The sequence below is a fragment of the Hypanus sabinus genome, chromosome 3 (genome assembly GCF_030144855.1).
Source record: "Hypanus sabinus isolate sHypSab1 chromosome 3, sHypSab1.hap1, whole genome shotgun sequence".
Classification (NCBI taxonomy): Eukaryota; Metazoa; Chordata; class Chondrichthyes; order Myliobatiformes; family Dasyatidae; genus Hypanus; species Hypanus sabinus.
The window spans coordinates 16,063,506-16,350,698 of NC_082708.1; the positions used below are offsets into that span (position 1 = coordinate 16,063,506).

At 43.0% G+C, this 287,193-nt stretch overlaps 2 protein-coding genes and 2 long non-coding RNA genes across 21 annotated transcripts; 2 read left to right on the forward strand and 2 right to left on the reverse strand.

Annotated features, from left to right (window-relative positions):
* Positions 1-10,711: 10,711 nt before the first annotated feature.
* Positions 10,712-131,275, reverse strand: gyg2 (glycogenin 2). Of its 17 annotated transcripts, none has more exons than XM_059963757.1 (15): positions 130,933-131,275; positions 88,681-88,825; positions 68,527-68,701; positions 67,165-67,327; positions 66,951-67,077; positions 59,673-59,889; positions 54,993-55,082; positions 53,260-53,337; positions 49,076-49,189; positions 43,030-43,068; positions 41,325-41,366; positions 40,291-40,416; positions 21,875-21,958; positions 18,769-18,810; positions 10,712-11,004 (listed from the first exon to the last, which is right to left on the reverse strand). In XM_059963757.1, exons 1-15 carry the CDS (start codon positions 130,937-130,939, stop codon positions 10,843-10,845), a joined length of 1,611 nt encoding a protein of 536 aa, XP_059819740.1. In that variant the 5' UTR covers positions 130,940-131,275; the 3' UTR covers positions 10,712-10,842. The 17 variants fall into 17 exon arrangements, with proteins under 17 accessions (XP_059819740.1, XP_059819738.1, XP_059819739.1 ...); XM_059963755.1 differs by having other exon boundaries at positions 43,027-43,068; positions 130,933-131,274; XM_059963756.1 differs by having other exon boundaries at positions 21,875-21,955; positions 43,027-43,068; positions 130,933-131,273.
* Positions 130,312-145,308, forward strand: LOC132391066 (uncharacterized). The gene is made up of 3 exons (XR_009511079.1): positions 130,312-130,499; positions 141,589-141,646; positions 142,152-145,308. It is a non-coding gene; the product is annotated as an uncharacterized LOC132391066 (long non-coding RNA).
* Positions 145,309-146,347: 1,039 nt separating this feature from the next.
* LOC132391067 (uncharacterized) lies at positions 146,348-158,526 on the forward strand. Of its 2 annotated transcripts, XR_009511081.1 has the most exons (4): positions 146,348-150,641; positions 151,654-151,791; positions 156,303-156,477; positions 157,119-158,526. It is a non-coding gene; the product is annotated as an uncharacterized LOC132391067 (long non-coding RNA). The 2 variants fall into 2 exon arrangements; XR_009511080.1 differs by lacking the exon at positions 157,119-158,526 and having other exon boundaries at positions 156,303-157,099.
* Positions 158,527-159,340: 814 nt separating this feature from the next.
* Positions 159,341-227,924, reverse strand: LOC132391064 (CD99 antigen-like protein 2). The gene is made up of 12 exons (XM_059963772.1): positions 227,622-227,924; positions 190,457-190,525; positions 186,721-186,747; positions 184,883-184,933; positions 180,412-180,450; positions 178,440-178,493; positions 171,525-171,599; positions 168,772-168,795; positions 165,531-165,554; positions 163,279-163,392; positions 163,096-163,158; positions 159,341-161,128 (listed from the first exon to the last, which is right to left on the reverse strand). The coding sequence occupies exons 1-12, from the start codon at positions 227,680-227,682 to the stop codon at positions 161,085-161,087; spliced, it is 645 nt and encodes a 214-aa protein (XP_059819755.1). The 5' UTR covers positions 227,683-227,924; the 3' UTR covers positions 159,341-161,084.
* Between the last annotated feature and the right edge of the window lie 59,269 nt (positions 227,925-287,193).

Here is a 287,193-nt window from a genome sequence, read left to right on the forward strand (position 1 = left end):
CTCTTACTCCTCTCGCTAGGTGTCCAGCCGGAAGTACCGCGGGGGCGGATGAAGAGAGAGCTGGAAGATGTTGGTGGATGAGCTGAATGAAGGAAGAACCTGACAGGAGGGACAGGAATCCCTCCACTTCGGAGGATAGGAGAAGGTGAAGGAGAGGAACCAGAGGAAGGGGATGGGCAGATGAGAAGAGAGGATTCAGTATAGGGAGTGAGAACGGAGCAATGGGAAAAGGGGAGAAATTATTATAAGTTAGAGTAATCAATGTTCATGCCATCGGGTAAGAAGCTACCCAGAGAGCATATGAGGTGTTGCTCCTCCAACCTCAGAGTGGCCTCATCGTGGCTGTAGGGGAGGCCATGGGAATGGTAAGTAGAATCAAAATTGTTGGCCAGCTACTTCTCATTTTTCCTTTTCATCTCCTTCACTTGGCTTCACCTATCTTCTGTCACTTGTACTCCTTCCCCTCCCCCACCTTAGATGGCTTCTTCCCCCTTTTTTTCCAGTCCCAACAAAGGGTCTCAGCACATAAAGGTCCCCCCCACCTCCCCCCGCCACTGAGCACATCTGAAACGAGTACTGTCACAGGAAAACAGCATCGTCAAGAACTCCCACCATCCATGTCATGCTCTCTTCTTGCTGCTAACATCAGGAAGGAAGTACAGGAACAGAAGCTCCCACAGTACTTGGTACGGGAACAATTATTACTTTTCAACCGTCATGCTCCTGAATGAGAGTGATTCTACCCCAATACTGAACTGATTCCACAACCTAGGGGGTCACTTGCAAGAACTCCACAACTTCTGTTCTCAATATTTATTAGTTATTTATTTATTCTTATTCAGTGGCGTAGCTAAGGTATGGCACGTGCCCTGAGCACCACTGAGCAGTTTCTATTAAAGTCAAACGAGCCATCCTCGGATAGTGAAAAAGAATTTTCTTCAGATGCTATGAACTGTCTTTGATTATCATGGGTGAGAAGCTCTAGGATGGCCTTATTTCAGAGCATTGTGTAAGATGACCAAGAAACGTTTCTTCAAGAAAGAAGTGAGTGACAGAGTAATAAGAAACAAAGTTGGAGATCTGCTGGAAGCATCAAGAAAGTTGAAAAACGTTTGTCATGCCCGTCTTGGAAAGCCCAGACAAGTAGTTCGATATTCCATGGAGTCGCTGCACCTGAATGACACAGAAGATCAAGACAAATCTGATGGTCACAAGTCGAGGAGATTGTCAAGTGGATATGAATTCGAGTGTGATTGAGATTGAGTGTGTTGAGATTGTTAGTGAGGAGGAAGATGTGTGGTGTGGTGATGGTTGAGTGTATTGACGAGTTGTGCTGATGTGAGTTGATTGACACTGATGAGATTGAACCTAGTTGAACTGGTGATGGTGGTCAAAGAGCCTCGAACTGTCATACCAAGTGATTAACAGCATGACATTGGTCTTCTGAAGTTCGACAAGGATACTGGAAAAGCAATTCTGCTGGCACATGAGATCAGAAATATAAAGTTGGGTTCGAAGTATTTCAGAACATGTGGGGGGTTTTTTGGGTGGTGTGAATAACTGCTCAATGAACAAAACTTGGTTCAAGAGAAAATGGGAATGGTCGTGGTGCGGAAGTGACTTGCTCATGGTTGGCCTCTTCCCCTTCTAAAAAGTCTGCATTCTGTATCTGTTGTCTTCTCTATTCCTGTCAGACCATCAATCCTCATTGGAGCAGGAAGTGGATTCAACCAGTGGAAAGCACCTGAAAGGATTAGTGTTCATTAAAATGCCAAGAATCATTGGCAATGCTTCACACAGTGGAAAGAAATGGAAACAGATTTAGCTGGAACAGAGGACTTATTGACATGGTATTTCAGTCACAGATTGAGAGAAAAGCAGAAGTGGTGTGATATCTTGACGAGAATCCTTCACTGCATAAATTTTTCTTGCGACTCAGAACCTGGCTTTGCGAGGGACACGGAGTCACTTCGTAGTAGACGATGACTCCAATGTGGGAAATTTCCTTGGCTTAGTGAATCTACTGGCCATCTTTTGACCCTTGTCATAAAAGAACTTCACCCTGATTTGGAAAGTCATCTGGATCATCTCATCTTTCACTAGGTGTCCAGAATGTATTCATCCACATGATGGTATTCATTGCTCGCCAGAGTTTACTGAGAAGCAGTCGTAAAGCCAAGTACTATGGTCTCATGTTCGACTTGACTCCTGATCAGGCACACCGTGAGCAGATGTCAGAAGTAGTGAGGTATGTGGAAGTTGATTTTGAGAGGAAAACAGTCCGTGTTAGAAAGTTCTTCCTTGGTTTTATCCAGGCAAGCCAGAAGGATGCTGAGAGCTTGGTTGAAGACACCTTGAAACAGCTAGATGGATGAAATTGAGCTACAAGATTGTCAGTCATAGTGCTATGACAACACTGCCATGATGGCTGGAAGTGGTGTTCATCAAAGAATAAGTGAGAAAAACAACCTGGCAGTGTTGTGAATTGTGACAATTACTCACCCAACCTTGTGGGTGTACATGCACCTAAGCAGGATGCAATGATGGTCACGTTTTTTTGGAACCATCGAAGCTCTCTACGTGTTTTCTCTCGTTTAACGCAGCACTGGAAAAAACTCAGAAACGCTGTTCCTGTGTTTGTTAAGTCGGAGTCCGAAACAGGTGGAGTGCAAGACAGAAATAGTGAAGCCCATCAACAAGTACCTTGAGGAGATGCTTCAAGTTCTCCAGGGCATGATAGACAATGAAATGAGACCAGTGAAACAAGAAGTGACACAAGGCAGCTGTACAATCACATGTTGAGTTAGGATTTTATGATTTTGCTAGGATTTTGGAACAAAGTACTCACTCACATTGACTGTATTCAAAAGAGGCTGCAGGATCCTAGCGTGAACTTCCATGATGCTACCCTGGATTTGAAAGCCCTCCAAGATCAATTTTATGATGAAAAAGAAGTGTTGGTCAATGAGTCACTTGAAGAAGGAGTTGGTTTCTGTGTAGAGTGGAATATTGAAGTTGAAAGATGTCAGAAACAAAAGAAATGAAAGGCTGATGAAAACTCGAGAGATGTTGAGTTAACAGCTAAGGAGGAAATGGAAAGAGTCATGAAGGGAACACTTGGCTACCTTCACAGAGAAATGGAGGAAAGGTTTGCTTGTTTGCACGACACTGACGCCAAGTTTGGGTTTCTTCTCGATGTCAAGGGACTATGTTATGGCGCCAACAGTAATGACCTAAAGAAGAAGTACGAAAATTTGGGTGAATTGTACAGCTGTGATGCTAATGGACAGCAGTTATATGAAGAAATTTTGAATTGCAGAACGTTGCTATCAAGGCAGGTCAACATGAAAATATCAAGACCTGAAGAGCTTTTTGAATTTATTGTTCAGTACGGATCTTCCCCAATCTTCTCATTGCTATTCAGATAATGCTAACCATCGCAGTTTCCATTGCCAGCTGTGAGAGATCATTCAGCAAGTTAAAAGTAATACTTTCATATTTGAGAACCTCCACGGGTCAAAGCAGACTCTGTGATCTTGCTCTGCTGAGTGTAGATAGAGAAGAAACTGAAAAAAAACTGATATTGATCGTATCAGACTAATTTGCATCAGTGAAAGCAAGGAAGGTGCAGTTATAATTTTCATGTAGTGCCATAATTTGTTAATTAAAAGATTAACAAGCTTGACTTGTATTTTTGAGCTGATATTATGGTAAAGTTACCTAAAAGATGGGGGTCAGATATTTGGACAGGGGCGCAATTTCAGTGCTTGCCATAGGCACTATTTTCTATAGATAAGCACCTGTCATTATTATTATTTCTTTGTTGTATTTGCACAATTTGTTCTATTTTGCATATTGGTTGTTTGTCTTTGTGCACATTTTTCATTGATTCTATTGTCTCTCTATTTCCTTTGAAAGCCCCCAAGAAAATAAATCTCAGGGTATTTATACGGTGGCATGAAAATATAATGTGTGCTGGGTAACAAAAAAACAGCACAGCAGCATTGGGAGAATACCTGAACCAGCTGTTCAATATCAAACAAAGGCAGGCTTTCAGCCTCCACCTACGATGCCATGTTTTGATTAAAAGGTCACGTTATACTGTATTTAGGTTTTAATGCAAGGTATAAAAACAATCCGCTTTGGGGACTTCCAGGTGTTTGATTTGCATCAGCAATGGTCTTCGCAAACTCATCAATGAGTTTGTTTGCTGCTTCATGATCAACAGACTCTCTTTATTTAAAAAAATTTAATGCCATACCTTTTCTTAAATTTCTGGAATCAGCCTGATTAATATTCATGATTACCTTCAATTTTCAGTTCATCATGATAGATCTTTGCTTGTTTCGTGATCAGCATACCGTTAAGTGGCTTATGTTCACTCCAACGTTAACGAATCCACTCTTTAAATACACATACAAGATCTTTTTTCACTTTATGCAGTTTTTTATTTTTCATTAACTTTGGTTCGTTACATATGAAGTCACTTCTCAGAACTGTCTGTGGAACACAGGCACCTGCACATCACCTGGGAACCTTCCCAGCGTCTTGTGGAATTTGCCATTTGTGACATCATGTCAGCACTCAAAAAAATTTGGATTTTGGAGATAATTTGATTTTGGAATTTTGGATAAGGGGTATTATCAAAGTACATATAGTTTGTGCAAAAGTCTTAGGCACCCTAGATTCTTTATATGGTTCCAATACTATGGCCTCAAAAGAGCCCCAATCTCAACGTCTTCGAGGCTTTTTAGGAATATCTGGAAAGACACTCAGTCTATAGAAGAACTGGGACAAGTTCTCCAAGATGCTTGGATCAACCCAACAACTAATTTTCATATAAAACTGTATGGCAGTGTACCAAAGAGAGCTGATGCAGTTTTAAAGGCAAAGAGTGTTCACACCAACTGTTGATTTTTTTTTAGTGTTTAATGCTTTTCATAGTAATTTTTTGATATTTAGAATCTTTTCATTTCATTATTATTGAAAGCATTTTCACTTTATGTACCATATGTCACCATATACTACCTTGAGATTCATTTTCTTTTGGGCATTCATAGCAAATACAAAGAAACACAACAGAATCAATGAAGAACTGCACACAACAAAGGCAGGCAAACAACCACTGTGGAAAAGATCACAAATTGTGCAAGTACAAAAAGAAAAAAAAAACATTTAAATGATGGGACAAGTGAAGTTCTGCCCTCTGGTTCAAGAGCCTGATGGTTGAGGGGTAATAACTGCTCCTAAACCTGATGGTGTGGGTCCTGAGGCTCCTGTACCTTCTTCCTGAGGGAGCAGCTAGAAGAGAGCATGCTCCAAGTCTCATTTCCCCCACCTATGCCAGTTCCCGTAGTCCTCCATTGCTGATTATAGGAAAGTGTATCAGCTTCCTTTTCTAGTACCTCCAGCCCTCCGGGATAGAGAATTCCAGAGATTTACTATTCTGTGAGAAATTCCTACACACCTCAGTTTTAAATTACTATTCCCTACACTTGTAAACATAGTCATAGAACACTACAGCACAGATTCAGTCCCTTGGGTCCATCTAGTCTCTGTTAAACTATTAATCTGCCTAATCCCTTCAATCCGCACGCAGACCATAGCCCTCCATATCACTTCCTTCCACATACCTATCCAAATTAAGTAACTCAAGTCTTGACAACATCCCTGTGAATTTTCTCTGCACTCTCAATTTTATTGATATATTTCCTCTAGGTAAGTAGGTGACCAGATCTACACACAATATTCTAAATTAGGCCTCACCAAAATCTTCTTTGTACTGCCTCCACTGCTCATATATCATTGCTGGCACAATACTCCATCTCTCTTGTAATAAAGCTCAAAAAGTTCAAAGCAATTTCATTATCAAAGTACGAGGGGTGATTGATAAGTTCATTGCCTAGGGTAGGCGGAGTCAATTTTAGAAAACCTCACACATTTATTTTTCAAGTTAGTCCCCTCCTACATTTACACACTTACTCCAGCAGTCGTGGATCATACGGATCTTGGACCTCCAGAAAGTATCCACAGCAGGGGTGATTGATAAGTTTGTGGCCTAAGGTAGAAGGAGATGAGTTATACAGCTCCCATTACATGCACATGCAGATCAACTCTTTGAGTGACTATGCAGAAAGTTTGAAGTTAATAACTCACCAGGGTGATTGATAAGTTCGTGGCCTAAGGTAGAAGGAGATGAGTTATTTGCTCATCTATTGCTTCCTGCCTGTCCTTTTGATACAAAGTATATCCTTTGATGTTAAGCTCCCCAACTATGACCTTCTTTCAACCATGACTCAGTGATGCCCACATCATACTGACCAATCTCATGAGGTGCCCATGGATGCAATCCCGGGATCGAGTGTGTTACTGATTGTAATAAGAGCATTTTAATTTGTGTTTTATATAGTCTTGGGTATTGTATATATGTTTTAATTCTAATGGTGTTGTCATTGAATAAAATAATGTATACATCTCAGATGTTCACACATACACATATACATGTGGGTTTTGTAGAGGTGGGATGAGGGGTTTGGGAGTAAGAGGAGTGATGGGATGAGGAGTGGACTGATGAGACAGTGAGTGTGGCAAAGTCACTGACTCAATAGGGGATGGAAAGGGGAGGAGCGCATGTTCCTGTCACAAACTGGTGGCCGACGTGGATAAGATAAAGACGGGGTGAGGAGGAGTGAAACAACAACAAGGAAGCGGGAGTGATAGGACGTAGAGGGAAAGGAAGTGATGGGAAGGGAAGGGAAGGGAAGGGAGGGGACTGATGGGACAGGTTGCAGAGCAACAGGATGGGCGGTGGGTCCACCTTATTCCAAATGCTACACTCATTTAAAAAGAGCACCTTCAGTCCTGCATTCTTCGCCCTTTTGAATTTTGCCTCCATGGTACAATTTAACTCTGCATTCATGTACCTATCTAAATTTCTCTTCAATTTTGAAATTGAACCTATATCCGCCACTTCCTCATTTCACACTCACCATCCTCTGAAGAAGTTTCCCCTCATGTTCCCCTTAAATGTTTCACCTCTCCCCCTCACTGCATGGTCTCATTTCTAGTCTCAATCAATTTTAGTGAAAAAAAATCTGCAACACTTTACACAGTGTATACCCCTCATCATTTTGTATACCTCTATCAAATCTTCCCTCATTTCCTACACTCTGGGGAATAAAGTCCTAATCTATTCAATCCTATAATCCAAATCCTCAAGCAACATCCTTGTAAGTCTTCGTGACATCGTCCCTGTGGATAAGAAACCAAAACAGTCTCTGTAACAGAGAACAGGCTCTTCCATGGTGGTTCAAATATGTCCATCAGATCAGAATCAGCTTTAATATCATGAGCGTATGCTGTAAAATGTTTTGCAGCAGTAATGCAATGCAATTTTTTAAATTATAGATTACAATTAAGATATATTTATTTAGAAACATAGAAAACCTACAGCACAATACAGTCCCATCAGCCCAGGAAGTTGTGCCGAACATGTCCCTACCTTAAAAATTACTAGATAAATAAGTGTGTACATATACACTTCATTTAGTACAAAAAGAAATACTGAGGTAGTGTACATGGGTTCATTGTCCATTCAGAATTCTGATGGCAGTGGGAAAGAAGGTGTTCCTAAAACATTGATGCGAGTCCTTAGGCTCCTATACCTCTTCCTGGATGGTAGCAATGAAAATAGGACACGTCCTGGGTGATGGGGGTCCTTAATGATAGATGCTGCCTTTCTGAAGCACCACTCTTTGACGGTACTCCCGATGCTGCGGAGCTACCGCCCATGATGGAGCAGGATGAATTTGTAACTTCCCGCAGCTTTTTCTGATCCTGTGCAGTGGCCCCTCCAGACAATGATGCAACCAGTTAGAATGCTCTCCACAGTACATCTCGCAAGAGTCTTTGGTGACTCCACAAACTCCTAATGAAATATAGCCACTGACGTGCCTTCTTTGTAATTACATTAATATGTTGGGCCCGGAATAGATATTCAGAAATGTTAACACCTGGACAGTTGAAACTGCTCAACCTTTCCACTGCTAATCCCTCGAAGAAGTCTGGTGTATGTTCCCTGAACTTCGACTTCCTTAAGGTTCTTTGCTGTGACATTCACTATGAAGTCTGATGCCATTTCCTTGCCTCCCTTTACTTATTCACAATAATTGTTCTTCCCAGATCCCGCACACTCGCATAAAAAACAATGATTTGACTCTACTGTGGGTATTCCCCATCAAAAGGATTGAAACTCATGACTCCCTCCCGCAACCCAAAAAGATGTGCAAAGTTGGAGGGTTAATTAAACACTGTCTATTGTCCCTAGGTGAGTGCTGGAAAAAAATTTGGAACATGAGGAGAATAGATTTGGGCAGTTCTAAAGTGGTACTGGTCAAGACAGGCTGAAAGCCAATGGGGCCTCCCACAACGAAAAATAATTACAAGTGAGGAATCAGAAAAACTTTCCGGACTACGGAAAAGTGTGAACTGATTATGTTGGTGCTGTGTATTTAATATTTAAGTAGTATTTGAGTAATGTTGTAAATATATTGTTTCATTAGGCATTCTTGATAGTTTAAATAATTCATTACAGGCTATATGAAAAAATAAGTTAATTGTATACATCATCACACTACCACATGATACGTGCCCACCTTGCTTAAAGTAAAAATGAAAGTACACAAGTTTATCTCCAGGCTCCCTTGTTTTCTTTTCATTTAGTTATTGTTTTGAAATTACAAAACATAATTGGCTCCAGATGGGCTGAATGGCTTCCTTTAGAACACAGAACATTTTAGCATAGTACGGGCCCTTTGGGCCGCAATATTGTTCTGTCCTTTTAACCTACTCTAAGATCAATCTAACCCTTCAGCCCACCCAATTTTTCTTTCAGCCATGTGCCTATCTAAGAGCCTTTTAAAAGCAAGTGCCTTTACCACCACACCTGGCAGCTCGTTCCACATGCCCATTACTATCCGTGTAAAAACTCAATTCTGACATCTCCCCTAGACTTACCTCCCAACATCTTAAAAGTATGCCCCCTCGTATGTGCCATAATTGACAAATCTTGTGATGATGATGAATAAAAATGTTTCCCTAACATTTGTCATCATGGTCAAGTGCCCTTCTAATGTGATCCTGGCTAAAATGGCTAATTATCAATTCAAAACAGAGACATTGATGCCAATGTGTGGTGATGAGACCCTGCATTAGAGAAGACCACAGCATCTCAAGCCTGGAGACAAAGATTGCAGAACTAATCTGTGCAGGAACCCGCACCAACGAACCGCTGAAAAAAATTGAACATCTGCAACATTTTGATTTTCAGCAGTTGGAAATCAAAATAGTTACAAAGATCAAAGATATTTACAAAGATCAAAAGGGTAATAGCCTATACACAACTAATTCCACAATGAAGGCATCCTTAAATGTGCAGATTTTTTTAAAAAACAATTTTCATTTTATCTTAAGCCAAGTATCTTTAGCCAGCTGGTGGTGTAGTGGTATCCACAGCGGACATCGAGGCCAATGATTCTGAGTTCGAAACCGGCCAGCTCCTTGCATGCTTTCTATCCATGCTGCATTGAGTGTCTAGCTAGCACCTCAGCCTCATAAAAACACAGACAAATGCTAAAGAAATGGCAAGGTCATGAAGAGGAACTCAAGTTTATCTTTAGTAATAAAATTACTATAGTTATTACCTTGAAACTCCTATAGCTCCACTGGAGAAGCATCATGTCTTGGGAAGATGTGAGATAGTGTTGCTCCTTCTTCCCTTTCTCTCATGGTCCATTGTCCTCTCCAATCAGATTTCTTCTTCAGCTCTTTACCTCTTCCATCACTCACCTCCTGGCTTCTCATTTCATCCCTCCTCTCCCACACTCATGGACCTTATCTGTCATCTGGCTTCACTAAATCATCTTCTGGTTTGTGCTTCTTCCCTAACCCTCCCCCCCACCTTGTTATTCTGGCTCTTCCCCTTCCATTCCATTTCTGATGGAGGGTTCCAACCCAAAACTGTGTCTGTTCGATCAGAAAGCACTTCCACCGAATGCTCAGCACTGCACAGAACATCATTGGGACTCAACTACCAGATATGGAAACCATCTATAACTCAACATCATGATGGATTCATCCCACCCCAATAATCACCTGCTCAATCTCCTACCATCCAGCAGGAGATACAGAAACCTCTCTGCATGGACATCCAGAGGGAAAAACAGCTTTTTCCCTCCTCCCAGGGCTGTTATGCAACTGAACGATGACCCACCACCCTCCTACCCATAGTCCATAGGCACAATGCACAATCTATTAAGTGCAATACGTGGAGATAATGCTTCATGCTATTTTTATGTTTAATTATTCCACTTTATACCACCGACATGTGCAACACTTCTTTTAATTTTAGAGTTGTTTGTTTTTAATTCAGTTGTAACCAAGATGTCACTGTAAGTAGCTGAGATGTTATTTTAAGTTTAGTGATTGTTTTTTTGGTATCTGAATTGCCAGTGTGCTGTTTTACACTGGAGTAGCACTGCGATCTTGTTGCCCTCAGCAATGACAATAAAGCTCCAACTAACTGGATTTCCAGCATCTGCAGAATCACTTGCATCTGTGTCTTGGGAATTTCCTTGTACTAACACTATCAACTGATTTGTAAAGAATTTTTAATACCACTAATAAATGTAAAAAAAATTCATCCAGAACAAAATTCTATTTACAGTGTAATAGTAAATCAGCAATATTAAATATGCCACAGATAAGCTGCCATCCATATCTATATAAGCAAAAAAAGAAAAAAAAGGTATTTTTGCTGAAGAGTGCTTAAAAACATCCAAAACACTACTTCAGAAACTTGTCCAACTTTTTCTGAATGTTTGCAAAAGCATCCTTTCCCATGTAGTCCATGTTTCCTTCCTCCCACCTGCGCCGGTCCTGAGCTTGGTCAGGGTCCACAGGCTCTGAGCCCAGCGAGAGTGCCAAGAACGAGTCCGTTATCTCCTCCTGGCGAGATGGAAAGAAAAGATGTGAGAACATTCTACCAATGTAAAACAGAAAAGGCACAAATACAAACAAGAGCAAGACATTGAGGGGAGTAAAGAGAAATGACAGGGGGTTGGGGGCTACAGGATCACACATATATACAAAGAATTGAACAGACAGCAGATAAGCATGCTTGATCCAAAAAAAGAATTTTACTGAATACAATAAGGAGTCCTCATGAAGGGTCTTGGCCCAAAACTTCGACTGTTTATTCATTTCCATAGATGCCGTGTGACATGGTTTCCTTCAGGATTTTGCGTGCTTTGCTTTGGATTTCCAGCATCTGCAGACCTTCTCAAGTTTATGATTATACCTTATTGAATATCCCTTTTCAAATATGGTTAACATTAAAATATAACCAAAAATGGGAAATTAGAAATACTCCTTGGTCAATCAGAATACGAATGAGAAAGATCAAATTACAAATGCAATAATTGGCCAGTGTTCAGATTAAGAATTTCCTCACAATCTACCTCATGGTGATGCTACACCTTATCACTTACGAAGTCTATGAAAAGTATTCACCACCCCACCCCCACCCCCCTGCTGGCCCGGAAGTTTTAATGTTTTATTCTTTTATATCATTGAATCAGTGGATTTAATATGACTTTTTTGACACTGATCAACAGAAAGAGACTTTCATGTCTAAGTGAAAACAGATCTCTACAAAGTGATCCAAATTAATTACAAATATAAAACACAAAATAATTGATTGCATAAATATTCACTCCCTTTAATATGACACACCAAATCATCACTGGTGTAGCCAGTTGGTTTTAGAAGTCACATGATTATGTAGTTAAATTGAGATCTGTTTTTTGAGATCTGTGTGCACTCAAGGTGTTTCAATTGATTGCAGTAAAAATACAACTGTATGTGGAAGGTCCAACTGCTAGCGAGTCAGTATCCTGGCAAAAACTACACCACGAAGACAAAAGAAGACTCCAAGCAACTTAGCAAAAAGGTTATTGAAAAGCACAAATCAAGAGATGGATACAAGAAACTATTCGCTTGAAATAGTTAAATCAATCATCAAGAAATAGAAAGAATATGACACAGCTGTAAATCTGCCTAGAGCAGGCCGCCCTCAAAAAACTGAGTGACCGTGCAAGAAGAAGACTAGTGAGGGAGGCCACCAAGAAACTATGACAACTCTGGAGGAGTTACAAGCTTCAGTGGCTGAGATGCGAGTGACTGTGCATTCAACTGTTGTCCAAGTCATAGCTTTATGGGAACATGCACAACACGCTGGAGGAACTCAACAGGTCAGGCAGCATCCATGGAAACAAGCAGTCAACATTACAGGCTGAGACCCTTCGTCAGGTCTGAAGAAGGAGGGGGCAGAGGCCCTATAAAGAAGGTGGGGGGAGAGTGGGAAGAAGGTTAGTAGGTGGCAGGTGAAAAACCAGTAAGAAGAAAGATCAAGGGCGGGGGGAGGGGAAGCAGGGAGGGGATAGGCAGGAAAGGTGAAGAAGGAATGTAAGGGGAAAGCACTATGTTTAGCAGAAGAGGGCAGAATCATGAGAGGTGATAGGCAGCTGGAGGAGGAGGCAGAGTGAAACTGGGATGGGGGAAGGGAGAGGGAGGAAATTATCAGAAGTTGAAGAATTCAATGTTTATGCCAAATGTTCTTTATAGGGCCTCTGCCCCCTCCCTCTTCAGACCTGACAAAGGGTCTCAGCCCGAAACGTTGACTGCTCGCTTCCACGGATGCTGCCTGACCTGCTGAGTTCCTCCAGCGTGTTGTGCTTGTTGCTTTGACCTCAGCATCTGCAGTGTACTTTGTGTTTATAGCTTTATGGGAGGCTGGCAAAAAGAAAGCCACTGTTGAGAAAAAATAACTCACATGAAATCTTGACTAGAGTTTGCCAGAGGGCTTGTGGGAGACTCTGAAGTCAGTTGGAAGAAGATCCTATGGTCTGATGAAACCAAAATTGAGCTTTTTGGCCATCAGTCTAAATGCTCTGTTTGGCATAAGCCAAACACCACACATCATCAAAAACACACCGAACCTACCATGTAACATGGTGGTGGCTGCATCATGCTGAGGGGATGCTTCACTGCAGCAGGCCCTGGAAGGGTTGTTAAGGTAGAGGGTAAAATGAATGCAGCAAAATACAGGGAAATCCTGGAGGAAAACCTGATGCAGCCTGTGAGAGAACTGCGACTTGGGCGAAGATTTGTTTTCCAGCAAGACAATGACCCCAAGCATAAAGCCAAAGTTACATAGAAATGGCTTAAAACAATGAAGATAATGACCTGGAGAGGTCATGTCAGAGTCCAAACCTCAATCCAAATGAGAATATGTGACCGGATTTGAAAAGGGCTGTTCACTCACAATCCCTATGCAGTGTGGCAGCATTTGAGCAGTTTTGTAAAGAAGAATGGGGAAAATGTGTTCAGATGTGCAAAGCAGATAGAGACCTATCCACACAGACACAAGGCTGTAATTGCTGCCAAAGGTACGGACTTGAAGGGGTGAATACTTATGCAATCAATTATTTTGTTTTGTATTTGTAATTAATTTATATCACTTTGTAGAGATCTATTTTCAATTTGACACAAAAGTTTTTTTCTGTTGACCAGTGTCAATGCCAAAATAAACCCACCGTGACTCAATGTTGTAAAACAATAAAACATGAAAACTTCCAAGGAGGGGTGAATACTTTTTCTATGTACTGTACTTGCACTACATTTTTCTTAAGCACTGTAGCTTATATACAATATTTTGCATTAATCGTTTTACCTTGTACTACCTCAATGCACTGTGCCATGATCTGACCTGCAAGTACAGCATGCAAGACAAGCTTTTTCTTGTATTTTCTTGTATCTTGTGGTAATAGTACAACAATAGCAAAACTATTCCCTAACAGTGGTGTGCAGAAGAGCATCTCTGAACACACAATGCATCAAACTGCAGCTCCTGAGGGACCGAGTTAGGGAACTGGAGCTGCAGCTCGATGACCTTCGCCTGGTCAGGGAGAGTGAGGAGGTGATAGAGAGGCAGGTGGTCACTCCGGGACCACGGGAGGCAGATAGGTGGGTTACAGTCAGGAAGGGGAAGAGGCAGGTACTAGAGAGTACCCCAGTGGCTGTACCCCTTGACAATAAGTACTCATGTTTGAGTACTGTTGGGGGGGACAGCCTACCTGGTGGGAGTGACAGTGGCCGAGCCTCCGGCACAGAGGACGGCCCTGTAGCTCAGAAGGGTAGGGTTAGAAGAAAGAGGTCCATAGTAATAGGGGACTCAATAGTCAGGGGCTCAGACAGGCGTTTCTGTGGAGGTGACCGGGAGTACCGGATGGTAATTTGCCTCCTTGGTGCCAGGGTTCGGGACGTTTCTGATTGCGTCCAAGATATCCTGAAGTGGGAGGGTGAAGAGCCAGAGGTCGTGGTACATGTAGGTACCAATGACATAGGTAGGAAAGGGGAAGAGGTCCTGAAACGAGAGTATAGGGAGTTAGGAAGGCAGTTAAGAAGAAGGACCGCAAAGGTAGTAATCTCGGGATTACTGCCTGTGCCACGCGACAGTGAGAGTAGGAATAGAATTAGGTGGAGGATGAATGCGTGGCTGTGGGATTGGAGCAGGGGGCAGGGATTCAAGTTTCTGGATCATTGGGACCTCTTCTGGGGCAGGAGTGACCTGTTCAAGAAGGACGGGTTACACTTGAATCGTGGGGGGACCAATATCCTAGCGGGGAGGTTTGCTAGGGCTACAGGGCGGACTTTAAACTAGTAAGATGGGGGGGCGGGAGACTATTTGAGGAGACTATGGGAGAGGAGGTTAGTTCACCAGTGGAGCAAGTAAATAGACAGTGTGTGAGGGAGGAAAGGCAGGTGATGGAGAAGGGATGCACTCAGCCCGAAGATGTAGGGGAGAAGAAAGAAAAGGATAATAAATTTGAATGCATTGTTAGGGATGGAAAGAGAGGAGGAGATGGAGAGTATCTTAAATGTATCTATTTTAATGCTAGGAGCATTGTAAGAAAGGTGGATGAGCTTAAAGCGTGGATTGATACCTGGAATTATGATGTTGTAGCTATTAGTGAAACATGGTTGCAGGAAGGGTGTGTTTGGCAACTAAATATTCCTGGATTTAGTTGCTTCAGGTGTGATAGAGTAGGAGGGGCCAGAGGAGGAGGTGTTGCATTGCTTGTCCGATTAAATCTTATGGCGGTGCTTTGGAAGGATAGATTAGAGAGCTCCTCTAGGGAGGCCATTTGGGTGGAATTGAAGAATGGGAAAGGTGCAGTAACACTGATAGGAGTGTATTATAGGCCACCTAATGGGGCGTGTGAGTTGGAAGAGCAAATGTGTAAGGAGATAGCAGATATTTGTAGTAAACACAAGGTGGTGATTGTGGGAGATTTTAATTTTCCACACGTAGACTGGGAAGCTCATTCTGTAAAAGGGCTGGATGGTTTAGAGTTTGTGAAATGTGTGCAGGATAGTTTTTTGCAACAATACATAGAAGTACCGACTAGAGATGGGGCTGTGTTGGATCTCCTGTTAGGGAATGCGATAGGTCAGCTGACAGATGTATGTGTTGGGGAGCACTTCGGGTCCAGTGATCACAATAGCATTAGCTTCAATATAATTATGGAGAAGGACAGGACTGGACCTAGAGTTGAGATTTTTGACTGGAGAAAGGCTAACTTTGAGGGGATGCGAAGGGATTTAAGGAGAGTGGTTTGGGTCAAGTTGTTTTATGGGAAGGATGTAATAGAGAAATGGAGGTCATTTAAGGGTGAAATTATGAGGGTACAGAATCTTTATGTTCCTGTTAGGGTGAAAGGAAAGGTTAAAGGTTTGAGAGCACCATGGTTTTCAAGGGATATTAGAAATTTGGTTCAGAAAAAGAGGGATGTCTACAATAGATATAGGCAGCATGGAGTAAAGGAATTGCTCGAGGAATATAAAGAATGTAAAAGGAATCTTAAGAAAGAGATTAGAAAAGCTAAAAGAAGATACGAGGTTGGTTTGGCAAATAAGGTGAAAGTAAATCCGAAAGGTTTCTACAGTTATATTAAAAGCAAGAGGATAGTGAGGGATAAAATTGGCCCCTTAGAGAATCAGAGTGGTCAGCTATGTGTGGAACCGAAGGAGATGGGAGAGATTTTGAATGATTTCTTCTCTTCGGTATTCACTAAGGAGAAGGATATTGAATTGTCTAAGGTGTGGGAAACAAGTAAGGAAGTTATGGAACCTATGACAATTAAAGAGCTGGAGGTACTGGCGCTTTTAAGAAATTTAAAAGTGGATAAATCTCCTGGTCCTGACAGGATATTCCCCAGGACCTTGAGGGAAGTTTGTGTAGAAATAGCAGGAGCTCTGACGGAGATCTTTAATATGTCATTAGAAACGGGGATTGTGCCGGAGGATTGGCGTATTGCTCATGTGGCTCCATTGTTTAAAAAGGGTTCTAGAAGGAAGCCTAGCAATTATAGACCTGTCAGTTTGACATCAGTGGTGGGTAAATTAATGGAAAGTATTCTTAGAGATAGTATTTATAATTATCTGGATAGACGGGATCTGATTAGAAGTAGCCAGCATGGATTTGTGCGTGGAAGGTCATGTTTGACAAACCTTATTGAATTTTTTGAAGAAGTTACGAGGAATGTTGACGAGGGTAAGGCAGTGGATGTAGTCTATATGGACTTCAGCAAAGCCTTTGACAAAGTTCCACATGGAAGGTTAGTTAAGAAGGTTCAGTCGTTAGGTATTAATGCTGGAGTAATAAAATGGATTCAACAGTGGCTAGATGGGAGATGCCAGAGAGTAGTGGTGAATAATTGTTTATCGGGATGGAGGCCGGTGACTAGCGGGGTGCCTCAGGGATCTGTTTTGGGCCCAATGTTGTTTGTAATATACATAAATGATCTGGATGATGGGGTGGTAAATTGGATTAGTAAGTATGCCGATGATACTAAGGTAGGAGGTGTTGTGGATAATGAGGTGGATTTTCAAAGCTTGCAGGGAGATTTATGCCGGTTAGAAGAATGGGCTGAACGTTGGCAGATGGAGTTTAATGCCGAGAAGTGTGAGGTTCTACATTTTGGCAGGAATAATCCAAATAGAACATACAGGGTAAATGGTAGGGCATTGAGGAATGCAGAGGAACAGAGAGATCTAGGAATAACTGTGCATAGTTCCCTGAAAGTGGAGTCTCATGTAGATAGGGTGGTGAAGAGGGCTTTTGGAACGCTGGCCTTTATAAATCAAAGCATTGAGTACAGAAGTTGGGATGTAATGCTAAAGTTGTACAAGGCATTGGTAAGGCCAAATTTGGAATATTGTGTGCAGTTCTGGTCACCGAATTATAGGAAAGATATCAATAAATTAGAGAGAGTGCAGAGATGATTTACTAGGATGTTACCTGGGTTTCAGCAATTAAGTTACAGAGAAAGGTTGAACAAGTTAGGTCTCTATTCATTGGAGCGTAGAAGGTTGAGGGGGGATTTGATCGAGGTATTTAAAATTTTGAGAGGGATAGATAGAGTTGATGTGAACAGGCTGTTTCCATTGAGAGTAGGGGAGATTCAAACTAGAGGACATGATTTGAGAGTTAGGGGGCAGAAGTTTAAGGGAAACACGAGGGGGTATTTCTTTACTCAGAGAGCGATAGCTGTGTGGAATGAGCTTCCTGTAGAAGTAGTAGAGGCCAGTTCAGTTGTGTCATTTAAGGTAAAATTGGATAGGTATATGGACAGGAAAGGAGTGGAGGGTTATGGGCTGAGTGCGGGTAGGTGGGACTAGGTGAGAGTAAGAGTTCGGCACGGACTAGGAGGGCCAAGATGGCCTGTTTCCGTGCTGTGATTGTTATATGGTTATATGTGGTTATAAACCTAGAAGTGGACGGGCTACAGCAGCAGAAGATCATGAACGTACACTCAGAGGACTGTGAAACCACCAAAATACAAAAGCAGACAAATTGTGCAAATAAAAAAAATATACAGAGAACGCAAGTTATAGAGCCCTTCAAAATAAGTTAATTGACATTCAGAGTTGAACAAATAATTACATAGAATCAATGAAAAACTACATATGAAGACTGACAGACAAGCAATGGGCAAAAGAAGACAAACTGAGAGGGAAGGGAAGGGAAGGAAGGGAGGGGAAGGAGGGGAAGAAAGGAAGGGAAGGAGGGGAAGGAAGGAAGGGAAGGAAAGGAAAGTGGGGGAGGAGGGAACTGAGAACATAAATTGTAGAATCCTTGAAAGTGGGCCCAGTGTGGAGTCGAGTGAAGTTACCCAGGAGCCTGATAGTTGAAGAGCAATAATTGTTCCTGAACCTGGTGATGTGAAAGCTAAGGCTCCTCCACCTTCTGCCCGAAGGTAGAAGCAAGAAGAGACCATGGTCAGGATGGTGGGGATTCTTGATAATGGATGCTGCTTTCTTGTGCCAGCGATCTTTACAAATGTGTTCAGTGGTGGGAAGGGCATTGCCTTTTTTTGGACTGAGCTGTATCCATCAATTGGATCCATTACTACCTCACCCTGCCTCAACCCATCTCACACGTATTGTGTAATCTCTAGGAAATATTGCTGTATTGAAGGGCCAGCCAGAACAACAGACTGTCAAAGGCGTGGACGGCACAATCTCATTAGACGGTAAATTTGCCTGCAGATCCATCCATTACTGTACAGTTTCTTAGAAAGAATACCGACTACAAGAACCACAAAAATCTAAATTGGAGGTGCTTTTACATTGAAAATATGCACTTACTTTTACAGTCTGTTCAGATGTGTCAGGAGATATTTCCTTTACCTAAAGGAAAGATTATTCAAATGTAATATATTAACAAACAAATTTTCTAGTCTCCATCTCTAGAGAAGGCTTATCTACTGATGTCTACTATAAATCTATAGACTCTCACAGCTACCTGGACTATTCCTCTTCCCACCCTGTCTCTTGCAAAAATGCTATCCCCTTCTCACAATTCCTCCGTCTCCGCCACATCTGCTCTCAGGATGAGGCTTTTATTTCCAGGATGAAAGAGATGTCTTCCTTTTTTTTTAAAAAAAAAGAAAGGGGCTTCCCTTCCTCCACTATCAACTCTGCTCTCAAACACATCTCTTCCACTTCCCGCACATCTGCTCTCACCCCATCCTCCCGCCACCCAACTCGGGATAGGGTTCCCCTTGTCCTCACCTACCACTGCACCAGCCTCCGTGTCCAACATATAACTCTCCGTAACTTCTGCCGCCTCCAACGGGATCCCACTACCAAGCACATCTCCCCCCTCCCCTTTCTACTTTCCACAGGGATTGCTCCCTACGCAACTCCCTAGTCCATTCGTCTCCCCCGTCCCTTTCCACTGATCTCCCTCCTGGCTCTTATCCTTGTAAACGGAACAAGTGCTACACCTGCCCTTACACTTCCACCCTCACCACCATTCAGGGCCCCAGACAGTCCTTTCAGGTGAGGCGACACTTCACCTGTGAGTCGGCTGGTGTGGTATGGTGCTCCCGGTGTGGCCTTTTATATATTGGTGAGACCCGACACGGACTGGGAGACTGTTTTCACTGAACACCTATGCTCTGTCCGCCAGAGAATGCAGGATCTCCCAGTGGCCACACATTTTAATTCCACGTCCCATTCCCATTCTGATATGTCAATCCATGGCCTCCCCTACTGTCAAGATGAAGCCACACTCAAGTTGGAGGAACAACACCTTATATTCTGTCTGGGTAGCCTCCAACCTAATGGCATGAACTTTGATTTTTCTAATTTCCATTGATGCCCCTCGTCCCCTTCTTGCCCCATTCCTTGTTTATTTATATATTATTTCCCCTCTTTTTTTCCTTTCTCGCTCACTTTTTTATCTCTGTGCCCCTCTCACAATCACTCCTTGCCTGCTCTCCATCTCCCTCTGGTGCTTCCCTCCCCCTTTCTTTCTGCCTAGGCCTCCCGTCCTATGATACTCCCCCCTTCTCCAGCTCTGTATCCCTTTTACCAATCAACTTTCCAACTCTTAGCTTCATTCCTCCCCTTCCTGTCTTCTCCTATCATTTCAGATCTCCCCTTCTCACTTTCAAATCTCTTACTATCTCTTCTTTCAGTTAGTCCTGACGAAGGGTCTCAGCCCGAAACGTCGGTTGTACTCCTTCCTATAGATGCTGTCTAGCCTGCTGCATTCCACCAGCACCATGTGTAGGTTTCTGTCACTCTACACAAGGATGTTGCTAGGGAGAGGGTACCTGACGAGAATAGGTTGAGTGAACTTGGCCTTTTCTCCTTGGAGCGACGGAAGTTGAGAGGCGACTTGATAGAGGTGTATAAGATGATGAGAGGTATTGATCGCGTGGATAGTCAGAGGCTTTTTCCCCAGGGCTGAAATGGCTAACACATGAGGGCATAGTTTTAAGGTGCTTGGAAATAGATACCGAGGGGCTGTCAGGGGTAGGTTTTCCACACAGAGAACGGTGGGTGCGTGGAATGTACTGCCGGCAGTGGTGGTGGAAGTGGATACAATACGGTCTTTTAAGAGCCTCTTAGATAAGTACATGGAGCTTAGAAAAACAGAGGGCTATGTGCTAGGAAAACTCTAGCCATTCTCCTCCGAAGACACAGTACAGGCCCTTCGACCCACGATGTTGTGCTGACCTTTTAACCCATTCCAAGATCAAGCCTACTCTTCCCTCCTACATTTTTCTGTCACTCATGTGCCTGAATTCTTAACTATCCCTAATGTATCGGTCTCTACCACACTCCTGCATTCCATGCACTGCTCACTCTGTGTAAAAAAAACCATACCCAATAATTTTAAGGTGATTGGAGGAAAGTATGTCCTCTCATATTAGCCATTTCCACCCTGGAGGGGAAAAAAGTACTTACTGTCTACTTGATCTACACCCCTCGTCTTGTAACTTTTATCAATTCTCCTCTCATCCTCCTCCGCTTCAAAAGGGAAAGCCGTAGCTCACTCAACCTTGCCCCATAAGACATCATCTGTAACCCAGGCAGCGGGCTGGTCAATCTCCTCTGCACCCTCTCTAAAGTTTTCATATCCTTCCTACACTGAGGAGACCAGAACTGAAGCCAATTTTCACAAAATACTTCCCACAACAATGCAAAGGCTCGTGGTGCCAACTGAAAAGGCAGAGCTCGTGCAGCACAGGAATGCAATACATCACAGACCATTTGTTATGGTCCCCTGTATTTACCTCACAAAATAGCGTGACATGATTTCCTTGGGAAAAAAATCACCCCTAACACAATCTGTTAAACTCTTGAGTATAGTGGCCACTTTATTAGGTACACTTGTACACTTGCTTGCAATGCAAATTTTGAATAAGCCAATCATGTGGCAGCAACCCACTTGTTCCAATCAAGCATCAGATCGGGGAAAGAAATGTTATTAAAGTGACTTTGACCATGGAAGGATTGTTGGTGGCAGACAAGTTGGGCTGAGTATCTCAGAAACTGCTGATCTCCTGGGATTTTCATACACAACAGTTCTAGAGTTTACAGAGAACGGTGCAAAAAACCAACAAATATCCAGTGAGCAGCAGTTCTGGCAGCAAAAAAGGCCTTGTTAATAAGAGAGGTCAGAAAAGAATGGCCAGACTGGTTCAACTGACAGGAAGGAGATGGTACCTCAGATAAACATGCGTTACAACAGTGGTGTGCAGAAGAGCATCTCTGAACATACGTGTCAAATATTTGAGGTGGATGGGCTACATTAGGTACAGAAAATACCCAATAAAGTGGCACTGAGGGTAGGTAGCCAGGTAGTGCTTCCTTCCCACATAGGTGGATTTTACCTTAAAGAGTAACCAGGCAGATGAGCTGTTTTGGTTTACAATGGTAGTTCCAGTTTGATATTCACCTGTATCATCTCTGGAGATGGTGATCTGGATTCTATGACAAATTGGACACTCTTCTGATCTTCTTTATTTGCAGATGCTGGCTGCTGAAAAGAAGGGAAATGAATCATAACAAAGTTCAGACCAGGTTGGGTGCCACATAGATACAGCTACTGTTTATTAAACCTTAGGAATTCACACAGGGTTGGGTTAAAGCAGCCCAAGCACTTTGCTTTGCAATGTAATGCATTTCAGAGAAAAATACGACTCATGATAGCGAGTTGCCCCCAGGAGATTAGCTTTACTTGCCACATGTACACTGAAACGTAACAGTAAAATGCATTCACAAACAGGAGAAAATCTGCAGATGCTGGAAATCCAAGCAAGAGCTCATCAGGTCAGGCAGCATCTATGGAAAGGAGTATAGAGTCAACATTTTGGGTTGAGACCATTCATGCTGCTTAAAATGCATCGTTTGTATCAACAACCAACACAGTCTGAGGATTATACTGGCACAGTCCGCAATCGTTGCCATGCTTCCGCCACCAACTGAGCATGCCCACGACTTATTAACCTTTCGAATGTGAAGGAAAGCCAGAGGGCCCAAACAAAACCCACGTGGTCATGGGGAAAGACATACAAACTCCTTCCAGGCCGTAGTGGGATTCGAACCCCGGTCACTAGTGCTGTAAAGCATTACACTAGCCACTATGCTACAGTGCTGCTAACGTTATGATATACTCGTCCATGCCCTCTTGAGCAGACGACTGAAGCTGCTGCGCGTGCGCCGTTGTTTTTAACTGAACTATCTGTCTCGAAGCATGGCAGCAGCGGTGGTGTTCGGAAAATTGATTTTTTCAACCGCAGCGCCCGATTTTTCAACTTGCAGTTGGCAGCATAATAATAGCACAACTCTGAAACATCAGAGGGTGAGTGTAAGAGTAGGAAAATATCAACTGAGATGAGCAACGAGCCACAAGTAGAGGCGGGTGTAGTATCAATGCCTGGAGGTGAGACAGCAGAACCTCAACGGCACCCAGCACCCGCGGGTGACCCCGTGCCGGGGAACCATGGTCCGGCCAGAAATCCTTCCCCCAGTCAGTGGCACTTGCCTGCCACCAGCCGTGATGTTCAACCACGGACCGATAGACGGATGGAAGACATGACAGCGGATGTGGACTAACTACAGCGTCATAGCACAAACCGCACAAACAAGTTCCAGCGTACCAGGCGGCATTATTTTTGCATACAATTGGACTGTCAGGACTTGAGGTCTACAACAGTTTTGTGTTCGCAGATGAGGCCGAAAGCCAAGACCTCAAAGATTTTAGCTGCATTTGACAGATATGCCATTGGTGAGAAAAATGAGATATATGAATGGTACTTGTTCAAAAAGTGGTAACAAGAACAAGGTGAGACCTTTGAATCGTTTCTTGCCAGCCTTAGATCTCTTGCAAGGACATGTAATTTTTGCTTGTGTATGTCAGACAGTCTGATGAGAGACAAGATCGTACTGGGCATTAACAACTCCTAAACCAGAAAAAGTCTGTTACAAGAGAAAAAGCTAACGCTCAATAACATTAGGTGTGATTGTAGGTGTGATTTAGCCATTTCCGTGCTTTTACAGGTGTCAATGTAATTACAATAACAATCATTTTCGCACTTGAATGTTTTCAACAATACACTTTTGGCCATTTCACAAGAGCACTCTGTGATCACAAGCTACTTGAAATGGCAGTTAAGAAGCCGCTGCTGAAGACACCAAAGCACCTACAGGGGATGCTTCTTCACCTGCAGAGCCAAGATTTCGACATCACCTACTGTCAAGGAAAGCTCATACACCTCGCGGATACGCTATCGCAAGCAGTTAGCGGTACTCCAGGCCAGGAGAACAGCTTCGACGAAGTCAATATCCTATCGCACCTGCCAAACCGCGATGAGCGTCTAGAGCAGATTCGCATAGAAACAGAGAAAGATGACACGCTACAGACGTTGAAACGTGTAATCATCAGTGGATGGCAGAGCGAACGTGACACACTGCCAGAGTAACTCACACCTTACTATAGCTATAGGGATGAGCTCACAGTCCAAGACGGCTTAATCTTCAAAGGTGAGCGTGTCATCGTACCGCAAAGTGAGCGGAAGCAAATGAAGGAAAGAATTCATTCATCACACTTGGGCGTAGAAGGATGCCTCAGACGTGCACGTGAATGTCTTCTTTGGTCAGGCATGAGCAGTGACATCAAGCAATATATTGCTACATGTGATGTTTGTCGCAAATACGAAATGAGTCAGCAGAAAGAATCGCTTATGAGTCATGAGGTACCCGCTCGGCCGTGGGAAAAGATAGGAAAAGAGTACCTTGCCACTGTTGATTACTACAGTAATTATTTCAAGGTAGATCTTCTTTGTGATATGACCAGAGGAGCTGTTATTTGTAAACTGAAGGCCCATTTTGTGAGATATTGTAGCCCAACACAAGTGATTAGTGATGATGGGCCACGATACACGTCAGCGGAGTTTCACAGATTTGCACAAGAATGGGTTTTGAGCACTTGTGTAGCAGTCCCAGAAATAGCAAAGCGAATGGAAAAGCTGAATCAGCAGTTAAAACAGCTAAGCGGATCCTCACAAAGAACTACAAATCGCGACCAGATCCCTACCCCGCACTTCTAGACCATCGCAACACACCTTCGCAAGGGCTCAGCACGAGTCCTGCCCAGCGTCTGATGAATTGCTGCACAAGCACGCTCCTGCCTGCAACAGCGAGTTTACTGGAACCGACAGTTGTACACGAAAGCGACCGTATGAAACAACGTGTCCAGCAGCTGACCAACAATTACAGCAAATCAGCCAAAGATCTTGCCCCACTCGTCAAAGGGGATACCGTGCGCATGCAACCCCTGGTGCAAGCTAAAAAGAAATGGGAGAAAGCAATTGTGTGCCTTTATGAGCGTTCATATCTAGTCCAAACCCCTTGGTTTGGTAATCATATACATCTACAAAAGATGGCTGAGGAACCGTCTGGAAAAGTAATCACACATGAACTGGCAAAATCAGGTCAAACAACCCAGATCAATGACCACAGTGTGCCTACCACATCAAATGCCACAGACAAACACTAGCAGAGGCTAATGACACAACACAAACATTGAAAATGCAAATAACAAAAAACAGGACTCGGACAAAACAGTAAAAACTTGTTCTGGCCGCACAGTGAAAAGGCCACATTATCTAGAAGATTTTGTCCCACATTGAATAATTGCATGAGCAATTGAACAGTAAGTCTGTGACACTATTATGCATTTAAGAAGGACCATGTCCTATTTGAGGATGTGTAGTTTGAAGTTAAAATCGAGAGGGTGGAGTTTCAAGATGGCGACGTAAACATCTGCCTTTTAGGCGCTCTTCACTTTTCTAACTATAATCACCCTTTAATCAAATCTTTTCGAATTTAACCAAATGAGTTGATATTTTCGATTGACTTTTTTTTTCCCTAAAACTATATTTGATCTAACTTTGCTGAGCTTAAAATGGCTACAAGTAAGAAATCGTCTAAGGAGCCTTTATCTATCGACGCAATTTCTAATCTTCTGGACGCTAAATTTGCAAGTTTGGAAAGCAAGCTGGAAAGTAAAATGGCAAGTTTGGAAGATAACCTGGAAAGTAAAATGGCAAGTCTGGAAAACAAGCTTACCACGAAAATGTCTGAACTTGAAGGAGCTGTTAAATCGCTTGATACTAAGTTTCAGTCGCAGGCAACGGATATTCAGCGACATGAAGATAAGTTGGAGACTCTTGAAAAATCAATTGTTGAAAAAGCACGTACACTTGAGGAGTTGGATAAGAAGGTACAATCGACTCTTAAAGTTGTAAATCAGCATAAGTTTAAAATTACTGATCTCGAAAATCGATCTCGCAGACAGAATTTGCGAATTATCGGGTTTTCCGAAAAAGTTGAGTCCGGTGATTTAACTGAATTTTTCTCTAAATTACTGTGGGAAATTTTCGGTGATGAAGGTTTGCAAACTAAACCTGTTATTGACCGTGCTCACAGAGTTGCGAGGTATTCGTCTATGACTGATAAACCACGAGCGGTGATTGTTCGCCTTCATTATCCTCGTGAGAAAGAGCTTTTAATTCGATTAGCTCGTAAAAAAGGTATGATTTCTTACAATAACTTCAAATTTCGAATTGTTGAGGATTATTCTTATGAGGTTATGAGAGCCAGAATCGCTTTTAAACCAGTGATGGCAGAGATTTATTCGATTGGACTTAAACAAGTTTTAATGTATCCAGCGAAGCTTAGAATTACGCTGAGCGACAACAGTCAGCAAATTTTTAACACTCCGGAAGAAGCGAAGAAATTTGTTGAAGAATTTGGATCTTCTACTGCAACTTGAACTATGTGTTATGTGGAAGATTTTTCGGAGAGAGGATATCTTTCTATTTTAAGTTTTAACCTATGAAGCTGGGTTATAACTTCTTATTTTGATCTATGGGTCTGGTTTTTTTTTACTATCATCATTGTTTATAGATGTTCTTTTTAATTTTTATAATATCTTTTTTTTCTTTCTGTTTTGGTTATATACGTTTATATTTTGCAATAATGATTTACTTTTTTTTAAGATGTCGTTTCTTTTTCCCATAAGATTCTGTTTTTTGTAAGCATTTATTTGTTTACCTGTACTCAGAAATGGGACGAATGTTTTGGATTTTTGGTCTTTTTTTTATATATATTGTACTGTTTATTATATCCCTTTTTTTTAAATCTTATTTTGTCTTTTAACAGATTGCTGAACTCACATTTGTATTTAGTAATATGGCTTTTTCAAAATGCGGTTTCTTCTTCCCATAAGTCTTTGCTTTTGAAACGTCATCTTGTATTTGTACACGTGATTTTTTTTTAAAGGTATATTACACTTTTAAGTTTTGATGCTTATACTTTTTTTTATTAATGATTGTTTGTTTTATTATATTAGTTTTCTTTTATTCTGATTGATATATATATTTTTTTTGCAACTCTATATTTTAATTTGGGTGTTATATAGTTTTCTTTTAATCTTTTTATGGAGCTGCCATCTTGAAATGGGGGTAATATTAGTATTAGATTATGCACCTGCCGCTTGGCTTTTTTTCGAAGGGTGGGGGGAGGGGGTAGGGATCTTTTTTCACGCTTTTGCTTTTTATTTTTTTGCTTTTAGTTTATGGGCCGACTTTAAATTATTAATATTGTTGAGGTGTCATGTTCTCCGGTTGCTCCTGAATCAATTTTCCTCCTTCCTGAATTGTGGGTTATGTGTCTTTCTAACCTTTTATGATACACACAACTAATATTAGTATGATGGATAAATCTGTTAACTTTATCTCCTGGAATACTAATGGTTTAAATCATCCGATTAAACGTAAAAAAATATTTAAAGTATTCCATAGACTGAATGCTAATATTATCTTTGCACAGGAGACCCATATCAGGAGGGAGGATAATCAACGTTTTTTTAGGTTCTGGAAGGGTCAGCAATTTCACTCGAACTCTACCGCTAAAATTAGGGGAGTGTCTATTTTTATAGACCCCTCAATATCGTTTACACATCATGAAATTATTTCTGACCCACAGGGTAGATTTTTGTTGATAACTGGCTTACTTTTCCATTGGAAAGTTGTTCTAGTTAATATTCATGCTCCAAACTTTGACTGCCCTGAATTTTTTAAACGTTTATTTACTTCCCTTCCTAATCTAAATGAATATATGTTGATAATGGGTGGAGATTTTAATTGTTGTTTGAATCCTTCGATGGATAGATCTAAACCTATTCGTACTCTTCCGAACAGATCAGCCCTACTTATTAATTTGTTTATGGTTGATTCGGGAATTACAGAAATATGGCGGTTTTTGAACCCTAAAGATAAAGAATTTTCATTTTTTTCCACATGTATATCATAGCTATTCTAGAATTGACTATTTTCTTATTGATCATCGGTTATTAATGGATGTTATTGATTGTAAATATGATTCTATTACTATTTCGGATCATGCACCTTTGAAGTTATCTATTAAGATTTCGGACTATTCCAATAATATCAGATCCTGGAGGCTTAACGCTACTTTGCTTCAAGACCCAGAATTTATCACCTATATAAAACAGCAAATTGACTTGTTCTTCTCAACAAACTGTACTGAAGAAATCGACAGAGGAATACTTTGGGACTCTTTTAAGGCTTTTATTCGTGGACAAATTATCTCGTATTCTGCTGGTAAAAGAAAACAAAGATATTTAGATATTGCTTTATTAGTGGATAAAATCAAGGAAATTGATAAGATTTATTCCGTGACTCCTACCAAAGAACTTTATAAGAAGAGAGTTGAGCTTCAAATGGAACATAGTTTACTATTATCTTCTTCAATTGAAAATCAATTAATTAGGACCAGGGCTCAATTCTATATTCACAGTGATCGTACTGGTAAACTGTTAGATAATCAATTAAAAGCTATCTCGACTAAGCGACAAATTATTAAAATTCGCAAACAAGACGGTAATTTAACTACTGATCATAAAAAAATTAATAATACCTTTCAAGATTTTTATAAATCTCTATATCAATCAGAATTTGATGGTGACCAGTCCATGATAGATAATTTTTTTAACAATTTGAATATTCCTAAACTGATTGATGAAGACCATAGCCTGTTAGATGTTAGATTTCTATGGTGGAAATAGGAGAGGCTATCTCATCAATGAATTCAGGGAAAGCTCCTGGTCCTGATGGTTATATAGTAGAATTTTTTAAAACTTTTTCTTCTTTGCTCTCTCCTTGGTTATGTGAAAATTTTAATGATGCGTTTGCTAAGAAGAGATTACCTCAATCTTTTTATGAAGCTAATATCTCTCTAATTCTTAAAAAAGATAAAGATCCTACTTTATGTACATCTTATCACCCTATATCACTATTAAATGTAGATTCTAAGATTCTTACAAAAATTTTAGCTATTAGATTAGAAAAAGTACTATCACAGATTATTTCAGAAGATCAAACTGGTTTTATGAGGAATCGGTATTCCTTTTTTAATTAGAAAATTGATTAATATAATTCATACTTCACCACCCACAATCCCAGAATGTGTTATTTCATTAGATGCTGAAAAAGCTTTTGATAGAGTTGAATGGAAATATTTATTTAATACATTGAGAAATTTTAATTTTAGTCCTAACTTTATATCATGGATTAAATTAATATATCATAAACCTGTTGCTTCTGTTCTTACAAATAACTATAGATCCTCTTTTTTTCAATTATCTCGTGGTACGAGACAAGGTTGTCCCTTAAGTCCTTTATTATTTAATATTGCATTAGAACCTTTAGCTATTGCTATTCGTGAATCTCCTAATATTTTTGGTATTACCCGTAATGAGAAGTTATACAAATTATCACTTTATGCTGATGATTTGCTGTTATATATTTCTGACCCTGATAGGTCTATTCCCGCTATTTTATCCTTGTTGGTTCAATTTGGTACTTTTTCTGGTTATAAACTAAATTTATATAAGAGTGAATTATTTCTTTTAAATGCACGAACTTTATTGAGTGATAGGATACCATTTAAAGTTGTTACTGATAACTTTACCTATTTAGGTATAAAAATTACCAAGAAATATAAAGATTTATTTAGACTGAATTTTTTACCTATGCTTCATCAAATTCATCAACTTACTACAAGATGGTCTCCTTTGTTTTTATCATTAATTGGTCGGATTAATGCTATTAAAATGATGATTTTACCGAAATTTTTATACTTATTTCAAGCCCTACCAGTTTTTATTTCTAAATCTTTTTTTGATAACATTGATTCAAAGATTTCCTCATTTGTGTGGCAAAATAAAAACCCTAGGTTAAGTAAAAAGCAATTACAAAAATCTAAAAAAGATGGTGGTTTAGCCTTACCTAATTTTAGATTTTATTATTGGGCAAATAATATTTGTAATTTAATTTATTGGAAACTAGACTTGGATTCACCACTGTGCCCACAGTGGGTAAATTTGGAATGTAATGAGGTAAAGGGATATTCTCTATTCTCTGTTCTTGGTTCTTGTCTTCCTGCTGATTTAGTTAAATTTAATAAACAAATATCTAATCCTGTTATTAAACATACATTACGAATTTGGTTTCAATTTCGTAAGTTTTTTACTTTGAAAAACTTTGTTCTTGATAGCCCTATCTTACTTAATTTCTTTTTCAAACCCTCTTGGACAGATCAAGCTTTTAACATATGGAAAAGGAAAGGTATAAAATGTTTTCGTGATCTCTTTTTTGAAGATACTTTGATGTCATTTGACCAACTTTCCAACAAATTTGAATTACCTAAATCTAATTTTTTCAGATATTTACAAATTAGAAATTTCTTACATAAAGTTTTACCATCTTTTCCTAATTCAACTTTGGTGGACTTTACAGATTTGATTTTTACCTTAAATCCTTGTCAGAAGGGATTAGTAGCTTTTATTTATAATATGATTATGAAGATACAACCAGAAATATCAGTTAGAATTAAACAAGAATGGGAAAAAGAACTTCGATATAATATATCAACAGATAAATGGGAAAAAATTTTGCAAATGTTTAATTCTTCTTCTATATGTGCTAAACATGCTTTAATACAATTTAAAATTGTACATAGAGCTCATATGTCTAAAGATAAACTTGCTCGATTCCACTCTCATATTAACCCTCAATGTGACAGATGTCATTCAGAAGTGGCCTCATTGACCCATATGTTTTGGTCATGTCCCACTTTACATAATTACTGGAAGGACATATTTACTACTATTTCCTCAATTTGGAATATAGATTTACAACCTCATTTTATTACTGCAATTTTTGGCATACCAAATGAAGATGGTAATCAGTTTTCTCCTTCAATCAGACGAATGATTGCTTTTGTAACATTAATGGCCAGAAGGTCTATATTACAAAATTGGAAAGAAGTAAATCCTCCTACCACGTTTCAATGGCTTTCTCAAACTATTTCTTATCTGAGCCTGGAAAAAATTAGAAGCACTATTTTTGACTCATCAATTAAATTTGAAGAAACTTGGAGACCGTTTATTCGACATTTTCATATGAATTAATTTGGCCTTTTCCAGACCTTCTTTCTGCTTATTCATGTTCAGGTATGGAGTTCTGGAGTTTTTTGACACTATCATATACTTGTAAACTATTATTATTGCCCATGTTAGTTTAGTTTAGTGTTTTATTTTTCTTAATATATACTTTTTTTCACATATTTTCAATTTTTTTTTCTCTCTTTTAATGGTTATTTTTGTTTTTTTTCATATATAATCATATGGACTTGATTAAGGTATTTTCTTCTGTTGATGTTTAATAGGATATTGTTATCTTATTATCAACGTGATTTCAAGTCTATTGTATTCATAATTTACTCATTACTATGTTATGTTTTTTTGTGTATATATGAAAATCAATAAAAAGATTGAAAAAGAAAGAAAAAGAAGAAAATCGAATTTTAGTATGTTTTATATTTTCTAAATATGCTCATACAAATGAAAATAATGAGTGGTATGTATTTGTGACAGGCATAGGAGACATAAGATATGATTAATAAATGCTCTGAAAGTTAAATCCACGAAAATATACTTGAAAGCAGACTCCAGAGGAATTGAGTTGAATTGTTAATACAATTGTTCCTTTTCTTTGTTTTGATGAAAAGGGGGGGCTGTTATGATATACTTGTACATACACTCATGTTTTTATCTGAAGTATCTGTCTCAAATCTGTCTCAAATTCCAGTGTATAAGCCGAGAATTTGGCCCTAAATTTTGGTCCTGAAGTTAGAGGGGGTCGGCTTATACAGAGGATGCCAACTTTGGAAAAATGAATACACGGAAAATAGGTTGCATTTATTGGTTGTTTTTGAGTCAAGTTCATTCACTGTTGATGCATGAATTCTTTGAAAAATTTATTTAAACTCACATCTAGTGGCTGAAGCACGGACATCAAACCACCGGGGATGACCGCAATGTCCGTATTTTCAGCTTTCAGTGCTGCTTTTGTTTCACCTGACAAGTGCGCTTTGAACATGTCCCAGACAAGTAGCGACTTTTCCTTCCCGAAACCTTCGGGATGTCGATGCCACACCTCTTTAACCCACTTCAAGCAACCTGCTTCGTCCATCCAGAAGTGTTCTTGAACGTAAGCAACACCCTGCGGGAATTTTTTGAGCAATCGTTGTTTTTTGTCCCAACACAAGATCACGTCTATTCATTAATTGGGTGCACCAACTTCATGTAGCTTTGAAATTTTCGCTGAGCTCACGGTGTTTTTCGTCCGATTTCAACGCTTGAACTTGAATCATTTCTCTGGTAACAACGTATCCGGACGATCACTGTTGATTCACCCACTAAAACATTTTCTTCCAGTTCTGGCCACTGGCATGTTTTCCCACGGTTTGCACATTTTGTCTTTGGCATTTACCTCAGCATGTCCTCTGCCTTTCTCCACTCTCTCACTTGTTTTTCACTTACACTAAACTTCTTAGTAGCTGCAGAATTATTGTTCCTTTAGCAAAATCAACAACATCAGCTTGAAGCCAGCATCATATCGCATTTGTTTTAATCTTTTGTACTTGATGGTCGCAAACTCAATACTGAGTACATGTACCGATCCTGCCACCCCGTGTTATGTTTTAACGAGATTATGATGGGCGCTAAATGGTTTCATAGGGGTTACAATTCTTTTTTTTATTAGTTTTTCAAAACATTTTACAAATTAAAAACCCCAAATCCCAATGAGGAACATTAAAACAGTGCAAAATTAAGCATACAATAACAATATGCTACAAAGGAAGAGAATTTAGCAAAAAAAAAGCACCTGAATTAAAGACAAGTAAGCTTAGTGTCCTCCCCAAGCCCCACAACACAAGACAAAACAACAGCAACTCCAGACCAACCACAACACAATACAGAAAGTATAAGTCAGGACAGCCAAACTCCCAGACTGTGAATACACTGAACAACAGAGGATAATAATGCCTTCTACCAGAAAAAAAAAGGAGCTGAAAGCAAGGGACCAAAAAGAAAAAAAAATCCTAGTCAAGAGGAAGGTTATGAAAGTACTCGATAAAAGGTCCCCAGACCTTATGGAACTTTAGATCCGAATTGAGAACTGAATAATGAATTTTTTCGAGGTCCAAACAGGCCATGATGTCGCTAAGCCATTGAGCATGAGTGGGCGGGGCAACATCTCTCCATCTGAGGAGGATCAAGCGTCTAGTCAGGAGAGAGGCAAAGGATATAATTCAGCATTTGGTCGGACCCAGACGTAAATCTGTCTCGCCCCAAAAACCGTACAGAGCAATTAAGGGGTTTGGTTCTAGGTGCTGATTCAGAATACACGATAACGTAGTGAAGACATCTTTCCAGAATTTCTCCAAGCTAGGACAGAACTAGTACATATGGATAAGAGAGGCCACGCACCTCTTGCATTTATCACAGAGCGGACTAACGCTAGGGTAGAATCGAGATAGTTTAGATTTAGACAAATGGGCTCTATGAACAATCTTAAACTGTAAAAGGCAGTGGCGAGCACAAAGAGAGGTTGAGTTAACCGATTTGAGAACTGAATCCCAGCTCTCCTCAGATAAGGAGATATTCAAATCCTGCTCCCAGGCCATTTTGATTTTATCCATGGGGGCCCGTCATAAGGCCACTAGTTTATCTTGGATGATTGATATTAAGCCTTTACCTAGTAGATTCATGGAAAGAAATAGGTCCAAAGCATTTTTTGCAGGCATTTCAGGAAGGTTAGGAATTAAAGGAGCAATAAAGTGTCGGATTTGGAGATATCTGAAAAAATGAGCATTGGGCAGATTGAACTTAACAGAGAGCTTCTGAAAAGAAGCGAAGCGATTATCAATGAAAAGATCTTCAAAATGTCTAATGCCCTTCCTATACCAAACCTGGAATACTGAATCGTATGTAGTAGGTAAAAAAAGGTGATTACGAGCAATAGGGCTGGAAATGGAAAACCCCTGGAAACCATAGCATTTCCTGATCTGAGCCCATATACGCAAAGTGTGTCTAACAAGAGGATTAGCTACTGATCTGGGCAGACTACTAGGGAGTGCAGAGCCAAGAAGTGCAGAGATAGATAATTCTTTAGTGGAGCTCAGCTCCATCACCACCCAGTTAGGGCACTCGGGTTGGCCATGGAAGAAAGACCAGAAGGTAGCACAACGTATATTAGCTGCCCAATAATATAAACGAAAGTTAGGTAAAGCCATGCCACCCTCTTTTTTAGATTTTTGGAGATGGATTTTATTAATTCTTGAGCGCTTATTCTGCCACAGATATGACAAAATAATAGAGTCTAAGGAATCAAAAAAAGATTTAGGAATAAAAATTGGGATAGATTGAAATAGGTATAAACACTTGGGGAGAACATACATTTTAACAACATTAATACGACCTACCAAAGACATAGATAGAGGTGACCATTGTACCAGACACTGTTTTATAGCATATAAAAGATTGGCAAAGTTTTCACGAAAGAGATCTTTAAACTTCCTTGTGACTGTAATTCCAAGATAAGTAAATTGATTATGGACTACTTTAAAAGGGAGATCATGAAATGTTAGTTCTTGTGCTTCTTTATTAATTGGGAGAAGTTCACTCTTATGTAAATTAAGTTTATAGCCAGAGATCTAAACTGGTCAAGAAGTGAAAACATTAGAGGTAAGGATGTAGACGGATTTGAGAGAAAGAGTAATAAGTCATCAGCATAGAGAGAAACTTTATGCTCAACACCCCCTCTCCAAATCCCAGTCAATTCAGGGCAGTTTCGAAATGCTACCGCCAGAGGTAACATAGCCAAATCAAAGAGAAAGGGACTTAAGGGGCATCCCTGGCTGGTGCCACATTTGAGATTAAATACTTGGGATTTCTGAAAGTTGGTTAAAACAGAGGCAGTAGGACACAGGTACAGCAATTGGATCCAAGAGATGAAACTTTGGCCAAAGTCAAATTTTTCTAAAACTGCAAAAAGGTAGTTCCACTCTATACGATCAAATGCTTTCTCCGCATCGAGGGTAATAACACATTCAGGAATCCCAGTTGGAGGTGAGTATAAGATATTAAATAAACGCCGAATGTTAAAAAAAGGGAAACGGTTTTTAATAAAGCCTGTTTGGTCATCAGAGATAATGGAGGGAATGACGGTTTCTAATCTATGAGCCAAAACTTTAGCTAAGATCTTTACATCAACATTGACCAGAGAGATCGGCCTATACGAGGAACACTCTGTTGGGTCTTTGCCCTTTTTTTAAAAGAAGAATAATAGATGCCTCACTGAAAGAGGGTGGCAATTTGCCGTAATTAAACAAGTCAGATAATACTGAAAGTAACTGAGAAGAAAGAAGAGAAGAGAATGTTTTATAAAATTCTACAGGAAACCCATCAGGTCCAGGAGATCTCCCTGAGGACAGTGCAGAAATTGCAGTAGATATTTCTTCTCATGACATAGGTGCATTGAGTTTGGCTTTGAAATCAGATGAAAGTGAGGGGATATTCAGATTCTGTAAAAATTGATCAACAGAGATATTGTCATTCAGAGATTCAGAGGAATAAAGCCGAGAATAAATATTTTTAAATGCGTCATTAATTTCTAAATGATCCGATGTAAAGTCTCCGTTCTCCTTCCGGATCTTTGTAATATGTTGTTTGGCTTTGGAACGCCTCAGCTGATTGGCTAGGAATTTACCAGACTTATCCCCATGAATGTAAAAGCGACTCTTGCTTTCGAGAAGTTGGCGTTCGACAGGTTGAGTGGACAGAAGGTTAAATTTAGTTTGGAGTTCAACACGCTTCTTATATAATTCAGGGTTCTTAGTTTGGGCATATATTTGATCCAATTCTTTAATCTGGTTAATGAGGTCTAATCGATCTGCACGGGATCTTCTGTTGAGATTTGCTGTGTAAGAGATTATTTGCCCCCTCAGATATGCTTTCATGGCATCCCAGACAATCTGGGATGGCACTTCAGGTGATGTATTAGTGTTAAAATAAAAGGTTATCTGATCCTTAATAAATTTTTAAAAATCATCATTCGATAGTAAAGTTGAATCAAACCGCTCTTTATTCCTCTGAGGGAGACCAGGCAAATTCAGAGAGAGAGTAATTGGGGCATGGTCAGAGATCAGTATACTCTGATAGTCACAAGAGTGGGCAAATGGAATAAGTTGGTTATCGAGTAAGAAATAATTAATTCTAGTGAAGGTATGGTGAACATGTGAGAAAAAAGAATAATCTCTCTCCGTAGGATGGAGGAAACACCATATATCAGAGATACCATAATTAGAGAGAAACGATTGGATAGCTAAGGCAGATTTAGTAGGTGGTTTAGTAACAGAGGACGATCGATCCAAATTGGGATCTAACCAACAATTAAAGTCACCACCCAGTATAAGAGAGTATGAGTTTAAGTCTGGTAGTGAGGAAAAAAACCGTTCAAAAAAATTAACATCATCAAAGTTGGGGGCATACAGGTTTGTTAGTGCAACTTTAGGGTTATATAGTTTGCTAGAAACAATAATAAAATGGCCATTTAGATCAGATATTTTATTATGGAGTTCAAAAGGAATATTTGAGTTAATAAGAATGGAGACTCCCCTAGCTTTAGCAGTAAAGGATGAATGAAAATGCTGACCCGCCCACTTTGACAAAAGCCGGGAGTTATCAGAGCAACGAATATGAGTTTCTTGAAGGAAAGCAATGTCAGCTTTGAGTTGTTTGATATGTGAGTATACCTTTCTCCTTTTAACAGGGTGATTCAATCCCTTTACATTCCAGCTCACGAATTTAAGTGCACTAGCCATTATCGATTACTAATGCATAAAAGGCAGAAGGCATATAAAAAGTCAAGCAGTACAATAGCAGTCTGGGAGCAGAGATGTAAACATAGATTCGTAAAATCAACACATATACATGTCCTGAGCAATAAAGAGATATAATATATACAGTGAATGATGTTGGAACTAGAAAATCCACCCCACCCACACAACCCAAAACTAGACGGCTACCAAAACAAGTAGCTAGCTCTACCAAAAAAATTAACCCAAATACAACTTCCAGATCTGTGTCATTAACAGCAGTTCTGTATAAATACTATAACAAATAGTAACTAGTTTATGCACTAAAAAACATAACTACAGATTAGAACACCTTCTGCAGGAATATAAAACTTAATACAGAGAAAGTCGGAAGAGGACCAAAACTAACCTGCCAGCAAAAAAATTATAGAAGAATAAAGTAAGAGAAAGGAAAAAAAGGGATAAAAAAACAGGAGAGGAAGGGGAAAATTATAAATTCAAGACGAGTATTTATCAACCATTTACAAAGAGAGAAAAAAATTCAGAAATTAGAAAAAAGGGGTGAAGAAAAGAAAAAAGTATAATAAAATAAATAAATATAAAAAGAAGGAAAAATAGATCGGCAATTAAACTGTGAACCAACAGACAGGAAGGCCTTCACTGAAGACTTCAAACCTCCAAAACAAGTTAAAGTCAGTTGTAGAACTCTGTAGCTAAAGTTGTACAACAATAAAAGATAGATTTCACACACACCAAAACCAGGGAGAGATTGTCAACAGCCTTTAGGGTTTCGATGAATAATGTCTGAATGATTCAAGTAAAGTCTGAGTCCAGAAAAAGTAATTTTACTACGAGAAGTACTTATCCACCATTTTAGGAGGTCTGATCAGGTTCTGAAGATGGCTGGATAGCCGGAAGACTTGCCACAAATGCTTCAGTTTCCTTGGCTGACTTAAACCATTTGTATTTCCCAGTGTTAAGTTTGATTCGTAGATCAGCAGGGGAGCGAAGCGAAGGTTTAAAACCACAATCAAAAAGCACTTTCATTGCGCCTTTAAACTCAGCGCGCATCTTTAAGGTCTGGGGTGCAAAATCTTCCACAAAGCAAATGGTTGTATCCTGGAAAATAAAAGAACCTCTGCGACGTGCCTCTACGATCAGATGGTGTTTTACCTGGTATTGATGGAAGCACAAGATTACTGGTCGTGGGTGGTTGCCCAGAATTCCGGCGGGAACATGGACCCGGTGTGCCCGTTCGAGCTCAGGCGGGTTCGGGAGCAAATCTTTCCCGAATATCTCACAGAGAAACTTGGCGAAAAACTTCATTGTTGATCCCTGTTCGGTGGCCTCTGGCAATCCAAGAATTCTAAGATTGCAGCGTATGCTGCGATTTTCGAGTTCCACCGTTTTGAAAAGGAGTTTGTTACACTTTTCCTCCAAGCTGGAACAGAGAGTCTCCAAGTATCGAACACGACTTTCTAAATCTTCAGAAGTCGAATCGATGCGAGATAAGTGTTGGGCATGCTTGCCCACCTTGTCATTGATTTGATCAATCTTGACCTCCAACTGTTTGAAAGCGGTTTTGAATTCCTTTAAAATTTCGTCTCGGAGCTGACCGAGCGCAGCCAGGGTCTCGTCTGAGACAGCCGTAACTTCCTTTCTCCCGGATTTAGAGCTCTTGCTAGACATTGTAAGTTAGAGGTGTTCACAGGCAAGTAAGAGGTACCAAAAAAGTTCCCGACTAAGGTTTAAAAAATGGAGACATTTAGTGCAAAGATAGCGACAGTAACGGAACAAAAGTTCGGAGCAGCTAAGCAATCGCCATCTTACCGGAAGTCCAGGGGTTACAATTCTGAGGATTCTTTACCATTGGAGACCTAATCCAAAATTTCCCTCCCTGATTATTTATTAAGAATTTGCTTATAACACTCTACAATGTGTAGGCCTGTTTTCTTAGCAGGTACTGGTTCACAAAATTTCCCGGTTCCGGATCCGGCAAAGCTGAGTACTGGCATGTGAGATCCTGTGATCTTTTCTGGTTAAATCAAAAACCTCTACAAAAGGGGTCGGCTTATACAAAGGTAACGTGAAAAAGGCACTTTTTTAACCTTGCAATTGGGGGGTCGGCTTATACTCCAGGTTGGCTTATACGCTATAATATATGGTAAGTTGTTCTATAGCACTTTTAATCTAACCATCCAGATACGAAGTTCTAAGTGGCAGATTTTTAGTAGGTTAACAGCCCTCTGTAATCATACTTAATGACCTTCTGTGGAAAGGCCGTTAATGCAGTCTATTTCCACAGTGGGCAGGTTATACACCCATATAAAAATACAATATTCTATTCAGTGGAGGACACAGACATGGCAAATGGGAGGAGAGGAAGGAAGATTTGGCATGGAAGCCGTGTAGATGCTGGAATCTGAACCAGAAAACAAACTGCAAACTCGGTAGGTTCGGCAGTGTGGTCCATTTCCCAACTTGCCTGACCCACTGAGTTTTGTTTTGCACTGGATGACGTGCGCAGAGGAGGATTCGGAAAGGTGTTCTCCCCGTGACTGGTCCCGTATAACTGGAACACAACATCCCAGCTTCCATACTCAAAGCCCTGTCTGATGAAGGCCAACATGCCAAAGGCCATACCCCTTCCCCCTTCTTATTCCACTTCTTCACACTTCCCTTCCAGTCCCAATGAAGGGACTCAGCCCCCAACATCAACTGTTTATTCATTTCCAGAGATGCTGCCCGACCTGGTGAGTTCTTCCAGCATTTTGGGTGTAGCTCTGGATTTCCAGCATCTGCAGAATCTCGTGTTTATGCCTTCTTCTCCACCTTTTCTACCTGCAATGCCACTTTCAAAGAAACACATACTTGTATGCCAAGGTCCTCCTGTTCTGCAACATGCCCCAGGTCTTAGTGTTATTTAGAAATCATACCCTCATTTGACTTCCAAAATGCAATGTCTCTCATTTATCCAAATTAAACTCCATTTGCTTTTCCTCAACCATTTACCCAGCTGATCAAGGTCACTCTGTAGATCCTGATAACCATAGTCACAATCAATACCACCTATCATAAGTGTCACCTGCAAACTTAGCAATTATGCCTTGTAGATGCTCATTCAAATCTTTGATACAGATGCCGGACATCCATTTAGCTCGCTCTGTCTGGATCCCACACGGTCCAACTTTCTACAGTGGAATCTCAAAGGCCTTACTATGTGTCTATTATCCTGCCCTCTTTGATCTGCTTGATTACCTCTTCAAAAAACTCAACAAAAAAAAATCATGAGGCCTGATCAACCAAAGTTATGCTGATTATCCTCAATCAACTTGTCTTTTCAGGTACATGCATATCCTGTCTTTTGGAATCCCCTCTCATAACTTATGCTCAGTGGTTCATAGTTCCCAGCTTTTCTTTTCAGTCCTACTTAAATAAGGAACAACATCAGCCACTCTCAGTCCTCTGCCTCTTTACCCATTACTAATGACAAAAATAGTTATCACAGCTACAGCTCTCACTATTTTTTAATCTAGCATTCCACAGTGTCCTTGGACATACCTGATTAGGCCCCAGAGATGGATCTGCCTTTAAGACACCCAGTAATTCTTCTGCAATGCAGACCATCTCCAGAGCATGCCCTTTACAATCTCTAGTTCCAAACTCATCATGTCTTTCTCCAATGTACTGTAAAAAAACAAAGAAATATCCATTGAGGACCTCACCCATCTCCTGTGGCTCCACATGAAGATGTCCATTTTGGTCTTTGAGAGGCCCCAAGTCTCTTACTCACTTAATGTAAAATCTTGGATGCTCCCTAATCTTCCTTACGAAAGCAATCTCAAGCCCCCTTTTGCCCTCCTGATTTCCTATGCAAGTATATTCCTGCATCCCCTATACTCCTGCAGGGATTTACTTGATCCCAATTGCCTGTATCTGTTCCATGCCTCCTCTTTTAAACCTCTCAATGGAGCCTCCATATCCTTCATCATTCATGGTTGCCTACTCCTGCCAGTCTTGCCTTTCTATCTAACAGGAACAGGTAGACCTCAGACTCTGTTATTACTTGTGAAAGTCTCCCACTTGGTAAAAGTCTCTTTCCTTGTAAACAACCTACTCCTATAAACGTTTTTAGCTTCTGCCATATACCATTACATTTTGCCTTGCTCCAACTTAAAACCTTAAATTAATGGACCACATCTATTCATTTGCACAACTAATTTTAAATTATCTGTACAATGGTAACTGGTCCCAAAGTCGGTTCCCACTGACCCTTCAATCACTTGTCCTGCTCCATTCCCCAAGAGGAATAACAACAACTTATTTATGAAGCACTTCTCATACAAACGATGTAGTTCAAAATACTTTACAATGGGATACTGAGCAAACATAAAAATAAAAGACAAAATCATGTTAGTTAACTGCATGGCAAAATAAATAGGTTTTGAAATGGTACTTAAAAGTGTCATCTGTGACTGCATCCCTTTTAGTTTCAGGTAGAGTTCCATAGTTTAGGAGCATGGTTTAAAAAAAAGCTGAGCGGCTAATTTTCTTTTGAGGGAGATTGTTTAGCTCTGTACAATTTAGGTACTTACCTCCCCTTGTGATGGTGATGACTCCCAGGATATCCCTTTTTCCTAAAGTGAAAACAAAAAGTTCTATGAACACCTGTTCTCACAGCACATGAATAAAACAAGTTTAATATTAATTATTTTCATTCACAGGTTCAGTCCGTTTTCTGCCCATCCTTTACCTGCAATGATTATTTTTTAATGAAAGTAAATGTTATTCATAATTGAAAATAATTACAAGAATAAAGCCTTTTCATTCTAAGTCAATGTTTTCAGTAGTGTTCTATTACATTCCTACATACCAATCTACAGAACTGCTGCCACTCATGTAGCCCTCTGGGGTGGTACACTACTACAGTAGTTGAGGGGTTTCTTCCCTCAACCCAGCTCCTCCCTCTCCAGTAGGAGAACCCTACATTGTGGTGCTTCCCCACCAAACCGTTGCAGTGGCTGCACCAAGCTTCCGTACTCCTGCAGCCTGGAATGTGGCAGTCGGCAGCATTCCTCCACAGACAGCTCGACGAGCTGGCTGACCACCAACCTTTGGGCAGGCCAGAGGGAGTCCTTCACTGAGCTGGTGATCTGCCTGCAGCAATTGACGTCCACCTCCGTGCGTGTCCCTTGGCACAGCCTCCTGCCAGGCAGCTGCTCAGCATGAACCGCCACACGGGCCTCTGTGCCTTTCTCCTCAGCCTCTTCGCAAACCCAGAGTCCACAAAGAGGCGAGCTCCTGTCTCTTTCTCGCTACGTTTATCCCGTGGACAGTGTGCAGAGGGACTGATTTGCTTCTAATCTGGTGTTGTTGGTGCCAAGGTGCCCAAAGCACAATGTCGGGCAGCACAGTGATACAGAAGGCAACGGAGCCACCCTGTAGCTCCAGCGACTGAGTTTGATCATGACCAAGGGTGCTGTGTGCACAGATTTCCCTGTGACCATATCGATTTCCCCTCCTGCACTGCTTCCTCCTACCCACATCCCAAAAACATGCTTGTTAGTACCTTGAATTTACTACAAGTAGCAAATAAACCAGAGGTCCAGAGATATGGAAGGATTGCTCTAAGAGTTGTTATGAAATAAATGGGCTGAAAAGAAAAATAAAAAAAGGAAACACGAGGAAATCTGCAGATTATGGAAATTCAAACAACAACACACACAAAATGCTGGTAGAACACAGCAGGCCAGGTAGCATCTATAGGGAGAAGCGATGTCAATGTTTCGGGCTAACACCCTTCGTCAGGAATCCTAAAAAAAGGAATCCTTCCCCACTTCTGTTTGACGGCTCCGGGCCTGTACTGGCCAGAGTTTAGAGGAGTTTTTTTTTTATATAGACTAACCATCTCCCTCATTCTGCCCAGCCCTGATGAAGCGTCTTGACTGGGATCCACATCCTTCCACAGACGCTGCCTGAACTGCTGAATTCCTCCAGATTTATGTGTGTTTCTCCACATCTGCACTCTCTTGTGTTTCTAGACAGCAAAAGGCCAGTTCCCTGACTACCTTAATAAATATAGTCAGCTGGGTGGTCTGCTGGTGGAGGACTAGATGGAGCGGACATGGAATGAAGCTGCTAGTAATAATATCAGCCAGAACTAGAATCCCTGCCAAAGGGCTAGTCAATGGAGACCAAGTAAAAACAAACTTCCTTGTGAATAATGAACCCCAAAATAACATCACTTTTAACAGAAAATTAAATCACCTTAGTTCTGCTGTACTATTAGATACTTACTACCTCTTGTGATGTCGATGACTCCAAGGTTCTCTTTGCTCTCTAGTGCAAAAAAAATAGTTTATATTGATATTTGTTCTTGCTTAAAGGTCATGGATCAGACAAAACAAATATTGATTATTTTTAATTCACCAGGTCAGTCTGTTTTCTGCCAATGCAACTGAATTGGCTGAAATCTGGTGTCAGTGCTGCGGAGGTACCCCAAGTACAGTGCTGCAGGAGACAGTGGTGCCACCAGGCCCAAGAACAGCTTCTAAACCACTGTTACAGACTCTGGAGTGGACCTCTTGTACAGCAAGATGGACATTTGACCTCAGTCTATTGCATGATCTTGCACGCTGTTTATCTGCACCTTTTACACTTTATTCTGCATTGTTATTGTGTTGCCAAAGTCTACCTCACTGTAATGACGATCTGATCAATATGAACACTATGCAAGACAAGCTCTTCACTGTATCCTGGTACATGTGACCATAACAGACCAAATCCACTGGTTTACTAAACCAGTCACTGGTGCCAAGGTGCCCAAAGCACAACTGAGGGCACAACAAGTGCTCTTTATGATACTAAGATAGGTGGCTTTGTGGATAATGAAGTAGGTTTTCAAAGCTTGCAGAGAGATTTAGGCCAGTTAGAAGAGTGGGCTGAAAGATTGCAGATGGAGTTTAATGCTGATAAGTGTGAGGAGCTACATTTTGGTAGGAGTAGTCAAAACAGGACGTACATGGTAAATGGTAGGGCACTGAGGAATCAAGTAGAACAGAGTGATCTAGGAATAATGGTGCAGAGTTCCCTGAAGGTGGAATCTCATGTGGATAGGGTGGTGAAGAAAGCTTTTGGTATGCTGGCCTTTATAAATCAGAGCACTGAGTACAGGAGTTGGGAAGTAATGTTAAAATTGTACAAGGCATTGGTGAGGCCAAATTTAGAGTATTGTGTACAGTTCTGGTCACCGAATTATAGGAAAAATGTCAACAAAATAGAGAGAGTACAGAGAAGATTTACTAGGATGTTACCTGGGTTTCAGCACCTAAGTTACAGAGAAAGGTTGAACAAGTTAGGTCTTTATTCTTTGGAGTGTAGAAGGTTGAGGGGGGACTTGATAGAGGTATTTAAAATTATGAGGGGGATAGATAGAGTTGACGTGGGTAGGCTTTTTCCATTGAGAGTAGGGGAGATTCAAACAAGAGGACATGAGTTGGGAGTTAGGGGGCAAAAGTTTAGGGGTAACACAAGGGGGAACTTCTTTACTCAGAAAGTGGTAGCTGTGTGGAATGAGCATCCAGTAGAAGTGGTAGAGGCAGGTTCAATATTGTCATTTAAAGTAAAATTGGATAGGTATATGGACAGGAAAGGAATGGAGGGTTATGGGCTGAGTGCAGGTCAGTGGGACTAGGTGAGAGTAAGCATTCGGCACAGACTAGAAGGGCCGAGATGGCCTGTTTCCATGCTGTAATTGTTATATGGTTATAAGTGATGCAGAAGGTAGAGATGCCTCCTTATAGTTCCAGCGACCACATTTGAAACTGACCATGGGTACTCTGCATAGTTTGCACGTTCTCCCCATAATCGAGTGAGATTCCCCCCCCCCCCCCACCACTCTGGTTTCCTTCCACACCCCAAAAACATGCTGCTGAGTAACTTCATTAGCTCTTGTAATTTCCTCATTGAGTAGTTGGGTGCTAAATAAAACAGGAGTCCAGAGATATGTGGAAGAATCACTTGAGGAAAGGGTATGGGCGCAATGGGCCAAATACTCTTCTTGTACATTACAAAGAAATGCAAAACTTAAGAAGGTCAGAAGTTCTTGTGGACAAAGGCATTGACAAACATAATATCAACTAGCCCTACAAACCATCCTGATCTGGTACGATCACAGAATTTTACTCCCCCAACCTTCTTCCCCCTTCCTCTCCAGTCCTGATGAAGAGTCTTAGCCCAAAATGGGCTAAATGGGTTTCTTCCTTTCCATAGGTGCTGCCTAACCTATTGAGTTCCTCCAGAATTTTGCGTGCGATACTCTGCATTCCCAGCATCAACAGAATCACTTGTGCTCAAGCACACTAATGATTTGCCCAGAGTACCCTAAGGGCACTTCAGAGGACAACAACAACAGTGTTGGGGCGTGGCCAAGTGGGTAAGGCTTTGGGCTAGCAATCTGAATGTTGTTAGTCTTCGAGCAAGGCACTTAACCACACGCTGCTCCAGCACGTTTATAGTCCAGTGGCGGTGGCTGGTGCAGTATGGACAAGATGAGGCAAGGCATGGGACCACCACCACCGACAGCTCCCCTCCAAGCTGTGGACCACCCCGTGTTGATAGGTTGTCATTTCTTTACAGCTTCAGGATGCAAACCCCTGGAACTCTCTCCAACAGGCAGAGTTGGAGCAGATTTACCAGGACTGCAGAAGTTCACAAAGGTACGCATCACAACCAACCCAAGGGCAATTAGGCTTCAGCAGCATGCAATAATGATGCTAGATAACAAAATAAGATGAGCATGAATAGTTGAACTCACAACAAGCCTTTCATTGAAAGATGTGCTTTGCTCAGTCTTCTACTGTTAACTAAGTTCATTCAAATTTGAGTCAGATGCTCACTTAGTGAGCACTTTATAAGGTATTCCTATATGCCTGCTCGTTAATGCAAATATCTAAGCAACCAGTTGTGTGGCAGCAACTCAATGCATTAAAGCATGCTGACATGGTCAAGAGGTTCAGTTGTTGTTCAGACGTAACATCAGAATGGGGGAAGAAATTTCATCTAAGCAACTTTGATCACGGAATGATTGTTGATGCCAGATGGGGTGGTTTGAGTGTTTAAAAAAAAATCTCCTGATCTCCTGATATTTTCTTGCACAAAACGTCTCCAGCGTTTACAAACATTGGTGTGAAAAACAAAAATAACATCGAGTGAGCAGCAGTTCTGGGGGAAACGCATGCAGTCACAGGAAGAGCACAGAAACTCCTAGGGAGAGCAGTGGATTTGAACAGGGGTTGCAGGCACAGCAACACTGACCGCTACACTACTTTGCCACCCTGGACATGGAAATTAAAAGTTGGATTTGCCAAATATAATACCTCCCTGTAAAGTCCACATTGAAAGGTAAAAGTCAGCAAGATCTTGGGTTTCTACATGGGAATACGATGCTCAATCAACCTGCCTTTTTATAGTAGTACCACCTCCTTTAAGATTCCTTGAAGGTTTTGGGCCAAGGCCCTTCATCAGGACTGGAAGGAAGGGGGCAGAAGCCAGAGAAAGGAGAAGTGGAGTAGGGGTAGGGGGTAGAGCACAAGCAGGCAGGTGACTAGTGGAAGAGGTAAAGGGCTAAAAATGACCTCTAGCCCAGCTATCGCCTCTCAGCATCTTACTTCATCCCCCTCCCCACCCACCCAGTTTCACCAATCTGCCGGCTTGTACTCCCTCCCCCCACCACCACCTTTTCCTAGCTTCTGCCCACTTCCTTTGCAGAACTGAAAAAGGTTCTCAGGCTGAAACTTTAAATGGTTAATCTTCTCCTATAAATGTTGCCTGTCTTGCTGAGTTTCTTCTTTTGAGTGTTATTCTCTTCTGAGCAAAGCTCACTGATTATTTCTCCTTAGAAGACAACTTGCTCAAGAGCCATAAGCTACTCAGATCGCCATGGCTACCACAAAGCACCATCACTCCCAGAGAATAAGCAATAAAATGTATCTCTGCCGCTTTCTGCCAAACAAGTGGATACTTTCTGATGAAACACTGGCGAGCTAGGCAAAGTGAACCTTTGATTTGGAGTAAAGACTAGTAGAAAGACAAAAATGTATTGATACATCAGTTTTCCAAGAAATCTGACAATGGTAACCAAGCAAGAAAAGCTCCACTGTGTTGCACAATGCACCGTCATGTTGAATGCCACCTGATACTCACAGACATAGGAGTAGAATTAGGCCATTCAGCCCATTAAGTCTGCTCCACCATTCCATCACAACTGATTTATCATCCCTTTCAACTCCATTCTTTTGCCCTTTCCCAATAACCTTTGACACCCATACTAATCAAGAACTTATCATCCTCCTCTTTAAATATGCCAAATGACTTGTGGCAAGTTAACTAAGGCTGTGCATTGTGCTGTGAATTGATCAGTACGAACAATAGGCAAGACAAGTTTTGCACTATCTCGTCACATATGACAATAATAAAGCAATTACTAATCCAAGACCCATCAGTCATCTGGGGGGTGGCCTATCCACAATCATTCCTGGGGTAATATCATCCCTTTCCTCTCACAGGCTCCCAAAATCAATCCCTGCATGGGAACAGCATCACTGAGTGTGTATCTGAAATAGTTCTAGATGTAAAACTAAATCGCATGCAAGAAAGTGAACCAGTCCAATGACCACATTGGCTCCAAAACTGTCATTGTTCCAATTTCAAGGAAAGAGAAATTGCTCTGATTTCAAGGAAAGAGAACTCCAAGGAGATTAGGAAGAGAACAACGATTTAAGTAGTATTTTTAAAACAGTTATCAAAGAGGTTTTGACATTAGCCACACATGAAGTTAAAAAAATGCACTCTTTTTAAAAAAATATTCCTTAGCATTCCAAAGTTCAAAAGGTACAGAGGCAACTTCAGAACGAAGAGCCAGACAGTTGACGGCACATAAAACTGAGGAAGATTTACAAGGATGCTACCAGGACACGAGGACCTGTGTTACAGGGAGAGATTGGAAAGCTAGGACTTGGAGTATAGAAGATTGTAAAGTACAGTATATCACCTTTAGGGCATAAATAGAACACACAGGTCTTTTTCTCAGGGAAAGGGAACCGGAAACTAGATGTCACAGGTTTAAGGTGAGAGGTGAAAAATTTAAAAGGATCCATCATCACACAGAGGGTGGAATGAGCTGCCAAAAGGGAGTGTGAAAGCAAGTACAATTTTAAAAAGACCCCTCAGTATTTGGATGGAAGTGGTCTAGAGTGCTATGGGTCAAATGTGGGCAAATGGGGTGAGATTGGTGGACGCCATGGTTGGCATGAATGAGTTGGGATGAGCAATCTGTTTCCATGCATTATTACTCTAGGAGAAAAACCAGGAATTGAGAGATTTGCAGGACTGGAAATTATAAACAGGAAAACATGAGCCAATGGAGAGTTGGGATTGCCCGAAAGTGTGCAGAAAGCCTGCAGAGGCTATATATGGATTGGCAAGGGATGGACCTCTCCCATTGCGCTGCACCTTGCTGTTCCAGCAGAATAATGTGGGACAAAGTGGCACATGGATGATAAAAAAAAATGGAGGGCTCTGTGGGTTAAATTGATCTTGGAGTACGTTAGGGGTCAGCATAACATTGTTGGCTGAAGGGCCTGAACTGTGCTGGATGGTTCTATTACCGTATTAACTTCTTGTCAGATACGATCACTGCAATCAATAGCCTGCGGCTTTCCTTTCGGAGCTAAGCTGCTGAACTGCCTGTGCAACCTGGCATATGGGAATGGCAGGCCTGAGTCCAAGTGCAGGGAATGTCGCTAGGTTTGGGAGATTTAAGCACCCGGCCAGTTTGAAAAGGTCAGGGTGTCGCAGCCGGTTCAGCTTGGTGCTCTGCGGGGTTACCTGTCTCTACGATGACTGTGGCTGTGTGTTCAATACAGCTTAATGGGTTCCTGAATCATCTGCGGTGGGGACTGACTTTGTGGCTAAGAACTCACTTTAGTTCTGAATGTTATTCGCTTACTTTAATTGTTTGCAGAATTTGTTTTTTCTCTGCACATTTGGTGTTTGAGCTGTTTGTTTGAAGTGGGGCCTTTTGGTTTTATTTGTTTGGTGACTGCCTGTAGGGAGACAAATCTGAAGGTTGTATAAACAGTAGTATAGATACTTCAATAGTAAATGTACTTTGGTTCTATGGCACTAAACAAGAGTGCATAGCAAACTCTGGTGAAACAATGAGCCCTCTTGTCAACTATACTAAAATCTGTATAACCAGCAGTGCTAACGTTCCCAAGAATTAGACTGTAAACTCAATTATCATTTAATTGTAAGCACAGACAGGTAGTTGAGAGGTTTGATTTACAAGGCTAGCCGCCGTTCTTTTATTGTCATGTACCATCTTCAAGGCTGACTTTCTGGGTGTTTTGAGTACTGGCACGATCTGCTGCCTGAATTTAGCTTGTGGAATATTGGTTCTCTGTTGAAAGTAAGCAAAATAATCTGTAAACAGCAATTCTTCAAACAGTCTCTCTCAATACTGCAGTAGATAATAAAACTATCTATTCCTCAAAGTATTAACAATACACTTAAATTCTAAATTTTCTATACCATCTAAATACAATACTGCATGTGCGGAAGCCTTCAATCTTAATGTAGGCATGGGTTATTTTATTAGCTTGCTGAGACACCATGTACTAGAAACGGACTGGAATCGAGTAACTTAGAAAAACAATAGACCCGATGCTGTGTTGCAACTCAACACATTGGCAATTCCTTTCCTTCACCCCTGGACACAACCCAGCTGGTGAGTTCCTCCAGCAGATTGTGTTTAAGCCATTTACTGTTGATCTGTTAATTGCGATTTCAGAGAATTAAATATATTAACCACAATGGTTGCTTTATAATTAAATGCTGGCAAGACCAAGTAGCAATGATGAATTTTCCCTGCGTAAGGATAGGTGAATAAGTTTTTAAAAATAAAAATACATTCTGATTGGTCACTAACTTTTCACACTGATTTAAAATCATGAACAGCACAGTCCCATCACACAGCTCCAGTGGTTTGGGTTGGGTTAGAACATTAACCCATTTGGTCCATTCATCTCAGGGTCATTCTTGCAAAGCTCCTCTGGACCATCTCCAATACAGCACCTCCTTTCTTAGATATGAGGCCCAAAACTGCAATCTGACCAAAGCCATAAAAATTTTCATCATTGCAACATTACAGTATCCTGCTTTTAATTTTAGTCCTCTTGAAATGATACTGAATTTGCTTTCTTTCCCAGTAGATTCAACCAGCAGGTTAACCTTTAAGGAGTCTACACAAGCATTCCCAAGTCCCTTTGCATCTTTGATTACTAAATTTGCTCCCCATATAGAAAATAGAATACACCCTTATTCCTTCTACCAAAGTACATGACCAGACACTTCCCTACACTGTATTCCATCTACCACATTCTCCTAATCTGTCCAAGTCCTTCTGCAGATTCCCTTATTCCCCAGCTATGACCCTGAATGTTTTTGTGAAGTCTCCACATCCCCTCCGTGATCCAAGTCCTTCAGTTTCCTCGCACATCCGGAGGACATAGGTTCAAAGCCCACAGCAAATTAGCCCTAGTGTGCATGGGTGGGTGGGAGGAGAGTATGGGGAAGCTGGTGGACATGTCAGGGATAGAGTGCTTGTGAATCCACAAAGCTAGGATAGACTTGGAGAATGGCATCTAGCATTGTGGAGAGAAAGTCTCCAGCTCACTATTTCAAATGTCTGGATCTCAGCCCAATAAAAACCTATACTTTATTATATTTTCATTTCTAGTCACTTCATTACAGGAAGGATATACAGCATTAGAGAGAGTTATTTTCCCATGGTAGGGGAGTCCAGGACAAGAGGGCATGACCTCAGGATTGAAGGATGTCCATTTAGAACTGAGATGCGGAGAAATTACTTTAGTCAGAGGGTGGTAAGTCTGTGGAATTTGTTGCTACAAGCGGCTGTGGAGGCCACGTCATTAGGTGCCTTTAAGGCAGAGATAGATAGGTTCTTGATTAGCAAAGGCATCAAAGGTTATGGGGAGAAGGCCGGGGAGTGGGGATGACTGGAAGAATTGGATCAGCCCATGACTGAATGGCGGAACAAACTCGATGGGCAGAATGACCTACTTCTGCTCCTATATCTTATGGTCTTATAGGGTGCAGAAGAGATTTAGCAGAATGCTGCCTGGATTAAGAGAACATCTTATGGAGGAGAGATTAATGAGCTCGGGTTTGTCTTTTGTTTGGAGCAAAGGGGGAAGAGGGGTGAATTGATAGATGTGTAGAAGATGCTCAGACAGAATGCACCTTTACCCGGGGCAGCAATAACTAATACAAAAGAACATAATTTAAGGTGATTTGAGGAGAGTATGGGGGATGTCAGAGGTGGTCTTTTCTCCCCAACACACAGAATGGTGTGTGCGTGGTTGTGCTATTAGGGGCAGAAGGTTAAGTATCCACACAAGTAATATGTGCAATCTGACAACCGTGTAAAAGCATGTGCAAAAGCAAGATGTTTGTCTGGGTACCTGCACCACATTACAGGCAAGCCCTGCATTACAGGGAGAAGTTACGTTGCTGTGTTGATTTAATCCTCCTCCACACCCCACCCCCATCCAGCACAAATTCTAGGACAGCAAATTTTATTCCTTGGCTCAAAAATTTTGGAAACGATTTATGAATCCTGCAAGGGCAGACTCCTTTTATCCAAACATTAACTATACCAAAGTACAATACTGTAGCCTGTACCAAAGATCCAATTTAAAGGTGGTTGATGAATTCAGAATGATTAGCCAGCAACGCAAGGTTTAAAAGCAACTTGTACAAAAGGAACATATTAGTTTTAACCACTTAAATTCATAAAACACCCAGAGAGAGAGAGAGAGAGAGAGAGAGAGAGAGAGAGAGAGAGAGAGAGAGAGAGAGAGAGAGAGAGAGAGTGTGTGTGTGTGTGTGTGTTAGGGTGTTCAAGACTTTTGCACAGTACTGTATTTCTCAAAGTGGGGTGGAGAGTGAGTTTGTAAATCTGACAGGAGCAAAGAATGTTGGGAATGGTGAGGGTGGAGCACTGTGGCAGGAGACAGACGAGGAGTGCTGGGGTGGTGGGTGGTGCAGGCGAAGACACAACCCTAACCCTGAGACACTAGGCAAGGTCATTTCATTCCATACAATTGGTTTATTGATCATTACAGAATGTCTCTCTGGTGCTTCCCACTCCCTCCCCTATCCCTCCCCCCCTTTCCCTGTCCCCTTCCCACTCCCACTCCACAATCGAAATCCATATCAGAATCAGGTTTATCATCACTCACACATGTCACAAAATTTGTTTTTTTTTTGTAGCCACACTACAGTGCAATTAATAAAATTACAACAAGACTACATAAAAGTCTTAGGATGGACATACAAAAGCATTCTTGGATGCTGTGAGACACCGCAAGTATTTATTGATGGTCACTTTTAGAACACCTGATATACGAGCACAGTACAATTAGCAAATGATAGGGAAAGGGAGGGCTAGGTAGGAGGATCGCAAACAAGAGAAAGTCTGCAGCTGCTGGAAATACAGGCAACACACGCAAAGTGCTGGAGAAACTCAGGTCTGCTGAGTTCTTCCAGCACTTTTTTGCGCGTGGCTAAGTTGGAGGGAAGGGTTAGTTTGGTCTTAGAGGAACTTAAAAAGGTCGGCACAACGTAGTGGGATGCATTGTCCTTTAATGTTTTATGTTCACAGAACCTCGTGGTGTACCTGCTCTTTATCATAGTGGGATATGACAAATAGCTAGCTGGCCCCGTCAGAGTCAACTATGCTACTACAGCCAGCAGGTTACTTTGTGTTTCTATTGAATTTGGGTGTATTGACCACTGTAGGAACCATGCATCTGTTTTCTATATGCACTGTATTATGTTGTGTGTTTACTATGGTAGCTAGTCACATTGGTGGGGGTGTGGTGAAAGCAAAGGGTTTAGCTATGTATTCATACTTTGTTCTGGGTAGTTTAGTGCTGAGGACCACTGGATATCATATCTTTCGTATTCTGTTTAAATCCGTTTGAGTATGTTTAGTATCACTATTTTTAGTTTCATTGCTTTAAGGTTGTATGTTTTGCCAGCAGTCTAATAAAGGACAGAACACATTTCTTTGACTTTCTAGAAGATTATTCTTGGATTGATTAGAGGGCACATTATATAATTAACTCCCTGACTTGGTTGCCAGCAGTGGCATTGGTTTGTTTGAGTTCCCACAAAAGACACATTCATTTCTAGCACGTCTCCACAATCTGGCAAGTGATACTTTTTCCACCTTGGTGCCAAACGATTCTAACTACAATGATTGGATTCAAACTGCTTTTAGCCTAAGCTACTGATTACTGAACCGGTAACATAATTATCACACCACCAAGCATGCACGATATGTCTCCCATCTGCACCATAATTATAACACTGATTTAGTTAAACCAAAATCATCACATTCTCAGCTTTTGTCTATTCAACAATTGCAGAGGAAAGTTGATATACCGGTTCTGAAAGGCCAGTCGAGTCTGGAGGTTGAGGTGGTTGGACATGGGCAGGTTGAACCTGGCTATCCATTACTGGCTGTGAGAAAAGAAAGAAAAGGATTATCAGCCCAAATGATCAAGGTGCAGCTGGCAACACACAGAGCACTGAGCAGACAATTTGCCAAACCATGAGAGATAAATCTTCTGAACTGTAATCGCTGCAGCCTGCAGCCTGAAATTTCCCTTTGAGAGACACACTTTAAGACTCACATCCTGGTTCACATTCTCGCAAATTGTTTTATCTACCAATCCATTTTGGAAGCCCTTCTAGCACAACATTCAACTCCATTTCAAGCAAAAATGAAACCTTGCAAACGTTTTGTGATGTAAACGACGGGAAATGGAGGGGCTGTTGGAGATGTCGAAGTGTTGGGATGGACGTTAGGGTTTGATGTACTCTAGACATTGGTCTCCGAGGGCTTTGCTTGATGGGTGCTGGGAGTTTATGATTTGCTGCTACTGGTGTGTGGGAAGAGGGATGGGGGGGGGGGGAAGGCTTTGGGGTTCCAACATTTTCTATCATTCATTCTTTTACTGGTGTTTCGTGGATGTCTGCAAAGAGTAAGGATTTCAGGTTGTATACCGTATAAATTCACCGATATTAAATTGAACCATACAAGCATTAAGTGGCATTAGGCATGCAGGCAACATTGCCCTGTCCAATAGAGCTGACTTTGTTTAACCAGGGCCCAAGTCTGGGAATTGAAAGCAAACCTCCAAGGGTTCACGGCCAAGGAACAAACTTGCTTCCATACAAATACAAATGGAAACACCACACCTTTAACTATGCGCAAGAGATTTTGCAAATGCTGGAAAACTTGAGCAACACACACACAAAATGCTGAAGGAACTCAGCAGGCCAGGCAGCATCGGGTCCTGATGAAAGATCTTGGCCTGAAACATTGACTGTTTATTCCCCTCCATAAATGCTGCCTGATCTGCAGAGTTCCTCCAGCATTTTGTGTGTTGATCTTTAATTAGAATGATTCTATTCAGATGCAGCTCAAACAGCCTCTGACAACCAAGTCCGGCTCTTGGCCTTCACGTGTGGCTTAGCTACTAAGTCCAGCGGAACTGTTTCTACTGACAGGAGAAGGGGCAAAGGCAGGCTACTGGCACCTTAAAACAATTCGTTTCGGGTAGACGTGGCCTGTCAGTCATGTTTAGCAACTCATCTAGGAGAAGGAAAACTCTGATCTCAAACATTCACTGTCTTGTGGCTATAACTCACTTATGGAGAAGGCTTTGGAAGTAAACTCTGATGGAAAAATCCAGAGCTAGAGTCTCTAAGGCAGTCCTACATTGAGTTCAATGTTGATTGGCAACTGCTGTGATGCTGCTGGTGCCAAACTGCATTGGTCTCTGCCGTTTCTTTGGGTTCATCAGATGCCTGGAGAGGGGGAGCTTGCTACATGGGAACAGCTTGCTCTCCATATCATAGAGCACTGACTTGTGTGCCTAGACAGCCAGAACACGACATCCATCGTTGACTCTGATCAACGGAGGCCCCCACCCCAATGCATACAATCTTTCTCCCCCCAAGTTGGAATTTTCACTCAAAAAAAAAACAAGGTATCCTTTTTTCAGGATTCTACATTTCCAGAAATCAGGAAGATTTTCCCAAATGAATAAGGGAAGAAACTTGAATCCTACAATGCAGGGGTACAAAATTAAAAAGCAACGGACACTTACCTCAGACTTCTCAGGCTCCAGAGATGTCTTTTCCTTCGCATCAGTCTCTTTTTGCCCTATCGTGCTGACCTGCCACGTGCTTACTTGAGGCTACCAAAAATATCAGAGCAAAAACATATTTCTATTTATTTTTAATTTCAAGATACAACACAGTAGATGAGCAAGCATATTTTCAAAAAAAAAACACAGCAGGCTGACCTATAAAAAAGCTTTGTTAATCATCGCTTGTACTACCAAGGCCTGGCTTCAAATTTCACTCCAGAGATATAGCTTATAATGACACAGAAAGAGGCCACTCAGGATAGATGCATCTCAAAGATGAAGTAACATTCTAAAGGGAGGATGAAGGGAGGGTGACAAGGGAAGTCAAAGCAACTTAAAAGCAAGAGAGAGTACATATAATATAGCAAATAGTAGTCAGAAGTTACAGAGGATGGAAAGCTTTCAATAACCAATAAAAGGCAACTTTAAAAAACAAGGAAAGAAAAAAAATCAAATATGAAGGTAAGCTAGCTAATAAATATCAAAGGAGACACTAAAAAAATTTTTCAGATGTATAGAGTAAAAGAAGGGCGAGAGTGGATATTGGACCATGCTGGAGAGGTAGTAATGGGGGACAAGGAAATTGCAAATGAACTTAAGTATTCTGAATCATTCTTCACTGTGCAGTCCTGGTCACCTCATTATAGGAAGGATGTGGAAGCTATGGAGAGGGTGCAGAGGAGATTTACCAGGATGTTGCCTGGTTTAGAGGACAAGTCATATGAGGCAAGGTTAGCAGAGCTGGGACTTTTCTCTTTGGAGCATAGAAGAATGAGAGGGGACTTGATAGAGGTCTACAAGATTATGAGAGGCATAGATAGGGTGGATAGTCAGTACCTGTTTCCCAGGGCACCAATAGCAAACACCAGAGGGCATATGTACAAAATTAAGGGGGGGGGGGAGTTTAGGGGAGACATCAGGGGTAAGTTGATTTTTTTTAAAAACAGAGGGTTCTGAGTGCCTGGAATGACTTGCCAGGGATGGTGGTGGAGGCTAAAACATTAGGGGTATTTAAGAGCCTCTTGGACAGGCACATGGATGAAAGAAAAACAGAGGGTTATGGGGTAGTGTGGGTTTAGTACTTTAAAGATTATATGGGTTGGCACAACATGGAGGGCTGAAGGGCCTGTACTGTGCCGTAGTGTTCTATGGAAGGCATTAGCAGCATACTAGAAATTTGACAGTGTCAGGGACAGAAGTGAATGTAGTTCCTATAGCTGAGGAGAAGGTGTTTGGGAAGCTGAAGGGTGTGAAGGTGGATAAGTCATCTGGATCAAATGGAATAAACCTCAGGGTTCTGAAAGAGGTGGCTGAAGAGATTGTGGAGGCATTAATAATGATCTTTCAATAGTTATTAGATTCCAGAATGGTTCCAGAGGATTGGAAAATTTCAAGTTTCACTCTGCTCTTCAAGGAGGGAGGAAGAAAGGTCAGATAGGTTGACTTCAGTGTCTGGGAAGACATTGGAGTCTATTATTAAGGATGAGATTTCAGGGTACTTGGAGACACATCATAAAACAGACCAAAGGAAATACTGTTTCCTGTAGGGAAAATCTTGCCTGACAAATCTGTTGGAGTTCTTTGAGGAAATAACAAGCAGGATAGACAAAGGAGAATTGGTGTAAGTTCCAATGGATTTTCAAAAGGCCAATGTTAAGGTGCCACACACAAGGCTGCTTAACAAGAGCCTATGGCATTACAGCAAAGATATGAGCATGGATAGAAGATTGGTTGATTGAATAAAGGGGGCCTATTCTGATTGACTGCTGGTGACAAGTGGTGTTCCGCAGGGCTCAGTATTGAGACCGCTTCTTTACACGTTATATGTGAACGATTTGGATGACAGAAATAATACTTTGTGAGCAAATTTGGTGGAGGGGCAGTTAAAGTTGTGGAAGCAGAGAAGCAGCAGGACTTGGGCAGATTTGGAGAATGGGCGAAGAAGTGGGAGCTGGAATATAGAGCAGGGAAGTGTATGGTCATGCGTGTCGGTAGAAGCAACAAGAGCTCAGACTATTTTCTAAAGGGGATGAAAATTCAAAAATTAGAGTGCAAAAGGACTTGGGAGTCCTTGTGCAGGATTCCCTGAAGGTTAATTTGCAGGTTGAATCATTGGTAAGGAAGGCAAATGCAACATTAACATCATTTTAAGAGGACTAGGATACAAGACCATGAACATAATGCTGAGGCTTTATAAGGCAATGATCAGACCATACTTGGAGTATTGTGAACAGGTTTGGGCTCCTTATCTAAAAGATGTGCTGGCATTGGAGTGGGTGCAGAGGAGGCTCATGAGAATGAAAAACATGACACAAGTCATTCCATTGCTTAGTCGTCTGTCTCCTGCCTCCTAAGCAATTTCAATGGAATAAATTCCCAAACATAATGCACTGACACTATGAAATGGCTCTGCCAATCAGAATGAGCTTCTGAGCATGCACTGGATGGCACGGCAACATGGCGGTTAGCGTAACGTTGTTACAACGCCAACATCCAGAGTTCAATTCCCACCGCTCTCTGCGAGGAGCTTGCACGTTCTCCCTGTGACCATGTGTGTTTCCTCCGGGTGCTTCAGTTTCCTCCCATATTCCAAAAACGTATGGGTTCAAAGTTCAATATAAAATTTATTATCAAGAGTACATACATGTTACTACATACAACCCTGAGATTCTTTTTCCTGTGGGAAAACTCGGCACCTCTATGGAATAGTAACTAAACAGGATCAATGAAAGAGCATAGAAGACGACAAACTGTGCAAATGCAAATATAAATGAATAGCAATAAATAAAGAGTCCATAAATTAAGAGCCCTTAAAGTGAGATCTTTGGTTGTGGGAATAGCTCAACAGATGAGTGTAGTTACTCTCTTTTCTTCAAGACAATGATAGTTGAGGGGTCGTAACTGTTCTTGAACCTGGTGGCGCAAATGCTGAGGCTCGTTTCTTCCACCTGACGGTGGCAGTGAGAAAAAAAGCGCGGCCTGAAAAGTGAGTATTCTGATGATGGATGCTGCTTTTCTACAACAGCGTTGCATGTCGACGTGCTCTATGGTTGGGAGGGGTTAATAGGCTAATTGGTCACGTGGGTGTAATTGGACTGCACTGGCTCAAGAGGCAAGAAGGGCCTATGTTTTATCTCTAATTTAAAAATTATCAACTTCAAGAAAAGCATTGTGACTAAACAAATACAGATGCCAAGATTCAAATCTGGAAAAAGCCCGTTGACTAATATTTTTTTTAAATCACTAATTTTTATTGCAACACTAACAAATTACATTCAATACAACCAGTTGCCGATTACATTCATCCCCACCCCACTCTCCACCCCTCTCCCCGCCACCAACCAACTGAATAGTAGTGCATACACAGACAGAGTATTCCTATTTTAACAGAAGATCTTTTAAGTTAGATATCAAATTTGTCCACCTTAAGATTGTGTTTGGTTGTGCATCATTTGCTGATGATAATTCCAGGTAACCTGTTGACTAAATTTAAATTGTGGGAAGCACAGAGTCATAGAGCACTACAGTACAGAAACAGTCCTTTTGGCCCATCTACTAAATGCTAGCCAAGTCCCCCTCTACCTGCAGCTGGAACATAGCCCCTCTGACTCCCCTATCCATTTACTTACCAAACGTCTTTTCAATGTAACAATCGAATCTGCTACTACTACTTCCATTGGCAGCTCAATCCACACCCACATAACCCTCTTGAATGAAGTTGCTTCCCCTCAGGTGCCCCTTAAATACTTCACCTTCCAGCCTAAGCCTACAACTTCTGCTTCTGGTCTGACCTATCTCAGGATATCTGCATTCAGGCTCTGCTCCCCCCCCCCCACCCCACCACCCTTCTAAACCCTTATAATTCTGTACACCTCTGTGAGGTCTCCCTTCATTCTCCTACGCTCCAGGAAATAAAGCTCTAGCTGATTCAAACTTTCCCTTTAGCTCAAGTCCCAGTAAAGCTCTTGGAAATTTTGTTTGTACTGTTTCCAATCTTATTGACATCTTTCCTGTAGATAGGTGACCAGAACTGTACACAGTACTAATTCAACCTCACCGATGCCTTGTACAACTTTGGCATTAACATCCCAACTCCCATATTCAATACCCAGATTTATGAAGGCGAACGTACCAAAAGCCCTCTTTCAATCCTATCCATGTCAGAGATCATCCATTGTCAGAGATCCCCACCATCCAGTCCATGCTCTCTTCTCATTGCTGCCATGAGGTAGAAGGAACAAGGGCCTCAGGATGCTCCCCACCAGGTTCAAGAACAGTTACTCCACCTCAACTATCAGGCTCTTGAACAAAAGGGGTAACCACCCTTACTTGGCCATCTATTGAGATGTTCCCACAACCAATGATATTACTTTAAGGACTATCTCATTATCGCATGCTCTTGTCATTTATTTACAATGTCTTCTGCACTCTACTTGATCTTTCATTGATTCTGTTATAGTTACCATTCTATAGATTTGCTGAGTATGCCCGCAAGAATATGAATCTCAGGGATGCATATGGTGACACACATGTACTTAGAGTAAATTCTATTATCAGAGCGTTCAAAATCTCTGAAAGGCAAAACCCTTAATTTGCATTTGGAATTTACCAAGGTGGAAAATTATTATTCCAGTTTACCATTTTCTGAGTTTCCCTTTTCTCTCCATTCTCCTGTGTCAATAGTGGCATAATGGAAGTCGTATAAATGTCCCACCACGTATTCAAGAAGTTTATAAACGTGGAGTCCATGGGTGACATACTCTCCTGTACGGCACTCTTCGTCTCCACACTGTACGTGTGATGCCAAGGTTTTGTCGGTCCCAAAAAGTGAACCACTTTTACAGATGCGCCAAACCTAAAGGCAGTAGAAGAAACAAAAAGATTAAAAATATTTTACCTTTAGATAAAGCAACACAAGGGATTATGATGGACTTTAAATGATCAGAATTATGCATGTCATATAGAACACAGCTAGTTGACAGGGTGGTAATATTTAATTCAGTGGCACAGATAATAGAGTCTCCGTCTCTCAGTACCAGCCAGCAGGCTTCAACTGCTAATAATGCAGACTCCTCTATATTGGAGAGACCCATTGTAAGTTGGGGGACTGCTTCGTTAAACACCTCTGATCCATCCAAAACACGCAGAACTTCCCAGTGGTCAAACATTCTAATTTCCATTCTCTTTCTGACAGGTGGGTCCATGGCCTGCTCAGGATGGAGGGACAACACCTTGTATTACATGTGGGTAGCTTCCAACCTGATTGCATAAATATTGATTTTTCCTTCCAGTAAAAAAAATCTTTCCTCCCCCATTCATCTTCTTCTATTCCCCATTCTGGCCTCTTACCACTTCCCACTTGTATCACTTCCCCTGGGTCCCCTTCTCATTCCTTTTCTCCTATTGGTCTACTTTCCTCTCCTAGCAGATTCCTTCCTTTCCAGTCCTTTATATTTCCCTCCCACCCACTTGGCTTATTACCTTCTAGCTATCCTTTGTCCACTTCCCCCAGCTTTTTATTTTAGCATCTTCTCCCTTCCTTTCCAGCCCTGAAAAAAGGTCTCTACCCAAAACGTCAACTGCTTATTCATTTCCCTAGATGCCGCCTGACTCATTATGTCCTCCAGAATTTTGTACGTGTTGCTTTGGATTTCCAGTATCTGCAGAATTTCTTGTGCTAACAATATGGAGTTTGTACATTCTCCCTGTGACTGCAAATATTTCTTCCTAGTGCTTCCAGCCTCCTCCCGCATCCCAATGACATGTAGTTTGGTAGGTTAGTTGACCTACTGAACGGCAAACTTTGGGGGAGAGTCAATGAGAACATGGAAAGATAAAAATTAGAATTAGCTTAGGTTTAAGGCAAATGTGATGGGCAGCACTGCTTTGATGGACCAAAGGACCCATTTCATTCTGTTCCTCTCTGACATCTGAATGACGCTCAGTGACAATGCTTCACTGTGAATAGGAGGCCATATGTGATCAGGTGTTTTTCAATATATTTGTTGAGGTGGATATTGCAGTCAAGGAATTACACTATCCCAGAACTGTACAGGTCCTTCAGCCGACAATGCTGTGCCGTCCTTTTAATCTACTCTAAGATCAATCTAACCACGCCCTCCTACATCACCCCCCATTTTTCTACCATCCATGTGCCCATCTAACAGTTTCTTAAATGCCCCTGGCAGGGTGTTCCACACACCAACCATCTCTGTAAAGGTCTTACTTCTGACATGCCCCTATACTTTTCTCCAATCTCCCTAAAATTATGTCACATTGACCTGAACAGACAGTTAAGAGTCAACCACTTTGATCGGTTTGGAGTCAGATATGGACCTGACCAGGCAAGGACGGCAGATGACCTTTCTTGAAGAGGAATGAAATCATGTATTTTACAACAATGTGGCAGTACCACAGTTATTAGTGAGTCCAGGTTTTTTGTCTTTTTAATTCCAGACTTGTCCAATTAATTGAGACCATATGACTCCAAAACATTGGAGCAGAAATTGAATTGAAGTTCCCCAGTTGCTGCGATCAGATTTAAACATGTATCTCTGGTTCAATAGCTGAGAACCCTGGTTCAGAGTCTACCTTCAACGGCCCACCCTGAATGCTTTGTTGCTCAAAGTAATTGAGTAATTGCGCAATTAATGCCCAACATGCTAGACCTAATGAGGACAATGACAGCTTACATGTACAGTGTCCACTGTTGCAGGAATGGAAAGGATGCACATTGTTTGACAGTTATCAAATTTAAGTTATTGTCATTCAGATAAAACAATGTTCCCCCAGACCAAGGTGCACAACACAGTACATGACTTGGAAAAGGAAAAAAGGTGGAGGTGTGTGTTTCACGATAAACTCCTGGTGATGCTCCAATGAGGCAGTTTTGTCAAACTCACATTGCTCCAACCCTGAACACCTGACAGTCAAATGCCATCCATTCTATTTAGCAAAGGGGTTCTCATCCGTGATCCACACTGGAGCTTGCATACCACCAGCAGCCAACTATAAACCAAGTGCTTGAGCTACTGCACGATGCCGTCTCCAAACAAGAAGCTGTCCACCCTGACGCATTTCATATCAAGGTTGCTGACTTCAATCAGGCTTGTGTAACCCCCTGGGTCGCCTCAGGCTGGCTCAGCTCGTTCTCGTCTAGGGGGAGCAGCCTTCGGCCCCGCCAAACTGGGTAATCAGCTGCTGTGGATGCTGTGTGATGTCCCCGCCTCGCCCAAAAACAGACAGTACACCATTTGCGATTAAATGAGTACAATTTATAAAGGTTACTGTAACTAAGTGATTAATAATGATACAGTATATATGAAGAAAAAAAATAAAGAAAAGGCGCCAAACTTATCAAATTCCAAACCACTTCGTGCACAACCGTTGGAGCTCAATTACTGAAGTCTTCTGGGCACTATTCAATCCCCTCTGAACTCCTCGACTCGCAGCTCAGGACCACCCAAAGTGGTCAACCAAGCATATCTATTGTCGTCTCCTCTCCTCAGGGTACCTCCTGGCCTTGGACACCCCCCCCCACCCTTGGGGTCCATTCCTTGCCCAAACCCAAACAAGCTTCCAGCACTCTCTCGCAACAAAGAAGCATTCCTGCTTTTAACAAAACAAAGAAGCCATTTTGATTACATACACAGTAACAAAGAAAAAGCAGAAATCCCCTTTACACTTGTTTCAAGAAATTACTGCCCAATTACAATCAACATATAACCCAGGACCCAACACACTGGACCAATGCTATATTAAAATAAGGAATGCCTACAGTTCCATGCTTACACTGCATTTCAAGATATCTGATCACTTGGCTGTCCTTCTCCTACCTGCACATAGGCAGATGCTAAAGAACAAGGCTCCAGAGATTGGGACAATAAAGAGGTGGTTACAGGAGGCAGAGGAGTGGCTATGGCATTATTCAAGTCGATGGACTGGGCCATGTACAAGAACCCAGAGGATCTTAATAAATATACTGTGTTTGTCACAGACTTCATAAAAACAAGTGTAGATGAGTGTGTCCCCACAAAATCATTCAGAGTCTTTCCCAGCCAGAAGCCTGGATGAACCTTGAGATCCATAATCTGCTGAGGGCTAGATCAGAGGTATTCAAGTCTGATGACCAAAAAAATTCTGAGGGTCAAGTATGATTCCTGGAACTCCTAACTCGCAGGCGAAATGACAATTCTGGACTAAACTTGAATCTATGCAGGATGCTCAATAGTTCTGGTAGGGCTTCAATGCTATCACCTTTTATAAAGTAAAATCAAGCCACACAGGTGACAAAAGGGCTTCACTTTCAGATGAGCTCAATACTTTCTATGCTTGATTGGACCACAAAAACACAGGGGAAACATCATGAACTGCCACAGCCCCCGACGACCCCCTGATTTCAGCATCTGAGACCAATGTGTGAGCAACCTTCAAGACAATGCATCCATGAAAATCATCCAGTCCAGTTGGGGTACATGCCCAAGTACTTTCCACTGGCTGGAGAGTTCACTGGGGTCTTTAACCTCTTGCTCCGGCCACCTGAGGTACCCAACTGCTTCAAGCAGGCTTCAACTATACTGATGACAAAGAAGAATGTGGTAACCTGCCTCAATGGCCATCATCCAGTAGCACTTACATCCACCGTGATGAAGTGTTTTGAGAGGTTGGTGATGAAACATCATCTAATGCCAGAGAAGCGATTTAGAACTGCTCCATTTTGCCTAGCAGAGCAATAGGTCCACGGCAGGTGACATCTCTTTGCCGTCCAGATGTTCCAGGGTTGACTGAAGATATGCATACATCAGGATGCTCTATGTTGACAACAGCTCAGCATTCAATATCATCTGCTCACTACTAATCCATAAGTGCGACTGGACCCTCAATTTCCTCACCTGCAAACTCCAGTCAGTTTGGATTGGCAACAACATGTCCTCTGCAATCTAGACTGGCACCAGTGCACCACAAGGCTGTGTGTTTAGCCCCCTGCTGTATTCACATTACAGTTATGACTGTGTCGTTAAGCACAGCTCCAATCCCATAGTCAAGTCTACGACAACACCACTGTCATTGGCTAAATCAAAGGTAGCAATGAATCAGCAAAAAGGAGGCAGATTGAAAATCTAGTTGAGTGGTGTCACAACAACAACCTTTAACTCAGTGTCAGCAAGACCAAGGAGCTGATTATTGAATTCAGGAGGAGGATACTGGAGATCCATGATCCAGTCCTCATCAGAGGATCAGGGGTGGAGAGAGTCAGCAACTTTAAATTCTTTGGTGCTATCACTTCAGTGGCCTGTCCTGGGCCCGCATTGCAGGTGCAATTACGAAGAAAGCACAGCAGTTCTTCTACTTCATTAGGAGTTTGCAAAGATTTGACATGACATCTTAAATGTTGACAAACTTCTATAGATGGGTGGTGGAGAGTATATTCACTGGCTGTATCACAGCCTGGTATGGAAACATTACACTGCTCTTGAATGGCAAATCCTACAAGAAATAGTGGATACTGCTCAGTCTATCATGGGTCCCCACCATTGACTACATCTACATGGAACACTATTGCAGGAAAGCAGCATCCATCATCAGGGACCCCTACCTCCCAGGTCAAGCTCTCTTCTTGCTGCCCTCATCAGGAAGAACACCCAGAGAATTCATGACTGACACTACGAGGTTCAAGAACAATTACTACCCCTCAACCATTAGGCTCTGGAATGAAAAGGGATAACTTCACTCAGCTTCTCTTGCTCCATCATTGAGATGTTCCTACAACCTACAAACTCACTTTCAAGGACTCTTCATCTCATATTCTTGATATTTATTGTATATTTACTTATTTATTATTATTTGTTTCTGTATTTGCGCAATTTGACATCTTTTGCACATTAGACGAACACCCAAGTTGGTGAAATCTTTCATTGATTCTATCATGGTTATTATCCAAGTATGGATTTATGCCTGCAAGAAAATAAATCACAGGATTATATTTGCTGACGTATATCTACTTTAATAAATTTACTTTGACCTTTGAAGTAATATTAGCACAAATAAATGCACACTATGATTTTCTAATCTATGTCACAAGTTAAAAAGTAAACAGTTAAACGTGACTGGCGCTTCATACGTGGCGAGACCTGGATGATGGCAGGGAGTCCAGTGGCCTCCTGACCTGGGGGAAGAAGCTGCTTCCCTTCTGAACAGTCTAAGCCTAATGCTAATACCTCCTGCCTGATGGTAGGGGGTCAAGGAGATCGAGGGAAAGAAGACTCCAACAATGTTGCCGAGGGAGATAGGTCTAACAAAGGCAAGAGATTCTGCAGATGCTGGAAATCCAAAGCAAAACACACAAAAATGCTGGAGGAACTCAGCAGGTCAGGGAGCCTCTATGGAAAAGAGTATACAGTTGACATTTCTGGCTGAGACCCTTCATTATGCCTAACAAAGGTCTTTGTTAGTACTTTATTCCAACGGAGTAATCCTACCATGAGTAATCCTACCTTGTAGCATTCTTCATCGCAGCCCTGAATCCAGTAGGGCTTACTGAGCTCCTCCAGCATTTCGTAGGTGTTGAAAAAGTTTAAAGGAGATCTGGGGCAAAAAATTTGTTTTACTACAGAGTAAGTACCTGAAAAGCACTGCCGGGGTGATGGTGGAGGAGATAAGCACGACAATTGTATCTATGATTGTAAAAGGCATTTAGGAAAACTAATGAATATGCAGGAACAGAGAGATATTGTTGATATAGAGGCAGAGGATTAGTTTATCAACATGTTTGGTGCAGAATCATGGTCCGCAGAGACTGTTCTGGTGCTGTTCTGCGCTCCATAACCAAGTCAGCATACTTCACACTAGTGTACATCATAATCTGCACTATCGGGCCAGCATGAATCTTTGCAACTACAAAAATACATAGTGGCCATTTTATGAGGTACACCTGCATATTAACACAAATATTTAATCAGCCAATCACGTGGGTAGTGGGGTGGAGATGCACCTCTACTAAAGGAGGTGTAAGGCACTCCTTCAGTCCATAAGTCACCCTTGGGCAAGGTGTAGCACCTGCTTAGCTCCCACCCCTCACTGGATCAGGGTCACGTGAAGCCAAATGACCCTGGGCATCTGTATGAGCAGCTGGTACATATCACAAGTTCCAGTTATGCGTCCACTGACACCAGGCAGAAAATCTCTGAAGAGTATCAATAATGAATGAGGTCATGTGTCTTGCAAAGACATGGCCCAGAGTGCAGAAATGGCAAACCACTTCTGTGTAGAATTTGCTAAGAACAATCATGACACAGACCATGATCACCCATGTCATATGACACGTCACCTAATGATGAAGGTGAATCATGTGGCAGCAACTCAAAGCATAAAAGCATGCAGACATGGTCAAGAGATTCAGTTGTTGTTCAGACCAAACATGAGAATGGCGAAGAAATATGGTCTAAGTGACTTAGACTGGGGAATAATTGTGGGTGGTAGATGTGGTGGTTTAAGTATCTCAGAAACTGCTAATCTCCTGGGATTTTCACTCACAGACTCTAAAGTTTACATAGAATGTTGCAAAAAAAAAACAGAAAAAGCTCAGTTCTGTGGGTGGAAACACCTTGTTGATGAGAGAAGTCAGAGGAGAATGGCCAGACTGGTTCAAGCCGACAGGAAGATAACTCAAATAACCTGATGTTACACCAGTGGTTTGCAGAAGATATGCAGAAGAGCATCCCTGAACACACAGCACGTCGAACCTTGAAGTGGATGGGTTGCTGCAGCAGTAGGCCACAAATATACACTCAAGGGTACAGGAGATACCCGATAAAGCAGCCATTGAATACATTATGAAGCTGCAGAAGACCACACAAGGAATATTGGCAAAAAATACCTCATTTAATGGAACGGTTGAGTAAAGAAAAAGATACTTACTGTTTGAAGGCAGGGAGGTAGCTGTACAAGACAATGCTGGCCAGATTGTAAATGAATGGCAGGTGTTTATGGATATCCATTGTAGACCAATTTCTGAAGAAACTATTCAACAGGCCTTGATCTCCCCCTAACATCCAAAGCAAACAAAACAGACATAAAAACTGCTACAAAGCTAAATAAGAGCCAGCAACAAGTGAAGTGGAACTGCACCCACCATCAAAACTACCATTCTCTACTGCAAACTGTAGTAATCGGTCGTAGGTTTCAACGGAAGGAACGTAGACGAATACCCCAGTGTTGAAGCAGTCCGGCCAGCCAGGATCTGGAGCAGCAGAGAGCTCTTCTCGTTCAAAGAGTTCATCTATGTTTTGACAAACCTGAAAAATGCCATTGAAACAGATGCCTCAAAAGGCAGATGGAATTTGATGCAGATTTCATATCATTTAGACACTAGGGATTCTGCAGATGCTAGAAATCTTGAGCAATAGTCACAAAATGGTGGAGGAACTCAGGCAATACTTCTGGAGAGGACTAAAATGCTGCCTGATGCCAAGTTCCTCCAGCATTTTGTGTGTGTTTCGTACCATTTGCTGCTTCTTTACTCAATGGGATAATTTTCCTTCTCTGGACAACATTTTCAATAGCCACATTTCACCATGACTTCTCAGTTTAGTACACAGAACAGTATGGCTCAGGAACAGGCCCTTCGGCCCAGTCTTGCACTGAACTAAATTAGTAATCACATGGTCAACTAAACTAACCCCTTCTACTGACACAATGTCTCTACTCTTTCATTTCCCTCACATTCATGTGCCTATCTAAACATCTCTTCATCTTTATCATCGTGTTGTGTCATATGATGTGGACAATCATGGTCTTATCCACAAATTTCTCGGCAACATTTTCTACAAGACTTGCCATTGCCTTCTTCTGGGCAGTGTCTCTGCAAGACAGATGTCTCTGCCATTATCAACGCTCATCAGAGACTGTCTGCCTGGTGTCAGTGGTCACATAACCAGGACTTGTGATGTGTACCAGTGACATACATCGACTCTGGTCTCATCAAACAGATGCTCAGGGCCACACCTAGGTTTTGTACAAGGATAAGGCAGATGGAGGCTGTGAAAATACCCCTTAAAAGTCCTTAATGTATCTACCTCTATCACCACCCTAGGCAGTGCATTCCAGGCACCCACCACTCTGTAAACACTTGCCCCTCAACTCCTTTGAAATTACCCCTCTCATCTTAAATGCATGTCTTCTGGTATTAGACATTTCAACCATGGGAAAAAGATACTGTCTATGCTATCTATGCCTTTCATAATGTCACAAACCTCCATCTGATCTCCCCTCAGCCTCTCTAATCCAGGGCACCATCCTGGACCTCTTCTGCACAATCTCCAAAGCTTCAACATCATTCCTATTATGGGCTAACCAGAACTGTATGCAATACTCCAGTTGCGAATTTCAGACTCAACAGGAAACAGATCTCTTTCCCCTTCCCCAAGGGCATGAGTTCATTCTCGCCTCACACTCAACGAGGAAGAACTTGATGTCAAGAGAGTGCCAAACTCACCAGAGTATCAGCGTCCATAAAGACGCACTTCGAGTACTGCACGAGGCACCAGCAGTGTATTTTGGTGAAGGTGATCCCAAGCTCTGGCCTCGATAACAGGGCCAGGTGAGCCGAGTCCCTACTGTCCAGTACGTTGACTTCTCTGGCCTCATCAAATAGACACTGGAGCGCATGCCTAAGTTTTGTACAAGAATAAAGCAGACCGAGTCAGTGAACCAGTAGACCAATAATAAATGTTAACTTGGAAACTGTAGAAGCAAGGAGTCAAAAGGCAATCTAGAATAACTACAGTGCATAACTGGTGCAAGGCAATCTCTCTAACACAATGCACCATCTCTTTCAACTAGGAGATCAGTCCTTTACATTAGCAACATCACTGACTTGCTTGAAAAAAACTCTTATTTGTTCAGCCCTCTCACAGGGGCTCACATACCAATTTGTCTCTTTAGCTAGCTCTGTTAACAGCCACGTGATTGAGCCATGAGAAGGCCACCTTTCATAAGCAATATGCAACTAAGGTCAGTATGATTTAGGGGCTCAACCAAATACAAGCATTGGGATGGTCCGATTGAGGAACGTTGATCGCAGTGAATGCCGTGTAAATACTGCCTCATACACAATTATTAATTGCCAAGTTACAGATCATACACCAACAGATAATAAAGAAAGTAGATTTATAAAGAAATAAATCTTTTATTTGGAATTATAAAAGACCAAGAATTAGTAAATGTCACTTACAAAAAATTGAAAAAAGATGGAGGTCTTGCTTTGCCTAATTTAAGAATGTATTACTGGGTTGTTAATCAGCGATATACTTCCTTTTGATTGCACTGGGTTGATAAGAACGAGCGGCCAATTTGGGTAGATGTTGAATTGAAAGCTGTGAAACAGTTTTATTTAACCTTGTTATTGGGAGCTGCTTTACCTATACAATTAGCTGAAGTTGCTAATTTAAATTTATACCCTGTGTTAAATATTCTTTACAAATTTGGTTCCAATTCTGTAATATTTTTAATCTTAAAAAATCTAAACTTTATAGTTTAATTTATCAAAATTATTTTTTAAGCCTTCTTTGAGTGATCCAATTTTTTTTTACTTTGGAAAAATAAAGGTATTAATTTTTTTTGGATCTATTTAAAGAAGATAGACTGATGCCTTTTGAACAATTAGTTGATAAATATTCTCTTTCCTACTCACACTTTTTACAATACCTTCAAGTTAGACATTTCTTACAAAAATATTTAAGTAATTTTCCTTACATATTGGATGCCGACCTGTTAGACACTATTACAAGTATGAACCCTTTGATGAAGGGTTCCATTGGAAGAATTTATAACAATGGGATAAGCGTCCTTTATTTAAGATTAAACAAGATTGGGAAAAGGAACTTAATTTGACTTTTATGACAGAGGACTGGATGCAGATTCTGAAGGTGGTTAACTCTTCTTCCATTTGTGCTAATCATTCACTGATTCAATTTAAAATTGTACATCATTACTATTTGACGAAGGAGAGATGGTCTAAAATCTTTCCTAATGTTGATAGTTATTGTGATAGATGTAAAACTGAGACAGCCAAGACATGTTTTGGTCTTGCTCTATACTGGCACAGTTTTGGAAGTCAGTTTTTTTCTATAGTTTCTAAAGCACTTAAAATTAATTTACAACCTAACAAATTAACTGTGCTTTTTGGAATAATTCCTCAAAATAGCCGCCGTATTTCTTCGTCTGACCAACATGTTATTGCGTTTGTTATATTGACAGCGAGGAGGGCCATTCTGTTGAAGTGGAAGGATACGTCGGCTCCCACTCTGTCACAGTGGTTCTCTCAAGTGATGTAATGTCTTAGTTTGGAGAAAATTAGAAGTTGAACCTTCAAACCTATGTTTGATTTTGAGAAAAGATGGGGTTCATTTGCTCGTTACTACCATTTGAGCTAATTGATATATTTCCTCCACGATCTAATGGTAAATTTTGGCTTTTTTTTTGCTGGCGGTTTGATGTTTATCAGAGAACGTATATGTCAGCACAGACAACCCTGAGATTATTTTTCATACAAGCAATCTATAGAACAGGATCAATGGATAATAAACTGTGCAAATGCAGATATAAACCAATAGCAATATATAACAATCATGAAATAACAAGAGATCATTGATTGTGGGAACATCTCAATAGAGGAGTTTAGTTATCCCCGTTTGTTCAAGAGCCTGATGGTTGAGGGGTAGTAACTGTTCTTGAACCTGGTGGTGCAAATCCTGAGGCACCTATACCTTCTACCTAATGGCAGCAGTGAGAAAAGAGCATGGCCTGGTGGTGAGGATCTTTGATGATGGATATTGCTTTTCTGCTGCAATATTTTACGTAAATATGCTCAATAGTTTGAAGGGTTGTACCCATGATGGACTGGGCCAAACCCACCACCTTTGGTAGGATTTTTCACTCTAAGGCATTGGTGTTCCTATACCAGGCCATGATACAGCAAGTCAGTACACTTCCCACCACACAACAAAGGAGGTTTGCCAAGTTTTTTGATGACATGCCAAATCTCCTGAGGAAATAGAGGCACTGTTGTGCTTTCCTTGCAATGATATATTGTGGGTCCAGGACAGGTCTTCTGAGACAGTGAAACCCAGGAATTTAAAGTTACTGACCCTCTCCACCTCTGATCCTCCAATGGCTCTTGGACCTCTGGTTTCCCTCTCCTGAAGTCTACAATCAGTTCCTTAGTCTTATTGACATTGAGTGAGAAGTTGTTGTTATTATTACACCATTCAGCCAAATCTTCAATCTCCCTCCTGCAAGCTGATTCATCACCACCTTTGACACAGCCCACAACAGTAGTGTCATCAGCAAACTTGTATACGATGTTGGGGTTGTACTCAGCGGTAGTCATAAGTGTACAGCAAGCAGAGCAGGGGGCTAAGCACACATTCCTGTGGTGATCTTGTGCTGATGGAAATTGTGGAGGAACACACACAAAATGCTGGAGGAACTCAGCAGGCTAGACATCTCTGGAAAAGAGTACAGTCAACGTTTCAGGCCGAGACCCTTCAGCAGCATTTCCAGCATCTGCAAATTATCTCTTGTTTGAGATTGTGGAGGAGAATTTTTTGCCAATCCAAACTGACTGGGGTCTAAAAGTGAAGAAATCCAGAATCCAAAGACACAAGGTGGTATTGAGGCACAGGTCTTAAGAGCTTACTGATTAGTTTTGATGGGATGATGGTATTAAATGCTGAGCTTTAATGGATAAAGTCATCCTGATGCATGCATCTTCATTATCTAGGTGTTCCTGGGTTGTGTGAAGAGCCAATAAGATGGCATCTGCTGTACTCGCTGTTGCTTCAGTTGGCGAATTAAAGAGGTTCCAAGTCACCATTCAAACTGGAGCTGATATGCTTCAACACCTGCCTCTCAAAACACTTCACAGTGAATGAAAGTGCCACTAGGCATTAGTCATTGAGACAAGTTATCACACTCTTCTTGGGCACTAGCACGACTGAAGCCTGCTTGAAGCAGATGGGTACCATATGCTGCTGGAGTGAAAGGTTGAAGATATCTGTGAATACACCAGGCAGCTGGTCAGCACAGGTCTTCAGTACTCAGTCCAGACCAGATGATCTCCTTGGATTCTCTTTTTTGAAGGCAGTCCGCACATCGTCTTTAGATAAGGAGACCACATTGGGAGACATGGCGATACATAACAGTTCCTCCCACGACGGTCAAGGTAAGCATGGAAGGCACTGAGCTCATCTGGAAGTGAAGCTCTGCTGTCCCCCATATCACAAGATTTAGCTTTGTAGGAGGTTATGGCATTCAAACCCTGCCACAGCTGTCGAGCGTCCCTCGCTGATTCCAGTCCAGTCCGGAATCTCCACTTCACGCATGAGATGGCTTTCTGGAGATCATACCTGCACCTCTTGTACCATTCTGGATCTCCACACTTGAACCTCTGGCTTTTGGCAAATTCTAGATTTCATTGTTCATCCAGGACTTCTGATTAGGGAAAACCTTGAACATTTTTGTGGGAACACACTCATCCACAGATGTTTTAATAAAGTCTATTACGACCCAGCTGTAGTCGTTCTGGTACTCAGATGAGTTTTTGCACACGGCCCAGTCCACTGACTCAAGGCAACCCCATAACTGTTCCTCTGCCTCCAGCGAATTCCTTAGTTGTTTTGATCTCTGGAGCCTTGTTCTGTATGCAGTTTGGAGTACAACCAAATGATCCAACTTGCCAAACTGCAGTCTTGGGAAGGAACAATAGGCATTCTTTATCATAGTGTAACAGTGGTCTGCTGTGTTGGGACCCTCTGGTGCAACATGTTGTGTGCTGGTGATAAATCGGCAGAGTTTTCTTCAGAGAAGTTTGGTTAAAGTTGGCGACTATAATTTGAAATGCGTCAGGATAGGCTGTTTCTTGTTTAAAGACAACCTCATGCAGTTTCGCAAGTGCCTGCTAATATATCGGCTGCTGGTGTTATGTAAAGCACTGTCAGGATCACAGATGAGAACTCCCAGGGCAAATTAAATAGAACATTTAATGATAAAATGTATACTAAGTCAGGGAGCAAGAAATTGACATAACCCTAATGCTCGTGAGCCAATGAGAACTTACTACTGTTACATACCAGGTGGGTATCTTGTGACTATCACATGATCATGATGTAATTGAGTATCTGGTGAGCATGATGTAATGGTCTTGTGATGGCAGGGTGATGTAATTTCCCGCCAATGTGAGATCACATGATGTAATTTTCCCGCTAGTAAGAGGTCATGTGATGGCCTATTTCAACAGGTATAAAAGGGGAAAGCCTTGCTGTGATGCAGCTCAGTTCTTTGTTTAATTCGTCAGTGACTCCGTTATGCTGCGTATTCGTCTCATGACGCAGTTTTGTTTTAAAGTGGAGTTTTACTTTCTATCTTAAGTCTCAAAGGTTATTGCCAGCAGTTTTCACCACAATGCTGCCAGTTTTGATTCCTACCTTTGTAGTCTAATCGGAGTGAAGAAGTTACCGAAGCACGGGAACCCAAAGGATCGAGTAAAGTTGGTGTCGTCAGCGGTAAAACGGGATCGACCTTATTTAATCTTTATTCAAGCAATTAGTAACCTGCATCCGAGATAGCTCCTGCATTGTGAAAGCAGAAAGAGCTGGGCGCAGCGTTATTCACCAAGAGAAGGTCAGTTCTTTTAAGCCCTTTTTATTTCCTTTGTCGTAAATCCTTCGGGCAAGGCATATTTCGGCTGGGATCAGCAGTAACGTCACGTTGTCGAGGAATTCATTACTTCAGGAAAGTTTCTCCTAATTGACTGTGTAAATCATTTGGACTTTTGCATTTATCGCTTTAAGAACTGTTTGAGTTGCCGTATAGCAGTTAACTTCTGGTTAAGTTAGTTGTTTGTTTACTTTTCCATTTTTATTGAGCAATGTTTAATAAATGTTTTATTTGTTTATAAAAAACCTGTTTCAATTCTATATTCATTGTTGCTGTAGCATAACAATTGGGGGCTCTCGGGATATGAATCCACTTTTGTGCTTAAATCCTTGCTTACTAATCAGTCTATTTTGGAAAAGGGAATACCAGATTCTTTTGTTTGATTGGTTTGTGAGTGGTATTCAGCAACAATGAATATTGATGACGACTTGCTGGCATCACCAGATGCAGAATTATTAGCAAAGGTGAAAAAGAGTGATGTATCTGAGATTGCTAGCAGGTTAGAATTTAAAAGGCATTTTGAAGGTTACAACAAAGCCTGTAATTCAGAGGAAAATTGCGGAACACTATATAAATTCAGGTGTTTTTGATGTTATATCCTTTCCCGTGAGTAAAGCAGTGATCCAGTTACACCTAGAACAGATAGTGTTAGAAAAGCTTAGAAAAGAAGCTGAGTAAAAACAGAAACAATTGGAAGCTAACTTGGAACAAAGGGGAATTTGAAGTTATGATGGCAGAATTAAGATCCAGTGATCAGTCCTCTGGTTCTAGAAAAACATTTGTTGTTAGTCAGGAAATTAAACTGGTTCCTCCATTTAATGAAACAGAAGTAGAGAAGTATTTTCAACATTTTGAAACTGTTGCTCTAATTTCAGAGAGGCTGAAAGAAATGGTCAGTGATGTTACAAAGTGTAATTAAAGACAAAACACAACAAGTTTAAACAGCTTTAACTGCTGAACAAGCATTTGATTATGATATTGTGAAGCAGCATATATTGAAGGTGTATGAACTGGTTCCGGAAGCACATAGAGAAAGACTCAGAAATTTGAAGAAATCCATGGAAAAAACTTGTGGAATTTGCCTACGATAAAGCTATGTGTTTTGAGAGATGGGTTTCCTCTAAAAATGTAAATGGGTACTATAATAAATTGAAAGAGTTGATTTTAATGGAGGAATTTAAAAGGAACATCCCTGAAGTAAGGACATACTTAAATGAGAGGGACACTGCTACATTGCAGGAGTCTGCTAAATTAGCTGATGAGTATCCATTAATCCACAAGAATAAATTTTCTCAGGGTAGAAGTCTGACCAATTTAGGAGAGGATATAATCAATTTATAACTGAAGGATTTGTATCCTGGGACGAGGGATCCGCTCCGGTGCCAATAAAAATCCTGAGAGATACTGGAGCTTCTCAAGCACTGATGTTAGACAGTGTGTTAAAGCTTAATGATGAGTCTGACACTGGTGTGTAAACCATATACAAGGTGTTGGGAGTGCCCTTATACCTGTACATTTACATAGAGTAAATTTAAGGTCAGGGTTAGTTACAGGACTTGTTAAAGTAGGACTACAACCTAGCTTACCCATGAATGATGTTTCTTTATTGTTAGGAAATGACTTGGCAGATTGACAAGATTTTCCTGAAGTGCATTTGACAATAAAGTCAGAGGAACCACCGATGGATTCTACCACAGATTCCTCCTGTGTTGTAACTCGAGATATGGCTAAAAAGCTTGATGTGCAGAATGAGGTTGTTACCCATGACTGTTCATCTCAGGATTCGAATTTTGAGGATTTGTCAGAAACTTTCTTGCCTTCAGTGTTTGAACGAGATTCTTAGAGTAAGTCTGACCCTGAAGATTTGTCTCTGTCTCAGAAGGAGATGATAACAGAGCAGAGACGAGACCCTGAGATTATCAAATTAAAGGAACAAGCTCTTCTGGATAGTGAAATTGATAAGGTGCCAGTAGGATATTATTTTGAGAAAGGAGTGTTGATGAGGAAGTGGAGACTGCCTACAGTTCCTGCAAGTGATGAATGGAATATTGTTCCTAAAGTTTATCGAAATGAGATTTTAACTTTAGCCCATAGTGTACCTTTGGGTGGACATCAAGGGGTGAAGAAAACTGGACAAAGTTTTCAAACATTTTTACCGGCCTGGTTTGAGAAAAGATGTGGTGACGGTTTACAGAACGTGTCATACTTGCCAAGTTGTGGGTAAACCTAATCAGTTACTCCAGTGGCCCCACTGCAACCTATTCCCGCATTCGGTGAACCGTTTTCCAAAATTGTTATAGACTGTGTAGGCCCCATTACAAAAAACAACAACTGGCCATCAATACTTGCTGACCATCATGTGCATTGCGTCTATGTTTCCTGAGGCAGTACCACTTAGGAATATAATTACTAAAACTGTAATAAACCTTATTTTGGGTTGCCTAAGGAAATGCAATCTGAACAAGGTAGTAATTTTATGTCTGGATTGTTTCAACAGATAAGTGTATAAACTAGGAGCTAAGCAGATGACCTCATCTGCATACCATCCAGAATTGCAAGGAGCCTTGGAGAGGTTTCATTCTACCCTCAAGACTATGATTAGGTTGTATTGTGTGGAAAATGAAAATGATTGGATGAAGGTAGATACTTACTTCTATTTGCAGAAAGGGAGTCAGTACAGGATTCATTAGGTTTTAGTCCATTTGAATTTGTATTTGGGCATAGAGTTAGAGGACCTTTGGCCTTATTAAAAGAACAATGGATTAATAAAGAGGTACACACTAGTTTGCTGGACTATCTTTTAAAATTTAAGGACAGATTACATAAAGCTTGTGGCTTAGCCAGGGAAAATTTAAAATTGGCTCAGGAGAAAATGAAAACCTGGTATGATAGAGAAGCTAGGATGAGGACATTTAAGCCTGGAGATAAGGTGTTGGTTCTTTTCCCGGTGCAAGTGAATCCTTTACAAGCTAAGTTTCATGGTCCTTATGAAATGATGTCTAAAGCTAATGATGTAGATTATGTGATAAAAACTCTGGTCAAACAAGGGCAACACAACTTTGCCATATAAATATCATAAAACCATATTATGAGAAACAGTCTGCTACTATGACTGTTGTGGTCAATAATATCAAGTCTGATCTCACTAGGAACATAATGGATGATTCATTTGAAACTCATTCTAAGTCCAACATTGTTTCTGCCAGATTACCAATCTCAACCATTCTGGAAAATATTGATGAGAAATTAGCTCATTTACAGCCAGAGCAGAAGCAGCAGATGAAGCAATTAATTTTTAAATATAGGGATTTATTTCCAGACGTTCCTAGAAGAAGCACAGTAGCTTCATATGATGTAGATGCCAAACCCATAAAGCAACATCCATATAGGATGAACATGGAAAAATGTGAACTTGCTGAGAAAGAAATTAAGTATGTTAGAGAATAATATTATTAGACCTTCTAATTCGAATTGGAGTTCACCTTGTGTCATGGTGCCTGTCAGACAGTAGTATTCGGTTTTGTACTGACTACAGGAAGGTAAATGCTGAAACGAAAACAGATGTGTATCCAATTCCTAGAGTGAATGATTGTGTAGATAAATTTGGAAAAGCAAAGTTCCTTACAAAGACTGATTTATTAAAAGGGTATTGGTGTGTTCCATTGACAGATAGAGGTAGAGAGATTTCTACATTTGTAACCCCATCTGGGTTATATGAATATAACGTTCTTCCATTTGGGATGAAGAATGCACCAGGTACTTTCCAGTGGATGATTAATTCTGTGATTCACGGGTTAAAAGATACAGATGCCTATATTGATGATTTAGTTACAGGAAATGATTCTTGGGAAGCACACATTACTGCGACGGAGAAACCATTTGAAAGGCTTTCAAAAGCTAACTTAACTATTAACCTAGCTAAAAGTGAATTTGGTCATGCCACTGTGACTTACCTTGAGTATGTTGTAAGTCCGGGCTTGGTTAAGGAAATACATCAAACTCCAATTTATCAACAAAACTTTGACATTACAGGAGTACAATATTTTGTTAACTCATATTAAAGGCAAAGGTAAAGTGATTGCTGATTGTCTATCTCGATGTTGAATATACAATGCAGTTTTTTATGGAATGATATTTTAACATCTGTAACACTCTTGTATAGTAATTTGTAAGGTGCTGTATGATAATACTATGTATACTGTGTATCGCGTGTTTTTTTTAGTAAATAGTTAATTGTTAAAATTTTGCTCTTGACAGATCAAAATTCTTTTTTTGGAGGGAGGTGTTACATACCAGGTGGGTATCTTGTGACTATCACATGATCATAATGTAATTGAGTATCTGGTGAGCATGATGTAATGGTCTTGTGATGGTGGGGTGATGTAATTTCCCGCCAATGTGAGGTCATGTGATGTAATTTTCCCACCAGTGAGAGGTCACGTGATGGCCTGTTTCAACAGGTATAAAAGGGGAAAGCTTTGCTGTGACGCAGCTCAGTTTGTTGTTTAATTCATCAGTGACTCTGTTATGCTGTGAATTTGTCTCATGACGCTTTAAAGTGGAGTTTTACTTTCTATCATAATTCTCAAAGGTTATTGCTGGCAGTTTTCACCACAATGCTGCCAGTTTTGATTCCTACCTTTGCAGTCCAATCAGAGTGAAGAATTTACTGAAGTACGGGAAACCCAAAGGATCGAGTAAAGTTGGTGTCGTCGGCAGTAAAACAAGATCGACCTTATTTAATCTTTATTCAAGCAATTAGTAACCTGCATCTGAGATAGTTCCTGCATTGTGAAAGCAGAAAGAGCTGGGCACAGTGTTATTCACCAAGAGAAGGTCAGTTCTTTTAAGCCCTTTTTGTTTCCTTCGTCGTAAATCCTTCGGGCAAGGCATATTTCGGGGAAGGTCAGCGGGAGATGCTCACGGAGTGAGTACTGTTTTAGATTCACTACATAACCTTTACTTTTTTTAACCTTTGATCACCCTTATCCAACTTATTTTTACCTACACCAAAAGATTCTTGCTATTTTTTTGAACTTATCGTTAAGAGTTTATTGTGAATTTTTGAAGATATGCAAACAGAAATGGCTCTTAGATCTAAAGGACGAGAACCTGGGCACAACCCAAACGGTAATGGAAAGAAGCAAGCTCATCTGCAACGCACTGAATTAACTTATGAACTGTTTATGGAGGTTTTGGATAAAAAATTTGATGAACTACAACAAATTTTTAAACAAGATATAAAGGCTTTTCAAGATTATATGGTTAAGACGGATTCAGTAATTAACCAGCAGCAAGTTCTTATCGCATCTCTGCAAGAAGACGCTCGGAAACGAGATTTGACAATTGAAAAATTGCAACAGGATTTAATTTCGACCATTAAACTGGTGGAAACACTTAAAGCCAAGAGTGTCGACTTTGAGAATCGGTCCAAAGGACAGAACCTACGTATACTTGGTCTACCAGATGGCATAGAAAAAGATGACCTTTCAAAGTATTTTGCTCAACTTTTAAAAGATGCGTTTCCGTCGGTTTTTCCAGATAACCCTCCGTTACTTGATCGCGCACATAGAATTTGGCGTTGATCATCAAGTGCTACAGCTAAACCTTCGGTTGTAATTGTCCGGTTTCATTATGTACACGACAAAGAACAACTTATTCGTGTGGCTCGGCGGGTAGGAATGGTTAAATTTCAAGATTACTATTTCCGTTTGGTTGAAGATTTTAGTCCTGAAGTTATGAAGAAAAGGCTTCTTTTTAAACCTCTGATGTCTGAATGTTATGAGAAAAATCTAAAACCTGCACTCTTATACCCTGCGAAGCTTAGAATCTCTCCGCTGAATGCTCCACGTCAGGTTTTCCTTTCTACATCTGAAGCGAGAAGTTATCTGGAGGAGAACTTCCCTACTGCTACAGACACTAATCTCTAATAAATGAGTGACTGTGATCGTGTAAGATGGTTTTCGATTCCTCAAACCAGATTTAGTCTCTGGTTATTGGTGTAGGTGTATCCTATACTTTATATTTAAGTTAAAGTGTGTTTTCGTCATACTAATCGCTCTGTTTTATACACTTTAACCATTATACTATATTCTTGACTATTATTTTTGTTCCTTCGAAGATGTATTTTTAACCCTTCAAAGGTGAATTCTTTTTTATTAAGATGGTGGTTTTTTGAAAAATATTTTTGGTTTTGTTTAAGATGGCGGTATTCTTTTTTCTCTTGTCTTCTTCCTACAATGCATCGCTTATCATAGCTTAAATATTTTTTGTTTTGTCTGGGTTATAACCCGATTTATAAGCTTTTAGTGATAATATACTTAGTTGTAAAAAAAAAGAATATAAAGAAGTGTGGTTTTAGTATAGTGATTATAATTTTTAAAGTCAGGGTGTTTTTTTTTATATATATCCTTTATATACGGAGTGGTCTTCCGCTGATATAGGGATAGAATTAGTCTCATTTTTTCCTTTTTCTAGCCATATTTTGGCTTTTTCTTTTCTTTTTCTTGTGGGGGTGGGGGATGGTCTGTTTTCTAATTTTATTTTTCTTTTACCAGTTTGTTTTAGCTTTTTCATTTGGGCTGTTTTTGAACTTCAAATATGTCTACGACGTCGTCACTTCCAGGTCCGTTCTTTATTTTTGTTCCTCTTCTGGGTGCATGAGTTTATAATTTGGTTAACCCTTTTTATACCAAAGGGTTGATTTGAGAATGATGGCTCAGACCATTAATTTTGTGTCTTGGAATACTAATGGTTTAAACCATCCGATTAAACGAAAGAAGATTTTCAAAGTATTCCAAAGACTTAATGCTCATATCATTTTTGTACAAGAAACGCATGTGAGGAAGGAGGACGAATATCGCTTTTTTTTTAGGTCTTGGCGGGGTGAACAGTATCATTCAAATTTGAATGCCAAAGTAAAGGGAGTTTCAATTTTGATTGACCCCTCTATTGCAGTTGTTCAACATGATATCTTTTCGGATCTAAATGGTAGATTTTTGTTAATTACGGGTTTACTTTGTAATAAAAAGGTTGTTATGGTTAATGTTTATGCTCCAAATGTGGATTGTCCTGATTTTTTTTAAAGTCTTTATTTACTTCTTTACCTAATCTAAATGAATATAAGTTAATAATGGGTGGTGACTTTAATTGTTGTTTAAATCCTTTGATAGATAAATCTTTATCTATTCAGACTTTACCCAATAAGTCGGCCACTTGTATTAACTCCTTTTTGACTGATAATGGAGTTTTTGATATTTGGAGATTTCGGCATCCTAACGACAAAGAGTTTTCTTTTTTCTCACATGTTTATCATTCTTATTTGAGAATTGATTATTTTTTTATTGACTCTTGCTTTATTCCATCGGTAATCGGTTGTAATTATGATATCATAGCTATCTCTGACCATGCTCCATTAAAACTTTCTATTAAATTTACGGATACAGCTTTTAATGTTAGACAATGGTGATTTGACTCTACCTTATTGCAAGATCTGGACTTCATTAAATTTATGAAGGAACAGATCGATTTCTTCTTTTCAACTAATTCCATGGATGATATTTCTTGCGGAACAATTTGGGACACTTTTAAAGCGTATATACGTGGACAGATTATCTCTTACTCCGTTGGTTTGAGAAAACACATTAAGAAGGAAACTCTTTTATTGGTCGATAAAATTAAAGAGATTGACAAGAAATATTTGATCACTCCTGGTAAGGAGCTTTACAAACAAAGGGTTGAACTTCAAATGGAACATAGTTTATTACTTACATCTCCAATTGAAAATCAATTAATGAAAACCAGATCTGATTTTTATATACATAGTGATAAATCAGGTAAAATGTTAGCTAGTCAGTTGAAGAATGCTTTGGTTAAACGTCAAATCACTAAGATTCGTCAGCAGAATGGGAATTTGACAGTTAACCATGACGAGATAAATATGTCATTTCAAGACTTTTATACCTCCCTGTATCAATCTGAATTCCCTCAGGATCGTAATACCATGTGTGATTTTCTTGGGAAATTGAATTTTCCAAAATTATCATCCGATGATCTTTCAATATTAGATATTCCTATTATGGACGCAGAAATCAAAGGGGTTATTTCCTCAATGAATTCTGGGAAAGCACCAGGTCCAGATGGGTATACAGTAGAATTTTTTAAATGTTTTTCCGTTACTCTTTCTCCTTGGTTATGCAGGGTTTTTGAAGAAGCAATTAGATTGGGGAATTTGCCACAATTTTTTTATACAGCTTCAATTTCTTTAATACTGAAGAAAGATAAAGACCCTACTGACTGTGCATCCTATAGACTAATATCTTTATTGAATGTAGACTCCAAGATCTTTTCCAAGTTACTGGCATCCAGGTTGTAGAAGGTATTACCCCAAATTATTTCAGAAGATCAAACCGGTTTTATTAAAAATCGCTATTCTTTTTTCAATGTTAGGAGATTACTGAATATTGTTTATACTCCTTCACATAGCACTTCAGAATGTGTTATTTCATTAGAACCGGAGAAAGCATTTGATAGAGTTGAATGGCCTTACTTATTTAATGTGTTGGAGAAGTTTAATTTTAGTCCGACATTCATTTCCTGGATTAAACTAATTTATCACACTCCAGTAGCCTCAGTGTTTACTAATAATCAAAGATCTCCCTTTTTTCGTTTTTTTCGGGGCACTAGACAAGGCTGTCCTCTTAGCCCATTACTATTTAACATTGCTTCAGAACCTTTGGCAATTGCCATCAGAGAATCACAGGATATTTTGGGTATTAATCGTGGGACAGATATTCATAAGTTATCTTTGTATGCAGATGATTTATTATTATTCATTTCTAACCCTGAGAAATCTATTCCAGCAGTTCTATCATTGTTGGCTCAATTTAGTGAGTTTTCTGGGTATAAGTTAAATCTTAATAAGAGTGAATTGTTTCCTTTGAATAGACAGGTCCCAATTTATGGAAATTTACCTTTTAAATTAGTTAATGACTTTTTTTATTTACTTAGGGATTAAAATCACAAAAAAACCATAAAGAATTATTTAGGGTTAATTTTTTACCCTTAATTGATCAGATTAAAGGCTTGTTTACTAAGTGGTCACCATTATCTTTATCTCTGATAGGTAGGATTAATGCTATTAAGATGGTTATTTTACCTAAGTTATTATATATTTTTCAAGCGGTACCAATTTTTATTCTTAAATCTTTTTTTACTAATGTTGATTCAAAAATTTCCTCATATATATGGCAGAATAAAAATCCCAGGTTAGGTAAAATATATTTACAGAAGACAAAGAAGGAAGGTGGGTTAGCATTACCTAATTTCAGATTTTATTATTGGGCAGTTAATATTAGATATTTGTTATGTTGGTTGAAAGACTGGGATGGATCTTTTGGCCCTTATTGGGTGAGTTTGGAAATTAAATCGGTACCAGGTTATGCTCTGGGTTCTATTTTAGGGACTTCTCTCCCTTTTGCTCTTTCTAAATTGCTGAAATGAATTGACAACCCGATAGTTAAACATACTTTACGTATATGGTTTCAATTTCGGAAATTTTTCGGGTTGACTCAATTCGTTTTAAATATTCCTATTGTATCTAATTGCTTTTTCCACCCTTCAATCATAGATCAAGCTTATTCGGCTTGGAAAACTAAGGGATTACTAAGATTTTCTGATTTATTTTTGGACAATTGTTTTATGTCTAATAAATATAATTTGCCTAGATTTCATTTTTTTTAGATATTTACAGATTAGGCATTTTTTAAGTACTGTACTTCCTACGTTTCCAAATTTTGTGTCTTCAGATATTTTGGAGAGTTTGTTTGAATTAAACCCTTTTCAAAAAGGGCTTATATCAAAACTTTATAATATAATTATGAAGATACTTTCAGAGCCCCTTTATAAGACAAAAAATGATTGGGAAAGAGAGCTTAATCTTATTATTCCTATTGAGAATTGGGATAGAATTCTTCAATTAGTTAATACATCTTCTATATGTGCCAAACATTCATTAATACAGTTTAAGGTTGTACATAGGGCCCATATGTCCAAGGATAAATTAGCTCATTTTTATTCTTATATAAATCCTATTTGTGATAGATGTCAATTTGAAACTGCGTCTTTAACTCATATGCTTTGGTCATGTCCGCTTTTGAAAAAATATTTGAAAGATATTTTTGATATTATTCTCTGCGGTATTGAACATCGATTTACAACCCCATCCTATTACCGCAATTTTTGGTTTACCAATGATGGACTTACTTCATTTATCTTCTTCCGCCTGTCGAATGATTGCATTTCTCACTCTGATGGCTAGAAGATCTATTTTGCTGAATTGTAAGGAAATTAATCCTCCCACTGTATTTCATTGGTTTTCTCAAACTATGTTATGTTTAAATTTAGAAAAAATTAGAAATGGTGTATTTGATACTTCTATTAAATTTGAAAAGATATGGAGACCATTTATTCAATATTTTCAAATGATGTAATATGACCCTGTTCCAAGCTTATTTGATTTTCCATCTTTAATCTTATTTATGTTGAGAGGATCGGAGTTGATGACACTGATGATTATGTATTCTTGTGAGATATTATAAACAGCCCTTTTTTTTCTTTTTCTAGTTTTTCTTTTTTTTTGCTTTTTTTTCTTCTTTATTAGCTATTAGATTAGTAGTTTAGTCATTTTTGCATAACTTTTTTTCTTTTTTCTGTGTTTTTTTATATCATATATTATGAAATACCTAGATTTACCTTGTTCATACATATACTGTATGGTTCATGTTTTGGGAAAACTCATTTATATTGTAATCATTGCTTATGTATTCTTTCATGTGCAATGGGAATTTGTATGTTTGTAATCCCTTTATTAATATATCAATTATATTTTGTTCATATTATTAATGATTGAAAAGGCATATTTCGGCTGGGATCAGCAGTAACATCACGTCATCGAGGAATTCATTACTTCAGGAAAGGCTCTGCTAGTTGACTGTGTAAATCATTTGGACTTTTGCATTTATCGCTTTAAGAACTGTTAGAGTTGCCATATAGCAGTTAACTTCCGGTTAAGTTAGTCGTGTGTTTACTTTTCATTTTTTATTGAGCAGTGTTTAATAAATGTTTTATCTGTTTATAAAAAAAAACTGTCTCAATTCTATATTCATTGTTGCCGTAGCATAACACTACAAAGCACACACCACATCTTTTTCCTTACCAAAGTTTGTAGTTCAATCCATTCTGAAAATTGTTAAACCTTCCAGCTGTATCACTGCATCCGGAGTGTCCTCATTTAACCAAGTTTTAGTGAACAACAATTAAGATCAGCCTCATCTGTGATACAGCAACCTTGGCTTGAGATTGTCAATCTTGCTTTCCAGTGCCTGCACGTTTGCCGACAAGATGCTGGGTAGAGGAGGCCTCATCCCCTCAGCTTGGTTTGAATTCCACCTCTCCGGCCGCGTTTTCCAGCTATGGCCTCGGCCCTCAAAGGCGCTGCGCTTAACTGCTCCGCTGGAGCTCCTGACTTCTGCTCATTTGATCGTCAGTCATGAGATCTGAAGGTCAACCTTGTAATTTCATAGTCCGCTGTTGAGAGGAAATCTACTTGCTGCAGATTGCAGCCAAAATAGTTCATAAGGAGAATGTTTAAGAGGAAAACTGGTCCAATTTTCTGCAGCCTGCAGAGAGTCGCTGATTTACCCTGGTGCCAGCCTGTACAACCCTTTCCATTGATGCTGACAGCATTTTGCGCGTGATACATAGGCCACATGGGAGGGAAGGGTTAGACTGATCTTAGAGAAGGTTAAAAGGTCAGCACATTGTGGGCCGAAGGGCCTGTACTGTACTGCAGTGCTCTATGTTCCAAGAAACTAAACAGCACAATGAAACCACACAGCATGCATTTATTTAAACTGTTTGGCTTCTTCTCCATTACCCACAAGAGTTTCAAATGCATGTGACATCCCTGGTCTCAAGTCAATCCTAAAGTCTTTAGAAGTGTTAAAATCCATATTGGACCGAAATCCATCTTCCAGCCTTTTCAAAAGGCTGCTGGATCCAGAAATATTCTCAACAAAACACCTTATGTCTGAGAATGGAAAAACCAACAACTAGGATAGACTAAGGATGGGATGCTATCCTTTCTCAGAAATACAGCAAACAGGGAAGACAGGAGTAAGCCATTATGTCTGGTCTGGTGCAGCATCCTCTCAATATATAGAAACTACAGCGAACTGTCAGTTCAGCTGAAAAGCTCATTGGCTGTAGTCTACCATCACTGCAGCACTTATACATGTCCAGGACAAAGATGTGGGTAGGAAAAATCATTGCAAACACTACTCACACAGTAAACTGCCTTTTCCAAAAGCTCCCTTCTGGAAAGTGTTACAGGGCTATTAAAACAAAATCTTCACAACATCTTAAAAGTTTAATCTGATCTACCATTCTGGTTAGCTGCTCCCACCCCCTCCATCTATTGATCCTGTCACACCAATGCACTGTAAACACTTTAAATCACTTTTTAGTAATACTGTTTACATTATAAATACATGCTGATATTTATGTATTTATGCACATTTTATTCCAAATCTGTACTTTAAACCTCTAACTTTATTGCTTATATAATTCTTTGTTCTTCATAACTGCTGAACTGTTTTAAATATATAAATCAGCTTAATTTCGGCTGCTGTGTGATGTTTACTGTGCTCTGTGTGGAACATGCTTTACTACTTGTGTGATTTGATTGAGGCACTTCAGCACAGAACTGGATCTGTGCCTGTGGTCTGAAGCCACTGCCACAGCGCTGAACTGACTACAGCCACAGACATCAGCTCCTGGCCTGGCTTTACTCACCCTGGCAGCTCGAGGCTGTGTACTCACGTTTGGGTACAGTTTGATGTTTAACGTTTTTAATGTTTTGTGTGTTATTTGTTCACATTCTGTTCTTCGTGCAATTTGTGCTTTATTTTTGCACGTCTGATGGTCATGTGTAGGGGTTTTCTTTAAACGGGTTCTACGGTGCTTCTCAGATTCATCTTCTTGCAGATGGCCAGAAAACAATGTGGTATACATAATTTAATAATAAATGCCCTTTGAACTTCAGTTGCAAGTCACACCAACACATCACAGCAAATACATAGAAAACCTACAGCACAAGACAGGCCCTTCGACCCACAAAACTGTGCCGAACATGTCCTTACCTTAGAAATTACCTAGGGTTACCAATAGCCCTCTATTTTTCTGAGCTCCATGTTCCTATCCAGTAGTCTATCGTATCCACCTGCACCACTGTCGTCGGCAGCCCATTCCACACACTCACCACTCTCTGCGTAAAAAAACTGACCCCTGACATCTCCTCTGTACTCACTCCCCAGCACCTTAAAACTGTGCCCTCTTGTGGCAACCATTTCAGCCCTGGGAAAAAGCCCCTGACTATCCACACGATCAATGCCGCTCATCATCTTATACATCCAAGCCTACATAGTGCATAACATTAACCTCTGATGCAATCAAGGGGCTGAGGTAGGGGGAATTTCTATCAATCAATCATTGCCACTGTGACTATTTGTATTATGTAAACAAAGAAGTGAGCGAGAAGCTGTGGGGAAAACCTTAACAACTTGGAAGTAAATGCAGACGCCTGTATCCCAGCCAAATGCTGGGGTGAGTGGTGTATGGAGTCAAAGACAAAGTAAACGACTCTACGTAGTGCGTAATGTTATTGGAGCAACACACAAAATGCTGGGGTAACTCGGCAACGTCTATGGACAGTTAATGTTTCAGATCAAGCCCCTTCCTCTGGGCTTTCAAGAGAGGACGCGCTCCAAATGGCGGGGCTCAACCTGAAAACATCCGCCGTCCATTTCACTCCGCAGCTGTTGCTTGACCTGTGGAGCTCCTCTGGTGTGTTGTGCATTGCTCCAAGTTCCAGCATCTGCAATGGCTTGTGGCTCCATGTTAAGGTTAATGGGAAGGGTGTATTAAAGTGAATAGCAGGTTCGTAGAGTGTTTGTATGTGCAATAAGCATTCAGCTGTACTACTTTGTGAGACTTAATAAGTTTTACCCCATTAGGACGGATTCATAAATTAAAGTATCAAAGCAGACAGTCACCTACCTACAAAACTTGTAGTCCCCACCTATCACATTAGACAATAGGCTCTTCGAGCCTGCACCGCCATTCTGAGCTAATGGCTGATCATCTACTATCAATACCCGGTTCCTGCCTTGTCCCCATAACCTTTGATTCCCCTATCCACAAGATACCTATCTAGCTCCTTCTTGAAAGCATCCAGAGAATTGGCCTCCACTGCCTTCTGAGGCAGTGCATTCCTGACCCCCACAACTCTCTGGGAGAAGAAGTTTTTCCTTAACTCTGTCCTAAATGACCTACCCCTTATTCTCAAACCATGCCCTCTGGTACTGGACTCTCCCAGCATCTGGAACATATTTCCTGCCTCTGTCTTGTCCAATCCCTTAATAATCTTATATATCACCTCTAAGTCTCTATCACCATCTCCAATCCACACTCCTCACCAGAACCCACCGATCGCCCACCCTTTCACTCCTCGATCCTAGTCACCTTCCCCCTGTTCATTCAGAATAGATCTCAACCTGAAATATTGATTCTTCATTTCCCACCACAGATTAGTTCCTTCAGCAGATCATTTTTTCAGCATCTGCAGTCTCCACCTACCCGCAATACTTATAATGAAATAGCAATCGCAATCAAGAGGACAGCCCAAAGTACAATGATGCCACTTCTAAGACAAGGGCACCTCATCAGACCAAGGTGAAAATGATCAAGAGGTGAAGACTGGTGTCATTTTTTACTGCTTCCATTTTAAAGTTGCCACAAAAGAAATTTCACAACTGTATGTCGCTGATATTGAACCAGTTTCTAAACATTTGAAAGAAACAAAATGGATTCTTACCTCATTTTGCCGGATACCTGTGGAGTAAATAGAACCACAACCTGCCTGGTAGTGTTGTGTCGTTTCAGAGACTGACAGAGCACAAGAGCACCTTTGGCGTAAGCATCATTGGTAGCCAGAGTCACAAAAGCCTGGTCTGTTACTACTGGAATAAAGAAACGGAAAGACCAAAGGCAAACTAAGTACTTTTCCTTCACAAATGGCATGCAATTCAAAGTTGAAGTACATTTATTAGGCAAGACAATGAGGGGAGTAGCTGTGAGCTGGAATCATCAGTACTTGCCTCCTACACTTCTTCAGCTTTTGTTGGTCAGTGCCTCAACGTGGGGTGACAAGTTAGCATTGCGCTTTGCAGCCTCAGATCAGGGATCAACTCCCACCACTATCTGTGAGGAGTTTGTACATTCTCCCCGGGATCGTGTTCATTTTCTCCGAATGCTCCGGCTTCCTCCCACATTCCAAGATGTACGAGTCAGGGTTAGCAAGTTTTGGGCACGCAGCGTTGACACCAGAAGCATGCCGACACTCGCGGGCTACCTCCAGCACGTCCTTCACACCAACGACGCTGTGTGGTTCGATGCACGCAACAAATCTCAGACGAATCACACTGCACGCGTACTTCGATAATAAATGTACTTCAAATTTAAAATAGAGCTAATATTTACCTTCTCCTGCCAATGCCTCAAGACTTATGCCAGGGAATTTACCCAATATCCTGCACCATATTATACTTGACCCATGAACAGCATTTCAGGCCAGTGCAGAAAAACAGTTGTGAAGGTGCCTCCCGTACCTAATAAAGCGACAACTGGATGCATGGTCATGGCCTGTCCTCCAACTCCCACACATCCCTGTCCATAAACCCTAAGCTGACCCCCCAACACCCCTCCATCCTCAAAACCGTCCTTGTAAGTTTTACCCATCTCTGCGCTGAGTGGAGGCTGTGGCCTGCAACTAACGGCCTCTTAGGTGATGGCTGGCTTTGTGGCCAGGGACTCACCTTCATCAACTTCAGTCCTGAATGCTATTTGTTTATTTTGATCGTTTGCACAATTTTTTCTCTGTACATTGGTTGTTTCATTTTCTTTTTAAAGTGGATTCTATTGGGTTTCTTGGTTTTGTTGCTGCTTGTCAGAAGGTTCCCAAAATCGTATATAGTATACATTGATAATGAATGCACTTTGAACTTTTAAAACAATTAAGTCAGATCAATGATCTTGACAGAGGCCACAGCTCGGGCCCATCTTAGCCAGACATATTAAAACTAGCATAACCACTGTGACTCCAAGACCACACGCTGGAACCAGCCGGCCTAACATAATTGCAGCCATGCACAACCTGTCCCTTGGCAATGCGTTGGGCAGAGAGAAAGACACTTAGAGACGAGGAGCTTGGAGAGTTACCCTAGCTACAACTCTGGAGACTACCACACACAAGAAATCACCTTGTCTCACTTTGTTTCCAAACCGGGCAAACAACCATAGAAACAGCAGGAGCACACTTCAGTCTAGCTTGGCACTGGACCAGTTGCCATTTGAAGCAGAAAGGAAAAATTGCTATTTTTAAATGACTGATTGAAAATATTTAATACCAATTTTTCTTAAAATAATCAAATTGACAACACAAGAACAATAAATAGAGGGGAAAAGAAATAAATTAAGTTATAAAAATCACTTCTGTCAGGATGACATTACAAATACTCAATGGGATATTATTAGGCACAGACAATGTTCGAGTGATAACAACTCTTGAAGCCTTTGAAACAGCTAATCACCTATTCAGCTGCATGAAGTGCAATATAGTTAACACACTTGTGGAATGCTCAGCGAAGCACAAAATGGCTTAGTGTCAACAAAGCCATCCCTCTTTCCATTAGGATGTTCTGAAGTCATGTCTGAGGGTGTATCATACAAATCTATCACTGGAAACAAATATTCTAATGAAGGCACGGAAAAACAGAGGCTATGGGTAATTTCAAAAGGGAATACATATTCAGCATAGCATTGTAGGCTAGGGCCTGTATTGTGCTGTAGTTTTCTTATGTTTCTATGGCAGATTACAGTACGTTATGGACTCGCTGGTACTTATGTGAAAAAATATCTAAATCACCTTTTATTTGAAGAGCGGTTGAGGGCTGGCCTCGCCCATTGTTGCCCTCCAGTGTTCAATCGGTGGAATGACAGGCTGGATTGTGTGTGTGTGTGTGTGTGTGTGTGTGTGTGTGTGTGTGTGTGTCTGTGTCTGTGTCTGTGTCTGTGTCTGTGTCTGTGTCTGTGTCTGTGTCTGTGTCTGTGTCTGTGCACTGCCAGGGGACTGTGCCATCAACTTGCGGGACTTGTGGCTCAGTGTCTTGGACTATACGTGTTTTTTTGGTATGACTTTTCCCCCTCCTCCCTTGCTATTTTGAATTTTCACCTTGGCCCCAGAGGAACACTCATTTTGCTCAGCTGTATCCAGGCAAGGTTGAATGATAATTTAAATCAATTTGAAATCCGAATCTACAATTCCAGACAGGTCACAAAATAGATGACTGCAAATCATGGGTAAAAAACAAAACAACATTTTAACACAAGACAAGGAATGAATGATTTTGTGGTATTGCATCAAGTTAGTTAAAACCTATGTAATCACACAGGCATCACAGCTGGGTAGTAATTAGTGCAATTGGTTGACAGCGCTAGCAATCTTTGGCTGGAGTTCAGAACCCACCACTGTCTATAACAGTGGTTCCTCACCTTTTATTTCTAAGGCCATGGACCCCTACCATTAACTGAGAGGTATATGGATCCCAAATTGGAAATCTCCGTTCTATAAGGTGTTTCTACAGTCTCTCTGTGACCACATGGTTTTGTCCCACATAATCAGAAATGTACTCATGGGCACACGATGTGAGCTTCCCCAGCACAATCCTTGGACTCTGTTGGTTCTTGATGTAGAACACCACATTTCACTGTATGTTTTGATGTACATGTGACAAATAAATCTCATAGGGTAGTCAATCTCACAATACACTAAAGCTAGGCATTTCCTTCGGCTTGATGAGCACAAACTCTGCTGCTCAGGTTTAAATAGAAGGCTAACAGTTCAGAGGGTGTAATTATATAAAACCACTTCTCCTTGGACGTTTAGCTGTCAGTGCATGACCTCCCATTGCTGGCCTCCCATCTCCATTGCTCTCTGTTCTGAGCTAGTTTCTTGAAGGTAGACAAAGAGCGATCCCATTGTCTAATTTCAGCCTTGACATCTCTCCTCTGTGTGTTCTTTGGACATTGCTTTTTCCTCTTTCCTTGGGGGATTTCATTTTTAGTGCATGCCTGGTGACGTTGCTGGTTGGGCTTCCTCAACCAATCCACCTCCAATTCCGTTTGTGTATTTGTATCTCTGGGGATTCTTCGTCGGTGTTTCCCCCCCCCACCCCCCACAGTGTCTGGTTGGTTAGTTTGTCAGTCCACCTGATGTTTAGGATCTTTCTCAGGCTCTGGTTGATGAAAGCCTGCAATTTCTGTGGAGTGCTCCTCATTCTCCAGGTCTCAGGGCCATATAGGAGCACTGCCCCTGCACAAAACTCAAGCTCCTTAGAAGAAACCTCACCTTTTGCCCGACTTTAGTAACAGTGGGGGGGGGGGGGGGGGGGGGGGAAGACTACTGCAAAAGTATTCTTTAAACATGTTCACCAGATGGCCATGAATCCCATTCTATGAAGATTACTCTCAAAAACCAAGAAAACAATTATAGCATGGTGTGTCTATTCATTTGTAAAATTTATGATCTTTTCACAGAGGGAGGCCCTCCTTTCCACACGAACATTAGGCGCAGGATTGAAAGAGCCAAGCAGGTTTGTAGACTCAGCCAGCTCCTTCACAGGCACAACCCTCCTCACCGTCAAGAAAATCCTCAAGAGGCCGTACCTCAAGAAGATGTTATCCATTATTAAAGACCCTCACCGTCTGCGACATGCCCTTTTCGCACTACTACCAGTGAGGAGGTACAGGAACCTAAAGATGCACGCTCAGAGATTCAGGAACAGCTTTATACCTTCCGCCATTAGATTTCTGAATAGTCCATGTACCCAACTGCATTATTCATCTTCTGCACCATTTACTTCTGTAACTTGTAGTAAGTGTTTTATGCCTTGCTGCCACAAAACACGTTTCATGACACATCAGTGATTTAAAAAAAATCCTGACTCCGTTACGCCACGTTGCATGCTCTCTTTGGAAATGGTTAAAAAGTAAACATACACAAACACTTTAAACACCGAATCTAAAACAGTTGACTTCACAAGTTCTGTTAAACCCCCATTCTACCTCCTATTTACAAAGCTCAAACTCATCATCCCGTTATGTTATTTGCCCATTATTTTAATAGACTGTATCCTGACCGTATTCATCCTTCTGAGAAAACCATTCTGATCAATGGCGGCCGGGCTAACTTACTCAGGACCCCTTGCACAGCCCAACATTACACATTCATGGAATCAGTACAAAGCAAAAATTGATGCCAAGTTTGTATTGAACAATGAAACACTGCCAAATATAATTCACGGAGATTAACCACAAGTACAAAGTCCATCCATTAGGGTGAAAAGGAAATGTTCAAGGGGATCCCGAGGGGGAACTTCTTCACTCAGATGGTGGCGCAAGTGTGAAATAAACTACCAGAAATGATGGGTGTCAGCTTGATTTCAACGTTTAAGACAAATTCAATTAGGGACATGGATGGTAGGGGTATGGAGGGCTATGGTCCTAGTACAGATAGGCAGCTTAAATGGTTTGTATGAAATCAGATGGACTGAAGTACCCATTTCTGTGCAGTAAATTTTCTATGACTCTATGTGGGTTTGATTTCAACACTTCGGAGAAGTTTGGATTAGCACAGAGGGGAGGGGATGCAGGGCTATGGTTCAGGTGCAGGGCAATAGGAGTAGGCAGAATGGTGTAGATGGGCCGTAGAGCCTGCTTCTGCCTTGTAGTGCTCTGTGTCTCCAAGACCTACACACAATACAATCCTTCATTGGCAGTTAATCCCATCAAAAGCAGCCACTCCATCAAGGACCCCCATCACCCAAGAAACACCCTTTTCTCATTACTACCATCAAGGAGATGGTGCAGGAGCCTGAAGACACACACTCAACTTTTTAGGAACAGCTTCTTTCCTCCACTCTCAGGTTTCTGAACGGTTTGTGAACCCATGAACAACATCTCACTATTTTGCACTACTTTAATTTTTTTTATTTCTTACTTTAAATGATAGTATTTTTATATATATTGCACTTTACTGCAGTGAAAAACAAATTCCAAGCCATCCCAACCGCAATCTATTCTTGCTGGTACCATCTGGGAAGGACCAACAGGCTCCGAGACAGCTTCTTCCACCAAGCCATCAGACTCAAGCTGATTTGAATGTGCTCTATAGTACATTGTTCCATTTATTATAAATTACTATGATTGCACATTTAGACGAAGACATAACATAAAGATTTTTTACTCCTCATGTACGTGAAGGATGTAAGAAATAAAGTCAATTCAATTCAGTAATATTGAACCCGATTAATTCGATTGCAAATCAAATTGAAACCAAGGTATCGGCCAATTGGAAAATGCAATTCCCAGTCCATCATTTGTTCCAGTACGCCTGCTATCCTTGGGTCCCATGCAGTACAACTGGGAGCAAAGCTCTCAAACCGCACGTTCCCCATCTCGGCACACCATCTAAACCCTCGCCTTGCCGCAGCCGTCAGAGTGAAAGGACAAGAGAGGACCACCATCACTGGGAAGGTACCAAAGTAGCGGCCAAGTCAGTAACGGGTGTGCGGGGACCCACGTTAAAAGAATACACTGCTGATGCAAGTTACCACTCCAATACTGATACAGCAGTGCACAATCCACAGGATACACTCGGAGAATCACCAAGACACTTTAGACAACATCTTCCAAACCCACCACCTGACAGAATCACATTCAGTATCACCGGTATATTTGTTAGCTTGCTGTAACAGTACAGTGCAATATACAAAAAAATAAAATACAATAAGAAACATGTAAAAAAAGGTAGTGCAAAGAAAGTAAAAAAAAAGGTAAGGTTGTGTCATGGGTTAGTTCATTGCACATTCCGAAACTTGGCGGTCGAGGGGTAGAAACTGTTCCCAAAATATTGAGAGCATGACTTCCAGCTCCTGTACCTCCCCATGATGGTAGTAATGAGAAGAGGGCATGTCCTGGGTGATGAGGGTCCTTAATGTTAGATGCCTTTTTTTGAGTCATTGACTTTTAAAGATGAACTTGATGCGGAGTGAGCACTTAATAGTTCATCTATAACTGCTCTTGAGAAGGTGGTGATGAGCTGCCGCCTTAAATCTCTGCGGTTCCTGAAGTGTGGGAATTCGGGAAGGCTAGTGCCCATGATGGAGCTGGCAGATTTTTGAAAGTTCTGCAGCTTTTTCTGATCCTGTGCAGTGGCCTCTCCACACCAGACAGTGATGCAACCAGTTAGGATGCTCTCCATGGTACATCTGCAGAACAGCTAGACGGACAAGGGCAGCAGAACAGAGGGAACACCACCATCTGAACGTTGCCTTTTAAGCCATACGTCATCCTGATATGGAAATAAATTATCATTCCTTCACTGCTGCCAGGTCAAAATCCCAGAATTCCCACCCCAGCCCAAAGACGGCAGTGACTCAAGACAGCTCATCACCACCTTCTCATGGACAGTTCTAGATGAACTCAGCCTGTGAGACCCATATCTACATAGAACACAAAACACCACAGCACTGTAATTTCCCCTACAATAACCTTATAAACTACTCCAAGATCCTAACCCTTCCTTCAGAAATAGCCCTTCATTTTTCTATCAAATGTGTTTATCTAGTTAAGTTAAAGTCTGTCCTGAGTCTTATAGGCTCATCAGGCCGGTGCTTATGCTGGTTTCCGTGGTGTGAAGCGACTGAGAGTACAAGACTTCCCCCCCCCCCCCCGGATAGGACATCAGTCTATTGCGAGGTTAACCTCCTGTGTTTTCAGCTGGGTGGATTGGAGCAGTGTGTGGTTAAGTGCCTTGCTCAAGGACGCAACATGCTGCTTCTGCTGGGGCTCGAACTCACAACCTTCACATCGCCAGTCCAACGCCTTAACCACTTGGCCACGTGCCACACAATGAATTTTATTCCATATCCCAGATTTTTGGGGAGTGATCTGTGAATTCTGTAAGGGTAAATTTCATTTACCCAAGATGTATTAATGTAGGTTTGCTGAAAATATAAAATCAGAAAAGGCATAGATAGGGGAGACAGTTCTTCCAGGTTTTAATGGGACATACTCCTAAGAATGGGTTTAAGGTGATGTGATTTACAAGACAAGTGTTTTGCTGAGTTTTGTTTTACACAGTCGTAGCTGCCCAGAACTACCTGATTTTATACACACACGCACGCACACACACACGTGTCCCCCGCTTTTCGACACCTCGCGGTTGCGAAAGACCTACATTAGTTACCTGTTTTCGCTAACAGAAGGAGTTTTCACTGTTACGAAAAAGAGCTGCACGCACCGAGCAGTCAAGCTCCTCCCCCGGAACTGCATTCTAGCCGGCATTGCTTAAACACGCGCCTGTGAGCATCTGTGCTTTATGGCAATTTATTTTGCTCATCCGTTAGCAAGAGGAGTTCTAAGGTATCAGAAAAGTCTAAAAGAGCACGCAAGGGTGTTACACTTAGTGTAAAACTAGACATAATTAAGCATTTTGATCGTGGTGAACAAAGTAAGGATATACATGAGAAAATCTGCAGATGCTGGAAATTCAATCAACACACACAAAAATGCTGGTGGAACACAGCAGGCCAGGCAGCATCTATAGGGAGAAGTGCTGTCGACGTTTCGGGCCAAGACCCTTAATCAGGACTAACTGAAAGAAAAGAACCTAAGAGATTTGAAAGTAGGAGGGGGAGAGGAAATGCGAAATGATAGGAGAAGACCAGAGGGGGAGGGATGAAGCTAAGAGCTGGAAAGGTGATTGGCAAAAATGATACAGAGCTGGAGAAGGAAAAGGATCACGGGACAGGAGGCTTAGGGAGAAAGAAAGGGGGAGGGGAGCACCAGAGGGAGATGGAGAACAGGCAGAGTGACGGGCAGAGAGAGAGAGAGAAAAAAACAAACAACTAAATATGTCAGGGATGGGGTAGGGAAGGAGGGACATTAACAGAAGTTAGAGGAGTCAATGTTCATGCCATCAGGTTGGAGGTAGTGAGTTTGTGGAAGTTGATGAAGATGATATTGAAGAGGTTTTGGCATCCCATGACCAAGAACTGAGAGATGAAGAGCTGATGAAGAGGAAAGGATAACAAATGAAGCCGAACGCAGTAGTGAATGACCCAAAAGTGAAGTCGTCCAGGAACTAAACGGGAAGCAATTGCGTGAGATTGACAACACTGCGATGATTGCAGGAAAGTATGACTTTAATTTTGAAAGGATACATAGGTTTAGGGCAGGTTTGCAGGATGGTTTGAGTGCTTACAAAGAACTGTCAGATAGTAAAATGCACGAGGATAAGCAGTCAAGCATACTGTCGTTTTTCAAGCCTTTCACATCAGCCACAGCAGACGACGAAACTCGACCTTCGACATCAAGGCAGGGAGATATAGAAGATGACCTGCCTGCCCTGATGGAAACAGATGACGATGAGATGACACCCCAGTCTCCTCTACCTCCCACCACCCCAACCTCCGACGACTCAGCCTAACACACCATCATCAGTGTGCTCACTGTCTTCCTGATTCCGGTAGGTGAAACTACACTGGGCGTACATTATTTCTACTTTATATAGGCTGTGTATTTTTATGTTACCTGTAGCATCAGAGCTTAAAGGTTACTGGAAAGAGTGTTTCTGCCAGGAGCACTTACGCCGTGTGTTTTTGCCAAGAGTGCTGCAATAATTGCAGAAAAGTATTTCTACATTATAAAGGCTGTGTATTTATCTGCTTTTACTGTACGCTACTTTATTTTAGGTTTTATGTCTTATTTGGTAGGTTATTTTTTGGGTCTGTGAATGCTCACAAATTTTTCACATATAAATAAATGGTAATTGCTTCTTCACTTTACGACATTCTGGCTTACGAACTATTTCATAGGAACACTCTACCTTCGAATAGCGGAGGGGAGGGTGAGGATGATGATGATGATGAGGATGGAGACCATAACATGCAATGCTGAAGGAGGTGAAAAAGAACCCAAGGGTAACAGCAAAAGACCTGCAGAAATCCCTAGAGCTTGCTAAAGTCTCTGTTCATGTATCCACCATAAGAAAAACACTGAACAAGAATGGAGTTCATGAAAGGCCACCATGGAGGAAACCACTACTCTCCAAAAAACATTGTCCGAGAAGCATCGTAGAACATCCAGGTCTTCTGCAAATGTGAGATGTGCAGCAATGTACTGTGCACAGATGAAACAAAACTTGAACTTTTTCGCAGAAATGCACATTGCTAAAAGGGCACTGCATATCAACACCAAAACTTCATCCCAACGGTGAACCATAGTGGAAGGAGCATCATGTTTTGGGACTGCTTTGCTGTCTCAGGGCCTGGACAGCTTGCAATCGTTGAGGGAATAATAAATTCAAAATTGTACCAAGACATTTTCACAAGAGAATGTCAGGATAGCAGTCCTGAAGTTTAATAAAAGCTGAATAATGCAATTAAGTCAATTATCCGGAAGACAAGAGTCAATCAACAACAGAATGGTTTAAAAGGAACATTTGTGTTTTGGAATGGCTTTGTCAATATCCTGACCTCAATCCTATAGAAATGTTGTGGAAGGACCTGAAGCAAGCAGTTCATGTAAGGAAGGTCCATCAACATCTCAGAGTTGGAGCAGTTTTTTCAGGAGGAACGGCCTAAAATTCATCCAAGCCGAGGTGCAGGTCTGATCAACAGTTACTGGAAACGTTTGATTGAAGTTATTGCTGTACAAGTGGGTCACACCAGTTACTGAAAGCAAGGGTTCATATACTATCTCCAACAAATACATGTAATATCGGATCATTTTTCTCAATAGATAAATGAACAAGCATAATGCTTTTTGTGTTATTTATTTAATTGGGTTCTCTTGATCTAGTTTTAGGACTTGCGTGAAGATCTGCTCATGTAGAAGAATGGGCCAAAAACAGGCAGATGGAATGCAGCGTTGGGAAATGTATGATATTGCATTTTGGTAAAAGGAACAATAGTGCGGACTATGATCAAAATGTGGAAAAGGTTCAAACATCGCAGGTGCAGAGTGACTGATGAGTCCTCGTGCTAGGTTCCCAGAAGGTTAATTTACAGCTCGAGTCTGTGGTAAAGAAGGCAAATACAACGTTGGCATTTATTTCAAGGGGAACAGAATATAAAAGCAAGGGGATAATGCTGAGCCTTTATAAGACACCGATCAAGCTGCACAGAGTATTGTTAACAGTTTTGGGCTCATATCTCAGAAAGGATGTGGTGTCATTCGAGAGAGTCCAGAAGAGGTTCACAAGGATGATTCTGGGAATGAAGGGGTTAACATGAGAAGCATTTGGCAGCTTTGGGCCTGTACTCACTGGAATTTAGAAGAATGTGTGGGAATCTCATTGAAGCCTACCAAAAGTTGAAAGGACTAGATAGGGTGGATGTGGGGAGGATGGTTCTTATATGGGAGTATCCCAAACCAAAAGGCACAGCCTCAAAAATTGATGGGCGACCCCTTAAACAGAGGTAAGGAGGATTTTTTTTTTGAAGACAAGAGAGTGGCAAGTCTGTGGAATGCTCTGCCACAGACTGCAGTGGAGGCCAAGTCCATGGGTATATTTAAGGTGGAAGGTAATAGTTTCCTGATCAGTCAGGGCATCAAAGGAGATAGTGAGAAGGCAGGTGTATGTGGTTGACTAGGCCTGGGGATCAGCCATGATGGAATGGTGGAACGGACACAATGGGATGATGGGCCTAGTTCTGCTCCTGTGTCTTATGGTCTTCTCACATTTTATGTCATGTTTATGTAGAAATAGAGAAAAATCTACAGGGTTTCAAACTCTCTAGCACCACTATACATACTTAATATAATTCACAGTCTTTATTATTATGCATTGCAATTTACTCCGGCCGCAAAAACAACTCATTTCAGTGACAGTAAACCCGATTCTGAACTTTGATTGCTCACCCTCAGCCTCAAACAGAGGGGCAACCTGACTGAAGGAAACGCCAAGCAGCAGCTTACTGCAGCATGACAAAGACAAGCACCAAAAAGCTTACCAGCTCACAACACAGAAGGTGTAGCTTCAGATCTGAAGCTGGAGGCACAACGTTGATGTCTGTGCTTCAGTCAGCAAGTTGGTAATGTAAGGGTCGCCAAGGGAGATGACGAAGTGGATCCCATCAGCAGACTCAAACGTGCCTGATGGCTTGCAGTGAAACACTTTTTGGCAGGTATTCAGAGCAGCGGATAGAAATCAATACCTGCTAGACACAGGAACTGGCCTAATAGTCTTTGCAAGCATTCCTTAAGTATCGAACTGAAGATGTAATTGTCTCTGCTTTACACACATGCAGAAGTGATACCATAAATGAGTCTACAGTCATTTCCTGGTTGGAACTAAATGGAAGTATTCCAGGCAGGAATACAGACATTGGCTTATTTCTCCTTTTACTCTATTCCAGGGGTTTTCAACCCTTTTTAAGCCATGGAGCCTTACCATTAACTAAGGGGTCCAAGGATACCAGGTTGGGGACCTCAGGTCTACTCCGACCCCCTTTAAAACATAGAACATGACAGTACAGGACAACACTGTACTGATCTTTAACCAACTCCAAACTAACACTTCCCTCCCACGTACAGTACTGTGCAAAAGTCTTCTCCTCTCCATTCCCACTCTCAGTCCACAATAGAAACACACACCACAATCAGGTTTATCATCACTCATGTTTGTCATGATTTTGTTTTGCAGCAAAGAGCAGTACATAAAATTACTATAGTACTGTGCATTTGCACAGTACCCAAATCTTTTGCACAGCACTGTACATACATGTTTAAATTGTCCCAATAAAACTGCTGGAAATATTGTTGCTCAAGAGCATAAACACAAAAGTAAAGGATAATATCTGCCTATCATGCAGTTAACTATACGACGTTGCACTTCGGTAGGGCTTACACATCAAAATGGTAGGGCACTGAGGAGGGCAGTAGGACAGAAAGATCTGCGAATGCAAATCCTTAATTCCTTGAAAGTGACATCGCAGGTTGACAAGGTCACACACTGCCCTTCAAAAAGCAGGTCAATGAGTACAGGACTTGGGATGTAATGTTGAAGCTGTTGCCGAGTTCCAATTTGAAGTACAATGTGCAGTTCTGGTCATGTATCTACAGCTCGTTTAAAAGGAGAGCTTTGCGGGCATACGGTGTCATTCCGGCCGTCCAATCAGCAGTGGGAGCGGCGCAGAGAGGAGTAAGTAAAAGTACAGAAGGGACAAGCACTACAGCCATTGCTGGGAGTGGGCCAGTGGTCAGAGCGGCTCAAAGGAAGTTTCAGCTCAGAAGAGGTATTGGTTCTGGGTAAGTTGTCCAGGTAAGTCTCTACTAAGTTTCCCTTCTTTCTTACTGTGTAGCTTAAATGGCCGTTGTTTGTTCTTCATCCTGGTCGTTGGAGGACCACGACAGGGATCTGGAGCAGCAGCTGGATGACCTTCGGCCCGTACGGGAGAGCGAGGAGCGCATTGACCTGAGTTGCGGGGAAGCCGTCACCCCAAAGTTGCAGGAGGTGGGCAGCTGGGTGACTGTCAGGAGAAGGAATAGGACAATGAATGGCAGATAGCGCAGAGCATCAGTGTGGCCAATCCCACCAGTAACAAGTACAGTATACTGTTTTGGATACTGCTGTGGGGGATGACCTACCAGGCGAATGCCACGGAGACCTGGTTACTGGCACTGAGCTTGGGTTTGTGGTGCAGAAGGGAAAGAGGGAGAAGAGGGGAGTGGTAGTGATAGGGGGCTCAGTAATCAGAGGGCCAGACAGAAGGTTCTGTGGACATGAACGAGACACCCGGATGGTATGTTGCCTCCCAGTTGCCAAGGTCAGGGACATCTCATCATATCCAGATCATTTTGGAGGGAGAGGGAAGGCAGCCAGATGTCTTGGTACATACTGGAACCAATGACATAGGAAGGAAAAGCAAGGAGGTCCTGAAGAGGGAATTTAGAGAGCTCGGCAGAAAGCTGAGAAGCAGGACCTCCAAGATAGTAATTTCTGGATTGCTACCTGGGCCATGCATCAGTAAGGGAAGAAACAGGATGATTCGGCAGATAAATGTGTGGCTGAGAAGCTGGTGAAGGGGGGCAGGGCCTCAGGCTCTTGGATCATTGGGATCTCTTCTGGGGGATGTACGACCTGTACAAAAGGGGCAAGTTGCATACGAGCCCAAGGGGGACCAATATTCTTGCAGGTAAGTTAGTTAACGCTGTTGGGGAGGGTTTAAACTGTAACAGGGGTGTGGGATCTGGAGTGAAGGGACTCAGGATAGGATGGATGGTAAAAAAGCAAAAATAGCTCGCAGTCAGATTCCAAATGGAAAAATAGTACAACCGTGGCTAACAAGAGAAGTCAAATCTGACTTCTTGAAATGCAAAAGAGAGGACATACAACAAAGCAAAAATTAGTGGGAAGATAGAGGATTGGGAAAGCTTTCAAAAACCTATAGAAAGCAGCTAAAAGAATCATTAGGAAGGAAAAGATGAAATATGAAAGTAAGCTCGCAAACAATATCAAAGTGGATTGTAAAAGCTTTTTCAAGTATGCCAAGAATAAAAGAGAGATGAGAATGGATATAGGACTGCTCGAAAATAAGGCTGGAGAAATAATAACAGTGGACAAAGAGATGGCAGATGAACTAGATGAGTACTTTGCATCAGAGTGAAAGAAACCAGCAGTGTGCCAGAAGTTGAAGGGTGTGAGGAAAGAGAAGTGAGTGCAGTTATTATTACAAGAGAGAAGATGCTCAAAAAGCTGAAAGACTCAAGGGTACATAAGTAACCTGGACCAGATAAACTGCACCCTAGGGTTCTGAAAGAGGTAGCAGTAGAGATTGCGGAGGCATTAGCAATGATCTTTCAAAAATTATTGGACTCTGGCATGGTGCCAGAGGACTGGAAAACTGCAAACATTACTCCACTCTTTAAGAAAGGAGGGAGGCAGCAGAAAGGAATTTATAGACCAGTTATCCTGACCTCAGTGGTTGGGAAGATGTTGAAGTCAATTGTTAAGGATGAGGTTATGGAGTATTTCGTGACATCGGACAAGATAGGACAAAGTCAGCTTGGTTTTCTTCAGGGAAAATCTGGCCTGAAGAGACTGCTGGAATTCTTTGGGGAGATTACAAGTAAGATAAATAAAGGGGATGTACTGGATGTTGTATATTTGGACTTTCAGAAGGCCTTTGACAAGGTGCCACACATGAGGCTGCTTACTAAATTAAGAGCCCATGGTATTACAGGAAAGTCACTAGCATGGTTAGAGCTAGTGGCAGGAGGCAGCAAGTGGGAATAAAAGTCTTCTTTTCTAGTTGGCTGCTGGTGACTAATGGCATTCCGCAGGGGTTAGTGTTCGAACTGTTTCTTTTATGCTGTATATCAAGGATATAGATGATGGAATAGGTAGCTTTGTTGCCAAGTTTGTAGGTGATACGAAGATTGCTGGAGGAGCAGGTAGTGTTGAAGAAACAGGAAGTCTGCAGAAGGACTAGGAGAACAGGAAGAAAGTGGCAAATGAAATACAATGTTGGAAAATGTATGGTCATATACTTTAGCAGAAGAAATAAATATGCAGACCATTTTCCAAATGGGGAGAAAATCCAAAACTTGGGAGTCCTTGTGCAGAACCCTATAAGTTAACTTGTAGGTTGAATCAGTGGTGAGGAAGGCAATTGCAGAACTAACATTCATTTCAAGTGGTCTAGAAAACAGGGAGGTGATGCTGAGGTTTATGAGGCACTGTTGAGGTCTCACCTTGAGTACCGTGAACAGTTTTGTGCTCCTCATGAGCTGGCATTGGCGAGGGTCCAGAGAGAGGCTCACAAGAATAAAAATATTACCATACAAGGAACCTTTGATAGCTCTGGGTCTATCATCACTGGAATTTAGAAGGATGGGGGTTGGTGATCTCATTGAAACCTTTAGAATTTTGAATGGCCTAGATAGAGTAGATGTGGAAAGGACATATTTCTCATGGTAGGGGAGTCTAAAGCAAGAGAGCATGGCCTCAGAAGTGAGAGGCATCCATTTAAAACAAAGAATAAAATAAATTTCTTTAGGTAGAGGGTGGTTAATTTGTGGAATTTGTTACCACAGGCAGCTGTGGAGGCCAGGTTAATAGGTGTATTTAAAGCAGCGATTGATAGGTTCTTGATTGACTACGGCGTCAAAGGTTACAGGGAGGAGGCTGGGTCGTGGGGCTGAGGAGGAGAGAAAAAAAAAAGGATCAGCTATGCTTGAATGGTGGAACAGGCTCAATGGGCCAAATGGCCTATTTCCACTCCTATGTCTTATGGTCTTAACTACAGGAACAATATCAAGAAGACTGAAAGAGGACAGAGAATATTTACAAAGATATTGCCGAGCTCTTCAAACTCGAGTTAGAAGGAAAGGTTGAATAGCTTAGGGCTTTACTCCCTGGGGCCTAGGAGAATGAGAGGAGATCTTACAGGGGTATACGTAATTGAGGGGCAATGATAGCTTGCTGGCTTTTTCCTTCCTCAGGTTGGGTGTGACTAGATCTAGAGGTCACAGATTTACGTTGAAAAGTGAAATATTTAGGGGGAACCTGAGGGGGAACTTCTTCACTCAGAGGGTTGGGTGACTGTGGAACAAGCTGCCAGTGGAAGTGACAGGTGCGAGTTTAATTTGCAATATTTAAGGGAAGTTTGGATAGGTGCATGGATGGGAGGGGTCTGGTCCAGGTACAGGGAGATGGGACTGGGCTGGAGTCAAGTCCAGCACAGATTAGATGCTCCAAAGGGTATGTTTCTGTGCTATAGTGTTCTATGATTCTGATAGCCAAGAGGCCCTTCTGTACAGCCAAGATCAACCACCACTTGGGATGCCCTCGCACATGCCAGATACCGGCTGCCTAATTTCAACCATTATCAACCACTGGAGAGTTGCAGAGGATGACAGAGGTGGATTAGCAAGCTTGTAGTACGTTACTTCGCCATCCTCCCTGTTGTAAAGCTCACTTCAAGCAAGTCTCCCAGTTACTGGAAGTGGGCCAAAAGCCAACAGTTCTTTGGAGGTTTAATTAATTAAAATCCAATAAACCCATGCATAAATGCATGCATTGCAACCAGGACACAGAAAAGGTTGTTTGAAGCACTAGTAGAATCGATACACTGTGAAAGAATAAAGTAAAATCACCACAGCAACCATCCAGGACATGCCCTCTTCTCATTGTTACCATCAGGGAGGTGGTCATGGAGTGTAAAGCCACACACTCACTGTTTTAGGAACAGCTTCTTCCCCTCCACCATCAGATTTCTGAATGAACCATGAACACTACCTCAATATTTTTCGCACTGCTTGTGTACACACACACACACTCACTCACTCACACACACACACTGACACTATTTGTATATACATGTTGAACATCACTGTAACCTGGCAGTTAACACATCACTTTACAACACCAGTGACCAGGGTTCAATTCCCGGCGCCGTCTGTAGTCTCCAGCTCCTTGGTATGAATATCGAATTCTCCAACTTCGGGTAATTCCCTCCCTCTCCCTTCCTCATTCCTCTGTCTCCTCTTCTAGCTGCCTATCATCTCTGCCATGATTCTGCCTTCTTCTACTACCCATAGTGCTTTCCCCTTATATTCCTTCTTCACCTCTCCTGCCTATCCCCTCCCTGCTTCCCTGATTGGTTTTCCACCCTCCCCCCTCCTTCCTTATAGGGCCCCGCCCCCTCCTTCTTCAGTCCTGACGAAGGGTCTCGGCCCGAAACGTTGACTGCTCATTTCAACGGATGCACCCGACCTGCTGAGTTCCTCCAGCGTGTTTGTACGTGCCACCAGTAAGTGCTTCCTGAGTTTCCTTTGGGTGCTCCAATTTCCTCCCACATTCCAAAGACAAATCAGTTTGTAGGTTAATTGGTCATATGGGTATAATTGGGTGGTGCGGGCTCATTGAACTGGAAGGATCCGTTACAGTCCTGCATCTCCAAATTAAAATAAACCTTATTTCCTACAATTTTTAGCATTTTTATGTATTGCACAGCACTGCTGGCACAGATTTCACGACATATGTCACTGATAATAAACCCGATTCTGGTACTGCAGCTTCGGACAATCACTGTACAACTTTGCATTATAACTTGGCCATCATGACACGGTTGTTATTAGTACCTCGCTAAGCGCAAATGGGATGTTGCATTTTCTACATTCCAACAGCAACTGCAATTCAATAATAACACTCCAGCTGTATAAAACTGTCGTGTGCCCCAGGAGAGTTGAAAAGTGCTGTTGAATTAGCTAATTCAATAAGAACTTTATTCTAAAGGGAGAAATATCAGGGGTTGCAGGTTGACCTCACACGCTGTACAGCAGGACTATTTAGTCTTTGAACCTGCACTGCCATTCAATGCAATCATGGCTGACTGTCCACCTTGGCTCTCCATCTTTGTTCTCCTCATACACTTTGATGACTTTCCCACCTACAATTCTAGCCATCATCTCACAAGTTCCTAGTATTTTCAAGATGCAGCTTTAACACAGGGCCTGAGTTACAGGGAGAGGACTTTATTCGTTGGAGCACAGGAGACTGGGGGGGTGCGGGGGTGGGGGGGGGCTGTCCTTATAGAGCTATACTAAAACCATGAGAGGCACAGATCGGGTGAATGCAGGACCACCCTTTTCTACAAGACATCAGAGCAGAATTAGGCCGAATGGCCCACTGAGACTGATCCACCATTCCATCATCACTAATTTATTATCCCGCTCAACTACATTCTGCTGCCTTTTCCCTGTTAACCATTGACATCCTGACTAATCTGGAACCTATTAACAGCTGCTTAAAATATACCCAATGACTCAACCTCCACAAACATCTGTGACGAAGAATTCCAAAGATTCACCAGCCACAGGCTAACAAAATTACTCATCTCTGTTCTAAAGGAATCAAGCGGATGTGTGCTAGACTCTCCCACTATAGGAAACACCCTCTCCATGCCCACTCCATCTAGCCTGGGGACAGGGAACCAAAATCTAGAGAGTATGCAGTTTAAGGCGAGAGGGGAAAGATTTAACAGACTTGAGAGACATTATTTTGTTGTTTTTTTTTAAAAAGACAGTGATACAGTATGTATACAGTAACCATTACATTAAGTACACCTGGTCATTAATACAAACATCTAAACAGCCAATCATGTGGCTGGATCTTAGTGGGTAAAAGCATGCAGGCATGGTCAAGAGGTTCAGTTGTTTTTCAGATCAAACATCAGAATGGGGAAGAAAAGTGATTTAACTGACTTTGACCACAGAATGATGTTGGTGCCAGACAGGGAAGTATAAGTGTCTCGGAAACTGCTGATCTCTGGGGATTTTCATGCTCAGTCTCCAGAGCAGGAGTTCCCGACCATTTTGTTTTTACGCCACAGACCCCGACCATTAACCGAGGGGTCTGTGGAACATCTGCTCTAGAGTTTACAGAGAGCAGTATGAAGAAAACAAAACCAGCGAGCAGTTCTGTGGGCAAAAATGCCTTATTAATGAGGTCAGGAGAGGATGGACAGTCCGGTTCAAGCTGACAGGAAGACAAAAGCATACATTACAACAGCGGTGCACAGAAGAGCATCTCTGAACACACAGCACATCGAACCTTCAAGTGTATGAGCGACAGCAGCAGAGGGCCACAGACACACACAAAAATACTCCTGTATTAGATACGGGAGGAACCTAATCAAGTGGCCTCTGGGTGCATATGTATCAATCAGGCCCAATTTCTGTCTCCTTGCTGCAATAATTCTATGAGGATGACGCAAGAGCAAGTTCTTTTTACAGTTAACAAAACCCAGACAGTGGTAGGTGGCTAGAAATCACTGCCAAAGGCAATGGTGGAAGCAAATACACTAGTGGCAATTAAGAGGTAAGCTTATGCAGGGAATGAAGAGATGTGGATTACGTGCAGGCAGAAGGGAATTGGTTTAATTTGGCATCGTGTTAGACACAGTATGGTAAACTGAAAGTTAGGTAGGGTGACTGGACATAACCTTTTTCCACCCCAAGGAGAGGGAACCAAAAACAGAGGGCACAGTTTCAAGGTGCGAGGGGAAATATTTAAAAGGAACACAAGGGATAACTTCATTGTGCAGAAGGTAGCCTGAATATCGGGAAAGCTGCTGAGGAAGTGGTTGAGGCTGGTACAATAACCTGTCTCAACTGTTGCAGAGACAAATACTGCCAAATGAGCCTAGCTCTTCGGCTATCATGGGTGAGTTGGGCCAAAGGGCCTGCTTAGTTGCTGTTTCATTCTAGGATTATAACTCCAAATGTTTGAGCTATGGATCTCGGCAGTAAAAAAAAATCCAAAGTGATACTACCATCCAAATGAAGAAATGCCTCCATGTCACTATCAGAATTCTCTTAGAGGACATGGGTTGATGGTGGAAGGTGGGAGATTCAGAGGGCAATCTCTCCACAACCCCCTCCCCCTCAACACTTTGGATGGTAGGAGTCTGGAATGAGCTGCTCTTGAAGCGGTGAAGAAAGATATGGAATCACCAAGACTCAGAAGACTTCAGACTTAACACACGCCAATCCATCCATCATCCAGGCCTTGCTCTCTTCTCACTGCTGTCATCAGGAAGGAGGTATAGGAGCCTAGGTCCCACACCACCAGGTTCAGGAACAGCTATTACCTCTCAACCATTAGGCTACTGAACCACCATGGACAACTTCACTCACCTCAACAAAGAACTGCTTCCACAACCTAGAGAATCACTTTTGAAGGACCATAGCACTCATGTTCTCAGTATTACTTGTGCTTTTCCTTTAAACTTGCACAGTTTGTCTTCTTTTGCACATGGGTTGGTTGTCAAAGATTGTTTGTGTGTAGTCTTTCATTGATTCTATCATATTTCTATGTTCCACTGTGAATTCCTGCTAGAAAAATCTCAAGGTGTCATATGTGTCCCTTGATAATGAATTTACTTGAAATTTTGAAATAGTAGGAAGTATGATGGAAACATGGATGGGAGAGGGGGAAACAGGGGTTAAAGAGTCTGTTTCTACACCCTTTAATGATGAGCTCTTATAGATAGCGGGGTCAAGGGATATGGGGAGAGGACAGGAACGGGGTACTGATTGTGTATGATCAGCCATGATCACAGTGAATGGCAGTGCTGGCTAGAAGGCCTGAATGGCCTACTCCTGCACCTACTGTCTATTGTCTATTGACTTCCCTTGCTCTGGTACCAGAGACTACAACCCCTTGTCATACAAGAACGTGACCTCTCGTTCCAGGAACCCCAAGCCTGGGGCAACATACTCCCCACCATCCCATCTGTGTAGTCCTGTCAGAAGTTTCAATGAGTTCCCCCATCAATCTTCTGAACTCTAGTGAATGCGGAACAAACTGACCTGGACAATGTCAATAAAATAACACACTTCTGAAATTGTCTGATTCTATTAAACTAAACAGTTCAATGCACATAGCTTAATGCATCACACTGGATGCAACAGGAAATTAAATTCATGAACAAATTAGATTATTATTGTCACATGTACCGAGGTAGAGCGAAAATCTTTGCTGTGCATGCCACCCATCTGAACTACTTCATCACATCCATACAAGGGAATAGGAATAACAGAATGCCACATTTACAGAGGAAGTGCAGTACAGGGAACAACAACATGGTAGGCCTCGAGGGAGATTGTGAGGTCAAGAGTCAATAAACTGATGGGAAAGGCTGGCTCTGTTACAGGAGTCAAACTGGACACATCAGAGGCTGTGGTAGAACAAAAGACCCCATGGAAAACCCTGACAGTTCTGGACAACGTTTCTCACCCTCTGTATACCACCTTGGCTGAACAGATAAACATTTTCAGTAATAGACTAAGACAACTACGCTGTTCCAAACAGCGCTACATGAGGTCATTTTTACCCTTGCCCCATTAGGCTCTCTAATAAGTCAACCTATAGCCAGGGAAGTGATAATCTCCTCCTGTTAGACTGTTTTTTTATTTTTTATTCTTTCTTACTTCTCTTCTAATATTTGTACATCTATCCACTTGTAATGCTACTGTGACACTGTAAGTTCCATTGGGATCAATAAAGTATCTACCTACCTTATGATACTAGACCACTTTATTAGGTACACCTGGCTGCTAATTCAAACAAACAGCCAATCATGTAGCTGTAACTTAACGTTATCATTCAAGTTACTGAGAAGAGCAGGATAGCAGCCATCTTTGAATCTGCTGGTACGTGCTATTAGGCTTTTGTATTTCCTACCTAATAGGAGGATGAGTAAGAGAGAATGCCCCAGGTTTGGTTATTCTGGCTGCTTTACCAAGGCAACAAGTGTAGACAGAGTCTATTTCAGGGAGGTTGATTTCCATGACATACTGAGCCGTGCCAATAACTCCCTGCAGTTTATTACCGTCTCAGGCAGAGCAGCTCCCATAGTGGATAAGATGTTTTCTACAGTTAACGTCTACTTCTAGAAGTTCTTCAATTCAATTCAACCACTGAGGGCATAGACATAAATTCAAGAAAATAGCTTTAACTGGATTACTGTGAAAGTCCATTGGGTTATTAAAATGATGTGACACATTGTAAGATCCAGTTGGACCAGTCATAAGTTGAAAGAGTTTATTCAGTACACTGGAAATGCATTGTACCAAACTATCTACCTGCAATGCACATTCTCTATAGACCTCATTCTGTTATTGCTTGGTCTACCTCATCTCACTGGGTAATGAATTGATCTGTATGACTAGTATGCACAAACTTTTCACTGTACCTCAGTACATGCCACAATAATAAGCCAATTCCAAGCCCAGGAGGTAGCTGCTTAGCTCATGGTACCAATGTTCACTAAAGCAAAAGGCTAGTGGAACTCAGAGGGTCCAACTGCATCTGTGAGGGAAGAGGGGAACTGTCAACATTTTGGGTGAAGACCCTGCATTGAGATGGAGTGGAGGGGGAAGGTTATAGTAAAAACTCCAATAGAGGCCACAAATACAAGTTAATTGAAAGGACCAGTTAATAAAGAAATGCCATTTACTAAGGGGTGCACAGATTGTAAATGCCAAATATCTGCACTTTTCTAACATGTACATTATTCCCACTTTGTAGCACAGTCTTAGAACAATATAACACAGTACAGGCCTTTTGGCCCACAATATTCTGTTAACCTTTTACCCTATCTTCAAGATCAATCAAACACTCCCCTCCTACATAATTCTCCATTTTTCTAACATTCATGTGCCTAAAAGTTTCTTAAATGTCCCCAGTGTATCTGTTTGTACCCCCACGCTGGCAGGGCATTCCACATACCTACCACTCTTTATAAAAGGCCTACCTTTGACATCACCTCTATATTTCCCCCTCATCACTTTAATTTTATGCCCCCTTCAAATAGCCATTCCACCCTGGAAAAACTTGGTCTAATACTTAATATATGCCTCTTATCAACTTGCACACCGCTATCAAATCACTTCTCAACCTCTTTCACGCCAAAGAGTCCTCGTCTGACTGCTGCCTGGACGTGTGAATGGCCATCATGGTTAGGCCCAGGAGCAAGCCTACTAGGATATCCCATCAGCGAACCATCCCCTTCCCTACTGGGTGACCGTAGACCAGGAGCACACGGCTGAAATACAGCTAAAACTTGAGGTGCAGCCCCATCTGACCCTCAAACAGGCTCTGTTGCCTCTTAGGCTCCCCGTATATGTAACAAGTATTGTACTTAAGATATGAGGGCTTCCAATTCCACCACTCACTCAGGCAGCAAGTTCCATTACACATCCCCCAATCTCCTCCAGATCTTCCACCAACTGGCCACGCCCGTATCCACAAAATAACTCCTCTGCCAAGGAAGTAGGTTCTCCCTGCTCGCCCTGCCTAGACTTCCATTAATTTGCTCCTTTCTATCAAAAGTTAAGACAGCTCCAGTTTTTCATGCTCATTTCCGTGACCATCACTCAGACCTGACAGACATGCTTGTTAATCTCTTTTGCCCTGATGTACCAATGAGCAAGAAATGCACTCTTGTGAATTAGTTTTTGTCCAACATTATTTATTTCGCTTTCCCATCATAGAACTCTAAAGGATGAAAACTGCTTACTGCTCTTTCTTTTTCGCAGACGGCAGCAAATACAATATACAGTGCTTAATTACATTCCTAATGCCTCAGACGGTAAGGCAGTGCTTGCACACAGCAAACTAAAATATCATTCAGGCTTGGGCTGATACAAGACCATAAGATATAGGAGCAGAATTAGGCCATTTGGCCCATCGAGTCTGCTCCATCATTCCATCACGGCTTATTTATTATCCCCCTTGGCCCCATTCTCCTGTCCGCTCTTTAACTTATGATGCCCTTACTAATTAGAAACCCATCAACCTCCACAGCCATCTGTGGCGATGAATTCCAGGTTCACCACCCTCTGGCTAAAGAAGTTCCTTCCACCTATGTTTTAAAGGGATGTCCTTGTATTCTGAGGCTGTGTCCTCTGGTCCTGGACTCACTACTTTTGGGAACATCTGACATCCATATGCAGCAAATGTGACTCAAATGAAAGGCATTGACGACCTACACTTAGGTTTACTAGCAATAAATGAGAATGTAGGGTTAGTAAAAAAAAATGGAATTAATATAGGATTAGTGTATTGTATCGTAGAGCAGGTTAAAGGTTGGCACAACAGCATGGGTAAAGGAGTCTGCATTGTGCTGTAATGTTCCATGATCTATGGATTATTAATGTAAATGAGTTAGTGATAGCTGATTTAATCTGTGGAAAGGCGCATTTCCATGCTGTAGCTCTAGATCTTAGGGTGGAGGGGTAGAGATACATCTTGACCAAAGGAGGTGTAAGGTGCTCCTTCTCTCCGCTAGCCTGCAGGTCACCCTTGGGTGAGGTGTAGCACCTGCTCAGCCCCCCCCCCCCCCCACCCACAATCAGAATCATGTGAAGCCATGGGAGCAGGTGCTGGTGGTCATGTGAGCAGCTGATGCATATCACAAGTCCCGATTATCTGACCGTTTATGCCAGGCAGACAATCTCTGACGCGAGGAAATCTGCAGATGCTGGAAATTCAAGCAACACACACAAAATGCTGGTGGAACACAGCAGGCCAGGCAGCATCTATAGGGAGAAGCACTGTCGACGTTTCGGGCCGAGACGTCAACAGTGCTTCTTCCTATAGAGACCATCTCTGAAGAGTATTGATAATGACTGGGGTCACCTGTCTTGTAAAGACACTGCCCAGAAGAAGGCAATGGCAAACCACTTCTGTGGAAAAATTGCCAAGAACAATCATGGTCATTGAAAGAACATAATCACTCACATCCTAAGACATAGCACATAATGAGCAAACAAACAAACTCCAATTCTACCCAACTAGGGCAATTCCACATCACTTCCAAATCTGTCATCACTAGAGCAGTAAACACCTTGGAATATCACAACCTGCAGGTTTGCATCTACGTGAACACATCACTGTTCCTTACTTTACTAATTTTAAACTTGCAACTTCCTACCAAGAGGATTCAGGAAGCACCTTCACCCGAAGGAATGCCGTGGTCTGAGGTGGTAGCTTGCTTCCGTTCTCAAGGGCAAAGAGGAGACAAGCGGTGGCAGATGTTGTTTGCAGCAAATTGCTACAGATGTACCGTGGGTATCACTGTCTGATATGGAGGTTCCAATGTGCAGGATCAAAAGAAGCTGCAGAGCGTGATAGACTTAGCCATCTCTAGCACGGGCACAACCCAGTCCACTGTTCCTGCAGGCTTCAAGTCAGCCACCATCATCCTGGTGCCCAACAGATTGGCAGTAACCAGCCTAAATAATCACCGCCCATTGACACTGACTTCAACAATCACAAAGTGCTCTGAGCAGCTGGCAATGGATCGCCCAAAAAAAAAAAAAATCCCACCTTCCAGTTACACTGGACCTTTTCCACTTCAACTACCACTCAAACCAGCCCACTCATGATGCCATGGCCTCAGCCCTCTACTCTGGCCTGTCCCATCTAGAAAACAAAGCCAGGATGTTGTTCATCAACTTCCACTTGTTTAACACCAGCCTCTGAGGGTTGATCGTGGGTAAATTATCCTCGTTGGGACTCAACACCTCCTCTGTAACTGGATGGAAAGACCACAATCAATGAGTTGCCAGCAACATTTCAAGCTCCATCATGCTGAGAACTGCTACCCCCCCCTCCCCCCCCCCCATTGTTGTTCATGTTGCTGACTCACGACTGCATTGCCAGATTCAACTCAAACTACATCATCATGTTCGCTGATGATACTACAATGGTTGGCCTCATCAGCAACAACAGCATACACAGAGGAGATAGACAGGCTTCTCAAAGGGCGTGAGAACAACAATCTGAGTCTCTACGTGGACAAGACAAAAGATGATTGTAGACTTTAGGAAGGCACAGGTTGACCATTGTTCATTGCACATCAATAGCTCTTGCTATGGAGAGTGAAGAGCATATTGGTGTGCACATAATGGATGGTCTAACCTGGACCCACAACAACAACTCCCAAGTCAAAAAGGTGACTACACTTTCTGAGGAGACTGGATTGTGCAAGGCTCCCTGACCCAACAGCCTTCTACAGGACCACCATCAAGAGTGCCCTGTCTGGCTGCATCCTTGTGTAGTATGGAAACCACAAGACATCAGATCACAAACCCTTACCGAGGATAGTGAAACCACCAAGGAGATCACTAGGGTCTCTGTCCCACCCCATTTGTGACAACCACCAGCAGCATTGCAGACAAAGGGCTTGAGGAATGCTGAGGATCCCTAACACCCATCCCACAATCTCTATAACCCACTACCGTCAAGGAGGTACAAAAGTATTAGGACTCAGACTGTTAGACTGGGTAACAGCTTCTTCCCTCCACTGCGAGACTAATGAATACCCTGCCGCCACCGAGCTCTCGGCACGAGGACAATCAGCTGTTTCCCTGTGCTGCACACAAAATGCATTTTGAATTATTTTATTACTCTATTTGTGGTAATATTTGGTTTATGTGCTATGTGTGATATCAGTTCTGTGGGCACACCATGGTCCAGAGGAACATTGTTTTTTTTGGTTCTATGTATTCAGTCAGGTGACAATAAACTTAAACCGAAACACTATCAAGGGCATTTTCCAAATGTGCAAGGTAGCATGTATCATTAAGGATCCTCACTATTCAGGACATGCCCTCTTCTGTTTATTGCATCAGGGAGGAGGTACAGGAGCATGAAAACCCACATACCATTTTATTAACAGCTTCTGCCCCTCTGCCAATCAGATTTCTGAATGGCCCACGATCTCACTAATCCCCTTTCCAAAGAAAATGTATTATCAAAGTACACATATATATTATAAATCACCATATACAACCCTGAGATTCATTTTCATATGAGCATACTAAATAAATCCATAACAGGGTAATAACATAATAGAATCAATGAAATACCTTTTGTCTTTTGTTCAACCTGTATACAATACAAAAGACTAGCTGTGCAAACACCTAACTAAATAAATAAATAAAGCAAGCAAGTGATAAAAATTGAGAACATGAGATGGAAGAGCCCTTGAAAGAGAGTCCACTGGTTTTGGGAAAATTTGATGATGGGGCAAGTGAAGTTGAGGGGTAATAACCGTTTATGAACCCGAAGGTGTGAGTGCTGAAGTTCCTGTACCTCCTTCCAGATGGCAACAGTGAGAACCTGTGCACTATTTTATTTTTATGCAGCTTATAGTAACTTGTTATGCCTATATTGTAATGAAACAAAACAACCAATTTCATGACAATTCACCCAATTACGATTCCGACTTCCTATAGCAGTTCTCTTAATGCTATATCTTCTCTTGGGCAAATAGCATCTTTCAGCCTATCCTGCCGGCTACTCCAAACTGTTACATCGCTCCAAAATGTTCTCAGTCTGGCTCAGAAAGGCAGTAAGACACAAACTCCAATTAAAATTTTGTTTGTTAGAACAGAACAGAGAGGTGTATAAGATTAGGAGAGGCATTGATCGTCCAGATAGTCAGAGGCTTTTTCCCCAGGGCTGGAATGGCTAGCATTAGAGGCCACAGTTTTAAGGTGCTTAGAAGTAGGTACAGAGGAGATATCAGGGGTAAGTTTGGGTTTTTTTTTTAAAAACACACGCAGAGAGTGGTGAGTGCACGGAATGGGCTGCCAGCGACGGTGGTGGAGGTGGATATGATAGAGTCTTTTAAGAGATTCCGGGACAGGTATATGGAGCTCAGAAAAATGAAGGGCTATATGTAACCCTAGGTAATTTCTAAGGTAAGGACGTGTTCGGCACAGCTTTGTGGCCGAAGGGCCTGTATTGTGCTGCAGGTTTTCTCTGCTTCTGAAAGTTAAAAGAGTTATCTAAGTACGTACAGGCCCCTCTCACTGCAGCACATCTCCCATTCTGCCATTTGCAACCAGCCCAGTGAAACCCTGAAAAACTACTCCGTACCCCCCAAAAGCTCCATTTTTATACCCTGTCCACTGATATGGAATGCTGCACAAGTAGATCAGTACACTTGCACCAGCTCAAACTACCAAATATCAACCAACCATCACTTGTTACCGGTCTTCACATCCAACCCTTGTGCTCACCTAACCTTCGTCTTTCCAGTCGTATACCCATAGTCTTGCATTCTCACTGTTATATTGCATCCCATGGTCGTAATGAAGCCAGTTCGCATACACCCAAGGCCATAACAGTGAAGATATTAGACAAGTACAAAGATTAACCCTTACCAGTGGGTACCAAGTGCTGACAAGGCCAGCGTTACCCATTCATGTTGAAGGCTTTTCAAAATCAATTAAAAAAATGTCTTTTATACAGCAACCAAGAGATGCTGGAAATCGGAAAAAGAAACAGAAAATGCCAGAAACACCGAGCAGGTCAGGCAGCATCGAAAAGAGAAATATTGATAATGTTTCCGGTCAACGTCCCTACATCACAACTTTTTTTCCCCCAATATTATCATGAATTGCACTGCCCCGCTGCTGCAAACACACAAATTTCACGACATATACCAGTGATATTAAACCCGATTCTGAAAACCAAACATTAGAGATTCAGTAGATGATGGCAATCTTGAGCAACACATACACACACACAAAATGCTGGAGGAACTCAACAGATAAGCTGTCCCGATGAAGAGTCTTGGGTACAGGTGTCCCCTCCCCCCTTTACAAAGGTACAGCATTCCAACAAAACCTTTCTTATGCCGGAATGGCGTAAAGTGAAGAACCATTAATTTATATGGGAAAAATATTCATAAAAGTGAAAATCCTCTTTGTAATGCGAAAACAGGTTACTAATGTAGGTCTTTTGTAAAAGCGAAGTGGTGTAAAGCAAACATTCCTAAAGCAGGGGACACCCATATGATTAAAGCAGAGGTTGAAAGGCTCTTTTTAGTAAGGGCTTCAAAGGTTATTGGGAGAAAACAGGAGGATGGGGTTGAGAGGGATAATAAATCAGCCCTGAGGGATGGCAGTGTAGACCGGATGGGCTGAAAGGTTAATTCTATTCCAATGTCTGATGGTCTTATGGCATGGACTATATTTATTTATTACTATTCAACTCTGAGTAGGCCCTTCCAGCCCTTTGACCTGCACCACTCAGCAATCTCCCGGGACAATTTACGATGACCAATTCACCTAACAGCCAGTACGTCTTTGGATGGTGGGAGAAAACCAGAGCACCCAGAGGAAACCCATGCGGTTACAGGGAAAGCGCACAAACTCCTTACAGGCATTGGCGGGGACTGAACCCAGGTCGCCTGTACTGCAAGTAGTTCTACAAGCCACTGCTGCCCTATTCCCCTCCATTGATGCAGCCTGACCTGCTGAGTTCCTCCAGCATTTTGCATGCGTTGCTCAAGAGAGGAAAAACAGGTTCTTTTTTCAAAAAAGAAAAAATTTCTTGAATATATAGGAGGGGTGGACAAGATAAAGGCAAATATCTGATTAGGTGAAACTGGGGTTGCTGTGGCGATAAAAATTACAGTAATCATCTGGTTAATGGGGACAGTTAAAGAGAGAAAACTGATAGGGTAATGATACAAACATAAGATTGCAAAACATTGGAGAATACATGGCTGCAGAGTATGCCCAGATCAGTCTGCGCTAATGGAGATAGAAAACCAAGCCAAAAATAATTGATCAATTCAGAAATAGCTAGTTCTGAGACATATGGAGGGATGCCAGTCAGTTAACTGAAGTTGTAGAATTTCATATATGGTCCAGAAGGACGTAGAGTGCTTAGACAGAAAATGAGGTGGCTTTAAACTCCTCGGTGTTATCATTTCAGAGAACCTGTCCTGGGCCCAGCATCTAAGTGCAAGCATTATTTCCTTAGTTTGTGAAGCTTTGGCATGACATCTAAAACTTTGACAAACTTCTATAGATGTGTGGGGACTGGCTGCATCACAGGCTGGTATGGAAACACCGATGTCCTTGAATGGAAGACCCTATAAAAGGTAGTGGATACAACCCAGTCTATCACAGATAAAGCCCTCACCACCCACCACTGAGCACATCTATATGTGGAGCGCTGTGGCAGGAAAGCAGCATCCATCATCAGGGACTTGCTCCACCCAGGTCATGCTCTCTGCTGCCATCAGGAAGGTGGTATAGAAGCCTCAAGGCCCACACCACCAGGTTCAGGAACTGTTACTACTCCTCACCCAGGAGATTCTTCAAACAAAGGGGTTAATTTCATTTGCCCCAAATGTTCCCACAACCTACGGACTCACTTTCAAGGACTCTTTATCTCATGTTATTGATAATTATTACTGATTTATTATTTTTCTTTCTCTTCTATTTGCACAGTTTGTTGCCTTTTGCATATTGGTTGTCTGTCCACCTACAGGGTGCAATCGTTGATTTGATTAGGGTTCTTGGACATGGAGTCTTCTGGATATCCATCCCATAGGATGACGATGGTTCCTTTCAGTCAGTTGGCGGGGTTGGTACCCCACTCCTCAGAAAGGAATAGCGTGGGCGTGAATGGATTTTAGGTGAGTAGGTGGCACAGGTCCAGACCCACCCTCTCGACATTCCCTCCCGGATCCAGCAGCATGGTGGGCTCCAAGCCGGCTGGGAGAAGTTCTGTTGCAGTGAATGGCCAGACCAAGCTTCGATGCAAGGGATGCTCTTTCCGTGCTTCATGACACGTGTTTGCTAGATGGCCGTTGACCCTACGAGAGGGTTCATCCGCCCTTTGTTTTTCATCCGGCAGGGTGTCCAGCCACCCTCCTCACCAGGCAAGCCTGGTGAGGGAGCCGGTTTATTTGCTGACCTCCCGACCATGCGACAGGTAATACTGGGTTACATGGTACCAGTAGCACTTAGACGAGTGACCCAACACCGAGAATGCCCACACGAAAATGAATCTCAGGGTTGTATATGGTGACATACAGTGCCTACAAAAAGTATTCAGCCTGCTTGGAAGTTTTCATGTTTTTTTTTAATTTTACAACATTGAATCACAATGGATTTAATTTGGTTTTTTGACATTGATCAACAGAAAAAAAAACTTTCACGTCAAAGTGGAAACAGATCTCTACAAAGTGCGATAAATTAATTACAAGTATAAAACACAAAATAATTGATTGCTTAAGTATTCACATCCTTCAAAGCAGTATTTAGTAGATGCACCTTTGGCAGCAATTACAGCCTTGAGTCTGTGTGGATAGTTCTCTATAAGCTTTGCACATTCTTCTTTACAAAATTGCTCAAGCTCTGCCAGATTGCATGGGGGTCGTGAGTGAGCAGCCTTTCTCAAGTCCAGCCACAAATTTTCAATTGGATTGAGGTCTGGATTCTGACTTGGCCACTCCCAGACATTAACTTGGTTCTTTATAAGCCATTCTTGTGCAGCTTTGGCTTTGCTGGAAAAATCTTCTCCCAAGTAGCAGTTCTCTTGCAGACTGCATCAGGTTTTCCTCAAGGATTTCCCCTGTATTTTGCTGCATTCATTTTGCCCTCTACCTTTGCAAGCCTTCCAGGGCCTGCTGTAGTGAAGCATCCTCATAGCCTGATGTAGCTTCACAGTAGCGATATTGTGTTTTTGATTACGTGCAGTGTTTGAGGAATGCCAAACATACCATTTTGTCTGATGGCCAAGAAGCTCAATTTTGGTTTCATCAGACCATAGAATCTTCTTCCAGCTGACTTCAGAGTCTCCCACATGCTTTCTGGCAAACTCTAGCTGATATTTCATGTGAGTTTTTTTGTATGTGCAGTCTCTCCCATCTCAGCCATTAAAGCTTGCAACTCCTCCAGAGTTTTCAAAGGTCTCTTGGTGACCTCTCTTACTAATCCCCTTCTTGCATGGCTTATACGTACGTTGGAGAAATCAAAGTTCAAAGTAAATTTGTTATCAATGGCAAGAAAACCACATCATGAACACAATGTAATGCGTCCAGCTGGAAGAAATCTAAGTGTATCACTACATCAGTGGCAAGGACCATCTGTCACTGATGGTTGGAAAGAAAGAAATGAAAGGACAATCTAACTATCTCCAGTGGCTGCATTAGTAATTACACAAGGGTCATGCCACTGTCCTCAGATCCCATTTTCACTCACCGTGTGCAACTATTAAACAATCACAGGACACTTGAATTACATGCAACCTTAGAACAGAACACAGTGCAGCCTACAATGTCTGCAGCGAACAAGATGTCAAATTCAACTAATTCTGTTCTGCTTGTACATAATCCGTACCTTTGCATTCCCTGCATGTTGTATCTGACAACCGCTAAACACCACTATCATATCTGCTTCCACTTGCCCCCCACCTCCACTCCCAGTAGCCTTTTCCAAGCGCTGACACTCTGTGTTAATGAAACTTGCCCCACACACATCTTTCTCATGTCTCCATGGATCTCCTCTGGGTGCCCTGGTTTCCTCCCACATTCTAAAGACAAATAAATTCTGGTTAGTAAGTTGTGGATGCTCCCCCCACCCCCACTCCAGCACAGCCTCGAACTGTATTGGTCATTGTCACAAAGTACATATTTTTATCTCTGCTTCTATGTTCATTCATAATGTGCCATGCTGTATGACGAAGGAGATCATGGTCCTTCCATGACCATGTTTGTTTTGGGCAAGTTTTCCTACTGAAGTGGTTTGCTATTGTCTTCTTCTGGTCAGTGTCCTTACGGGATAGGTAACCCCATTATCTGCACTCTTCAGAGATTGTCTGTCTGATGTCAGTGGTCACATAGCCTGGACTTATGATATGTACCAGCTGTTCATATGACCATCCACCACCTGCTCCCATGACTTCACGTGGTCCTGATTGGGAGGCTAAGCAGGTACTACACCTTGCCCAATGGTGACCTGTAGGCCAGCAGAGGAAAGGAGTGCCTTACACTTCCATTGGTAGAGGCCCATCTCCAAGCTGTCATGTGACAAAACTAATATTTAAATATTTACTTTTGAATTCTTCCCCTCTAACTTTAAATGCATGCCTCCTTTCTTGACATTTCTACTTTGGAAATAAGATTGACTGTCTATCTGTGACTCTCAAACTTATTATCTTCCATCAGATATTCCTTCAGTCCTCCAAGAGAAATCAACCCAAGTTTGTCCAACCTCCCCTTAAAGCTTGTACCCGCTAATCCAGGCAACATTCACTGAGTATTATTGCCACCCTTTCCAAAGGCTCCACATCCTTCCTGTAATGGGATAGGCAGAATTGCACACAATACTCCAAGTTTTGGGAGGTGGGGTGGAGATAAGTCTCTACTAAAGGAGCTTTAAGGCGCTCCTTCCCTCTGCTAGCCTGCAGGTCACCATTGGGAAAGCTGCAGCAACTGCTAAGCCCCCCATGTGAAACCATGAGAGCAGATGGTGGATGGTTATTTGAGCTGCTGGTGCAGATTACAAGTCCTTGTTATGCAGTCTCTGAAGAGTACTGATAATTGCTGGGGTAGCCCATCTTGAAAAGACAATTCCCAGAAGGCAATAACAACCACGTCAGTCAAAATGCTTTCAAAGAACAACCATGGTCATGTAACCATGATCACCTACACCATACAACATGGCATATAATGATGATGTTGGCTCCAAGTTTTGGAGTATACAATACTAACAGTTCTATTCAGCTGCAACACAATTTCCTGGCTCTTCTACTCAGTGCCCCAAACCAATGAAGGCAAGCATGCCATTTTCCTTCTTTATCAAGCCTTCTACTTGTGTGGTCCCTTTCAGTGAGTTAATGGCCTTGGACCTCAAGATCCCTTTATCCTTGAGGGATCCTACTTTCCCTAGTTATTTTAATACAGGTATAAAATACCTTGGTATTCACTTGAAACCTACTTGCCAATGAGACTTAAAGACCTCTTTGAGCTTCTAATTCCCTGCTCGACCTCTTTCCTGCCATTTCTATATTCTTAAAGTGCCCTCTCTAGTCATTACCCTGTCAAGTTGCCCTTCCTCCTTACTGGAGCAAATCTACACCCAGCTCTGAGCAACTGGTCTTTAAAAAAAAAACTTTCCACAAGTCAGATGTCAAATCAACTAAGAACAGCTGCTCCCAATTAACTCCCTCCCCACACCCAGCTCCAATCGAATAATGTCATAAATGTTGTTGTTCCGATTGACTTAAAGATCCACACAACAATATAGCTAATGAGGAAGGTAGGAGAAATCTTTTGAGTCCAGAATCCAAAACTCACCTCCACAGTAAGTTTTTGAAGTGACTTTTATGTGTATTTCAAGAGAAGGAGAGGAAAGAGTAGAACTTCTGCTGATTGGATAATGAAGGATTATGTGATGTGTACCTATAATGAGAGGGTGGAGTTAAGTTTCTACCAAAGGAGGTGTAAAGTGCTCCTTCCATCGGCTAGCCTGCAAGTCAATGTCATGTAATGGCATAGTTTAGCAACCCCCACCACCGAATGAGGGCCGCATAAAGCCATAAGCACAAGTGGTGGATGGCTATATGAGCCGCTGATGCACTAATGTGACTGCTGATGCTAGGTAGACAACCTCCAAGGAATATTGATAATGGGAGTGAACTGTCCTGTAAAGACACTGCCCAGAAGAAGGCAATGGCAACCCACTTCTGTAGAAAAAATTGCCAAGAACAATCATGGTCATGAAAAGAGGCAAGGCACATAATGAATAAATCCACCCGTAATGAGGGGCATAAATAGGGTAAATGCAAGCAGGCTCTTTCCATCAAGGCTGGGTGACACAAGAACTAGAGGTCATAGGTTAAGGGTGAAAGGTGAAATATTTAAACGTAACCTGAGGGGAAACATTTCCACTCAGGGGGTGGTGTGTGTGGAATGAGCTGCCAGTGAAAGTGGGTTCGATTTCAACATTTTAAGAGAAATTTGGGTAAGTACCTGGAGGGGATGGGTATGGCTGGTTACAATTTAGTGCAGTTTAATGGGACAAGGCAAAATAACAGTTTGGCACAGACTAGATGGGGCAAAGGGCCTGTTCCTCTACTGTAGTGTTCTATGACTCTAATCATCTCCAGAGGCCAGTTGTGAATTGTAGGATCCACACAGCTAATTCCACACAGAAGGATTTATTTAGTTATTTGGTGTACTTTTCATTTATACTCTTGTACAAGCTGATGACTGGAATCCAAATCTTATTTATAATGTTTATCCGGTAATGCATTATCATCATTCTATCATCAACTCCCTATGAGGAAATATATTCCAAGTTCAACCTGACACTAATTCCTGTTCTTGTACTTCTGAAATCAATTAACAATACCCCTTAGCAAGTTGTGAGGTCAAAGAAAAAGATGTTCTCTTTGCAAAACACTTTACCTAAAAGAAAAGCAAGGTGATTTCCTGTCATTTTAGAAAGTTGTCATATATTGAAATTAACACCTAATACAGGCACAGATTAGTAAAATGCTTACGCAAGGCAGATAGCACACCCTATAGTCAAATATTCTACATTTATCACCAATGTCTTCCACTCAACTACACCACACCATCTTCCATTATCGATAAACAAAATTTTTAAAATGCAGATGAAAGAAACCTCAAATAAAAATGAGAAGGTTGCATTCAGGCAGACTGTTTCTCTCACTGCGGAGGCTGCCTGACTTGCCATGTCTTCCACTTTTTCTCTGCTTTTGTTTCAACTGTTTCATGACTCTGCATTTTTTCTACAACTGCAGAGTAAAATTTTCATTTGAATATTGCTTTAAGGTTAAGGTGTGGTCCATGTCCTCGTGGAGGAATGAAGTGTAGAAGACAGTTTTCTGTTTAATTAGCATTATCACTTCGAGATCCGAGTGTCATTGGTGAAGCCCATACCCAGCAGTGCTCGAACCAACCACTGAACCACATAGGGAGACCTGGAGCTACATACAGACCAGACTGGACAATGATGGAAAACTTTCTCCCCTCAATGATTTTAATGATCTCAATTTTTTTTAAAAAAAAAACATCCTTAAAGTTTTCTTCTAATTTCAGTTCAATAAAATTTAAATTTCACACCAGATCTTTGGACTTGTACCTGTATTTGTACTTGTGAATTCTCTTGGACTGTGTTGGTGGTTGATGCAAACAATGCACTTCACTGTATGCTCCAACGTACACAAAGACCAGCTCACAAACAACCCACCTGGGTTCTGCACCTATCTCACCTGTGGGCAAGTCAGAGGTACCCATACCATAATACACAAAATTAGATTGGAAGCATTCTAAGATTGGAAGTGTCCAAAATGATAATCCTGGTAGTTAAGTTCAAAAGACATAGGATGTGGTAGGCCAATGAGGTAGATTTATTTCCCCTTTCAACCCCATTCTTCTGCTTTCTCCCCATAATTTTTGCTGCCCTTACTGATCAAGAATCAAACAACTTCACTTTCAATATACCCAATTACATGACCTCCATAGTTGTCTATGGCAATTATTCCACAGATTCACCACCCTCTGGCTAAGAAATTCTCTCATCTCTATCTTAAAGGGACATCCTTTTAATTCTGAGGCTGTACTCTCTGGTCCTAGAATGTTGTAACATGAACATATTCACTGGAGAGACTAAAGTTAGTAGATATAGAATTGTTTTATTCAACACAAACAAGGACACTCTTGGAGGAAGAGGCCTACCGCCCCAACATTACGTGACATTTTTACATGCTAAAGATTAAAGGTAACAGCAAGACAATTCAATAGTTACAATGTATCTACAACACTTCCTTTGAATTGCTTATAGTTTTCACACGCCTCCTTCTTTGCACCCATACTCCAGGCACCCAAAATGAATGTTAATCAGTATTGTCTAGTTTGCAATCAACTCTAGTCCTCAAACTCCAGGAAAACTGTTGTTCAGGGCTGCATTTTAAATTCAATCTGCAATCCACATTCATGACTGAAGGTTAGTTGCTGAAGGTTAATAGTTGCTGTATTCCCTAGCCACAGAATACACCCTAACATATATGAAACATCCTCTCCACATCCACTCTATCCAGGCCTATCAATATTTGGTAGGTAATTCGAAGATAATGGGTCAGAACACCTCTGTAAGCATACCACACAATGGGCAAAAGGTAAAGAAGCTTTAAGTCCCACACTCCTGTGTTCAAGAGCAGCAACTTCTCTTTAACCATTCAGTTATTGAAACAATTTGCACAACCCTAATGACTACCATAGTATAACAGTACTAGGATCACTTTGCCAAAAGAGTATTCCACTGGGTTTGGGAATATACTTTGCACTAAGTGTATTGTATTCAATTCTGGAACACAGCTTTGGAGTAAGTACTGTGATCACTTCTAGCTGCCTCATTAGTAAGGATGTGGATGCTTTAGAAAGTGTGCAGAGGAGAATTACCAAGATACTATCAGGATTGAAAAACTAAAGCTCATCTCTTTGCAGTTAAGGACAATGACAGGTGACTTGACAGAGGTGCAACAGTTGATAAAGAGTCATTGAGTGAACAGCAGGCGTCTTTTTCCCAGGGCACAAACAGCTAAGCCAATAGGGCATAATTTTAAAAAGCGATTGGAGGAAATTATAGGGATGATGTTAAAGGTAGGGTTGTTTTCTTTAAAATTACAGTGTGTAAGTGCATGAAACACACTGCTAGGGGTGGTGGTAGAGACAAATGCATGGGGGGATAAAAGAGACTCATGGAAGAAAGAATACTGGAGGGTTATGTGGGAGGGGTGAGTTAGTTTTTTTCTTTGGCATATGTTATGTCAGCATAACATCATGGGCTGAAAAGCCTATACTGTTCTATGTCCCAATATGAACTTTGTATTTTGGTCCTACTTGCATTTTTGTACTGTTGTGAATACTACGTTTAATTAATGTTTTTCTTGTGAACACCGCTGAACTGACTCTATGCCTGTGATGCAGCTGCAGGCAAGATTTCCATTGCACCTGCACAGTGATGCACATGACAATAAATGACTTTGCTAAAATATTTCAAATTACTTGCCTAGATCACAGCTGGCTACTTTCAGAGATAACCTAGCCCAATCCATTTCAACTGCACCCATCACTTCTCCTTGCCAGTGCCCAAACTCATTCTGATTTCACTCCCATCAGCCAATCAAATTTTATGTCATCTAGGCTGGAATCGGAGTGAGAGAAATTGTTAAGGTTCAGACTCTTGTTGAGATTTCTACAACAGAGGGTAACGGTAAATAGTTGCTTCTGAGACTAGGGGGAAATTGAATAGCCGTAACAGAGGGATCAATGTTAAATCCTTTGTTTTATCTTTATTATAAAGAAATAAGCTAGATTTGGCCACAATCTGAACTTGTAGAGGACAAACTCGGATATTTTTGTGAACTACAAACAGAACCTGGATTACAGGACATATGCTATAACATGAAGCTGGACAAATTCGAGTTGTTTCCTCTGGAGCGAGGATGAGGAAAAATCTGATCGAGGTTTAGATAAGAGTCAACAGATAGTATCTTCTCCACCGCCCCATCATAATAGTATGTGATGATTGTATCATCATGATCGTATGATTATTTAATACAATTATACCCTCATTACTAATCAACAAGCTCCAAATGCTGGGCCTCTGTACCTCCCTCTGCAACTGGTTCCTTGCCTTTCTCATTGGGAGACCACAGTCTGTGTGGGTTGGAAATAACATCCCCTCCTCGCTGACAATCAACACTGGCAACACCTCAAGGATGTGTGCTTCGCCACTGCTCTGTGATAGCCAAGAATAGCCAAGACTGTGTGGCTATTCACAGCTCAACCATCATCTATAAACTTGCCAATGCCACAACCAATGTTCACTCTAATTTTTGTTTTTAAAAACAGCTGTGTGGACTGGCATTGCTCTGAGCAAGAAATTAATTATTTATTATTATTATTTTTTAAAAACACAGCCTGAAAACTGCACGGCAATTTATATTAACTTCACTGCAAAAGAACATTCCCACTGTGCAGCAACAAAGGCTATGCGCACAGAAGCATCTCCTGACGCTCTCTGTAAGAAGTCTGTATATTCTTCATTAGACCGCATGGGTTTCCTCCAGGTGTTCCAATTTCCTCCCACAGTCCAAAGATATACCAGTTGGTAGGTTAATTACTCAGTGCAAAACTGTTCAATGAATAGGCTGCCAGGTGGTGCAAGGGCCTGTTCGGTGCTGTATCTCAATAAATAAATAAATTTCCGTCACTGTGTGGTCATGCCGTCGTGCAGCTTAGAGGGAACAGTGGACACAACTACTGTTGGCAGAATTTCAGATGAAGACCATCTTGCACTAAATTTAAGACCAAGGAATGGATTGTAAGGCTTCAAGAAGAGCAAGTTGAGGGAACACATAACCAGTCATCATCAAGGGATTAGCAGTGCAAAGGGGGAGCAGTTTCGAGTTCCTGGGAGTCATCCAGGTTCCTGGGAGAGATTTGGCGTAGTGGTAATTGCCACCGGATCAGTAATCCAGAGACCCAGTTATACACTAGGGACAAGAGTTCAAATCCCACCATGACAGATGGTGAATTTGAATTCAACTAAAAAAAACCCTGATGACCATGAAACCATGTTGATTGTCATAAAAATCCATCTAGTTCACTAATGCTCATTAGGGGAGGATTCCTGCTGTACTTACCTTTCCAAACCCACAGCAATGTGGTTGACCCTTAAGTGCTCTTTGAAATGCCCTAGCCAGCCATTCAGTTGTATCCCACCACTAAAAAGGAAGTAACCGTAACAGCACCGTGGGTGTACCTACACCTCAGGGTCTGCAGTGGTTCAAGAAGGCAGCTCATCACCACCTTCTCAAGGGCAGCTAGGGATGGGCAATAAATGCTGGCTTAGCTGGTGACGCCCACAGCCCGTGTATGAATATTTTTTTAAAGTCCCTGATGATTCATCCTGGGCCCAAGATACTGATGTAATTACAAAAAAAAAGGCATAACAGCATCTATACTGTACTTCATTAGGAGTTTGGGGAGGTTCGGTAAAGCCACCAAAGACTCTCACAAATTTCTAACGATGTACCGTGAAGAGCATTCTAACCGGTTGCGACACCATCTAGTACAGAGAGGCCACTGCAATGGATCAGAAAAGGCTGAAGAAAGTTGTCAACTCAGCCAGCTCCATCATGGGCACTAGTCTCCTCAGCACTGAGGACATCTTCAAAAGGCGATGCCTCAAAAAGGCAGCATCCATTATTAAGGACTCCTGTCACTCAGTACTTGCTTTCTTCTCATTGTAACCATCAAAGAGGTGGTACAGGAGCCTGAAGACTCAACATTTTAGGTACAGATTCTTCCCCTCTGCCACCAGATTTCTGAATGGACAACCAACCATATAAACTACCTCTTCTTTTTTGCTCTCTTTTTCCACTACTTATTTTAATTGTAGTTTATAGTGTTTATAATTGCTATGCATGGCAAAGCATTGCTGTCACAAAACAACAAATTTCATGACATATGCCAGTGGTACTAAACCTGCTTCTGATACCAGAGGGCATACATTTAAGGTGAGAGGAGGCAAGTCCAAAGAACTGAGATGAGCAAGTTTTTTTTTTTAAAAAACATACAGAGAGCAGTGAATGTTTGGAACGTGCTGCCTGGTGTGGTGGTAGAGGCAGATGCATTAGGGAATGCCAAGAGACATTTAGTCCGGCACATGAATGTGAGGGAAATGGAAGGATATGGACATTATGCAGCAAGAAGGGATTAGTTTAGTTGCTCGTTTGCTTACTAATTTAATTGGTTCGGCACAACAACGCTGTCCAAGGGGGCCTGCTCCTGTGCTGACCTGTTCAATATTCTATAACAGAGATAAACTGAAGCAGAAGGTGGGGCAGATGAAGATAATGTGAAGAAATACAAGGCCCAGAATAGAAATAACATAGAAGAAAAATGCCTCTCTAAAGTCGGTGCTGGAGCAGAAGGACCAGAGGTAAGGGTGTTCCAAGTCCTGGTGAAGGCTCTCGGCCCAAAAGCCGCAGATGGTGGGTGGGTTTTGCTCTGGATCTCCAGGATCTTCAGAACCTCCTGTATTTAAGGAGTCTGCAATTCATTATGTAAAGGCCTCATTCCTGTAGGACCATATAACAATCACAGCACGGAAACAGGCCATCTCAGCCCTTCTAGTCCGTGCCGAACACTCACTCTCACCTAGTCCCACCTACCTGCACTCAGACAATAACCCTCCATTCCTTTCCTGTCCATATACCTATCCAATTTTTTTTTGAGTTTGGATGACTTTGGAGAGAGTGTGAAGGTTTTATCAGGATGCTGAATGGTTTGGAGGACATCTGCTATGAGGAGAAGGTGGACAAGCTGGGGTTGTTTTTCCTAGAGTGGCAAAGGCTGGGTGGAGATTTGATAGAAATTTATAAAATTACACAAGGCACAGATGGACAGCCAGCATCTTTATCCCAGGATTGAAATGTCTAATACTTAGACAGCATATATTTAAGATGAGTGGAAGAAAGTTTATGGATATGCAAGACAAGATTTTTTTTGTTACATGCGGGTGGCAGTAGAGGCAGATAGCACTGGAGTATTTTAGAGACTCTTAGATCTGTACCAGAGTCACAGAGTTAGTCATACCGGGAGAAGGAAGGAGAATGGGGTTCAGAGAGATCATTAAGCAGTCATGATGGAATGGCACAGCAGACTCAATGGGTGAATGACCTAATTGTGCTCCGTCTTATAGAATCATAGTCCAGAAACAGGCCCTTTGGCCCATCTACTCTCTACTGAACTGTTATTCTCCTGGTCCCATTGACTTGCAATTGGACCACAGCCCTCCAGATTGAATATGCCAAGGAGAGATAAGGTCAATATGTAGCACAACAAAATGGGCCGAAGGGCCTATCTACTGTTCTATATGGAACTATAAAAACATTACGCACACATGAAAGCAGAGCACAACAGAAGCATCAGATGTGGAATTCAAAATATGCTGGAAATACTCAGGGGGTCAGGCTGCACATGTGACGAGGGCAAATGAGTTAATGTGTCAACTCAATGACCTTTCGTCCGAGCCACTGACGTCTGACGAAAGGTCGCTGACCCAAACATTAACTCGGTCTCTATCGCTCCACGGACGGATCTCAGCAACAGCCCGCTCGCAAGCGGCGTGGGACAAAGATACCAAAAGGTTAAAAAAAAACTTACTTTTTCCACAAATTGAGAAGGCGCATCTGAGATTACTAGCTAGTGTCTAAATTGTAAAGTTAAACAGAGGGATTAAAGAAGGAAACAAGCGTATTTAAATACACTCGCAGGGTAATAGGCTGCCAGTTATCTGTACGCCCTGTCGTGGTAATCATTCCCATTCTGATTAGTGCCCGGGTGGAAGAGGGGGTAGTTGGAGAACCTCTCGCAGTGGGGGCCGGTCACTTCCCCCACTTGTTCACGCAGGGGTCCGTTAGCGGCGCCCTCGGTGCGCACCCAGACGAGACGGACGAGCAGGAGACGCGGGGTTCACTTGTTGCCGTGAGCGGAGTTACCTCTCGTTCGGAACGCTAACAAGTTGCAAAGCCTTTTTGTAGCACAGTCAGGTGCCTTTTAAAAAAAAACTGCATACTCACCAGGCATGCTGACAATTGCGTCCCGCAGTGAAATTTTCAAAGGGGGGGGGGGAAAAAGGGAGGAACTCCTCGGACTGCCGTCCCTCTGAGCGGAGGGGTGACAACCACTGCGGCTTCAAGCACTGTTTTAGCACCTGACCAAACCCTCCCCACCGCTCCGGTCTCCAGACGGCTCCGTCCAATCAACCTGGCGGGGCGGGGTCGGCGCTGGAGCTCCAAGTAATTTTTTTATTTAAAAAATGGGCAATATTCAATCTCTGACCGCAATTAAAAACAAACCCGAGCCCCTCTCTGGAGCAAGGTGCTGTTAACGTCTGCCGCCCTCCTGATGTTGACATTGCACAATGTCACCCAGAGCGTTTGTGTCTGGGCAAAAAGAGAGAGCTGGAGGTAAGGGATGTGTGCCAACAGGCAGGACACGCACTCAATGGGATGCAATCGTCTCCACTCCAATTTCAGAGCACGTTTGCCAAGGGCAAGGCTGAAGTTTCAACTTAAAGATCTTCTGACTTGGTGTTAAAAGGGCGTTTGCCTTTTCTGCAACAGTTGGTGGAAAATGTCACCTGTACAAATTGTAATTCAATCAAGTGTTATAAGTCAGGTCAAGTCCAGTTTATTGTCATGTGCACAAGTACACACTAGCTCTCTTACAACTGCATCACTGGCATGCAGACAACAAAGGGAGGCCTGTGTTTTTCCCAGGTCCCTGTATCCTAGGTTGGACCTGCAACTGTTATGAGGAAAGGCGACACCCAGGTCAGAGGTCTGAGTGAGCCCTGGGGTTGAGGCCCAAAGGTCAAACCTGTAATTGGTGTGTCCTGGGCTCAATACTCAAGAGGTCAGCAAAGTATGGAGGGCAAAGACTGAAGCTGATGGGTCCAGAGGTAGAGACCTGAGGTCAAATCCACTGGGCTGACTTGTCCGGAGATGTCTGCAAGTCCAGGCCAGACGCTGGTGGTAGGAGATCCAACGTTGGTGAGTCTGGGGCCAAGGACGAGAGCCCCAGAAGCAGCCAGTCCCGGGGTTGGAGGCCTGTGTGTGGGTGGATGGGGTTGGGAAGGAGGCTCGTCTCGCTGCTGTTTGCCCTGTTCTGTTGCTGTTGCTGCTGGACACAGTGAGTCTGCTGTGTGAGCACTGGAATGGGGGGCAACATGTGCCCGCAGTCCCCAGCTCATCCTCGGATGTGTCGGTTGTTCACGCAAATAACTCATTCACGGTATATTTTGATGTGCTTGTGATAAATGTATCTGAATCTGAGTTGTTTTCATTAAGAGCTCCTGCCTAGCAGGAGAGAGACTGATTTTCCAGAGGTCACATTGTCCATTCTGGAGCAGTGATGCACATGACAGAGAGAGTCTAATCTTAGCCTCTCATGGCAGTCGCTGCTATTCAATCTGAGCTCAGTGGACATTAGTATTAGTATTGGTGTGTGTTAAAGGCAGAATAGCAATATGAGTTGTCAGCTTTCTCTCCCTCGGGAATTTTTCCAAAAAATCACTGCAGGTGACGACAGAAGGTAATGTCCCATCATGGGCACGGATCTCTGCCACCCCCCACCCCCCATGGAGGAGACAAGGAACACAGAACAGTACAGCACAGGAACAGAGCCTTTAGCCCACAATCTTGTGCCATACCAATTAAGTTAGTAATCAAATGGCAACTAGATTAATTCACACTGCCTGCACGGTATTTATATCCTCTCATTTCCTCATATTCTTGTGACTATCTAAACATATCTCAAAATTCTCTAGCATTCCAGACACTCCCCCCCCCCCACATTCTGTATAAAAAAAAACTTGCCCTTCACATCTCCTTTCAACTTACCCCTCCCCCCTTCACTTTAAATGTATGCCCTCTTATATTAGACATTTCAACCCTGGGAAAAAGATTCTATCTGTCTACTCTATGGCTGTCATAATCTTTAAAAATCTATCAGATCTCCCCTCAGCCTCTGCCATTCGGGAGAAACCATCCCAAGTTTAGAGTCATGGAAAAGTACGGTACAGAAACATGCTCTTTGGCCCTTCAAGTCTATGCCAGACCATTTAAACTGCCTAGCCCTATTGACCTGCTGCTGAACAATACCCCTCCCATCCATGTATCTATTGAAACTTCTCTTAAACGTTGGAATTAAAATCACATCCACTACTTGGCGCTGGCAGCTCATTAAATTTGTCCAAACTCTTGTTACAGCACATGCCCTCTAAATCAGACAGCATCCTGGTAAAACTCTTCTACACCCTCTCCAAAACCTCAACACCCTTCCGATACTGGGGCAACTCGAATTGTACGCGATACTTCAGCGACAACCGGTAACGTCTCAGGAAGGTGGCATCAATGATGAGGGACTACCACTATCTGGGATATTATTCTTCTTGATGTTGCCACCAGGCTGGAGGTACACACCCCAAAGTCCAACAACAGTTCCTTCCAGACTCCCATCTGGTTCTTGAATCTACTTAAAAACTCATAACACTCTCTCAGACTATCTTTCTTTTTCTCACCCTCAACCTACATTGGTCCCATGATGTTTATTTTATTGTGTGAGTTCCATATAATTTATATTCAGTTAATGTTTAAGTTCATGCTCACGGGTGTTTGACATGTTTCTAATGTACTGTGCTGTTGCATAATGCTAACTTTAATGGGTTATATACCCTGACTATTAACGCCTGTGACAAGCTTGAGCTTGAAGGTGAACTTGAAAAGACAAAGCAAGGTAGCTAACTTGGGTAAACTTGAGGGTTTTCAACAGGATTTTGGCAAGAGAGTAATAGAACACTACAGCACAGAAGCAGGCCTATCTAGTCCAAGTCAAACTGTTAATCTGCCTTGTCCCACCGACCTGTGCCTGGGCCATGGCCTCCGTACCCCTCCCATCCATGTACCCATCCAAACATCTCTGCAATATCACCCAACTTCAGTGGGAAAATCTGTTTGTAGTTTCCCTTTTTTTTTGATTTTTACCTTGGGCTCCTCCCAAGTGCAATTTTCGGTTATAGAAGTTGGCATGGTGTCATTGAATGGAAGATGTTGATGGGCAAAATGAAATGATTATAGGATGTCCATGCCTTGCACCTTGGGAGCAAAGCATCTTCATGAGGCACACAGCTTATCATACCCAATTGTAAAATTGGATAGGTACTTGGACAGGAAAGGAATGGAGGGTTATGGGCTGAGTGCGGGCTAGTGGCACTAGGTGAGTGTAAGCATCGGTACAGACTAGAAGGGCTAAGATGGCCTGTTTCCGTGCTGTAATTGCTATATGGTTATATGGTTATCAGCAGTGGTCGCAGGGATGGCTCAACAGCAAATCGATTTGATCAGGAGGGAATGACAACTGTTTCTCTGGCCTGGGTAGGCCATTGCTATTGCAGACATTGGAGGTGAAGGAGATCCGAGGTAAAGAGCCAACTACAGCCATTTTTTTTTGCCTCAGAGTCCTCTGAGATTATCCTGAGGTCGAGTCCATTGCCTGTAACAGGCTGAGATTGGCTATCCTTCTTTCAGAGGATTTGTGGAGAGAGTTACGTCATAAGAAGATGTAGTGAAGGGGATGATTGTAGCCTTGTAGCCTGATTCAGGATTTAAAAAATGGTCACTCATTGTCCAGACCAGCCCTTGATTCTGGATGAGGCGACCAAGTTATTTTAAGATGAATGAACCTGTCAAAGGTGACATCTTGCTAGCTGAGCTGCACTTGGGTGTGTGGGACCAGAGGGGTCCACACCAGTGCACAATGCTTCAGCCCACCATAAGACCCTACACTAGTTGCTTCTCCAGTGATTGTCACCTTGTCACGGTGGAGAGGCGTGTGAGTTCCTAAGATCCCAAGAGCGGTAACGTCTGGAGTTCGGGTCCTAGTAGGGCAAGGGTGAGTATCCAAAGAAAGAGAGCTCCAGTGGTAGAGTTGGGGGAAAATGATAACCCATCACAATGGCAGTGAAGGTGGAAAAAGACTGCAGTACTGAAGGACTCTCAGTTGTCTTGCATTTCATGCAATCAGACACTGCCCCAATCTGTCAAGGACTGTATGGAGTCTGCCCATGCATCAGCCTCCCACCATTAAACAAAGTCATGCACAGGTATTCTCCATATGTGGACCCCAGATTGGCCTCTGCCGTTACCTGAGAACCCACCAATAAACAACCCCTTGGGAAAACATCATACTTGACATGAGTGATTGTATTATTACTACTACCACTACAGTAGTTTCGGGGTTAACTTAAAATGTTCTGGCTAAATTGTAGACAAGAAAATTATGGAAAATTAATAATGCCTTTTATTAATTATAGGAATTTGTGAAATCCAGTGGGCAGATCTATTTCGTAAGGGATGGGGGAAGGGACATCTTAACTTCATAGACAGGTTTTTATAACATTTAAATCAACTTCATGGAGTTCCATCTTAATGACTTGAAGACATCTCCCTTGGTGCACCACAGGTCGATCCGTTCTGGCAAAGTGATTGGTATGGTCTGCTGTGTAAACAGGCAAGCCTGAGGTCTGGGATTGGACAAAGGGAGGGAAAGCCCCTGGGAGAAGCTAAGAGGAAGCATAAGGTCAGAGCAGATGAGATGGAAATCACTGCATCCCTGAGGGACTGCTGAAGCTGTTACAAGAGGACAGAGACCCCGGGGAGTGAGAAATATTAGTATTGGTTTGTTAATTTCACATGTGCCAAAATACAGTGAAAAGCTTGCCTTGCATATTACTCATACAGATGAAACCATTTCGTGCATTGAAGTAGGAGAAGGCAGAACAATAACAATGCAGTATAGGGTATATAATGGGGTATATGGGGAGTTCAGGGAGGGGTCGCGCCTCTGGTGATGGGGCTTGTTACTCTGAGGCAGCTTACTCACCCTTGGCTCCCACCGGACACTCAGCTCTCACCTGTGGCTCCACATGTGGCCGCAAGTGACAGCGGCCACACCCCAATACAGCGCTTCAACAGGTGGACTGAACCAGGTGAGGGTAGCCAGCGGGCCTCATACCTCGCTGAGATAGGGACATGGCTGTCTTAGCATGCAAAGTCTGCTCTGGCGGGCTTGGGCGATCTGCAATAAAATCCAGTGGGCATGAAGGTGATACTGCAATGGCTCTGTGGAGAGCGAAGAGCATGACAGGGCACAGAAGGCGTCATAGCCATCCACTGCAATCAAGGAGAATGCCAGTTTGGGATGGTTATTCATACTACTGGACCCAGGCTTCTAAGATTGAGAGAGTGGCTCTGCCCCAATGCAATGGCTGTTCTACTGTCCCGGACAGGTTTCCTGTCATTGTTGGACCTAATGGACAACCAGCATAAAGTGTAAAAGCTACAGATAAAGTACAATAAACAATAAAGTATAAGATCATAATGAGATAGACAGTGTTTGAAACAGATATGTTTAAGAGACTTTTAGATAAACACATGAATATGGAAGGATAGGGATCATGTACAGGCAGAAGAGAGTTAGTTTACTTTGGTGTTGTTTTCAGCATGGTCATCCTGGGTTGAGCACCCTGTTTCAATGCTGTTTGATGTTCTATGTTCTAATGTTTTCAGAGTGGTACCTATATGGAGTGATCTGCCTGAGGAAGTGATGAAGGTGGTTTTCATTATGATGTTTCAATGTCACTTAGACGGGTACCTGGATAGGAGAGATGTTCAGGTAAATGGAAATAAGCTCAGTTAGACAAAGTGGTTAACATGGATGAGTTGGGCCAAAGGTCTTATTTCCATGCAGTGTATCTCTATGAATCTGTGACTCTAATTGCTAAGTCCATTAAGTTTTAGGATCCTAAAGAGAACTTGATTGGAAGAGCTGAGACCTTAGAGCAGGGGTTCCCAACCTGGGGTCCACAGAGCACTTGCTTAATAGTATTGGTCTATAACATTAAAAAGTTTGGGAGCCCCTGCATTAGAGAATCATAGAACTGGAGAGAAATGAGACCACGTGGGAGGTGAAGAATGAGAATTTTTAAATGGTGGCTTTGCTAAAGCCAAATATGGGTTTGAAAGTACAATTCAATGATTGAAATAGGCTATAAGCACAAAAGATTGGAGGAACTCAGCAAGTCATGCAGCATCTATGGAGGGTAATATATAGTTGATGTTTCAGGACAAGACCCTTCCTCAAGACTGGAAAGGAAGGGAGAAGAAGACAGAATAAGAAGGTGGGGGGAGGGGGAGGAGTACAAGGTAGTGGACGATAGGTAGAGAGGAAGTGATGGGGTCTCCAGCATTTTGTATGTGTTGCTCAAGATTTCCTGCATCTGCAAGACCTTTAGTCTAAAATAAACTTAGAAGTTCAAAAGAAAGCAATGAATATCTTTATGGCTTTATCCCCCTTTCTTTCTAGGCCTGAAGAAGGGTCTATGCCAGAAACGTTATTCCTCTCTGTGGATACTGCCTGACCTGCTGAGTTCCTTCAGCATTTTGTGTGTGTTACTTTAGAGAAATGGTGAAGTTTTGAAATGAATGTGTAATTTGGGAGTATTGATGGCCTTGGATAAAGACAGCAAAAGAAAGAGCTCTTTCCAAACAAAGAACAAAGAACTCCAATGTAAAATATAAATATTTACCTCAAAGTCATCTGTCAATAGAGAACCAGTATTTGAAGTTGGTAGCATAGTAATGATGAAATACTTGTCAAATCACCAGTAAACTCAGAAGTCAAAGGGGTATCTAAAACAAACAAGGATAAGCCTTTTCTTCATACAAAATGGGAACTAGCGATAAAGTGGCTCTCTAGGTAGTAAATGCATATAAACAAAGTAAATCAAAGGATGATTTCTACATAGTATTTTCTGTTTGAAAATTGACTGTCAGTTTTATTTATTGACTGTATCAGCTACAGTTTCCTTCTATAGACCAAAGATGTACAACTTGGTAGGTTAATAGGTCATTGTAAATCGTCCCATGATTAGGTTAGGATTAAATCAGGGGATTACTGGGTGGTGTGGATTGAGGGGCCAGAAAGACTATAAGAACATAAAGTATAAGAACAGAATTAGGCCATTTGGCCCATCAAGTCTGCTCCACCATTTCATCATGGCTGATCCATTTCCCCAATCTCCTGCCTTTCCCCCATATCCCTTCATGCCCTGACCAATCAAGAATTTATCAACCTCTGTCTTAAATATACATGAAGACTTGACCTTCACAGCTGCCTGTGGCAACAAATTCCATAGATTTACCTCTCCAAACGTTGTCTGGCCATTGTCTTCTGGAGCCACATGCATTTGAATGTGCATAAAATCCATCTGTTTAATATCCTCCAGAGTCAGTGGTCAGTTTAAATTTCAGTGCACACCCCTACTTTGGCAGGGTGGAGGTGTCTACAGGGTAATGTGGGGAGTTTGTTTCCCCGGTGACAGAAACCACAACTACTTGCCAGGGGTCATCTGTTGAACACCAAGGTGAATGAAGGCAGCATAGCAGGCAGTATAACACTACTTACTGTCCGAAAGGAACTTGTACGCTCTCCCCATGACTGCATGAGTTTGCTCCGGGTGCTCCGGTTTCCTCCCACATTCCAAAGACATACAAGTTAATTAGTCACATGGCTGAAATTAGATGGCGCTGGCTCATTGGGCTAGAAGGGCTCAATCGCTAAATTAACTAAGATACATTTTTCTCATTGAGTATTGAATCATGGAGCACTCTTCTTTAAAAAAGCAGTGGAAGCAGAATATTGGACTATCTACGTACTGATTTAAGAAACCCTCCTGGATGCACCTAACAAATTCTTCCCCAATTCAACCTCTTGTGCAAAGGAGGTCCAAGTCAATATTAGGGAAGTTGAAGTCACCCACTACAGCAACTCTTGTTTGTACTCCTTTCTTTGGAAGCTAAAATTAAACGGATTATAAAGAGGGCAGAAAAGAACTCAAGAAAGGAGTTAGGAAAGACCAGAATGTACCACAAATCCTTGGCGAGTGGGATTAAAGAGAAACCCAAAGCATTCTATATACATCAAGAGCAAGAGGATAACTAGGGAGCAGGTAGGATCACTCAAGGATAAAGGAGATAACGTATGCTTGGACGCGGAGGTTATGAGTGAGGTCTTAAATGATTAGGAGAAGAACTTGAAAGATATGCAGATCAGTGCAGAGTGTGCTAATATGCTCAGGCATTTTGAAATAAAGGAAGTGATAGTGTCAGGTCTCCCTAAGAACATTGAGGTGGATAGGTCCCCAGAGCCTGATGGGATATACTCCAGCTTATTGAGAGAAGCAAGAAACGTGATTGCTGGGGCCTTGGCTGATATCTTCATCTCCTCTCTAACCACAAGCGAAGTCAGGGGAATAGATAATGCTGTTCCATTATTCAAGGAGGAAAACAGAGATAATCCTGGAAACTATGAACTGGTGAGTTTCTTGTTAATGGTAGAGAAGTTTCTGGAGTGAATTCTTAGGGATAGGATTTATGACCATTTGGAAAACTATGGCCTAATTGCTCAAAGTCAGCATGGCTTTGTGCTGGGCAAGTCGTGTCTTACAAACTGTGTGAGGAGGTGATGACATTGAATGAAGGTGGAGTTGTAGAAGTTGTATATGTGAATTTTTGTAAGTGGTTTAAAAAAGTTCCTCTTGGTTGGTTCATCCAGAAGATTAAGATGCATAGAATTCATGGTGAATTGCCCACTTGGATTCTGAATTGACTTGCCCATGGAAGACAGAGGGTAGTGGCACTTATTCTGGCTGAACGTCTGTGACAAGCAATACTTAGTAGGTCAGGCAGCATCTATGGAGGGAAATTGACAGTATATACATTAAACCGAGATCCTTCATCAGTCCAGTCCTGATGAAGGGTCTCTGCCCGAAACATTGACTTTTCATTTGCCTCTATAGATGCTGCCTGACCTGCTGAGTTCCTCCATTATCTTGTGTGTGTTGCTCTGGATTCCCCAACTTCTGCAGAATCTCTTGTCCCACTAAGATCCGTACTGGGACTTCTGCTATTTCTGATATGTATAAATGACCTGGATGAAAGTATTGATGGGTGTGTTAGTAAGTTTAGCAATGATATGATGCTTGGTGGTGTTGCGGATAGTATAGAGGATTGCCAAGGAATGCAGTGAGATATATGTAGATGTATGATAGATATGGGTGGAGAAATGGCAGATAGAATTTATCTGCACCAAATGTGAAGTTCTGCACTTTAGGAGATCAAATGTAAAGTGACAGTACACAGTTAATGGCAAGACCCTTTACAGCGCTGATGTGCAGTATGATATTGGGGTCCAAGTCCATGAAAGTAGTTACACAGATTGGTAGGGTGGTTAAAAAAAAAACGTTTGGCACACTTGCATTTAGTAGTTGAGTGGAGATTTGGCATGATATCTAAAACTTTGACGAACTTCTGTAGATGTGTGGTGGAGAGTATATTGACTGGCTGCATAAGAGCCTAGTATGTAAACACCAATGCCCTTGAACAGAAAATCCTCCAAAAAGTAATGGGTGTGACATCTTGAGTAAAGCCCTCCCAACCAGTGAGCACGTGTATATGAAATACGGTCACAGGAAAGCAGCATCCATCATCAGGGATCCCCACAACTCAGGACATGCTTTCTTCTTGCTGCTGTCAACAGGAAGAAGGTACAGGATCCTCAGGACTCCCACCAGCAGGTTCAGGAACAGTTACTACCCTCAACCATCAGGCTTTTGAACAAACTTCATTCAACTTCACTTGCCCCATCATTAAAATGTTCCCACAACCAATGGACTCATCTTCAAGGACTCTTCATCTTATGTTTTCAATATTTATACTTATTTATTATTATTCTTTTTGTATATGCGCAGTTTGTAGTCTTCTGTATTCTAGTTGAACACCTTACTTGGGTGGTCTTTCATTATGTTATAGTTTCTATTCTATAGATTTATTGAGCATGCCCACAAGAAAATGAATCTCAGGGTTGTATATGGTGACAAATTTATACTTGGATAATAAAATTTACTTTGGACTTTGAGAAATTAAGTTCAAGACTCAGGAAGTTATTTTGCAGGTTTATTAAACCTCAGTTATACTGCATCCAGAGTATTGGATTCAGTTCTGGCTGCCCCGTAATGGGAAGGATGTTAAGGCTTTGGAGAGGGTGCAGAAAAGGTTAACCAGGTTGCTGCCTCGATTAGAGGGAAAGCACTACAATGAGAGGATGGATAAACTTGGGCTGCTTTTATCAGTGGATGATGAAGGGAGATCTGATAGAGGTTTATAAGATTATGAGAAGCAGAGATAGAGCAGCCAGATAACATCTTTTTCTCAGGATTGAAATTTCTAGAGCAAGATTTTAAGTGAAAGGAGATAGAACGTAGAACATAGAAATCGACAGCACATTACAGGCCCTTTGGCCCACAGTGTTGTGCCAACCATGTAACCTACTCTGGAAACTTCCTAGAATTTCCCTACCACATAGCCCTCTATTTTCCTAAGCTCCATGTACCTATCTAAAAGGCTTTTAAAAGACCCTTTTGTATCCGCTTCCACCGCCACCACTGGCAGTGTGTTCCACGCACGCACCATCCTCTGTGTGAAAAGCTTACCCCTGACAGCCCCCCAGTACCTATTTCTAAGCACCCCCCTCATGTTAGCCATTTCAGCGCTGAGAAAAAGCCTCTGGCTATTTACATGATCAATGCTCCTCATTATCTTTTCCACCTTCATCAGGTCATCCTCCAATGCTCCAAGGAGAAAAGGCCAAGTTCACTCAACCAATTCTCATAAGGTATGCCCTCCAATCCAGGCAACATCCTTGTAAATCTCCTCGGCACTCTCTCTCTATAGTTTCTACATCCATCCTGTAGTGATACGACCAGAACTGAACACAGTACTCCAAATGGAGTCTGACCAAGGTCTTATATAGATGCAACATTACCTCATGGCTCTTGAACTCAGTTCTACAGTTGATGAATACCAACACACCATACGCCTTCTTAACAACACTGTCAACCTGCACAGCGGCTTTGAGTGTCCCATGGACATGGACTCCAAGATCTCCCGGATTCTCCACACTGCCAAGGGTCTTACTAGTAATATTCTGTCTTCAAATTTGACCTACCAAAATGAACCACTTCACACTTCTCTGGGTTGAAGTCCATCTGCCACTTCTTAACCCAGTTCTGCATCCTTTTGATGTCCTGCTGTAACCTCTGACATCCCTCCAGTCTATCCACAGCACCCTTTGTGTCATCAGCAAACTTACTAACCCACCCTTCTACTTCTTCATGTAGGTCATTTATAAAAAATCACGAAGAGGAGGGATCCCAGAACAGATCCCTGTGGAACACCACTGGTCACCGATCTCCATGCAGAATATGAACCATCTACAACACCACCCTTTGCTTTCTGTGGGCAAGCCAATTCTGGATCCACAAAGCAAGATATCCTTGGATCCCATGCCTCCTTACTTTCTGAAGGAGCCTTGCATGGAGAACTTTATCAAATGCCTCACTGAAATCCATATACACTACATCCACTGCTCTACCTTCATCAATGTATTTTGTTACTTCCTCAAAGAATTCAATCAGGTTCGTAAGGCACAACCTGCCTTTGACAAAGACATGCTGACTATCCCTAATCAGATTATGTCTTGCTAAATGCTCATAAGTTCTGCCTCCCAGGATCTTCTCTAACTACTTGCCCACCACTGAAGTCATACTCACTGATCTAAAATTTCCTGGGTTATCTCTAATGTGTGACCATTTTATTTTCACAGGGCTGCTAGTGGAGGGAAAAATGATAAAGTTGTTCAAGAGTCTCTTAGACACGTGAATGTTAACTTGGGCACTTGATTAGTAATGTAACTAGTTTGGCAAAACATCATGGGACAAAGATTCTGTTTCGGTGCTTTACAGTTCTGTGTTCTAAGGAGGCTGATGCCTGATTTATACTTCTGCGTAGTAGCCGACGCCGCAGCCTTCGTAAGTGGCCTGCGCCGTTGTGAGCATTTATACCAGTGCGCTGGTGTGTCTGAATAACTCTGCAATTCACCGCCAAAATGCTAGTTGGCGGTGGGGTTTCTAATGGCAACTGAGCGCATCATGTTGGAGTTGGAGCTATTAAATGTTGAACAAGGGTTACTTTTATTGAAGTTACTGCAATGCAGAAAAGAGAGAAGACATCGGAGGAGATGGTATGTATGACCATTGAACAGATTGAGGCAGAAGGAGGGTGAATTTTCTGTGCTTGTCCGGCCACTGAGAGACATGGACGAGGAAATGCATTTCAAATATTTTAGGATGTCGGCAGGTAGATTTGATGATTTGGTTCATCATCTCCAAAAATTTATTTTGCATCAGTGTACGCACAGTATGCCTGTAGACAGGAGGCGATGCGATGCTACCAAGTGGACAAATCACAGTTGTTGCAGTGTGTGTCGCCACGACGCACAGTTACATTCTTGGAGTGGTGTGCATCAGGCTACGGCATTGGGTAGGGCATAGGTTACACGGCTACGCCCTATGTACTTACGGCATTCATTTGACACAGAAGTATAAATCAGCCTTAAAACACAAGTGGTCAGGAACAGGTCAATTTAATTCAAACACTCTGAGGTACATGTGCAGTGCCCATTTCCGCACTGACATTGAAAGCATGAACACTACCTCACTACTTTTTTCATCCATTTACAGTTATTATTATGCATTAAATTGTAATGTACTGTTGCCACATTACAACAAATTTCACTATGTATCAAAGGTTCAAATTTGTTACCCAAGTATGTATCCATGTACAACTTTGAGATATGTCTTCTCCAGATAGCCACGAAACAAAGAACACAAAAGTCGTTTAGAGAGAAACATCAAACCCACCCCCCCCCCCGCACAAAAATGAACGGCACCTCGATTGTCAACCCCCAAACCCCCTCCGCTGTACAAAGTGGAACAAGAACATTGACTCCAAACTCCTGTCGCCTCACACAACATAATGGAAAAGGAAGGGGTGAATAAACGTAGAATATAAAACCACGTCTGAACAAGTCTACAGTTCACAAGTGCCGTAGTCTAATCCATAAATGCAGAACCACGAAACATCCTCCGACTCACTGAAAGAGAGGAACTCCACATGAGGCAAAGGCCTACCCTCCTGCCACTCAGCGATAGGCCACTTACAGACAAGGTAGGCAGTCGGCACTGAGCTGAACTCTTGCTCGATGCCTCAAACTTCCAGTCTCAGTATGCCAGTGATACGAAACCTGATTCTGAAAACCCTACTTGCAGCAGCTTCACAGGCTTGTAGTTACAGACAACACATAAATTACACAAAAGGGAGACAAAAACAAACCAAGTCAGTTCAAAAAAATGGCACAATCATAGACAAGTCCAACCTAGTGCAAGAGGCAGTTCATGGTGTTCATCACTGAGTTAGGATTAGAGCTGTACAAGTCTGTTCAAGAACCAGACGGTAGTAGGAAAGGACATTAGCTGTTCTTGAATCTGGCGGTGCGAATCTTCAGGCTTCCAGAACTTCTGTCTGATGGTGGCAGTGTGAAGAATGCATGTCCAGGACCTTTGATGATGGATGTCACCTTCTTGAGGCAACACTATGTTATGGGTGCAGTCGGGGTAGGAAGAGCTCTGCCCTTGATGGCTGGGCTGTCTCTGTGCAATCTCTTGCAATCCTATGCGATGGAATGGACATACCAGGTCATAACACTACCAGTCTGTTTAGATTTGGATATATACCTCAAGAATGTTTGAAAAGAGATAAATATTTAATGAATATATTGTTGGTGGCTGGTAAAAAGACTCTTACTAGGAAATGGTTATCACAGGAGAGCCCAACTTTAAATACATGGATGGAAATTACAATGGACGTTTACAAAATGGAGAAGATAACAGCATCTGTTAATCATAAGCTGGAACTATTTGATTCATACTGGGAAAAATGGTTTAACTACATAATGCCTCATAGGCCTGATGTTATTCTCACAAATAATTGAATATGTTGTTAAAAAAAATCACTCCTCACTTGTACATAGTTCTTTCCTTTTGCTTGTTTTTTTTTCTTTCCACTCTTTTCTATAAGCGTATATCTCAGATAAATACCTTGTGGAGATTTGTGATATATATGATTATATGATATATATATACAATGTCTGAAATACATCTTATGGAAATGTTTGTTTGATGATGAATAATAAAAAAATAAATTACAATAAAAAAGATTTGCAGCCAGTTTTGGAAAACTTGTGCATCTCTAATTCCCTTTAAACTCACCAGGTCCTCTGAAAAACTTACTGCACTACTGTGTAACATATAATGAAAAAGTGGAATAAAAGTGTGTTTGGGAATAATATTGGTTGGTCTGGACAGTTTGCTGTATAAGTCCTGAGGATGTTAGCTTATTGAAATCTTAATGCGAGGATTGGAGCATTTTATATTCTGCACTCAGTGGTCAGTTTTTAGATACAATTACTCGTTAATGCAAATATGTAATCAGCCAATTATTTGGCAACAATCCAATGCATAAAAACATGCAGACGTGGTCAAAAGGTTCAATTGTTGTTCAGACCAAACTTCAGAATGGGGAAGAAATACGATCTAAGAAACTTTGACTGTAGAATGATTGTTGGTGCTATACAGGATAGGTCAGAATCTGCTGATCACCTGGGATTTTCATGCACTGCAGACTCCATAGTTTACAGAGAATTGATTCAAAGTCATTTATTATCAAAGTATGTATGCAGCATACATCTCTGGGATTCATCTTCCCGTAGGTAGAAACAAAAAAATTGAGTGCGGAGTATTCTATGGGCAAAAAATGTTTCTTTGACAAGAGAAGTCAGAGGGGAATGTCCAGCAACAGACACAAAATGCTGGAAGAACTCAACAGGCCAGGTAACATCTATGGAAAAAAAGTACAGTCGTTGTTTCGGGCCAAAACCCTTCGGCAGGTCTGGAGAAAAAAAAACTGAGGAATAGATTTAAAAGGTGGGGGGGGGGGGGGGGAAGGGAGAGAGAAACACCAGATGATAGGTCAAACCAGGAGAGGGAAGGATGAAGTAAAGAGCTGGGAAGTTGATTGGTGAAAGAGACAGAAGGCCACGGAAGAAAGAAAAGGGGGAGGAGCACCAGAGGGAGGCAATGGGCGAGCAAGGAGGTAATATGAGAGAGGAAAAATGGTTTGAAGGGGGATGGGTGGGAGGCATTACCAGAAGCCTGACAGATTGATGTTCATGCCATCAGGCTGGAGGCTACCCAAACAGAATATAAAGTGTAGCTCCTCCAACCTAAGTATGGTCTCACCATGGATAAATGGGAATGGAAAGTGGACTTAAAATGGGTGGCCACTGCCAATGACTAGATTGGTTCAAGCTGACAGGAAGGCAACAGTAACTCAAATAACCATGCATTACAACAGTGATGTGCAGAAGAGCATCTCTGAACACACATTTCAAACCTTGAATTGGATGGCAGCAGAAGATCATGGACATACACTCAGTGGCCACTTTATTAGCTACAGGAGGTAAATAATAGGGTGGCTACTGAATATAACTAGAGAATTTGCCTTGATTTTCTATAAGCAACCTTGTGATATTCACTCCCATTAAGTGAAATGCAACTGAATATCAGGAGCATCTGGATGGCCAACGTGATACTGATTCATTGCCTTCCCCGTGTGAATTTCTAACCAATTGCTTCCAATTTTCTTTTTTTTTTGAAGGAGCAATCTCATTTCCTGTCAAACAAATTTCTCTGAGTTCTCAGGGAGAGAGAATAATCAATGGACTCCTGGAGAAGTTTGAGTTAATAAACAGTCATTGATTTGTTGGCAGGAATAAAACTGATTTGATAAAACTGATAGATGTTTTCACTGAGGTAACAGAAAAGGGAAATGAAAGGGAAGGAGGTCAGCTAAACTGTACTCACTGGCCACTTTATTAATTGCCTCCTGTACCTAACAAAGAGGCCTCTGACTGTATGTCCATGATCTTCTGCTGCTGTAGCCCATCCACTTCAAGGTTCAATGTGTTGTGCATTCAGAGGTGCTCTTCTGCACATCAATCACTGTGTTGTAATGAATGGTTATTTAAGGTACTCTCTTCTCACTGTCAGCTTGAACCAGTCTGGCCGTTCTCCTCTGATCTCTCTCATTAACAAGGTGTTTTCACCCACAGAACTGCCACTCACTTGACGATTTTTGTTTCTTGTACAGTTCTCTGTAAACTCTAGAGTGTTTGTTGTGTGTGAAAATCCAAGGAGATTAGCAGCTCAAATCACTCCATCTGGCACCAACCATCATTCCACGATCAGTCACTTAGGATAACATTTCTTCCCCATTCTGATGTTTGGTCCGAACATCAGCTGAACCTCTTGACCTTGGCTACATGTGTTTATGCATTGAGTTGCTGCCAGATGATTGGCTGATTAGATATTTGCATTAACAAGCAGATGTACAGGTACACCTAATAAAGAGGCCATTGTGTGTGAACAGATTTTTAAAAATATAAATATAAAATGTAAACTAAGTCCTACATAAAAGACTGATGAATAATTCAAGAAGTGAAATGAAGTGGTCATTGGTCACATAGATAAGGAATCAAGGGAGTTGAAAAGATGAAAAATCAGTGACTCATGTTAGACAGTTGTTTTTCAGGTGGTTAGAAAGTTGCTTTCTTCCCAACAGGTGGTGTTATTTTAATTTATGGTTATGGCTGAGGTAGGTAAAATAACAACTCTTGAAAGACTCGCACACAAACCTGGTGGAGGAATTCAGCAGGTCAGACAGCATCTATGGAAGTGAACAAACAGTTGACTTTCCAGGCTGAGGCTCTTCTTCAGGACTGGAAAGGAAGAGAGCTAGAAGGCGACAGGTGAAGTCAGGCGGGTAGGAAAAGTAAAGTGCTGGTGAGGAAAGAATCTGATAGGAGAGGAGAGTGGACCATAGGAAAAAGGGAAGGGAGGGAACCCAGGGGGAGGTGATAGGCAGATGAGATGAGATAAGAGGCCAGAGTGGAGAATAGAAGAAGAAGGGAGGGAGAATTTTTTACTGGAAGGAGAATTTGACATTCGTGCCATCAGGTTGGAGGATTTCCAGGTGGAATATAAGGTGTTGCTCCTTATATTCTTAAACTCCTAAAATATACTTGAAGAAGTATTTAGACTAGAAAGGTTTAGGAAGTGAAAACACTGGCAAATGGGACTAGGTTGGCTAGGATTGGATTCCTTGTCACCCTGGCAGTGACCTCCCATTTCCAAACCAAAATTTACTTCTGATATTTGCGTTTTTTGTAACTCCCATCAGGCTCCAGTTAACCATCCACCCTCTGCCTATGTTGATCTTTGGCCCAGAGTACCTTAAAATTGATCTCATGCTCCAATTCTTGCATTACTTCACCTGTTGAAAAGCATAACCTCCAGCCCCATAACCCTACAGGGTCTTCAATTACAACCTGATGCCCAGCTCCTTTTCCTGCACTCCAACCTTCACAACTATGTCTTCAGATTCCTAATCTCTAGATCAGAGGTTTCCAACCTCTCTTTTGCCATGGAGCTTTACCATTAACCAAGGGGTTTGTGGAACACAGGTTGGGAACCACTGCTTTAGACAGAATTTTCTACATCTCCCTTCTCCTTTAAGACAATCATTAACCCCTACAACACGTGGGATTTCCCAGTGGCCACAGATTTTAATTCCACTTTCCATGGTCTCCTCTACTACTACAATGAGGCCACTCTCAGATTGGAGGAGCAACACCTTATCTTCCATCTAACTTACTTCCAACTTGGTCAAACTTTGATGTCTTCAGCTCATAGTTGGACAGGAGTAGAAGTCCCTGGCATGCCCGGGGATCCATGGTCACACAAGCACGTCCATGGACATTGAGACTGGACAACCCTAACTCTTCCAAAATGGATGAAGAACAGGAGGAGCACCACAAAATCATTTCCTGATTTGGCGGTCACCCTAAAGACCCATTTGGGGTACATCAGCTTGTAGAATATGGCAAGAGCTCTGGGAAGAAGGCAGGAGATTGGTATGGCCCATCAATTGTAGCACATGTAAGCAAGTAAGTAAAGCCTCTGCAACTGTAGTGATGTTTCTGTGTCACACATTTCCAATATTCAGCGTGTCCAAAGTAATGCCATGGTAATATAAGAAAGATACAAGTGTCCCAGGGAAGTAGTAGAGGAGATTCACCAGGATGTTGCTTTAGAGAATTTCAGCTATAAGGAGTAATTGCATGATCTGGGATTTTTTTACCCTCCTAAGCAGAGGACCTGATGGGAGGTGACCTGATAGAAGTATGCAGTATTATAAGGGGATGGATGGGATAGATGGCAGTGATCCTTTTTCCATGCTGGGATTCTCTTAAGCAAGAGGGGCTTAGTATGAGGTGAGGGTATCTGAAGGGGAATTGTTTCATACTGACTGGTTGGAATCTGAAATGCTTTGAATTTGGAGGTAGTGAAGGCAGGTACTCAAAACTTAAAGGAGCATCTAGTTAAGTATCTGAGCCAGTGAAGGCTATGGATAGATAGACAAGTATAATGGTTGGTGTGGACATGGTGGTGGTGTTTCTGTGCAGTATGACTCTTACTTTATCTGACCTTATAATCATTAATTCAATTTCAGCATTTTGGGAATTTAGTCCTTAAGCCATTGCAGAATTAGACCATTCAATCAACACATTTATTATTCCCCTCTCAAACCCTTCTCACGTTTACTCCCATTTGACACCATTATAATAAAGAACCTGTTAACCTCCACTTTAATTATACCTCTTGGCCTCTATAACTGTCCATGACAATAGTTCCATAGACATGGTACCCTCTGGCTAAAGAAATTCTTCGTCTCTGTTTTATATGGGTATCCTGGTATTCCGAGGCTGTACCCTTCGTCTTAAACTCTCCCACTTCTGGAACCCCCCCCCCCCCCACCTCCATGTCTGCTAGACCCAGGTCTTTCAATATTCAGTAGGATATTTGGCTTATCCTTCTCTCAAGCAAGTACAGGCCCAGAGCCATCAAAAATGTGCCGACTCTTTCATTCTCAGCATTGGTTATGTAAAACTCCTCTGGACCCTCTCCAACACCAAGTCACCTTTACTTAGATATGGAGCCCAAAGCTGCTCACATTGCTCCAACTGTGGTCTGACCAATGCCTTAAAGAGCCTAAGCATTACTTACTTTTTTAAAAAATTCTAGTCCTCTCGAAGTGAATGCTAAGATTGCAGTTACCTTCTTTCCTACCTGCACTAGGACTCCCAAGTTCCTTTGGACCATAAACCTCTGAAGTCCCTTTCCACTTAGAAAATAGTTTGAGCTTTACTGCGTCGAGAGAAAGACACCTCCCTATGCTGTATTCCTTCTTTGCCCATTCTCCCAGCGTATCTAAGTCATTCTACAAACTCTGCTTCCTCGGTACTACCTACCCCACCACATGTTTTTGTTACATTTGCAAACCTGGCCACAAAGCCATAAATTCATCATCTAGATTATTAACATAAAAAGTGAAAAATAATGGACATGGTCTTTTAAGATAGGTACATGGAGCTTAGTAAAATGGTGGGCTATAGGTAAGCCTAGTAATTTCTAAGGTAGGGGCGTGTTTGGCACAACTTTGTAGGCCGGAGGGCCTGTATTGTGCTGTAGATTTTCTATGTTTGACAGCATGAACATTGAATTCTCTAACTGCCGGTAATTTCTCCCCTATTTTCTTTTCCCATTCTGCCTATTCTGGAGTGGTTGCCGACACACCAAGCACTGAGACACCAGGTAAGGTCGTATGATTCCAAACTGATCATTACAGAATACCCCTCTGGTATGTCCCACTCCCTTCCCCTTTTCCCAACAATGACTTCCTTCTCCCTGCTCCCTTCCCTCTCTCAGTCCACAATAGAGACCCAAATCAGAATCAGGTTTATCTTCACTCACATATGCCATGAGTTTTTTTTTTGTGGCAGCAGTACTGTGTAAAACATAAAATTACTACAGTGCTGTGCAAATTTTAGGCGTCCTATCTATATGTATGTGCCCAAAACTTTTGCACAGTACTGTATCAGTCGTAGTACATAAGCTAATAAGTATATACAGTGACACTCAATTACTTGTACATTGTATTTCATAGGATTGTTTTATATTTATATCTATTGTGTTCTTTATGCTTACTGTGATTTTCTTTAATTCTGCAACAGATCCAGAGTAACAATCATTTTATTCTCCTTTACACTTGCATGTTCCAGAATGACAATACACAATCTTGAAACTTGATATCTGGAATCTAACTATAATCAACCATGTTCAGCCAGGATTGATGTACAAATCTGTGACAATTCTTAAGTCCCCAAATGAGTAAGCATCTTGAAAGTGCTCCAACTTTTTATTCACCAAGATGCTTCTGACAAAAACTCTCTGTCATAAAAAATTAACTTTGTTTCTCTCTCTCTCTCCACAAAGGCTGCTGATTTTTTTATTGATTCCTACAATATTTGGCTTTTGAAGTATTGTAGTTTCCCTCCCAATATCAACAATCCTGCCGCAGACCAGAGGAAATTACTTACACATCACGCAATCCTTTCAGTTTGAAATGAAGTGCTCTTCCACGTAATCTTGCATCCCTTTAGCAGTTCGGGCTGACTGCACATCATCATCAATATTGGCACCTCCAGTCTTTATTAAATTGGAAACCTTTCCATCTCTATGACCTTTATGTCATTAAACGTGTTTATAAGGTGTTGAGGCCCCCGTAAGATCCAAAAGTAACGTGATTGGTTTCTTTTGATAACAGGTGTCCCCTTTAAACCAAAACTCATCTGTGTTGGAATATTAAGTCAAATGTGGGACCATCAAAATGAGAGTGTGAGAACACCAAATGGAGTTATTGTTTAAATCGAAGCAGCTGATGTCAGAGCATTCCATCGCTATGGTAATTGAAGAAAAAAGACATTCTTGTCAAGTGTGAGGAGTTAGTGTGAAGCCGGTATCTCCAGCAGCTTTATGATTTGGGGAAAAAAAGCGTTGATATAGCATTTTCTCTAGCCAACCATCCCTTAGTCAATGGTGTCCTTATGGACATTTGAAACTTCTTATACATGATGGTTATTTCTGAGGTAAGTATGTCAATTGGATGCAATTTAAACTTAAACTGGTAAAAAGCTTGTGTGTGTGGTGACTGACAAGATGACTGTGATGTCAGCAAACACATCAGAATTGTGATGTCATTAATCTACATGGAAATGTAAACAAGTTAGACGATGTTCATTGGAGATTAGACCTGCAGTAAATACCACATGGTTAAATTGGTTTTAGCTCTTTAGTGACATATACATATTTAATAAGGAGTTGTTTTTATTCAACGTCTTTCATGGTATGTTCCAAAGCACAATGAATTATAGTTGTAGGAAAGCAGAGCATTGATTAATAGATTTGTTTATTTATTCATTCAGTTATTTCCTATTTCAATTCAACTTCCTATTTCTATTTGTCACTCCATGGCCTCCTCTACTGCCAGAACGAGGCTACATTCAGTTGGAAGAGCAACACCTCATATTCCATCTGGGCAGCTTCCAACCTGATGGCATGAACATCGATTTCTCTAACTTCTGTTAACACTGGACTGCAATTTTTTTTAAGTGTTGGTTCCTCAAAAATTTTTCGTGATTATGATAGACACCTTGAAGTTGAACGCAAATATAATTACAGACCACTAGTAACATGTAGGAATTTGGAGAAATAAATTTTTATTTAATATAATGTGTTTAATTGCATAACTCTGCTGAAACTTTGCAATAGTTCAACTAAACTAAAAATGCTTTGTTGATGATTTTCATTTGTACTCAGTATCTGAGGCTTCTCCCTTAAGTGTCCAATAATAATCAGCCAGCATTGGTGGATTCCAGTTGCTCTGATACCATTTCTCCAGGATCACAATGTCCTGGTGAAACCTTTCACCATGTTCATTGCTGACAGTACCAAGATCTGCAGGAACAAAGTTAAAATGGAAATGCAATAAACAAATCTTTAGTGACATGTTGTGCTTCACGGTTTTTTATACTTGAAACATGTTGTCAACCAGCTGCATGTAGCTAGGTGCTCCATAGATGCCACTAAAATTTTCAGCAATATCTTTGAATGCCTTCCACGTGATTTTCTCTGGTCCCACAAGAAGTTCTTTGAATTGCCTATCATTGATGACCTGCTTGATTTGTGGACCAACAAAACTGCCTTCTTCAATCCTGACATCAGTTATTCATGGCAACATCTGTCTCAAATATTGAAATCCTTCACGGAAGATTTTGTGCCTGGTGACAGCAGAGTCCATCCTTGCAGTCTTGAACCCAGTAATACTGCTTTTGTCTTTGACAATTCTAAGTCTCTGACCAGGTCACTTAACTCAGATTGAGTTATCAGATGAGATCACTTGTCAGAAAGGGTTCAAAATCTGTATCAGTATCCGTGTCATTTTCCTGACTCATACAATGTCATCTGCATCTACCTCCTCTAGACTCCATGTCTCTGATGGCTTTGCTACTGGAAGACTATTGTCATGCGGCACAGGTCTTGTGGCTGAAGAGAGATTAGGATATTCAATGGATTTCTGATTTTTAGCAGAGAAATTAGACGCACTGGTCAGACAGAAGTAACAGTCTGTCAAATGATCCTTCTGCTCTCACCACATCATTGGGGCAGCAAACGGCATTGACTCCCGAGTACCTCTGATGCAAGATCTCAGATCGACAGTGCACATTGCACAACAAACGTGAGGAATCCAGGCTTTGTCTTGGTCACAACACACACAAAATGCTTGAGAAGCTCAGCAGGCCAGGCAGCATCTATGGAAAAGTGTGCAGTTGATGTTTCGGTCCAAGATTCTCAACCCAAAGCGTTGACTGTACTCTTTTCTGTGGATGCTGCCTGGCCTGCCGAGTTCCTCCAGCATTTTGCGTGTGTTGCTTGGATTTCCAGCAGCTGTAGATTTTCTCTTGTTTGTTGTTTGTCTTGGTCACTAATCTTACACCCAAAGTAGAGCTCATAGGCTTTCTTAATAAGAGGAGTCATCCTCTGTCTTTGGGATTTAAGCATATACTTGCCACAAATATGACAGAAGCTATCGCGGCTGTTACAACATTGGCGAGACATGTTGCTGTCACAAGTACTCCTGAAAATATAATTATTTTGTTATATTGAGTACACACAATATGCTATGCACATTAATGTGATCGCAAACCGATATGCACGTAAACACAATGCATAGAGCAGTGTGTGCGTGAACCATTTATAGCCTTTCTAAAACCTGTCCTGCCATGCAGCATCTGCCCTGCCGAAGCATACCTGGGCAAGATAGAAAACTTTTCATCTTACATTGTGGGCAACATTTTAATTGACTTAAATTATGAATGAAATAACAGATATAGGCGATTTCAAAAATGATGTGTGATAGGGAAATTTTATGGTGATTTTCATGATCTATAGCCTAAAATCTGTAAGCTACACCCAAAATCATTGTTGTACTGTGTAATTTCTCCCTCTCCCTCCTCTCTTTTTCCATTTCTAATTCTGGTTAATCTCACCTCTTCTCCTCACCTGCCCATCGTTCCTTCTTCTGCCCCTCTTCCTTCCCTTCCTCCCATGCTCTATTGACCTCTCCTTTCCTATCAGATTTCTTCTTCTTGAACTATTTATCTTTTCCACCTATCATCTGCTAGCTTTTTACTTCATCCTCCACCTCCCCCACTCACCTACTTTACCCCTCACCTATCGCCTGCCAGCTTGTGCTCCTTCCCCTCCACCCAAGTATTTTTCTGGTTTCTTTCCCATTTATCGCCAGTCCTGATGTTCGGTCTCAGCCTGAAACATGGACTGTTTATTCCTCTCCATTGATTCTGCCTGAACTATCGAGTTCCTCCAGCAGTTTTCCTGTGTTCCTCGAGCTTTCCAGTATCTGCAGAATCTCTTCATCTTTACTGAAAGAAAGAGAGGAGTGAGACAGTATAAAACATTGGAGAAAGAGATAGTTGGGATTGGTTTCCTCCAGCACATTGTGCATTATGTCAATGTTTAATTGAATTAACACTTTGAACAGTACAACACAGTACAGACCCTTTGGCTCACAATATTCTGTCAGTCTTTGAACCTACTCCAAGATCAATCTAACCCTTCCCTCCTACATAACCCTCCATTTTTCTATCATCCATGCTTCTACCACCACTCCTGGCAGAGTATTCCACACACTCACCACTCTTGTGTAGTAAGCCTACCTCTGTCATCCCACTATACTTTTCTCCAAAATTGTACCCCCTTTATTACCAATTTACATCCTGGGAAAAAGTCCACTCTAACTATGCCTCTTATCATCTTGTATGCTTCTCTCAAGTCATCTCTTATCCTCCTTCTTTCAAAAGGGAAAAGCTCTAGCTCACTCAATCCATCTTTATAGGACATGCTCTCTAATCCAAGCATTCTGGTAAATTTCCTCTGCACCTTCTCTAAAGCTTCCACATTCTTTTAATAATGAGGTGACCAGAACTGAATACACCAAGTGTGGTGTAATCAGTTTTTATAGACCTGCAACATTACTTGTGGCTCTTGAACTCAATTCCCTAACATTGGCCAGCTCACCATATACAGATTTTACCACCTTCTAACATGTGTTGCAACATTGAGAGATTTATGGACGTGGACTCTAAGATCCCTCTTTCTCCACACTGCTAAGAATCCTGCCATTCAAATTCAACTTTCCAAAGTGTATAACTTCGCACTTTTCTCAGTTGAACTCTATCTGGCACTTCTCAGCCCAGCACTGTATCCTACCAATGTCCTCTTGTAACTTACAAAAATCTTTGACCCAAACTTTGCTACAGCTGGGTCACAAACCAATGGTACAAATACTACTTCCTGTTCTGGATTCAAGAATTATCAGTATTGGTACTGAAATTCTCAACTTTATTCTTATCTTTCATGATATGAAAATCATTTCTCCCCCACCTTCCATAAGATCATAAGACATAGGAAAAGGATTAGGACATTCGTCCCATTGAGATTGCTGTTATTCCATCATGGCTGATTTATTATCCCTCACAAACCCATTTTCCTGCTTTCTCCTCCTAACCTTTGACTTCTGTACTAATTGAGAACCTATCAACATCCACTTTAAATGTACCCAATGACTTGACATCTACAGCCATCTGTGTCAATGGATTCCTCAGATTTTCCCCTCACTGAAGAAATTCCTCCTCATCTCTGTTATAAAGGGACATCCTTCTATTCTGTAGCTATTCTTTCTGGTCCGAGACTCATCCACCACGGAAAACATCCGCTCCACATCCACTCTGTCTAGGCCTTTCAATATTTGAGTTTTCCATGAGATATCTCCACTTGTTCTTCTAAATTCCAGCAAGCACAGGCCCAGAGCCTAATAATTTGACCCTTTCATTTCAGAGATCATTCTCATACACCTGCTCTGGACTCTTGTAACTCGAAGGGATAGTTCACCTGCTGGTTGAAAGCCGCTTCCGCCTTGCTGTTTGTTGATTGACCCATTCAAGGGATGGAGCAGCTTTCCCATTGGTTGCCATGTGTGCCACAGCACCTCAGGGCTATACAAATAGTATGGGTGAGAGACTCATTGGCTTTTCCTTTGTCACCAACTAACATTGAACCGATACTTAGTTAAGTGTGTGTGTGGGCTCCTCTTTACACTGAGTTTGTGACAGGTGCTGAAGAGCCATTGGGAAAGTATGCTATAGATATAGGAGGGCCCACACACACACTTAACCAAGTATTGGTTCAATGTTAGTTTTGTGGTTGGATAACTTGTGGAGACTTAATGAAATACCTGTTGAGTTTTGAAGTGTTACTGAATATTTTGTGTTGTAGTGTTTGCAACTTAGATATTTAGTCAAATGTTAGATGTTTTGTTTGTAAACAAATAAATGGTTAATGTGCTTACTCATAATTAGTGTCTTCTGCCCCACTTACCAAACCAGTGAACCTGCTTCCTTGTAAAAACTCTCTCCAGTGCCTGCACATCCTTTCTTAGATAAGAAGCTCACAATACTCCTAGTGTGGCCTGATCAACTCCCCACCCCTTCTCCATTGCAACTGAATAAAGAAACGTGTCTGCCAATCCCAAACATGTGCCATAAACTGGAATGTTCCCGAGTCTATTGGTACTGCAAAATTAATTTTGCTCAGAAAAAGTAAAACAATTTGTGTGATTACTTTCTCAGTTATTATGGCTGGAATTTTCTTTAGGTTGAGGAGAAGAAAGGGATCGATGGACAGGAAAATGCACACTTAAAATAAAATGGACTTGAGGAGAAACCTATCTCCTTCCCATCCACTCATTATCAACAATTCTACAGTTGGCACCATTTCAGTATTTGGGTTCCTGGGTATCCTTATTTTGCACGAGGAAGAACTGCATCTCTTTCATTAACAAAAAGTATCAGCAGAGGATGTACTTCTTGCTGCAGTTGGTAAAATTCCACCTTCTCCAGAACATACTGGTGCAATTCTACACTGCCATCATAGAGAGTATCCTCACATCAGACATTACCATCTGGTTTGGAGGAGCAGCCTCTCAATATATGAAACCTACAGCAAATTAACCAAGGGTTGTTGGTTGCAGTCTACCATTACTACAGGACCCATGTGTGTCCAGGACAAAGAAGTGGGCTGGAAATCGTTGCTGACACTGCCCACCCAGCAAACTGCCTTTTCCAAATGCTCCTTTATGGGAAGCGCTACAGAACTATTAGAACAAAAACTTCATGCCATCTTAGAAGTTTCTTCTTCCAAGCTCTTAATAATCAACTCCGAAACTGTTAGCTCCAAAACTGCACCACAGAGTAAATTTCAAACAACTTGTTATAATGTTGCTTAGATTGTAAATGCTGCTTTTTATGTACTTAAACACATTTTATTTCATTTCTGTACTTTAACCTCTTTTATATGTAATTCTTCATTCTTGATTGTTGAATGTTGTTGATTTTTGTTGCATGGCATACCAACACATGACAGCAAATTCCCAATTAATATAAATGCATATGGCAAATAAAGTTAATCCTTGAAAAGGTTCAAAGTTCACCATTCATCCAACTGAGAATTAACCTAGAATCCCCAAACATCATCTTCACTCTACCACCCCTCCAACATTTCGATGTTATCAAAATTGTAAGATTTATGGATTGGATTGGGGACTGAAGCTCAACTATAGTTCAAACTGGTCTCCTTCAGTTTTCTGTGTTTTTCTTTCCTGATGCCGATGGGTGGCTGGGTGGTTTGATTTTGATGTCCCTGTTGCCATTTTTCTTAAATGTGGAACAATCTGTTAGTTTTTTCTGTGCGAGAGATGGGGTTGGGGGTTTGAGGAGCTGCTGCTTTCCGTGTGGAACGATCTGTTAGTTTTTTGTGTGCAAGAAACGGGGTTGGGGGTTTGAAGTTCTAGCTGCTGTTTTCCATGTGGAACGATCTGTTAGTTTTTTTGTGTGTGAGAGAGGGGTTTGGGGGTTACTGGTTTGATGTTCTTGTCACTGTTTCTCCGTGTGGGTGATGTGTTAGTTTTTTTTGTGTGAGGGAGTGCACTGGGGGTTTGCAAGCTTTCTTTGTGCAGGTGGGGTTGATGTCTTAATGACTTCCATGATTTTCCTTGTTTCATGGCTATCTGGAGAAGACGAATTTCAGAGATGTGTACTGCAGACATACATCGATAAAGAGAGAGATGCTGCTTGCATACAACGCTCCTTCGGTCATCATCTTCTGGGTAGATCATGAACACCTACATTACACTTCTTACATTTGCTTTTTGTCTTGGACGTGATTCTGGAACTGCTGAAGCCTGCGATTTGCAGTTTGGAGACGGTTTGGGTGTTTTAGACTCTGACAGCATTCCGGGAGGGAGAGGCAGCACGTGTGAACCACGTGACAAGAATGCTACAGGATGGGGCACGAGCCAATGTTTGACTTCATTCCGCCGATTAAAAGCTTCCATTGTCTGCGATTAAAGCAACAAGGAAAATAGAAACATAGGTGAATGTGGAAGGTGAGCGCTGGCTGCCTGACAAGAGCTGCCAGAGGGGAGACCGTCTTTTTATCACTGCTGGCAATCGCCTTGCTGCCGGAGAGGGAAAGGCATGCCATTGTGCGCAAAGAATGTTACCCAGGTTTTCTGTAGTTTGGATATGGCCTTGGACTATAGACTTGTCTCAATCTTATAGTTTTTTTATATTCTGTGTTTTACACCCATCTATTTCGCTTTTTGTGTGCGGGAGAGGGTGATTTGGGGGTTGATATGCCTGCTCTGTTTTTGTTAATTCAGTGTGCAGGGAGGAGGGATTTGGGGGCTGATAGTCATGGCGCCGTTCTTTTCTTTCTTGGCCATCTGGAGAAGAATTTCAGAGTTGTATAATTTGATAATAAATGAGCCTTTGAACATGACCAGCTCCTAGCCCCGAACCAAAAGGAGAGCCCACAAAAATATTTAAATTGTTCTGTTTATGGAGAATCCAACAAATTTACACAATTACCAAAACAGCAAATGCACAGCACCTCAGCTCTTTGAACGTACAAGGAGTGTAAATTAGTTCTGTTATATCAGCTAAACATGGAACATACGCACACAGAAGAGCTTCTGAAAGTCACATCTAGTAAAGACAAAACAGCTCAGAGATCAGTGAGTTTATTGCATGGAAACTGGCCCTTCTGCCCATCTTGCCCTTGCTGACCAGGTTGTCTAACTGAGCTTGTTCCATTTGCCTGTGTTTGGCCCACATGTGTCTCAACCTTTCTAATTCCACGTACTAGTGAAAAGTATTTTAAATGTGGCAAGTGTACCCATTCCTAGACAGCTCAATCCATATATGCACCATTCTCTGTATGGAAAAGCGCGCCTCTCAGGTCCCTACTAGTTTTCCCCCTCTCGCTATAAACCTCTACCGTCTCGTTCTAGACTCCCCTGTCCTGAGAGGTAAAGACTGTGACAAACCCCACCCCTACCTGTGCCTCTCATGATGTTATAAACTAAGAAAATGATCCCTCAGCCCTATCAAGGGTGTCTTCAGTTTTTCCTTGTAACCAAAATCCTGCAGACTCAGCAACATCCTCGTGAATCTTTTTTGCACTCTCTCTCTAGCTTAATCACATCCGTCTTAAGGCAGGACAACCAGAACTACAGAATCACATATTGATTGTGCACAAAAGACAGATTTCTCCCCCTTTTACAAATATTTTAGCATGACATGTTTTAGTACAATTACGCAAAATATATATAAGAAAACATTCTGTAAACTAGACCTTGCTACAACTCCAGGGTTGTGAACTCCACACCCTTCCATTGTGTACACTTGCAATTTGCTCTATAATATTCCTCACATCTAAAAATATATAAGTCCAACTTTTAACAGAAAAGCTTAAGCACATCAGTTAATCTACAGAAGATGTGTTTTATACAGTCAAACAACTTTATAATGCACAAGAGATTCTGCAGATACTGGAAATCCAGAGCACCACGCATACAAATTGCTGGATAAACTCAGCAGGTCAGGCAGCATCTACAGAAGGGAATAAACAATCGATGTTTTGGGCCACGATCCTTCATCAGGACTGATGAAGGTCTCAGTATGAAACATCGACTGTTTATTGCTCTCTGTAGATGCAGCCTCCTCCAAGAGGACCACAACCTTGTCAGAGGTTTTGGAGGCTTGCGTGTCTCAATGACCCAGAGAACTATGTTGGCTAGAGTCAGGTCCTTGTAATTGGGCCGTGGTAGGGTCACCCATGCCAAACAGGACAAAGGGTACAGGCTAGACTAGAGTGGTCCAGCGGTCCTCCAGGTGTTGGGGTTCAGCTCAGGGCTAACAACCTTGACTGGTCAAAATATAATTGTTACAGGAACAGCAATGATGAATCCTTCTATACATTCATGGAGGACCTTCACTGCTGCCCTAAATGCCAGTGGTGCAAGATGCAACCGGACCTGCTGAGTTCCTTTAGCATTTGTGTGTCACTGTATAAAATCTAGCTGTTTGGGAACATCAAAACTTCTTTTACAAACATCTTTGAAATCAAATGTGAAAATGAATTCACATTGGTTCAGAACAAGATTCCGAAGTGGAAAGACAAGTAAGTGAACAGGAGATAAATCTGTGGTAGGACGTCAAGTGCCTGGTTGGACCACACAGCCATTTGCTTCCTGATATTTTCTCCACTGTCAGCCATCTTCTAGGGATTGTTAGCAGGGTGAGACTGCAGAAGAGAGTTATAAGCTGCAGAACACAAAGAAGAAACCAGTTAAAACAGATTTGCCAAGCACCAAGGATGAAAACCCTGCTTAGGGCTTCCTATCCCTCAAAACTTCATCAAAAAAGTCATATGTACAAGCAATGCAAGGAGTATTGTTTGTAAGACAAATGAGCTTCAAGTGTGGGTCTGCACGTGGAATTATGATATTGTCACCGCTAGTGAGACTTGGTTGCACTGAGGTGAGGAAATGATGAAGGGTCTTGGCCCAAGACATTGACTCTCTATTCCTTTCCACAGATGCTGCCTGACCAGCTGAGTTGCTCCAGCATCCTGTGTGTGTTATTTAATATTCCAGGGTTTCATTATTTGACATGATAGAAGGGGTGAACAGTGGCATTATGCATCAGGGAAAGTCATGGCAGTGCTCAGACAGGACAGACTGGAAGGACTTATCTGCCGAGTCCACATGGGTCAAGGTGAGGAAGAAGAAAGGGATGTTGGGATTATTGGGATTATATTATAGACTGCCCAATAGCAGAATTTAAAGGGACTAATTTGCAAAGAGATAGCAGACAATTGCAAGAAAAATAAGATTGTGATAAGAGGTGATTTTAACTTTTCACATATTGATTTGACTGGGACTCGCATACTTTAAAAAGATAGGATGGGATAGCATTTGTCAACTGTGTTCAGAAAAAGTTTCCTTAACCAATATATAGAGATCCCAAATGGAAAAAGAGCACTACTGGTCTCCTATTAGGGAATCAGACAAAAGTGTGTGTAGGGGTTCATTTTGGATCTATTAGTATTGAGGTAATTATAGTGAAGGTTGGGACTGGTCTTCAGAATGAGATTCTAAATTGGAGAAGGGCCAATTTTGGTGCCACGTGTGGATTAAGACAGGTTTTTCCCCAGCATAGGGATGCTTTATAAGTTTGTAAAATTGAACTATTGGGAGAACAATTTGTATGTTCCTGTTGGAATACAAGTAAAAATAACAAGTTTAGATAACCTTGGTTTTCAAGACACATTCAGGACCTGGTTTGGAATGACATGGAGGGGCTTGGCAGGTGCAGGCAGCAAGAAACAAGTGAGGTACTTGAGGAGCATACTTATGAGAGAAATCAAGCGTCTCTCTTAGAAAGGAATTCATGAGGGCTAAATAAGGCACAGGGTTGCTCTGGAGATGAGGTGAAATGGAATTCCAAGGGCTTCTACAGATATATTAAGAACAAAATGATGGCAACTGACAAGATTGGTCTCTTGAGGTATTGAAAACATCCTCAGCCACAAATGAGGTACCAGAGGATGAGGTGATAGCTGATGTTGCTCCATAGCTCAAGAAAGACTCTAAGTCAGGGAATTACAGGCCAGTGAGCATTACAGTAGAAGTGGGTAAAGTATTGGAATGTATTCTGAAGGGCAGGATACACTAGTACTTGGATAGACAGGACCTGCTATGTGATAGTGAACATGGCTTTGTGCGTGGTGTCTAAACAATCTCAGTTTTTTTTTGAAGAAGTTATCAGGAATGTTAATGAAGGAAAGGCAGTGGACGTTAGTTACATGGAATTTAACAAAGGCCTTTGACAAAGTCCTGTATGGGAGGATGGTCCAAAAGGTAGGCATGGCCTTCAGAATGAAGTAGCACATTACAGTACATTCAACATTGGCTTTGAGGGAGAGTGGTTGCCTCTCTGACTGGAGGCCTGTGACCAGTGGTGTGCCATAGGGATTGGTGCTGGGTCCATTGTTATTTGTCATCTTTATCAATAATCTGTATGATAATGCGGCAAACTATACTAACAAAGGCAAACAGGAATTCAGTTTGAAGTTTATAATCAGATCAGTCATGGCCTTATTAAATGGCAGAGGTTTTGAGGGTTGAATAGTGAATTAGTAGTAGTACACGCACAGTGATTCTGAAGGGGTGGGGTGGTGGAGGTGCAGGGGGGAGCCCATCATACTCACTGTACAAATGAATACTTACACTGGGGTTCATCCTGTTGGCCTTGAGCACTATTTTGCTTCACGTTCTGTTCGCCAGAGCTGCCTGGTGAAATGAAATTCAAGCTTAAGCACCTCCTCAGGCTTAAGTTCATTTTAAGTTCATAATGGATATCGAGAAATCATTTGCACGGAGGGATTCATCTCCCCGATCCTGTAATCCTACCTGTCAGTTTAAAGCATAGCTTCTTCTTTTGGTAGAGAATGTAGCTAGACACGGTTCCTACCACAGTCAGCAAAACACCACTGATTATACCAGTTAAGGTACCAGTGTTGTTTCCTAAATAGAAAAAGAGGCAAAAAAAAATTAGATTTTCTCGTAAAAAAAAAACTATCCCATTCACATAGAGGAGGAAATCTGCAGGTGCTGGAAATTCAAGCAACATACCCAAAATGCTGGTGGAATGCAGCAGGCCAGGCAGCATCTACAGAAGTACAGTTGATGTTTCAGGCCGAGACCCTTCATCCTGACAAAGGGTCTTGGCCCGAAATGTCGACTGTACTTCTTCCTATAGATGCTGCCTGGCTTGCTGTGTTCCACCAGCATTTTGTGTGTGTTGCTGTCCCATTCACATTATTAGGTTATTGGTAAAGAACGATTTCCTGTTAAGCAGTCCAACACAAGATGGCAGCAAACGCATGGTTACATGCGCAGGTGCATGGAATTGTAAAAGCAAAAATAAACCTCTGGAAATTGGAGACAGGAAATGCTGGGAAAATCAGTCAGACAATATCTGTGGAAAGAAAACAATTGACATTTTAGGTGAGAGAAAAACTTCTGACAGGTCTGCAGACAGAGAATGTTAAGTTTTGCTTTCCACAGATGCTGCTTGACCTGCTGGGTCATTTTCCCAACATTTTCTGATTTTTGTTTCACTGATAACATATACAATGTAATCCAGTTAATTAGATCATCGTTTAATCATAGCAACTGTTTATTTGGGACAACGCTTAAAGAACAAAGTCAAATCAAGAGAATTTGCAGGGATTCTCCTCGTTTATTTGGGACACTCTGCCTCTTAACTGGAACAGCAGACTGTGGCCAAACAGTTTCTAATTTGTGTCAGAAACAGTGCTTAGTGTGGCCATCAGGTACGATAGGGTGAACGGTTTTTATCTAGAGTCAGTTGTGTGTGCTTGTGTAATGTTTATCCATTCAGGCAGGCAGACGATGATTTGAGAAACAGTGAGCTTTGATAATTAAATATTTTAAAGATTTTGATTTTAAAGAATTTCAGAACCTTGCAATGAAAAGATTTGACACCAGCCAAAAACAAAAAATACCCTTCTGGACCAAAATAAAAGCACACTGGATGAATTCCTCCATTGATAACTACTAGGAATTTATACAGTTTTATAGTATAGCAGTAGTATTGGTGATATTCTAATTTGCCCTCTATTTAAATTGCTACTCAATAGTAAATTGTCTTATTTTTACACAATTTTAACTATTTCCATGAAACTTCAGCTAATTGGTAAAGCTGTTTAATTGGGCCAGAACGTACTGATCCCAATTTTTTTAATGCTTATTGTGTTTTTTTTTTAATGCTACATCGGATCTGGAGTAACAATCTTCTTTAAGGCATTTAAAAACCTGGTTAATGTCACAACAAATCGATAGAAACCCAGCGCAGCAGCATGTTGACTCTGCAAACAGCAGGTGCCCCTCGTCTTCAGATTCAGATTCACTCTCTTATCGCATGTACACAAAACGCATCACTTACATTAACAACCAGTGCCCAAGGATGTCGTGGGGGCGGCCCACAAGTGTTGACACACTCTCCAGCACCAACACAGCATGCCCACAATGTAGAGCAGAACACAACAAGCAAGTGACTAAACACAAGAAATTCTGCAGCTACTGGAAATCCAAAGCAACACATACAAAATGCTGGAGGTACTCAGCAGGCCACACAGCAGCTACAGAAATGAGTAAACAGTCCATGTTTCGGGCGGAGACCCTTCAACAGGACTGGAAAGGAAGGGGAAAGACACTTGAATAAAAAGGTGGGGGCGGTGGGGAAGAGGGAGAGGAAAGGAGGCTGTCTGGAAGGTGATAGATGAAGCCAGGTGGGTGGGAAAGGTCAAGGGTTGGAGAGGAGAGTGGACTATAGGAGAAAGGGAAGGCACCCAAGGGGGAGGTAATAGGCAGGAGAAGAGGTAGAAGGTCAGAATGGGGAAACAGCAATACAAGTCCCCTTCCGCACTCACTCACTCACACACACTCCTCCAAACACTGGGCAGGCCTCCAGTACTCCAGCAGACTCGCAGAGAGCAAGCCCTGGACTCCCCCAGAGGATTCTCAGACTCGTAGGCCCAGGGCTTTGACCATCGGTATCGACCTACAGGGCTAACCAAGGTCCTATCAAAGGACCAATGTTCAAACAGCTTTATATAAAGTTATGCTTGTAGCCATACCTTGACTGCTTTCTTGGTTTGAGCCTAGAAACAAAAAAAAAGTATTAGATCTTCCCAGGAAAGAAAATAAAGGTGGCCAATTAAATTAGTAATGGTTTATTATTGTCACATATCAAGATACAGTAGACAGCTGTATGTCATCCACAAATAGCATTCCAATCACAATACACTGAACAGTGCAAAAGGAAAAAAATGAGCAGAGAAAAAAACAACTATATGGTGCTACAGTTATACGGAAGACACAGTGCAAACTAAACTGGAAAGTCCATGATAAAATAGATTGAGCAAGTGGTCATGGTAGAACTGACAGTTCCTTGGGAAGACCGGACTGAGCATAGGAAAGCCACGTACCAGGAGCTGGTAAGAGCAGTGCCATGCACAGGGGTAGAGGGCACGATGCGAGCCTGTAGAGGTGGGGTGTAGCGGTTTTGCTGGCTGCTCATTGTGCAGAACCTTCATCTCTCTCCTTGGCGTTACAGGCCGTCAAAGCACAGAGCACAGGAACTGCTGAGCAAGTCTCCAGACAGCCATGTGACCCGTGGACCAGTGCTGATGGGACACAAGCCAGAGCCTGATCATCCCTGGGTGACAGTGATGTTGAGAGACCGAGACATCCCCCCCGCCCCCCCCCCACCTTGGAAGTTTTCACATTTTATTGTTTTACAACATTGACTCACAGTGGATTTAATTTGGCTTTTTTTTGACACTGATCAACAGAAAAAGACTCATGTCATTTTAGTGGATACTGATCTCTACAAAGTGATTAATTAGAAATATAAACTCAAAATAAATGACTGCCTAAGTATTCACCCCCTTAAAGTCAGTATTTAGAAGATGCACCTTTGGCAGCAATTACAGCCTTGAGTCTGTGTGGATAGGTCTCCATCAGCTTTGCACATCTGGACACAGCAATTTTTACCCATTCTTCTTAACAAAACTGCTCAAGCTCTGTCGGATTGCACGGGGATCGTGAGTGAACAGTCCCTTTTCAAGTCCAGCCGCAACTTCTCAATTAGATTGAGATCTGGACTCCGATCAGGCCACTCCAGAACATTAACTTTGTTGTTTTTAAGACATTCCGGTCTAGCTTTGGCTTTATGCTCGGGGTCTTTGTCCTGCTGGAAAAAGAATCTTCTCCCAAGTTGCAGTTCTCTTGCAGACTGCATCAGGTTTTCCTCCAGGATTTCCCTGTATTTCACTGCATTCATTTTACCCTCTACCTTCACAAGCCTTCCAGGGCCTGTTGCAGTGAAGCATCCCCTCAGCATGATGCAGCCATCACCATGCTTCATGGTAGGGATGGTGTTTTTTTGATGATATGCAGTGTTTGCCTTACACCAAACATAGCATTAGGTCTGATGACTAAAAAAACCCTCAAATTTTAGTTTCATCAGATCATAGAAACTTCTTCCAGCTGTCTTCAGAATCTCTCACGTACCTTCTGGCAAACTCTACCTGAGATTTCATGTGAGTTTCTCCCCCCACCACCCCCCCCCCCCCCCGCCCCCACAGTGGCTTTCACTTTGCCACTCTCCCATAAAGCTGCGACTGATGAAGCACCCGGGCAACAGTTGTTGTAAGCGCAGTGTCTCCCATCTCAGTCACTGAAGTTTGTACCTCCGCCAGAGTTGTCATAAGTCTCTTGGTGGCCTCTCTCACTAGTCCCCTTCTTGCGCAGTTTTTGAGGACAGCCTGCTCTAGTCAGATTCACAGCTATGTCATATTCTTTCCATTTCTTGATGATTGACTCAACTGTACTCCAAGGGACTTGGAAATTTTCCTGTATCCACCTCCTGACTTGTGCTTTTCGATGACCTATTCATGAAGTTGCTTGGAGTGTTCTTTTGTCTTCATGGTGTAGTTTTTGCCAGAATACCTACTGACCAGCAGTTGGACCTTCAAGATACAGGTATATTTTTACTACAAGGAACTGAAACACCTTGACTGCACACAGGTGATCATCTAACTAATTTTGTGACTTCTAAAAACAACTGGCTGCACCAGTGATGATTGTGTGTGTCATACTAAAGGGGTGAATACTTATGCAATCAATTATTTTGTGTTTTATATTTGTAATTAATTTAGATCACTTTGTAGAGATTTGTTTTCAATTGGACAACAAAGTCTTTTTCTGTTGTTCAGTGTCCAAAGCCAAATTAAATCCACTGTGATTCAATGATATATTAAAAAAAAACATGAAAACTTTCAAGGGGACTGAATACTTTTTATAGGCACTGTATATACAGCTAGGGTGCCTAAGATTTGCACAGTACTGTAGTAATTTTATGTATTGCACTGTACTGCTGCCACAAATAAAAACAAATTTAATGATATACGCGAGTGATGATAAACCCGATTCTGATATGGGTCTCTGTTGAGGACTGAGAGTGGGAAGGGGAATCAGGTTGGGAAAAGGGGGAGACGGAAGGGAGCAGGAAGCACCAGCAAGGCGTTGTAATGATTAATACACCCACTGTTTGGAATTAAATGACCTTGCCTAGTGTCTCAGGGCGGGGTGTGTCTGCACCCACGCCAACCCCTTGATCCCCCAGCACTCCTTCTCTGCCATCTGTCCACATCCCTCCCGTGACACTGCACCCTCACATTCCCAATAGGCTTTCCTCCCACCAGATTTACAAACTCAATCTCCACTACATGTGGACAAACAGAGGTCTGTTCAAAATCATAGGCAGCCTAGCTCTCTATAATATATATATATATATATATATCTATATACACACACACCTATGATTTCTGCACAGTACTGTATGTAAAATTACGAGGGGTATAGTTAGGGTTTCCCCCCCTTAGGTTAAGTAGACTCAAACCAGAGGTCTGAGGGTACAGGTTAAATATTTATGAGGGAGCTTCTTCATTCAGAGGGCAGTGGAATGACCTGCCAACAGAAGTGGTGGATGGGGGTACAATTACAATATTTAAGTTTCTTTCTTCTTCCCTGTTTCCATCAGGTAGGAGATACAAAAGCTTTAGAAAACCCTTGACACGCGACCCCCAAAGTTCAGTGTCTACAACCAGACAATAGTCATGCTGTGGTGACGCAATGTCATAACATTCATCATGTGACTGATGCAAGAGTTCACCTACACACTTTAGCACAATGCTCCGATGTAAACTGGAAAGAAGTGGGAAGGAAATATTTGCAATTCCAGTCATGGAAAACGGGCAGAACAAAGAAGTTTCCATGGTCAATTACAAGCTGTTAATCGAAACAGGTACATACCTTCTGCAGCCCCACCTGAACGGCCTATATGAAGAGAAAGCAAATACAGTCAAAAAAGAGAGACATGAATAGGTTTGACCCAACTTTATTGACTAAACTTTTTGAACTGACGATATCATTCATTATCTCCCTATTTGAATATTTTCAATGCTCTAAGAGGAAACATTATGGAATGCCAAGTGGTAGGGCCACGCATGCAGCGCAGCAAGGTCATGGTCATAGAGTCATCGAACTCGACAGTACAGAAACAGGCCCTTTGGCCCATCAAGGCTGTGCTCCCCCAGTCCCATCAACCTACACCCAGACCATAATCCTCCACACTACTCCCGTCCACACATCTATCTAAATTTCACTTCAATGTTGAAATCAAACTTGCACCTACCACTTGTGCTGGCAGCTTGTTCCACGCTCTCACCACTCTGTAAATAAAATCGTTCCCCCTCATGTTCCACTTAAACATTTCACCTTTAACCCATGACCTCTAGTCCTAGTCTCACCCAATCTCAGTGGATTAAAAAGCTTGCTTGCATTTACCCTATCTATGCTGAAATTACCAACATCGATGCTGACAGCAGAGGCAGTAGACAATAATAAACCTACAACATTCTTCAATAAACACAAAAGATTCTGCAGATGCTGGCAATCTTGAGCAGCATACACACACACAAGATTCTGGAGTATCTCAGCAAGTCAGGCAGCAACTATGCCTATCTGCCTTCTGCCCCCTTGCTTTTCGGTCCTGAAGGGTTTTGGGCCAAATTGCTGACTGCTTATTCCCTTCCACAGACATTGCCTGACTTGCTGAGTTCCTCCAGAATTTTGTGTGCTTTGCTCAACGTTCTTAAATAAACTGATAGACGAATGTCAGAAGAATTTGGTGAGGACAAGGTTTAAAGAGAAGATTTGATTTGAGCATAGACACCACTCTGAGTTGATTGGAGTGGCACACAAAAGGAGCTGAAGAAACTTAGTGAGTCAGAAGCATCTATGGAAAGAAATGAACAGTTGAAATTGAATCAAGATCCATCATTCCATGTTGGGCAAGGGAGTGGGATTAGGGGCACAAGACTGCAGATGCCAGAACCTGCAGCAATGTGGGATAGCTGGCAAAAAATAAAGCTCAAAATAGGTAGGGGGAGATGTTCAGCTGCCCCATTGGGAAGTGTGAATTAACTGCAAGTTGCATCTAAATCCAACTGGCAAAGGAAGAATGGCCCCAGCCAGAGGGCAGAGAATCTGAGGAATTCATTGCTACAGATGGCTGTGGAGGCCAGATCATTAGGTAAATTTAAAGCAGAGGTTGATAGGTTCTCATTTTGGGGGTTTTTGGGGTTCATGTTGCACGTGTTCCTGGATACTGGTTACTCTTTTATTTTGGTTTTTTAAGAGTGGTTTCATTTGGTTGATCAATACCCAGATCGCACATTGTGTGTTTGATGTTTCCTTGAACGGATTCCACGGGGTTTCTTTATTGTGTGGCTGCCTGTGGGAGGATGAATCTCAGAGTTGTATTCTGCAAATATACTTTGATAATAAATGTACTTTGACTCTTTGGGCATCAAAGGTTACAGGGAGAAAGCTGGAGAATGGAGATGACAGGGATTGTAAATCGGCTGTGATAGAATGGAGAGAACTGGTTGCCAGTCAGAATAGAATCAAGTTCAATTCCATAAAGCACTGTCACAAAAAAGTAGCATCCATCATCAAGAATCCCCACCATCCTGGCCACGGTCTCTTCTTGTCACTACCATCAGACAGGAGGTACCCACACTACCAATTTCAGGAATAGTTATTACCCCTCAACCGTCAGGCACAATTCTGAACCTACAGACTCACTTCCAAGGACTCTTTACTGCTCCTTTTCTTGATATTATTTTTGCTTTATTTGCAGAGTTTGTCTTTTTTCACTGTTTGCCAGTCTTTATCAAGTCAAGTGAAGTCTATTGTCATTTAACCGTATGCATGTATATATGTATTTAGAGACGAGACAATGCTTTTTCGAACCACAGAAACGCATAACACACGATAACTTTTGAAGGCAAGGATAAAACCTACTTATGAATCACGCATAAATAACAAACTAAAGTGCATTAATATTAAATATTGTAAGGTACGGAACAGATTAACCAGTGACATTTCGAATGTGATGCGGCTGGAGCTCAGATGCCTAATGGCTTGGGGGAAGAAACTGTTTCCCATTCTGACTGTTCTTGTTTTTATGCATCAGAGTCTCCTACCTGATGGCAGAAAGTCAAAGAGGATGCTGGATGAATGGATTTGATCCTTAATAATACTAAGGGCCCTGCGTACACAGCACTTCTGATAAATAACACACATATAATTTTTTGTACATTTTATTTTACAAGTTGTTTTTCCTGTAAATATCTGCTAGAAATCTCCATGTAACATATGGTGACATATATGTACTTTCATAATAAGCTTACTTTTAACTTAATTTTAATTGTAACATTACTGATTTTGATGTACATCTTCAGCTTACAAAGCTATTTTTCATAATAATGATTAATGTGCTAGCAAAGATAACTACTCCAACCCAGCCTTTTATTCACAAAACTTGCCTATGAAATATTTTATCAGAACACATTCCTTTCACAGATGAGTATTGGAAGTATTCCACACACATTCACTGTTAGTCAGAATAATCTCTACTTGAACATCAGCTAATACGTTATTTAGGATGATACAAAATTAGCAGAACTCATTCAGACACAACCAAATAAAGAAAATGTTACCTTTAGAACTGGTCTTGTCAGGCTTATAATTGTCACCAGCTGCATTAGCAAGATCTTCATCTCTGAACTGATGGCCTGCACAATTAAAGGCAGAAGATGAAGAGCATGCTGGAAGCAATAAAAAAAAAGTTTTCTCGGCAGAAAAATGCAAGTACCACTGGGGGACTAGGACAGGATGGATGTGAAGAAGAGACTTTCTCTTATATGAAAATCCACAAAATTACAAAAACTGTCCATTTCAGGAGTAGGGCAATTTATATTTTCATCTTGGAGGATCACAAGTCTTTGAAACATTCTTCCACAAAGGGCAACTGAAGCAAAAACTTTAATACAGAATTAGAATTTTTATGATAGCACAGTGACTGGTAAGAGTTGGGAGATCGCTGTGTGTAAAAACTCATAGTCCATTTCGTGAAGTGTGTGAGTTTCCTCCAGATGCTCTAGTTTCCTCCCCAATTTCATATGCGCACCTTTTAGTAGGTTAATTGGTAGGTTTAAATGGTAGGTTGGCATGTCCCATCCCATGTCCTACCTAGATCAAAGCTAGGTAAAAGCTGGAGGGGGGGGGGAGCAAGAGAGGGAATGTTGGCAGGATTGCACTGCAGAAGCAATTGACTTTTCTTCAAACTCAGGAAAGGAGAAAGAGAAAGGAGATCAAGGTATGTAAACACCAAATATGCTCTACAATGCAGTAATATGACCATGATCAACTGAATCTTGGCCTCAGCTCCAGTTATCCCACTCAGATGAGTGTTCAAACTGAAGCCAGTGCCAACCTGGAGCATTCTCAACAGCCGTCAATGTGTCCATAAACACAATCTTTTTGAAAAAGCCTCCTTCTCTACTGCAAAATTTCTATAGATGTACCATGGAGCTTCTTCATCTCTGCCATCAGATTTCAGAACAAACCGTGAACTCTATCTCACATTTGCACTAGTTTTATTTATACTGTTCATTTCTCATTGTAACTTAAGGTAATTTCATGTATTGTGCTACTATCTCAGATTTCATGATAATAAACATAATAATGAATCGTCAGTAATAATAAATCTGATTCTGATTAGGAGGGACTGACACTAAACATGACACTCCTCTGTTCAAGTTCTACTGATAACCAGTATGACATACACCAAATGCTGGAGGATCTTAGCAGGTCAGGGAGCATCTATGAAATTCGACATTTTAGGCCCAAAATGTTGAATGTGTATTCATTTCCATAGATGCTATCTGACATGATGAGTTCCTCCAGTAATTTTGGTGTGTTGGTTGGATTTCCAGTGTCTGTAGAATTCCTCGTGTTTATATAGGCATCTGCTAGTCTCGATAGACCATGGAGTTGCGCCTTGGAAAGTTTCCAGGGCACAGGCCTGGGCAGGGTTGTATGGGAGTCCAGCAGTTGCCCATGCTGCAAGTCTCCCTTCTCCATGCCACCGATGTTGTTCAAGGGAAGGGCAAGGGCCGATACAACTTGGCACCAGTGTTGTCACAGAGCAGCGTGTGGTTAAGTGCCTTGTTCAAGACACAACACGCTGCCTTAGCTGAGGCTTGAACTAGCGACCTTCAGATCACTAGACCAATGCCTTAGCCACTTGGCCACACACCAACACACGCCTTTATAATTGACCAGTACAGTTTGTTAGATTTTCACTCCCTCCAGAAGGTGTATATGCTGACAAGTAACTGGTGCTGGACGCATTCAGTGCCATCTGGGAGGCTGAGTACTTTGTTGATGTGTCTTTCACTCAGATGGTCACAACCTGAATTCAAGCTTCAGATAGTATATCACAAACATGAGAAAGCCTGCAGATGCTGGAACTGCAAGCAACACACAAAATGCTGGAGGAACACAGCAGATCAGGCAGCATCTATGGAACAGAGTAAACAGCTGACATTCTGGGCTAATACCCTTCTTCAGGACTGAGTAGATGGGTGACCACGAGGAGAAGTATGGGGAGTAAGCAGCCAATGTAGGGTTCCCCTGTGGCTATTCCCCTGAGCAATACTGGATACTACTGGGGGAGGTTCTACAAGGGCACAGCATACTGACTTTGGCCTACTTTATCATGCACCTACGAGTACCCTGAAACACCATCTTAATAATGGATTCCAACACAGAGGTCAGGCTAACTGGCCGATGATTTCCTTTATTCAGCCTCCTTCTCTTAAAGAGCGGAGTGACTTTTGCAATTTCAGTCCTCTGGAATCATTCCAGAATCTAGTGATTCTTGAAAGATCATTACCAATGCCGCCACAATCTCTTCAGCCACCTCTTTCAGAACCCCGTGATATATTCCGTTGATTCAAGTGATTTATCTACCTTCAGACAGCTCAGCTTCCAAAGCACCTTCTTATTAATTACAACGACACTCACTTCTGTATGGGAAACTCCTGAATTTCTAGCTTACGGCTAGTGTCGTCCACAAAGAAAACTATCACAAAATTCTTAAGTTCATCTGCCATTGCTTGGTCTCCCATTTATACCATTCCAGCATCCAGAAATCTGAAACCCCGTGGTCACTCATTCATCTATACCACTATCCTGTCCCTGCCTTGACTAGCAGGTGGTAGTGGGAATAATCCAGAGCTTACTACCTTAGAGGTTCTGCTTTTCAACCTCCTTCCTAACTCCCTATACTTACTGAGCAGAACATCTCCCCCTTTTCTACCGACTGTATGCCATTGGTGCAATATGCACTATGACCACCAGGTGCTCATCGCCCCACTTGAGAATCTACTGCAGCCATCCTGAACTGTAGGACCTGGGATTCAACACATCATCCTGACCTCTCTTTTGTGACTACAGACACTGCCGTCTGTTTCCCCTATCAAGTCTCCTATCACTACCACTCTGCATGACTTTATCCTTCCCTACTGACCCTCAGAGCCGGCCAAGGTGCCACTGGCCTGGCTATTGCTGCTGTGTCCTTGTAGTTCAACCCTAGTATCCAAAGGCGCACATTGCTGAGGGAAACAGCCACAGGGGAACCCTGCACTGACTGCTTACTGCCCTTACTTCTCCGGGTGGTCACCCATCAACTATCTGAAGCCTGCACTCTGGGTGTGACCACCTCAAAGATTCACCTATGAGGTTCTCAGCCTCCTGGATGTCCTAAGTGCATCCAACTCCAGCTCCAGTTCCTTGACCTTGTCAGCCAGAACTGAAGTTTGTTGCACTTCCTGCAGATGTAGTCTAGCGACTACACTAGAGAAGCCTGAACTGCCATCCTGTTATATTTGCTAGGCCTCTCTAACTTCTCAAACTTAGTCTCCACCTGTTCTCGCCTAAGCCTATTGTGCCAAAGCCCAACCACTCTAACACCGTCACTTCTTTTATTGGCCCTTGCTAATTAACCCTAGTTACTAATTAGCCAAGCATTCTCTCGCTCCTCAGACAAGTCCTGACAGGTCCAACTCCCTTTAAAACTAGCATATAAAGTCTAAAAGAAACAGTGTTCAATTCAGTCTATGATCTCCCACCCCTCAGACAAGAGACTCATAGATAGACATATGGATGAAAGAATAATGGAGGACTATGTGGGAAGGAAGGGTTAGATTAATCTTGGGGTGGGTTGAGAAGTCGATAGAACATTATATGCTGAAAGGCCTGTACTGTGCTGAACTGTTCCACGCTAACAGCTCAGATGGTGGCCCCTACCTCACAGTTTCAAGAGCCCCAGGGTCCTGACCTCCGGTTCCACCTGTGGGTGGCATTTCCCTGAGACATTATAGTTTCTTATCAGATCCTGGAGATGTGCTGGCAGGTTAGTAAGCACAAGGCTGTGATTGTGGGAGATTTTAATTTTCCACACACAGACTGGGAAGTCCATTCTGTAAAAGTGCTGGATGGTTTGGAGTTTGTAAAATGTGTGTAGGATAGTTTTTTGCAGCAATACATAGAGGTACCAACTAGAGAAGGGGCAGTGTTGGATTTCCTGTTAGGGAATGAGATAGGTCAGGTGACGGAGGTATGTGTTGGGGAGCACTTCGGGTCCAGTGATCACAATACCATTAGTTTCAATATAATTATGGAGAAGGATAGGACTGGACCCAGGGTTGAGATTTTTGGCTGGAGAAAGGCTAACATTGAGGAGATGCGAAAGGATTTAGAAGGAGTGCATTGGGACAATTTGTTTTATGGGAAGGATGAAACAGAGAAATGGAGGTCATTTAAAGGTGAAATTCTGAGGGTACAGAATCTTTATGTTCCTGAATCTTTAGGTTGAAAGGAAAGGTTAAAAGTTTGGGAGAGACACAGTTTTCAAGGGATATTGGAAACTTGGTACGGAAAAAGAGGGAGATCTACAATAAATATAGGCAGCATGGAGTAAATGAGGTGCTTGAGGAATATAAAGAAAGTTAAAAAGAATCTTAAGAAATTAGAAAAGCTAAAAAAAGATATGAGGTTGCTTTGGCAAGTAAGGTGAATATAAATCCAAAGGGTCTCTACAGTTATATTAATAGAAAACAACAGCGAGGGATAAAATTGGTCCCTTAGAGAATCAGAGTGGACAGCTATGTGTGGAGCCGAAAGAGATGGGGGAGATTTTGAACAATTTCTTTTCTTCTGTATTCACTAAGGAGAAAGATACTGAATTGTGTAAGGTAAGGGAAACAAGGAGGGTAGTTATGGAAACTATGATGATTAAAGAAGAGGAAGTACTGGTGCTTTTAAAGAATATAAAAATGGATGTCTCCAGGTCCTGACAGGATATTCCCTAGGACCTTGAGGGATTTCTAACGTGTAGAAATAGCAGGGGCTCTGACAGAAATATTTCAAATGTCATTAGAAACAGGGATGATGCCGGAGGATTGGCTCATTGCCCATGTGGTTCCATTGTTTAAAAAGGGTTCTAAGAGCAAACCTAGCAATTATCAGCCTGTAATTTTGACATGAGTGGTGGGTAAATTAATGGGAAGTATTCTTAGAGATGGTATATATAATTATCTGGATGGAAAGGGTCTGACTAGGAGCAGTCCACATGGATTTGTGCCTGGAAGGTCATGTTTGACAAATCTTATTGAATTTTTTGAAGAGGTTACGAGGGAAGTTGACGAGGGTAAAGCAGTGGATGTTGTCTATATGGACTTCAGTAAGGCCTTTCACAGTATTGCGTACAGTTCTGGTCACCGAATTATAGGAAAGATGTCAACAAAATAGAGACAGAGGAGATTTACTAGAATGTTAGCTGGGTTTCAGCACCCAAGTTACAGAGAAAGGTTGAACAAGTTAGGCCTTTATTTGGAGCGTAGAAGGTTGAGGGGGGAACTTGATAGAGGTATTTAAAATTATGAGGGGGATAGATAGAGTTGACGTGGATAGGCTTTTTCATTGAGACTAGGGGAGATTCAAAGAAGAGGACACAAGTTGAGAGTTGGGGGCAAAAGTTTAGGGGTAACACGAGGGGGAACTTCTTTACTCAGAGAGTGGTAGCTGTGTGGAACGAGCTTCCACTAGATGTGTTAGAGGCAGGTTTGATACTGTCATTTAAAAAAAAATGGAACAGGAAAGGAATGGAGGGTTACGGGCTGAGTGTGGATCGGCGGGACCAGGTGAGAGTAAGCGTTCGGCACAGGCTAGAAGGGCCGAGATGGTCTGTTTCTGTGCTGTAATTGTTATATGGCTAATTAGTCATCGTAAATTATCCCTTAGTGTTGACCAAACTAAAAGGGAAACAGTTACAAGAATACAGAAAATGGGATGGGGGATGGGTGGCAGGATCGGAATTGATGGATGCATCTGCTGGACATTCGTGTTTTCATGGCGGTAGAAGTGAGAAAAAGGAATGGACAGAGTGACAGGCAGCCTGTAGGATACTGTTAGCCTTCCTGATACAATCCACCATGACGATGGACTAAATGGAAAGAAATAACCGCTGTGCGACTGACGGGCAGTGTTTAACCACTCTCGGCAGCTTCTGTCAGGTGCGTGAGAGAATGGTTACAGGGACGTTAGTGGGAGATTGGGACTGACAAACTGCCCTGAAAGACCAGCAAACACCATTCAGTCATGAACATGTACAAGAGACAAGAGATGCTGCTACTGAACAAGTTCTAATGTACTGATACAAAATATCTAATCAGCCAATCACGTGGCAGCAACTCAATGCATAAAAAGCAGGCCAACATGGTCGAGAGGTTCAGTTGTTGTTCAGAGAGGGAATAAGTGGGATTGAACTAACTCTGACCACGGAATGACTGTTAGTGCCAGGCAGGGTGATTTCAGCATCTCTGAAACTGCTGGTCTCCTGGGACCTTCATATCAGATTTTATAGAGAATGGTGCAAAAATTAAAACATATCCAGTGAGTGACAGTACTGTGAGTGAAAATGCCTTGTTCATGACGGAGGTCAGAGGAAATTGGCCAGATTGGTTCAAGCTGACAGGAAGGCAACAGTAGCTCAAATTTATTTTTTATCTATTTAGAGATACAGCACAGAACAGCACCTTCCAGCCCTTTGAGCCTCGCTGCCCAGCAACCGACCAATTTAATCCTAGCCCAATCACAGGACAATTTACAATGAGCAATTAATGTACTAACCGATGTGTCTTTGGACTGTGGGAGGGAACCAGAGAACCCAGAGGAAACCCACATGCTCATGAGAAGGAACGTACAAACTTGCTTGCAGAGGATACTGGAACTGAACGCTGAAACCCTGAGCCATTACAGCATTGCATTAAACACTATGCAGTCATGGTGTCCCATCCTTTATGCCAGTGGTTTGTAGAAGAGCATCTCTGAATGCACAACTCTTCAAACCTTGAAGTGGACAGGTGACACAGCAGAAGACCAGACAGGGCTCCAACCCTGTATCAAATAAAATAGCCTCTGAGTGTACTGGTCAATACATCCCTAGCATGCTTACAAGTTAGCAGACATTCAGCTCAGCAACAGAGGGTCAAAAACATGTGGCTTACCTGACCCACCACTGCCTCCTGGCTTATAAGGGGCCTCAGTTGGAGTGTACTTGTCTGTCAGAAAAACAAGGCTGCAGATTAATCAAAACCAGTCTCAAGTGCAGATTAACTAGTGCAATTGTCTCATTTCACCCCCCAAAAATGAAGAATTGAGAGTTAAAATTGCACCTACCACTTCATTGAATGTACATTTTAACATACTGTACTCATTTAAATAATAATGTAAAGTATGCCAATCTTTGGAGAGGTACATAGATAGGAAAGGGTCAGAACAGGGGCTCACTGACCCCTTGGTTAATGGCAGGGGTCCATGGCATAAAAAGTTTGGGAACCCGTTTTAGTGAGCTGGGACTGGCTCAGGAAGATAACTTGTCAGCATGAATAAGTTCGGCCACGTTCTGTACAGTATAATTTAATGACCCTACAATTCCAATTATTCCAAATAAATTAAGTTCCTAAAGCCACATTCAGTGGTCAACATGGAGTTCAAGTTTATTGCCATCTGACTGTACATATATACAACCAAACGAAACAATGTTCCTCCGGTCTGCAGTGCACCCTCAACTCATCACACACAGCACAAACCATCATCACAAATAAGTTAATAAAATATAATTGAAAATGTACAGTACAGGGAAACAGCTCACTGTCCAAGTGACAGGACATTAATTAGTCTCACAGCCTGAAGGAAGAAGCTGTTACCCAGTCTGGCTGTCCTAGTCCTAATGCTCCTGTACCTCCCCTCCTGTCAGTAGTAGGTCAAAGAGATTGTGGGATGAATTGCTACCCTTTAATGTTTGTTTCAAACTAAAACCAAATCAACATCCCAGTTTACAATACTGGAACAATGACCTCCCTAACCTTAAATAAACTAATTATAGGAGAGTTATCACTTTGATTTCTGACTACTTGTAAATCATTGGGCAATATTGCAAGCTGGGTTAAACCTGGGTAATACTATGCTGTAGTAAAACTCAATGCACTAACCAACCCCTCAGAGATCCCAGTGGTTCAGCATCTAAAATACAACATCCACAGTTTATATTCACCAGACCTTAGTTCCTGTTCTCGCTTAATCTGGTTCTGTTGCCCACCCTCTCCGGACACTTTCTGGATTCCATTTCCTATACTCCCTCTCAATTTATTGGGTTCACTTAAATGTTATTCTAATGCCCTTTCAAAAGGCAAATTAGAAGTACACCGGAATATTAAAAGGATACAATTTAAGACCAGATGATGCAGCCTCAGAATAGAGAGACATCCTTTTAGAAAAGGTAAGGGGGCGGGGGAAGAAGAGTTACTTGAGCCAGTGCGTATTTAATCAGTGGAATTTGTTGCGACAGGTAGCTGTGGAGGTCAAGACAATGGTTGATAGATTCTTGATTAGTCAGGGCATGAAAAGATATGGGGAGAAGGTAGCAGATTGGGGTTGAGAGGACAAATGGATCAGCCATAATGAAATGGCAGAGCAGATTTAATGGAATACATGGCCCAATTCTACTCCTATACCTTATGGTCTTATCATCTGGAAAATGTGCCAATTTGGCATAGTAGGACATTAGTGCCAGAAGCTCCACTCTTGTTTTGAGTTTAAGAACAAAGAAATGCCCAGCTCTTTACAAACTACCCTTAATGGTGCCCTCCTGAAGAAAGGATACCGGAGATCGATCTTACCAAAGTACCATGCACCTTACGCCAGACTGACAATCAAGACATATCTCACTACCTGGGAAGGCAGGGAAAATTGTGCCTTGCAATTTACTGGAGCTGGGAAATGGATCAATGGGGAGGTGGTATTGTCCCATCAGGAATGCCGAAGACACCTGTGGCCTATTCTACCCAGCCATGAAGTTAGACTGTCCTACCCCAATGATGTGTTGCCCATTTAAAGGGTTTCCCCCAGAGATTAAACAATTTACTGTAGAGGTTAAATAACCATATGCACAAACCAATTTGAAATTGTTGTACCTACCTACACCTTCAAGAGCATCATTCAAATCAAATCCACCAGCTGAAAACGAAGAGAGGAAAAATGAAGTTAACAACGTTTTGGCATGCCCCATCCTTTCTCCCTCCCACCCGAACACAACCGAGGTCCCAGTCCACAGCCATCCTCCCCTTTGCCCCAGTACCAGCTCCATCCCCAGAGCCCATCAAAACATTTCCAGGACCAGAAACCCTTCAAACATTCTGGACCACAAATTGTTCTTATTGCACTGTGACTTCCAAACCAATGTGTTCAAGTTGAGGACTTGAGCATTTAATCAATACTTTTCTTAACCATAGTCAAAGTTTCAGACAGGTTGTTCTAGGTCTAATTCTAGTGCACTCCCAATGTACAGCTACTTGAGAGGAGTAGTCATTCAGACAAGTTACTACACAATGAAGTCCCATTAGTCGTCAGAGTGGGAAGAGTTCACAGTTTTTCTATCTGAACACCAACAGAGCCCCTGCCCCTCTGGTGTCCTGTACAGTCCTTACCCTTGAGTCAACATCACTAATCAGTAACATTTATTCCTTATTTTAATTTGTAGAGGCTTGTTACATCTCCAAGAGTGATACAGAAGGTAACGATGCCATCTCACTGCTCCAGCAATTAGTTGAATTCGGACCTGGTGCGCTCTCACTGTGGAGTTTACATTATTCCCCCGCCATGTGTTTCCCCAGTTGCTCTGGTCTCCTCCCACATCCCGAAGACCTGTTGGTTGGAAGACTGGCCACTGCATGGGATAATCTGTAAGGCAGGGGTGTCAAACTCATTTTAGGTCACGGGCCGGATTGGGCAAAATGTGACTTCATGCGGGCCGGATCAGCTGCACACGTCCACGTGCTCCCACAGCTTTAGTTTTTTTTCAGCCTGCTCTCACGTGTCTCAGTCTCTGCTGGAACTACAAAGTGTTTCACTTTACGAATTCCGTTTCTTATGAAGAAGATTGCCTAGCAAGCATTATTTTTATGATTGGTATTAACTTAGTAGTAGGCTACAAGAAAGTTGTGCTGAGACAGAGAAAAACAATCCCATTTTGGCTGATTGTTTTGGGAGCTACACCCTTTCCATCAACAAACCATTTGAAATCAAACATTAGCAGACACAAATGTAGACCTAACGAAACAAACTGTAAATGTAGGCTATACAACTGCACCTAATTTTTATTAGCCTGCTTCAGCAATCAAACTCACACAATGAACACAGTCAGCCTCTAATTTTTTATTGAAGTGATCACATTCACAATAATAGAAGTCAGAAAATGAATGAATTACAATACTATGACACTCAATATTTCATAATGTATTTTGTTTACATGTCACAGTGCATCGAACAGTGTCACTCATTTTTCACTTGCTGCTTCCAGACACCTGACATCTCTTGGCTTTAATCAGCCTGTCAACATCAGGGACCAGTTTCCGGGCAGATGTGATTTTCATAATGTCATTTAGATGTCTGTGTGTCAGCAGAGAGCGCAGTTTGGATTTGTCAGTGTTCATTATGGAGAACGCCTGCTCACAGAGATATGTTGTCCCGAACATGCAAAGGATCTTTGAGGCAAAGTCTGTCATCTTGGAGTACGTCGGTCCCAGGTATTGATAGAAAGAGTCCAGACCTATAGTCTCAAATTTGTAATTCAAACCTAACTTGCAATGAATTTCAATTAGTTCCATTTGGAGTTCCTCCAGCACATCTGATGCTGCATTGACAGCAAACAGCGAGCAAAAAAAATGAGAATTCCTTCTTGAACTAAATGAAGACGTGGAAATGATTCTGAAACTCACTTCTCAGCCGCGATATTTTCTCCTTGTACCTGTCCATGTTGTCATTATTCCCATGAGCGACACACATAGACTGCAAAGAGGGGAAATGAGCTGGGTTGCTCCTGGATAGCTGCATCTCCCACAGGCCTAATTTAATTTGAAAGGCACAAAAGCTGTCATAGTATTCCGTAACAAATTTGTTGCAGCCTTGCATGTTAACATTAAGCACATTTAAGTGTTCTGTTATATCCACCAAAAATGCAAGATCATGAAGCCAGTCTGGGTCATCCAACTCTGCCCCCGATTTCCCTTTCTCATTCATGAATAGTCCAATTACCGCACGTAATTGAAAAAAACGTTTGAGCACAACCTCTCTGTTTTGACCAGCGGACTTCAGTACGGTAGGGTAGGCTGTGTCCAATATTACCTTCTGACGAAAGAGTGTCAAATTGCCGATGGTTGAGTCCTAGGCTTTTATAAAATTAACCATTTTGATTACTACATCCATGACATTGTCCGTTTTCAGGCTCCTGCTACATAATGCTTCTTGGTGTATAATACAATGAAAATTCCAGAACTCCTGCTCTGGATTCTCTGCCTCAACTTTCTCTCTGAGTTTTTCAACAACACCTGCCTTTTTCCCGACCATGGACAGTGCGCCATCCGTTGCCACGCTGACAGTGTGACTCCTGTCAACCCCCAGTCTGTCCAAGGCCTCAGTGAGGCTGGAGAAAACGTCGTTCACTGTTGTGGTGCTCGTCATGGGCACCATCTCCACAAACCCCTGGGTGACGGTCAAAGATGCATCAACACCACGAGTAAATATTCCCAATTGAGCTACATCAGTCACGTCGGTGCTCTCATCAATTACAATAGAGAAGGCAATAAATGACCTCACTTTGTCTTTTATTTGAATGTTCAAATCTCCTGCAAGGTCCCCAATTCTCTCTGCCACAGTATTTCTTGACAAGCTGATATTACCAAAATCCTGTCTCTTCTCAGGGCACACCAGCTCAGCTGCTGTCAGCATGCGTGCTCTGATGAATTCCCCCTCTGAGTATGGCGTTGACGCAGCAGCTATTTCGTTGGCGATAATGTAGCAGGCCTTGACAGCTCCACCACGAGTCTCTTGACTTTTGGTGAACACGTTGCTGCCTCAAGCTCGTTTACCTTTTGCGTTCCGAGTCGTCCTGTGTACCTGTCACATTATTCTCCACGTGACGTCTCAGTGTCGTTTGATGTTGTACTCTTTTGCCACGGCCACTTGTTGCGAGCATATCAGACACACAGGTTTGCCGTTGACCTCACAGAAGAAAAAAAACGATCTTTCCAATTATCGTTGAAAATCCGACCTTCGACGTCAACTTTTCTTTACTTGGAAAGCATTTTGAACCACAGCAGCAAACAGTCGCCTTGCTACAGGAGTTACTTACCCGAGTACTCTGTGTATTTATACTGTGTCTGACGACGTGAGTGGGGCCCTAGTGGCCTTCAGTGCAGGGTGGTAGGCGCTTATGCACAGCCGGTGATTAACTGCCACCTATTGTACGGCTGCCGTACTGATACATAATAAATGGTCATGAATATACTTTTTCTACCCCCAAATCATCTCACGGACCGGTAGTTTGACACCCCTGCTGTAAGGGGTCTGTACGTCCTCCCCGTGGAATGCTTAAGTTTTCTCTGGGTGCCTTGGTTTCATCCTACAGTCCAAAGACATACTGGTTAGTAGGTTAAACGGTCATTGTAAACTGTTCTGAGGCTAGGGTTAAATAGATAGGTTGCTGGATGGCATGGATCAAAGGGCCTCATCTGCACTGTATCTCAATAAATAAATTGGCAGATTAGCAGGAGAATCTGGGTGGAGACTATAGATATGCAAAAGAGACTTAAGTTGCCAAAAAACACATGGGGGGGGGGGCATAAATGGAAGCTCCTGGAAAACAAACTTAACTAAATGGTCTAATAATGGTTATACTTTATTACGAGTTTCAAGAGATTTGGTATGTCAACAAATACACTCAAAAATGTCTAGAGATGTACCGTGGAGAGCATTCTGACAGGCTGCATCACTGTCCGGTATGGGTTGGGGGGTGGGCAACTACTGCACAGGACTGAAAGAAGCTGCAGAGGGTTGTAAATCTAGTCAGCTCCACCTTGGGTACTAACCTACAAAGTACCCAGGACATCTTCAAGGAGCAGTGTCTCAGAAAGGCAGCGTCCAGCGTCCAACCTCCAGCACCCAGGGCATGCCCTTTTCTCAATGTTACCATCAGGTAGGAAGTACAAAAGCCTGAAGGCACACACTCAGTGATTCAGGAACAGCTTCTTCCCCTCTGTCATCTGATTCCTAAATGGACATTGAACCCTTGGACACTACCTCACTATTTTTTAAATATATGGTATTTCTGTTTTTTGCACAATTTTTAATCTAATCAATATATACATACTTTATAAAGTATACTGAAAAAGATTTACTTATTTATAAATTATTTTTTCTTCTATATAATGTACTGCATTGATCTGCTGCCACTAAGTTAACAATTGCACATCACATGCCAGTGATAATAAACCTGATTCGGATTCTGACATGGGCATAAATTATGAGAATTGTAAGTACACAAATTATGAGAATTGTAAGTACACATCGAAAGCATTACATGACCAAAATAGCAGAGAGATGAATAACTCACAATCATCCTCCTTTGGTTTGACAGGTTTCTTGCCATCATCAAAATCTAACGCTATACACAAAATAGAAAGAGAAAGTGAATGAAAACATCTGAATGAAAGAACCATGCATGCTGAAAAGCCATGAAATCTGGTGCCCAGGTTACCCCTAGAGTCTGGAGAAAATGGGGGAAGTCGAAGGATAAAAAAAAATTGTTGAAGGTGTGGACCACTTTTGCCAGACAGAGCAGCATCCAGAACAGTTCTCCAGAGCTGATGGAGGAATTTAAGGTCGGGGATTATATGGGAGGCAGGGTTTGAGGGTCAGCACAACACTGTGGGCCAAAGGGCCTGTAATGTGCTGTGCTATTCTATGTTCTATGGTGGTGGAGGGGACCTGGCTGGTTCTTTTATTGAGAAAGAAACAGAGAACTTCAAAACCTTCTGGATGGGGGAACAGAAATGTATAGGAACTGGACATTCATGGTGAAAATGAGGTGGTCAACCAGGGAATTGAAAGTTATGAGGAGATTGAGAACATGAGAAATGTCACAGATGTATGTGAGAAAGAAATGGAACAAGGGGGAATAGAATAGAATCGATGACACCAATCTAGTGGGGCAGGAGCAAGCAAAGACAATGGGCCTACTGGATATTGTGGATCTTGGGTAGGAGGTTGAAATGAGCAGTATGGGGAAAGGGAACTATGAATTTGGTGGCAGTGGATAGAAGTTCTCCAGAGTTGATGAGGTGAGAGGGTGCCGGAGGCAGTTTTCTGATGGTCCAGAGTACAGTCCTCAAGGGGTAGGTAAGAGGACATGTCTGAGAGTTGTTGCCTGGCCTCAGCAAGGTGCAATTTAGTCTACCACACTACAAAAGCATCCCCTTTGTCGAAGAGTTTGATAGCAAGGTTGGGATTAGTGCAGAGAGAGTGGATTACGGGATGTTCAGATGGGGTTAAGGTTTGAGGAGGAGCGAGGAGTGTTAAAGTTGAGCGGTTGTTGCTCCAAGCTCACAAATTAACTTGTTTAAAAAGAAATCCAGATTTAGATTTATTTATCACATGAACATTAAAACAGACTGTGAAAATTGTTGTTTGCATTAACAACCAACACACCCAGGGAAGTGCTGAGGGGCTGCCCACAAGAATTGCCACACATTCCAGCACCGGCACAGCATGCCTACAATGCTTGGGCGGGACAATGCAGCACACAACAAGCTCTTGCCAGCACTTTCACAGAATCATAAGTACCAAACTGGGTAAAAATGTTGGCTACCCATGGTATCGCATTTGGCCAACTATATTTCAGAACAAAACTTTGTGCATAGGTATACAGTATAACTAGGATATTTTTAAATGTAATCGTAGGATTGCATTTAAAAATATTGTCCTATTCAGTGATTACCATGTAATTTGTTGAATTAGTTGGATGTAATTTTTATTTTGCCAAAAGGCTTTTCATTAGCGGTCAGTAATGCTGCGTATTCCACATTGATGCATTTCCTGCCTGTTTACATTTACCTATTTATAGATAAATGTAGTCTACGTTTATCAAAATACAGCTTTTGGGATAAAAAAAAGCAACAAAACAAAAGCATTCCTCCCGCCCACACAAAATACACAGTTCTCTAAACCCTGCTTAAGCCTGCAACGGGCTCATAGATTCAATAACAAAAGGGGTTCGGTTTCTATATTAATACACAAACATTATTTGGATTCCTGCAAAACTTGGAATCTCCATAAGATGCAAGTACATTCTTCAGAACTAACAACAAGAAGTGAAACGGTCCTTTTTAAATTAGCTCAGCATACAAAGTGTAATAAATTTAAATCTTTAGTGTTCAAAAACAAAATACTTACGAACATCGGGCAATGCAGGTTTTGTAACTGCAAGGAAAAGAAATAGGTTTTACAATTTTTAAAATTTCATTTTAACCACAAATCAAGTGTCCTTCTAAATTGTAGACAACAATGTTTGCATATCAGAAACACACATGGGTGATGCCAAAAGGCTTGATAAACTGATTAGAAGGCTGGCTCTGCCATAGGAGTCAAATTGGACACACCGGAGGCTGTAGCAGAACAAAGGAAAATCCTGGCAATTCTGGACAATGTTTCTCACCCTCTGCATGCCACCTTGGCTGAACAGAGGAACACTTTCAGTAACAGACAGACAACTGCGCTGCTCCAAAGAGCCAACAGGCTCTATAATGAGTCAGCCTATAACCAGGGATGTCATCTTGTAATCCTTGACTTGTAAATCTTGTACATCTTATTTTTAAGGGAAGTTAATTATTCTTTCTTACTTCTCTTCTAACATATGTATACCTGTAATGCTACCGTGACACTGTGATTTGCTTTGGGATCAGGTTTACCATCTCAAATATTACTGAAGCAATCAGATGAGATGATTAATCGGAATTTACTTACAATTAAGGTATAATGTCTTAACTTAGATAACAGGGTAAGGTGGGGTGGGGGGGGGGGGCGGAGAAGAAACATGTAGAACAGCCAATTTGCCAAAATGGCTAAATTCAGCATACAGTCCTGGAGGGTGCGATGTGTCAAGAGAAGCTGTTCCTCGAGCTAACAGTGTGAAGAGGGTAAAGACAAATAGGTATTGTTGGGATAGGATTCCAAATTAAAGTGAAAGGGGAATTCGGCTTTTTCACCTAGTGACTCTTCTCCATCATTCCCTCATGGCTGATTTATTATCCCTCTCAATCCCATTCTTCTGCCTTCTCTCTGTAATCTTTGACGCCCTTACTGATCAAGAGTCCATCAACTTCCACTTTAAATGTAGCCAATGATATGACCTAAACATGTTTATTGCAGTGAATTCCAGAGATTTATTAAATATAGTAAGGGGAAAAGAAATTCCTCCTCAGTTCTGGTCTAAAGGGATGTCCTTTTCTTCCTCAACCTGTGAGACATTATTTATGACTGACCTATTACACATTATTTATGACTGTGCCCAGAGCATTATACTGCTACATATTTAACTGCGTATGTCTTTATGTTAAATTTGTACATTCACAGAGTATGATTTTTTCTATTACCTATGAATATTATGTTAACATTATTATTGTGCTGTATGAGATCTATGTACTGTGCTTTGCACCTTGGTCCCAGACAAACTTTGTTTCATTTAGTTGTGTACATGTGCACCATTGTATGACAATAAACTTGAACTTGAAATATTCTGAGGCTGTTTCCCTTGCTTCTAGACTCTCCCACTATAGGAAAGATCCTCTCCACCTTCACTCTATATTTGGTAGATATCAATGAGTCCAGCTGGGTCATCCTGGTGGATCGAGTGCAGGAATGTTGCCAAGTAGATACCCAATCTTGTTTGGGCTTTGTCCAACATACAGTTCCTTCACGCTCTTCTGATCTCTAACCCATGCTGATATTCTCTTTCATTCTCTGCCTTACCCCCTCCCCACAAAAACTATCTCCCCCAGCAACTCAAAACAAGTTTCTATTCTAACTTCTCTACTTCTGTCAAAAAAAAACAAATAACCCTAAAATGTTAACATTTTTGACCCGTCTCTCCACAGAATCTGCTGGAAATATTCTTCAATCACTTTGTTTTTCCACTTTCCAGCAACAGCAGTCTTTTGCTTTCTGTTTGGCATTTCCTTTGAAAGGGGAGGGGCTCATACAAGATGGGTTTTCTCACACCAAGTTCTCTCACACTCAGCCTCAAAAACCAATCAGCTCATGATGAGGGTTGAAAGTATCTGCCAGCTTCACTTTATTTCTTCCTTGTGTGGTTGTATCTACTGGTGTTTGTTGCCACCCTCTATGATTCTGTGTCCAAGTGCTATTGGCCTACTTATTCCTTCCCCCTTTTCTGTATCCACCCATCACTCACCAGCAGTCTTAACAACCCCACCCTCTTTGCTTTGCCTACAAGGCTCTAGGTGCAAGTACCTCCCTCTTTCCATCACATACCACTCATCACCACTGTCACAGAGTACACTGGCAAACAGCTGAACACAGATCCAGAGGAATGACAGATTCCCATGTAAAGAGAGAAACTGGAATTTATACATAGGAATTCCAATGCTTGACTAAGTGACACCATGAAGCGAATCATTCTCAATACAAGGGCCCTGCAATTAGTGTTAATCAGGAGTCCACTTTAAATAATCACAGTATGCAGAAAACCCAGACAAGTCAGAATAAACTTGACAAGATTAAACAGAAACCTCTAGTTGAGACAACAATTAACAAAGCACAGGTGTTCTAGAAACCTCAGATGTCAACGCTCTATGGCTCACCGCACAGGCCCACAGGACTCATGACAACCTAACAGAGCCTTTCCTGGCATCCTAATGCACAGTTTCAATTCAAGACATCAACAATGCTTTTCCCTTCCACAAATGCTGCTCGACCCTTCTGAATTCCTCCTAGTTTGTTGTTCAGGACTCCAGCATCTGTAAGACTAGTCTCTCCAACCATGGTCATGTCCTTCCTTCTAGCTTCTGTACACTTGTCCCAACCTGAAACATCGGTCATCCTTTTGAGTCCCCAGAAACTTCCTGATCTACTGAGTTAGTGTCAAAGAAGCATAGAAACAGGCTCTTCAGCCCAACTAGTCTGTGCCGAACCATTAAGCTTGCTTAGTCCAATCAACCTGCTTCCAGACCCCTCCCAACCATGTACCTATCCAAATATCTCTTAAATGCTGGAATCAAATCTGCCTCCACCACTTCCTTCAGCAGTTTGTTCTACAATCTGTTCACCCTCTGAGTGAACAGGTTCCACCTCGTGTTCCTCTTAAACATTTCACCTTCAAGTCTCACCCAAGCTCGGCTGAAAATCCGGTTTGCATTTCCCTATCTATACCCCTCAAAATTTTGTATACCTCTGTCAAACCTCCTCATTCTCCATTGCCCTAGGGAATAAAATCCTAACCTATTCAACCTTTCCCTATAACTTGGGTCCTCATGTCCTGGAAACAGCCTTGTACATTTTCTCTGCACTCTTTCAGTCTGGTTCCTCGAGGGTATTGGGATCACAGAGGACCTGACAGTCTTCTTCCCCACCTGGAGGGAGTTTGGAAATTCGAATGTAATGCCCAACAGGATGGTAGACTCTCACAACTCGATGTGTGTGTGTGTAGGCCTCTGTTAGTCTCGATAGACCATGGATTTGTGCCTTTGGAAAGTTTCCAGGGCGCAAGCCTGGGCAAGGTTTTTTTTAATGGAAGACCGGCAGTTGCCCAAGCTGCAAGTCTCCCCTCTCCATACCACCGATGTTGTCCAAGGGAAGGGCATTAGGACCCATACCGCTTGGCACCGGTGTCGTTGCAGAGCAATGTGTGGTTAAGTGCCTTGCTCAAGGACACACACGCAGCCTCAGCCAAGGCTCGAAGTAGCGACCTTCAGATCACAAGACGAACGCCTTATCCTCTTGGCCATGCGCCAACTTGATATGTACTTGAAATGGCAAGATATTGAAGACAACAGATCAAGAGCTGGCAAATAAGATTAGTATAGATGGGTAGACAATAATCACCATAGACATGGAGTCAAGGGACAGTTTCAGTGCTGGACGACTCAATATCAGTAAAGTTACTTCTGCATACCTGGTGCTAGAGTTGGATCGCCTTTTAATGCATTTTCTAGGTTGAAACTGTAATCGTCATCATCATCCCCTGAGTAATGAAACACAGGATTGAAATTAATTTTCCGTAAAACAATCACTGGTATGTTTAATACCAATCATAGTAACGAAAGAAAACTACATCATCAGGGCACACAAGATGCTGGTGGAACACAGCAGGCCAGGCAGCATGTATAAAGAGAAGCACCGTTGACGTTTCGGGCCGAGATTCTTCGTCTTCAAGTCCTGCCGAAGGGTCTCGGCCCGAAACATCGACAGTGCTTCTCCTTATAGGTGCTGCCTGGCCTGCTGTGTTCCACCAGCATTTTGTGTGCGTTGTTTGAATATCCAGCATCTGCAGATTTCCTCGTGTTTACATCATCAGGATTTGCTTTCAGAGTCATGGAACACTATAGCACAAAACAGGCCCTTCTGCCCATCTAGTCCATGCTGAATTAAAAGAAGAAATCAAAGCTGCATCCACCACTTCTGCTGGAAGCTCGTTCCACACTCTCACCATCCTCTGAGTGAAGAAGTTCCCCCTCGTGTTCCCCTTAAACATTTCACCATTCACCCTCACTGGAAAAAGCCTGTTTGTGTTTACCCTATTTATACCCCTCATAATTTCGTATACCTCTATCAAATCTCCCCTCCTTCTCCTACAACCCAGGGAATAATTTGGGATAACTAGTTTGGCATAAATGACCCATTCCCCAGTTGTTTTGTACTAATGAAATCACCACGATAAAAGACAAAAACCAGTGGGATCTATATTTGGATGTAAATGAAGTAATTAATTCTGCTGTCACTATTACAATCTGGTGATTTTAGGTTATTTTATATGGAAAAGAAAACACAAATTACACAAACAATGAGCAGGACATGACTATAATACTCTTATCCTGTTGGTGGGGGGGATTTGTTTTATAAAACTCCAGTAAACATAGGAAAGTCAGCAGTTCAGCTACTGTTACACATTAGACATCTTTGCTGCCAAGACAAAGGGTCTCAGCCCAAAGAATCGACTCTTTATTCCTCTCCATAGATGCTGCCTGACCTACTGAGCTCTTCCAGCATTCTGTGTGTCTTGCTTTGGATTTCCAGCACCTGCAGAATCACCCGAGTTTAGACATCTCAGCCACTGGCATGTGTGAGCTCTCCAGTGTAATAGAACAGAGGACAAGACAGTACAGAGAATTTAGCCCATGATAATGTACTGACCCCTTTAGTCATTCACCCCCCCCACCAAATAGCGTTCCATTTTCTTTTGTCCATGTGCCTAACAGACTATTCTTAAATGTCCCTAATGTATTTGCCTCTATCATCATGGTAGATGCTCCACGCACCTACTTCCTTAGTGTTTTTTTTTGTTTTTTTTATATATACACAATCTCTGGATCTCTCCCTCCTTGATTCCCTTGTTCATTTGCCCCCCTCCACTAATCTCCCTCCTGGCACATATCCCTGCGAGTGAAAGAAATGCTACGCTTGCCCATTCATCTCTCCCCTCATCTCCACTCACGGCCCCAAACAGTCCTTCTAGCTGAGGTAACGTATCACCTGCACATCTGCCACGGCGTCTACTATAGCTGGTGCCCCCGTGGGGTTCCCTCTACATTGGTCTCTCCAGAGGTAAACTGGGGGATCACTTTATCGAACGCATGTGCTCCATCCGGTAAAAGCAGAATTTCCCAGGGAATAACCATTTTAATTCCTATACCCATTTCGACATGTCTGTCCATGGGTCCCTCTTATGGTATGATGAGGCCAGTCTCAGGGTGAAGGAGCAACACCTCATTTTCCATTTGGGTATTCTCCAACCTGATATATTGATTTCTCCATCTGCTATTTTTTTTTCTTTTCCCCTTCCTTTCTTTTTCTCTTTTCCACTCTGCTCTCTTACCCCTTCTCTTCACCTACCTATTACCTCCCCTTGGTGCCATTCCTTCTTCCCATGATCCTCTCTCCTATCAGGAGCCTTCTTTTCCAGCCCTTTCCCTTTCTCACCCACCTGACTCTACCCATCACTTTTTAGCGTGCTCTCCCTTTTCCCTTTCACCATCTTTTTATTCTGGATTCTTCCCCCTTCCTTTCCAGTCCTGATGGAAGGTCTCAGCCCGAAACACTGACTGTTTATTCCTTTCCATAACTGCAGCGTGACCTGATGAGCTCCTGCAGCATTTTGTGTGTGTTACTCTGACATCTCCCCTATGCTTTTCTCCCAGCACCGTAAATTTGTACACACAAAATGCCGGAGGAACTCAGCAAGTCAGGAAGCATCTATGGAAATGAACAAATACACTTGTGCCCCCTTGTGCTTATATATGATAAATGTCATAAAAACAGGAGAAACCCAGTCATCTATCTCATTCACTGTTCATAGAAGCTTGTTGTTCATACGAAAAAAACCTGAAATGAACGTTACATCATAATAGCGGCAGCAGATTGAATAGTTCATTCACAGAATGTTACATGAACGTGATCAACTCTGTTCATTTCATTAAGGCCAGAAGTTATGCCACGATCATAGAATGACCCAGAATCAACGACACAGCTCGACGACAACATTTAGAGAAGACTCGACCACAAGGGTTCCCAACCTTTTTTATGCAGCAGAGTCTTATCATTAACTGAGAGGTCCATGTTGGGAACCCCTGCTCTGCCGTAACCAAGGGCAACTCTGATCAGGTACAAACTTATCTATTGGGATACAGCACAGAATAGTGCTGTAACGGTGCTCCCCTCTGGTCCTGCAAACTGCACCACCCAGCACTTCCCCAATTTAATCCTAGCCCTATCACGGGACAATTTACAATGACTGATTAACCTACCAACTATTTCATCTTTGGACTATGGGAGGAAACTGGACCATCGAGGAAACCCACACAGTCACAGTGAGAATGTATACGGACAGCAGCGGAAATTGACCTGGGTCGCCTGTACTGTAGCGCAATGTGCTAACCACTACTTTACCATGACTTAAAGACATTATAAGTAACGTGCTAAAACTGAGTACATTTACGGTCTCCTTTTTAGCAAGAAACAAAGACAGATGGCATGGATCATACAAAATGTGCTGAAACTCAAGCTTTGTGGATAGATAACAGACGATAGAATAGGTTCAAGTTCAAATGAAGTTCAAAGTACATTTATTAACAAATTATGTATAAATTATACAACCTTACAGGCAGCCACAAAACAAGAAACCCAATAGAACCTGTTAAAAAAGACCAACAAGCACCCAAAGCGCAGGGAGAGGCAAAAAAAAAGTACAAATAGTGCAACCAATAAAAGCAAAAACAGCATTTAGAATGAAAGTGAGCCCGGAGCAGGCCCGCAGCCTGAGTCACAACACAGCGGAGAGTGGAGCCAACATCACAAAGCAGCAAGCAGAACTAGCCTAACCCTCGTCTCTGGTCCTGACACCCTGCACTTCCAATCCAGCTGGCCTGGCGTTTAAATTGTCCAAACACTGCGTTGTTCCCCACACGAGGATCCAGGCCCTGTCGCATCAATATGCTCTGGGCTCGGACCCCGCCACCGCATTAAGGCCCATACCCAAGCTTTCCAAATCGGCCCAGTGCTTAGATCAAGCAGACCAGAAATATTCTTCAAAAACAATACTCCCAAGCAGAAGCCCTCAACCTGTGTCTGCAGTACAAGTAAAAAAAAACACACTTTTCCCTAAGATTTGTTTGGACTCCAGACTTTGTTTGCTAATTAGTTTCATATTTTGCACACAGGAACAGGAAAAAATACAATATTACTGCACAATATAGGCCCTTCGGCCCACAATTTTGTGCTGAGCTACCTTTAGATCAATCTAACCCCACCTTCCCACATGGATGATAGTAAAATGCAGGGCTATCTAAAGAGAGTTTCGAAAACACCCCTAATGTATCGAGCTCTACCACCACCCTGGCAAAGCATTCCACACACCTACTAAAAAAACTACCTCTGACCTCCTCCATGAACTTTGCTCTGACCAGCTTAAAATTATGCCCTCTCACTTTAGCCATTCCTGCCCCGGGAAAAAATGTCTCTGACTACCCACTTGATATATGAATTCTCCATTAAGGGAATAACTCCTTAGGGGAAGAATCATGCTCGACTCGAGTGCTGCTCTCCAATCCATAGATGCAACATGCGGTGGGAGGTGCTGGGCAGGCGCTACAACTTTCCCGAGAGTGACCTGCAGGCTGGCGGAGGATAGGAGCATCTTGCACCTCCTTCGAAAGATATGCATCTCTACACTCCACTTCCCTCAGGGGTTATGTACAACCCACAAAAAATATTCTGACTTCTCACCCTTCCTTTCCAGTCCCGACGACGGGTCTCAGCCTGAAATATCGACTGCCTATTCACTTCCATAGATGCTGCCGGATCTGCTAAAATCCCCCCAGCATTTTGTGTATATTACTCTGGATCTCCTGCACAGAATCTCTTCATGTTTATACATAAAAAAAATGTGCAAGTTGCAATAAGGAAACAAAGTAAATAAATGGTGCAAAAGAAGAAGAGGGAGGTAGTGTTCATAGTTTTATGGATCATTCATAAATCTGACAGCAGAGGAGAAAATGTTGTTTCTAAAACATTGAGTATGCGAACTTGGGCTCCTTTACCTCCTCACTGACGGTAGTAATGAAAAGAGGGCATGTCCCAGATGGTGAGGGTACTTAATGATGGGTATTGCCTTCGTCAGGCACAACCATTTGAAGATGGTGGGGTGGGTTGTCCCCATTATGACGACAGCTGAACCTACAACCCTGTGCAGACTCCTCTGACCCTGTATAGTGGCCCCTCCATTCCAGACAATGATGCAACCAATCAGAATTCCCTCCATGGTACATCTGCAGAAATTTTCTAGAGTCTTTTGTGACATACCTAATCTCCTCAAACTCCGAAAAGCAATGTATTAAAATGTTGCATCTGCAACGGTGATCATAATGGTTAGGTATTGGTAAAAAGCACTGACCTAGTTTACATGACTCTCAAGGACAATAATCTACTATCAATTATGCATGGGATTGGAGATCCACCTGATTGCACCTGACTGGTCATTGCCCTTTGACCTAGGAAGCTAGCATAAATCAGGAAGTGAGTGGCATTCCTGCAGACAACACTCCATAGCCACAGGATCTGACAGAGACACAGGAGTTTGAGGTGGTCTTAAATGTCGTCAAAGACTATAGCAAATCTCTACAGATGGACCGTGGAGAGCATTCGAACAGTTGCATCATCATCTGGTATGGAGGGGCCACTGCACAGGATCAGAAACGGCTGCGGACAGTTGCAAACTCAGCCTGCTCTGTCACGGGCACTAACCTCCTCAACAACAGCATGAACAGATGCTGCTGCACCATAGAGAGCATCTTAACACACTGCATCTCTGTGTGGTATCTCAGTTGTACAGCAGCTGATAGGAAAGCACTTCAGCGGGTCGTCTCCAGCGCACAGAAGATCATCGTGTCACAGCTCCCAGCCCTGGAGGACACCTACAGCTCACGCTGCCTAAGGAAGCTACAAGCATCTGTAAGGACAATACACACCCACGCAATCATCTGTTTGATCTTCTTCCATCTGGCAGATGTTATAAGATTTTGTATGCCCAAACTTCCAGACTGAAAAATAGCTTTTTCCCCAGAGCTATAATTGCTCTGAACCAATCGATCAAGCATCATCCATAAATTTGTTACATTGCTACTTTTAATACTGGTTTTATGGCTGTCGAGCATTTGAGTTGCGCTTTTGTACTGCTGGATATTGCTGGTACTGGTTGGTTACTTGATTTTATTTATTGTTTATTTATTGTATTTGTTGTTTTATCGCATTGAGTACGAGAGTTGCCAACTCATTTTCACTGTATTGTTGCATGAAAATTTTACTATGCAATGACAATAAAGATATTTCAAATGCTGGAGGAACTCAACAGATCAGGAAGCATCCATGGAAAGGAATATATTTGACGTGTCAGGCGGAGATCTTTCTTCAAGACCGAGGGGTCTCAGCCTCCTTGTAAGGCGGCATCCATCATTAAGACACCCCATCATCCAGGACATGCCCTTTCTCATTGCTACCAGAGGAGATACAGGTGCCCAAAGATACACACTCAATGTTTTAGAAACAGCTTCTTCCCCCCCCCAGCCAGATATCTAAATGGTCAGTGAACCAGCCCATGAGCACTACCTCACTAATTTTGTACTACTTAGTTAATTCTTTTATACACAGTGCATCTCTTATTGTAATTTAGAGGACACTTTGTATTGCATTACACAGCTGTCACAAAACAACTGTTTTATGTACATCAGTGATAATAAACCTGATTCTGACTGTGAAAACAGCCTGTTCTGAATGGCTACGTAGTCTGCGCCTGGTATCTATCAGGGCATGCTTTCCAATGCCACTGAACAAGAATACCATTGTTTATGATATGCACGATGAACTACTTTCTGATACTTTTTATCCAGGCTTTGTTAGGACACAGATAGCTGATTAATGGAGAATTTAAACATTAAAAACAAACAAGATCCTCAAAACACTGCTTCGTCTGTTAAATGCTCAGAAATGAAAAGTTCTGCTTTTTTTTTAAAAAAAACAAAATACAGAAGACTTGCTATGAGTCAGCAAACGAAACTAAATCAAGTTGTTACTAATTTCCAGCCCTTCGAGCCGTGCTGTCCAGCAATCCACCAATTTAATCCTACCCTAATCACAAGACAATTTACAATGAATGATTAACCTACTAATCAGTATATCTTTGGATTGTGGGAGAAAACTGGAGCACCCAGAGGAAACCCACACGTTCAAAGGGAGAATGTACACCGACACAGCTCAGGGGTGTGTATTTAGCTCACTGTTCTACTCTCTCTACACCCATGACTATGTGGCTCAGCATAGCTCAAATACCATCTATAAATTTGCCAATGATACAACGATAGTTGGTAGAATTTCAGATGGAGATGAGAGGATGTACAGGAGCGAGATAAACCTGCTAGTTGAGTGCCACAGCCATAACCTTGTACTTAACCTCAGCAAGACCTAAAAGCTGATAGCAGACTTCAGAAAGGGTAAGAAAGGGTACATGAGCCAATCTTCATAAAGGGATCAGAAGTGGAGAGAGTGAGAAATTTCAAGTTCTCACTCTCTGAGCAGCTAACCTGGTCCCAACATATCAGTGCAGCTATAAAGAAGGCAAGTCAGCAGCTATATTTCATTAGGTGACAAACCAAATCTCTTCAAACTCCTAACGCATTCAAAAACTTCTATGGTTGTACTGTAGAGAGCATTCTGACAGGCTGCATCATTGTCTGGTATGTGGGAGGCTACTGCACAGGACCGAAAGAAACTACAGAAGGCTGTAAAATTAGCCAGCTCCATCTTGAGTACTAGTCTCCATGGTATCCAAGTCATCTTCAAGGAGCGATGCCTCAAAGGCAGCATAGCCCCATAACCCAGGGTAGACCCTCTTATTGTTACTATCAGGAAGGAGGTACAGAAACCTGAAGGCACACACTCAGCAAATTAGGAACAGCTTCTTCCCCTCTGCCATCCGATTCCTAAATGGACATTGAACCCATGAACACTACCTCACTTTTTAAAAAGTATATTATTTCTGTTTTTGCACTAATTTTAAATCTTAATGTACATATACTTACTGAAACTGGTTTACATATTTATTTTTGTTTATTTCTATATCATGTATTGCATTGAACTGTTGCTGCTAAGTTAACAAAATTTCACGACACATACCAATGATAATAAACTTCATCCTGATTCTTTACAGGCAGGCTGATGTGGGAATTGAACACAAGTCATTGGTACTGTAAAGCACTGTGCCAACGTGCCGCGCCTATAGCATGCCCACAACTCACTAACCCTAACCCATTTGTCTTTGGTATGTGGGAGGAAACTGGAGCACCCAGAGGTAACCCACACAGTCATGGGGAGAATGTGCCAACTCCTTATGGACTGCGGTGACAATTGAACTGAGCCTAAAGATGCCACGGTAGAGTATTGCGCTAACGCTATGTTACTGTGCTGTCCTGTACACAAGTTTATGAAATTTGGTTCTAATGAATTGGAAACCAAATTTCTGAAAAGCACCATGCTCAACATCGGTCATGTTGTGCATGCAGAGAGCTAAAAGAGAACCATACACAAGATTTGTTAACATTTTTTCATCAGCTGATTAACATTTGCCAACATGTGCAAAAAGCCCATCCCTGCCTGAGTTTCTCCAACACTTCTTGTTGATTGTTAAAGACTTTCAGTATCTGTAGCCTCTTGTGTCTAACCTGGGAGCATCTCTGTCTCTGGAATTCACAGCCCATATCACTTCCATCTCAGAGATTACAGAATAGCACCTGTGGATTAATAACTATATTCAGCAAAAGATTGAGATGGCATAATGGATTAATAATCAAAGATTGCAGGTTGACAATTACAGAGACAGTAGTTCAAATCCTGCCAAAGTGGTTGAAGAACCACATCTAACCAAATCTTGATGCCTCCGTTGGTCAGGGTTGACCATGCATGTTGCATCCTAGCTGTCTAGGTAAGCAAGCCATAGCAGTACGATATGGAGAGTAAGCGGTTGCCTATGCAGCAGGCTTCTCTTTCCATGCAGTTGATCAACTCAAAGGAATGGCAGAGACCAATACAGTTTGGCACCAGCAGTGTCCCTGACTGCCTTAGGGACTCCAGCTCTAGATGTTTCCCTTGGGATATATTCCCAAAGCCTTCCCCATGAGCTGGTACAGCCACAAGATCTTCCAGATGAGCTACCAATTATGGCTGATTAGTCCCATTTGCCCAATTAACTAAATCATAAGTTTAATAATTTAGCTCCTGGATTATTGTTACTTGCATGGGGGAGGTTGTTTAAACTAGAGATGCAGGGCAATAGGAACCAGGATAACAGAGCAGATAGTGAAGTGGCTGCGGAGATATGTTGCTAACCCTATAGACAAAGTCAGGAAACAAACCGTTGAGCATGGTGGGATTATGTTTTGAGTTGCAAATATTTCAGTGCAAGAAGTATGACAGGTAGATGAACTCAGGGTAAGGATCAACACCTGAAATTACAGTATTATAGCCATTAGTGAGACTAAATTGTAGGCGGGGCAGGATTGGCAGATCCGTATTCCAGGGTTCTGTTGTTTGAGGTGTGATAGAGCAGGAGGGATTAAAGGGGGAGGGACAGAGTTAACAGGGAAAAAATGTCACAGCAGTGCTCAGTCAGGACAGACTGCAGAACTTGTCTGTTGAGGCTTTACAGTTGTAACTAAGGAATAAGAACAGCACAACCACATTATTGGGGTTATTTTATAAACCACCCAGCAGATCAAGGGATTTAGAAAATCAAACTTGTAGACAGATCTTAGACCTTTGCAAGAAACACAAAGGTTGTTATTGTAGGTGATCGTAATCTTCCACCGGGACTCCTATACTGTAAAACAGCTGGATGAGATAGAGTTTGTCAGAAGTGTTCAGGAAAGTTTCCTGCATCAGAAGTACAGGTTCCAACTAGACAGAGTGTGATATTAGATCTTCTGTTAGGCAATGAGACAGGGCAGCTGACAGAAGTTTCTGTAAGGGAACACTTTGCAACCAGTGACCACAATGTCATTAGATTCCGGGTAATTATGGTCTGCAGGTTGATATTCTAAATTGGAGAAGGGCCAATTTTGATGGTATCAGAAAGGATCTGGCAAGTGTGGATTGAGACAGGCTGTTTTCTGGCAAAGGTGTACTTGGCAAGTGGGAGGCCTTCAGAAGTGAAATTCTGAGAATACAAAGCTTGTATGTGCCAGTCAGGATAAAAGGCAAGGGTAATAGGTTTAAATAAACTAGTTTTTGGGAGATATTGAAGCCCTGGTTAAGAAGAAAAAGAAAAAGAGGCGCATAGCAGGTTTAATCACGTAGGAACAAATGAGGTGCTTGTGGAGGATAAGGAAGGCATAAGAACACACAAAAAAAATCAGGAGGTCTTAAAGAAGACATGACACTGCCTTAGCAGACAAGTTGAAGGAGAATTCTAAGGGCTTCTACAGATACGTAAAGAGCAAAAGGATTGCAAGCATTGGTCCTCTGCAAGATCAGAATGGTAATCTATGTGTGAAGCCAAAAGAAATGGGGTCTTTTAAATGGATCTTTGGCATACAGGTTAAAGAGGAGGAGGGGTTTGCTGTCTTGAGGCACATCAAGGTGGACAAATCCCCCGGGCCCGATAAGGTGTTCCCCCAGACCCTTTAGGAGGCAAGTGCAGAAATTGTTGGAGCCCTAGCAGAGATATTTAAATCATCCTTAGGGACAGATGAGGTACCAGAGGATTGGAGGATGGTTAATATTGTTCCACTGTTAAATAAAGGCTCTAAGAATAAACCAGGAAATTATAGGCCAATGAGCCCGACATCAGTAGTAGGAATGTTATTGGAAGGTGATCTAAGGAACTGGATGAGAATTTGTATAGACATGGACTGATTAAGGATAGTCAACATGGCTTTGTGTGTGGTAGGTCATTATACAGGTCTATAATTAATTGAAAGTGGCATCACAGGAAGATAGCCATAAAGAAAGCTTTTGGCACATTGACCTTCATAAATCAAAGCACTGAGTTCCAGAATCTGCAGATTTTCTCTTGTTTGTATTGAGTACAGTAGTTGGGATGTCGTGTTGAAGTAGTATAAGACATTGGTGAGGCCTAATTGGGAGCACTGTGTGCAGTTTTGGTCACCAACCTACAGGAAAGGTGCAAATAAGATTAAGAGTAAATTTTCTCTGTACTGGAGGACCTGAGTTATAAGGAAAGTTCGAATAGATTAGAACTTTATTCCCTAGAACATAGGAGAATAAGGGGAAATTTGATACCTGCACCAAACCAGAGCCCCTCATACACCTCCCATCTCAAGTATCTATCCAAACCTCTCTTAAATCTTGCAGTTGAACTCATATTTACCACTTCCACTGGCAGTTCATTCCACACTCACCACCCGCTGAGTGAAGACATTTCCCCTCAGATTCCCCTTAAATATTTCACCTTAACCTATGACCTCTATTTCTAGTCTCATCCAACCTGTGGGGGGAAAAAAGCTTGCATAACCCTATCTATACCCCTCTTAATTTGTACACCTCTAACAAATCTCCCCTTATTCTCCTATGATCCAGGGAATAAAGTCCTAAATCAACTTTTCCCTGTAATTCAAGTTCTCAAGTCCTGACACCATCCTTTTAAATTCTCTGCACTCTTTCAATCTTAATGATATTTTTTCTGTAGGCAGGTGACCAAAACTACATTTAATACTCCAAATTCAGCCTGAATGTCTTCTAATGTCTTTTTTTTTAAAAAAAATTGAGACTCCTGGACTGGTACTTGGAGCTTAGAAAAATAGAGGGCTATGGGAAACCCTAGGTAATTTCTAAAGTAAGGACACATTCAGCACAGCTTTGTGGGCTGAAAGGCCTGTATTGTGCAGCAGGCTCGCTAACTTCAGAGTATTGAATACAGGAAGTTGTGCTTTATTTTTAAAAAATGAAGGCCAATGTGTCCAAAGCTCTCTTTATGGCCCTATCTACCTGTGACCCTTCACCTTCAATAAATTATGGGACTGTGTTCCTGTATCCCTCTGTTCTACCTCACCCCTCAGTGTGCGACCGCTCACTGTGTTATGTCCTACCTGGTTTGTCCTGTCAAAGTTGAGGCCAGATATGGGAGCAGAGGATAGAGAGAGGCTTGAGTGATAACAGTAGCTGGATAAAGGAGGGGATAGGAAAGATGAACTAGGGTGGAAGAAAGCAGCAGCCCAGTTGGATAGTTATGTCTGATGGACAGACAGAGGAAGGTGGAAGAAGGGTGAAGTATTTTTCTAAGGAGGGAAGGATAGAGGTGAATGGAGGTAACGTGGGGGAGGTGGGGAGGAGGAAGAACTGGGAACGAAACCCAGGGTGTGTGGGTTCCCCAAAATCAGAAAATTCAAACATTCATACCATTGAACTAGAAGCTTGTCAAAAACGGAACAAGAGGAGTCATCCTTCTAGTTTTCAGTTGGCCTCACCATGGCAGTGGAGAGTACCGACAGGTCAGTGTGGGAACAAGGGGAATTGAAATGACATGTGACTGGGGGCTCAAATTGGTTATGGTAGACAGATCAGGGAGCTAGCACGTGGACATTTTAAGCTGTGGTGAAGATCAGTCAATTAATTACCAAAGAGCACTGCTGTCCCAGAAGTGTCCCCAGAGAAATGTCATGTTGTTAATACTAGAAGAATAATATTTCACGTTAAAAATGTGCAAGCCTTCCTAAACAACCATGGTATCTTCTAATCAGAGTAGATGTTGCCTCTTGAGCAATAAAAGTGGTCTGCGTTTAGAAACTCTGCTTACTATAGTCCAAGCTCAGCTGCTCAAGCTGTAATAGGGTATCCACAATCCCCATGCTAACATGTACACACAAGCCATGTCGCCAGGTCCCTGTTAAGCCAAGATCCTCTCTTTATCACTGGGTCTCTTAGGAAGCCCAAGTACTAATGGTTACCATACACAGAATGTCCTTCACTGTAGAGCTACAGGTGAGGAAACCAATCTCCGATTCAAGCATCAAGTTGTTATTGTGGCATTGGAAAGGAGTTACTGCCCCAGCCTATGTTCAGATTCAGCTGTTTATTCCACTTACACCGAAACATGCAGGGAAATGTGGCAACTAACATGTAAAAACAACAAACTGTACGAATACAAAAGACATTACTAAAAACACATAGTACTGTGCCTACACTCACTCCCATGAGCAACAGATCTCAGTCCCTCTCTTCTCTACTTCTAATAAGTGGTCTTTCTTATTAGTTTTGTGTGCTTTTGATGCCATTCATTAAAACACTGGAGGCATTGTCGCTATATTGAGTGAATTTCATTATCTTTTATGCCTTAAAGACAAAACTAGCTCACAAGAGATTCTGCAAATTCAGGATATCTTGAGCAAAACATACAAAATGCCAGGTGACATCTATCGAGGGAAGTACTATAAACAAGTTTCCCTATTACTTCCTTCCATAGAGACACTATGTTACAGATGTTTGTAAAAATAGCTCCTGGGTATTAACAGAGGGCAACCTTGTTCTCATTGCTACCATCAGGAAGGAGATACAGAAACTTCCAACGGCACACTCCGTAAATCAGGAACAACTTCTTCCCCTCTGTCATCAGATTTCTGAAAGGACACTGAACCCATGAACACTACCTCAATATTTTTCATTTTTCATTTTACACTACTTGTTGAATTTAACTAGTTAGTATATATTTTAATATAATTCAGGCTTTCTTCCTATTATAAACAAGAGAAAATCTGCAGGTGCTGGAAATTCGAGTAACACACACAAAATGCTGGACGGCCAGGCACTATCCATGGGAAAGAGTACAGTTGACACTTCAGCCTGAAGCATCAACTGTGCTCTTTTCCGTGGATGTTGCCTGGCCTGCTGAGTTCCTCCAGCATTTGGTGTGTGCTGCTTTCTTCCTATTATGAATTGCAATGTTCTGCTACCGAAAAGACAACGAATTTCACGACATATGCCAGAGATACCAAACCTGATTTCAACTCTATAGAATTGTTCCTCTTATTTCAGGAAGATCATTGCAAACAGTCTAAGATGACTTACTTAGCTGGCATCTGAAACTGAACCTGGTAGGTTGCCTTTAGGAAAGGCTAACCCAGTTTCTATTGGAATTCAGGGAGTGGAAGGAATGAAAGAAGCATACAAAATTCTCCACAGTGTGAATGAGCAAAGAATGAATTTTCTGGTGGGAGAATCTAGAATTCAAGGATCACTGTTTAAAAATAAGAAATTATCCAAAGAAGGCATCTTTTTCTCCTCTCATGAGATTTTGGAACTCTTCCCAGCAGTGTAGTATTGGTTTATTATTGTCACACATACCATGAGACAGCTTAAAGCTTGCCTTGCATGCCATTTTTATGTATGTATAAAAAATCAATTTATTATATGGTGTGTTAAGCTAGAATAACAAAAGACAGGTTGAGAGAAGTCGGCTTTTCGCTTTGGAGCAAAGGGGAATGACAGGTGACCGGATAGAGGGGTAGAAGATAATAAGGTGTATAGATCAAGTGGACAGCTGAAGACCTTTTCCCCCAGGGTGCAAATGGATAATACAAAGGAGCATAATTTTACGATAATTAGAGAAAAGAGTTGGAGGATGAGAAAGGAAGTTACTTATTTATTTTAAACACAGTGGTGAGTGCCCGGGTGGTGTAGAGGAAGATACATTAAGGACATTTAAGAGACTCTTAGATAGGCACATGGATAATAGAAACATGGAGGTCTATATAGGAGGGAAGGGTTAGATTGAGCAGGTTAAAAGGTTGGCCCAACATTGTGGGCCAAAAGATCCTGTACTGTGTTGTTCTGTTCTAATTATCATGCATGATAAAGCATTAAATCTACCGAGAAAGGTAAATAATTAAGTGCAAGATCATAATGAGGTAGATTCTTATCTAAGAAAAGACATTCTGGCATTGTAAAGGGCCCGGAGGAGGTTCATGAAAATGATTCCAGGAATTAAAGGGTTAACTTATGAGGAGCATTTAAATGATTCTGGGCCTGAACTTGCTGGATTTTATTTTTGATGGGGAATCTCACCGAGACATGTTAACCATTGAAAAGGCCTAGATACAGTGGATGTGGAGATGTTTCCTACAATGGGGGAGACTAGGACCAGAGAGCACAGCCTCTGAATAGAAGGGTGTCCCTTTAGAGCAGAGATGAGGAGAAATTTCTTCAGCCAGGGGATGGTGTATCTGTGAAATTCATTGCCACGGAGCAATTCTGCCCCAAAAGCTCCTGGTAGACCTCTACCACAGTACGATGGAGAATATGCTGACCTACTTCATGAGTGTATGGTACAATAACCGCAAGAAGATCAACCAAAGAGCACTTTTGAGTGATCAGGACTGTACAGAACATCATTCTGGGACACAGCTACCAGATATGGAAAGCATCTGCAACTCACGATGTCTACGGCAGGCTCGCAAAATCGTGACGGGCCTCATCCCAGTAATCACCTGTTCAATCTGCTACCATCTGACAGGAGATACAGGAACTTCTCTCCGTGGACATCCCGACTGAAAAACAGCTTTATCCCCAGGGGTGTCAAGCAACTGAACAATGCCGTATTTTAGAGCTGTTTCTTTTTAAATTCAGTTGTAACTCGAAATAACTCGGATATTATTTTAGATTAAGTGATGGTGTTTTCAGTAATTGAATTGCCAGTATGTTGTTTTTCACTGAATGGAGGAGCACTGCGTTCTCATTGTCATCAGCAATGACAATAAAACTCGAAGAAATTCCTTAGCTGTATCAAGCTCACAGTGTAAATAGTACACAAGCGGAATAATAAATAAAACAGGCATAAGACGGACACACGTTAGCTCCTTGTACTTATGGCTAATGCAAGGGGTCACTATGTTTAGGGTTTGGAGGTTTTCAGGCAGACATCTACGTCAGTATGCTGTCCAGCGACTATAGCTCATCACCACTCCCACAGTCCTGATCAATCAGCTCCAGATCCTGGGCCTCTGTACCTGCCTCAGCAACTGGATCCTCACCTTCCTAACCGGGAGACCACAATCTGAATGTATTGGTAATAACATCCCTCCTCCCCTGCTGACGATCAACACTGGCACACCTCAGCACACTGCTCCACTCTCTCTGTACCCATGACTGTGTGGCTGGGCATAGCTCAAATACCATCTACAAGAAGTTTGCTGATGATACAACCATTGTTGGCAGACTCTCAGATGGTGACGAGAGGGTGTACAGGAGTGAGGTATACCAGCTAAATGAGTGGCGTCGCAGCGACAACCTTGCACTCAACGTCAGAAGGTGCTGATTGTGGACTTCAGAAAGGGTAAGGCGAGGGAACACAAATCAGTCCTCATCTTCCACAATTGTGAAGGGCATACATTTAAGGAGTGAGGGCAAAAGTCCTTAGGACATGTGCAGGATGGGATGTTCTTTTAAGCGACAGTGGTGGGTGTCTGGAATATGCTGCCAGGGTAGTGGTAGGGGCAGATAGGATTGAGGGGTTTAAGAGGTGTTTAGATGGATTCGTGGAGAATGGAGGGATATGGGCCGTGTGCAGGCAGAAAGGATCAGGTAACTTTAGCTTGATTAAGTCAGCACAATGTCACAGACCAAAGGGCCTGTTGCTGGGCTGTACCACTCTGTGTTCGAAGACAATAATGGATGAGGGTAGAGTTAAAGTTCATGATGAAAGGTCTCAGCCTAAGAAGTCAGCTCTTTGTTCCTCTTGGTAGATGCTGCCTGACCTGCTCAGTTACTCTAGCATTGTGTCTGTCACTTGTCACATTGCTCTGGATTTCCAGCATTTGCAGAATTGTTTTGTGTTTATGTAGAATTAAAGGTTTGGAAATGTGGCAACAAACATCAGGAAGAGAATGTGAAGGGTGACTGGTTCAAATGTCTGATAGCAGCGGGGAAGAATGTGCTCCTGAAGTAAAGCACAACAATCTTGTAATACCACAGCCTACGATACTTAAAAAATAAAATACAGCCAGTCACCCTGGCAGTCTGATACTAAATATAGGACTCTGGTCAGATCCCACTTGGAGTAAAGTGTTCAGTTCCGGTCGCCTCACTATAGGAAGGATGTGGAAACTAGAGAAAGGGTGCAGAGGATGTTGCCTGGATTGGAGCATGTGCCTTAAGAGTGAACTTGGCCTTTTTTCCTTGGAGCAACGGAGGATGAAAGGTGACCTGATAGAGGTGTATAAGATGACGAGAGGCATTGATGATGTGGATAGTTAGAGGCTTTTTCTCGGGGCTAAAAAGGCTAGCACGAGAGGGCACAGTTTTAATGTCCTTGAAAGTAGGTACAGAGGAGATGCCAGATTAAGTTTTTTTTAATGCAGAGTGTGGCGAGTGTGTGGAATGGGCTGCCAGCGATGGTGGTGGAGGCAGATACAAAAGGGTCTTTTAAGAGACATGGGCAGGTGCATGAAGCTCAGAAAAATAGGGGGCTATGGGTAAGCCTAGGTAATTTCTCAGGTAGAGACGTTTTCGGCACAACTTTGTGGGCCGAAGGACCTATATTGTGCTGTAGGATTTCGATGCTTCTAATTAAGTAGACATGGAGGATCACAGGATTCAGATTTATCATATGTACAAAATAGACAGTGGGATGTGTTGGTTGCATTAACAACTAACAAGCTCAAGTTCACTTTGACAGTATATATGCATACCACCAAATGAAACCGTGTTCCTCTGGAGTCCCGGGGTCCACAGGCTCTCCGCTGAATGCTGTTGGTCCACGGCATTGAAAAAAGGGCTGGGAACCTTTTCTCCAGACCAAGGTGCATAACTCACACACAACACATAAATTAGTATTTCCACAAAATAAAATATATTCCAGAAGATTGATATTTAGCATAAATTAGTTAAAATGTAAACAGTATAATGCTACTGGCCTTTCATATGTGATGAGACCTTCATGGTGGCAGGGAGTTCAGTAGTGTTATGGTCTGGAGTAAGTAGCCGTTTCCCATCCTAACAGACCTCGTCCTAGACACCACCCTAGGATGTGCCGGGTGGGGGGGGGGGGGGACTGCCCGCAAGCATTGCCTTGCCCACAGTGTCCAGCAGAGCAACACGAGCAGCACAAACAACAACAGCAGAAAGAAGCCCCCTTTCCCATCCACCCACCCACTCACACACCAGGGTCGTGAATCTGAAGACGATTCACCCATCCCAGTGCACATTAAACACGCCCGGACAAACCGGGAGGTGCAGCCTGCACTCAGAAAACAAATGGGCTCATTAAGATTCTTAGTTAATGCTTCTGCCAGTTTTGTCTAATAAGATGGAGTCCTCTGGTCCCATCCCTGAGCAATAATGATGCAACAGAACCTCAAGTAGCAAAAACCACATGATCTAGTATCAATGCTTTGTAAAAGTACATATCAAGACTTGTCAATGATGACTGTACAGACAACATTCTCGAGCACGATACGCCCTGGAATGTGTAAATCACTTTGTTTCTTCCAAAACAGAACTGTGTGTGTTCTATTTACCTCTAAGCTACTTACTCCACCTACTGGGGTTGCATGAGTGGAATTCACTACCGTGTGGAATTGACATTGTCTTTGTAATTTATCCAGAGGGACAACAGTTGCAGAATGGCACACAGATTTCAGCATAAAGTGTTGAGAATGTGAAGAGGCAGATGGGATACAGTGTAGGGAATTGTATGGTCATGAACTTAGGTCAAAGGAATAAAGACGTAGGCTTCTTCCTCTCTGCCACCAATTTCTGAATGGACATCGAACCCATGAACACCGACTACCACACTATTTTTCCCTCTTTTACCAATATTTATTTGAAATAACTTTTTAAGTATTATTTCTTACTGCAACTTCCAGTTTTTATTACTATGTTTAACAATGTACCGCTACCACACAACAACGAATTTCATGATCTATGCTAGTGATATTAAACCCGATTCTATTTTCTAAATGGGAAGAAAATTCAAAAATCAGAATTGCAGACAAACTTGGGAATCCTTGTGTATAATTACCTGAAAGTTAACTTGCAGGTTGAGTTGGTGGTAAAGAAGGCAATGTTAGCATTCGTTTTGGAGTGAGGGATTACAAGACCAAGGATGTAAAGCTGAGGCTTTGTAAGGTCAGACCACACTTGGAGGATTGTGAGCAGCTTAGGGCCCCTTCTCTAAAAAAGGATGTGCTGGCATTGGGGAGGATCCACAGAAGGTTCACAAGAATAAACCCAGTTAATGTACAAGGAGTGCTTGATGGCTTAGGGCTTGAACTCACTGGAGTTTAGAACAGTTTGGGGAAGGGATCTCATTGAAACCTACTGAATATTGAAAGGCCTACACAGAGTGGACATGCAGAGGATGTTTCCAATAGTGGGACAGTCAAGGACAATAGGGCACAGACTCAGAATACAAGGATAACCCTTTAGAACAGAAATGAGCAGGGATTTCTATAGCCACGTGCATTACTCTTTATTCTGACTATTTTGCCCTCTGTATCAATTCTACAAGTCAACAAAATCATGGCTCATCTTTGGTCTTTCCACACTAACCCAATAGCAAGGATTCCATTAAGATCTCAAATCTATGAAACTTATCTTATAGGTTCTTAACAACTAAGCTTCCACAGCCTTCTTTGATAATTTCCAAAAATTCATTGTTACTTAAGAAATTCCTGCTACTTGAGATTTGAAAGGATGACTCCCATTAGCCTGTGATTGTGACCTTTGATTCCAGATGCCCCAGCTAAGGGCAGGTTCAACTCAGCAATAAACACATCAAACATTTGATGATTCTATGCACCTTCATGAAATCACTGCCTCAATTCTTCTAGTTTCATGAGATCATGGGTCAGACTGTTTAACTTTACAAGCAGCTTGTGTTGTTCTTGGAATCAGTGTGGTAAGCTAATGCCACATTCCCTCGGTGCTCATTTATTTTTAGGTTGGGAGATGAGGTCTGCACACATTATTTCAGATGCAGTTTCAGTATATTCAAGGCGATTCAGTTCATTGCTTATAGGACCATAAAATATAGCAGTAGGTTCAAGCTATTTGGCCCATCTAATCTGCTATGCCATTCCATCGTGGCTGACTTACGAGGGGTGATTGATAAGTTTGTGGCCCAAGGTAGAAGGAGTCAATTTTAGAAAACCTAGAACATTTTTCAACGCAGTATCCTCTGTCATGGTTTCTCGTGCCCCACAAATGACTAGGAGATGCAGAAGATTCTTCAAGAAGGGTTAAACTTAAATTTGCAAATCAAAGCTGAGACAGTCATTGAGCTAGTCGCTGATTGCCCACCAATCCTTGGACATAGCATGTTTTATAGCAATCTCCTGGTTTAGTTGCATTAGCATATGCAATCGGTCTATAGTTGCGTATCACACGTACATCCGCCACTATTGTTTCTACCCATTGACTTAATCATGTTCTAATAGCAAACTCAGATTACATAATTTACATCTCTTAGCTTCCTCTTATTAACACAACATTGTCTTCTACATTCTTAGGATTTCATTCTCTAGCAAATAGCAAGTTGCAACTTTTATACACCAATACCTCCTACACATACACAAGTAGAAGGAGTCAATTTTAGAAAACCTAGAACATTTTTCAACATAGCACCCTCCTACATTTACACACTTAGTCCAGCGGTCATGGAGCATACAGATCCCTTCTTTGTAGAAGTGGTCCACAGCAGGGGTGACTGATAAGTTGTGGCCTAGGGTAGAAGGAGTTATACAGCTCTCGTTACGTGCACGTGCAGTTCAACTCTGAGTGATTATACAGAAATTTTGAAGTTAATAACTCATCTCCTTCTACCTTAGGCCACAAACTTATCAATAACCCCTGCTGTGGACCACTTCTGGAAGTCCAAGATGCTGACTTCTACAAAGAAGGGATCCTTATGCTCCACGACCGCTGGACTAAGTATACAAATGTAGGAAAAGTAAATGTGTTAGGTTTTCAAAAATTGACTCCCTCTAACTTAGGCCACAAATTTCTCAATCACCCCTCGTACTTTCTCTCTCAACCCCATTTCCCCACCTTCTCCCCATAATCTTTGATGTCCTGATTAATCTAGAACCTATGAACCTTTGCCTTAAATATACCTAATGAACTGGGCTGCATAGTCTGCGGTAATGAATTCCGCAGGTTCACCAGTTCTGGCAAAAGAAATTCCTTCTCCTCATCCCTGTTCTTAAAGGGCATCCTTCTAGATGTGCCCTCTAGTCCTAGACTCTCCCACCATAAGAAACATCCTCTCCACAGACATCATTGAGGTCTTTCAACAGTTTTTAGTGACATCCTCCCCCCCTCATTTTTCTAAACTCCAATGAGTACAGGCCCACCATCAAATGCTCCTCATACATTAACCCTTTTATTCCCAGGATCATTCTCATGAACCTCCTCTGGATCCTCCCCAATGCTAGCACATCCTTTCTTAGACAAAGGCTCGAAACTGCAAATGGTACTTCAAATGTGGTCTGACCAATGCCTCATAAAGCCTCAGCATTACATCCATTACTTTCATATTCTAAAATCTGATAACAAAAGGACAACAATGGATGAAATTTCAGAAATTCAAAGGCTATTTGCAACAGGGCTCCATTTTAGGAGCACAGTTTTTCCAAAGCATCTCTCAGATAGCCCAGACTTGTGCCTCGGGGCCACAAGGAAGAAATCAGCATGTGCTTGTGGTGAACTATGTGCCTGTTGGGACACGCCCCTGCTGACTGCTCCTGTGGCTCCTCCCACAGGCCCCTGTATAAAGGAGACCTGCGGCCTGAAGATCGGCCTCATTCTCCAGGACCTTGTATGATAGACACTCACTCCTGGTTCCTTCTTCCAGTCAATAAAAGCCGATATCTCGCCTACGTCTCAGTGTGAGTTATTGATGGTGCATCAATTTTATTGACTGGAAGTTTTAAAACATGGAACCCGTTTTGCGTCCGGACCGGTTGGATTTGGACCCTCAAGACCCTGACGCAGCTCTCGCTTTTGAACACTGGCTTGCATGCTTCCAATCGTACTTGGCGGAGCTTCGTGCGACTGAACCCGCCGTTATGCACAGAATCCTACTCTCGAGGGTCACCCCCAAAGTTTACTCCTTTATCCGGGACCTGCCGACCTACGATGGGGCACTGGACGCCCTCAAAAGACAGTACCTGCGGCCGGTGAACACCGTCTACGCAAGACATCGCTTAGCTACCCGGCAACAGCGGCCTGGCGAATCGTGCGCTGAGTTTCTCCGAGCACTACAGACACTCGTCCGAGCTTGTGACTGCAAGACGCTCACGGCAGAACAGCATGCGGAGCTGCTGGTGCGAGACGCCTTTGTGACGGGACTGAGGTCAGTGTACATGCGCCAGCGGCTGCTGGAGAACTCGGATCTTACCTTAAGCTCGGCGATAGAGAAGGCCAACGCTCTAGAAGCTGCGCGGCATAACGCCGACGCTGTCCAGTCGCGCGATTCCCCGCCGGTTTCGTGGACGCCTCAGACCCCGCCACCGCCGACTCCCGGGAGCGAATTCGCCAACGCCGCCACCAGTCGCCATTCCACGAGCTCCCCGACCCAGACCACGGCTGTGGCCCGTAAGAAACTCGTGCCTTGTTATTTCTGTGGCCAAAAGAAACATCCTCGACAACGCTGTCCAGCGCGAGAAGCGACCTGCTCCAGCTGCGGAAAGCGGGGCCACTTCGCCAAGGTCTGTAAGTCTCAACCTCGAGCGGAGTGCAGCGCTGCGGGTGAAACGTGGGGGCCGCCATCTTGCATGCCGGGATGTGGGCGGCCATCTTTGTCGACGTCAGCACGCCCCGCCCCCGATCCTCGGATGCTGACCGGGTACCCCGGATGTGAGCGGCCATCTTTGTCGACGTCAGCACGCCCCGCCCCCGACCCTCCGATGCTGACCGGGTACCCCGACGGCGATCCAACTCTGGCCACTGTGACTCTCGACCAAAGCGCCCCACACCAGCTTGCAAGATCCATGATGGACATCCAGGTGGAGGGGCATTGGACTGGATGCCTGTTTGACACGGGCAGCACTGGGAGTTTTATTCACCCGGACACAGTGCAACGCTGCGGACTTGCAACGCGGCCGGTCAGTCGGAGGTTCCATTTGGCCTCTGGGTCGCAGTCCGCAGACATCCGGGCGGGTTGTGTAGCGACTTTGGTGGTGCAAGGCACAGTATATCGGGACTTTGAACTGCTGGTCATGCCTAATCTGTGTGCACCTGTGCTATTGGGGCTGGACTTCCAGAGCCATCTCGAAAGTGTGACTATGGTATACGACGGGCCCCTCCCACCACTCACTGTCAAGAATCCTCAGTTTTGTGGGACTTCTTCACATACCCCGCTACTGACCACACACACACACGGACACACACATCCCATCCAGAACCAGGCCAACAGCTGCGCTACCGACACTTGCAGCCTCTCCACTCTCAAGATCCCTTCCCCACCGCTGTTCGCCAACCTGACCCCCGACTGTAAACCTGTGGCAACCAAAAGCAGGAGGTACAGCGCGGGGGACCGGGCCTTCATTCGGTCGGAGGTGCAGCGGCTGCTCAGGGAGGGGATCATTGAGCCGAGCACAAGCCCTTGGAGGGCCCAGGTGGTTGTTGTTCGGACTGGGCAGAAAAATAGGATGGTGGTGGACTATAGTCAAACCATCAATAGGTTTACGCAGCTTGACGCATACCCCCTACCCCGCATCGCGGATATGGTCAACCAGATTGCTCAGTATAAGGTGTACTCGACAATAGATCTGAAATCCGCTTATCACCAGCTCCCCATCTGCCCAGAGGACCGCCCCTACACCGCCTTCGAGGCGGGCGGCCGGCTCTATCACTTCCTGCGCGTCCCTTTCGGTGTCACGAATGGTGTCTCTGTCTTCCAGAGGGAAATGGACCGGATGGTGGACCAGTACCAACTGCAGGCCACATTTCCCTATCTGGATAACATCACCATCTGTGGTCATGACAGGCCAGATCACGATGCCAACCTCCAACGGTTTCTCCAAGTGGCCGCAGCTCTGAACCTTACTTATAACAGGGACAAGTGTGTTTTTGGTACCACCCGCCTTGCTATACTTGGGTATGTCGTGGAAAACGGGGTTATTGGGCCTGATCCCGAACGTATGCGCCCCCTGTTAGAGCTCCCTCTTCCCACCACTCTCAAGGCCCTCAGACGGTGCCTGGGGTTTTTTTCCTATTACGCCCAATGGGTCCCCCATTACGCAGACAAGGCTCGCCCCCTGGTCAAGTCTACCTCGTTTCCCCTCTCTGCTGAGGCCTGCGCGGCCTTCAACTGCATTAAAGCGGATATTGCCAAAGCTACGATGCATGCAGTGGACGAGACCGCTCCCTTCCAAGTGGAGTGTGATGCCTCCGATTTCGCTCTGGCTGCTACCCTTAATCAGGAAGGCAGACCAGTAGCATTCTTTTCTCGCACCCTCCAAGGCTCTGAAATTCGGCACTCCGCGGTGGAGAAAGAAGCCCAGGCCATAGTGGAGGCTGTTAGGCACTGGAGGCACTATCTTGCTGGCAAAAGATTCACTGTGCTGACCGACCAGCGCTCGGTTGCGTTCCTGTTCAGCAACCAACAGCGGGGCAAGATCAAAAATGATAAGATTTTGCGGTGGAGGATAGAACTCTCCACCTACACCTATGATATCCTGTACCGGCCTGGCAGACTCAATGAGCCCCCTGATGCCCTATCCCGGGGAACATGTGCTAGCACACAGCTCGACCAGCTGTACGCCCTTCATGCTCAACTTTGCTATCCGGGGGTCACCCGATTTTACCATTTTGTGAAAGCTCGGAACCTGCCGTACTCCCTGGAGGACATCAGGACGATGACCAGGGACTGCCAAATTTGTGCCGAGTGCAAACCGCACTTCTACTGTCCTGACACGGCACAACTTGTCAAGGCCACCCGCCCTTTTGAACGCCTGAGTGTTGACTTTAAGGGCCCCCTTCCCTCCACTGACCGCAATGTCTATTTTCTCAGTGTTATTGACGAGTTCTCACGGTTCCCCTTTGCCATCCCCTGCCCCGACACCACTGCCACGTCCGTCATAAAAGCCCTGCGCCAGCTCTTCACTCTGTTCGGGTATCCCTGCTATATCCACAGTGATAGAGGGTCCTCCTTTATGAGTGAAGAGCTGCGCCAGTACTTGCTAGCTAGGGGCATTGCTACCAGTCGGACCACGAGTTATAATCCCCGGGGTAATGGCCAGGTAGAGCGGGAGAATGCCACAGTGTGGAAGGCCACACTTTTAGCCCTCAAGTCCAAAGGGTTGCCGGTCTCTCGATGGCAGGAGGTCCTCCCTGAGGCACTGCACTCTATCCGCTCTCTGTTATGTACGTCCACCAATGCCACCCCTCACGAACGCCTATTCTCTTTTCCCAGGAAGTCTGTCACTGGGACCACCCTACCAGTTTGGCTGACGTCCCCGGGGCCAGTGCTGCTCCGGAAACATGTGAGGAGCAATAAATACTCCCCGCTGGTAGAGAGGGTTCACCTTCTCCATGCGAACCCCCAGTATGCTTACGTGGTCTTACCTGATGGGCGGGAGGACACGGTCTCCATCCGCGACCTGGCACCCGCAGGTGCAGCAGACCACTACCCTGAAGGCTCTCCGGTAACTGTGAACCCTGCACCAGAGGTGACACCGTACTCACCAGGCCCTACACAGACTCCTCACGACACTTGTATACCGGGCGTTTCGTACGCATTTATACCAGGCGCCTCGCACATGCATGAGGGATCACCGGCGCCTAGTGGGCAAGAACACGCGCAACCCCCGTCCCCTGTGCAATCGCCAATGTTGCCGGCACCTATGCGGTCACAGCCGGTGCTACGTAGATCGCAGCGACAGATTCGACCGCCTGATCGGCTTGACTTGTAAGAACCTTCGCTACATGAGGACTTTTTCAAACGAAGGGGGGGTGAATGTGGTGAACTATGTGCCTGTTGGGACACGCCCCTGCTGACTGCTCCTGTGGCTCCTCCCACAGGCCCCTGTATAAAGGAGACCTGCGGCCTGAAGATCGGCCTCATTCTCCAGGACCTTGTATGATAGACACTCACTCCTGGTTCCTTCTTCCAGTCAATAAAAGCCGATATCTCGCCTAATATTCAGTGTGAGTTATTGATGGTGCATCAGTGCTAGAGCGTGATTGCACGGTTGATGGCAAAGAAGAAAGTGATAGAATCTGGCAAGGAATTAAGTTGATTGGTCAAACAAGTATAGAAGTCTGAAAGTTATTCAGCCAACACACACAAAATACTAGAGGCCATGGACTGACATGTCAGAATGGGAAGTGGAATTAACATGGGTGGCAACTGAGAGTTCCCACTTTTTCTGGTGTTCAGTGAAGCGGTCACCCTATCAGCCCTCATAGATATCTTGGAGACCTCCTCTACTGTCAGAATGAGGCTATGCTCAGGTTGGAGGAGCAACACCTTATATTCCATCTAGGTAGCCTCCAACCTGATAGCATGAAAATTGATTCTGAACTTCCAGTAATGCCCTCCCCCACAAATTCCCCATTCCCCATTTCCTTTTCCCTCTCTCTCACCTCATCTCCGTACCTGCCCATCACCTCCCTCTGGTGCTCTCACTTTCTTTCTTTCCACAGCCTTCTGTCCTCTCCTATCAGACTCCCCCTTCTTCAGCCCTGTATCTCTTTCACCAATCAACTTGCCAGCTCCTTACTTCACCCCTCCCCCCCCACCTTCTAACTCTGACCCCTCATTCTTTCTCCCCCTCCAGTCCTGCTGAAGGGTCTCGGCCTGAAATGTCGACTGCCCTCTTTTCCATAGATGCTGCCTGGCTCACTGAGTTCCTCCAGCATTCTGTGTGTGTGTTGCTCAGGTGGAATGGGGCTTGCTTTGCTGCTGTTCCGCAGAGTATTGTGACCATGCGATGTTAGTGTCAGATTGTGGGGCGACACTTACAAGCGGCCCCCAGTACATCCTTGGGTTGAATTGGTTATTAATAGAAAAGACACATTTCACTGTATGTGTCAATGTACGTGCGATAAATAAATTAATCTTAACAGACAGGCATACTTTATTGATCCCAAGGGAAATTGGGTTTCGTTACAGTCGCACCAACCAAGAATAGTGTAGAAATATAGCAATATAAAACCGTAAACAATTAAATAATAATAAGTAAATTATTCCAAGTGGAAATAAGTCCAGGACCAGCCTATTGGCTCAGGGTGTCTGACACTCAGGGGGAGGAGTTGTAAAGTTTGATGGCCACAGGCAGGAATGACTTCTTATGACGCTCAGTGTTGCATCTCGGTGGAATGATTCTCTGGCTGAACGTACTCCTGTGCCTAACCAGTACATTATGGAGTGGATGGGAGACATTGTCCAAGATGGCAAGCAACTTGGACAGCATCCTCTTTTCAGACACCACCGTCAGAGAGTCCAGTTCCACCCCCACAACATCACTGGCCTTACAAATGAGTTTGTTGATTCTGCTGGTGTCTGCTACCCTCAGCCTGCTGCCCCAGCACACAACAGCAAACATGATAGCACTGGCCACCACAGACTCTAGACCTGAGAAGAGTTGATGAACAGATACATGCAGACTCTCTTGCCCCCAAGAATCGTTATAAAGGCACACTGGTTAATTGTCCTCACAGACTGAGGTATTGAGTAATCGAGCCAGGAGTTTAAAGTTTAAGGTAAATTTATTTTCAAAGTAGGCAAATGTCTACTTTTTATGTAGGAACTATATAAAACATACATTAGACCACAATAAAGGGAGATTAGCTAGATATGTCTCATATACAGTATATTGAAACATAGGGTTTGCACTGAACCAAATCAGCGAGGTTTGTGCTGAGCAGTCTGCAAGTGTGGCCACACTTCCAACAACAGCATAACATGCCCACAAATTACAAACCCTAACCCGTTTGTCTTCGGAATGTAGGAAGAAACAGAAGCATCCAGAGGAAATGCACTGGGAGAGAACGTACAAACTCCTCACAGAAAACGGCAGGGATCAAACTCAGATATTACACCTGAGGCCATAAAATTAACCACTATACTATCCCACCATCCTAAAATTGCAGCACAACAGCACAGCTTGAGAGGAGATGCAGCAGACCTCAATGACTGGGCTGCAGACACTGACAAAGACAACAGATTGCTCAGGCATGTCAGGGACACAAACTAGGTCAGTATTTACTAATCATTACCGGCTGCTTCTATACATAGAATATAGAACAGTACAGGAACAGGCCCTTCTGCCCACTATGTTGTGCCAAATCAATTAAATTAGTAATCAAATGAACAGCTAAACTACTCCCTTCTGCGTACATTATGACCCTACTCCTTCCATCTCTCTCACATTCATGCACCTATCTGAATGTCTCTTAAAAGTTTCTAATCTGCACCACCCCAGACACCACATTCCAGGCACCCATCACGCTCTGTAAAATAAAAATGTCCCCACATCTCCTTTGATCTTACCCCTCTCACCTTAAATACCATCAGGCATGAGACATTTCAACACTGGGAGAAAGATACTGTCAGACTACTCTGGCCATGCCTCTCATAATCTTATAAGCCTCTAACAGATCTCCCCTCAAGTGAAGGGACAGTGATTGCAAAGAGCGTGTAATCATGCAGGCAGCTTAGTGATTCAGCTAGTCAAACTTTTGCCTTTCGGGACCGAACAGCGGGATTCAAAGCTGAACTCAGCTGCCATCTTGGAAGGACATCTATATTCTTACTGTGATCTCTGCTGCTCCAGATTCCTCCCACGTCCTAAAAACGTGTAGGCTAATTGGGCACCGTGAATTGCCCCTAGTGCGTAGGTGAGTGGTAGAATCTGGAAACTGTTAACAAGCCCAGGAAATTATAGACCAGTGAGTCCTACCTCAGTGGTTGGTAAGTTGATGGAAAAGATCCCGAGGCAGGATTTCTGAACATTTGGAGAGGCATAATATGATTAGGAATAGTCAGCATGGCTTTATCAAAGGCAGGTCGTGCCTTATCAGCCTGATTAATATTTTGAGGATGTGACTTAACACATTGATGACGGTAGAGAGGTAGGTGTAGTGTATAAGGATTTCAGCAAGGCATTTGATAAGGTAGCCCATGCAAGGGATGGGATCCAAGGGGACATTGCTTTGTGGATCCAGAACTGACATGCCCACAGAAGGCAAAGACTGGTTGTAGACGGGTCACACCAGTGGTGTGCCTCAGGGATCTGTTCTGGTTACCCTACTCATTCTGATTTTTATAAATGACCTGAATGAGGAAGTGGAGGGATGGGTTAGTAAATTTGCTGATGACATAAAGGTTGGGGGTGTTGTTGATAGTGTGGAGGACTGTCAGAGGTTACAGCCGGACATCGCTAGGAAGGGTGTGGAAATCATAGAAAGAGTGCAGAGGAGATTTACAAGGATGTTGCCTGGATTGGGGAACTGAGAATAGGTGGAGTGAACTCGGCCTTTTCTCCTTGGAGCAACAGAGGATGAGAGGTGAGTGACCTTTCTATGATTTCCACATCCTTCCCGTAGTGAGGAGACCAGAACTGAGCACAGTACTCCTAGTGGGGTCTGATGAGAAGCACTGATCATGTGGATAGTCAGAGGCTTTTCCCCAGGGCTGAAATGGCTAGCACGAGAGGGCACAGCTTTAAGGTGCTTGGAAGTAGGTACAGAGGAGATGTCAGGAGTACGCAGAGACGCAGAGAGTGGTGAGTGTGTGGAATGGGCTGCCTACAACCGTGGTGGAGGCAGATACGATAGGGTCTTTTAAGAGACTCTTGGATCGGTACATGAAGCTTAGAAAAACAGAGGGCTATGGGTAACCCGAGGAAATTTCTAAGGTAGGGTTATGTTCAGCACAGCTTTGTGGGCCAAACGGCCTGTAATGTGCCGTAGGTTTTCTATGTTTCTAGAATGTGGGGGCAAATGAAAAATGACGTCTTAGATTAGTGTAAATGGGTGGTTGATGGTCAGTGCGAACTTGATGGGCTGAAGGGCTCATTTTGATCTATATTACCATGACATTAACTTTTTGTGTATAGCAATGGAGTCAGACCACAAAAAAAGTGTCCTCAAAATAGCAAAGCCAGAGGCACGTAGAGGTGCATTATAAGATAATCTTTGACGCTGTTCCACAGGAGGACAAGACTGAAAGCTAAATCAGTGCAGTTCTGGACAACAGAACCGTGAAAAGCAGGGTTATAATGAGGTATATTTTGTGTAATTACAAACAAGAGAAAATATACAGATGCTGGAAATCCAAGCAACACACACAAAATGCTGGAGGAACTCAGCAGATCAGGCAGCTTCTATGGACAAAGAGTATAGTTGACGTTTCAGGCTGGACCCTTCATCAGAACTGAGGAAAAAATTAGGAGTCTAGGGTTTGAAGGTGGAGGGAGGGGAAGAAGCAACACTAGGTGATAGGTGAAGCCTGGTGTGGGGGGTGCGGGGTGAAGTAAAGAGCTGGGAAGTTGATTGGTGAAAGAGATACAGGGCAGGAGAAGGGGAATCTGATAGGTGAGGATATAAGGCCTTGGAAGAAAGAAAAGGGGAGGGGGAGCACAAGAGGGCGGTGATGGGCAGGTAAAGAGATAAGCTGAGAGGGGAAAAGGAATGGGGAATGGTGAAGTTGGGGAGTGGGGGGGTAAATACCCTAAATTCAAGAAATCGATGTTCATGCCATCAGTTTGGAGGCTACCCAGATGAGATACAAAGTGTTGTTCCTCCAACCCAAGTCTGGCCTCATCGCGACAGTAGAGGAGGCCATGGATTGACATGTCAGAAGGGGAATGGGAATTGGAATTAAAATGGGTGGCCACTGGGAGATCCATCCCACTTTTACTGGTGCATGGAGCGTAGAGGCTCGGCAAAGCGGTCTCCTTATCTATGTCGGGTCTCACCGATATATAGAAGGCCACACCAGGAGCACCGGATACAGTGGAAGTAGGTACAGAGGAGCTGTCAGGAGTACGCAGAGAGTGGTGAGTGTGTGGAATGGGCTGAGGAATGAGCCCATGGAATAGGCTGAATACCGGATACCCCACCAGACTCAAGTGAATTGCCGCCTCACCTAAAAGGATTGCCTGGGGCCCTGAATATCAGAGAGGGAGTTGTTCAAGGGCAGGTGTCGCATTTGTTCCGCTTGCAAGGATAAGTGATAGAAGGGAGATCATTGATAAGGGACGAATAGACAAGGGAGTCATGTGGAAAGCATATAAACAGGAAGTTGGGGGAGGGAAAGATGTGCTTGGCGGTGGGATCCTGTTGGAGATGATGGACGTTATGGAGAATACATGCTGGATGGGAAGGCTGGTGGGGTAGTTGAGGACAAGAAGAACCCTATCCTTGGAGGGGTAGTAAGGGGATGGGGGCTAAGGCAGACGTTTGCAAAATGGATGAGATGAGGTTGAAGGCAGCGTTGATGATGGAGGAAGGGAAGCCCCTTTCTTTGAAAGAGGAGGACATCTTCGTTCTAGGATGAAAAGCCTCATTATGAGAGCAAATGTGGCAGAGACTGAGGAACTGAGAGAAGTGGGTGACATTCTTACAAGTAAAAAGAGTGGGAAGAGGTATTGCCCAGGTAATAGCAAGAGTCAGTGGGTTTATAATAGACATCAGTGAATAAGCTGTCTCCAAAGACAGAGACGTCGAGAAAGTGGAGGGAGGTGTTGGAAATGGACCAGGTAAATTTGAGCACATGGTGGAAGACTGAGGCAAAGTTGATGAAGTCGACAAGCTCTGCATGGGTGCAGGAAGCAGCACCAATGCAGTCACTGATGTAGTGTAGGAAAAGTGGGGCAATGACACCACTGTAGGCTTGGAACGTAGACTGTTCCACGGAGCCGACAGAAAGGCAGGCATAGCTGGGACCCATGTCTACACCTTTTGCTTGAAGGAAGTAGCAGGAGCCAAGTGAGAAATTATTGAGAAGAGGACAAGACCAAAGACAGAGAAGAGTGGTGGAGGGGAACCGGTTAGGGCTAGTGTCCAGAAAGAAACGCAGAGACTTGAGGCCTTCCTGGTGGGGGATGGGGGACTGGCCATCCATAGTGAAACTCAGATGAGGGCCAGGGAACTTGAAATCATTGAAAAGATCCAGAGCATGTGACGTGTCATGGATATAGGTCAGAAGGGACTGAGCCAGGAGGGACAAAACTGAGTTGAGGTAGGAGTTTAGTGGGGCAGGAACAAGCAAAAACAATGAGTCTACCTGGACAGGCCCGTTTGTGGATCTGGGGTAGGAAGTAGAAACAGGGGGTGCAGGAAGTATGAGGTTAGTGGCATTGGATGGATCCTTTGTTGGGTCATTTGCTGTTTGGCACAGTGGTATAGTACTAGACATAAAAACTATGACAACGAGAAGATAAATAAATTGTGTGAAAAGAGCAAAATAGTGAGGTCATGGTCAAGAAATCTGATGGTAGAGGGGAATAAGCTGGTCCTAAAATGTTGAGGGTGTGATGCAATGAGACAAAGGCTGGAGGCAAATCACAAAGAATAAGGAGAGATTTTTGTCCATAATTGATAGGGTTGTTAAGACAACAAATGAATGTGTTGTCATTCTTTAGTCGAAGGATTGAGCTCATGAGCCGAGAAGTAATGTATCGACTGTATAAAACACTGGACAGACAATACTTGGGAGTATTTTATATTTAGCTCTGGTTGCCTCATTATAAGGAGCCTGTGGAAGATCTTGAGAGGGTCCCTGGACTAGAGGGCATGTCTTAGGAGGAAAGGTTGAGCGAGCTACGGCTTTTGTCTTTGGAGGGAAGGAGGATGAGAGTTGACTTAATGAAGGTGTACGAGGTGTTAAGAGGCATAGATGGAGTGGACAGCCAGAGACATTTTCTCAGGGTGGAAATGTCTTATACGAGGCAAAATTTTAAGGTGATGAGGGAAGTATGGAGGGGGTGATGTCAGAGGCAAGTTTCTTTTTAAACAGAGAGTGGTGGGCGCATGGAACTCCCTGCCAGGGGTGGTGGTTGAGGTAGATACATTAGGGATGCTTAAGAAATTCATAGATAAGCACATGATGATAGAAAGATGGAGTGCTATGTAAGATGAAAGGGTTAGATTGATGTCAGAGTAGAGTACTGTGCAAAAGTCTTGGGTACATCTATATAGCAAGGGTAACTTTCACACAGTACTGTACTTGCCAATGTTAGAGCAGAGAGCGGATTTGTTAATCTGGCAGTAGCAAAGGATGTTGGGAATGATGCAGGTGGAGTGCTGTGGAAGGGTGTGGGACATGTGGCTGAGTAATCATCCTAGGGATGGTGGGTTGGGTGTAGACATACCTCGCCCTGAGACAGCAAGCAAGGTCATTTGATTAGAGACAATTGGTTTATTACAGAATGTCACTCTGGCACTTCCTGCTCCCTCCCCTCTCCCTTCCACTTTTCCCAACCATGATTTCCCTCTCACTGTCCCCTTCCCACCCTTAGTCTACAACAGGTGCCCAACCATTGAGCAGATCTCAAAAGCAGCATCTAATCCTCACCACCCAGGCCTTGCTCTTTCCTTGCTGCTGCCATCAGCAGGAAGGTACAGGTCCTATCCCTCAACAATCAGGCTCTTGAACAAGTGGTGATAACTACACACATTCTGTTTCTGCTCGCACTTAAGGTCGCTTTATCTTATTTCAGGCTCTCGATATTTATTCCTATATCAGAATCGGAATCAGGTTTATTAAGACTGGCATCTGTCATCAAAATTTGTTAACTTAGTAGCAGCAGTTCAATGCAATACATAATATAGAAGAAAAAATAATAAGTAAGTCAATTACAATATACGTATAATGAATAGATTAAAAATCATGCAAAAAGCAGAAATAATATACTAAAAAAGTGAGGCAGTTTTCACAGGTCCATTTAGGAATCGGATGGCAGAGGGGAAGAAGCTGTTCCTGAATCACTGAGTGTGTGCCTTCAGGCTTCTGAACTTCCTACCTGATGGTAACAGTGAGAAAAGGGCGTCCTGGGTGCTGGAGGTCCTTAATGATGGCTGCTGCCTTTCTGAGACACGACTCCTTGAAGATGTCCTGGGTACTCTATTGACTAGTACCTTAGATGTAGCTGACTAAATTTACAACCTTCGGCAGCTTCTTTCAATCCTGTGTAGTAGCCTCCCCCCCCACCCCCCCATACCAGACAGTGATGCAGTCTGTCAGAATGCTCTCCACGATATTTCCGTATAAGTTTTCGAGTGTATTTGTTGACATATCAAATCTCTTCAAACTCCCAATGAAGTATAGACACTGCCTTGCCTTCTTTATATCCACATTGATATGTTGGGACCAGGTTAGGTCCTCAGAGATCTTGACACCGAGGAACTTGAAGCTGCTCACTCTCTCCACTTCTGATCCCTCTATGAGGATTGGTATGTGTTTCTTCGTCTTACCTTTCCTGAATTCCACAGTCAGCTCTTCCGGCTTACTGATGTTGAATGCAAAGTTGTTGCTGTGACACCAATCCACTAGTCTAGCTATCTATAGTCAAAGAACAGCATCCTGACATAGGTATTTGCATTGTCCAGGCGGTTTAAGGCTGTGTGAAGAGCCATTGAGATTGCATCTGCCTTTGACCTATTTTGGCAATAGGCAAATTGCAGTGGGTTCAGGTCCTTGCTAAGGCAGGAGTTATATTTATAAAATATTTAAACATATTGTTTATATTTGCATTGGCAGTTTGTTGTTCATTTATCCCATTTATAGTTACTGTTCTATAGAATTTGCACAGTACTATATGTAAAAAGGTTAGCACAATTTTGTGGGCTGAAGGGCCTGTGCTGTGATGTTCTATATTTTTGCTCCCATCATGATGTAGTGACTCTCATGAGAATTCTTTTGGTATAGAGTTTGTATCACAAGACCAGACATGAGAAATAAACACATTGGCTTGGGAAAGACAGACAAGCATTTCAGAGGGTTTAACACATTCAAGGGACGAGGAAAGAAACTGGCATTCACAAATATGGTGGAATTAAGGCTTGTTTTTCTAGGAAGTAACGAGCAAAAAGAGACTGTTTTCTTTCCCCATCTGGAAAAGTGATTAAATAAATGGTTGCAGACCAGCGATCATCAGTTGAAGAAGCACATTTATTTCCATTTTTAAATAGTTTAAAAACTGCAGTTGAATTTGAAGAAAATTATTTCTGGATTGCTAGTGCAGTAACATAACCACAATGTAAACTGGCATCCCTGACTCAAGAAACTGCAGATTCAACAACTCGCCAACTCCAGATGAACTCTGAAATTCAGTCACAAGACTCCATTCAAGTTTGACAATTACTAAATAGCCAAGTTTATGGTCTGTAAGAGAAGGTCAATTAGTCATGACTGTTCATTCCCCTTGATAGATGCTGCTTGACCTGCTGAGTTTATTTATTATTTTATTTAGAGGTACCGCATGGTAACAGGATCTTCTGGCCCAATGAGCTCACTCAGCCCAAATGTACACATCCATGTGACCAACTGACCTACCAACCCAGAGGTGGGAGGAAACCAGAGCCCCAGGAGGAAATCCGGAAATCAGTTATACGGAGAAGGTACAAACTCCTTACAGACAATGGCAGGCATTGAACCCGGGCTGCTAGCACTACACCATCATACCGCCCCAGCATTTGGGAGTTCCTCCAGCATTTTGTATGTGTCACTTAGAGACAGTGGGGAGCATTCAAAATGGTGTCAAATTCTAGGCTATCACTGCAGGATCTGGAACTAGAGGGCACAATTTCAGTGGAAGGTGGGAGAATCCAAGCATCTTTTCCTCAGATTACCCCCCCCCCCCCACCGGGCACCACATTAGTGATTGTATAATGATTCACTGTACCAGCAGCCAGGGTTCAATTCCCACTGCTGCCTGTAAGGAGTTTGTATGTTCTCCCCATGACTGCATGGCTTTCCTCCAAGTGCTCCTGACTCCTCCCACAGTCCAAAGTCATACTGGTTGGGTAGGTTAATTGCTCATTGTAAATGGTCCCGTGATTAGGCTGGGGTTAAGTTGGGTGGTATTGCTGGGCAGCATGGCAAGGGGCCAGAAAGGCCTCTTCCACGCTATATCTCAATAAATAAATGATTCTTTGGAATACACTATCCGCTATTCACTTCAGAAGTGCACAAGTTAGAACAGTAAGATCGTTCAAGGCAGAGCTTCTATGTTTTTACATTTAGGGATACCACATGGAATGGGCCCTTTGGGCCCAACAAGCCATACTACCCAGCAACCCACCTACTTAATTTCCTGCTGAAGTGTCTGGGACAGAAACGTCGACTGTACTCTTTTCTACAGATGCTCCCTAGCCTGCTGAGTTCCTCCAGCATTTTGTGTGTGTGTGTGTTGCTTGGATTCCCAACATCTGCACGTTTTCTCTTGTTTGTCACCTATTTAAACTACAATGACCAATTAACCTGTGAACCAGAACGCCTTTGCACTGTGAGAGGAAGCAGAGGGAACCCACGTGGTCACAGAGAGAGCGTACAAACTCTATACAGACGCGCCGGGATTGAACGCTGGCACACTGTGTTGTAAAATCCATAAAGGCAGAATTTCACGGTGGCCAACCATTTAAATTCCTATCCCCATTCCTGTTCGACAAGTCAGTCACTGGTCTCCTCTTCTGCCTGGAAGAGGCCATTCTCAGGTTGGAGGAGGAACACCTCCTACTCTATCTTAGTAGCTTTCGAACTAATGGCATGAACATCATCTGTCCAACATTCTGCAAGTTTTTCCCCTCCCCCCTTCCCTCATTTCCTCACTTTGGTCTCTTACCTCTTCTCCTCACCTGCCTATTACCTCCCTCTGGTGCTCCTCCTCCTTCCCTCTCTCCCATGACCCACCCTCCTTTTTCTCCAGCCCTTTACCTTCCCTACCTATCACCGCCCCCCCCCAGCTTGTTACTTCATCCTCTTCCCCCACCCACCTAGCTTCATTATCAGCGGTCTGCTTGTCCTCCTTCCCCTCAACCACCCCCCAAAAAGACTTTGTATTCCGCCTTCTTTTCCCTTTTCTTTCCAGTCCAGGACAAGAATCTCGGCCCGAAACATCGTCTTGTTTATTCACTTCTGCAGATGCCGCCTGACCAGCCGAATTCCTCAAGCTTCATCTCCAGATAGAGTTCCACCATCAAAGCAGTTACTGTTGTATTTCAAGAAATCTATGAGGTGTAATAGATAAATGAGGGCGTGGTGGTGGGGGTGCATGAAACGCTACCGTTCGATACATTTCTTCACACCACATTACAACCCTTCACAGACTATTGAGCAGAGCCAATGTTTTATAAAAAGCACATTCACTCTGCCGAGATTTCCAGAAGAACCAAAAGAGACTCATTAACTACCGGGGACGACAATTTTGTTGCATACGTATCTCGCCAACGCCCACAGCTACATTTCGAGTAATACTAAAACTCTGCGTATCTCGGGGGAGGTTAAATCCCAAAACTTACATAACAGACTCGACATGGGGCAGGCGTTCCCGAGGAGGCATTGGGAAGCCTGCAGTTCATCGCAGGAGATCTAGACACATAACTCATCAGGAAAACCTTACCTTCGATCTTCACAAAGACGAACGCCAGTCCAATGAATAGGATGCTTCTTACGCTCGACATAGTTTCCCAAAGTTTGGTCTGACAGGGTAAGTTTTTGCTCTTTCGGATCAGCAGCTTTTAAACTATTTTCCTCAATAAAAGGCGCCAAACTGTGACACTTTTCTCACGGATTAACTGGTCGAAAGAATCTCTCCCACTTTCTGCGTGTAAAAAAAACTACTAATAGAGCAACTTACTGCGTGTCTACTGCCGGACTAAATATCTCATCGGCAGCTAAATGGAAACTGCCCCTGAGAGAGAGTCACCAGCCTGTCGTGACTGACAGCGCAGCTATCCAATAACAGTCTCCATCTCGATCTTAGCATGCGGGGGCTGGGCCACCTTCTCTTGTGCCCAGTAACAACCAAGTCCCACCTTGTTTGCGGTGGAGTTCTTTGCTGAAAGTTAAAAGTGGGACTTGGACCCAAGGAGTAAACTGCACCAGCAAGTGATCTAAATCCCCTTCGGATGAAACCAAAATACAGTATAATGGCAAGATACTACGCAGTCTTTCCAGCCTGTTATCTCACTCCATCTGCCCATCAAATTCAAAGTAAAGTTATAATTAAATGTAGCAATGTTACCATATACTTCCTTGAAATTAATTTTCTTGAAGGCATTTACGGGGGAAAATGCAACAGAATTTGTGAGGGAGAAGCTGTACATAAACAGATAAAAACACAAAATTCTGCAGATGGTGGAACTCTTTTCCCTCAAAATACTGGAGGAACTCAACAAGTCAGGCAGCGTCCTTTAAGGGAATACTTAAACCATCTTTGTCTTAATCTGACACCCTTCATCAGGATTCAAAGACTAATAAACAACCAAAGTGCACAAGAAGACGACTGTGGAAATCAAAAAATATATTACCGAGGGGGTGAGTCACAAAAAGTCCTTGAAAGTGAGTCAGAGGATCAGTTCAAAAGCAGTAGTGAGAGAAGTTATCCACACTGGTTCAGAAGCCTGATGGTTGTAGGGTAATAACTGTTCCTGAACCTGGTGGTGTGAGTCCTGAGGGTTCTGAACCTCCTGCCTGATGGTGGTGAAAAGAAGGCATGGCCTGGATGGTAGAGACTTTGACGATGGAAGCTGATTTCTTGTGGGCAGTGCTCCATGTAAGTGTATTCAATGGTGGGGAGGGCTTTTACTTCGCCCTGTTACCCTTAAACTCCTCACACAAGTCAGTATACTTTACCCAAGAGAAGGTACTTCTCCCCTTACTGCATGTTCCACTTTTGCATTGTAACATCTATGATTGTCTAAAATCCATCAATAGGTTTGATACTATGAATTGACCAAAAGGAGACATTGGAGCTCTTTTGCAATACACACAAAATGCGGGAGGAGCTCAGCAAGTCAGGCAGCATCTATGGAGGGGAAGGCAAAAGCAGGCACTCCCTAACTATTAAGCCCATTTTCATGCAGAGAGTGGTGGATAAATGGAATGAGCTATCAGAATAGTTATTAGAGGTGGATACAGTTACAACTTCAATCACCACTGCTCCAAAGTGATTCTATGACCTACAGGCTCACTTTCAAGGACTTTTTAAACTTCATTTCCAGTATAATTTTTTATTTGCAAAGCTCTTCTCTTTTTGCACATTGGTTGTTTGTTAGTCTCGAGTTCAAGTTCAAGTTTATTGTCATCTGACTGTACATACGGTATATAGCCAAACAAAACAATGTTCCTTCGGACCACGGTGCACCCATAAAACATTTATCACTCTGTACATAAAACAAAAATATTATTACAAATAAATTAATATAATATAATTCAAAATGGATGTGCAGTTCTGTGACCAATCTTTGTGTGTAGTTTTTCATAAATCTATTGTATTTCTTTTTCCTGTGTAAATTCCTGTAGTATAGTATATAACAACATAAGAAATAGCAGCAGGAGTAGGCCATCGGCCCATCGAGCCAGCTCCACCATTCAATAAGATCATGGCTGATCTGGCCATGGACTCATCTCCACCTACCTGCCTTTTCCCCATAACCCTTAATTCCCCTACTGTGCAAAAATCTATCCAACTCTGTCTTAAATATACTTACTGATGTAGCCTCCACTGCTTCACTGGACGGAGAATTCCACAGATTCACCACTCCCTGGGAAAACTAGTTCCTCTTCATCTCCATCCTAAATCTTCTCCCCCAAATCTTGAGGCTATGCCCCCTAGTTTTAGTCTCACCTACCAGTGGAAACAACTTTTCTGCCTCTATCTTATCTATCCCTTTCATAATTTTATATGTTTGTATAAGATCTCCTCTCATTCTTCTGAATTCCAGTGAGTACAGTCCCAGGCAACTCAAATTCTCCTCATAGTCTAACCCCCTCATCTCTGGAATCAACCTGGTGAACCGCCTCTGCACTGTCTCCAAAGCCAGTATATTCTCCCTCAAGTAAGGAGATCAGAACGGCACAGAGTGCTCCAGGTGCAACCTTGCTGGTACCCTGTACATTTGCAGCATAATCTCCCTGTTCTTAAATTCAATATCTCTAGCAGTGAAGGCCAATATTCCATTTGCCTTCTTGATAGCCTGCTGCACCTGCAAACCAACCTTTTGTGATTCATGCACAAGCACTCCCAAGTCCCTCTGCACAGCAGCATGCTGCAGTTTTTTACAATTTAGATAATAATCTGATCTTCCATTTTTCCTTCCAAAGTGATAACATACATGTGCTTTGCTGATTAATCTACTTTGAACTTTGAACTTGGAACATGGGGAGGGAAGTTTTGAGACTGGCTCAGGAAGGGCCTGTTTCAGTGCAGTATAACTCTATAATGCTATAACTTTCTTGCAAAGAACAATTCCCCAATAACCATGATACACCACAACACAGATGCTGTTTGTCACATACACCAATTCAAAAAATAGACCATCAACTTTTCCACAGCTGCTTGCTCAGTATTGGCTCGTGACTCTAATTGTGTTTCAACTATTCATTGTGATTTACTAAGGCAGATGGTGTCGGTATTGGAATTGGTTTATTCTTCTCACATGTACCAAGACATAGTATTTTCATGCCTATCTTGCAGACTGTTCATACAGGTGAAATCATTACACAGTGCATTGGGATAGAACAAGATAAAAAAATAATAGTGCTGATTAGAGTGGAAAATTGACAGAAAATAGTGCAAGATCATAATGAGGCAGACTGTGAGGTCAAGAACCTATACTATCATACAAGAAGTCTGCCCAAGAGCCTGATAACAGAGGAGTAAGAACTGTCCTCGAGCCTGTTGGTCGGTGCTTTCAGGCTTTTTTGTCTTCTGTCCAATGGGAGAGGCGAGAAGAGGGGATGTCCAGGGTGGATGGGATCTTTGATGATGCTGACTGCCTCACTGGGGCAGTGAGGAGTGTAGACAGAGTCCATGGAGGGGAGGTTAGTTTCTGTTATGTGCTGAACTGTGTCCACAACTCTCTCGTAAGTCTTTCGCGAATAGACACGTGGCAGCTTATGCTGAAGCAATAACGTAAGGAATGTCAACGGACAGGATAAATTACAATTAGATAGTAGTGGCTTATGTAACAGGCAAGATTTTGGATAATGTACGTCAACATAGGGAAGCATATGGGTGTTCTCGATAGACTTGGTGGCTAAGCACAGCTCCATTGCCATGTTGTTGGATGAATAACAGGCAGTGATTAGTCAGCGTACGGGAGCAAGAAACCTGGCTGAGCAGTGCAAGAACAACATCGGTAAAACTAAAGAGCTGACTGTTGACTTCACGAAGGATAAGGTGGGTGATCATAAACTCTTCCACGTTGGGCAAATGGTGTGGAAAGAGTCAGCTGCTTTAAGGTACAGAGCACTAACATGGCTGGAACCAATCTGGGATCCAATCACTAGGAAGTCTTTGAAGGTTAAGGACATTCAGTTCATCACCAGCACTCCGATAAACTTCTGCAGATGTACTGTTGAAAGAAAGCTGGCTGGTTGCATCATGATCTGGTATGACGATTGGAATGTGCAGGAATGTAAAGGACTGCAGGGAATGGTAGATTCAGCACAATACATCAGGGGCTCAATCCCTCCCAGCACTGATTGTATCAAAAATTCAAAGTAAATTTATTATCAAAGTTTGTTTCTGTCACCAAATACTACCCTGAGATTCATTTCCTTGTAAGCGTACACGCTAGAACAACAGAATCAATGAAGAACTGCACACAAAGACCTATAGACAACCAATGTGCAAAGGAATACAAACTGTGCAAATACAAAAAAAAACAATAAGTAATTGAGTAAGTAATTAATATTGAGGACTTGAGCTGCAGAGTCCTTGAAACAGAGTTCATAGCTTGTGTTCAGTGATCAGTACGGTGTTGAGATGAGTGAAGTTATCCACGCTGGCTCAGGAGCCTGATGGCTGAAGGGTAATAACTGTTTCTGAACCTGGCGGTGTGGGACGTAAGGGTCCAGTTCCTTCTTCCAATGGCAGCAGCAAGGAAAGAGCATAGCCTGGATGGCAGATGCTGCTTATAATAGCGCTCCTTGTAGATGTGCTTAATAGCAGGGAGGGTTTTTCCTGTGACAGACAGGGCTGTGCCCACCTCTTTTCGTAGGCTTTTCTGTTCTTGGGCATTGGCGTTTCCAAATTAGGCCGTGATGCAACCAGATGCGATACTCTCCACTGTGCATCGATGGCAGTTCGTCAAAGTTTTAGAAGACATGCTGAATTTGTGCAAACTTCTAAGAAAGGAGAAACACTACCATCCCTTCCAATGTGCTGGTCTTCTCAAGAAGGGAGGATCTATCATCAAGGATCCCCACCTTCCCGGCCATACTATCTTCTTGCAGCTGCCATTGCATAGGAGCTGTGCTAAGCCACACAATCATACATATAGATTGTAGAGCAGGGAGCATTGAAGTGCACCTGTGTTCATGGCCAGCAAGAGGGAGATGTTGCCACTGATTGAGGCCCGCTGATGAGCAAGTCGGGTAACCATTTTCAGATAGAGGTAGAGAGGACAAAGTCTCCAAGCTCAAAAAAAAAATGAATTTGGGTGGAATTGGCAAGAGAAAATCTGCAGATGCGGGGAATTCTAAGTAATACACATAAAATGCTGGAGGGACTCAGCAGGCCAGGCAGTATCTATGGAAACGAATAAACAGTCGACATGTTGGGTCGAGGCCATTCACCTGGACTGGAGAAAAAAAGGTGAGGTCAGAGTAAGAAGGTGGGGGGGGGTGGGATGTGGAAGAGGTGGGTGTGGATGTGGGTGGTGAGAGGTATTGATCATGAGGATAGTCAGAGGCTTTTTCCCAGGGCTGAAATGACTAACGCGAGGGGGCATAGTTTTAAAGTGCTTAGGAATAGGTAAAAGGGAGATGTCAGAGCTAAGTTTGTCACACAGAGAGTGGTGGCTGCGATGGTGGATACAATAGGGTCTTTTAAGAGACTCTTAGATAGATATATAGAGCTTAGAAAAATAGAGGGCTATGTGGTAGGGAAATTCTAGGCAGTTTCTAGAGTAGGTTCAATGGTCAGTACAACATTCTGGGCCGAAGGGCCTGTAATGTGCTGTAGATTTCTATAACCTAATGATGTGCTGGAGGCAGCCCATATGTGCCACTACACATTTCAGTGCCATCATAGCATGTCGGCAATTTCAGCAGAACATCAGCAACCAAACAACAACAGTAAAACAAGCCCCTTTCCTCCCTCCCATCCACACTCACACACACAGGCAGTCCTCTAACTCCAGTACAGACCATGTCTGGGCTTTTAGCCTCTGGTGGGCTCGTGGACTAGCAGATATCGGGCCTCTGACTTCCCCAGTAGACTCGCAGACCCACGACTTCCAGACAGCGGATCGATCTCCAGACTTTAACCTTCAGTGTCAATCTCAGGAGCTGCTGAAGATGAAATCCCAAACTCCAGGCCTTGAACTCTGGACTCACCGACTCGTGTACCTAAGGTGCCTCCTTCCTGCATGGACCTCCAATCCTGCTGATCCCACGAGGACGCACTGGCCTAGTGAAGGGGCTCCAGCCCTCATTCTCACTGGCCTTTGTCCGCAGTGCTTGCCAACCCAATATCCATCCACGGATGTTGAAAATCCTTCATCTGTTTCCTTGACGGCCGAGAGTGGTGTGCTAGTATCTGGCCTGACCTCTAACTCCCAACATCCCTGACCCTAAACTGAGCTGTAACTCCTTCTCTGTCCCCCCAAACCATCCCTCTTAACCTAAAAATAAGTAACTCTGAGCCAAGACTCGATCGAGACCTCAGCTCGGTGCCATCTTGACTGGAAAGAGGGTCCAGAGTAGAGCGAGAAGGCAGAGAAATTTACATCTTCTGTTGACCAGTCTGAGGACAAACTGACGAGGAACCAGGTCATCTCTGAGGGAGAAATTGATTTCTGTCATAACCAACTTCTCAAAGCATTTCATTACATTCAATGTAAGCAGTACTATTAATAGTCATTGAGGCAGGCACCATGCTCTTCGCCTTATGATCTCCTTCGAGCAGGGATAAATAAAACCAGAAAGTGCTACAAGGCTCTTAGCAGGTCAGACAACATCTGTGGAAACAGAGATAATATTTTAATTTGAAGACCCATCATCAGAAAATTAAAAGTACAAACACCTATGATTTTTAAGTTGCAGGGTAAGTGCGGCAGGGATTGAGGGCGAGGCCAAGGTTGCCATAGTGATACTATGTTTACAAAGCTGTCTGACTGATAGGAGGATATCTCAGTTGAATACGTGGCTTGAAAAATGGAGCAAGGGGGAGAGATTCAAATTTCTGGGGCATTGGAACCAGTTCTGGGGGAGGTGGGACCAGTATAAACAGGACGGTCTGCACCTGGGCTGGACTGGAACCAATGTCCTAGGGGGAGTGTTTGCCACTGCTGTTCAGGGGGCTTTAAACCAACGTGGCAGGGGAATGGGAACAAGTGCAGAGAGACAGAGGGGTGTAAAATGAGGGCAGAAGCAAAAAGTAGTAAGGTGAACTGTAAAAGTGGCAGGCAGGCAAATCCAGGGCAAAAAGCAAAACGAGCCACTTTTCAACATAATTGTATAAGGGCTAAGAGAGTTGTAAAAACAAGCCTGAAGGCTTTGTGTGTCAATGCGAGGAGCATTCGTAACAAGGTGGATGAATTGATTGTGCAGATAGTTATTAATGAATGTGATATAGTTGGGATCACAGAGACATGGCTCCAGGGTGACCAAGGATGGGAGCTCAACATCCAGGGAAATTCAATATTCAGGAGGGATAGACAGGAAAGAAAAGGAGGTGGGGTAGCATTGCTGGTTAGAGAGGAGATTAACGCAATAGAAAGGAAGGTCATTAGCCTGGAGGATGTGGAGTCGATATGGGTAGAGCTGCATAACACTAAGGGGCAGAAAACACTGGTGGGAGTTGTGTACAGGCTACCTAACAGTAGTAGTGAGTTTGGGGATGGCAGTAAACAGGAAATTAGAAATGTGTGCAATAAAGGAACAGTAGTTGTAATGGGTGACTTCAATCTACGTATCGATTGGGTGAAACAAATTGGTAAGGGTACTGAGAAAGAGGTTTTCTTGGAAAGTATGCGGGATGGTTTTCTGAACCAACATGTCGAGGAACCAACTGGAGAGCAGGCCATTCTTGATTGGGTATTGAGCAGTGAGGAAGGGTTAGTTAGCAATCCTGTCGTGTGAGGCCCTTTGGGTAAGAGTGACCATAATATGGTGGAATTCTTCATTAAGATGGAGAGTGACATAGTTAATTCAGAAACAAAGGTTCTGAACTTAAAGAAGGGTAACTTTGAAGGTATGAGACATGAATTAGCTAAGATAGACTGGCAAATGATACTTAAAGGGTTGACGGTGGATATGCAATGACAAGCATTTAAAGATCGCATGGATGAACTACAACAATTGTTCATCCCAGTTTGGCAAAAGAGTAAATCAGGGAAGGTAGTTCACCCGTGGCTGACAAGGGAAATTAGGGATAGTATCAAGTCCAAAGAAGAAACATAAATTAGGAAAAAAAAGTGGCACACCTGAGGACTGGGAGAAATTCAGAGACCAGCAGAGGAGGACAAAGGGGCTTAATTAGGAAAGGGAAAAAAGATTATGAGAGAAAGCTGGCAGGGAACATAAAAACTGACTGTAAAAGCTTTTATAGATAAGTGAAAAGAAAAAGATTGGTCAAGACAAATATGGGTCCTTTACAGTCAGAAACAGGTGAATTGATCATAGGGAACAAAGACATGGCAGACCAATTGAATAACTACTTTGGATCTGTCTTCACTAAGGAGGACATAAATAATCTTCCGGAAATAGTAAGGGATTGAGGGTCTAGTGAGATGGAGGAACTGAGAGAAATACATGTTAGTAGAGAAGTGGTGTTAGGTAAATTGAAGGGATTAAAGGCAGATAAATCCCCAGGGCCAGATGGTTTGCATCCCAGAATGCTTAAGGAAGTAGCCCAAGAAATAGTGGATGCATTAGTGATAAGTTTTTAAAACTCCTTAGATTCTGGATTAGTTCCTGAGGATTGGAGGGTGGCTAATGTAACCCCACTTTTTAAAAAAGGAGGGAGAGAGAAACCGGGGAATTATAGACTGGTTAGTCAGACATCGGTGGTGAGGAAAATGCTTGAGTCGGTTATCAAAGATGTGATGACAGCGCATTTGGAAAGAGGTGAAATCATCGGACAAAGTCAGCATGGATTTGTGAAAGGAAAATCATGTCTGACGAATCTTATAGAATTTTTTGAAGATGTAACTAGTAGAGTGGATAGGGGAGAGCCAGTGGATGTGGCATATTTAGATTTTCAAAAGCCTTTTGACAAGGTCCCACACAGTAGATTAGTGTGCAAACTTAAAGCACATGGTATTGGGGGTATTGTATTGATGTGGATAGAGAATTAGTTGGTAGACAGGAAGCAAAGAGTGGGAGTAAACAGGACCTTTTCAGAATGGCAGGCAGTGACTAGTGGGGTACCGCAAGGCTCAGTTGTTTACAATATATATTAATGATTTAGATGAGGGAATTAAATGCAGCATCTCCAAGTTTGCGGATGACACGAAGCTGGGCGGCGGTGTTAGCTGTGAGGAGGATGCTAAGAGGATGCAGGGTGACTTGGATAGTTTAGGTGAGTGGGCAAATTCATGGCAGATGCAATTTAATGTGGATAAATGTGAGGTTATCCACTTTGGTTGCAAGAACAGGAAAACAGATTATTATCTGAACGGTGGCCGATTAGGAAAAGGGGAGGTGCAACGAGACCTGGGTGTTATTGTATACCGGTCATTGAAGGTGGGCATCTAGGTACAGCAGGTGGTGAAAAAGGCAAATGGTATGTTGGTATTCATAGCAAAAAGGATTTGAGTACAGGAGCAGGGAGGTTCTACTGCAGTTGTACAAGACCTCGGTGAGACTGCACCTAGAATATTGTGTGCAGTTTTGGTCCCCTAATCTGAGGAAAGACATTCTTGCCATAGAGGTAGTACAAAGAAGGTTCACCAGATTGATTCCTGGGATGGCAGGAATTTCATATGAAGAAAGACTGGATCGACTAAGCTTATACTCACTGGAATTTAGAAGATTGAGGGGGGATCTTATTGAAACGTATAAAATTCTAAAGGGATTGGACAGGCTAGATGCAGGAGGATTGTTTCCGTTGTTGGGCAAGTCCAGAATGAGGGGTCACAGTTTAAGGATAAAGGGGAATCCTTTTAGGACCGAGATGAGGAAAAACTTCTTCACACAGAGAGTGGTGAATCTGTGGAATTCTCTGCCACAGGAAACAGTTGAGGCCGGTTCATTGGCTATATTTAAGAGCAAGTTAGATATGGCCCTTGTGGCTAAAGGGATCAGGGGGTATGGAGAGAAAGCAGGTACTGGGTTCTGAGTAGGATGATCAGTCATGATCATACTGAATGGCGGTGCAGGCTCGGGTTGAATGGCCTACTCCTGCACCTATTTTCTATGATTCTATGTTTCTAAAACTGTATATATGCAATTTCCCTTTCATAAACCCATATTCCAAATAAACATGTGTTCACAATGCGTCCATAACTAACTTCACAGTTCTAAAGATTCCATCTTTTGGGTGGTGGCTGTTTCTCTCAGGAAAGCTCCTCTGGACCTGTGGAGTGGCATTAGGCTTGTTAGATGTCTTGTCTAAGGCAGCGTTCTCCGTTTCTGCTGTCTGCTGTCAGTGACACGATCATCACTGAGAGGTAAGTCCGGTGACTGCAGTGTGTTGTCTTGTTGGATGCAGTCGACTCAGGTGTGTTCTTCAGTTGAGCATTCAGTATCTGGTCCTCTTGATGTACCTATATCTGATCTCCAACATCCATTGTGGTCCAATTATTGAAGTTATCCTACCACGTGTCTATTTGTTTTCTCGGTAATCACGAGCTTTGACTTCCTGTCCAATCTCAAAACTCTTTGGCTGCTTCATTTGAACTGTTTATTCTATACTTCCCTCCAGTGGTCTGGTTTCAGGAGTTCAATCCAAGATCTCAGATTCCTGCTAATAAACAGAATTGCAGGTGTCTGATTTTACATTGCATGAACAGAGTTTCGATACACAAAAAGGAAGTTGTCCCCTTTGTTCTTTAGAGAAATGTCTTCCTTGTCCATTGCTTTAATGAACTTATTGAAGGTTTGGATAGACCTTTCAGCTAGCCTATTTGTTGCTGGGTGGTGAGGAGCTGACTTGAAATGTCTGATGCCATTTTTCTTCATGAACAGTCGGAATTTTTCCTATGCGTCTTGTGGTCCATTGTCACTTTGAATTTGTTCTGTTAAGCCACTTATGACAAAGATAAGTCCTCAGAGCAGAGGCATTCTTTGCTGAAGTGTTCGATTTTATTGGTATAACCTCCATCCACTTCGAATGAGAATCCACAGCAGACAGAAACACGGAGTCGGTGTATAGCCCAGCAAAGACAATATGTACTCTTTGCCATGGTGTTAAAGGCTACTCTCACTCCCATCAGTGTCAAAAAAGCCAAATTAAATCCACTGTGATTCAATATTGTAAAACGATAAAACATGTGAACTTTTGGGCGGGGGGGGGGGGTGAATACTTCTTATAGGCAGTGTGTCCAGTCCAAAGTTCATGTTTGTATTTTTCAAAAATAGTTCTAATATTTGAAGTAATTGTTTTAACTTTACTGATGAAGAAGCATATAATTTAAATTCATCCATGTAGAGAAGGTGTGTCAAGGTAAAACTTGTTTGGCTGCCTGTGATTTGATACCCTGTTTTCATACAATTCAGTAAATTTGAGAGCAGGTTTAAAGCTAGACTGAACCATAGTGGGCTTAGAGAGTCACCCTGGAAAATGGAGCTGTTTATTTTGATAACACTGTTATTATTCTTCGGTTGTTAATTTGGTTGGAGATTATGGTCTGCCAATATTTCATCAGATGATGCAGGAATTTCACAGGTATTTGGTGTAATGTTTATGTACAGCGTTAAGATGTTTGATTGATCATGAGTATGAGACAGAATCAAATACTATTTGGTGGTCAATGTAACAACATGAAAGATTTCTCCCTTAGAAACTTAGAAAATTAGAAAAAATACAGTACAATTCAGGCCCTTCGGCCTACAATGCTGTGCTGAATATGTCCTTACTTTAGGGTCACCCATAGCGCTCTATTTTTCTAAGCTCCACATACCTATCCAGGAATCTCTTAAAAGACCCTATCATATCCGCCTCCACCACTATCGCCAGCAGCCCACTCCATGCACTTACCACTCTCTACATAAAAAACTTACCCCTGACATCTCCTCTGTTCCTACTTCCAAGCACCCTAAACCTGTGCCCTCTCGTGAGAGCCACTTCAGCCCTGGGAAAAAACTTCTGACTATCCACACGATCAATGCTCCTCATCATCTTACACACCTCTATCAGGTCACCTCTCATCCTCCGTCGCTCCAAGGAGAAAAGGCCGAGTTCACTCAGCGTATTCTCATAAGGCATGCTCCCCAATCCAGGCAACATCCTTGTAAATCTCCTCTGCACCTTTTCTATAGTTTCCACATCCTTCCTGTAGTGAGGTGACCAGAACTGAGCACAGGACTCTAAGTGGGTTTGGACATAGCTGTTACATTACACCTTAGCTCATAAACTCAATCCCTTGGTTGATGAAGGCTAATGCACCATATACTTTCTTAACCACAGAGTCAACCTGTGCAGCAGCTTTGAGTGTCTTATGGACTCCAAGCTCCCTCTGATCCTCCACACTGCCAAGAGTATTACCATTAATACTATATGCTGCCATTGCTTTTGACCTACCAAAATTAACCACCTCACATTTATCTGGGTTAAACTCCATCTGCCACTTCTCAGCCCAATTTTGCATCCTATCAAAGTCCTGCTGTAACCTCTGACAGCCCTCCATGCTATCCACTACACCCTCAACCTTCGTGTCATCAGCAAATGTACTAACTGATCTCTCCACTTCCTCATCCAGGTCATTTATATAAAAAAAACATGAAGAGAAGAGTTCCCAGAACAGATCCCTGAAGCACACCACTAGTTAGCGACCTCCATGCAGACTATGACCTGTCTACAAACACCCTTTGCCGTCTGTGGGCAAGCTAATTCTGGATCCACAAAGCAAGGTCCCCTTGGATCCCATGCCTCCTTACTCTCTCAATAAGCCTTATATGGAGTACCTTATCAAATGCCTTGCTGAAATCCATATACACTACATCTACTGCTTCATCAACTTCATCAACGTGTTTTTCCTCAAAAAATTCAATCAGGCTCGTAAGGCATGACCTGCCTTTGTCAAAGCCATGCTGACTATTTCTAATCATATTATGCCTCTCCAAATGTTCATAAATCCTGCCTCACAGGATCTTCTCCACCAACTTATCAAACACTGAAGTAAGACTCACTGGTCTATAGTTTCCTGGGCTATCTCTACTCCCTTTCTTGAATGAGGGAACAACATCTGCAACCCTCCAATCCTCCAGAACCTCTCCCATCCCCATTGATGATGCAAAGATCATTGCCAGAGGGTCAGCAATCTCCTCCCCCGTCTCCCACAGTAGCCTGGGGTACATCTCATCTGGTCCCAGTGACTTATCCAACTTGATGCTTTCCAAAAGCTCCAGCACATCCTCTTTCTTAATGCCTATATGCTCAAGCTTTTCAAACTACTGGAACACACACAAAATGCTGGTAGAACACAGCAGGCTAGTCAGCATCTATAGGGAGAAGCGATGTCGACGTTTCGGGCCAAGACCCTTCGTCAGGACTAACCGAAAGGAAAGATAGTAAGAGATTTGAAAGTAGTGGGGGAGGGGGAAATGCGAAATGATAGGAGAAGACCGGAAGGGGTGGGATGAAGCTAAGAGCTGGAATGGTGATTGGCGAAAGTGATACAGAGCTGGAGAAGAGAAAGGATCATGGGACGGGAGGCCTTGGGAGAAAGAAAGGGGGAGGGGGGAAGCACCAGAGGGAGATGGAGAACAGGCAGAGTGATAGGCAGACAGAGAGAAAAAAACAAACAACTAAATATGTCAGGGATGGGGTAAGAAGGGGAGGGGGGCATTAACGGAAGTTAGAGAAGTAAATGTTCATGCCATCAGGTTGGAGGCTACCCAGCCGGTATTTAAGGTGTTGTTCCTTCAATCTGAGTTTGGATTCATTTTGACAATAGAGGAGGCCATGGATAGACATATCAGAATGGGAATGGGACATGGAATTAAAATGTGTGGCCACTGGGAGATCCTGCTTTTTCTGGTGGACCGTGCCTAGGTGTTCAGCAAAACGGTCTCCCAGTCTGCGTTGGGTCTCGCCAATATATAAAAGGCCACACTGGGAGCACCGGACGCAGTATACCACACCAGCCAACTCACAGGTGAAGTGTCGCCTCACCTGGAAGGACTGTCTGGGGCCCTGAATGGTGATGAGGGAGAAAGTGTAAGGGCAGGTGTAGCACTTGTTCCGTTTACAAGGATAAGTGCCAGGAGGGAGATCGGTGGGAAGGGATGCTAGAAGTTGTCCCTACAATCACCAAGACCCTTTTCCATCGTGAATACTGAAGCAATGTATTCATTAAGTACCTCAGCTATCTCCTCTGGTTCTATACACACTTTTGCATTTGAATGGTCCTATGCTCTCGTATCCTATCCTCTTGCTTTTCACATACTTGTAGAATGTCTTGGGATTTTCCCTAATCCTGCTCTCCAAGGCCTTCTCATGGCCCCTTCTGGCTCTCCTAATTTATTTTTTAAGCTCCTTCCTACTAGCCTTATCATCTTCTTAGATCTCTGTCATTACCTTGTTTTTTGAACCTTTCATAAGCTTTTTTTTTCTTCTTGACTAGATTTACACCAGCCTTTGTACACCATGGTTTTTGTACCCTACCATCCTTTCCCTGTCTTATTGGAACATACCTATGCAGAACACCACGCAAATATCCCCTGAACATTTGCCACATTTCTGCCATATATTTCCCTGAGAACACCTGTTCCCAATTTATGCTTCCAATTTCCTGACTGATAGCTTTATTTTTTCCTGTACTCCAATTAAACGCTTTCCTAACTTGTCTGTTCCTATCCCTCTCCAATGCTGTGGTAAAGGAGATAGAATTGTGATTACTATCTCGAAAATGCTCTCTCACTGACAGACCTGACACCTAACCAGATTCATTTCCCAATACCAGATCAAGTACAGCCTCTCCTCTTGTAGGCTTATCTATGTATTGTGTCAGGGAACGTTCCTGAACACAACTGACAAACTCCATTCCATCTAACCCCCTTGTTCTAGGGAAATGCCAATCAATATTTAGAAAATTAAAATCTCCCACCACGCCGCCCATTATTATTATACCTTTCCAGAATCTGCCTCCCTATCTGCTCCTCGATGTCCCTGTTACTATTGGGTGGCCTCTAAAAAACACCAATAGAGTTATTAACCCTTTCCTGTTCCTAACTTCCACCCACGAGACTCCGTAAACAATCCCTCCATGACTTTCTCCTTTTCTGCAGCCGTGACACTATCTCTGATCAACAGTGCCACACCCCCACCTCTTTTGCCTCCCTACCTGTCCTTTCTGAAACATCTAAAGCCTGGCACTCTAAGTAACCATTCCTGCCCCTGAGCCATCCAAGTCTCTGTAATGACCACAACATCATAGCTCCAAGTACTGATCCGTGCTTTAAGCTCATCTGCTTTGTTCATAATACTCCTTGCATGAAAATAGACACATCTCAAACCATTGGCCTGAGCATATCCCTTCTCTATCAGCTGCCCATCCTCCCTTTGCACTGTCAACAAGCTTTCTCTATTTGTGAGCCCCTTCCTCCATCTCTTCAGTTCGGTTCCCATCCCCCAGCAATTCCAGTTTAAACTTTCCCCAGTAGCCTTAGCAAACCTCCCCGCCAGGATATTGGTCCCCCTCGGATTCAAGTGCAACCCATCTTTTTACTACAGTTCATGCCTGCCCCTAGCTGTTCATCTTCCCACTTCAGGATATCGTGGACGCGATCAGAAGCATCTTGGAGCCTGGCATCTGGGAGGAAAATTACCATCCACTTTTCTTTCCTGCTTTCACAGAATTCCCCTAACTATAGAGTCCCCTATCACTGCTGCCTTCTTCCTTTCCCCACCCTTCTGAGCCACAGGGTCAGACTCTGTGCCAGAGGCACAGCCACTGTTGCTTCCCCCCCCCCCAAACAGTACTCAAATGGGAGTATTTATTGTTAAGGGGGACAGCCACAGGGGTGCTCTCCTGCCCTTCCCTCTCCTGGCTGTTACCCACTTACCTGTCTCTCTAGGCCCTGGTGTGACAGCTTGCCTATAGCTCCTTTCCATCAGCTGACCAAATGAAGGTCGTCGAGCTGCATCTCCAGTTCCCTAACCCAGTCCCTAAGGAGCTGCAGCTCAACACACCAGGAGCAGATGTGGCCGTCCGGGAAGCTGGGAGTCTCCCGGACATTCCACATCTGACACCCAGTCAGAAGACTGGCCTCACAGACATACTCCCTGTTTCTGTTCCTCGCAGATAACTTATCTCTCCTTGACCCGTTATCGCCAAAGCCCTACCACTCTGCCTCAGCTCACTCTGCCAATGACTGCTCCTTTGACGGCTGCTGATAGGCCACGTACAATGGACTAACGCTCTCGAGTTCCCTCTTTAAGTAACTGCTGCTGACCTGCAAGAAATCCCACTTGGTAAAGCTCTGTTGATTCTGCTGATAGACCGTGTTTTCTGTCAGAATTGATTTAGAATTACAGAAGCAGTTTTACTTTCATACCCTTATAAGGCATCCTTTCTGCTCTCTCGGAAGTACATTGTGGTTATCTGAGTGAATGGTGATTAGTTGCAAGATGTATGATGTTGCGATTTTATATATAGTTTGTAAACAAGTTATAGGACAATATCTTGGTGGGTCATTTGTGATTACACCTTTAGATAAGAGATATGTATACCTTCTATCAGAAATTCAGTCTCTTTTTCGGGATTTTTAAGAAAATTGTTGATATGTTTTCACAGGTACGGATGAAGGCAAGTACACTTTTTTACTAATAATTGTGAATATTATAGATGGGTCACATTCTATATGGAAGCTGGTAACCAGTGGTGTGCCTCAGGGATCTGTTCTGCGACCCTTACTCTTCGTGATTTTCATAAATGACCTGGATGAGGAAGTAGAGGGATGGGTTAGTAAATTAGCTGATGACACAAAGTTTGGGGGTGTTGTAGATAGTGTGGAGGACTATCAGAGGTTACAGTGGGACATCGAAAGGATGCAAAACTGGTCTGAGAAGTGGCAAATGGAGTTCACCCCAGGTAAGTGTGAGGTGGTTCATTTTGGTAGGTCAAATATGATGGCAGAAAATAGCATTAATGGTAAGACTTCTGGCAGTGTGGAGGATCAGAGGGATCTTGGGGTCCGAGTCCGTAGGACACTCAAAGCTGCTATTGACTCTGTGGTTAAGAAGGCATATGGTGTATTGACCGTCATCAATCGTGGGATTGAGTTTAAGAGCCAAGAGCTATATAGGACCCTAGTCAGACCCCACTTGGAGTACTGGGCTCAATTCTGGTTGCCTCACTACAGGAAGGACGTGGAAACCGTAGAAAAAGTGCAGAGGAGGTCTACAACGATGTTGCCTGAATTGGGGAGCATGTCTTATGAGAATAGGTTGAGTGAACTCAGCCTTTTCTCCTTGGAGTGACGGAGGATGAGAGGTGGCCTGATAGAGGTCTACAAGATATTGAGAAGCATTGATCGTGTGGATAGTCAGAGGCTTTTCCCCAGGGCTGAATTGGCTAGCACGAGAGGGCATAGTTTTAAGGTGCTTGGCAGTAGGTACAGAGGAGGTGTCAGGGATAAGTTTTTTACGCAGACAGTGATGAGTGTGTGGAATGGGCTGCTGGCAACGGTGGTGGAGGCGGAAACAATGTCTTTTAAGAGACTCCTGGATGAGTATGTGGAGCTTAGAAAAATAGAGAGCCATGGGTAAAGCCTAGGTAGTTCTAAAGTAGGGACATGTTCGGCACAGCTTTGTGGGCTGAAGGGCCTGTATTGCGCTGTAGGTTGTCTATGTTTCTGTTATCAGTGCCGGTACTTTTCCAGGTGTGGGTATTTTTTATAACCACCTCTAGCACATCCATTGTAACTTCAGGTGCTTGCATGTCTTCCAATTGTGTGAGAGTGCTCTTTTTGCTCCCAAATCCAGCTTGCTTCTTGGCTGTGCATCACCTTGGTTTCCTTAGCTTTTCTCTTAACCTTCTCGATCAGATTATCAATTTTATAATCCACTAAGTGGGCTATTTCTGCTCTAAATGTTTCAATTTTGTTTCTTAATCTGTTATTATTAGTAGTATTTAAATTTTTGTATTTGCACCATTTTTCTCCTTCTGCACATCGGTTCTTTGTCGGTCTTTGTTTATGTGTAGTTTTTCATTGATTCTATTGTTTTCCTTTGTTCTACTGTGAATGCCCACAAGAAAATAAATTTCAGGGTAGTGCATTGTTATGGTATGCGCCTGACCGCAACAGCCTTCAGGGTTTAGATGCTCTGATTCTACAGAGAAGGATAGCTGGTGTGGTCCCTTTAAAGATTCTGGCCCGCTCCACTAAATGGTGGCCATGTTTTATACACCAAGGTTTAGATATTGAAAGATCACCTGAGCTCAGGGTTGGTGTTCAATCATCAGCTCAACTTTAGTTAGGTCTGTAATTGTGTTTAGGGTTTTCATCTCATTGGATTTTCATCTAGTCTGGTCAGATTCTCATCAAGTATCTAGTCAAGAAACCTGTTCTTGTCTCAGTTTTGAGTTGTGTCTTGATTCTAGTCTCGAATACTCCAGCAATTGGGTCATTACCATCTTCACCTAGGCCTCTCATCACAGTATATAGTGACATATTTGATAGTAAAATTACTTTCAATTTTAATCTGAGGTAGAACTTTCCACCTGCATACAGAGTGTGTCTCCATAAACAGTAATGAGATAATGATCAGATTTTAAGAATCAACAGGTGAATATTGGCCAAGACAATCAGAATCGGATTTATTATCACTGGCATGTGACATGAAATTTGTTAACTTAGCAGCAGCAGTTCAATGCAATACATAATCTAGCAGAGAGAGAAAATTGTAATAAAAATAAAAAAACATAATAAATAAACAAGTAAGTCAATGACATATATTGAATAGATTATTAACAAATGTGCAAAAGCAGAAATACTGTATATTAAAAAAGTGATAGTGTCCAAAGCTTCAAAGTCCATTTAGGAATCGGATGACAGAGGGGAAGAAGCTGTTCCTGAATCGCTGAGTGTGTGCCTTTAGTCTTCTATATCTCCTACCTGATGGTAACAGTGAGAAAAGGGCATGCCCTGGGTGCTGGAGGTCTTTAATATTGAACGCTGCCTTTCGGAGACACCACTTCCTAAAGATGTCCTGGGTACTTTGTAGGCTAGTGCCCAAGATGGAGCTGACTAGATTTACAACCTTCTGCAGCTTCTTTCAGTCCTGTGTAGTAGCCCCTCCATACCAGACAGTGATGAATGCTGGTATAATGCTGTCCGAATGCTCTTCATGGTACAACTATAGAAGTTTTTGAGTGTATTTGTTGACATGCTAAATCACTTCAAACTCCTAATAAAGTATAGGCATTGTCTTGCCTTCTTTATGACTACATCGGTGTGTTGGGACCAGGTTAGATCCTCAGAGATCTTGACACCCAGGACCTTGAAGCTGCTAACTCTCTCCACTTCTGATCTCTCTATGAGGATTGGTATGTGTTCCTTCGTCTTACCCTTTCTGAAGTCCACAATCAGCTCTTTTGTCTTACTGACATTGAGTGCTGCAGCACTCTTTCACCAGTTGGCATATCTCGCTCCTGTACACCCTCTCATCACCAGCTGAGATTCTACCAACAATGTTTGTATCATCAGCAAATTTATAGGTGGTATTTAAGCTATGACTAGCCACAGTCATGTGTACACAGAGAGTAGAGCAGAGGGCCAAGCACACCTCCCTGAGGTGCGCCAATGTTGATCATCTGCGAAGAGGATATGTTATCACCAATCCGCACAGACTGTGGTCTTCCGGTTAGGAAGTCAAGGATCCAATTACAGAGGGAGGTACAGGAGCCCAGGTTCTGCAACTTCTCAATCAGGATTGTGGGAATGGTGGTACTAAATGCTGAGCTGTAGTCGATGAACAGCACCCTGATGTAGGTGGTTGTGTTGTCCAGGTGGTCTAAAGCCATATGGAGAGCCATGGAGATTGCGTCTGCCGTTGACCTATTGTGACGATAGGCAAATTGCAATGGGTCCAGGTCCTTCCTGAGGCAGGAGTACAGTCTAGTTAAAAGTCCTCTGGGCTCCTGAACCACTGTGACTAGGGGGATCAGTGCTAGGTACTTTGTTGTTTGTCATCTATATTAAATATCTGGACGATAATGCAGTAAACTGGATCAGCAAATGTTCACATGATATCAGGATTGGGAGTGTAGTGGACAGTGAGGAAAACTATCAAGGCTTGTGGCAGCTGGTGGATGTTGTCTACATGGACTTCAGCAAGGCATTTGACAAGGTCCCATGGGAGGCTTATGAAGGTTTAGTCGCTCGGCATTCATGATGAGGTAGTAAATTGGATTTGAGATTGTCTTTGTGGGAGAAGTCAGAGACTGGAGGCTTGGGACTAGCAGAGTGCCGCAGGGGTCGGGGCTGGGTCCATTATTTGTCTTCTCTATCAATGATCTGGATGATAATGTGGTTAACTGAAACAGCATATTTGTGGATGACAGCAAGATTGGGGTTAGTGGGCAGATAGATGGATGCACTTCACGCAGATGCAGTTCCCTGGGAGTCTCTGGGTCTCCAACATCCGGCACGAAGAACACATAACAGCCATTTACTAAACTAGGTACAGTAAGAGAAGTAAAAGGAGGCCTAACAGAAGCTTACCCAGAGCCAATGCCTCTTCTGAGGCAAAGCCTGACACACCTACTCCCACAATGGCTGCCCCACTTCTCCCTTCTGTACTTTTAAACAAACGTCGCCGACCTGCAAAAAGCCTTGTTGCTGGGCCTGTTCCTGCCACTGACTGGGCTGTCGAATGCGCCTGAGCACCCACGAAACTCTCCTTTTAAAGAAGTGTTGCCAACCTGCCAGAAACCTCTGGAGTTTGGTAAGAAAACTCTGGAGAGATGTGAGGTAAATGGAGATATCAGGCCAGCTCCTAATACCATTACCATGGGAACAATGACCCTAACTGGACAATGTAATACTTTAGGCTTGAGACTACCAGACCCTGACAGAGACAGTGAGAAAATTAAAATTGCTGCTCTCTTCTTGAGTTGGTAACCCCATGACTAGATGTATATGAAAGCATCTTGTTTTGTACAAGCAGGCAATATGCGGAGCTTAGGGGGATTAATAGCTCCTAACAGTGACTGCTTTGCTTGCATCTTTGGAAACAGCTCTATTTCCATCTTTAATATCTCTACTTTTCCCTTTTGTCGACCCTGACCTGGAGTTACACGCAGGCTGCGGTTCTTTGCAGGAATGGGACCTGCTCTCGGGGTTTCACAACTGGCCGTTGTTCGGCTTGCCAAGGGCTTAGCCTAAGAGCTCAGCTTGCCATCAGAGGATTGAGTTTTCATGGCTCTGGAGATGGAGGGATCGTAGGTTGGTGTCCACGCAGAAGACCAGTGTGTTGTGGAAGATGGAAGATCTAAGGCTGTGTGCCCAGAGACCTGAGATCTTTGGGCACAGAACTCAGCAAAAGCAATGTAACGGACTCTTAACATTGTAAACCAGCGAATTGTTTGTTAAGTCTCCCCTCTTGCTGTGAAACGGAAACACCTCTTTCTCCCTTATTAGCAAGAGGGAGCCTGTGGTATGTCGAATACCGGGTGAACAATGTACTCTTTGGAGTACTGCAAGTCTGTGTCTTTGCTGTTGCCTTGCTCACGCCTGAGCGCTCGGTGGTGGGTACCAACACTTTTTTTTTGCTGGTGGGGGGGAGGTGGGATTGTTGCTTGCTTTCGCTTATGCACGGGAGGAAGGGGAGCTGGAGGGGCTTTGGGGTTCTAACATTTAACTGTCGTTCATTCTTTGGGGGCACTCCTCTGTTTTTGTGGATGGCTGCGAAGAAAAAGCATTTCAGGATGTATATTGTATACATTTCTCTGACATTAAATGTACCTTTGAAACCTTTGAGACAGGTGTGTGTGCTACTCTCTCCCTAAGGTGAAAGATCAATTGAATAACAGAGTTTTGTTTGACATGAGAGTGCATTTTGTGAAGCATCCCCCTGCTCCAATCTGCCACCAAAAGATGCCCCCGTTAAAGTCAAGTTGAGTTTATTGTTATATGCATAGATTGGTGTGACATAGGTAGAATGAAAACTTGTTTATGTTATGTTTTGTAACTCCTGAAATTAATTGAAAGAAAAACATGGGAGCAGGGATGCATGTTTCTTTTCTTTTGCGAAGTGCTCACATATGGCGTTGTGGCGTGATGATGTATGCATCCCACTCACGTACCTAATAAATTATATTAGGCTGAAATCAGAGACAAGTCTGTTGTAGTGTAGGTCCATGTGCTTTGTTGTGTACTGTTGCTGTGCTAGGGGAGTACAGGTTGGTTGTTGAAGGACCTGATGGTTGTAGGAAGGTAGCTGTTTCTGAACCTGCTGGTGTGGGACTTCAGGCTTCTGTACTTCTTGACCAGTGGTAGTTGTGAGAAGATGATGTGGCCCAGATGGTGGCGATTCTTGATGATGAATGCTGCCTTCTCGAGGTAGTGTTTTATGTAGACCTTCCTCCCATCACCTTAGAAATATGACCTCTCATATTAAAAGGTCACATGACAGCAAATCTGAAAGGTCCGGCAGAGGCTCTTCAACCCTGCACCTGAGACATTGTCTGTTCTTGTATCCACAGCCACTGCCCGGCCTGCTGAGTATTTCACTGATTAATACTGCTGGGTATGGGGACTGGGAAGCAGTGCCTGTGGCCTTACAACCTGATGCAGATTTTCATTCATTCTTTTGTATTTTTTTTATGCTACTTTGAATGCCCACATGAAAATTAATCTCATAGTATATAATGACATATACTGTGAAAAGGTCTTAAGCACATATATATATAGCTAAGCTGCCTTAAACTTTTGCACAGTACTCTAGTCATTTTATGTAATGCACTGCTGTCACAGAAAAAACAAATTTCATGACATACATGAGTGATGATAAACCAGATTCTGATATGGGTCTATTGTGGATTGAGAGTGGGAAGAGGGCAGGGAGAAGGGAAAAGGGGAGGGGGAGAAGGGAAGGAGCAATAAGCACCAGAGAGACACTCTATAATGATCAACAAACCAATTGTTTGGAATCAAACGACTTTGTCTGGTGTCTCAGGCCCAGCCCAAGCACCCCCCCCCCCCCACCGCCCCCGGCACACCTTCCCTACCACTTGTCCCACACCCCTCCCGCGGCACTCCACACTCGCCATTCCCAACATCCTTTGCTCCCGCCAGATTTACAAAATCTCTCTCTGCTCCACGTTGACAAATGCAGTGCTGTGCAAAAGTCTTAGGCACCCTAGCTATTTATATGCACCTAAGGTCTTCTGCAAAGTACAATAGTTACTTTGATTGATCTTTGAACTTTGAATCTGTTATAACATCAAGCTTCCTGCAAAAGCTAACACAAAGAGGCTGATTTATTTTAGTTCATGGTGCTTGGTAGGCGGTAAATGAGTTTTTAAACTAATTTGGCACGTAATGAATGGATCCCAGTAAGAATGGTTGGGGCAGGGAAAAGCAGGAGGTAGATGAGTGGTAATTTTATTAATTAAAGTGAGACAAACAAAAGAGGGATCATCTGTTTTAAATGTTGAAGCTGTTGTTGCATTATTACTGGCAGCTGGATCCTGGATATATATTTTACAAGTCTCCTGGATATGAATCACAGCACAAAACAAAGACAGCTGCACAAGGCTAGTGCAAGGCATCATGTGACAGGGTCTGATAGCCGGAAGGCATATTTGCACATCATGGAATCATTGGCAAAAGAGGCACAGCGGGAGGGTATTAGGCCTGTTTGCTGGCTTCTTTGGTGTAGGCATTGAGTTTAGTGCCACACCTCTGCTGTTTCTGAGTAGTTGGGTGTGGCCCTGTTTTCCAGTGAGAGATTGCCTGTTCAAATCCTGCATTGAGATGTTAACAACAAAGCTATACCCAATTTTTCATTGTGAGCGCCTTTTTCTTTCAGATGGGTGGTGAAAAAAAGTTAATTTTGTTATCAGACATGTCACCATGTACTACCCTGAGATTCATTTACTTGCAGGCACTTACAGGAAAATATTTATGAAGAACTTACAGACATCCCACTTCTCCCGGAAGTTCTGGGAGTCTCCTATTGATAGCGGCCCCCTGACGCCCACAAATTATATACAATATCCTGGAAATCGGTTTTTTGAGAGGGAGATGGAGAGGCAGAGCTAGAGCCAGAGCAAGAGGAAGCATCCTGATTGGTCTCTCTTTGTGTTGAGTAGACCTATCAGTTTTCTCTGTGGGCGGGCTTTACAGTCGACCTCAAAAATAATGACAGTGTTGTTCGCTGCACTGTTAGCAACAGTGACTTTTCTATTGCCCGTGGTGGGTTAAAATGTAAAAGGCATGTTGAGGTGAGTTTAACAGGTGTCATTCTTTCATTAGCATATCTAACGTTATTTAAACTAGCTGGCCGGCTGCTAAGGAGCTACTCTCTTGATGTCCTATGTGATGAGGCCAAACTCCCTGGAGACTTGCTTAAGTTTGTAATAGAATAAAAAAACGACTCCATGATAATATAGTATAATATAAGTACATAATTTAATGTCACATTTTCTACGTTTACCCAACTTGGTTTACAGATTATAGACAAAATCACTAAACAAAGTATTATACACCCTTGGAGGTCGACCGGGGTGGTGGGGGGGGGGGGGTTGCTACCTCCTTGAAAAGAGTTTTTGCAGGGTGGGATGTCTGAAGTTCCAATGTACAAATTGTGCAAATAAATAAAAGTAATACTGAGAACATGAGCTGTACAGTCCATTAAAGCCAATTATCAGCAGCATGTAACCGGAAACACCACACATCCCAACACACTAGACCATTGTTATACTAAGATATGGAATGCTGACCATTCCTTGCCCAGACCACATTTTGGTAAATCAGATCACTTGGCTGCCTTCTCCGACCTACATATAGGTAAACGGTAAAAAGCAAAGCTCCAGACATTAGGACAACCAAGAGGGGTTGGCAGAAGAGTGACTACAAGATTACTTTGAGTCAGAGTGCTACGATTGCAAGGGGCTTTATGAAAACAGCTATAGACAAGTGTATACTAAATCATTTAGAGTCTTTTCCACTCAGAAGCCCTGGATGAACCATGGGATCTGAAATCTGCTGAAGGCCAAAGCAGAGACATTCAAGTCTGAGGTCCAAGAAAGCCTCAGAGGTGCAGGTATGGTCTCCAGAAAGCCATCTCACGGGCGAAGTCAAAATTCTGGACCAAACTTGAATCAATGAAGGAAGCTCAATGGATGTGGCAGGACTTGAATGCTATCACCGCTTACAAAATTAAGTCAAGCAACATGGGAAACAGCAGGGTTTTGCTTCCAAGTTAACTCAATGCCTTCTGTGCTTGCCTTGACAGTCAGGACATGAAGGAATCATTGTGAACTTCCGCATCCCCTGATAATGCTATGATCTCAGCCTCTAAAACTGACCCGTGGACTTCCTTCAGGAGGGTGAATCCACAGAAAGCATCCAGACCGGACAGGGTACCTGTCCACGTACTGAAGACCTGAGCTGACCAACTGGCCGGTGTGTTCACTGAGATCTTCAACTTCTCACTTTGGCAGTGCCTGGTACCCACCTGCTTCAGCAGGCTTCAAGAAGAAGAGCACGGTGACCTGCCACAGTGACTATCTCCCAGTTGCACTTAGGTCCACAGTGATGAAGTGTTTTGAGAGGTTGCTGGCGAAACATATCAGTTCCTGCCTGAGACGTGGCTTGGATCCGCTGCAATATAGGTCCACAGCAGATATCAACTCATTGGCTCTTCACTCAATCCTGGAACATCTGGACAGCAAAGATGTATTCATCAGGATGGTCTCTAACAACTGTAGATACCATCGTCCCCTCAAAACTAATCAATAAACTCCAAGACCTGGGCCTCAATATCTCCTAGTGCAATTGGATCCTAGATTTCCTCACTTGTAGCCTCCAGTCATTTCGGATTGGCAATAACATCTCCTCCATGATCTCCATCAGCGCAGGTTCACCAAAAGGCTGTGCGCTTAGGTTCCTGCTCTGCTCGCTTTACACTTGTGACTATGTGGCTAAGCATACCTCCAACGCCATATTCAAGTCTTCTGATGGCATGGGCGGAATCAATGGTGGTGATGAATCAGCATATAGGAGGGAGATTGAAAATCTTGCTGAGTGGTGTCATAACAACAACCTTTCAGTCAGTGTCAGCAGGACCAAGGAAATGATTGTAGACTTCAGGAGAGGGAAACCAGAGGTCTATTAGCCAGTAATCGTCGGAGGATCAGAGGTAGAGAGACTTTGCAACTTTAATTGTATCAGAGGAATGGGAGCAGGCAGTTTAAATGGTTCAGAATTGACTAGATGGGCAGAAGGGCCTGTTTCTGTGCTGTACTCTACGATTCTGTGACTTGTCCTGGCCCTAGCATGTAAGTGCAATTGCAAAGAAAGCTTCTACGGCCTCAGGAGTTTGTGGAGATTCGACATAACACCTAAAAACTTTTATAGATGTATGGTGGAGCATATATCAACTGGCTGATCACTGCCTTGTATGGAAACACCAATGCCTTTGAACAGAAAGTTGTACAGAAAGTAGTGGATCCTGCTGAAGGGTCTCGGCCCGAAATGTGGACTATACTCTTTTCCATAGATAATGCCTGGCCTGCTGAGCTTCTCCAGCACTTTGTGTTGCCACAAGCAATGATCTCAGTTTCATGGACTCTTTATCTCATTATCTCAAGTTCTTGTTATTTATTGCTAATTACATTTGCACGGTTTTATTGTCTTTTGCACTCTGGTTGATCTTATCAAGTCAAGTCAAGTCAACTTTCGACCATAACTGCTGGTACAGTGCATAGTAAAAATGAGACATTTTTCAGGACCATGGTTTACATAACACAGTAAAAAAAACTAGATTGAACTACGTAATAAAAAAACACAGAGAAAGCTATACTAGACTACAGACCTACACTGGGCTGCATAAAGTGCACAAAAACAGTGCAGACATTACAATAAATAATAAACAGGACAATAGGGCAAGGTGTCAGTCCAGGCTTCGGGTATTGAGGAGTCTGATAGCTTGGGGGAAGAAACTGTTATATATCCAATATTCCAAGATGGCAGAGTGACGGCCACTCCAGAGCTGATGATCTGTTATTTGTGAAGCAGAGTGCCACGTGCAATCATAATCGGATGAAAAATGGACATGGGAGCATGGAGGAACATCTGAAAATCTCCAGGAAGACCTACTTCATTGCTGCTGCTGCGAGGTCCGGGACTCTGCTGGGAATAACAGGGCCCCAGTCCTCAGGGTCGTGTTGCCAATGGCCGTTGGCGGGGCCGTCTTAATACGCTCGGCAGAGGCTGGTGCTCGGAGAAGCTGTGCCGGAGGGGATGGTCGGAGGCTCAGAGGTTCGACGGACTCGGAGTCCGCTGCGATCAGGTCGCTTTCACTGTGTGCTGTGTCTGCGAGGCTGAGTTGGGCGGCGCCGTGGAAGTCCATAGCGGGGGTATTCCCTTCTGCCGCTGGCGTGTGATGACGAGTCTATTGGGACCCTGAGGACTTCTGGAAACTGTGTGGTGGTTTCTTTCGAACTTTTAACATCTTTGGACTATTTATGCTGTGCTTATGGTCTGTTTTTTTAAATCAATTATGCTATTGTTTGCACTGCTGTAACTATATGTTGTAACTATGTGGTTTTGTGCAGGTCTTGTAGCTTTAGTTTTTGGTCTTGTTTGTCTGGTGGGATTGGAGCTCCTTTCCGGGGTACGCGCTAAGATGGTAGCGCGATATTAATACGCAGCAGCCTCTTCGGACTCTGGATTGGGGATTCCCAAACGTTATCTGGATTTTCTGGTGTAGTCTGTTTTGTCATGCATTTTTGTGATAACATTCTGAAGGAATGTTGTATCATTTTTTAACTTCATTGCATTTGTGGTTCTAAATGCCAATAAACCGAATCTGAATCTGAATCAATCCTGTTATAGCTACTATTCTATAGATTTATTGAGTATGCCCACAAGAAGATGAAACTCAGGGTTGTATATGGTGACAAATATACACTTTGATAATAACATTTACTTTGAAATTTGAGTCTTTAGGCTGTGGAATCAATTCAGAGTTGAGGTGAGTGAAGTTATTCATCTGGTTCAGGATCCCGGTGGGTAAGGGTTCCTAAAACTGAGTCTCCTGTACCTCCTTCCTGATGGAAGTAGTGAGAAGAAAGCACGGTCTGGATGTTGGGGGTCCTTGTTGATGGATGCTGCTTTCTTGTGGCAGTGCTCCTTACAGATGTGCTCACTGCTGGGGAGGGTTTTGCTTGTGATGGACTGGGTAGTATCCAACACTTTCTGTAGTCTTTTCCTCTTCTGGACATTGGTGTTTCTGTGGCAGGCTGTGAAGCAACCAGTTAGGATTGGCACCACGATGTACCCATAGAAGCTTGTCAAAGTTCCAGGAAACATACTGAATCTACACCAACCTCTAAGAAAGTAGAGGCACTGCCATGCCCTCTTTGCGATGGCATTTATGTGCTGGTTCCAGGACAGATCCTCTGATACGATGACACCAAGGAATTTAGAGTTACTGACCCTCTTCTCCTCAGTAAACCAGGTGGATTTTTCAGCAATCCAGTCAGTTTTATGTGAGGTTTTACGTATCCATTTCTTTTCTTTGGAAATTGTATTGTTTATTCTCACATTTACCGAGGACGTGAGAAACCTGGTTTGTGTGAATGGAAATCTACTGGAGCACCATCAGCTCCAGTGTCACCATCAGGACCATCAGTGTCCTGATCAGCTGTACCACCACCTGGGACGGGAAGTGCAAGACAGCTGACAGCAAGACCCCACAATGGGTAGTGGGGAATCGGAGAGAATCGCCATGGTCTCTCTCCCCCACAGATCCAGGACATTTACCAGAAGTGCTGCATTAGCATTGGGAAGATCCCCTCTCATCCATTCCACAATCTCTTTGACCACTCACTGTCAGGTAATTACATTATAAGAACAAGGATTGCAAGGCTGGGTAACAGCTTCTTCTCCCAGGCTGTGAGAGTTCGGAACACCCTGCTACCACCCAGTACCCGTTATTTTTGACAGTAGCATTATACTGTTGTATAATTAACCTTGTTGTATATGTACTTTATTTCAACTTATACATCTGCAGAGTAGTTTTTATTAGCTGGTAATATTATTGAATTAATATTATTTTATGTGCTGTATGTAATATATGCACTGTATTTTGCACCTTGGTCCCAGAGGAACGTTGTTTCGTTTAGCTGTACACATGTGCATGGTTGAATGACAATAAACTTGAACTTGATCTAGACTGATTATTCCAAACACAAGTACATTGAGGTAATAATAAAGGATAAAATAACAATGCAGAAGATAGCATTACGTTTCAGAGAAAGTGTAGTGCCGATAGACAAAAAACAAGGGCCACGATGAGATTCAAAAGGTCGAAAAAATGGTTCAAAGATCCAAAAGTGAACTTAATATCAAGGCATGTATCCTTATACAACTCTGAAATTCGTCTCCTCCAGATAGCCACAAAACAAAGAAAGGACATGAAAGTCATTCAGAGGGAAACATCAAACCCACCTCCTCACAAAAAAAACAGCATCCTGATCATCAACCCCCAAACCCCTCTCCCCCCCGCACAAAACGGAACAGGAACACCGACTCCTCCAATAAACAATCTTTCCCCCGCACAAAGCACAAAAGAACTTCAACCCCCAAACTCCCTCCCCTCGCAAAACAAAACGGAAAAGTACCAGGCAATAAAAAACACAGAATATAAAAAGCGTAAGTCTGGAAAAAATCCACAGTCCATAAACACAACAGTCCAATTCATAAACACAGACCACGGCACCATCCTACAACATCACCAATATTCATTGAGAGTAGGACACCACACGAGCGCAGAGGCCTACCTGCCTGCCACATAGCGATAGGCCACTCACAGACTCCTTCTCAGCAGTGGCTGAAAGGAAGGATCCAAAGCAAGTGATCAAAAAGATAGATTGAGAGAGTTAAGAGTTTATGTTGAACATACAACAGGTCCAATTAAGAGTTTTATGATAGTGAGATTGATGCACCATCAATAACTCACACTGAGACGTAGGCAAGATATCGGCTTTTATTGACTGGAAGAAGGAACCAGGAGTGAGTGTCTATCATACAAGGTCCTGGAGACTGAGGCCGATCTTCAGGCCGCAGGTCTCCTTTATACAGGGGCCTGTGGGAGGAGCCACAGGAGCAGTCAGCAGGGGCGTGTCCCGACAGGCACATAGTTCACCACATTCACCCCCCCTTCGTTTGAAAAAGTCCTCATGTAGCGAAGGTTCTTACAAGTCAAGCCGATCAGGCGGTCAAATCTGTCGCTGCGATCTACGTAGCACCGGCTGTGACCGCATAGGTGCCGGCAACATTGGCGATTGCACAGGGGACGGGGGTTGCGCGTGTTCTTGCCCACTAGGCGCCGGTGATCCCTCATGCATGTGCGAGGCGCCTGGTATAAATGCGTACAAAACGCCCGGTATACAAGTGTCGTGAGGAGTCTGTGTAGGGCCTGGTGAGTACGGTGTCACCTCTGGTGCAGGGTTCACAGTTACCGGAGAGCCTTCTGGGTAGTAGTCTGCTGCACCTGCGGGTGCCAGGTCGCGGATGGAGACCGTGTCCTCCCGCCCATCAGGTAAGACCACGTAAGCATACTGGGGGTTCGCATGGAGAAGGTGAACCCTCTCCACCAGCGGGGAGTATTTATTGCTCCTCACATGTTTCCGGAGCAGCACTGGCCCCGGGGACGTCAGCCAAACTGGTAGGGTGGTCCCAGTGACAGACTTCCTGGGAAAAGAGAATAGGCGTTCGTGAGGGGTGGCATTGGTGGACGTACATAACAGAGAGCGGATAGAGTGCAGTGCCTCAGGGAGGACCTCCTGCCATCGAGAGACCGGCAACCCTTTGGACTTAAGGGCTAAAAGTGTGGCCTTCCACACTGTGGCATTCTCCCACTCTACCTGGCCATTACCCCGGGGATTATAACTCGTGGTCCGACTGGTAGCAATGCCCCTAGCTAGCAAGTACTGGCGCAGCTCCTCACTCATAAAGGAGGACCCTCTATCACTGTGGATATAGCAGGGATACCCGAACAGAGTGAAGAGCTGGCGCAGGGCTTTTATGACGGACGTGGCAGTGGTGTCGGGGCAGGGGATGGCAAAGGGGAACCGTGAGAACTCGTCAATAACACTGAGAAAATAGACATTGCGGTCAGTGGAGGGAAGGGGGCCCTTAAAGTCAACACTCAGGCGTTCAAAAGGGCGGGTGGCCTTGACAAGTTGTGCCGTGTCAGGACAGTAGAAGTGCGGTTTGCACTCGGCACAAATTTGGCAGTCCCTGGTCATCGTCCTGATGTCCTCCAGGGAGTACGGCAGGTTCCGAGCTTTCACAAAATGGTAAAATCGGGTGACCCCCGGATGGCAAAGTTGTGCATGAAGGGCGTACAGCTGGTCGAGCTGTGTGCTAGCACATGTTCCCCGGGATAGGGCATCAGGGGGCTCATTGAGTCTGCCAGGCCGGTACAGGATATCATAGGTGTAGGTGGAGAGTTCTATCCGCCACCGCAAAATCTTATCATTTTTGATCTTGCCCCGCTGTTGGTTGCTGAACAGGAACGCAACCGAGCGCTGGTCGGTCAGCACAGTGAATCTTTTGCCAGCAAGATAGTGCCTCCAGTGCCTAACAGCCTCCACTATGGCCTGGGCTTCTTTCTCCACCGCGGAGTGCCGAATTTCAGAGCCTTGGAGGGTGCGAGAAAAGAATGCTACTGGTCTGCCTTCCTGATTAAGGGTAGCAGCCAGAGCGAAATCGGAGGCATCACACTCCACTTGGAAGGGAGCGGTCTCGTCCACTGCATGCATCGTAGCTTTGGCAATGTCCGCTTTAATGCAGTTGAAGGCCGCGCAGGCCTCAGCAGAGAGGGGAAACGAGGTAGACTTGACCAGGGGGCGAGCCTTGTCTGCGTAATGGGGGACCCATTGGGCGTAATAGGAAAAAAACCCCAGGCACCGTCTGAGGGCCTTGAGAGGTCGGAAGAGGGAGCTCTAACAGGGGGCGCATACGTTCGGGATCAGGCCCAATAACCCCGTTTTCCACGACATACCCAAGTATAGCAAGGCGGGTGGTACCAAAAACACACTTGTCCCTGTTATAAGTAAGGTTCAGAGCTGCGGCCACTTGGAGAAACCGTTGGAGGTTGGCGTCGTGATCTGGCCTGTCATGACCACAGATGGTGATGTTATCCAGATAGGGAAATGTGGCCTGCAGTTGGTACTGGTCCACCATCCGGTCCATTTCCCTCTGGAAGACAGAGACACCATTCGTGACACCGAAAGGGACGCGCAGGAAGTGATAGAGCCGGCCGCCCGCCTCGAAGGCGGTGTAGGGGCGGTCCTCTGGGCAGATGGGGAGCTGGTGATAAGCGGATTTCAGATCTATTGTCGAGTACACCTTATACTGAGCAATCTGGTTGACCATATCCGCGATGCGGGGTAGGGGGTATGCGTCAAGCTGCGTAAACCTATTGATGGTTTGACTATAGTCCACCACCATCCTATTTTTCTGCCCAGTCCGAACAACAACCACCTGGGCCCTCCAAGGGCTTGTGCTCGGCTCAATGATCCCCTCCCTGAGCAGCCGCTGCACCTCCGACTGAATGAAGGCCCGGTCCCCCGCGCTGTACCTCCTGCTTTTGGTTGCCACAGGTTTACAGTCGGGGGTCAGGTTGGCGAACAGCGGTGGGGGAGGGATCTTGAGAGTGGAGAGGCTGCAAGTGTCGGTAGCGCAGCTGTTGGCCTGGTTCTGGATGGGATGTGTGTGTCCGTGTGTGTGTGTGGTCAGTAGCGGGGTATGTGAAGAAGTCCCACAAAACTGAGGATTCTTGACAGTGAGTGGTGGGAGGGGCCCGTCGTATACCATAGTCACACTTTCGAGATGGCTCTGGAAGTCCAGCCCCAATAGCACAGGTGCACACAGATTAGGCATGACCAGCAGTTCAAAGTCCCGATATACTGTGCCTTGCACCACCAAAGTCGCTACACAACCCGCCCGGATGTCTGCGGACTGCGACCCAGAGGCCAAATGGAACCTCCGACTGACCGGCCGCGTTGCAAGTCCGCAGCGTTGCACTGTGTCCGGGTGAATAAAACTCCCAGTGCTGCCCGTGTCAAACAGGCATCCAGTCCAATGCCCCTCCACCTGGATGTCCATCATGGATCTTGCAAGCTGGTGTGGGGCGCTTTGGTCGAGAGTCACAGTGGCCAGAGTTGGATCGCCGTCGGGGTACCCGGTCAGCATCGGAGGGTCGGGGGCGGGGCATGCTGACGCCGACAAAGATGGCCGCTCACATCCGGGGTACCCGGTCAGCATCCGAGGATCGGGGGCGGGGCGTGCTGACGTCGACAAAGATGGCCGCCCACATCCCGGCATGCAAGATGGCGGCCCCCACGTTTCACCCGCAGCGCTGCACTCCGCTCGAGGTTGAGACTTACAGACCTTGGCGAAGTGGCCCCGCTTTCCGCAGCTGGAGCAGGTCGCTTCTCGCGCTGGACAGCGTTGTCGAGGATGTTTCTTTTGGCCACAGAAATAACAAAGCACGAGTTTCTTACGGGCCACAGCCGTGGTCTGGGTCGGGGAGCTCGTGGAATGGCGACTGGCGGCGGCGTTGGCGAATTCGCTCCCGGGAGCCGGCGGTGGCGGGGTCTGAGGCGTCCACGAAACCGGCGGGGAATCGCGCGACTGGACAGCGTCGGCGTTATGCCGCGCAGCTTCTAGAGCGTTGGCCTTCTCTATCGCCGAGCTTAAGGTAAGATCCGAGTTCTCCAGCAGCCGCTGGCGCATGTACACTGACCTCAGTCCCGTCACAAAGGCGTCTCGCACCAGCAGCTCCGCATGCTGTTCTGCCGTGAGCGTCTTGCAGTCACAAGCTCGGACGAGTGTCTGTAGTGCTCGGAGAAACTCAGCGCACGATTCGCCAGGCCGCTGTTGCCGGGTAGCTAAGCGATGTCTTGCGTAGACGGTGTTCACCGGCCGCAGGTACTGTCGTTTGAGGGCGTCCAGTGCCCCTTCGTAGGTCGGCAGGTCCCGGATAAAGGAGTAAACTTTGGAGGAGACCCTCGAGAGTAGGATTCTGTGCATAACGGCGGGTTCAGTCGCACGAAGCTCCGCCAAGTACGATTGGAAGCATGCAAGCCAGTGTTCAAAAGCGAGAGCTGCGTCAGGGTCTTGAGGGTCCAAATCCAACCGGTCCGGACGCAAAACGGGTTCCATGTTTTAAAACTTCCAGTCAATAAAATTGATGCACCATCAATAACTCACACTGAGACGTAGGCAAGATATCGGCTTTTATTGACTGGAAGAAGGAACCAGGAGTGAGTGTCTATCATACAAGGTCCTGGAGACTGAGGCCGATCTTCAGGCCGCAGGTCTCCTTTATACAGGGGCCTGTGGGAGGAGCCACAGGAGCAGTCAGCAGGGGCGTGTCCCGACAGGCACATAGTTCACCACAGAGATAGAAGCAGTCCTTGAGCCTGGTGGTACATATTCTCAAACTCTTGCAACTTCTGGCCAATTGGAAGGGGTGGAGGTAAGAAAAATTGATTTTGGTGGGAGGGATGCTTGACTGATAGAGGTATACAAATCTATGAGTTGTATAGATAGAGTAAATGCAAGCAGGCCTTTTCCACTGAGGTTGGGTATGACTACAACTCGAGATTAAAGGCGAAAGGTAAAAAGTTTAAGGGAAACGTGAGGGGAAACTTCTTCACTCGGAGGGTCATGAGAGTTTGGAACGAGCTGCCAGCGCAAGTACTGCATGCAAGCTCAATTTCAATGTTTAAGAGAAGTTTGGATAGGTACAAGGGTGGTTGGGGTATGGTGCTGGGTGCAGGTCAATAGGAGCAGGCAGTTGAAGTGGTTCAGCATGGACCTAGATGGAATGATGGACGTGTTTCTGTTATGTTGGCTGCTTTCCAGATTACAACTGAATTCAAATTCCACCATGGGATTTGAAATCAGATTTTGGCCAGCAATATAATCGTTGTTCCTTTTCCCTGCTGATGTATTTCCTCCAGCACTCAAGGGTGTATCAAGTCCAGCAGTGCCCAATTTTGCATGGCTCTTCCTCTTCTATGTTCATGGCATTCAAATCCCTCCTCCAGGACTGTTCCTTTGTTTCCTTTAGTCCCGATTCCAATTCTGATTTATTTATCACGTGCTCAGAATCATTCAGCTTATCACCCAATATACTGCAAGGGTTACCACAAGCTCCATCACTAGCATAGCATGCCCATAGTCTTCAACACATCTAGGTCCGAAATGACTCGCCGGGCTGCGTGTTCTTGACCCAGAACGGATCGCCGTGGCCTAATGTGAGGCTGTTTGGACAATCTAAATGCTGGCCCAGACAGACCAGATAGCAGTGTATCAGGCAAGGTTGGATCGTTCTGGGGACCAAGCCGACTTGGAGAGGTCCCAAACGGCTTCTCCAGCAGCACCATCCAGGCCCAGACCGATTCACCACAGCGAGGCCCAGGTCCTAGTGTGAGGTTCGGATCATTTAAACACTGGCACAGTTAGTCTGGGGGTTTCTCTCTCTGCAATGCTAAGTCTGTGAGACTGTCCCTGGCTGCTGTGCTTCGTGTCTGCGAATTTTGCAGTGACCTGAATGTGAACTGAATACTAAGGCTCTGGGTCTACTCCGAGCTGCTCCGGGATTTGGATCGAAGGACTTAATTTGTATGGAATGCTGTTGTTGCTCACTTCTACTGATTTCATGAATTGTGTTTTTTTTCCCCTCTTTCTTTTTGGGCACTGGGGAATGGTCTTATTTTTAATTGGGTTCTTTGACAATAATGCAGGTCAGGTGGCATCTATGGAGATGAATAAACAGTCAAAACACAAAAATACAACTGCAGATGCTGTGGATCAAAGAATACGTACACAACGCTGGAAGAACTCAGCAGGTCAGGCAGCATCCGTGTGAAAAGAGTAGCCAATGTTTCGGGCCAAGACCCTTCATCAGGAATGGGGGGGAGAGAGGGCTGAAGCCCAGTAATAGAGACAGGGGAGGGGGTAGGGCCTAGAGGCGCCAGGTGGAAAACCAATCAGAGGAAAGATAAAGGGGGAGGTGGAGGGGATAAGAATGAAAGAACTGTAGAGATAAAGAAGCCGAAAGTTGAAAGTGGAGAGAGGCAGAGAGGGACCTGGGATAGGGGGAGGGGGAGGGGGAGGGAATTATCGGAAATTGGAGAATTCAATGTTCATACCACCAGGCTGGAGGCTACCCAGATGGTAGATGAGGTGTTGCTCCTCCAACCTAAGTTTGGCCTCATTATGGCAGTAGAGGAGGCCATGTATGGACATATCTAGATGGGAATGAGAGGCAGGGTTGAAGTGGGTGGCAACCGGGAGGTCCTGTCTATTGTGACGGACGGAGTGTATAAACAGTCAAAGTTTCAGGCCGAGACCCTTCTTCAGGACTGAGAAGGAAGGGGGAAGATACCAAAATAAAAACATAGGAGGAGGGGAAAGAGGCTAGCTGGAACGGCCTACTGCTGTGTCCGGAGAATGTTACCCAGGCTTTCTGTATGTTGGATATAGACTTGGAGACCTGGACTATAGACTTTTTTTTTCAGTCTTATAGTTTTTTTTATCTTCTGTGTTCTGCGCCTGATCTTTCTTGTTTTTTGTTTGCAGGGTAGGGGGATTTGGGGGCTGATCTGCCTGTTCCACTTCTGTTTGTTTTTTGTGCAGGGAGGAGGGATTTGGGTGTTGGGAGGAGGGATCGTGTTGCCATTCTTTTCTTTCTTGGTTTCGTAGCTACTTGGAGAAGAAGAAATTCTGAGTTATATACCTTGATAATAAATGAACTTTTGAACCGTGAAACTTTCGAACCTTCAGGATCCCGTTGGAGATGGCAGAAGTTGCGGAGATGTTGGAGGTGGAGGTTGATGGGGTGGTAGGCAAGGACAAGAGGGACTCCGTCACTATTAAGTTGATGGGAAGATGGGGCGAGGACAGCATCAAGAGTAGAGGGAGGGAAACCCTGTTCTTTAAAGAAGGAGGACACTTCTGATGCCCTGGAATGAAAAGCTGCATCCTGGGAACAACAAAGAGAGCCCCGTTCACACCATCCCACCTCCTCACACAACACAAACCGCCAACCCCAGGATAGGCGATTTTCAGGCCCTGAGTCTTTGGCCTCAGATTCTTAAACCCGCAGACATCAGCCTCCAACCTTCAGTTTCTGGCCCTTATTCATAGACTTGTAGATATTGGTCTCCATCCTCCAGTTTCTGGTTAGACTTGCCCTCTCCAGACTCACCAACTTCAGTTGTCAACCTTTTAGATTTTCTACCACCAAGCTCTGGACTTTGTCCTTTGGCCTTGCTCTCTAGACTTCACCCACCGCTGGTTATTGTCCCCAGGACTCACCAATCACACGTTTGACCAATGTGAAGTATTCACCTATGATCTCTTTTGAGAAGGCCTCACAGAACTAGATAGAATGAAGAGGAACACTCCATTCAATACAACTTGCCAATGCTCCAGGCAAACCTTCTTCTTTACATAACATTATTTCCCTTTTCTCATGAAAGGGCCCCAATGTTCCACATGATAAAACATGCCAGAGAGAGGCATTTGCTCAAAAATACTTATTCATCATTTACAACTAGTCATACAACTCAAAGACCAATGACACAGTTTCAAACAATACTCATTAACTCTTTAGTTTCACAAAGTTTTAGTTACACAACTTCTTGTTTGATTTTACAACTTTGACTTTTACAGGGCCCAGAGAATGATCCCAGGAAAGAAAGGGTTAATGTGTTTGGAGTTTTTGATGGCTCTGGGCCTGTACTCACTGGAGTTTGAAGAATGAGGTGGAGGGGGGGAATCTCATTGAAACCTGTCGAATATTGAAAAGCCTAGATAGAGAGGACATGGAGAGGATGTTTCCTGTGGAAGGGGAGTCTAGGACCAGAGGATGCAGCCTCACAGTAGAAGCACATTCCTTAAGAACAAAGATGAGGAGGAATTTCTTTAACCAGAGGAGGGTGAATCTGTGGAATTCAGTATTACAGATGGCTGTGCAGGCCAAGTCCTTGGGTAGATTCAAAGTGGAGGTTAATAGTTCTTGATTAGTAAGGGCTCCAAAGTTTACAGGGAGAAGTCAGGAGAATGGGGTTCAGATGTATAATAAACCAGCCATGATAGAATTTCAGAGCAAATTCAATGGGCTGAATGGACTAATTCTGCCACTATGCCTTCTGGTCTTGTGAGCCAACTTCCAAAATTCACAACTTGTGTTCAAATATTACCCACTCTTGAGGAATCTGGCCATGGTTTGTTCCTGGCATGCCGTTCTCTGAGCCTATGATGCAGAATCTTCTTTAATGGTTGCTCTCCAGAATCGTTGTTGCTGACTATGCCGTAACACATCTTTCCAGACATTTCTTTGCACACATTCCAAATGTTGCCTTCTTCTTTATTGCCAGTTACACTGCTGTCATTCTAACCCTCATCTATATAAATATATGTTATTGGTGAAAAGCAATTAGCTTATTATTGCCACTTAGAACAGTACAACACAGCCTAACGATTTGGGAAGAAGCCAGAACATCCAAAGGAATTCCCGGTGCCCATGGAGGGAACATGCAAATTCCAGACCAGCAGTATCAGGGAGTCAGGATCAAACCCAGAATGGAATTGTGAGGCAGCAACATGAGTATTGAAGAATCAGAGAGAAGACTCTAAGAAACTCGTAAAAATGCTAACAGGACTAGACAGATGAGCTACACAGAGCATATTCCAAATGGACCGGGAGAACCAGAACCAAACACAAAGTATGCTGCAGATGCTGTGGTCAAAGCAATACGTACAACAAGCTGGATGAACTCAGCAGGTCGGGCAGCATCCGTGGAAAAAAACAGTCAACGTTTCGGGCCAAGACCCTTCATCCTGAGCCAGAATTGGAACTAGAACTGGTTTATTATTGTCACGGGTACCAAGATCCAGTGAAAAGCTTCTTTTGCATATCATTTATACAGGTCAAATCATTACACAGTGCATTGAGGAAGAACAAGGTAAAGCAATACCAGAATGTGGAATAAAGTGTAACAGCTACAGTGAAAGAGCAATGCAGGTGTACAATAAAGTGCAAGATCATAACGATGGAGATTCTGAAGTCAAGAGTCCATTTTATCATACAAAGGAACTACATAGTCTTAGCAGTGAGATAGTAGGCTTCTTTGAGGCTCAAGGCACCTGCTTTTAGGCTTTTATATCTTCTACCCACTGGAAAGGGGACAATGAGAGAATGTCCAGGGTTGGCAGGGGCTTGGATTACGCTGACTGCTTTACTGAGGCAGCAAGAAGTGTAGACAGAGTCCACAGAGGGGAGCTTTGTTTCTGTGATGTGTTATGCTATTTAGAAACAAACTTATGAGAAACCACTTTACTCAAATGATGGAATGATGGTAGACCGAAAAAAAATTCTTTATCATAGATGGCAGTGAAGACCAAATCATTAAATGCATTGAAGAAAATGTAAGGTATATTGTTTAACATTAAAAACATCAAGGGAGATGGGGATATGCAGAAGGAGGGATATAGGAAGTGACGGTAACAGCAGAGTCTATCACAGGAAAAGCCCTCCCCATCACTGAGTACATCTAAAAGGAGCAATGTTACATGAAAGCAGCATCTGTCATCAATTCCAACATCCAGGCCATGTTCTTTTTTTGCTACTGCCATTGGGAAAGAGATACACGAATCTTAGGTCCCACCCTAACAGATTCAGGAATAGCTATCACCCTTCGACCATCAGACTCCCGAACCAGCATGGACAACATCAACTCACCTCAACACTGAGTACAACCCATGGACTCCCTTTGAAGGGCACTACAACTCACATTCTCAGTATTGCTTGTTTATTTGTGTTTCTTTCTATATTTGCGCAGACTGTTTTCTTTTGCGCAATTGTTGCTTGTCAGTCTTCCTGTGCAGTTTTTCACTGATTCGATTGTATTTCTTTGTCCTACTGTGAATGCCTGCAAGAAAATGAATCTGAGTTGCATTTGGTGATATATACGATGATGAAATTACTTTGAACTTTGTACACAGTCCTGCACCAGTGCCGTGTTAAAGGGTGGAACTTAACAGAAGGGTCGAATGGCCTATTTTTTTTTTCCTATTTTCTATATTTCAGTGCTTAAGTTTCTGCTTGTCTCATCAGAATTCTGGATTTGAATGGGTGAACACCAGACACTGGTGACTCATCCACTTACCATGGAAATGGAGGGGACATCATCAGATCCTCCCAGAAGTGAGTCACCAGACCAGCAGACAAGGCATATTTACAATCAACTGTCCTTCATTTGTTATCTCCACACCAGGCCTAATAAAAGTAAAATATTATATGAGAAAGACGTGCATTTATTCACCTTGGAGACAAAGAAACATGTTGCAACTGTAATCACTATATACTTTGTACAATATTAAAATTCTAAAGTTGCCTCATAGCATAAGACCATAAGACACTGTAACAGAATTAAGTCTCTCGACCCTTCGAGTCTGCTCAATAGTTCAATTATGGCTAATTTATTTCCCCTCTCAACCCATTCTCCTGCTTTCACCCCATAACCTTTGACACTCTTACTAATCATGAACCTATCAACTTCTGCTTTAAATATACCCAATGACTTATTCTCCATAGCCATCTGTGGCAATGAATTCCACAGATTTACCAGCCTTTGGCTGAAGAAATTTCTCCTCATCTATATCCCCTTATTTTCCACTCTTTGGTTTCAGCCAGTCAGCCAACCTTTTATCCATCTGGTATCTTTCCTGTACTATTCCTGCTTTTCTTGTTAAGAGGTATCATGAGCAGCACTTTGTCAAAGACTTTCTGAAAGTCCAAATAAGCAACATCCTCTGACTCTCCTTTGTCTGTTCTACCTGTTATTTCCTCAAAGAATTCCAACAGATTTGTCAGACAAAATGTCCCCTTAAGGAAACCATGCTGACTTATTGCCTATTTTATCATGTGCCTCCAAGTACCACAAAACCACATCCTCAACAATCGATTCCAACATCTTGCGAACCAGTGAAGTCAGATTTTGCCCTTCCTCTCTTTTTAAACAGTGGAGCAGCATTTGTAATATTCCAGTCCTCTGAAACCATTCCAGAATCTAGTGATTCTTGAAAGATCATTACTAATGCCTCCACAATTAATGCACCATCAATAACTCACTCTAAGACGTAAGGCGAGATATCGGCTTTTACTGACTGGAAGAAGGAACAAGCAGTGAGTGACCACCATACTACATCCTGGAGACTGAGAGGCCGGGCTCAGGCCTTGATCGCCTTTATACCGGGGTCTGTGGGAGGAGCCACAGGAGCAGTCAGCAGGGGGCGTGTCCAGACAGGTATATGTAGTTCACCACAACAATCTCTTTAGCTACTTCTTACAGATGCCTGAGGTGTAGTCCATGTGGTCCAGGTGACTTATCTACCTTCAGCTTCCCAAGCACTTTCTCTTTAGTAATAGCAATAACACTCACTTCTGCCCCCTGCAGTATTGAATTTCTGGTATACTGCTTGTGTCTTTCACAGTGAAGACTGATCCAAAATGCTTATTAAGTTAATCCATTATTTCATTATCTCCCATACTTCCTGAGGAGACTGAGGTCCTTTAACATCTGCTGGGTGATGCTGAGGATGTTCTATGAGTCTGTGGTGGCCAGTGCTATCATGTTTGCTGTTCTGTGCTGGGGCAGTAGGCTGAGGGTATCAGACACCAACAGAATCAACAAACTCATTCGTAAGGCCAGTGATGTTGTGGGGATGGAACTGGACTCTCTGACGGTGGTATCTGAAAAGAGGATGCTGTCCAAGTTGCCTGCCATCTTGGACAATGTCTCTCATCCACTCCATAATGTACTGGTTAGGCACAGGAGTATATTCAGCCAGAGACTAATTTCACCGAGATGCAACACTGAGCGTCATAGGAAGTCATTCCTGCCTGTGGCCATCAAACTTTACAACTCCTCCCTCGGAGTGTCAGACACCCTGAGCCAATAGGCTGGTCCTGGACTTATTTCCACTTGGCATAATTTACTTATTATTATATAATTATTTATGGTTTTATATTGCTATATTTCTACACTATTCTTGGTTGGTGCGACTGTAACGAAACCCAATTTCCCTCGGGATCAATAACGTATGACTGTCTGTCTGTATTATTACCTCTCTAGCTGCTGTGCCCTTTGGTCATAGACTCTCCCACTATTGGAAACATCCTCTCCACATTGACTCTATCTTGCCAGACCTGGATTTATTCATTCATATTTATTGTTTATCACTGAATTGTTAAGAGAATGCATGGAGTCACACCTAGTGTAAACATGGCCAATCTCCTTCCCTGAAGGTCATCAGCGGATGTGAAGATTTTCATGAAATCCCAGCAGATTCCTGATGATCATGACTCTCCACTCCATTCACTACTTCTTCCAAGAAGAAAAAGATTTCTAAAAATAAGCTTTATTTGTCACATGTATATTGAAACATGCAGTGTTTGCGTCAATGACCAACACAGCCTGACCATGTGCTGGGGGAAAGCCTGCTAGTGTTGCCATGCTTCCAGTGCCAACATAGCATGCCTGCAATTTACTAACTTTCACCTTTGCCTCTTGGAATGTGAGAGGAAGCTGGAGCAGGGGAAACATACAAATTCCATATATACAGTGGGGGGGGGGGTGGGATTTGAACCCTGATCTTCTGATCTGTAGCATTGAAAAATGTTATGCTACCCCTTGCAAGATCGTATCACTTTACAGATCAAAAAGTCTGGGCTCATGATCCATTAACATTTCCATTTGACTCACCAGAGTGAAAGAGGACTGAAATCTAAGTACATTTATTAGTGAAGTTTGAATATGCCGCCATAGACTACTCTGAGATTCATCTCTGGTTTCAGGTGAATGAATTTCAACACAACACATTCCCAAAAAAAGATGGTGCCAATGGTTTTTGCAGACCCAGGCGCTTTCTTCCAGTTTGTCCATGAAACAGCTTATTCTTCTTCTCTCGTGTCTTTTCTTTCTTTTCAAGGTGGTTGGGGTTCAGTTGGAGCCCGTGTTCTGCAGTTCAGACTATGGTTCTTCGCAAGTGGTGGGTTTTCGGGCTAGCTATGTGGCTTGGCACTTTGCTGTCTCCAGGAATGACCTGGAAGACGTGTGCCTTTTGGAAGCAACCCTGTAAATGGCCCGGTGGCTTTCCGATTTCATGAACTGAAGTGTTGTGGGACACTGCGGAGGGGCTTTGGGGCTCTCATGTTTGTATCATTCATTAGATGGGGGGGTTTCTTCTTTCCTGGATATCGGTGAAGAGTAAGAATTTCAGGTTGTGTACTGTATACATTCTCTGATATTAATTTGACCAACTTGAACCAGTCAACTAAGACCAAATCTAGACATTGTTGTCTTTTGGTCATAGTACTAAAATTAGGTCTTGTTGCCTTTGTAAGTGGTGCAGAAAAAGAAGTCCCTGACATTATTTTTCAGAGGAGATATACAGTTTCCAGCTCACAACCAACTGCATGACAGAAAAACAATTTGATCACTCATGGGAGTGATCAGCACTCCATGGGATCTCAAAACAGCAATCAAATAGTGACCACACATTTGTGCCACTATCCATTATATGTGTAGCTGCTCTGTAGACCATTCTCTCACCAGAAAGGCAGTCGCCTGTTTCATTTCAGGTTTCCAGAATCTGTTATAATCAGCTTTTTCATTAACTCCACTCCCCGTGCACCATTCCTTCCCCCCTTAACAGGTATATACATAGTTCCCACACATGGGTCATTATTGAAATCGTATCAAGCATCAGTTCGTTTAGCAGCTTATCACTCCTGAGATAGGTTTAGGCATGTTTTGATAATCTAAGTAGACTATTATAAGATAGTTTACTGAGCCAAAATTAATTCCTCGAAACATACTGGCAGAGAATTGTAATTATTTCTTAATGAAGATGAGAGGATTAAGGAATCATTGGCTGACTTGTAGTTTAATATTATTCTTCCTGATACTCTGTAACTATAGTGGTTAAAAGGCTGTATAACACACACAGAGACACACACACACGCGCACACACACACACACACACACACACACACACACATGCAAAAATACATTTCAGCATAAGCTGCACACGTGCACACCTACAACCACAGATATACCTGTGCAGACTCAAACAAATCAAACAGTGTTTGATCCACTTGCGTTTTCCAAACGAAATGGCCAAACAAATATGGTTATACTGTGTATAAAATAACTCTGACCATAAGAAGGTGTCTGAGACATGGGAAAGGAATTTATCACTTGCCGATTACAACAAGCTGTCTGGAATGGAATATCCGGGCGTTAAATTGAAACAAGTGAATCATTGCCCTATACTCAAATGCAGAAGCCTCCAGAACTTCTGCAGAGTGAACTGCTGCTTCAGTTGCCATAACAAATCACAGAAATGCAGAGCAGGAAAGGGTTGTGGAATGAGTCACCACTGTGAACAATGCGTGGCTGCAGTGACTGCTTGGATCTTTGAAACACTTTGCAACTCATTTATCGTGTGGATAATTCCTAACTCTTCCTTTCAACCTGGGATGAAGTACACAATTCGGTCAATGAAATATCTAAATTAAAGTCTGAATGTATTCCTCCAGCAGGAGGTTGCAGATTGCAGGGGGCACCATGGTAGTGTAGTGGCAGTAAGGTCGGGGCAATCTAGAGCTTGGAGTTCAATTCCAGCGCTATCTGTAAGGAACTTGTCCGTCCTCCCTGTGGGTGCACGGGTCTCTTCCCACAGTCCAAAGATGTACTGATTAGTAGGTTATTCGGTTATTGAAAATTATCCTGTGTTTGCACTAGGGTTAAATAGCTGTGTTGCTTGGCTTGTTGAGCCGGAAGTGCCTGTTCGCATTGTATCTCTAAATAAACAAGTAAATAAAAATATACAGCATCAAGCAGTTAATGTTCCTTACATCTATGCAATAAAACTCAGAGACAAAATCACTTGGTGTTATACCAATTAGTACAGCTCTCAGGCTTTTGGAATTAGTGCAGATACTAATAAAACGCTGTTGTTGGAGAGCAACATCCATAATCAGGGAGCCCCACCACCCAGGACATTCTCTCTTCCCGCTGCTGCCATCAGGTAGAAGGTATAAGAGCCCCGGACTCACACCACCAGGTTCAAGAACAGTTACTGCCCCTCAACCATTGGGCTCCTGAACAAAAGGGGATAACTAAAGTCACTTGCCCAAGTTTTGCGATGTTTCTACAACCAATGATCTCACTTTAAGGACTCGTGACCTTGTTATTTCACGTTCTTGTTAATTATTGCTATTTATTTCTATCTGCATTTGCACTGTTTGTTGTCTTCTGGTTGATCTTTCATTGATCCTGTTATAGTTACTATTCTATAGATTTACTGAATAGCCCCCAGAAAAAATGAATCTCGGGCTTGTGTGTGGTGACGTGTATGTACTTTAATAATAAAATTTAGTTTTTGAAGTTAAAGAAAAAAGCAAGGGAAGGTGTGGGAATAGCACTTACCTTAAGGAAGTGGAGGAATTAAGTATGGCCTGCAGTATGAAGCAAAATGCCAAGTACATTGAGTTCAAAGTCAAAGTCTTGATAGGCTGAATGGCCTGCTTCTGCTCGTATATTTTATGGTCAAAGTCCAATTTATTGTCATATGCGCAGGTGCATGCATGCACGGGTGCAATGAAAAACTTTCAGCAGCATTGTAGACACATAGCATCATATAATAAGCATTCACAAGAAAGAAAAGAACATAAATTAACATAAATTATTCAATTTGAATCAACAAAGGATGCGCCACGGTTGTGGAAGGGTTTGAATACTATCACCTCTTGGAAGGTTAAATGAAGCGATACAGGTGACAACAGGGCTTCACTTCCAGATGAGCTCAATGCCTTCTATTCTCAAAAATACAACTGCAGATGCTGTTTGATCAAAGAATACGCACACAATGCTGGAAGAACTCAGCAGGTCAGGCAGCATCTGTCAGAAAAGAGTAGCCAACGTTTGGGGTTGAGACCCTTCATCAGGAATGGGGGGTGGGGGAGAGAGGGCCAAAGCCCAGTAATAGAGATAGGGGAACTGTTAGGGCCTAGAGGCGCCAGGTGGAAAATCAATCAGAGGAAAGATTAAAGGGGGGAGGGGATCAGACCCCACCAGTTCCCCAGCATCACCACACTCCTCCGGTTGGCGGAGTTTGTTCTAACTCCCAATAACTTCTCCTTTGGTTCTTTCCACTTTCTCCAGATCAAGGGCGTAGCCATGGGCACTCGCGTGGGCCCCAGCTATGCCTGCCTCTTTGTGGGTTATGTGGAACAGTCTATGCTCCAAATCTATACTGGCACTACTCCCCAACTTTTCCTCCGCTACCTCGACGACTACATTGGTGCTGCTTCCTGCACCCATGCTGAGCTCGACAATTTCATCAACTTTGCTTCTAACTTTCACCCAGCCCTTATATTCACTTGGTCCATCTTGGACACTTCTCTTCCCTTTCTTGATCTCTCAGTCTCCATCTCTGGAGACAGACTATCCACTGACATCTTCTACAAACCCACTGTCTCCCATAACTATCTTGACTGTACCTCTTCCCACCCTGCCCAATGCAAAAATGCCATTCCCTATTCCCAGTTCCTCCGTTTCCGCCGCATCTGCTCCCAGGATGAGGCTTTCCATTCCAGGACTTCTCAAATGTCCTCTTTCTTTCAGGATTGTGGTTTCCCTTCTGGCGTCATCAAAGATGCCCTCACCCGCATCTCCCGCACTTCAGCCTTTAACCCATCCTCCCGTCACCACAACAGGGACAGGGTTCCCCTTGTTCTCACCTACCAACCCACCAGCCTCCGGATCCAACACATTATCCTCCGCAACTTCCACCACCTTCAACAGGACCCCACCACTCAGCACATCTTTCCCTCCCTACCCCTCTCAGCTTTTCGCAGGGATCGTTCCCTCCGCGACCACCTGCTCCACACGTCCCACCCCACAGAACTCCCACCCAGCACTTATCCCTGCAAGCGCAAATGCTACACCTGTCCCCACACCTCCCCCCTTACCACCATTCAGGGCCCCAGACTGTCCTTCCAGGTGAGGCAACACATCACCTAAGAGTCTGCTGGAGTCGTCTATTGCATCCGGTATTCCCGGTGCGGCCTCCTGTATATCAGCAAGACCCGACGCAGATCGGGGGACCACTTTGTCGAGCATCTCTGCTCCGTCCGTCACAATAGACAGGACCTCCCGGTTGCCACCCACTTCAACTCTGCCTCTCATTCCCATCTAGATATATCCATACATGGCCTCCTCTACTGCCATGATGAGGCCAAAGTCAGGTTGGAGGAGCAACACCTCATCTACCATCTGGGTAGCCTCCAGCCTGGTGGTATGAACATTGAATTCTCCAATTTCCGGTAATTCCATCCCCCTCCCCCTCCACCTCCCCCTCCCCCGTCCCCTATCCCAGGTCCCTCTCTGCCTCTCTCCCCTTTCAATTTTCTGCTTCTTTATCTCTACAGTTCTTTCATGCATAACCCCTCCCCCTCCCCCCTTTATCTTTCCTCTGATTGGTTTTCCACCTGGCGCCTCTAGGCCCTACCCCCTCCCCTATCTCTATTACTGGGCTTCGGCCCTCTCTTCCCCCCCATTCCTGATGAAGGGTCTTGGCCCAAAACATTGGCTATGCTTTTCTCACGGATGCTGCCTGACCTGCTGAGTTCTTCCAGCGTTGTGTACGTATTCTTTGATCCACAGCATCTGCAGTTGTATTTTTGTGTTTTGACTGTTTATTCATCTCCATAGATGCCACCTGACCTGCATTATTGTCAAAGAACCCAATTAAAAATAAGACCATTCCCCAGTGCCCAAAAAGAAAGAGGGGAAAAAGAAACACAATTTATGAAAACAGTAGAAGTGAGCAACAACAGCATTCCAAACAAATTAAGTCCTTCGATCCAAATCCCGGAGCAGCTCGGAGTAGACCCAGAGCCTCGGTATTCAGTTCACATTCAGGTCACTGCAAAATTCGCAGACACGAAGCACAGCAGCCAGGGACAGTCTCACAGACTTAGCATTGCAGAGAGAGAAACCCCCAGACTAACTGCGCCAGTGTTTAAATGATCCGAACCTCACACTAGGACCTGGGCCTCGATGTGGTGAATCGGTCTGGGCCTGGATGGTGCTGCCGGAGAAGCCGTTTGGGACCTCTCCAAGTCGGCTTGGCCCCCAGAATGATCCAACCTTGCCTGATACACTGCTATCTGGTCTGTCTGGGCCAGCATTTAGATTGTCCAAACAGCCTCACATTAGGCCACGGCGATCCGTTCTGGGTCAAGAACACACAGCCCGGCGAGTCATTTCGGACCTAGATGTGTTGAAGACTATGGGCATGCTATGCTGGTGATGGAGCTTGTGGTAACCCTTGCAGTATATTGGGTGATAAGCTGAATGATTCTGAGCACTTGTGATAAATAAATCAGAATTGGAATCGGGACTAAAGGAAACAAAGGAACAGTCCTGGAGGAGGGATTTGAATGCCATGAACATAGAAGAGGAAGAGCCATGCAAAATTGGGCACTGCTGGACTTGATACACCCTTGAGTGCTGGAGGAAATACATCAGCAGGGAAAAGGAACAACGATTATATTGCTGGCCAAAATCTGATTTCAAATCCCATGGTGGAATTTGAATTCAGTTGTAATCTGGAAAGCAGCCAACATAACAGAAACACGTCCATCATTCCATCTAGGTCCACGCTGAACCACTTCAACTGCCTGCTCCTATTGACCTGCACCCAGCACCATACCCCAACCACCCTTGTACCTATCCAAACTTCTCTTAAACATTGAAATTGAGCTTGCATGCAGTACTTGCGCTGGCAGCTCGTTCCAAACTCTCATGACCCTCCGAGTGAAGAAGTTTCCCCTCACGTTTCCCTTAAACTTTTCACTTTTCACTTTTAATCTCGAGTTGTAGTCATACCCAACCTCAGTGGAAAAGGCCTGCTTGCATTTACTCTGCTTATACAACTCATAGATTTGTATACCTCTATCAGTCAAGCATCCCTCCCACCAAAATCATTTTTTCTTACCTCCATCCCTTCCAATTGGCCAGAAGTTGCAAGAGTTTGAGAATATGTACCACCAGGCTCAAGGACTGCTTCTATCTCACTATCATAAAACTCTTAATTGGACCTGTTGTATGTTCAACATAAACTCTTAACTCTCTCAATCTATCTTTTTGATCACTTGCTTTGGATCCTTCCTTTCAGTCACTGCTGAGAAGGAGTCTGTGAGTGGCCTATCGCTATGTGGCAGGCAGGTAGGCCTCTGCGCTCGTGTGGTGTCCTACTCTCAATGAATATTGGTGATGTTGTAGGATGGTGCCGTGGTCTGTGTTTATGAATTGGACTGTTGTGTTTATGGACTGTGGATTTTTTCCAGACTTACGCTTTTTATATTCTGTGTTTTTTATTGCCCGTTACTTTTCTGTTTTGTTTTGCCAGGGGAGGGAGTTTGGGGATTGAAGGTTTTCCACCTGGCGCCTCTAGGCCCTACCCCCTCCCCTATCTCTATTACTGGGCTTCGGCCCTCTCTTCCCCCCAATTTCTGATGAAGGGTCTCGGCCCGAAACGTTGGCTACTCTTTTCTCACGGATGCTGCCTGACCTGCTGAGTTCTTCCAGCGTTATGTACATGCCTTCTATTCTCGCTTTGACCATGAAAACATGGAGGAACCATCACAAACACTCACAGCCCCTGATGATTCCGTGATTTCAGTCTCTGTGGCTGACAAGTGAGCAGTCTTTAGGAGGGTCAACTCACGGAAGTCAACTGGCCCAGATGGGCTACCTGGTGAAGTATGAAAGACCTGTGTTGTCTGAGGTACCCACTAGCTTCAAGCAGGCTTCATTTATACAGGAGATGAAGAAGAACGTCGTAATAACGGGCCTGTGTGGCTGTTGTCTAGCAGCACTTACATCCACATTGATGAAGTGTTTTAAGAGGTCAACTCCTGCCTGGTAAGCGACTTGGATCTACTCCAGTTCTTATAGTGACGCAACAGGTCCACAGCACGTACCATCTCACTGGCTCTTCACTCAAACCTAGATCATCTGGATTGCAAAGATGTAGTCTTCAGAATGCTCTTTATCTTCATTGATTCGATTGCGGTTATTATTCTAATATGGCTTTATTAAGTATGCCTGCAAGAAAATGAATCTTTGGTATATGGTGACATATATGTACTTTGATAATAAATTTACATAGAACTTTGAACTTTGAACACCCAATTTTTACAAGAAAGAACGCAATTGGAACAAAATTTTTAAAAAACCAAGCCTCTTAGTGCAAAGTGATCAAATTTGTCCTAGTGTTGTAGTGCAACACACTCAAAGTGGGTGGCATGGTAGCGTAGTGGTTAGCACGAAGCTTTACCGTTCCAGCAACCTAGGTTCAATTCTCACCGCTGCCTGCAAGGTTGTTCTCCCCGTGAGTGTGTGGCTTTACGCCAGGCGCTCTCAGAGATTGTTAACTGCGGCCAGCGCAGCTCAAAGGGCTGGTGGGGGTTACTCTGTGTTGTATCTCAATAAATAAATAAAATGCTGGTAGAACTCGGCAGGTCAGGAATAAATAGTTGACGTTTTGGGCTGTGAGGAGCAGAGAAGGGATAAGAGGGCAGCTGGGATGCAGAATGGAACAAGAAAGAAGGGGAACAGGAAGAACTGATTGAAAGTTAGAGATCTATATTTCATGGCTTTAACATCTCTCTCTCTCTCTCACTCACTCCCTAACCCCCCCACCCTCTCTCTCTCTCTCTCTGTCCGCCTCTCTCTCTTTCTCTGTGCTCTCATTAATTTATCAAGAAGACAATACTATAAATATTAGAATCACTTTGGTAACTCCAACCCCACCCTATTAGACATCTTCCCTTGAACCTAATCATCTCTGCCCTACCCTCTCTGCAATTCAAAACCAGTTTGTTTTTTCAATTTCCCAGCCCTGACAAAGGTTTTTGGAACTTAGATATAAACTGTTTATTGTTCTTGTTTACACTGATATTGCCTGCTCATGCTGAGTGTTCCCAGAATTTTACTTCTGATTTTTTGCATCTGTGTACTTTTTTTATATCTCTGTTCAGTCACATAAATGCCCAGCTTAATCAATTTCACTTTTGCAAGCTGTGTGCTGAAATTCAAAATGTTTAACTTTGGAGTTACTAGGCTAGAAACATAATCATTCAAAATCAGAATTAGATTTATCATCTAATCACAACCAAAAGAAAATCTGCAAATGCTGGAAATCCAAGCAACACACACAAAATGCTGGAGAAACTCAGCAGGCCAGGCCGCATCTGTTGAAAAAAGTACAGTCGATGTTTTGGGCCAAGACCCTTCAGCAGGACCAGAGAAAAAAGGATGAGGAGTAGATTTGAAAGGTAGGGGGAGAAGATGAGGAAGTACAAGGCAGTGGGTGATAGAGAAACCAGGAGAGGGTGAGGGGTAAAGTGAAGACCTTGGAAGTCAATTGGTGAAAGAAATACAGGGCCGGGTAAGGGATAGAGTTTGATAGGAGAGGACAGAAGGTCTGGAGAAGGGTTGGAGAACAGTCTGATAGGAGAGGACAGAAGGCCATGGAAGAAAGAAAAAGGAGAGGAGAACCAGAGGGAGGTAATCTGCAGATAAGGAGATAAAGTGAGAGAGGGAAATGGGAATGGAGAATGGTGAGGGAGAGGTGCGGGAGGGGGAGAATCATTGCCGTAAGTTCAAGAAATTGATGTTCATGCCATCAGGTTGGAGCCTACCCAAACTGAGTATAAGGTGTTGCTCCTCCAACCTGAGTTTGGCCTCGTTGCGATGGTAGAGGAGGCCATGGACTGACATGTTGGAATGGGAATGGGAGGTGGAATTAAAATGGGAGATCTCATTTTTTTCTGGTGGATGGAGTGTATATCACCTCCCTCACTACCAATCAGTCTTTCCAGGTGAGGTGACTCTTCACCTGTGAGTCTGTTGGGGCCATCTACTGTGTCCAGTGCTCCTGGTGTGGCCTCCTGTACATCAGTGAGACCCAACGCAGATTGGGAAACCGCTTCACCAAGATCCTTCAATCTAGTCCACCAGAAAAATCGGGATCTCCCGTTGCCCCCATTTAAATTCCAGTTCCCATTCCCATACCGACATGTCAGTCCACGGCCTCCTCTACTGTTGTGATGAGGCCACACTCAGGTTGGAGGAACAACACCTTATATTCTGTCTGGGTAGCCAGAACATGAACATTGATTTCTTGAACTTCCGGTAATGTCCTCCCCCCTCTCCTTCACCATTCTCCATTCCCATTTCTCTCTCACACCTTATCTCCTTACCTGCCCGTCATTTCCCTCTGGTGCTCCTCCCCCTTTTCTTTCTTCCATGGCCTTCTGTCCTCCCCTATCAGATTCCCCCTTCTCTGTATCTCTGCATTGCTTTCACCAATCAGCTTTCCAGCTCTTTACTTTATCCCTGCCCCATCTATCCCCCACCGGTTTTACCTATCACCTTGTGTTTCTTCCTCCCCACCCTTCACCTTCTAAATCTGAATCTTCATCTTTTTTCTCCACTCCTGATGAAGGGTCTTGGCCCGAAACCTTGATGTACTCTTTCCTATCGATGTTGCCTGGCCTGCTGAGTTACTCCAGCATTTTGTGAGTGTTGCTCAGATTTATTATCACTGACTTATACGACATGATCTTGAGTAGCCCAGGCTCTTCCTTTCCAGTCCTGAAAAAGTGTCTCGATCCAAAACAGCAACTGTTTACTCTTTTCCATAGATGCTGCCTGACCTGCTGAGTTCCTCCAGCACTTTGTGTTTGTAGCTTCGCATTTCCAGCATCTGCAGACTTTCTTGTGTTTCTAATGGCATGAAATTTTGTGTTTTATGGCAGCAGTACAGGGCAAAGACATATAAATTCTCTAAATTACAAAAATGTGTGGAGTGGCGCTGGTAAACATAATGCTGCTGCGGTGACGGTGAAAGGGGTTCAATTCCCACCACTGTCTGTAAGGAGTTTGTACATTCTCCCCGTGACTGTGTGGGTTTCCTCCGGGTGCTCTGGTTTCCCCCACAGTCTAAAGACATACCGTTCGATAGGCCAATTGGTCACATGGATGTAATTGGCCAGTGCGGGCGTGTTGGACTGGAGGGCTTTGTTACTGTTCTGTATTGACCAATTAGATGATGGTGCATTTGAAAGCAGCGGCGTCCACAGGGTCATCTAACGGTGTAATTGACTTTTTAAAACTTTTTTTTTAGGATTGTAAGATGCTGATGCACGTTAACTACTGTAGGTGTACCCCATCAGTGAGTTGCTCATTGGTGAAGAAAGTGAAAGAACTGGACATGGTGTGGACTGTGATGCTGGAGAGTCGTCAGAGTTGGTGCGTGAGGGCAGAGTGCTGTCTAACAGTGAGTGATTGCCTTAGTCACTTTTTTTGTTGATCACGAGACTCTGTTGGACATTGGTAATGTAGAATGCTGCAAGTCTGGCTCTCTGGTTCATTGGCAAATTGCGGGGGCAGACAACAAGGGGAGCTGCGTGGCCTTGGTCGTAGAGAGGACTGGGCCTCACGCCGCGCAGGCAAGGTACCGGAGCTGGTCTATTCTGGCGCTGTTGGTGCTGCCCTCCAGTGTTCGCTCGGCAGAAGACAACCCGTATTGTGCTTGACTGCAGACTGTTGCCACACTCGTGAACTCAGGGACTTGGGCTAGTGCCAGGGGCAGGTGGGTGGTGCAGGTGCAGACACACCCAGCCCTGAGACGCCAGGTGAGGTAATTTGATTCCAAACAAATGGTGTATTGATCATAACAGAATGTCTCTCTGGTACTTACTGCTCCCTCCCCTCTCCCTTCCCCTTTTCCCAGCCATAATTCCCCTCTCGTATTCCCCTTCCCACTCTCAATCCACAATGGAGACCCATATCAGAATCAGGTTTATCATCACTCACATACATCATGATTTTTTTTATGGTAGAGTACAGTGCAATATATAAAATTACTACAGTACTGTGCAGAAGTCTTAGGCACTCTAGCTATATGTACGTTTCATAAGACTTTTCCACATTACTGTATATACATAGATTAATTGTAAGTCTATAAAGTGACATTGGACACATAAGGTGACTGACAGAAAATGATAAAGTAGTGGTGGTTGGAGGGGTGAGGAAGGGTGGATTAGTAGGTGGAGATGTTGATCAGCTTTACTGTTTGGGGGAAGTAACTGTTTATGAGTCTGGTGGTCCTGGCATGGATGCTGCCTAGCCTCCTCCCTGATGGGAGTGGGACAAACAGTCCATGGGCAGGCTGTAAGTGGGACTAGTGTAGAGAAGGAAAATGGTCAGCATGCAAATGGTGGGCTGAATTTGAGTTGCTGTTGAACTCAGTGACTCTGCAACATTTTGCAGGATAGGTTCCGCCTCTGATGGCTGACTTTTGACCTGAGGGAGAGGGTTAATTTTTGCAAAGGTTGGGGCGTGTGCTACCTGAAAATCGAGAAACAGCTGCAAGTAAACTGTTGAATGGCGCATTGCCAAATTTACCCAGAATCCCACAAACTGGAGGCCATCCAAAACTTTACTGATTTACTGAAGCCCATCACCCCCACTGGGGCAGAAGCTGCTGACTAGTGTCCTCTCTCCTGGACCAATCGTTCAAGTTGTCCCCATCTTCAAAGATACTTCCTCTCCCAAGAATGGGGTATTTGGAGCTTCTGTTGGCATTTCTGTAGGCCTGGGTTTTTCACAGGATGGAGTTGCTAGCCCCAATACCCAATAAAAAAACTTCGCTGACAGTAGATAGGAATTTTTTTTTAAACTACCAATACTAGGAATCTGCAGTGGGCCTGCTCTGGCTGCTCTGGGCTTCAAGTCTGAGGACTCACTTTCATTCCAAATGCTATTTGCTTACTTTTGTTGTTTGCACGATTTGTTTATCCATCTCTCTGCACATTGTTTTTCATTCTTTTGTGGGTTCTTTTGGATTTCTTTGTTTTGTGGCTGTCCAGAAGGAGGTGAAACTCAGGGCTGTATAGTGCCTACATACTTTGTAATAAATGTACTTCAAACTTTAGCAACAGAGAGTGCTGCAAAAACTCAGCAGATGAGGCAGCACCTGTGGAAAGAGAAACAGTTTAGATTTTGGGTTCAGGGCATGTAATCAGAACCAGGGAAGAGAGGACGAAACAGAAAAGAATAAATTACTTGTGAATGGAGTTGGAATAAGTTTGATGTCAATTCTCTGGGGACCAACATAAACTCAATGGGCTGAATACCTTACAAAAATACGTATAAATAAAGTAGCATGAGTATTGCAAGTGTTTCAAATTAGGAAACCATAAATACATGAATGATGTCAATAGTCTTCACATGAAGAGTGAGCGACAAGAATAGAAAGTGCTTAAAAATAAAACACTGCAGATGCCTGAAAACTGAAACAAAATCTCGGAATTAAGTAAACATGAGAAAATCTACTGATGCTGGAAGTCCAAAGCAGTACACACAAAATGCTGGAGGAACCTGGCACGTCAGGCAGCATCAATGGAAATGAATAAATACTCGATGTTTTGGGCCAAGTTCCTTTTTCAGGACTGAGAAGGAAGAGGGAAGACGCCAGAACAAAAAGGTGGGGAGGGAGGGGATAGAGGCTAGCTGGAAGGTGAAAGGTGAAGCCTAAAAGATTAAGGGCCAGAGAAGAAGGAATCTGATAAGAGAGGACAATGGACTATAGGAGAAAGGGAAGGAGGAGGGGATCAAGGGGGAAGTAATAAGTGGGTAAGGAGAGCTAAAAGGCCAGAGTGGGGAATAGAGGAAGGGGAAATTGAGGGAATCTATCTATCTATCTATGTATTTATTTATCTATTTATTTATTTATTTGTTTGTTTATTGTGTTGTTGGGAGTACTTAGCAGGTGTGGCAGCAGCTCCAGGGTCAGAGAAAGACACAGTTAATGTTTCAGGTCAATGGTCTTGCATAAGAATTGACAAAACTTTACAATATATAGAAAGTTAGGAGATGAGGGAGATCCAGAAGTGAGGGCCTTTGATCATGTGGAAGGCTGGGGAGGTTTACCACTCATGATGCAAAGTTCCCACTGCTGTCCGTAAGCAGTCTGCAAGTCCTCCCTGTGATCATGTGGGTTTCCTCCCGCAGTCCAAAGATGTACCGGTTAGTAGGTTAATAGGTCATTGTAAATTGTCCCATGGTTAGGCTAGAGTTAAATTGGGGTCTTGATTTGACTTGAATGCTGGGCGGCGCAGCTCGAAGGGCCTATTCCACACCGTACCCCAATAAAGAAATAAATAATGAGGCCTAGACATAGTGTGAATGCAAAGTGATTATACAAAATAATGAAGGGAATTTGGAAAGAATGCTCTCTTCTCACTGCTGCTATTGGGAACCAGGTTCAGGAACAGTTATCACCCTTCAACCATCAGGCTCCTGAACCAGCGTGGATAACTTCACTCACCACAATTCTGAGCTGATTGCGCAACTTACAGACTCACAAGGACTCTACAGTATTCTTTATTTACTTATTTAATTATTATTATTATTATTATTTGTTTTTTTGTATTTGCATAGAATTCTTTATTTTGCACATTGGTTGTTTGACTGTTTTTGTGTAGCTTTTCATTAACTCTGTTGCATTTTTTCATTTTATTGTGAAAGCAAATGACACTCGGGGGTAACATATTCATACTTCAACAATAAACTTACTTTAAACTTTGAACTTCGGAGTTCTGGTAAAGGGACTCGGCCCAAAATGTCGACTGTGCTCTTTTCTGTAGATGCTGAGCTCCTTCAGCATTTTGTGTGTGTTGCTTGGATTTCCAGCACCTGCAGATTTTCTCTTGCTTGTGATTTGAATAATTTTAAACCCACTCCCTAATTTACTGAATCAGCTGAAAATTGTGTATCAGATCAGAAAGAATGAAACAAGCTATACCATACCACAACAAATATACATGGATGATTTGAAATTATATGCTCCTTCATCAGTTAAGCTGAAGCAAGTAATTCAAATAATAGAAATATTTTCAAAAGATATAAGCATGAACTTTGACCTGGATAAGTGCAGAACATTAAACATAAAGAAAGGTGCAACTGAACTAATAGTACATACACAACGCTGGAAGAACTCAGCAGGTCAGGCAGCATCCGTGAGAAAAGAGTAGCCAACGTTTCGGGCCAAGATCCTTCATCAGGAACTAATAGTATACAGAACAGAGCAACAGGTTAAATTATAACCAATGGATGAATATGAAACATGATAAGTATCTGTGTGGTGAACTATGTGCCTGTCTGGACACGCCCCCTGCTGACTGCTCCTGTGGCTCCTCCCACAGGCCCCTGTATAAAGGCGATCAAGGCCTGAGCCCGGCCTCTCAGTCTCCAGGATGTAGTATGGTGGTCACTCACTGCTTGTTCCTTCGTCCAGTCAATAAAAGCCGATATCTCGCCTTACGTCTCAGAGTGAGTTATTGATGGTGCATCAATCTGAGACACCAACAAGGAAAGAAAATAGATCATCGCATGATAAAAGAAAAGACTTTTGACAGAATTTACGTCAAGACTTAAGAAAATCTGTCAAACAGAGCTCAACAGTAAAAATACAACAAAGACAATAAACACTTTTGCTATACCTACTGTATATTAACATATTCTTTGGTATAATATCTTGGTCTGAAACCGATCTTGAAAATTTACAAAGAAAAAATTTCAGAAAACAAGTACGTTTGAAGGTGCTTGGATCAACACTATTGTGGGGGGAGAAAAATAACAGGCATTAACAATGATCTTGCAAGAATCAATAGATTCTGGCATTGTACCGGATGACTGGAAAATTGCAAATGCTACTCGGCTATTTAAGAAGGGTGGGAGGCAGCAAAAAGGAAACTATAGACCTGCTAGCTTGACATCAGTGGTTGGAAAATTGTTGGTATCAATTGTTAGGGATGAAATTACAGATTACCTGGAGGCACATGACAAGACAGGCCAAAGACAGTATGGTTTCCTGAAAGGAAAATCCTGCCTGACTAACCACCTGCAATTTTTTGAGGAAATTACAAGCAGGGTAGACAAAGGAGCAGACTCGATGAGCTGAACAGCCTACTAATGTTCCTATATCTTAGGGTCTTATGGCCATTAAATATCTACACAACAGTTTGATAAAACTCCGTGTTCAGTTCTAATGTGATTTAAGGGATTAGCTTATTTATCACATGTACAGTACTGTGTAAGTTTTAAACACATAGCTAGGGGGTCTATGACCTTTGTACATTATTATAGTAATTTTATGCCACAAAAAACAAATTTCATGACATGTATAAATAATGATAAACCTGATTCTGATATGGTGCCTTTTGATCACTGGAGGGATCACTCTGCTACGTAGAGGAGAGACTGCCTTTTGATCACTGGGGGATTACTCTGCTACGGAGAGGGGAGACTGCCTTTTGATCACTGGGGGATCACTCTCCTACGGAGAGGGGAGACTGCCTTTTGATCACTGGGGGATCACTCTCCTACGGAGAGGGGAGACTGCCTTTTGATCACTGGGGGATCACTCTGCTACGGAGAGGGGAGACTGCCTTTTGATCACTGGGGGATCACTCTCCTACGGAGACGGGAGACTGCCTTTTGATCACTGGGGGATCACTCTGCTACGGAGAGGGGAGACTGCCTTTTGATCACTGGGGGATCGCTCTGCTACGGAGAGGGGAGACTGCCTTTTGATCACTGGGGGATCGCTCTGCTACGGAGAGGGGAGACTGCCTTTTGATCACTGGGGGATCACTCTCCTACGGAGACGGGAGACTGCCTTTTGATCACTGGGGGATCACTCTGCTACGGAGAGGGGAGACTGCCTTTTGATCACTGGGGGATCACTCTCCTACGGAGAGGGGAGACTGCCTTTTGATCACTGGGGGATCACTCTGCTACGGAGAGGGGAGACTGCCTTTTGATCACTGGTGGGATCACTCTCCTATGGAGAGGGGAGACTGCCTTTTGATCACTGGGGGATCACTCTGCTACGGAGAGGGGAGACTGCCTTTTGATCATTGGTGGATCACTCTGCTACGGAGAGGGGAGACTGCCTTTTGAATGCTGGTGGGATCGCTCTGCTACGGAGAGGAGAGACTGCCTTTTGATCACTGGGGGATCACTCTGCTACGGAGAGGAGAGACTGCCTTTTGATCACTGGTGGGATCACTCTGCTACGGAGAGGGGAGACTGCCTTTTGATCACTGGGGATCACTCTCCTATGGAGAGGGGAGACTGCCTTTTGATCACTGGGGGATCACTCTCCTACGGAGAGGGGAGACTGCCTTTTGATCACTGGGGGATCACTCTGCTACGGAGAGGGGAGACTGCCTTTTGATCACTGGTGGAATCACTCTGCTACGGAGAGGGGAGACTGTCTTTTGATCACTGGGGGATCACTCTGCTACGTAGAGGAGAGACTGCCTTTTGATCACTGGGGGATTACTCTGCTACGGAGAGGGGAGACTGCCTTTTGATCACTGGGGGATCACTCTCCTACGGAGAGGGGAGACTGCCTTTTGATCACTGGGGGATCACTCTCCTACG

Bases quoted from the DNA above. Each gene is read 5' to 3' on its own strand.
- gyg2 (XM_059963755.1), bottom strand. The intron at 41,367-43,026 runs GTAAGTATCTAA...TTTTCACTTTAG, and splicing joins CATCGACATCACAAGAGGTA to GAAAAAGGGATATCCTGGGA. The intron at 21,959-40,290 runs GTATGTCCAAGG...CCTTCTTTTCAG, and splicing joins CATCTCTGGGGCCTAATCAG to CAGCCAGCATCTGCAAATAA.
- LOC132391064 (XM_059963772.1), bottom strand. From the start codon at position 227,682: ATGTCGAGCGTAAGAAGCATCCTATTCATTGGACTGGCGTTCGTCTTT. The intron at 190,526-227,621 runs GTAAGGTTTTCC...TTCATTACTCAG, and splicing joins CGTCTTTGTGAAGATCGAAG to GGGATGATGATGACGATTAC. The intron at 178,494-180,411 runs GTAGGTACAACA...TTTTTCTGACAG, and splicing joins TGATGCTCTTGAAGGTGTAG to ACAAGTACACTCCAACTGAG.